At 39.4% G+C, this 288,358-nt stretch overlaps 3 protein-coding genes and 1 pseudogene across 49 annotated transcripts in view; 2 read left to right on the plus strand and 2 right to left on the minus strand.

Annotated features, from left to right (window-relative positions):
- Positions 1-8,382: 8,382 nt before the first annotated feature.
- LOC123830742 lies at positions 8,383-13,114 on the minus strand (annotated as a pseudogene).
- A 17,113-nt stretch (positions 13,115-30,227) lies between these two features.
- CLASP2 (cytoplasmic linker associated protein 2) lies at positions 30,228-183,617 on the plus strand. Of its 44 annotated transcripts, none has more exons than XM_045857501.1 (44): positions 30,229-31,070; positions 43,050-43,128; positions 47,559-47,662; positions 49,669-49,760; positions 50,925-51,000; positions 52,808-52,905; positions 58,927-58,997; positions 80,499-80,645; positions 93,642-93,724; positions 95,069-95,161; positions 96,424-96,569; positions 99,067-99,202; positions 104,185-104,255; positions 106,861-106,920; positions 107,971-108,048; positions 108,687-108,854; positions 110,956-111,011; positions 112,291-112,464; positions 120,908-120,931; positions 122,657-122,674; positions 124,755-124,856; positions 125,010-125,036; positions 128,567-128,593; positions 130,970-131,140; positions 131,591-131,698; positions 135,397-135,459; positions 136,399-136,505; positions 138,376-138,399; positions 139,719-139,963; positions 141,175-141,238; positions 144,495-144,497; positions 150,620-150,783; positions 151,993-152,071; positions 152,200-152,250; positions 155,493-155,636; positions 156,683-156,826; positions 157,979-158,085; positions 160,045-160,198; positions 166,079-166,307; positions 174,383-174,576; positions 174,821-174,949; positions 177,808-178,014; positions 179,554-179,670; positions 181,902-183,617. In XM_045857501.1, the coding sequence occupies exons 1-44, from the start codon at positions 30,876-30,878 to the stop codon at positions 181,986-181,988; spliced, it is 4,716 nt and encodes a 1,571-aa protein (XP_045713457.1). In that variant the 5' UTR covers positions 30,229-30,875; the 3' UTR covers positions 181,989-183,617. The 44 variants fall into 44 exon arrangements, with proteins under 44 accessions (XP_045713459.1, XP_045713457.1, XP_045713458.1 ...); XM_045857502.1 differs by having other exon boundaries at positions 30,230-31,070; positions 93,645-93,724; XM_045857503.1 differs by lacking the exon at positions 144,495-144,497 and having other exon boundaries at positions 30,228-31,070.
- Positions 183,618-199,488: 15,871 nt separating this feature from the next.
- UBP1 (upstream binding protein 1) lies at positions 199,489-256,447 on the plus strand. Of its 2 annotated transcripts, XM_045857471.1 has the most exons (17): positions 199,489-199,558; positions 199,958-200,149; positions 212,126-212,277; positions 229,779-229,855; positions 234,466-234,571; positions 235,320-235,426; positions 237,059-237,211; positions 237,316-237,426; positions 237,873-237,980; positions 243,069-243,172; positions 244,882-244,936; positions 245,187-245,280; positions 247,920-248,010; positions 248,775-248,893; positions 250,090-250,232; positions 250,925-250,976; positions 254,487-256,447. In XM_045857471.1, exons 2-17 carry the CDS (start codon positions 200,037-200,039, stop codon positions 254,522-254,524), a joined length of 1,623 nt encoding a protein of 540 aa, XP_045713427.1. In that variant the 5' UTR covers positions 199,489-199,558; positions 199,958-200,036; the 3' UTR covers positions 254,525-256,447. The 2 variants fall into 2 exon arrangements, with proteins under 2 accessions (XP_045713427.1, XP_045713428.1); XM_045857472.1 differs by lacking the exons at positions 199,489-199,558; positions 237,873-237,980 and having other exon boundaries at positions 200,017-200,149.
- Positions 256,448-256,594: 147 nt separating this feature from the next.
- Positions 256,595-288,358, minus strand: part of FBXL2 (F-box and leucine rich repeat protein 2) — a 41,166-nt gene continuing 9,402 nt past the window's right edge. Inside the window, exons 3-15 of one of the 3 annotated variants that reach the window (XM_045857474.1) lie at positions 279,228-279,282; positions 278,882-278,956; positions 276,129-276,223; positions 268,202-268,270; positions 268,004-268,099; positions 267,649-267,775; positions 267,421-267,495; positions 265,842-265,972; positions 264,276-264,336; positions 263,465-263,509; positions 262,873-262,929; positions 259,319-259,531; positions 256,595-258,388 (exon numbers count right to left, since the gene is read on the minus strand). In XM_045857474.1, the coding sequence (XP_045713430.1) occupies positions 258,281-258,388; positions 259,319-259,531; positions 262,873-262,929; positions 263,465-263,509; positions 264,276-264,336; positions 265,842-265,972; positions 267,421-267,495; positions 267,649-267,775; positions 268,004-268,099; positions 268,202-268,270; positions 276,129-276,223; positions 278,882-278,956; positions 279,228-279,282 (1,207 nt within the window). In that variant the 3' untranslated portion in view covers positions 256,595-258,280. Of the gene's footprint in view, positions 258,389-259,318; positions 259,532-262,872; positions 262,930-263,464; positions 263,510-264,275; positions 264,337-265,841; positions 265,973-267,420; positions 267,496-267,648; positions 267,776-268,003; positions 268,119-268,201; positions 268,271-276,128; positions 276,224-278,881; positions 278,957-279,227; positions 279,283-288,358 lie in introns of those variants that run through there. The other 2 variants (XM_045857473.1, XM_045857475.1) reach the window with 2 other exon arrangements.

Genomic DNA, 288,358 nt, shown 5'->3' on the forward strand with positions numbered 1-288,358 from the left:
GTGCCTTATAATTTTTTCCATTTGCTGTATTGCACTAGCTAGAATCTCCAGGACAATGTTGAGCAAAACTGGTGAGAGTGAACACACTTGTTTTGTTTCTGATCTTAAGGGGAAAGCATTCACTCTTTTGCCATTGCATGTTATATTGGCTGCAGGTTTTCGGTAGATGCCTTTAACAAGCTGAGCAAGTTCTTTTGCAGTCTTACTTAGCTGACACCTGGATTTTCCAAAACATTATATAGATTGGATTTCCAGCCAGACATGATTGAGTACATCCATTTCTCTGCTCCTTCCTGAATCCTCACCCAAATAATCACAGATGATTTTAAAAATGATATAGACCCATAAGAATAAAAAAATAAAAGCCAGTGGGGGTGGGGGGAGTGGTGGGGGGTAATGGAGACAACTGTATTTGAACAATAAAAATAAATAAATAAAATAAAAGCCAAAATATTAACAGAAAAGAAGCAGCAGACAAAGGAGTGAAAACTGACTTAACAGCACTGAAAAAGTTGAAAGCCTACCTACTTTTCAAATGTGGAGGGAGCAGGTTAGAACCAGCTAGTATGAAGGACAAAAACCGCAGAAAAGATTTGAACTCAGGACCAAGAACTTCTCTAGGTAGCATGAGAGGGTGGGAGGATCGGATGATAATATGTACAAGGATCCATTAAAACACCAGTTCAGAACAGGAGGTCACTTCCTCCAGCCTGTTCCTCCAGAAGGCTGTCCTTCCTCCACTGCTGCATAATACTGGAGGTCTAGACAGTGGAAAATTGAACCAAACAGGATCTGCAACAGAGCTGAGAGCAGAGGCGAAGTGCTGTATGAGAAAAGAGGGAATCAGTAAAAGTCTAAATACTAAATGAGGAAAACCTCTTACATCCTTTTCCTGGTGGTTGCTGGAATCTTGAAAACCAGGCAAATGCATCTGTATTCATTCCCTAGGGCTGCTATAACAAAGTACTGCAAACAGCTGGATTTAACAGCAGACATTTATCATCCCACAGTTCAGGAGGCTAGAAGTCTGAAATCAAGGTGTTGGCATGCTCTCTCCAAAGCTGCTAGGATTCAACAGCAGCTTGCCTCTTTCAGCTTCTCGGAACCTGAGGGGTTCCTTGGTGCATAGATGCTTCCCTTCATTCAGTCTCTGCGTCCATCCTCACGTGGTCATCCTTTCCCTGTGTGTGTGACACTCTGTCTCTTCTTCTTGTAAGGACACCATCATATTGGAGTAAGGCCTCACCATACACCACTATGACCTCATCTTAATGGACTATATCTGCAATAACCTTATTTCTGAAAAAGGTCACATTCTGAGGTGCTGGAGGTCAGGACTTCCACCTATCTTTTGGGGGGACACATTCCACCCAAAACCACATCCTAGGCAGGAGATTGGAGGATTATACTTTAAGAAAACTGACAAAGTCAAGAGAAAAAACCCTACAGGTCGTCACATTTGCTGAAGTCCCTATCAAATATCCAGGTTCTTGGCTGATTGCCCACTAGTGATCTCAAAGGTATTTTGGGTAAAGAAAATGTGCAAAGAATGGGAAAATTTTGTAAGAACCTTTAGAGAGATAACAGAAGGCATTACATGTATGACACCAATTTCTTAAATGTACATTTAAGAGAATTAGAAAAAGTCTTGGAAATAAAAATATGACAGCCAACATATTTTTAATTCAATAGACAGATTGGAAAATAAAATAGAAGAATTCTTCTAGAAAGTTAACAAAAATTAAAGATATTAAAAATGGGAGAAAAAGATATAAAAATTAGTGAGTATAACTAGTGCAGGAATTCTAACATCTAATAGGAGCTCCAGAAAGAGAAAACAAAAAAAAGAAATTTTTCAAAGAAATAAGACAAAACTTGTACTAACACCAATTTCCAGATTGTAAGAGTTTACTGACTGCCCAGCAAAGTAAACTAAGAAGAACTGTATCAAGACATATTAACCTGAAATTTCACTACAATTAAACTAAATAAAACAATATGAAGTCTCTCAGTAAAAACATTGAAATCCAGAAGGCTTTTGAGCAATGCTTTCCAAAATGGAAATGAAAATAATTTCAATGTAGAATGCTATAACTGAAGCACCCAAGTACGAAGAGAATAAACACACAATCAGAAATGCCAGGCCTTAAAAATGTATTTTCCAATCGAGGATGTGCTTCACAAGGCCTCCATTGGAAAAATAGGGTATAAACCAAGGAAAATAAAATATAGAATCCATACACCAGAAGGGACTTTCATAAATTATGGTGAAATGAAGTCTCACAACAGCTGTGTAACCAACCTGGAAAGACATCACCCTCGACTAGACCAGGATAGAGGGCTCCAGGAAGGGGGTGATATTAAAGGAAAACCTTTATATTGATAAACTAGTATGCGTTTATAGCCACTGGGAGGAGTTTTATCATTCTGACACAAAGATTTTTAAGGATGAATTAATGATAGGTATATAAAAGATTAGTCAATCCAATAAACAGGCAAGGTAATTTTATATTTATAGGTTGAATAAACAGTAAGTTACACAAGCAAGAGAGGAGATATAATCATGGTTTCTATGTGTCTCAGGAGTAAACAATAGTTATATAGTCCATAATAAAATAAACCATAACTATTGAGCCAACCACAAATTTTGATGTTATTTTATCAGGAAGAAGAGATGGGAGGGAGTGGAGGTGGGCAGAGGAAGATGGGAGTGTAACAAAAACAATTCCTCGTCTTCCATTTTGAACAGACAGTGTTTAATTTTGAAAAAATCAAGAAATAATCCCATAAATTGGCATTTATAAATATGGTAGGAAATATCTAAAAACCAGCTAGAAATATTTAAAGAGGCTACCTCTGGGAGTGGAAAGCAAGAATAGGGAAAGAGAGGGCCTGAGGATGGCCGTTGTTTGCTATCAGTGGTATTGATCTACCTGACCTTTAAAATTATTTATAAATACAATTTAAAAAATCTTTATAGCATTATGATATGTGTACAGAAATATGAACATGAAAATGAAATATTCATGGACATGAAATGAAATTTTCATGAAAATTTTTAAAGTCAAGTTTGAAAAAGTCAAAGGAGCTGTACAAGGCAGTATAGGAGTGGCTTTGGACATCACTTACTGTAGATGGAAACAATGAACCAGTAAAAATGTTTCTGAAGCTGTGAACCCAGGAGCATTGGTCTGTGATTCGCAGGCATGTTGGAGGTTTCTGCAGAAAAGCAATAAACAATTTTAGTCACAATTTCGAATAAAGGATTTACTGTGGCTATCTCAGAAAGCTGATTACAGTCTTAAGATAATCATTGCAGTCTTTTAAAAAACTGTTATTTTCTTTTTATCATCATTTTTATTTCTTAAATTTAAATATTTGATTGTTTATATTACAGTTGTCCTACTTTTTCCACTTTTGTCTGCCTCCACCCAGCCAGCTCCCCACTCCCACAGTCAATGCTCACACCACTGTCCATGTCCATGAGTCCTTCATATATGTTCTTTGACTAATCCCTTCACCTTCTTTTGACCAGTCACCACCTCCCCAGTCTCCTGTTACAGCTGTCAGTCTGTTCCATGTTTCCATGCCTGTGGTTCTATTTTACTCATTAGTTTATTTTGTTCATTAGATTCCACTTATAAGTGAAATCATATGGTATTTGTCTTTCATTGAATGGCTTATTTCATTTAGCATAATAGCCTCTAGTTCCATCCATGCTATCACAAAAGGTAAGAGTTCCCTTTTCACTGCCGTGTAGTATTCCATTTTGTAAATGTACCACAGTTTTTTATCTACCCATCTCATTTCGGTCTTAAATATGGCTGTTAAATTGTTCTTAAAGAACAACTTCCTTTGGCTAAAGTTCAATGAAATTACCTTAAATATATGTAGTACAATTCAATTAAATATAGTTTATCTCAGCCACAGTGTTTTTGAGTTAGCTCTAAGCGATTGTTTACTTTTGTTAAACTTGGCATTTTTGATGGTGTCTGCAGTGTTGTTCCACGTCCCCAAGTCATCTGACTCAGGGTCTGGCAGAAGTAAGGTCTGCTTGAGTGTGGTTGGTAGGGTAATAATATGGGTGTAATAATTTATAGTTTTAATTTGAACATTTCACCTAAAATGTCATAGAGTGTGCTTGAGTGTGATATTGTTATGTTACGGAACTACATGCTTATGATTTTTTAATAAAACATTTTGAAATTAAAAAGGGGTGCTATTTGGGCCAGGCCCTGTTTATCAATCATTGAGACATGGTTCTTGGAAACTCGAAATTAGTCGTAAAAATAGTAACCTAAATACTACCACTCTAAGAATGACTTGGCTGTTCTAGGCACTTACCAACATCACTTGTCTGGGCTAGGCCTAATTTTAAGCTTTTAAAAATGAGCAGCAAGTGGAAATTTCCAAACACCTAGGGACCAATAAACTAGTCAGTTATGCTGCTACTTCCCCCCTCCCCAAGGCAGAGCTTCTCAACTTTGCATATTAGAATCACAAAGAGAGCTTTTAAAATTCCAAACCCCACACTTCAAACCAAGTAAACCGGAATCTCTGGGGGTGGGACCCAGGCACTGGTATGGTTCCAACTTCCTGGGTGATTCCTTGGTGCTGCCAAGGTTGAGAGCTACTGCTCCACGGAAAACCACGACGAAGAGCGTTCCGATGCTGCCACACCGGTTCCAGTCCCTTCCTCAGTAATGTCAGCCTTTTGTCTGCGATATAATCCAAGCGAAATTTGACCTTCCCCCTTATTTGAGGGAGGTGATTTTAGGAGAGGGGAGATATCCCTATCCATCAGGCACCTGCTTTGAAAGAGATGGTTACTCTTACCCCACAGAAAACCTCATTTAAGGCAGTCAAGGCTGGCAGGATTGACACCCAAGCATAAACCCATTACCCACTTGAGGTATGTTTTGTGAGCAGGTCTCTCTCCCTTCCGTAGTTGCAATATTAAACAAAGGGTTGGTACATTTTTTAAAAACACCAGTTTTACTGGGATATAATTCACAGACAGCAAAAGCCACCCATTTAAAGTATACAATTCAATGGTTTGGGGTACATTCATAGAGGTGTGTTATCATCGTATTTCAGAATATTTTCATCACCACAAAAGAAACCCCACGTCCTTGAGTAGCCACTCCCACACCCCCTCACGGGAATTCCCAGCTCCCAGGCAGCCGCTGTTTACTTTCCGTCTCTACGGACTTGCCCCTACTCTGGACATTTTATATAAGCAGTATCATATGATACAATATGTGGTCTTTTGTGACTGGCGTCTTTCACTTAGCGTGTTTTCACAGTTCCTTCATGTTGCAACGTGTAGCACTACTTCATTTGCTTTTATGAATGAATAATATTCCATTATGTGAACATACATATTTTGTTTATCCTTTCATCAGTTGATATGTATTTGGGTTGTTTCCAACTGTAGCTGCTACATAAATAATGCTGCTATGGAAGTTGTGTGTGCAACTTTTTGCATGTCTGAATTTCTCCTGGGCATCTGCCTCGTGTGGAATTGTTGGGTCATATAAAAACTCTCTGTTTAACCATGTGAGTAACTGCCAGGCTGTTTTGGCAAACGTTTTGAAACAAAGATTTCTTCTAGTTATGTTGCAAGTATTAAATGTTTTACTTGTTACAGTAAAATGGAATTTGTTTTTCTAAAGACGTTCAGAGATCTTTAATAAGAACAGTAATCAGCTCTCTTCAAATGTTAAATCTCATCCCTTCCCCACCCCTCTTTGGAAAGGAGAAAAATGTTTTGTGGTTAATAAGGGAACTTAAGACTTCTACAAGTGGATACAAACAAGGATCTCCTGATCACTTGCCACAGGTCTCCAGGACAAGTGTGAAATGGAGATGCTGTACGCAAGTGCATAAAAACCTATGACTAAAAGTATGACTATCTGAACACTTTGGCAGGAGCTCAGCAATCCATTTGTCTCTGGACCACAGTGCATAGACTATTTTGAAACTTGGTCAATTACTGGTATGAGTTCATCAGAATGTTGCTTTGTTTTCAGGGAAGAAGCAGTGACCTCGCTGGTCAAAATCTATTGAATTTTTTATGGCATTAGTGTAAAATGGTGACTTCCAATATTACTAATGGATCGTGATACAGACATAGGAGACAAGACCAAAACTAGAAAAAACATCATTTAAAGGTACATTCCAAGAAACAAAAATAGGAGTAAATTACATCATCATCAAAAAGCTTAGAAATCCACCTAACAAAGTTAATGACAAACATTAGAGTCATACAGTCAGAGAAAGACAAATACCATGTGATCTCACTTATATGAGTCATCTAATGGACAGAATAGAAACCAAGGCATGAGTACAAGGAACAACCTGACTGCTGTCAGAGGGGAAGGGGGAGTGGGTAACTGGATGGAAGAGGTGAAGGGATTGGCTAAAGAACATGTATGCAGAACTCATAGACACAGACAACAGAGTGGAGAGGGCCAGAGGGAAGCGGGTGGGGGCTGGGAGGAGGGCAGCAAAGGTGTGGGGGAACTGGGACACCAGCAATAGTGTCAACAATAAAAATTAAAAAAAAAAACCACTAGATTCGGAGCGCTAACAGAATAAATTATTGGCAAAACTATTTATTAAATGAAACTCTTGGAAATAGTACATAAATTTCCAAATGAAAGTATTCTCAAAGATATTTAGCTCTTTAGTTGGACACAACTATTTATGCCAAGCAAGAGTCAGCTCTTGGAATACATGAGGGAAAAGTGTTCAATGACTTGTTTGTTTATCATTGAAAACCCATGTTCCAGGAGAACATTTTGTTTTTAGGTTTGATCTGTTTCACCTTCGTCTCCTATCTCCTCTGGGGGTGGAGAGACAGCCACAGTAGCTGGCTCCTGTCAGGTTCATGGCAAAACCAATGCTAAAAAACCGAGAGAAGAGAGAGCCCTGTGGTCTCCATGTCCAGGTGTTGTCCATGCAGTGCGCCGACAGCAAGACAGGTGAGGCCATGTGGATCCACAGATCCTCAGCTGACTTCACAGGTTGCAGCTATGCCAGTGGGAGAAGCGATAGGTGTGTACATTAGCCAAGATACTCAGGAACTCAAATGCATCCCTTCTATCTAAGATCTATACTCTTCCCCCTGATGGTTTAATTTTCTTATCTTTTCCTAAAACTCCTTCTAAACGTTATGTCCAATAGAACTCCAAAGTGCCTCATTAATTCTTTTTAAAACAATTACTGTATTTTTCCCATTACCATTAACCCCCTTATACTCTCCTCTGAAATCCCCACACTGTTGTCCATGCCCATGAGTCCTTTTTCCTTTTTGCTCAATCCCTCCACCCTCTGAGCACCGCCCCCGAGTAGCTGTCATCTTGTTCTCCATGAGTCTGTCTCTATGTACTTGCTCATTAGCTCTTTTATACATCCTATTTTATTTTCATGTGGTTTTGCTCACTATAATATAATTAGCATGGACAGAGGTCTTAGTGTACACTCATAAGGTTATGTGATCTGTTCTCAACCTAGACTTCCGTTCCACTGGGTCAGACCTCAGCTCTTGTCTCATTTCACTTTTTTTATTCAAAAACCACTTTATTCATGACACATATTAAAAAAAACAACAACTCTCACCTGCTGGAAATGAGCTAAAAAAAATAAGCAAAATCTACCTCCCACCTCTCTGAGCCCAGTTCTTCCCATTCCCTCCAAATAAAAGGGGAGGGGCAAAGAAAAAATCCTGAAAATCAAAAAATGTCCCCAAATGCCCCAAAACAAGGTAGTGCATTCCCCCAGGGGGTAAGGGAATTTACACTGGAGCCTGCTGGGAACAGAAGGGAGATCTTCCGGCTACAGAAACCTGCAAAGAAAGGCACTCAAAACAGAAAAAGAAACACAAAAGGAAACAAAATAGATCCCCAGGCAACCTGGAGGGACAGGGAGCCAGAAAAGAGGGCTGGGGTGGCTGGTTGACCCGAAAGGACAGGAGCAGACAGGAGGGCACTGCGACAGTGGGTGGAGGGAAGGTAACAAGCAGAACAGTTTGGTGTCCTTCCAGAGCCCTGGGTAAAAAAAACAAAAACCTTCCTACCATCCATGCCCACTTACCCTTGAGTAGTCCCCAAAGGGGTGAAGTGGGACAGGGAAACAGGGGGAGCAACTTGCACAGCTGAGTGAAGTCCATGGAGAACCCCTAGAGTGAACGAGCAGGCCCCTGCGCCACTCCCTGGGCCTTCCCCTACTCCCCAAAGCAGGTCCCTCCTCAGCAGTTAGTTATGGGATTCTCACAGTATATTCCCCCCCACCCCATCAAGGTCATCTTCTGTTTTTCTGTTTTTTTCCTTCTTTCCTCTTTTTTCCCTCTCTCCTCCTAATACACATTTTTTTTTTTTTTTAGTAAGGGGAATACGATGATATCACTCTGGCCTGGCCCCTATAAACCCGACCCTGGGGCTTGCTGTTAAAACCACTGTGGAAACGAGATCGTGAACTGTTGTAGTTAGTGGTCCCAGCACGGTATCGGGTTTGTGGGAAACCTCGGTCTGTTGGGCTGATGCCTGGTCTGTTGACTTGTTTTGGGATCACCTTGATCTCTCTTCCTCTAAACAGGGACTCATCTAAGGCCCGGGAAGTCCTCACTGACTGACTGAGAACTCTGTATATGCAAACCCTTGGGGATGGCCGCTAAATTTGTCACAGAACATGGTAACTCCGTTAACTGAACCACAGCCATGAAAGTGTGCTTCCAGCTCTTCTGCCGTTGCACCGTAGTCCACGTTGCCAACACAGATGGAAGGGGCATCAGCTTCCGTCTGCTCCTCAATGGACGTGATCACTGGGCCAGCATTGCCTGGAGGTGGACTCATAGTCATCTGCTTCTCTACCTCGTTCTGTAGCTCCTTTAGCTTTTCCGCTTCTTCCTCCGTTTACCTGACTTGAGCTAGACACCCATGATGCCTGAATCAACCCGGCTGGGCCTCTGCAGACGGTCGAGGATCTCATTTCCCTTTTTGACTAAAAAAGTATAGAATCTGCCTGGCTGGTGTAGCTCAGTGGATTGAGTGCGGGCTTCGAACCAAAGTGTCGCAGGTTCGATTCCCAGTCAGGGCACATGCCTGGGTTGCAGGCCACAGCCCCCAGCAACCGCACATTGATGTCTCTCTCTCTCTCTCTCTCTCTCTCTCTCTCTCCTTCTCCCTCCCTTCCCTCTCTAAAAATAAGTAAATCTTTTTTAAAAAGTATAGAAACTAAACTACCTCTTCCTCATTATCTTGCCTTTTTCCTCAAGCATCGTACTGATCAAAACACATTCATCTAATTCTACTGATTCAATGATCTAATGACCGATTTCACTAAATTATTCACCAAATATTTTTCACCAAACTCCCAAACATATACGATTGTATAGCTTCCTTTCCAAATTCTATACTAAGAACAAGTCATATACATATTAACTCTCCCACTTTGGATATATTATAGAAACCAAATACAATGAAATAAAGTTTCCGTCTAGTTAATGTTATGTATTATCTACAATAATTTCGAGAGCCTGGAAAAGTGCTTTCATATCAGTAATGATGGCGCAAGAGCTATGTACGCCACAAGGAAGGATATCAACATGAAAATAAAACAGTTTGGGCTGAATGTGCATCCACATACTGCTTTAATCACTGTGTTGGTGAGGAACAATATGCTACTTGACCTTGATTTTACACTTAAGGAGATCATGACAATGAAATTTGCGGGAGTCTGAAAGAGCCAACGTGCCCCACGCCAGGAAGGCCATAGTCATTGCAAGGCACGGAGTGCTCAGCCACTCAGGACTTACAGACAGACAGAAAACCTCAGACTTGTCTTCTGTTTTTGTTTTTTTAAGATTTTATTTATTTCAGCCCTGGCTGGCGTAGCTCAGTGGATTGAGCGCGGGCTGCAAACCAAAGTGTTGCAGGTTCGATTCCCAGTCAGGGTACATGCCTGGGTTGCAGGCCATGACCCCCAGCAACCGCAATCTTTTTTTAAAAGATTTTATTTATTTCTTTTTAGAGAGGGAAGGGAGGGAGAAAGACAGAGAGAGAAACATCAATGTGTGGCTGCCTCTCAAGTGCCCCCTACTTGGAATTGAACCAGCAACCCTTTGGTTCACAGGCTGGCACTCAATCCACTGAGCCACACCAGCCAGAGCTAGTCTTCTGGTTCTGAAGCAAAATAATGTTGTTTTTTTTTATTTTATGAGCTTCAACTAAACAGTGTATGTTTTTTTCAAATGGGCAATTGGTGCAACTCACGGGCTTAACAGTTTAAACAGCCCAAGGATCTTAACCAATTTGACTTGTCCTGACTGATTTTCTACCCTGAGTCATGCTTACTGATAGATGGGTCCAGGGGTTGAGATGCAGGCTGCAAAAACGGCAACAGCAAACTGGGATGGATCTAGGCATTTGCCAGAAGTGCTAACTTAGAAAGAAGACTGTGCCATCTTAAATTTGTTCTAGAACTAGAGAGTGAGGGCTGAAGCACCGTATGATAACTCATAACATATTTTTTGGTATTTTTCTGTATGTTTTTATTTTGAAATAATTTCACACAGAAAATGAGAGAGAGAGAGAGAGAGAGAATTTCAACTTGACAGACAGAGAAAAATGGATTCCTAATCTGATCTATGGTTGTTTTTTGCCTTGGATTTCTTTACATTCAACTACAATTTTTACATGTGGTTTATAAATGTGCCCCACACTATGCCATGTATTTACATCTCTGATGTATACAGAAAATCATCTATTTCTGAGAAAGGACTGATGCTCAGTTATTGATCTCAGGCCGATCTTCAGATAAAAGTTCATTGACTTTTCAGAGTGCTGGAAATGGTGTCAGTGAGAAATTGCTCAGTAGTTTCAGGGCTCCCATTTGATCATAATATCTAGCAGTTCTAGCACATCGTGCTGCCAGTCCCAGTGATCTGGAGCAGAGTTTAGGTCATTTACTTTAGCAGAGATAACACTAGAAATGAACCGAGACATTAAGAAACACCCACTGGATATAAAACCTGATCTACAGCTCAAGCTATTTGGAGATTCCTTTGTATGTCACCTGCTTCACAGATAGCAGCTTTTATAACTATTCATTATAAAAGTTAAAATAGATCTTTTAAGACTGTTTTCTAAATATGGTGATCCACCAAAATCTTAATCTGCAAGAGCTATTATGTATCCCACGTATGTAGAGGGTTTGAGGTAGTATGTTATGTCGAACTATGAGGTTTAGAAATATTGTAAGCCTGCTTCCAATCTATTTGGGGCCATTAAGGTTTTACATTTTTTAGTGCATTTGAAACATTTTTAATAAGGGCTGTGATTTTTTTCAGGATTTAATTTTTTTTTAATTTGAAGTAATCTCAAACTTACAAAAAAATTTGCAAGAATAATACACAGCATTTCCATATATGCTTTACCTAGCTTCACTGACTGATATTTTACCACAGTAGTTTCTATTTTATATAGCTTTATTTATTTATTTAGATTTTATTTATTTATTTTTAGAGAGGTGAAGGGAGGGAGAAAGAGAGAGACAGAAACATCAATGTGTGGTTGCCTTTCATGTGGCCCCACTGGGGACCTGGCCCACAACCCAGGCATGTGCCCTGCCTGGGAATCGAACCTGCGATGCTTTGGTTCGCAGCCCGCACTCAATCCACTGGGCTATGCCAGCCAGAGCTATATAGTTTTATTTTTAAGTATAAAATTATTACATGCTTATTGGAATAAATTAGAAAAAATACATAATAAAAAACCAATATAGGTACCACCCATAATCCGTATGAAAAGATAACCATTATTAACATTTCTTTCATTCTTTTATTCATAGACTAAATTTTTAATTATTAACTGCTTAATTAATTTATTTACTTATTTGGTAACAATGGGTGTTTCATTCCAAGTCTAGGACTAGCAGGAGTCAAGTGCGATGTCTCGGGCACAAAGTATAGGGGGCAGTCATTCTCAGGGTTCTGTCTCCCATTCAAGCACCAACCAAGCCCGACCCTGATCAGCTCCCAAAACCAGATGAGCTCTGGCGCATTCAGGGTGGCATGACCCTAGACTCAGGGTCCTGTAGAGTCAACATTTATGTGACTATGAGAGTGACTACTTCCTCAAATTCCGTGCTGCAGGCACCTCACTTGCCTGACTCTATTTCTTGTTCTGTTTCTTGGTGTTGTTGTTTTTTTCCCCATTTCTTCCTGCTTCCACTCCTCTCTCCCTATTTCAAGCTATGACAGCAGAAAGAAAACAGAATGCCTTTTCCTTACTTGGTAGTTTCAAAATCCTTAAGGAATGGAAATGGCCCAAAATATAGACAACGTTTGGGAGGGAAAGAATGGAGTAATAGCCCACTCCTGTCTTGTTTCTAAATATGATTCTATAAGTGCAGGGGAGAGGGGAGAGGAAAGGGAAACAGGGAAATGATGGAAGTTTAAATAGAGATGAGAACCTGGCACCTTGCTGACCCCTGGGTAGATCCTGGGGACCGACCTCCCAGAGTGCACCACATTCCAGTGCAGTCAGGGAGGAGCACAAGGAACAGTGAGGCCTAAAGGTGTCTTGAGGAGAGAAATGAGGGAAGACTCAGCAGGGCACTGGCCAGGTCTGATAGCCCAGGTACCAGACATCTAGATGATGGTGAGGACCGGGAGTCCTACAAAATTCTCCAAAGGAAAGAGGGCTAGTAAGGGGGAACACTACCTTGGTGGAATGGAGGCCAAAAAAGGATGTAATTTTTTTGCATATCTGAACATGCTCCCATTGGTACCCATTACACAAGCACAGAATGACACAGACCCACATCATATCATATGCCCGTGGGATGAGAGTGGCAGAGTAAAGGGATAAAGTTATACAGCAGGGATTCACTCTTTCAGAGGATGGAAGATGCTCTCAAGAGATCTCTTAACACTATGACTTGCTCTGTCATTTCAACCTCACATGCTCAACTACACAAACTATTTCCTCCAGTTCATAGGTCCTTCACTTCCAATGTTTTGTTTAAAAATCTTACGTTGTCCTCCGAAACCCAGCCTGTAAGACCATGGAGTTGTGCGAACTCCTTGCCTAGCTCTTTGAGATTCCATCATGGGTACAAGGAGGATATTGAATGTTTTCTGCATGAAGAAAGGACACTTGGCTTCATATTATACTTAATGGCTCTCACTAACTAGTTTTTACTTTTTCTGAGGCAGACTGTATTATACACATGATCAAGATCATTTCTTGATAGTATCCAATACATATAAGAGGTGTTCAGCTCTGACTGGTGTGGCTCAGTGGATTTAGTGTGGGCTTGTGAACCAAGGGTTGCTAGCTCGATCCCCAATCAGGGCACATGCTTGGGTTGTGGGCCAGGTCCCCAGTTGGGGGCACATGAGGAGCAACCACACATTGATGTTTCTCTCCCTCCCCCTCTCTCTGAAAATAAATAAATAAAATCTTTTCTAAAAAAGAGGTGTTCAGTGTATATGCATGAAAGAATGAATTCCCAGGTTACCTACCCAATGAAATAGAATACCTAACGTCTTAGTCAGGATCTTCCTGAAGTAGGCTGAGGCACAGATTCAAGTGAAAGTGGTTGATTAAGGAAGCGCTCCCAGGGCAGACTAGGAAGGGAATGTGGGAAGCAGGCAAGACAAGCAAGGTTATAACTGTAGATGAAGCCTGGACTCAGTCTGATCCTGTGGGAGATCTGGAACATGAATGACATCTCTGAGTTCCTTCAGTCTTAAGGCAAGGGAGCTGGGCCTTGTATGCCTTCACTAGTGGCTGGTTGACTAGCAGCCACCCTAGGAGGTGTGGACTCTCAGCACCATCAATCTTCCAACTGGAGGTGGCTCCAGCCCTTTGAAGAAGGTTCTGGTACAGCCTCAAGAGATTCTGACGGGACCTGAGCAGGGTGCCCATGTGTTCACCGCCCCTGACAGCAAGCAGTCTTCGGGGGCTTCTCTGATTCGTTCTGTGCAAGATTCTCCCAGGAATCCTTGTTTTTTGGTTTGTTTGCTAATTTATATGCTACCTCCTTCTGTTGGTGTATACAAAACAAAACAAGTTTTAAAAAATTATTCTTAATCAAATACCAGATAGTCCAAAGTTTTATATCTAAAAAAGGAAACCATACAAGTGCTGGATGAAGACTCAGAGCTGCTTTGGAAAGCAGGAGTTCGGAAAGGTTAAACTGCTCTACAGAAGGCAATGGAAAGAATTTGTTTTTGTGTGTGTGTGTGTGTGTTTTTCCTGAGAGGGCAAGCACAGAGGAAAGAGGGGTGAGTACAACAAGAGATGTAGCCAAAACACTGCTGAGAATGAGTGATTCTAAGTGATTTCATGTGAAGATACTTGTATGGCTCCACCTCCCTAAACATTCATTGTGGACAGCTACATGCTCACACCCTTGGGTAAATAAGAGTTGTGTTGGTATGAAGACTAAGGAGTGGATTGAAGGCAGGGTAGAGATCAAGAAATAGCCTCAAGCTACACAGTGAAAGAACAAGAATTCAGTGGGCAGCCACAGCCAGCAGGGCCATGAGACCGTAACCCCACAGGGAGTACACAGAGGTCTTGGCAAGGGTACTGGTTTCGTTTTCCCCAAAGCACAGAATATGACATTCGGGCTGATCTCTGGACCACACTAAGGAAGCCAAAAGCACTTCAAAATGTTTTCAGGAGGTGCTTTTATAAAATAATATATAATCATAATATGGGACAAGTTATGCGAGTTGTGCGAAAACACAAAATACAGAAAAGACAAAAGCAGAATCAGAACCCCGATATTAAGGTTCCTAGTCCAGCATTCTCCTATTGTATATTTTTGTTCCCAGCAGCAGTTTGCAATGGCAGAAACAGAGTTACTGACTGCATCTGAGGCCTCTCTGAAAACCTTAATAATGAGAGGAGTCTCAATACGGATTAAGTGAAATTCCCTCTCTGTCGTACATGTCTGAAGAGATGTTCGCCCACTAATGTGGGCTCAGCTCCAAAAGAGGAAGCTTGCTAAAGCTTCCTCTTCTATGATGGGTTAAGTTGCCTCTATTTCATTCTTCTTTGTAAAAATGTAACAAGCTTTGATATTAGGAAAAGTGGGCTCTTCATGACTTGGAAAATTTAGAATGGTGAAGAGCAATTCCTGAGACTAAGAAGTCATTACACGGATTTCAGTGAAGTAAGAAAGGGTTTGGAGTTTTCAAAAAATAGCAATTAGTGATTCTCTGTGATTTGGGATATAAGGTACATGAAGGCTGGGAGATCATAGGAGTTAGGCCAGCAGTATATAACCTGTCTTTTGAAATTAAAAGGTTACTAAAGATTTTTGAGTAAAGGAGTGGAATCAGATCTTGAAAGGGAAAGATCACTGGCCACAAAATGCAACAGAACAGGTCAAAGGGAAGCCAGGCCAGGCGTCTTAGTCAGTTAGGACTTCTATAGCCAAATACCACAGACTGTGTGGCTTGAACAACACACGATTCTTTCTCACAGTTGTGAAGGCTGGGAAGTCTGAGATCAAGGTGCCAACACAGTCAGGTTCTGATGTGGGTCCTCTTCTGGGCTTGCAGATGGATACTCTCTTATGGTGTTCCCCCATGGGTGGAAAGAGGGGTAGGTAAGTGGGTGATGGGAGGCAGGGTTGGGGAGAGAGATAGAAATAGAGATAGAGATAGATAAATAGATAGATAGATAGATAGATAGATAGATAGGTGAGAGAGAGAGAAAGAGAGAGAGAGAGAAAAGAGGGAGAATGAGAACCAATCCCATAATGAAGCCCACCTTTATAACCTTGTTTAAATCTAAATACCTCCCAAATGTCCCACCTCCTGATCCCATCACAATAGGCTTCAACATATGAATTTTGCAGGGACACAAACATTCATTCCACAATACCAGGGAATCATTTCTTAAAGAAGTTGTTGCCATAGTTCAAAAGGGAAAGAGGTAGTTCTACTCTTGGAGTAAAATTCTCACAGACTATCAAAAATCTGGTATTAGGACATTAGGAAAATATAGAACATATAGATTTGATTACCAACTACTTCAGATTCACTGAAAAACTCCCTAAAAGAAAAAAGCTACTCTTTGTGCACTCAGCCTAACTGTTGAGTGCCAAATACCATGGTAAGGTAACACAGGATGCTGAAGCTGCCCAGACTATGACCGCCCTGGTATCTTCCCCTAAATGGGTAGGAAACAGAGGTGGTGGCTCATGTTTTGGGTTTAAGTTGCAAACCTTCATGGGAAGGCGGGCTGGTGAGAACTGCAGGGCACCAAAGAGCCTAGGACCTTTCTAGAGGGTGCACCTTCTGCTAACTTCAAGCTAAGCATTGCCTTTCAGGAGACTGGACCTTCCTGTTGTCCAGGAGAATCTAGTCACCTGAATTTGTGTGTGGGTTCCACTGACTTTTAAATATTGGAAACAAACACGAATTGAAAAAAATATAATGATACTATAGAGACCCAACTCTGCACGTTTGTCTACATTTGGTCTGCACGCATTAGTTAGAGACATCTGGTCTCTTTTCCAAGCTTTATTGAAAACTTTCCCAGTCTCCTGGAAACTCACAGGTAGATGGAGTTAAAAGGAATTGGAAATCAGGGACAGGGGACCTGGACAAAGGAGGAAGCAAGATACTGGGTGGGTTATTAGTTTTTGAGGGCTGCTGTAACAAATCAGCGCAAACTTGGCTTAAAACAGAAATCCATTCTTTCACAGTTCTGCATGCCAGAAGTCTGAATTCAGGGTGTCAGTAGGGTTGCTTCCTTCTGGAGGCTCTGAAAGAGAACCCACGCCTCTCTCCCAGCTCCTGGTGGTTGCCAGCAATCCTTGGCATTCTTTGGCTTGTAGACACATGACACTAGTATTTGCTTTCGTCTTCACATGGTCTTCTCTTCTCTGTCTTCTTCCCTTTCACGCTCTTATAAAGTCACGTGTCTTGGGAGTTAGGGTTCACCCTAATCCAGGGTGATCTCGTCTTGAGATTCTTAACTAATTACTTCTATAAAGACCCTCTTTCGAAGTAATATGACATTCACAGGTTCCAGGGATGAGGACAGGGACATAATTTTGGGAGGCCACAACTAAACCCATTATAGATTATTCTAGTGTGCGGTAATTCTCAAAGTGAGTCAAAATTTTTTTCATACTAATGCTAATACATTAGTTGTCTTTTTCATGTGTTGTCATTTGCACCGACACTACAAAAGCAAATAGTGGGCAAAACTGCGGTTTTCTTAGCATGAATCAATGCAGCGACACCACCTATGCCTGAGAAGATGAGGCGTGGACAATGCGGGGAGAGAGTAGAAGGGGGAGAAGCAGGATTGTTCTGGAGCTGAGTCGGGGGAAGCTGAGGGCCACCAAACTGGCCTTCACAGAGCCACTGTGGACCCTGGCAGGGCCAAGCAAGAAAAAACAGCTGAAGCTGAGGCCAGGGGGCAACTCTGGCTGAGGGGATGGTGATGTGTTTTAGAAAAGCCTAGAAGCAGTCATCAAAGACTGGGGGTTCAGAAGAAATAATCCGGCCCTTGTGGTGGTCATGGTCACCAGGCTGGGCCTCTCTTTCCTGGGTACACGCTTTTGGGGACTTGGGGTATAAGATAAAGATGTAGTCACTATAGCAAATTTCAAGTTTTATCCAAAGCAGCAAAGCGAGTATGCAGCCTCCCAGAGGGACTATGGTGACAACCAGCTCTTGTAGCTCATTGATACGCAGAGGCTGGGAGCTGGGGGCAGACTCGCTTGGGTTTTGTCTTAGTCTGGGTTTCTCTAAAGGCAAGGATTTGGGTGCAGGCAGGTGATTCAGGAAGTGATTGCTGGAAGGGTGGGGCGAGAGTGGGGAAGTAAGACCTGGAAGGAAAGAAAACCAAGAAAAGGGACTTAATGAGTACGTTACCCCCGGGGCAGCTGGGCCTCAATCCCTCTGGGGACTGTGTAGACTACTTATTTATCCATTCTTAGGAAGAGGAAATTTACAGCTGTTTTCAAGGGTCAAATGGTCAAGGTTTTCCTTTCCTAGGGTAGGATCTTTCCACATGGCAGTCAGGATGGCGGGCATGGTAACTGTGCAAATTGAAAAGAGCTCATTTTCTCTATTATCTCTAGAAGAAAAGTGCCACCAGCGGGCTAGCTTTGTTATAATCCATTCCTTTTTCGATCACTGTGACTGTGTGGGTAGGACGCAGTGAGTGATCAGACCCTGACCAAGTGCCACACCTATGGTCTGGGGGGCAAGGAGCAGTGTGGTTGTCAGCCTCTTACCTTTCCACCTCCCCCACTGTTAGAGTGCCCAACTCTTCCTGCTTTACCAGGACGATGGGGTTTCCCATACACAGAACTTTAAGTGCCAAAACTGGGTCAGGGCAAACTAGGACAGTTGGTACCCCCACCCCACCACCCGAAGGAAAAGAGGTTGAGACCTAAAGGTGGGTAGGAAAGGGTGTGAGGCAAAGCAAACCTGCAACTACCACAGTATGCTCCCAAACCTAGTTGCCTGTGGTCTGTTGGCAGTCTCAACTGATTTCAGATCATTCCAGCTCTCCTACTACTTTAAGATACTTGTTGATGGATTTTTTTTCAGTAAGTGATGATTGCTAGTCTACTGTCAATCTTTTTTTAAATGTTTTTTTAATTGATTGAGTTGAGAAAGAGAGAAAGAAACATTGATTCATTGTTCCACTTATTTACACATTCATTGGTTGATTCTTATATGTGCCCTGACTGGACCAGCAACCTTTGCGTATTGGGATGACCCTCTAACCAGCTGAGTAACCTGGGCAGCGTCTACTGTCAGTCTTTTAAAACTGATGTAAATGAGCCCAAAGTCTCAAACAACGAAAGTTCCACCATGATCTCTCCTCTAATTCAGATTTTATTTGCACTCTGGCAGTCTCGTTATGTGCAGTGAAAATATTAGCATTACTTTGTAACTTGAGAGTTTAGCTTTAAAAAGCAAATTAAGTAAACTTTGTGAGCCACTTTATTAATCAGGAGGACATAAAAAGAATGTGTTCGTTTAACCCAAGTTTTACCCTATACCATGGCATTTCTTTTTTTATATAAAGAAAAATAACCATTCAATCATAAATTAGAAAACTCCGATCAGCAGCTACTCCTGACTAAGCCAGAATAAATATATATATTTGTGTAGTAAAGCAAGCTTTCAAAGTCAAGCAGTTCATTATAAATTGAACTAAAAAGAACAAGTCATCAAACCACTGTTTGACTACAAAAAACTGTCATTTTTACAAGAATACATTTTTTCAGATTGGCAGACTCTTTTTGACCTGAACAGATTTAGAAATATCTATCATTTAGTGTGTCACCAATGTTTTACAATTAAAAAAAAAGTTTCCAAGGTAATTTCCAAGTCAGATTCCAAGGTAATTAAAAAACCAATCTCAGAACTTTATGTAATTTTTAATCAATCTGTGCATTTTATTGTAATAGTCTAGCCAGGGTGTCTTTCTTTATATTGAAAAAAGTGGCCCTGGCTGGCGGAGCGCAGTGGATTGAGCGCGGGTTGCGAACCAAAGTGTCACATGTTCGATTCCCAGTCAGGGCACATGCCTGGGTTGTAGGCCATGACCCCCAGCAACTGCACATTGATGTTTCTCTCTCTTTCTCCCTCCCTTCCCTCTCTAAAAATAAATAAATAAAGTCTTTAAAAAAAGTGATCAGTTTTTCTTAAAGGTTTGCAGATTTGATCTTTAAATGTCACTTCAAATATAATAGTTTGGGGCAATTGTTGCTCAGTTTTCTCAAAAACCAGGAACCAACCTTTAGGCTCATTCACACAACCACAATAATGCAAATTTGTATCAGAGTGACCCTGTACATTTCAGATGGACTTCAGGTCATTAATATGGTGATTAGAATATATAACTGTTAAAATAATTGTAGGAAGACGTAGGTAATTCTGGCTGTCAGTAACCTGAGGGATTTCAGGTTTTTCCAAATTTCTTTTATTCTTGCTGTTTCAAACTTACAATTAAAATTTACTTCTTTTAACTATGGATTCCTATCCCCATTTGAAAATACAATTTTCAAAATTTAAAAAGTATTACAATTAAAGATAGTCTGCTAGTCAGCCTCCAGAATGGTTCTCATTCTTTGCCTCTAGTTTTTCAAGCCCTAACATAGTCGCCTCCCACACTGACTAGGGCTAACCTGTGTAAATAATAAGACTATTGTGGAAACAATGGTGTGCAACTTCTGAGATTAGATCTAAAACATGGGTCCCCCACCTCCCATCCTAACTGGTCCTCGGCCTGTTAGGAACTGTGGCCCCACAGCAGGAGGTGAACTTGAATGCAATGCACTTGAATCATCTCCGAAATCAGCCCTCCCACCCTTCCCCCCCCCACCCTCCCCCCGCCCCCACCGTGGAAAAGTTGTCTTCCGGGAAACCAGTCCCTGGTGCCAAAAAGGTTGGGGACCGCTGGTCTACAGAAGACATTGTGACTTTCTCCTTGGTCTTGAATCACTCACTTTGCCTGAAGTCTGCTGTCGTGTCAGGAAGTTTAGGAAGTAACCCTGTAGAGGAATTCAGGAGGCAAGGAACTAAGGCTTCTTGGCAACAACCACAGGAGTGAGCCACCTAAAAAGTGAATTCTCCAACCCCAGTCAAGCTTTCAGATGACCACAGTTCTGCCTGATGTCTTGATTACAGCTTCATGAGAGAACGTAAGTGGAAGACACCCCACTAAGCTGCTCTCATATTCCTGGTCCACCTACATCTGTGAGATCATGGATACATATTGTTTTAAACCATTAAGATTGAGGTACTTTGTTTCTCAGCAATAGATAGAAAGAAAATCAGACAGAAACCAACATTTCAAAACACAAACTTTCCCATACTTTTTTCTTAGAAAACTCAATGAAATGGAAAGTTACAGGCAAGTGGGCAGGAAGTGATTTTACAGCAGGTCATGGATAATTTTTTTATCTTAAAAAAATTTTTAAACAGTCTATCATAAGGTAGAAACTTTATTTTTCAAAAATGTCAGTTTGGTGGATCCTTGCAGACTGGGGAGAAAAATCTCACATTAATACAATGGCTCCTCATGAAAATTCATGGCCTTTCTTAATCACAATGTAACTCAACTTTGACATGTTTGATGGGAAAATATCACTGGGCTCCCTGATAACATCAAAGCACCAATTTTCCCCATTGTTTATCGCACATAAAATTTTCTATTTTTCCAGGCTTTTATGGAAACTAAGGTACTGGCTGCCTTAAACAAGTGGTATATTGTTTATAGAATGCATGTGACAAAACCTTTTTAGGACTTAAAAATTTTGGCAAGAATTCCCGCATTTAGGTCCCAGGAACCCGCTGAACTGGCCCGGCTATAGTTGCTGAGCTCAGCTTGTTATTTCCTGCCTCTGCATCCAGATTCCTTCTTGTTCTTGGGATTCCTTCCTTGCTGAGTCGTGCCCATGCTCCCCGTCACCTCATTTGTTCCTGTGTCAAGGAGCTTCCCTTAAATCTGCCACGTGAGAGTAATCTTTCTGACACTGAACCACACCCTTTATGACTATTCCCACAGTTATCATTGTAACCTACATTTCTGGAGATGGAAGTTCAGAGTGAAATTATTCTCCCCAAGAAGAATTCCATTTCTTTCTGGATTTGAATTATCCTTTATAGAGCTTAACTCAAATTCTTAAAAGTGGTGGAAGACCCAAAAGTGTTTCTCTACTGAAGGGTTCCGTGAGTAAATCCTTCTGCACTCCAGGGGCATCCTGGGGAATGAGGAGAATTTAAGCCCTTGGTGGTACACAGTTGGGCAGAGCCCTCCCAATGGGCAGAGAGCTAGATACTCTACATCCTTATCTTTGTTTTCTGTAACTTCCAGCCCTTTTCTTCAACAAAGTATTCCATTCATTGGGAACATGACTTCGACATACTTACCACTGGAAATCAATGAGAAAATATTTACTCATAGAAATAATGTTACATCAACCATTGCAGGAACAGGTAGGGTCTATTTTACCATTTATGGAATTCCAGAGCAATCAGTGAAGTTTTGTCTGACCTTTTTAGCTGAACTTCCTTAATACTTGTGTTTCATTTGCCTAGGAGTTAATTGTATGCCACTTAACATTGTTTTTAAAGAATATTTACTACATTTATGGAGTCTTTTTACCTCCTGGTGAATTTAATTTGATCTTTACAAAAAAAAAAAAAGCCCTTTCAGTGATAGGTGGTAAAATTTCATTTACCCTACTTACAAGCTCTAATGACTTAGCCAGGTCCAAAGACCCAAGACTCCTGGGTCAGAGATGAAGGACATTTTACTCATGGCACACAAAACAGCGTGAGCTTCGTGTTTGCACTGCTTTCCTTTTGCTACCAGATCTCATGGAGGTTGCTTTACAGGAGAGAAACGGAGTGGGAGAGCCCTTCGTTTTAGAGCAAGCAGTAAGTAAACCTGTTCTCTGTCCTGTAGGGAGACATTTTTTCATCCCTCAAGGTTTCTTGTTGTAAACATAACCCTGAGAAGTAGCCCAGGTAGACAGACAGTGGTCAGGGTATTTCTTGGCATAACCAGCAAGACACAAGCCAGACCCATGGAGGACTATCTCTCTCCGTGATTAATGCTAATCCCCTTTATTTAGACAGAAACACTAAAGCTTAGAGAAGTTGACAGATAACTTCATTACGTTATCTTAAACACAGCTAGTAATATCAGAGCAGAGTTTTTCTCATTCTAAACTGGTGCTATTTTCAACAGACTTGCACTGCCTAATATGTAAAATATTTTATTAATCCTTTCTAATGCTGATCACATGTTTAAGTGATAATATTTGGATATTAATGAAACATAATAAATAATTATTAAATATAACTTTTAATAAAATATCACCTATAAATTTAGTAGATGTTATTTTTAAATATCACTAAATAAACTATTATAAAATATAATGTATATGTTACTAAATGTAACATTTCTTTTTCCTTTTAAAAATACATGATGGAGCAAAAGTAGGTTCACAGTTGTTCATATGGAAAATAATACAATAATTAATAAATAATACCATAAGAATAAACTTTTGCATACTCACAACTATTACCGTTTGTCCCACCCTGTATGGTTGGCTACTAGAAAAACCAAAATCACATATATTTTATTCTCACATATATATTTCAATTGGAAAGCACTGCCATAGGCTGTAACTCTCTTATTCCTTATTTTCCTTTTAATCTTTTCTATTTCTCCCTGTTTTTTATTAGTTATAACATAAATAGAGTAAATGTATCACATCCTAATCCTAAGTACGCATCTTGCTGAACTTCTACCTACATGCGTACTGCCCTCTGCAGCACAGACTGAGACGCAAAACAAGTCCCCGCGGGTCCTTTCCCAGTCGGTACCCTCCGACTCCCAGTCACTGTGACAGCCGCTCTTCCAACTTGCAAGACCATGATGAGGTTTCCCTGTACCAGAACTTCACATCAACAGAATCACAGGGGTATATACTCTTTTATGTCGGGGATCCTGTGCTCAACATGATAGTTTTCGCATTCGTCCTCACTGCTGAGTGTATTAGTAGTTTGTTTTTTATCGCTTTGCAGAATTCCATTGTGTGACTATACCATAATTATCTATTTTCCAGTTGCTGGACAGTTAGAGTGTTTCCTGTTTGAGCTAATATGAATGAAGGGGGTCTGAACATTCATGTACCTACCCCTCTCCAGCTTTGAGAAGGGTATGTGATACCATTGGTGGGCTATCCAATGCCCCGCTCCCACTCTCGTACCTAACCCAGGGCCCTTCTTCATGGATATTTGTTGAAGTATGGTATCCAACTAGCAGAATGGTGATTTGTCTCTTAATCTTCATACGGAAAATAAAGTCCCTTGTCAGAACAAATTCCACTCAAAGTTTCCACTATTATCACAAATAATGAACAAATAGGTCAGGAAGCCGGTCTCCTGTATTTAAATGATCTATTTCAGTCTTGTTGCCAGTTAAAAATAGACTTGTGCTCCCAGATATATTTTAGTGACTGCTTATGAAAGAATGTAGATGTTTCCTACACTATTTTGTTCCCTAATACTCCCACCCATTTCCTTCATCTCCTTAGTCTTTTCTTTTTAAGAGGAATGCAGAGAAAGGAAGGTTCTAAGTGAAAATGTTATACAGATAGTTAAAGAAAGACTGCATATGCATGAAAGGTGTTATGACTTTGCTAGCTCATCTTTAACTTTTGTTTTTATTTTCTTTCCTTTAAGATTACATGGGAGACCACAGAAGCCAGATATCCTGGGTCTAAATCATGGTTCTGAAATCACGAGCAAGACTGGAGACTTAAGTCCTGAGCCTCATCTTTCTCTGAAATGGAGATATAATACCTTCCATACAGATTTGCCTTGAGGAATAAAAGACCTAACCATGCCCTGGCTGGTGTGGCTCAGTGGATTGAGCACTGGCCTGTGAACCAAGAGGCCACAAGTTCGATTCCCAGTCAGGGCACGTGCCTGGGTTGCAGGCCAGGTCCCCATTGTGGGGCACATGAGAGGTAACCACACACTGACGTTTCTCTCCCTCTCTTTCTCCCTCCCTTCCCCTTTCTAAAAGTAAATAAATAAAATCTTAAAAAAAAAAAAGACCTAACCGTATGTTAAGCTGAGCTCTTTAGGCAACAGCCTTTATGAAGCCCAGCTCTCACCAGACCCATGCCTCCTTCCTGGAAGAGCTACTACTTGCATTTCTGATTGTTTGTCTCTCCGCTAATCTGAGCATCATCAGGCATCTCTCTGTCAAGCTCCCTAAACTGTGTAGTCAGGCACTTCAGAGTGCTGCAGCAAACTCACCAAGAGCAGGATATTTTTAAGCCTTAAAGGGAAAAACTGGTATTTGTTAGATGTGGAGTGAACTACTGGCTCCAAGGAGTTCACAGTTTCAACATTAAACTGTGATATCATATCTTAGCAGCGAGGCTGTGTTTTCTGAGGTTGCTGTGATAAAAAGCACGTGCTGCATGGACACCGGCGTACAACAGGATGAGGACGGCGGTATCCAGTCTGATTCCAAGGTTTGAGAAGTGGCGTGGTGACCAGCATGCACAGACCTCTCATGAACATGTAAGTGTGGTTATTTAAGAATGAAATAAAAATGTATTTTTTCCAAGTTGTGTGGATTATTTCCATATACCTAATAATATGTTAAAACATGAATATTTATTAAGTGTTGTATGATGAGTGGTTTTGTTGTCATTGTTGTTGTTTGCTTTGATCTAGGAGTGTGTGAAAAAGAATGAGGTAACCTGTAAGAGTGCTGTGAACCAGAAACTCTGAGAACTTTCTGTTCTAATGATATTCAACCTAGGACAGACAACGGCAATATAGAGAAATACATAGATTTTGTAGTAGGTGTGTAATGATAATAACAAATGTTAAGTTAAAATAGTCGACACTACATCTTATAAATAAACATGTTATTCTCCAGGGAACCACTTCTTTAATTAGCCAATTCCTACATATCCTTAAAACTAATTTAGAAGATGGCAGCATAGGCAGACATGGCTCGCCTCTTCACACAACCACATCAAAATTACAACTAAAATAGAGAACAACCACCACTCAGAACTGTCAGAAATCGAGTTGAATAGAAGTCTAACAACTATGGAATTAAAGAAACCAAATCCATCAACACTGGTAGGAGAGGCGCAGACACAGAACAGGCTGGTCCCTCACCCATATGCGGTAGATAAAAATTCGGTAGAGATATCTTGGGAGCGAGGGGTCCCAGCCCCACACCAAGCCCCCTAGCCCTGGGTTCCAGTGCCAGAAAGATAAGTCTTCACAACTTGTGGCTGCAAAACCAGCGAGGATTGAATCAGTGGAAGAAACTTCAGAAGCCCCAACCAGCTCCTGTTAAAGAACATACACATGGATTCACCTACTCAGACTCACTCCCTCTGAGCTCCAGCACCAGGGTAGCAGCTTGAAAGGCACCAGTGGCATACAGGGAGGAAATGAAGTGTCTGGCATTAAGGCAAGCAGAGGCCATTGTCTCTTTTCTAAACCCTCACCCCATAGAGCTGGCAAGCTGGTGCCATATCTGAGACTCTATTAGCCTGGCTAACACAGTCTGACCCATCTTGGAGACCCCCAGAGACTCCACCCTACCCAGTACATGGAGTCCCCAAGCTGCTTTTCCATGTGAATGGCTATTCTTGGCTCATACTGCACAACTTCCTAAATCCTCTCAAACAAGCAATAGCTGGCCTCAGTGAGCCCCAGGCCTGGCACTAGCAGTAGCCAGCCTAGGTTCAATCTTGCCTTCACCTGGGAATCTCCAAGCCCAGCACAAGTAGCAGCCATCTCAGATTGCTTTATAGCTCAGGCAGGGTAGTCCCTGGCAAAACACAGGTGGGGGCTGACCTTGTCCTGCACCATCTGGGAAACTCCAGGGCCAGCACACCCAGTGGACAGTTACAGATCACATCAGAGCACCACCACCCTGCCCCTGCACAGCTGATCCTCCACAGAGGGCAGAGGTTGGTGGTCAGTGGTCACAGCCAGTCCTTGAAGCTGACTGGCCTGGGTAAATCCCTCCCATTGATTTGTCAACAGCAAACAAAGCTCAACTATGAGTGGAGGGTGTACTCACCCCACACAAAGGCTATACTCTGAGTACCCACCCAGCTTGGGTGATAGGGGAGTCTGTTCTTGGACTCTACAGGACACCTACTACGTTAGGCCACACTACCAAGACACAGAGTCAAAGCAGCTCTGCCTAATACATTGAAACAGACACAGGGAGGCTGCCAAAATGAGGAGATAAAGAAACTGGGCCAAAATGAAAGAACAGATAAAACTCCAGAAAAAGAGCTTAATGAAATGGAGATAAGCATCTATCAGATACATAGTTCAAACACTGCTTGTAAGGATGCTTGGGTAACTTAGTGAGGACCTCATCAGCATAAAAAAAATTCAGTCTGAAATGAAGGATACACTAATTGTAATGAAGAACAATTTACAGGGAAACAACAGTAGAGTAGAAGAAGCCAAGAATCGTATCAATGATTTGTAACATAAGAAAACAAAAAACAACCAGTCACAATAACAAGTAAAAAGAATCCCAAAACACGAGGATAGTATAAGCAGCCTCTGGGAAAACTTCAACAAGTCCAACATTCACATAAAAGGGGTGCCAGAAGGAGAAGAGAAAGAGCAAGAATCTATCTGAAAAAATAATGAAAGAAAACTTCCCTAATTTGGTGAAGGAAATAGACGTGCAAGTCCAGGAAGTACAGAGAGTCTCAATTATGATGGATGCAAAGAGGCCCACTCCAAGACTTCATAATTAAATGGCCAAGGGTTAAAGATAAAGAGAATCTTAAAAGCTGCAAGAAAAAGGAAGTTAGTTTCCTACAGGGGAGTTCTCATAAAACTGTCGGCTGATTTCTGAAAAGAAACTTTGCAGGCTAAAAGGAATTGGCAAGAAACATTCAGCTGTGAAAGGCAGGAACCTACAGCCAAGACTGCTCTATCCAGCAAAGCTATCATTTACAATTGAGGGGCAGATAAAGAACTTCCTAGACAAGGCAAAAACTAAAGGAGTTCATCACTAAACCATCACTTTATGAAATGTTAAAGGGACTTGTTTAAGAAAAAAAAGATCAAAACTATATATAATAAAATGGCTAAAAATACATATCTACCAACAATTGAATCTGAAAAACAAATAAGAAAAACAGAGACAGAATCATAGATATGTTTTGATGGTTGCCAAATGGGAGGGGATGTGGGGGAGTGGAAGAAGAGGTGACAGGATTAAGAAGTACAAATAGGTAGTTCCAGAATAGCGTTGGGGATATAAAGTATAGGAAATGGAGTATCCAAAATACCTACCCATGCCCCATGGATATGAACAATAGTTAGGGAGATTGACTGACGGAGGGGAGGTCACTGGGTGGTAGGGGGCAAAAGGGGAAAAATTAGGATAACTGTAATAGCATAATCAATAAAATATAATTTAAAAACCTCAAGTTAAACATAAACTCTTTCAGGAAGGCTTCTCTGATTTAGAGCTCTCCTATCCCCGTTCTCAGTGCCATCTAGACAAAGAGTCTTTCATCTAGGCTTCCAAAAACCCTCTGCTTACCCTATCATAGCATCCTGGAAATGTAGATTTTTTTTTTGTCTCTGTATAAGTTTGTTGTGGGTGGATACCAGACCTAAACAAACTTTGTATCTATAGAACCTGGCACAGTGTCTACCATCTAAGTGCTCCGAAGATATTTGTTGATGAATTAATGAGATACACATAGGGTATGTATAGATAATAGTAACCAGTGTTTACTAAGCATTTCAGTTATTTGCAGGGTTATTCAAATGCCATCATATTATCTTGTAACTTAAAAACTATTTAGGTATAACTTACACACCAGCTAGTGTGAGTCTGGAGTTACTTGAGTTCAGACAAGTGAACGTAGACAACACAAGACTAATAGCAGCCATCACTTTTGCTAATAGCCACAGGTAGGGCTGAACTTAGTAGCCAGGTCTCCTATATTTTATTTTTTCTATGCTCCATATTGCACCTGATCACTGGCAATTAAGGTGGAAATATCTCATGGGCAGCACCCTCTCTTTATATTCTTCTGCAACCCTTTACGTACTGAACTTAGACACACAAGGCATAGTAAGAACAATTTACTTGTTTGAGGTCCAGCTTCAGGGAAATTACAGTGAATTAGAGATGGAAGAAACTTTACAACAAAATACAATGTGAAACACAGAAAATATTAAGAAAAAACTCTCGGAATAAAAAGAAAAAAGGTTTATTTGAATTTGGAGTGTCTTCTTATTGTTATTATTATATTGCTACTGTGAACATTTCCAGTGTCAATTTCATTCACTTGTTTAACTTAAATTGATTGGGTGCTCATTATTTGCCAAGCACCATCGGAGGGGAAACAAATGATCCTGGAGCTTTGTACATAGTGGAAGAGACAGCTATTATACAGATAATTACTAAATTGTGGTTGGAAATAATTGGCAGAAAAATAAAGACAGTGTGCATTTAGAATGTATTATAGACCACTTTACACCCACTAAAATAACTAAAACAAATAACCCCTACCATACTAAATATTGTGGAGTGCATGGAACAATTGGACCTCCCAAGCACCGCTGGTAGGAGTGTAATATGGCAGTTTCTTCTAAAGTTAAACATACAGTTTTAACACCCAGTAATTCCAGTTGAAGGGAACCAAAGTTTTGGCTTTTGGGATATTGATTTTTAAGCTGGTTATTCAGAAAAGACTCAGAATATTTGACTTTCCCTCACTTTCCTGCCTAAGAGATTCAGATGTAAAAACTTGCTCCAGGAAAGAAATCTTAAACCTCAGCTGAATCTGAACTGAGTAGATGGGAGGGCGTGGATCGGGAACCTATGTACTTGATCCTGCCCCAGTCTCATTTTTCTCCTGGGCTCCCTAGCAAATTTTTACCTGCCTTGTGTTTCGCTCTTCTTCACCTGCAAAAATGGCTCCTTCTCACTTTTGAAATCTAAGATCTCTCTTCTCCTTTTCCAAAATAACATATATACCAAATTTTACCTATCTTTGGAATTTTTGTGCTTATGTTAATTCCATGTGCCCATGTATTAAAATTGTTTTTCTCCTGTTAATCTGTTAATTTATCAGCCCAGCTAGAAGAATTTAGAAGGTGGGAGGTAAAGTGTTATTATTTTTTAGCTCCCCCAGAATCCTTGGTATTTACCCGAGAGAAATAAACACAACTGTTCACACAATGACTTGAACATTAACACAGCTTTATTTATAAACATAAAGAACTGGAGACAATGCAAATGTCTGTAAACAGGGAAGTCAACAATCGTGGTGCTTCCATAGAATGGATTAATAGCAACAAAAAGGGGCAACATACTGACAGCACCGGAATGAATCTCGAAACACTAAACTAAGAAGCCTGACTCAAGAAGAGTACAGACTGTATTAGGTTATGTGATGTGAAAAAACGGGGAAATTTATGCTAAGGTGATAGAAATCAGGTTAGAATTCCCTGGGGAGGCTGCGGTTATTGCCTGGAAAGTTCCCGGAGTGTGGAAACGTGCTACATCCTCGTTGGAGTGGTGGTTACACTGGTGACTACATTTGCCAAAACTCATGGACTGCATATTCAAAATCTGTGCACTTTACTCTCTGGAAACTAAAGTTCAGTTAAAAAAAAAACACACAAAAGCATTATATGGTCACCCAACCAGGGGTGGTGGTGGCTGGAAACAGGGGTCATGATTTTTTTTTGTTTTTGATGAAGGAGTGCATTCTACCAGGTTGAAAACACGGGACTGGGGTTGGGGAAGAGAGATTCCAAATACCAAGACACCTTCCCAGGTATTGATTTTAGGCGGAAGAAAACTGGGAAAGGTTCTGTATTTCACCAAGCGAAATAGGAGGCTGTGACACGCGTGGCGGAGAAGGGTCTGCCGACCGAAACAACCTCACTGCCCTCCCCCGGGGTCCCCGTCCACCCAGCGTTTTCCGCACTTGCCACGGCCGCCACCGCTGCCACCGCCGCAGCGCTCCATTCCCGACAGGCCGGCGCTCGCCGACGTCGCGCTGACGTCACGCGCGTGCTGACGTCGCCGACGACCGCGGCCTCTGAAGCGGGCTGGGTGCCGGGGGGCGCCGAGTTTGACTAGTTTGGGGGCCGCCAGGCGCCTGGCGCTGCTCCCGCCTCCCGCCGCGCCCCGCTAGCTGCGCCTCGGCCGGACCCAGCGAGTCGCGCCCGTTCCCGCGAGGACCCGCACTGGAGGCTGGGCGGCTCTCGGCGAAAGTTGGCCCCTCACGGGCAGGCGGGCGAGCGGGCGGCCGCGACCATGGAGCCCCGCAGCATGGAGTATTTCAGCGCCCAAGTGCAGCAAAAGGACGTCGGCACCCGCTTGCAGGTCGGCCAGGAGTTGCTGCTCTACCTCGGTACCCCCGGCGCCGTCCCGGACTTGGAGGAGGACTTGGGCCGCCTGGGCAAGACGATCGACGCACTCACCGGCTGGGTGGGCTCGAGCAACTACCGGGTAAGCGGAGGCGGCGCGGCGGCTGGGCCGGGCACGCCCTCCCCGGCCAGCCCTTTAATCCGGACGTGCGGGTCGGCCTGGCGGGTCTCTGCTATGCGCCTGGTTCCTCGGGACCACGCAGTAAAGGGGAGACCCCTGGACACGCGGGTCCTCTGGCGAGCCTGCCTCTCCGGGCCGGTGAAGGGGAGGTACTTCCCACGACGACCAAGTTTTTTCCGCAGTTGTGAACAATGACAAATGTAGCGATTCCCTGACACGGTTCTGCTTTATTGGCATTAGAACACAGTGTTTAATCATTACTTAAAAAAAAACAAAAAAAAAAAACCCAGTGATTATTTACATACGTAAAGGACACGGAGACTTTTTGCATTTGTGCATCCCTATGTAAACACTACCTAGACCAAGACATAGGACATTAAAATAGAACTTTTAAAAAGAGATGTTAAGTTAATCCCTCTTTAATAAGTGATCTTCATCCTTCATCTCCTGTTTCTTTCTTTTTTAAATATAATTTTTGTGTCTGGGAGGTTGTGCTCTTCATCTCTAAGGTCCTTGTAGAGCTTAATCAGGTACTGTCAAATCTAATAAAAAGATGCTGACCCTAGGGCAGTACTTAATTGCTTTTTATTTAATATCGACAGAGAGGAATGGAATGCTCTGTCATCTCGTTTTGACGCAGTTGAGGAGGACTGATTCCGATTTGAGACCATGTCCTGGCAGGTTAGCTGATGCAGAAAAATAAATAAATAAGTAAAAAGAATGAAGTACGGGAAGGAATAAGTGTTTCTGATGAGCTGCTGGTAGGCAGGTTGTAATGTAGCCCCGTTGGGAGGCCAGGTACATGTTCTGTAATTAGCCTGTACTATAGTGTTTAGCAGTTACTTTTCTTTCTAGTCTTCTGGTGGCAGTGTTGCTTTAAAATGCTGGCCAAACCTGCAGTGAATGGAATGAAGTGATTCTTCTTAGTAATGTGTTGTATAACCTAGTGAATAGGCTGTACTTTGAAAACTGTCCTCATAGAGAAGAAATGCATGCTCTAGAGTTGTTAATTAGATTTTATAGTGAGATTTATGTAAGTTTTGAAAAGGATTGACTTTTACAGGATAATTGTTTGAAAATTACTACCTTGATGCTGCATTGCATACTATCTCACTTTTTAAAAAAAATTGAAAAAAGTTACTAATAATATCATTACTGTTTGGGGATTATTATTTCTTTGGAAGAAACAGGCTAAATTTTCTAACTATAAGAAGGGCATATAAACACTAAGATAGTTGATTTTATGTTGCCACATAGGCTTTTTTAGAAAGTCAGTTCTTTGGTAATGTTTGGGAACTTGAACTTAGTTCAAACACAAGACATGGTTGTCACAAGGTAGTTTTCTTTACTGGCAGCAAGTAAAGGATACAGGGGATTCATATCCAAAGCTCTGCCTATCCAAAGGGAGGCCTAGCCATTGCTTATAGACTCTTCTTTGGTCATCTACATGTTGATTTCTTCTTTGCAGCTGCATTCATCCCTGTCAGACTCATCCTGTTTACAGCCGTGTCTATAAAATACTATGCTACATTTTAACACTTAGCAAGAATCACATCTAGTAATAATATTTAGAACTTTCCTATCCAACAATAGTGCTTATTCCCTTTCTCAAGTGCTGGCTATGGGCCATTTCACTCTTCAGATGTGCCCTCAGTGAAGGGCAGTTGAGCGGTCCCATCTCTTGAAACACTCTTGGCTTCTGTAATACCACAGAATCCCAATTTTTCTTTAAGCCTCTATGCACTGCTTCAGTCAAGTGCTGTGTTTTTCCTTTAACTGGTCCTTAAGAGTTAGAATCCATCAGGACAGTGCATCAGATTTGACCTGAATTCTCATCTTTTTATTATACATTCTCCCCATGCTCCTCAGTAGATACTATAGCTTGAGACAATGTCAGCAATCAGAAGAGAGCTGCCATAGGCTCCTACAACCTTATCTACACACTTCCTTGTAGATGCCCATATATTCTACTGCTCAGTTACAGTGAATGAATTGTCTTTCTTATACCGATCCCTCCACATGCATATTAGATCCTATGCCCCCCTGCCTACTCAGAGACCTTAATTCATCAGTTCTGCGCTCTCCCTCCTGAATCATTCTCTCCTTTCTACGGAATGCTGTATGGAAGTTTTTCTGACATTGTTAGAGAGAAAACATTGTAATTGGTTTTTTGTTTTGCTTTGTTTTGTTTTATAAACTTAGTTACCAAACTAGATCATCATTTTTTACCCAGGATACAAGAAAATATTTAACTCGTGGAAAAAGTGTATCAGAATTTTCTTGAATTACACACAGATAGTTGTACTTACATTTTAAATTATGCTGAGCAAAATGTAATTTTTCTTTGCATTTGCTAGCACCTCAGATTTGTGTCTTAATAACTGTCATTGCTTCAATGAATTTGAGTGACTATACTATATCCTGGGTATTGTTCTCTATGCTGATGATCCAGTAGTGAACAAGATTAGCAAAACTCATTCATTCAGCCTCAGTATTTATTGAGGACCTACTGTGTGCAGGAATGTACTCTTCTCTAGACACTTCCAATGCAATAGAAATGGAATGACCGAAACCCTTGCTTTTATGGATTTAGATTTTAGTGGGGAGAGTATAAACAAGGTAGAGAACTCAAATCTGCACGTTAGATGGTGATACTTACTTTGGAGGGAAGCAGAGAAGGGAATAGGGAGTGTTGGGCAGGATGCAGGTGTTCGAATTGTAAATAGCTGGTCTCTGAAGACCTCAAGAGATGGTGATTTAAATGAGATTGGAGAGAGAGATCCCTGCGGGTCATGGAGGTCCTATGAGAAAGAGGAAGGTGGTTGGGTATACAAATTAGATGATTTCAGGTAACAAGTGTTTCTAAAAGTATGAGCGTGCAGTGAGACTATTTTGTATAGTCAGGAAAGTGAGGTGAAATTTGACTATAGATGTGAAAGAAATAAAGGAGTGAAGAAAGATTCAGGTAGAGGAAACTGCAAATACAGAGGCCCTAGTTTCGTTGAACATAAAGAAGGCCAGCATGGCTAGAGCTTAACAAGTGAATGAGATGTTAAGAAAGATGATTTTGGGGAGGCAGGTGGGAAGAGACTTATGGGATTTTCTTCTAAATCATTGGAGAGTTTTACGTGGGTGTGAGGGATTTTTTTGAGGAGTGTGGTCTCTGTAAAGGAGCAACAGAAGCAGCAGGGAAATGATGGTGGCTGAGGCTGGTTTGGTCACATTGGCAATGCTGAGAAGTGGGAGTTTGGGATACGAATTGCAGGCAGAGCCCCAGGACCTCCCCTTGGAATGAGTGTGAGGGTTGAGAGAGGAATTAAGGATAATTGCTTAGCTTGGGCACCAATAGAGGGTGCTGTTTACTGAAATGAAGATTGAGAGAATAAGTTGGATGAAGTAAGTATAATGTTTGGTTTGACTATGTTGTTAGATCTGAGAGGATTGTTTAACATCCAGGTTGATATTTAAGCAGGCAGTTGGGGTCAAGTTCAGTGGAGAGGTCAGACTTGAAGATGAAAAGTATGGAAACAGGTATATATAATACACTCTGGCACTTAACTTTTGCTGAAGACAGTCCTGTGATTTCAGGAGTCCCCAATTTTTAAAAGGCATTTTACTATGACAATAAAATGTCTTTATAAAATTCAATTAAATATCATAAATATCACCATTTAAAGAGTCCTTAGTATCAAGCATTGTCTCAATGTGGTTCATTTGCATTACCTCATTTTACTCTTTAAGATGGCCTTAGAAAATTGATGCTATTATTTTCCTCATTTTGTAGGAAAGTGTATTTTCCTTTAGGTCGTACACCTGGTAAATTGTTGGAGGGGTACTTGAACCTAGGGAGATTGGGGTCTTCCTACTCTTTTTCCTTTTCTGTCCTTTTGTAAACCTCTTCAGCATCCTATCATTTGTGAGCTCTGCTTTCAGTTTTTTATATTGTATATCTGCAGCTGTAACAGTAAGTTGATTATAAAAAAATGGAGAAAATAATAAACAGCATTTCTACTATGACTATTTAGTGCTGGGCTGGGTAATGTGCTAGGATTTCAAGTCTTTTTTTCAGAATCCTTTTGCCTTTTGAAGGATGATACTTTTCAGTGTTGGCATCACTGTGATTGTGTTTTTTATAAACCATTAATTTCTTAATGTATCTTTTTTTCATGTGAGACCAGAATCAATTTTATATTTCCTTCTCAAAATATTTCAAATATCAATATAAATTATATATTCTGAGTAATTATGCATATCCAGACATCTCAGCCTTGACACTTTGAAGCATGCTAAAAAGTAATAATCTATGTTTTTAAACTTTGAATGATTCTCTATAGTAAGTATTCTGATTTAGAGCAATACCTGAAAGCTTTCATTAACTTTCTACTGCGAATTATGATATTTTAGAACTTCTTCAATTACATACTTTCCTAAATTTTTACACCTTAAAGCCATATTCTGGCATAAATTCTTTGGGATTATGGGAACTGTGTATTTTGACATAAGTTGTTCATCCTTTATTATACACTTAGAATTCCACACCACTGTGCATTCCTTGATATGTAATGTAGCTGTAGGTCCAGCTATATGATTTCTTGCAATCTCCCTTTTTTCGTAAAAAGATTTTATTTTTAAAGAGAAGGGAACAGAAGGAGAAAGAGAGGGAGAGAAACATCAGTGTGTGGTTGCCTCTACACATCCCCTACTGGGAACCTGGCCTGCAACCCAGGCATGGGCCCTGACTAGGAATCAAACCAGTGACCCTTTGGTTCACAGGCCTGTGCTCAATCCACTGGGCTATACCAGCCAGGGCCAAATCTATCATTGTTTAGTTTGCTAAAAAAAAAAAAAAAAAAGTGATCTTGCCTATTCCTGTTACCTGTCATCGACGAACATCCAAGTTTTAATTTTTTACTATTAACACTGTCTTTTTGCCTTGTCAATTTGCATATGTGCATGAGTTTGTCTTGGGCAGTTATTCTGAACCCTGTCAGATTCACTGCCCTCTTTTAATGCCTCTTTTTATAGCCAGGAAGTAAATTTTAGAGATAATACCCAATAAATATGATCTTTAAAAATCCCAGTAATGTCCTAACTGTACAAACAAGGTAAATTACACATAATTTAATGAGATAAAATATATTTCAGTATGAAAATGTGCCACCCTGACCCCCCAAGAAGACATAGACGATGGCGCCAGTACACATTATTGCTATGAAAGCTACCTACCGCTGCCAGCGCAGACGGCTGTAGATGTGTGGTTGCTGGTGGTTCAGACGTCACCGGTAGTCTTACTGTTGGTGATTGTGATAATTCTAGAGCACTAAATTCTGAACCTTATTTCTTTGAGTACACCAACTTAAAGAATTTGGCTATTCCACCTGACCTCCAATCTGTTTCGCTTTTAACTGTCCTCTTATTTGAGCTCAATATCCTTGTCAATCAGTCACACCCTTACATTGGCTCTTAATTCCCTTCTACTCACTCTTGCTTTTTTATGGTCCTCATTTGATAAAATGCGTTCCTGGTTAGGCCAACTCTGCCTACCCCGTACCTGCAGCAGTGCAGCTGCAGCTGCAGGGAGGTTGAGAAAAACACAAAACCTCTAACTGGTTCGCTTTAAAATCCTGATGTCCCAATGGGCCTTTAATGTTGCTTGGCAGTTAAAGTATACTGTATTTTCTTAGTTCATTCATTCACTGACTCAGGCAACTATTTTACATCTATTCCTCTCCCCACAGATCTATCAGTATCTCTTCTTCTGTTGTTAGTGTCAGCTGATGACCTTGCTTCCTACTTCATTGAGAAAATTGAAGGCATTGGAATTTCTTTAGATTCCCATTCCAGATTTATACCCATAGCAGGTTCTCAATATTTGTTGAATCAACAAAGGAAAGCACACTTGTCCTTTGACTTACTTTCTGGCTGCATTCTTAGAAAACTTGTATACTAAAACCATGCAAAAGAAAAAAAGATTTCTAGGCTCTGATAACTTCTTCAGAAAGGGTTTTTCATTTACTTGAATAGCTGGCAGCAAGGCTGCCAAGTATGGCCACGTACCTTTGGGCTGTACAACTCTAGGGAACAATATTTTGTGTCGTTCTACACGGTTGCTCCACGTCATACCCTAGTTGGGAATAATTGTTCCTGGGTATCAGTCTGGAAGTGGTAATTGTGAGTTATAGTTCCCTGCCTTGACCCCCTAGCTCCACCTAGAAATTAATCAGTATCTTTAATTTTAAGTCCTTTGTTTCCCTCCTTGTTAGAGGGAAATAGTTTTAATATTTATGTATTTATGTGCAAATAACCTGGTATTTCCTTTCAGATTTTCAAAATGTGTAAACCTTCAGGTTTTGCTCATTTGATCTGGGCATCCATGTCCACTTAGCAATTATTCTATCCCATTCTTTTCACTCATTTTCTTAGATGCTGAGTTAATTTGTGGGGAAGAAATGTACTGTGAGGGAAGCATTAACAGGAGTATGTTTGTTATGACCAGTACACACCTTTTTTCTTTGGTTGTTGTTGTTCTATGATAGAAAACATCCATGATTATGAACTAACCTTCTATCCTTCCTCGATTTTAAGAACTCTTGTTGTTGGGCTCTCTCACTTTTACATGGATAGTTTTTTAGCTGTGATTCTGTTTTTAAATATTTTATTTAACTTCAGACGGGGGAAAGGGAGGTAGAAAGAGAAGGAGAGAAACATCAATGTGTGGTTGCTTCTTCCACGCTCCCCACTGGGGACCTGGCCTGCAACCCAGGCGTGTGCCCTGAGTGAGAATCGAACCAGTGATCCTTCGGTTTCATAATCTGGTACTCAGTCCCCTGAGCTACATTGGCCAGGGCTTAGCTGTGATTCTTAAATTGGGAGTAGTCATTACTATTGTAGGCAGTTACTTAGCGCCATTGTTGCTTGACAACATTTGTGATTTAAAGTATTTGGAAGACTACATGTTATATTGAATTGAAATTCTCTAGTCAGTTGACATCAGATTATTCACATATATTCACCTGTGAATCAGAGGTGAAAACAGAGAGAAAAAGAATGGGAAATATTCTGGGACTTATCAAAAATACATTCTTTTATATTTTTAATATTTTATAGTATACAATATATATTTATGTTTTTACTTTTATATTTGACATATATCTCTTAGAAAATGCATGATTTTTACTTTCATATTTTAAAGGATCTGAATGGAGGCATTTGAGTTCCTAAAGAAGTGGTGAAGAGCAAAGTAGATTATTGCTCTAGTTGTTTTCCTTTCTTCTTTCTGGGGGATTTTAATATTGTACTTACGGAACCTTTAGCCAAGATGCAGTCTACGTTGAAAGATGTCCAAATGGAAATTCAGGAAAATTATTAGTAGCTCCATGGTAAATTTTGATTTGCTCTATCAAATTCGCCCACTATATTCCTCAGGAATGTGTTGACTATTAGTGGGTCTTTATTAACCCATGTGAATTTTAGAAATAGTCAAGTTGTACCAAAAAATCGGGACTCTTTTGGAATTACATTGAATATCATCTTTTTGGAGGAAAACTTGATATCTTTATAATATGGATTTATTTTTATCCATGAAAATTGTTTAGGCTCTAGTGTCTTTCATTAGTGTTTCATTATTTTTTCCAAATAGGTGTCATGCACATTTTTAAAAGATTTTTTCCCTAGGTAATTTATACTGCTTGAGAGTATTGGTAAGGCCATGTGTCCTTTTTAGAGTTGTTTTCTGGCATTAGAAATCAAATGATATTTTATATATTGATTTTTTTAATGGTCAGCCTACTTATTATATAATTTAAAATCTTTTTCTTGCTATTTGAAGAATCATTTAGGTTTTCTATACATATAATAATCTCAGACAATAACGGCAGTTTTGCTTCTTTTCAGTCCTTTAGTTTTGCTTGATTTGTCACACTGGCTAGCACTCTTAGGATGAGGTTGCTAAAAGAGTGTGGGCATCCTTGAACTGTTCCTGGGTTTTAAGGGTATGTTCTAGGAGTCATGCTTACTATCTTTTTTTTAAAAACCTCATGGAGAATTTTGAACATATATAAAGGTAGACAGAATAAAATAAATTCACCTTCTGTGGTTAATCCTACCCCATCACTTTGTCATCAATCACAGATATATTGTTCATCCATGAGTCTTTCTAGTTAGTGTCTCAAAGATAAGTGCTCTTTAAAAACAAAATTATTGCCTTGGCTCGTGTGGCCCAGTGGATTGAGTGCCAGCCTGCAAAGGTCGCCAGCTGGATACATGGTCAGAGAGGATATGCCTGGGTTGCAGGCCAGGTCCCCAATAGGGGATGCATGAGAGGCAACCACACATTGATGTTTTTCTCCCTCTCCTTCTCCCCCACTTCCCCTCTCTGTAAAAATAAATAAATAAAATAAAGTAACAAAATTATTAACGTAACCTCAGTATCTTTATTATATGTAGACAAATTCTTGATATCAAATATCCAGGGTTCACATTTCCAATGTTTTAAAATATCATGCAAATTTTAAAATCAGTTATTTTAAGGAAAATCAGGATCCAAATAAGATTCAGACAGTGTGATTTTATATGTTAATATGTATATTAGTTCCCTATTGCTGCTGTAACAGATCACCACATACTTGGTAGCTTAAAACAAAAACAGAAGTTCAAAATGGGTTTTACTAGGATAATACTCCAGATTGCATTAGCATTGTATTCTTTCTGGAGACTTTAGGAGCGGATTTTCCAACTTCTGTAAACTGTCTGCATTTCTTAGTTTACAGACATCTCTTTCATTGTTAAAGCCAGCAGTGTAGTATTTTCATACCTTTCTCTTTGACCATTGTTTCCATCATCACGCCTGCTCTGACTCCCAAGTCTTCTTCTTGGAAGGGCTCTTGTGATAACATTGGGTCCAGGATGATCCATGGTAATTTCTCCACTTGAAGATCTTTAAAGTCGCTATATTTTTAAAGTTGTTTTGCCAGGTAAGGCAACATAGTCATGGGTCCTGGAAGGTAGGATAGGATGTGAACACCTTTGGGAGGTGATTATTCTGCCTTCCTCACTTATCATGTTTGTTAAGTCTCTTTGAATCGGTCTCTCCTTCAGTATCTCTTTTTAAAATTTTTGGATTTTGTATGTGGCCCACTTCTGGATTTTGGTGATTTTATTTCTGTGATATATGTTCCCTCTGTATTTCCTATAAATTGGTAATCAGATTTAAAGCTTGATCATTCAGGTTCTCCCAGTCTCTGTCTCTGTCTCTGTCTCTGTCTCTCTCTCTCTCTTTGCAAGACTGCTTAGGCTCTGGCCTGGCAGGTCATTTGGTTAGAGCACATGCCCTGTGTGCCAAGATTGCTGGTTTGTTCCCTGGTCAGGGCACATACAAGAATCAACCAGTGAATGCATAATTAAGTGGAACAACAAAGTGATTTTTCTCTCTCTCTCTCCCCCACCACTGCTTTTCCTCCCTCCCTCCCTTCCTTTCTCTCTACAATAAATTAAAAAAGAAGAAGGATTTTTAATAAGTAGTGCTTTTATATTAAGATACACATAACATTGGGAAGGCACAGCCATTCTAACATCATGATCTAAGCATTCAGTGTTTAGATCACTTAATTCATTAGGGTTTGCAAAATGATATTCTTACTGTCATGCCTTCATTTATAGTATTCCAGCTGGAATACTTTCATAAAGAGAAACTTCTCCCATTTACTACTATTTGTTTACTCAGTGGTATAGTTTATATGGAAAGGCAGGTAGAGTTCATATTGTTTTCCTTTTGTTTACTAATTATGAAAAGAAGGAGGTTATCTTTTAGTATCCTCCAATGCTGAACAAATTATTTTTGTTATCATTATGAACTCTTGTATTCGAACATATATAATGCATTTCAAGACAATGCAGTTATTATCCTTATTGGTAATAAAACTGTCCAGTCTTGACATAGCCCTGGTAATCTTTGATACTGTTTCTGCTACCTGATATCACAGAATGTTGTGTCTCCTCTCCTGCCCTAGAATTAGCCACTTCTCCAAGAAGCTCTGGTTCCTTTTAGTTGGAAATGGTATGTAGGTAATACAGTGTGGGTGTTAGTGGAACTCATTGTGACAGTTTATTCATTGTTTATAGATTTTTTCCCCAATGCATAGGGTTAGGTTTTATTTTAATTTTAAAGAAAAATACATGTAACTTCATATCCATACTCTAAATCAGATTCAGAACTAAGGTTTTACTATATATATATATATATATATTTTTTTTTTTAAGATTTTATTTATTTATTTTTAGAGAGAGGGGAAGGAAGGGGAAAAATGGGAGAGAAACATCAAAGTGGGTTGCCTCTCACATGCCCCCTGCTGGCCTGCAACCCAGGCATGTGCCCTGACCAGGAATCAAACTGGTGACCTTTCAGTTTTGGGGAAAATGCCCAACCCACTGAGCTACACCAGTTAGGGCTCTTTGTTTTTTTAAATAAACATTTATAACCATCTATACTTATTTGCAGTCCCTTTTTAAAATACATACATGCATTTGCCCAGCTTGCTTCTTTTACTTAATATATCTTGAAGATCACTTTAATACCAGAATTAGGAGAGTCTTAATTTTCAAGTGTTATAGTACCTGTAGTGTGGATATACCTTATTTATTGAATCTGTCCCATATTGGTGAACTTCGGAATAGTTTCTAAAGACTTACAATGTATATAATCTTTGCATGTTTTTTCATAATTTGCTGATACACCTCAGAGATAGATTCCTAAGTGAGAGCTTAATAAATGTGCATGTTTTGCCTGCTGGTTTGAGATACTGCTTTTATCTTCTGTTAAATTTTATGTGTGAGTCTATTTGTGTATTTTCAGTTATGTTTTTAAATAGCTCATTGATAGGACTCACCCATTTAAAGTGTGCAGGTCATTGATTTGATCTTGGGGGTGAGGCTTCATCAGAGATCCTACCCCTCCTCAACTGGAGACCTTGAATCATCTGAGCCCAGGATGGTTTTCTGCTCCTTCCTCTGAGGAAGAGGGGTTCCCCCACACACACACTTTTTACTCAGTAGTTTTGAGTTTTTAATCTGTGACAGTGTTTGCCTTTCCCTCAGGAGTTTCAGCTTTTGTTTCTTTTAGGGCATGGGTATGGGGAAGGTTTGCGTCCTGCTTGCAGAGTAAGCTGCTCCCTTCCTTTGAGACCACAGAGATATACTTTTTCCCATCTCCTGCCCTGTCTCCACTCTTAATTTTGAATGTCCACTAGAAGTTTGTGGAGAAAGAGCCTGCAAGTGGGTGTGTAGGGTTTCTGTGTTTTAATGCTGGCCCACACTCAACTATTACCAATGAGTTAAATGTAGCTGAACTTGTCTTATCCACTTGTACAGCCGCTTCATTTTTTTTCTGTCCTCTGCCACATGTGACCTACTGCTTCTGTCCCATCTCTCCTTGGGGGCTTCTGTCTCTCCTCAGATTTCAGGTTATTCTACAACCTAAGCTTTCTAATGGGTTCAAAAATAGCTACGGTTTTATTAATTGTTTGGCTTTCTCTTGTTACAGTGGAAGTGATGTTTTTTTCCAGTTTCTTCTTCCAGACAGAAGCTGGAATTTCTCTGTAATTAAAGATCTCTTAATTTTTAACTTTTATGTTGGAAGCATTTCAACATTACGGAAAAGCTACAGGTGAACTGTGTACCCTTCACCTAATTTACCAATTATTAACATTTTGCCAAATATGCTTTATCACTATCTTCCTGTATATTTACACATAATTATTATAATTATTGAACCATTTGAGAGTAGGGTACCTTAACCTCATGACTATTCACCCCTGAAAACTCCAGTCTTTTTATAATTTTAAAAACTTGGTAGTATACTATATGAATATCTTTGTATGTCAGCAATTATAAACTGATATTAAAGTATGTATAGGTAATTTGTATTAAAATTTTTTCATTCTCTAGGTATCATTAATGGGATTGGAAATTTTAAGTGCCTTTGTGGACAGATTATCAACACGATTTAAGTCCTATGTAGCAATGGGTAAGTTAACTTTGTTTATTTAAAAATTATGGCAGCCCTGACCAGTGTGTCTCGGTTGGTTGGACGCCGTCCTGCAAAGCGAAAGATCTTCAGTTTATTTCTGGTCAGGGCACACGCCAGGATTGTGGATTCAGTCCCTGGTTGGGGCCCATACCAGAAGTGACTGATCAATGCTTCTCACAGCGATATTTCCCTCCTCCTTTTTCTCATTTCCCTCTCACATCGATATTTTTCTTCCTTTCCCTTCTCTGAAAATAAATAAATAAAATCTTTAAAAATTAAAAAAAAATTATTGTAGTCCTGGCTGGTGTGGCTCAGTTGGTTGGAGCATTGTCCTGTAAACCAAAAGGTCACAGGTTTGATTCCTGATCAGGGCACATGCCTACGTTGTGCGTTCATTCCCTGGTTGGGGCCGGTGCAAGAGGCAGCCAGTATTTCTCTCTCACATCAGTGTTTCTCCCTCTGTCTCGCCCTGCTTTCCCTTCTCTTTAAAGATTGTAGACACGTCCTCAGGTGAGGATAAAAATAAATAAGTAAAATTATTGTATATTTTGACATACCGATATTTTCTCATAGTTTTTATTTAACAGTATTAGTTCTCTGTAAACTCAAAAATGTAACTTTGTGCAACTTGGAGATCTTCTACTTAGCATTATAATTTACCCAGTTATAAAATATTTTAAGTATATTCAAATAGATAATTATATTCCTTCAAGACAAAGAAAGAAAAGGAACTTACTAAATATAATGCTAATAAATTTATACTTTTTATTTTCAAAGATTTTACTATATTTTTGCTTTTTGTAACATATTAAAATGTATAATATAATTTATAGCACCACTTTTCAAATGATCTGTTGTGAAGGGCTACTTTTTTCATTGCTAGTCTGTTGCAGACCAGTATTTTGTAAAATGCAATAAAAATAAGTTACAGCAAAATGAAATGAAAAAAAATAGAAGACCCAATTTTTTATTATTAGATTTAACAAACATAAAATTACTTTGGTCAGATGGTTTCAAAAACTGCATTATATAAACACTCTCAATTTTTCTTACCACAAATAGTCTGTAGACTGCTCCTGGGCTACTGGCCATACTTCGAGCAGCACTTACAGTGTGTTTGTAAAGAAGAGCATTATACCAGTACAGTGCTCTTCTTTGTGTAGTAGTTAGGGTTACAGAGCTGGCTCTGACCTACTTTCTAAATCTGAGTGACCTTCATGTGCCTTTGGAGTGTTTTGGTGAGTGGATTTGGTGTGGATTTAGTTCCTTGTTATATAGAAACACTTAAGGGTAACCCCAGATGTTTGTTAATTCTTTCATGGATTAAGTTAATGTTTCATAATGTATCATCACACGTTCGAATTATTTTTGGTCAGCTTTTTTCTTCGTATTTTTGTATGCCACCAAATTCTGTCAATTTCCATTTTTTTTAAAAAGATTTTATGTATTTATTTTAGAGAGAGGGGAAGGGAGAAAGAAAGAGAGGGAGAGAAACATCAATGTGTGGTTGCCTCCTGCGTGCCCCCACAAGATCTGGGATCTGGCCTGCAACCCATGCATGTGCCCTGACTGGGAATCAAAGTGGCAACCCTTTGGTTCGCAGCCCATGCTCAATCCACTGAGCCACACGAGCCAGGGCCCAATTTCCACTTTTATTTTTATTGTCTGGCTATCCTTTCAGCAGAAGCATCTTAGTTTCCCTGACATCGTTGTTGTTGTTGTTGTTGTTGTTGTTGTTGTTATTGAGAGAGACATCAGTTTGTTGTTGCTCCACCCATTTATGTGTTCTTTGGTTGTGCCCTGACTGGGGAATGAACCCATAGTCTTTGAGTATTGGGGTGGTGCTCCATCCAACTGAGCTACTTGGCCAGGGTTTTTTTTTTTAAATCCTCACCCGAGGACATGCTTATTGATTTTAAGAGAGGAAAAAGAGGGAGAGAACCATCATGTGAGATAGAAACATCCATCAGTTGCCTCTTGGATGTGCCCAGACTGGGGACTAAATCTGCAACCTAGGTGTATGCCCTGACCAGGTATTGAACCTGCGACCTTTCAGGTTACAGGACAACACTCCAGCCAAGTGAGCCATACCAGCCAGGGCTACTGTTCCTTTTTAAATTAATGCCTCGTTTCAATTCATTCTTTGTTGAGTATCTTCTGAAAAGAGGACTTTTGTACTGTGTCAGTCTCCTGCTTAAAATCCTATTATAGGTATTTAAAACTTTGTGAATGTGTTTTATGTGTGTATTTTCTTAAAACATTTTGAAACAGTGTTTAACTTTAGCAAGTTTTACTTAAAAATTCATATTTATGGCTTGTTTTGAAAAATTGGCCAATATGGCAACCCTGACCTTCCACCCCCACATGGAATTATTGACTGAAGCTGTGTTGTAACTTCCCTTTTGTTCAGATCGTGAGCTTTTCATTCATAAGTCTCTCCTGTGTCCCCTTGTTTCCTCATAACTGAGAATATCAGTTACAACACAGCGGGGTTGGAATATTGCAGTTCTTAGACCTGGTTCATTTTCTGCACTCCCCATACCGCCCTGACTGTAGGTGTTTATGTTTGTGACCCCTGCCCTGTAGTAGCTCCCTACTGTTAGTTGTTATAGGCAGTATTTAGACTTGAGAGTAATTCTGGACATTACATATGTCACTTATTTTTCAGATGTAAGGAGGGCCAGATGGGGTTGAATGTGCTGACTGCTCACAGTGAGGCAGTGGGAATATGGGGACCAGAATCCTAGTTTATTGCCTCCCAGGACTGTTCTGCTTTCAGAATTCACTTCCTTTTGCTCTCTTTGGTGTTCCAGTTCTCTCAGCATGTGTGTCCCTTCTCCATTTCAATAGCATTATTTATTTGTGATCTTCAGCAAATACTCTTCTCCATTCTAGCTAATCAGAAACTTGCTCACTCTTGTTAGTTCTGGCTTAACTTGTTTATGCCTCTGCTGTGCTATTATTTGTTTTTGAAATCCTATCCTCTTCTCCATGGTCCTTTCTTTTTCTTTTAAAGATTTACTGTAGATAATATCTGGGAGCTTTACAGAATAACCTTACCCTACACTGAATTTTTCTTTACGCCATGATTCTTTAAAAAACATTTTTTTTAAAGCCTCACCCCAGGGTGCATTTGTTGGTTTCAGAGGGAGAGTAAGGGGTGGGGAGAAATACAGGGATTGGTTGCCTCCGATACACAACCTGACCAAGAATCGGACCCGCAACCTAGGTTTGTGCCCTGAGTGGTTGGCAACCTTTTGGTGTAGGGAAGGGTGCTCCGACCACCTGCGCAAACCAGTGGGCAGAGCTCCATTCCTTGTTTAACCTAGGACTCAGCCTCCAGTTCCTCGGGGAAAGTAAGGCTACAGTTGTGATGTCAAAGAAAAACAAAAGACATTAATTTCTTTGCTTCGGATCATGCTCGGTGATTGGGACGAGGGGGACAGTAGGTGAGATGTTAGAGAGAGTGCTTGCTCAGTACCCTTCACTCTCTGAGTTGCTTGACTGTGTTTTAATTTTCAGGAATCTTCTGAAGTGAGTACTGCTACAGATGTTTATGGGTTAAGGAAATAAAGACAAAAAGAGATGAAATAATGTGTCACAGACCTCACTAAGTGGTAGTGGTAATATAAAGAATTACAGAAAGATAATTTCGACTGTAACATATCTTTGCCCTATAAGCTGACTTAAGAACCTGTGGCCTCTGAATTCTACCCCCCCCCCCCCCCAGTTCTCTCTACCCTTACCCATAATAGATGGTATTTCTTTGTCTTGTTCTGTTGATTTATAGCTACAAAAATCTTTTTTCATGAAAATTTCTTTAAAAATGGACTCTAGCCTTCCTTTCCTCCCTCCTTTTATGGAATAGTGCTGAAGTGTTGGGCCTAGTAGAGAAAGACCTCAATTCCAATGAACTAGGCTTTTTGTTTTTGTCAGTAAAGTGTAGTATGTCCTACATACAGTACCAAAATACACAATTTGAGGAGTAATTGTAAAACCAGTCTAGAAACTAGACTTGGCTCAGGTCAAAAAACTAGAACTCTGCCAGTTCCTTAGATGTGCCCTCTCTGCATTTCCTGATGACACCTCCCTCCCTCCACCGGAGGCAGCCACAGTCATGACCTCTGGGATAATCATGTCCTTTGCTGAGCTGTGGACCTTGATGTCTGTACACATTCCTAAATGGAATGATGGTTAGTTTTCCCTGTTTTTTGAACATTATTATTATAAGTGGATGTCATACTGTATGTATTCTTTTGGAAGTTGCTTCTCAGTTATTTTTTATTAGACTCATGAATAAAGAAGTGAATAATTGGTTTACCTCGTAACTTTTCATTTATGGAAACAATGGCTGTTTGTACTATTGTAAAATATAGTTTATAATTTCGATGAATTTTAAATATTTATTCTTTTCTCTCATTCTCTAGTTATTGTAGCTTTAATAGACAGAATGGGAGATGCCAAAGACAAGGTTCGTGATGAAGCTCAGAATCTGATACTGAAGTTAATGGATCAAGTAGCACCGCCCATGGTAGGCCTGCATTTTAAAATTTTGATTTTGCTAGTTAATGATGAAATATCAGTAGGACAGATGGTAATCATAGCAAGTGAGTCCTTAGGGGAAATGAAAGCTGAAATTTTAAGCAAGGAATTGTTGCTAACGGTTTAAAGAGGTTGAAATTTAAGATAAGATGTCTAGGGTCATCACAGAGCATGTATAAAGGACCCATGGACAAAACCAACGGGGAGAAGGATTAAGGGGGTGGGTGTGGGGGGAGTGGTGGCAGGAAAATAGAGACAACTGTACTTGAAAAGCAACAAAAAAATCTGTATTTAACTTGCTGGTTTTTTGCTTTTCTTTTTCTTATTTTCTACTCTTTAGTGTGTTTTTAAAAAGCTAACTCAGATTTTAGTGATTTGACAATATACTAATAATATTTTTTAGGATTTTATGGTTTTCTTTACCTGTATTATTATAAAATGTTCAGTGCAAAAGCTTGTTTTGAAAAATACTGAACATTATATTAATTTCTGCAACTCTTACAGAGACAGGAAGGTATTTTTTAAAAATTTTAACAGGTAGTTACTAATTGTAAAAGGCATATATCTATGACAGCAACCTGTATTTTATAAGTACAGTAGAAAAAGTTTGCTCTTATATGGAGGTGTTTGAAAGCAGCAGAGATAAGTTGACATGTATATACAGAGTACCATGGGTATCCACATGTTAAGTGGAATAATATTACAGTTTGAAATATATACAATGATATTGTTATTTAAAATATAGATAAAAAATTATGATATTACATGATTTATAATAACCCAGAGTATTGCATTACAAAAGTGAACTATTTTCTCAGATTTAACCAAAGTCCTTGTTAGTAGTATGGTGGATATCCTTCCACAGTTGTTTAGTGGTTCAAATTTCAACTTGTTTTTGACATGCTGTTATTACAAACAGGACTGTAAGGGACATCCTTGTACATGTATCTTTGGACATAAATATAAGTATAGAGTTCCAGAGATGGTGTTGCTGAGTCATTTTTTAAAAATCTTTACCTAAGGATATGTTTATTAATTTGAGAGAGAGAGAGATAATGATGTGAGAAATATCAATCAGTTGCCTCCTGTACTAGCCCCAACTGGGGATTGAACCCACAACTTAGGTGTATGCCCTGACTGGGAATCGAACCCATGGCCTTTTGTTGTATGGAATGACGCTCCAACCAACTGAGCCACCTGGCCAGGGCTGAGTCCGGTTGGTTTGTTTTTAAACTTCCAAGTTACCTTCCAGAAAGTTTCAAAAGAATAGAGGCCAGGAAGAAGGGTATGTGTATGTGTGTGCATACATGAATTTAGTAAATGGTAAGGGTGGTGTTTCTAAATGTGGAGAAAGATTTGATTGGGACAATCGGCCAAATAGTTAGAAAAGTAAAGCTGGATTCCTTCTTATGCCAAAACCATGTAATTGTTTTAGATTATTTGTATAGGTTTATTTATGCTTTTTCCAAAAGAAAATTACAGTGGGTAGCAATAAAATGACTTGCCTAAATATGTTTCTGTATTTGGGTCCAATCTTAAAAGGAGAAAAGCCTGAATCATAAAATGTTGAAACAGCCTGTTCCATGTGACAGTCTGTAGTAGTTGCTAAGCAACGTTGGACCTTTTAAAATGCTTACTGGACTGCTGGGCTTATAATGGTAGCATTGTTTTTGAAGATTTCTAAAGCTTAGAACACATTCTATGACCTTGGTAATTCTGAGGTTTTTAGGTGTTGAACATAGTTTTTCTGAAACTAATACTAAAGTGAAAGATATAAAATAAAAACTAAAAATGTAATTAAGATATTAAAAATTGCGTGAGAGCACAATTTGCACATCAGTGCAAATTTGGCTTAGAAAAACTTGTAGATAAGTCAACAGTCCAATGGAAAAATTCATTTACCAATAAGGTTGGTAGTAAGGTTGAGAATAGATAAAAGATTATATCATGAGTAATTTAATTTTTGTTATACATGTTCACTTTTCTTTTGAATAGCACATTTGGGAACAGTTGGCTTCTGGTTTTAAGCACAAGAATTCTCGATCTCGAGAAGGCGTGTGTCTGTGTCTTATTGAAACCTTAAACATGTAAGTTTTATGATTACTGAAAACAGCTGCCTATGTTTTTCATTTTTTCTCAAAAAAGCAGTATGCATTTCACAAAGCTCAAGGGAAAGCTATGGAAATAAATTTTAAATCGTTATTAGCTGCTCTCTGGTACAAGAGTTTTTATTTTATTCAATGCCTTTATTGACTTTTTGTGTACGCACTATTATCTCTCATGTCAATTTAAAATTACTAGTAATGAGAAGTGTTTTTTCTTTAGTATGTTAATAGTTGCTACCCAAAGTAGATGTTCATATAGCAAAAATGTTGATGTAACTTAGGCTCTACTTCTGTGTTCTGGACCCAGTTTGGAACTGTTTTTAACTCAGTGGTATATCAGATTTTGTAGCTATTTCCCCACCTAGGCTTTGTAGAACAGTGGGGGTGGTTGTGAAAGTCATGGACTGAACAGGACTCTCCCAGGGAACTAGACAGTGAACCTGGTGGCTGTATGCGGAGCTCTGATAGCAAAGATGCCAGGGGCTCAGAACTCCAATCTGAAAAGGTTGTAAATTGGAACTTTTGTTCTCTTTCTGGATTATTTTTTCGAGTTCTGTGTAGCAAGATAGGTAATATATAGTAGCTTTCAGCTTTTCCTGTAATGTTACTTCCTTTTCTCTAACTATACCTTCATTTATTTTCTTTTATTCCTCTATGGTCCTTTCTGCCATCTAGAGCTTGTAAGTGCATTCAGTCTGCACAACTTTTGTGGTTTTTGGCTCTTCTATCATTTGCTTTCAACCCATGACATCATCAGAAATTAATAAGCGTAAATAAAGATTTTATTGGAATGAAAATTTGAGACCCAGAGTCTAAAAAAATCAATATTTTAAAGCAAAAGTTCAAATTTTCTTGAGTGATTGAGAGGTTGCCAGGTTTAAGAGTGCCATTGGTTGAACATGTTGCTCTGTTGGATCTTGTATTGACAGTTTTCATTGTCAGTCGTGATTACTCCAAGTTTGCATATTTAACATTGTTTAGAATTAGTTTTTTGCTTGTGTCTCATATCCTTCATGTTTTAATGATGTGTGCCCGTGCTCTCTACCATGTTTGTCTTATTAATACAGACAAGAAGAAAGTATAATGATATTTTGTTTACTATTTGAATAAAACCAAATTCTTTTTTTTTTTCCAAATTATATTTAGTTTTGGAGCTCAACCATTAGTCCTCAGCAAGTTGGTACCGCATTTGTGTGTGCTATTTGGAGATTCCAGCAGCCAGGTAAAATTTTACTTACATTCAAGTGGTGACTAATTTTTTGGCTGCACCATCTTTGCCAATGCTCTTATTCCATTTTAAAAAGAAAAAGAACGAGGATTGAAAGGGGTAGAGAAGTTAAGATTTCACCTCATTTTTTTCCTTTAAAATCCACCAAAGTTAGTTTTTAGGAACACACTATATATTCACTTAAGTTGCTTAGGTTTGTTCATTGTTTAGCTGGAATTAAGGATAGATGAGACTTAAAGGATCTTGAGTTTGGAACTTGAGTAACAAATAAATCTGCTTCCCTTCTATAGTGCTAAGTGTTCATTGTGAGAACAAGTTATTGGCTTTCTGTCTTTATTTCTGAATGGTTGCATATCAGCTTTTTTGCAGCAGTCATAACCCTATTTAACAAAGGGAATTTGTGCCAATGGTGTATCACTTGCTAGAAATTTCTTTACCTAAGCTGCATATACTGTAGGCATAATACAGAGGTGTGTTCTGGGTCTTGTCCCTTCTGGTAGAATTGAATCTTGGTTATGACTGTTTTGGCACAGCTTACACATTTGGAATAACCTAGATAAGGTGTCCCCTGCTTTTAGGCCCTAACTAGCTCTGCCTCTGGAGGTCTGTGAAGAGTTCTGTGTCTTCATTTGCTCTTTAACAGTGAACTCTGCAGGGGAACTAGAGCTGTCTTCCAAATTCCTGTCTTTAGACCACATTTTTCCCCTTTTTAATTGTAGTAAAATATACACAGCATAAAATTTACCATTTTGGCCATTTTTAAGTGTACCATTAGTTCAGTGGCATTGAACACACTCACATTGTTGTGCAGCCGTCACCACCATCCATCTCCAGAGCCTTTTCGTTTTACTAAATAGAAACTGTCTTCCCATTAAACAGTAACTTCCCATTCCCTCCAACCCCTCGGTTCCTGACAACCACATTTTACTTTCTGTATGAATTTTACTACTCTTAAGTGCTTCATAAAAGTGGAACCATACAATATTTGTTCTTTGTATCTAGCATATTTTGGTTAGTATAATGTCTTCAAGGTTCATCCATGTCTTAGCATGTGTCAGACTTTCCTTTTTTTTTTTTTTTAAGATTGTATTTATTTATTTTAGAGGGGGGTGGAAAAAGAGAGGGAGAGAAACATCAGTGCTTGAGAGAAATATCTATTGATTGCCTCTCATACTCCCCCAACCTAGAACCAGGCCTGCAGCCCAGGCAGGTGCCCTGATGAGTAATTGAACTGATGACCTTTTGGTTTGCAGAATGATGCCCAACCCACTGAGCCACGTCAGTCAGGACTTTACTTTTTAAGACTGAATAATATTCCATTGTATGTATATACCAAACTTTTTTTATCTGTTCATTTATGCTTGGATATTTGGGTTATTTCCACTTTTTGCCTGTTTTGAATGATGATACTGTGGGCATTTGTGTATAAATACCTGTTTGAAGTCAGGTCACATTCTTGAAAGTCAATTTTGTACCAGGAAAATAAATTAACTGTGATCATAATTTGTATTCACACAATTATTGGCAGTCCTTTGTACAATCTTATTACAAAAAGAAGACTTTTTAAAAGCCACGTTAGTAACTTTTATTTAATGCTTCTTAGATTTTTGTAAAACCTTTTATACAGTTTCTTGGGAGGTTCTCCTGGTTTTTGTTAATGACCTGTTGTAATCTCTTAAGGGTTGAGAGTCATTTAACCAACTTTGAGCTTCAAGTTTGTCTACTAGTGTAATGTTACCTTGAGGTGAAGTATTTTATTGTATCTCATGTATTTTTTTTAAAGTTCTGCATTCTTTGGCAGGTGAGAGATGCTGCAATATTGGCCATAGTGGAGATTTATAGACATGTGGGAGAGAAAGTAAGGGTGGACCTTTCTAAGAGAGGAATTCCCCCTGCTAGGTAAGTCTTCTTAAGTCTTGCTAAATCTGTTTATTTTTTTGCCACTGGTTTTAAGTTTTAATTTCATATGTTTATTTGAAATAGGTTCAACTTTCTGAAATGTTTTAAAATTCCAAAGATATGAAAGGATATATAGGTTATCACTGCTTAAAAAGTTCTTACAATCCTGTAATTTTTTTGGACACTATTTCATTATATACTTACATATTATATATGTATTTTTAATATGTAATTAAATACTGTCATTAGGTAACTATCTTTTAATATCAGGTAGTATGGTCATAATTTAGAAGATGTTTAAGCAAGGATTTAGTAAAAATATTAATCCATTTATTTAGTAGTTATTTTTTAAGTACCTGCTGTTGAAAGATGCTAACAGAAAGCTGTATAAAAATCAATCACTACCCTTAAAACCTAGTCAAAAAGAATGTTATGCTGCTGTAAAAAAGAAGGAGCTCACCTTTTGTGACAGCATGGATATTTAAAAAAAAAAAAAAGGAATACTACATGGTTGTAAAAAAGAAGGCACTCTTACCCTTTGTGACAGCATGGATGGACCTGGAGAACATTATGCTAAGTGAAATACACCAGTCAGAGAAAGATTAATACTATATGATCTCACTTACCTGTGGAATCTAATGAACAAAATAAAACGACAAACAAAATAGAACTAGAGGCATGGATACATGAAACAGGCTGACAGATCTCAGAGGGGAGGGCATGGAGGGGACTGGAAGAGATGAGCCAAAGAACACATAGGCATAGTCTGTGGGCACAGACAACAATGTGGCAAAGGCTGGGGAAGGGGGATGGGGGCTAGGTGGAGGGGGCAAATGGGAAATGGGAGGCATTTTTAAGAATGTCAGCAATAAAATAAAAATAGAGAACCAAGTTGAATAAAATGTAATCCTGGATGAGTAAAATAGCATCAATCAGATCAGTAAAATTCCTGTCGGTGAGCTTCTAGTGTATCAACTTTTTTTTTTTTCAAAGATAATTTTTTCCGTAGTATTTCTCGGATTGTATATTTCTATTTAAGATATTATTCCAAATAGAGTTTCTTTTTGTAATGAAGTTTTAGTCTCCATTTTAAGGGGAAACTAAAAGGATTTTTTAAAACTTTTTATTATGGAAAATTTCAAACATGCTGAAGTAGACAGGATAGTATAATGAACCTTCATGTACCCACTGCCTACCTCTAGCAGTTAACAGCTTGTGCCCAGTTCTGTATGTAATGCCGTTACCCACTTACTTTTGTCCCATATCATTTTGTAGCAAATCTAAGTCATCAGACCATTTCATCCATTATTGTCCAATGTAGTTCTGAGGGGGGAAAATATTCTTTTCAATTACAGCCATATTGCCACCTTCACACCTTAAAATTGTTTGCAAATAATACTGTAATATCAAATATCTAGTCAAGGTTCAGATTTCCAATTGTTTCACAAATGTCATAAGTATCTATGTATTTTAAGCAGTTTGTTTAAATCAGTGTCCAAATAAATTCCAACAATTAGTTGATGTTTTATGTCTTTTTAAATCTTCACGTACCCCCAATACTTCCTTTGCTTTGTATTTCATTTGTTGAATATGCCAGGTAGTTTATCCTAAAAAGTTTCCCAATTCTGGATATTGCTAATTCTTTTCCTGTGGTGTGGTTTAACATGTTCTGCTGTCTTTATATCCTATAGATTGGTAGCTGGATCTGGACACTTGATCATATTTTTGGTGGGGGCTATTAGGAGCAAAACCACCTCATAGGGGGTGGTGTATTCTGTTAAGTATCATTCTATCTGGCTGTCCCTTACCATTTATGATTTTTTCCATTACTGATTATTTTTTGTTCATAAGGTCCAATAAATAAGCATTTTATTTACTTATTCACTCATTTGCTTTCTACTTCTAGGACTAACAAGAATTTCATTTGAACATATTCTATATTATGTGGATGACAGCAGGATGTTATCATATACCTTTGAGTGTGTCTGAGTGTATATATAGGGTAGGGCAGAAGTAGGTTTATAGTCATTCGCATAGAAAAGAATACAGTAGTTGATAAATAATAATACAAGAATGACCTCTGTTTCACGTACTCACAACTGTAAACCTACTTTTACCCCACCCTATATATGTGTGTGTATTTATTACAGTATATCTTTTTTAATTTATATTGAAATTATTTTTCTTTTATTTGAAATTTGTATTCAAGTATGACATTCATACAGAAAAGTACATAAATCATAAATATGAAGCTCTGTGAATTATCACAAAGTGAGTACATCGTGTATCCACGGCGCAGGTGAAGAAGTAGAACATTACAACATTCCAGAAGTCTCCCCAAATCTTTTTAATCCTTCCCTTTTCCCTGCTTCTGAAAAGTAACTACAATCCAGACTTCTATCACCATAGTTTAGTTTTTCCTGTTTTTGAATTTTATATAAATGGAATCATATAGAATGTACTCTTTTGTGTCTAATTTCTTTCAGTTAATACTATCTTTTAAAGAAAATTTTTATTTGCTGATCTTGTGGGGGAGGGAGAGGGGAGAGTGAGAGAGAAACATCAATTTGTTGTTCTGCTTATTTATGCATTCACTGGTTGGTTTTTGTATGTGCCCCAACCAGGGAATTGAATCTGCAACCTCGGCGTATCAGGATGATGCCCCAACCAACTAAGCTACCCATCCAAGGCAATATTTTTAAGACACATTTGTGTTGTTGTGTTCAGCTCCAATTAATTTTCATTGCCTTATAGTTTTCCATTGTGTGCATAGGCCATACCTTATGATTCCATACTGTTGGAGGACTTTTGAGTTGTTTATAATTTGTAGCTTTATGAATAATGCTGTCAAAAACATTCTGTGTCTTTTGGTGTACATATGTATCATTCTCTCGGAATGTACCTGAGGAGAATTGCAAGGCCATAGAGTATGTTTACCTTTAGTTTATGTCAACAGTTTTCCAGAGTGGTGGTACTTACTTGTAGTCTCAAAAGCACTGTTTGCAAGTTGCCATTGTTCCACAGTTTCACTGATACTTGGCATTATTAATCTTACCAATTTAGAGTTCTGGTCCATATGTCATCATTATGGTCGGTCGTAGTCTACATTTTTCTAATTACTAATAAAGAAGAGCACCATTTCACATTTATGAGCTACTTGGATATGTTCTCTTGAAATGTCTTTTCAGGTCTCTTGCCTATTTTAAAGAATTGGGTGGTCTGTCATTTTTAAAAATTGGTAGGACTTTAAAAAAATACATTTTAGATACAAGCCCATTGTCAAATATATATTTCAAATATAGTCTCCTACCTTGTCATTTGCCCTTAGTTTCTTGATGTCTTTTGCTGTACACAAGTTCTTAATTTTAATGTAGCCCTTAGTCAGTTCCTTTATGATTAGACAGGTTTCTGTGTCCGGTTTAAAAAAATCTTTGTGTACTCTGTTGTGAAGACCTTCTCTGTGTAATTGTCTTGGACTTTTATTTATATTCAGGTTTATAGTACACATGGGATTTTTTTTTAGTGTGTGAGATAGTGGTTCAGATACATTTTTTCCCCATATGGATATCCACTTGACACAGCAACAGTTATTAAAAACATTTTTCATCAGTGTTGCTTTTGTTATAAATTATGTATCCACATAAGTGCTTAGGAGTTTTGCATTATGCTGAAGGTAAAATTGGCCTATTATATTTCTTTTTAAGTTATGTTTTATAAGTAATTTTAGCCTCCGTGGATAGCTTATACTTTAATGTCCTTAATGAAGTAAGTCAGCAACTTGTCAACCTTACTCTTATTGGTGGTTTCCCTCTCCTCTAAGTGACAGATGAGGACTGGGAAACCCAGAGCAGTGATAGCTAGTTGGTGAGAAGCTGAAGACTTCCTGACTGTCAGTTAATAGTTCTTTCCCTCCATGTTATGCTTATGTCATTCTTCCCTATGGTGTTTCTCTAGCGGGTGGTAGGGGATGGCAAGGGCTACATAGGTACAAGATATGGTAAGATTGGCTTTTTCTTTCTCTCTCTTTTTTTTTTTATCCTCACCTGAGGATATTTTTTCATTGCCTTGAGAGAGGGGTTGGGGAAGGGGGGAGAGAGAAAAACATAGATGTCAGAGAGAAATGCTAATCAGTTACATTCTCATATGCACCCCAACCACGGATTGAACCTGTGACCTGGGTATATTTCCTGACAAGGAATCAAACCTGGGGCCTTTTCATCTATAGGACAACACCTCAGCCAATCCACACTGGCTAGGGCTCAGATTGGCTTCTTCAAGCATGTGGAGTGTTTTCTACTCTTTAGCATATGGACACATTATTTTGTAGGTATAGTGTTTTGCATATTCAAAATACTGGACACATTTCTGATATGAAAGAATTTTGCTCTACCCTTTTCTTTAGATAAATATTCCACTAAGTGTTTCTTCTTTCCACTAGAATTTATTTGTAAAAGTTGAATACAATAAATTCAGAAAATTATATTCTGTTTTCATTGTGGCTATATTCTGATCAGTGGGGCAGTCAGAACACATACAACATTTGTCTATTAAGTTTCTTGTTTTATATAGGTGCAGTTCATGGCACCCCAAAACAATCACATAGTAACATCAGAGATCATTGATCACAGATCACCATAACAAATACAATAATAATGAAAAAGTCTGAAATATTCCGAGGAGTACCAGATTGTGAGAAGAGATGGGAAGAGAGCATGCTGCTGGAAAAATGGTGCCAGTAGACTTGCTTGACACAGGCTAGCCACAGACTTTCAATTTGTAAAAAATTCAGTAACTGCAAAGAACAAGAAAGCAAAGTGCAATAAAACAAGGTATGCCTATATAATCAATTCCTAGAAGATTTTTAACTAAAAGATTTTCTTAAGCCAACAAGTACCAGTGTCTGCATCCTCATTTTACAAGTAAAACGACAGGTTGTGGACCTAGGGTGTTAGACTTAAATGTTAGAACTAAAATTTTAGAAATGAAATTGTGACAGAAATATAAGGGTAAATCAAAGAACGCCTGACATTTAAAGACACCATGACAGTGGCCTCTTGCCTTCCCCAAATCTCTGTCATAAATTTAAGACTAAATCATAGCATGGTATATTGGAAAGTAAAGGCAACGCAAACTAAAAAAAAATAGTGCTGTCAGCATGATACTATTTTCATCTGAAAAAACTTTATATATAAATATAAAGCTCAGAAAGGATACAGTTAAATTCTCGATGGTAGGAGTGTGCGGTTTCTTTTCTTTGTTCCTATGTATGTTTTCTAGTTTTCTTTTATAATGAGTGTACTTTGCTTTTGTAATAAGAAACTTCTAACTAAAAACAGAGCAATAGCAGACGTGTAGAAAGTCATTACTCTAAATACAAAATCAGAAGCACTAACAGTTGAATGAAGATAGGTTAGGAGGGAAAACATCAGATTATCAGTCATATCAGCATTACTTTAGTTTCTGACATTTTATATTCCACTGTTTTTATATCTGCCTTAAGTTTCCTTAACATGATTCTTCGTACTTTTTAAAGATGTATTAGTGTCATCCTGTTCTCTGTCTACAAGTCTGTCTCTATTTTGCTTGTTAGTTCAGTTTGACAGTATTGTGATTGTCACGAGGGGGGGTGTTGGAGGGGAAGGAGTAGAGTATAAGGGGATTAAATTGTAATGAAAAAAAAACAATAAAATACACATTGGGGCTGAATGGATTCATTATAAAGTTGGAACTAAAGTATTTGTGGTGGGTTTGGAGAAATAATTTTATGGTGAAACCTGGGGAACTGCTTTGTGTGAAAGTTATCCTTTCACAATTATACCTGCAAGTCTGTAGAGTGCTACCTATATTTGGCTGGTTCTCTCAACGGGAGAGGGGTGGCTTTTGTCTTTTCTTTTTAGTGAGTTCATTGTAAAAGAGAGTTGTATAGAACTAACTAGAATTGCTTTTTTCCTCACGGAGATGGTGAAAGGAATTGTTTCTCTTTAAATTGTATGTTAAACAAAATTTATTTTTTATTCCCAGGTTAGAAATGATATTTGCCAAATTTGATGAAGTGCAGAATTCAGGTGGTATGATTTTCAGCGCCTGCAAAGGTAAGAATAATTAAGTTATTCCCGTTTTTAAAGATTTCTAAGATTATTTAGGAAACCTAAGATGCTAAGACATGTCAGTGTTATATTACATTTGATTTTGTGGCTTAACTTTGTTAGGATATAATAACAAAGACTTTACATCCTGTTGATTATTACCTTTCTGACTCTTGGAGTAAGTGAAAATTTAATAATGGATGTACTCAATTGTGTGAAATGATCCTATTCATTTGCCTATTTTTGTATCTTCTGGGTTGAAGATATGATGATTCTCTTGCCCTCCATGTTCCATGCATGAAATGTGCTTTCTATTCCCAGAGTAAATGTTTACTTAATTGTTAAATTTTTAAAAAATTGTTATTCAATTGTAATTGAATTGAATTGAAAATTCTCCCAATTTTTCCCCCTTAGTTCTCACCTACACTGCTCCCCGCTCCATCCTGCACTCCCACCCCATTGTCCATGTCCATGGGTCATTTATGCTTTTTCCTTGACTTGGCTGTTCCCCTTCTTTCCCCTGTTTCCCCTCCCCCTCCTCCCCTTTGGTTACTGTCATTTTGTTCTTTATTTCCATGTCTCTGGTTCTATTTTGCTCTTGTTTTGTTGATTAGGTTCCACTTATAGGTAAGATCATACGGTATTTGTCTTTCACCACTTGGCTTATTTCACTTAGCATAATATTCTCCAGTTCCACCCATGCTGTTGCAAAGGGTAGGAGCTCCTTCTTTCTTTCTGCTGCATAGTATTCCATTGTGTAAATATACCACAGTTCTTTGACCTACTTATGTACTGATGGGGCACTTAGGCTGTCCCTAGCACTTGGCTATTTTACATTGTGCTGCTATGAACGTTGGGGTGCATAGGTTCTTTTGGATTGGTGTTTCAGGGTCCTTAGGGTATAATCAAAGCAGTGGAATCACTGAGTCAAAAGGCAATTCCATTTTTAGTTTTTCTAGGAAATTCCATACTGCTTTCCACAGTGGCTATACCAGCCTGCATTCCCACCAACAGTGCAGTAGGGTTCCCTTTTCTCCACAACCTCTCCAACACTTGTTGCTGGTTGATCTATTAATGATGGCCATTATTCTGACTGGTGTGAAGTGGTATCTCATTGTGGTTTTAATTTGCATCTCTCTGATGATTAATGATCCTAAACATCCTTTCACATGTCTCTGGGCCCTCTCTGTGCCCTCCTTGGAGAGGTGTCTCTTCAGGTCTTTTTTCCATTTTTTAATTGGATTGTTTGTCTTCTTGGTGTGAAGTCATGTGAGTTCTTTATATATTTTGGAGATCAAACCCTTGTCCGAGGTATCATTGGCAAATATGTTTTCCCATACGATTAGTTCCCTTTTCATTTTGCTGACTTTTTTTAAGCTGTGCAGAAGCTTTTTAATTTGATGTAGTCCCATTTGTTTATTCTTTCCTTTATATCCCTTGCCCTCGGGGACATACTGATGAAAGTATTGCTGCGTGGGATATCTGAAATTTTCCTGCCTGTGTTCTCCTGTAGGCCTTTTATGGTGTCGTGACTTACATTTATAAGCCTTTTATCCATCTTGAGTTTGTTTTTGTGTATGGTGTAAGATGGTGGTCTAGTTTCTTTTTTTGCATGCACCTGTCCAGATCTGCCAACACCATTTGTTGAAGAGGCTATTTTTACTCCATTTTATGCAACTGCCCTCTTTGTCAAATGTTGATTGATCATAGAGGCACAGTTTATTTCTGGGCTTTCTTTTCTGTGCCATTGATGTATGTGTCTGTTCTTATGCCAATACCAGACTGTTTTGGTTACAGTGGCCTTGTAATATAGTTTGATGTCAGGTATTGTGATCCCTCCTACTTTGTTCATCTTTCTTAAAATTGCTGAGGCTATTCAGGGTCATTTATGGTCCCATATAAATTTTGAAATATTTGTTCTATATCTTTGAAATATGTCATTGGTATTTTACTAGGGACTGACTTGAATCTATAAATTGCTTTGGGTAGTATGGACATTTTAATGATGTTAATTCTTCCCATTCATGAACACAGTACATACTTCCATTTATTTGTGTCTTCCTTAATTTCTTTCTTTAGTGTTCTGTAGTTTTCTGAGTACAGGTCTTCTACCTCCTTCGTTAAGTTTATTCCTACGTACTTTATTTTTTTGGTTGCTGTTGTTTTACTTAGTTGTTTTTAGTAGAAATTGTGGGGATGATGGGTTCCATTACACCTATATGTAGACTGTTAGTGATGACACTGGTGAACAGACACAGAAGTGGGAACTTTACCACCATTATCATTTTTGGCTTCTTAATTAGAAGTTGGAATTCATGGAAGTTGGCCTTAGTATTTCATATATTTGATTTTGTGGTTGCTCTACTTTTTGTAAAGATACTAAATTGTATTTGGTTTTGTTGGGTAGCATTTACCTAGACTTCAGTCTTTAATTATTAATTAACTTTATATGGAAAGAATGTGTTCTATTCCCAAAGATAGTGTAGATGTTTTTTCACCTGGGAAATTAGGTTCATATTAGAGAGAGTGTGATTAGTTTAGTAATGTAAATAATGCTGGAGAAAAAACTTGGTGTATGACTTGGATAGTTACATAATAAGAAAACTAGTTAATAATCTAAATTAGTTTTTTTTCCTTCTGGATAAAACCAAGACTGAGCCTTGTTTTGCTGCAGGAAGGCAGAAGGAGTAAGGATTTAGTGTTAAAAAGATTACATCTACCCCGATCTAAACTTCATTCCAGAAGCATAAATTGACTTTAGTGCTACTGGTCCTCACCCTGACTGCCAGCTGTTTTTCACTCCTCTGAGTAGAAGGTGTTTTAAGTGCCTTGTCCTTCTTTCTCCAGCAGTTACCTCTGTCCATTTCCATAGAAACCAGAAACAGCAGGAAGATGGCGAGTTGTTAAAATTTCTTGAATTATGATTTTTGTGTTTTCATGCTATTTATAGTACACTCTCATTTTTGTATTCCAGTCTGTGTAATTACAACTCTAAGAAAAGAAGTATAATGCTTATTATAAATTTAAGATATTCAATATTTATTATTTAGTATGGTTTATTTTGAAGGAACTGTCATTCTTGTATTTTGTGAGGTTATTTCTGTTACATTCAAAACAGATTTTTTCCCATATTTTTTTAGCTCTCTTTCTTTTTCTCTTATTTATCTCTTCATGGAAGGAGGTTTGGGGTTAGTATCTTCCATTTAATTCTCTTAGGGGTGTCTTTAAGTTTTTTGGAGATTATGATCTGAATATTGTAAGTAAGCATGGTCAAATGTGAACGTTAAAGTCTATAATATGTATATTGGGGTGTAGAAATTGGTCACGATGTTTCTGAAGACAGTATTATGCTGTCATTGAAAAATACTTTAATGGATTCATTCATAAGGGAGAGGACTAGAAGAGGGAAGCAAGCCCATTTATCATGTTGGCAGCTGCCAAACCCCCTCCTCTCCCTTGTCTTTATTTTCCCTCAGTGCTCTAATCCAGCTCAGAGGCTTTCAACAGGAACTATTTGCTGATGACTCTTAATTGTGTAGTTCTAGCCCTCATTCATCTCTCCCTTATGCTCTAGAATTGGTAGCCTGTGGCCCCTCTGACATTTCCATTTGGATGCCTAATGGGCATCCTGGACTTAACATGTACAAAACTGAAACACTGTTGTCTCTTCCTTTCCTTCAAATCTGTTCTTCCCTCAGTTTACTCATTTCAATCAGTGGTACCATCTCATCAGCTCAGGCTAGAAATCTGAATTAATCTCTAATTAGTCATTTACTAATTAATCTTAATTAGTCATTTCTTCCTCTGAAATGTTGATATATCCCAAATTTGTTTCTTCATCTCCACTGCTAAAACTGCTTTCTAAATCCCCTTTTATTTTTGCCGAGATTACCACAGTGGATTTCTGTACCATGTTTTCCCCCAGATTTCCCATGCAGTCTATTCTCTATCCAGAAGAAGGAATGATCTTAAAACGTAAATTAGATCCTGTCACGACAGTGAAGAAGACGGTCAGGGATTCTGCCTCACTGAGCCCACATTCTAGGAAGGGAGACTAGATCACAGACAAGTGCACAAGTGGATTTCCAGAGTGATCACAGTTGGTCATGGAAGAAATACAGCTGCCCTTTGTTTAATGAATTTAATGGATTTAATTTACATTATTTTTAAAATCCTTGCTGCCAAATTAAAAGCCATTAAATAAAAACACTATTTCTACTAATATTATAGTGTGTTTCATTTCAATCCAGGATACTTGAATAATTTTTACAGGTAGAAAAGTGTATCAATTAAACACTGAAAACGAATTTTGATAGGTAATAATTAAATGCAAAAAATAGTTTGTACCTGAAGTAATAAAGGTCTTTTCAACTCCTTTTTTATTTCTGCACATTTCCCCCCACAAAATTTTTAGCCCTTTGTTGACTCATTGTTATTGTACACGCAAAGTAAAATTGTAAAATAAAAATAGAATAGGCCCTGGCTGGTGTGGCTCAGTTGTTTGGAGCATTATCCATAGACATAAAAGTTGTGTGGTCAATTCTCGGGCAGAGCACATACCCAGGTTACAGGTTCAGTCCTCTGTTGGGGCACATATGAGAAGACAACGAGTGGATGTCTCCGTCACCCCATCTCTCTCCCCTCTCCTTCTCCCTCTCCCCCTCCCCTCCCCTCCTCTCTTTCTAAAAGCAATAAAAAAAAATGTCCTTGGGTAAGGATAAAAAGAAAGTAATAGAATAGGAAGACATTCTACATCAAAATAAAGTCTCAGCATGAAAACTCATAAGAATGGTTTATGCACAGCCAAGGTTTGATCCTTGGTTGGGGTGTGTGTGGGCGGCAGCGGACCAGTGTTTCTCTCTCATGTCTATGCTCTTTCCCTTCTCTCTCTCCCTTCCCTTCTCTTCATAAAATCAATAAACATCCTAGGGTGAGGATTTTAAAAAAAAGTTTACACACATGACAGACTGAAGAGCCATTAAAGATAACTGCCTTTTCTTTCTCTTGCTTTGTGTACATAATGCAAAGCAAATTGTCGTGAGTTCACCCAAATGTGACATTTAATTCAGATTTGTTCCATATGATATTCTGTGACTAGAAACTATTATGGTTAAGTAAAATTTTTTTGGTGTGCCTTTGCCTGAAATAAATCATAATAAGGAAATATCACACTTCTTATATTGATTGGGAGTGTTTTGGTATGAAAAGTCATTTTGCTAAATACAGACAAAAACAAAAACCAGAAGATTTGTTATAAAAGTAGTATGACTTTTTAAGAGCCATTATAGCTAAAAGCTGTCATCTTATATCATTAAATGAAGGAAATAGGATATGGAGTTGGTAAGTAGCGCAGTGATGCCATTTTAGAATAGTGGTGCAAATCTCTCTGATAGTTGACGTATTTGAATTGAGACCTGGTAAAGGAGAATGAGCCAGTCATGGGATAAATGGTAAGAAATGTGTTTTGGGCAGAGAAAGCAAGACCATAAAGACCGAAAGCTACAAAAGGACTTAGTGTATTTGAAGGACAGAAGGGAGGCCAGGGCTGGGTTGAAAGGGAGACCATGTACGAGATGTAGTTGAAAAAATAAGCAGGAACCATCATATGAGGGCCTTGTAGGCCATGGGAGAAGTATTAAGGAACTTCTGGGAGTAGCGAGGATTCTAGGCAGGAGAGGGATAAGGTGAGTGGGGTGACATGGTCTAACACTATCTTTACTGTTTTGAGAACCAGTCTTTATTTTTTCTCTTTAGTCTACCTCTTTCCCCTTATTTATGTCCTGGTATATAACTACATCTCATGCTTTTGTCTCTGATTTCTTTCTTAATTGTTGTTTCTATATTCATTCGATTTCAGTTTTGATTGAATTTTTTTACTTGATTTCCTAGTGCATTAGTTTAGCACAACTCAAGAACACAAAGTAAATGGTATCATCTGAGATTTGAGCTTGTCATTTAGTTTAGCAATGGTGAGAAATGAACAGCATTTTTTGTCTTCAAGATTTTTCAAGCCTGACTGTAATTTTTGTATTACAAAGTAAATTAGGCAGACTTCCTAAGTACAGTGGAATTAGCTCTGCCAGTAGAAGGAAACTGGATTTAAAATTAATCAGATTGTGGCTGAAAGGAGGCAACACCAGCCCGGTAGGAAGGAAAGGGCTGAAAGTTGCAGGCCCCCTATGATTACAGCAGAGCCTGGTGTCATCGTGGAGCTTTCTAGACAGTCTCCTACGCTAATCGAGATGTAAATACTAACAGTGTTGGTGGCGCTCTGACTGCAAGTCTTTTCCTCTGTCACTGTGAAAAAAGCTGTGCGTGATTCCAATGTGTCCACTGTATGTGGAGGACCTAATGCAGTCTTAGCGTGTAATCACTGTAAAATATTTCCCAGCTTCTCTGTTTGAAACAGTTACTAGGAAAAGAGTTGTTCTAAGAGGCTGGCTATAAGACAAAACATAGAAACTAGGCTTTGGAATTACCTTGATATTTGGCTTATTGGAGGTGGTAAGGTAACCTGTAGTTAAGCTTTTTATGTGTTTATAACACACCCTTTGGTGAAAGGCAAAACACCTCTTCATAGGTTGATGTTTAAAGGTATCTATTTGTGACTGTGCACCCCAGGGCCTTTCCTGAGGTTAGCTATGTGCTGATGGTTGTGCGGCTTGGATGGAGGGTGCTCGTGTCCCTGCAGCTGCGCACTGGCGAGGTTCTGTTTCCACCAGAAGCAAGCTTTGTTCCGTGTGGCCCTGCTGTCCGCACACAGAGCAGCCTTTGATGAGCTGCCTTTGACGTGATTTGTTTACGGCAGCCAGAAATGCTTCCTGCATAATGAGAGCAGTTAATCATGGAAACTGGGCTGTTCTTGTTTGTGCACTTCTAGCAGTCTTCTGTTGTAAATGTTACAAGGGTGAAAACCTTTAAAAAGGTGCAAATCAGTTAATCCATGAGATCATGTGATTGCTACTGATTGCATGGATATCTTTAGGGAAGCAGAAAATGATTGCTGAACACATGCCTTGTGTTTTGATGATTGCATTAAAAGTCCCCCAGTGGAATGACATTTATTGGCTCCCAGAGCTTTTCTTACATTAAATTTCAGTCATCCAGTATAAGGAGAAACATCATAACCTGTGTCTAACAGCCTGTGTACAGTTAAAGAATAAGCTTGATCAAGCACTGCTAGGCTCTGCTAAATAGACGAGGGTTTTCAACAAGACCCCAGACTTTTATTTTGAAGTGGTATAGCAGCTGTTGGCTATTGCGGTGCAGAGCTGCAGCGCGGCCTGGGTCACACAGTGCTCCCGGTGTCTGCAGGCTGCAGGCCGAGCCCAGTGGCGCAGGCACTGAGCCGCCTTTATTTGCTGTGCTGTTTGACCTCTTGGTTTGAGAGAGCTCCCTGGACCATCTGAATGGCTATGGGAGATGGTGAGTAAGATTTATTTTCCTTCTTTTGCTCGTGTTATACACTTGCTTTGAAAGTGACGATCGTTTGCTATGTAAGGAATATATTTCTCCTTTAAGAATGAAGGACGTGTGTGTGTGTGTGTGTGTGTACACAGTCATGTATGCATGTATGCACGTGTGTGCTTACTTGTCATTTGGTATCTTTTTCTACTTGATATGTCTGTATGGGATCTGGCAAATATAAGGTGACCATTTACCTTTCAGTCCAAGCAAGCCCTCAGTCTTTGGTGCTAGATATGAGGAAACGATATTGGAAGAAACATGGAATATATACAAAAGCTGTAAACAGAGAATATGGCCTTTGGAAGAATGACAGATTTTGGCAGGAAGGTTTGGTTAACTAGCTTCACATCTTTCCTGTTGTATTTGACAACAAGTAGAATTCTGTGCTGTAAAGTAGTTAAAGAGGCAAAATGGCTTGCCACAGACACTATTTTAATGAATATGCTTGTGATTTTTCTGGGTCCCTAGTAAATAGTTTTCCAGAAAATATTAGTCTTTTACAATTTCTATATAGGATATAATCTGTTTAAAAATTGATTTTACAAGTGCTCTACTATAATAAAAATAATTTAAAAATATTTTCATAGTGCATTTTAGTTTTCTAAAGCACTTTCAAATACTTAGCATACATTAACTCCTCAGGTACAGATAACTCTGTGAAATATACAGAGTATTTTGGTATTTCCATTTCACAGACTGAAAAACTAAGGCTTGCTGAGATTATAAGTCTCAGGCACAGAACAAACTAGAACCAAATCTAGTGCTTTTGTTATTGTCCTTCATAACACTTAATACTTGAACTTTTTTTTTTCCTTATTAAACCTTTTGTTAAGATGCTTAGCGGTATGCTTTATAATTGCATCAAAACCAGAGATGTGTACAAAGGGGAATTTGAGGTTACTCAAAAAGTGTTTTGTATATATTTTCACTAGTTTCTTAATGAAGACTAACAGTATTTGGGAATTTTAACTCTTAATAGTTTCAGCCTTTCTTATGACGATATAATGACTTCCCTCTAAAGAGTTTGTACGCTTGGTATAGGAATAGGATGCAAATTTACCAAAATGATGATATTAGTAAATGGCCATTTAAACTATTATGAACATGTTAATGGAAATATGATAGTAAGTTTGGTTTTGCATATTGTTATGTTTTATTCCAAGAATTATGTAAAAGAGTTTAGCTAACTTATATGTCCTTATATAAATAAATAGCAAAATAATTCTAACTACTAATTTTTAAAGTAAAAGCCATCAAAATTAGCGAATTAAGTTTTTCATATACTTAAGGATCTTGCCAAGTTTGTTGTTTAAATCTTAATTTACAGGCAACTCTCAATGTTGCATTTGGTTTGGGCCATATCAAGATTTTTCTTTCTTAAACATACAGGTTCAGTCCATTGCTATCAACGTATATTTACTTAGTTTTTCTTTTTTTCAAGTAGTACATAAATACATTTAGACTGTTTAAGAATGTATTGATTTAGAAAAAATTAAAGTAACAACTTCTTACAAAGCTCAGAGAGTAACATTACGTTCCTGTTCATTTTCCTCCAAATGGAAATGCTTTTCTCATGTATTATTGGTAATTAAAGGAATATACCTTCACTAAAAATTAAAAATATACACAATAAACAATAAAGTTATATATTTTGGGATTTATAGTTATTAACATTTTTATATATACTCCTGTATATTTAGTTTCTCACATATAATGTACATATGCCATAATAGCATCATGTGAACATATATAACAAATTATGCTATTCCTAACCCATATTGTTTTTATTCCTTCATTTTATTTATTTGTTTGTTTGTTTGTTTTATTCCTTCATTTTAAATTGGAGACTTAGCACAAATATAGTCTCCTTTTCAAAATTCAAATAATGAAGATACAGCAAAAGTCCCCTCCAAATTACTTCTAAGTCTCAATCCCAAATGCAAGCAGACATGAATACTTTCATTAGTATGGAGTTTATCTTTTTCTACCTTTTACTGTGCCTTACATATATATTAAGTACCAAGATAAATGGTTTTGTTTTTACTGAGTTTACATAAATTATATCATTCTGAATGTATATTTGCCATTTGCTCTGTGCTCAATATGTCATAGAGATTTTAATGTAGTCATGTGTAACTGCCTCATTCATTTGAGCTGTTGCATAGAATTCCGTAGTATGGATGTATCATAAACATTTCTTCTTTTATGGAATTTTAGATTGTTTAATCACATGATTTTTCTAAATGATTCTGAAAAAGCATCTTTGTGCAAAACATAATGTGTGTATATCTACAAATGCCCACATATATATATTCCTTAAAATAGTCTAAAAGTAGAAATTTCTGGATCAAAGTTTTTATTTATTTCAAATTGCATTAGCTATAGTTAATTTTCCTCCAAAAGATACTTTACCACTTAACGTCAACAGTCCTCTGTTCTTTTCAGTTGTTGTTGTTGTTACTAATCTTTTTAAAGTTTGCCTATCAGAGGAGTGAAAAATATCTCACCCTTTTGAAAACATCTCTGCTTTCTAATAAAGCTAATCATTTTCATACATTTGTTTATTTGTATTTTCTTTTCTGTAGCTTGTCCACTAAATTGCCTTAGGCAATTTTTGGGTTATTTGACTTTTTTGTTGCTTATTTATAGTTGCTCTTTATATATTTTGGTTATTAATCTATTAACTATTAATCTTGGTTTTGTGAAACACTATGAAGACTATCAGTTGAAGAGTTTCCGTACTTTCCTGTCTACTTGTATTTGTACTTACCCAAGAGTATAAAAATGAGCAGTCAGATGATTGAGAAGTAATGGTGGGCAGTCAAACCTGATAGAGTTAAAAACCTGTAGGATTATTATGTGACGCTGAGCCCTGCAATCTGCGTCAACAGCTCAGGAGAGGAATTTGGCCTTTTGTTGTTATGCTGTAGGGTAGCTGGAAAGAAACAAGTTTTTGTTGCAGATAGACTGTTTATAAACTCTTTTTTCTTTTTGTATCCTTACCAAAGACATGCTTATTGATTTTAGAGGGGAAGAGCTGGAGAAAGAGGGAGAGAAACATCCATGTGAGAGAGAAACATCAATTGATTGCTTCTCACACATGCCCCGATGGGGGACTGAACCTGTGTCCTTTCTGTTTATGGGAGGACACTCCATCCAACTGAGGCACACCAGCCAGTGCCCTATTTGTAAACTTTCAACATTTCAACACAGTTTGTTATTTCAACTATGAATCTTTTAAAAAAAATTATACAAGTGATGATATAATTTCAGCTGTCTAGAGGTAAGCCTTCTGGGACCACTCCAGATTGACATAACTATTGGTGTTGGGGGTAGGGAACAATAGTAAGAAATTATGCTGAGTATTTCTCTTCCATACTCTAGAATATTCTGTGATTGGGTAATTTAAATCACTGAAAGAAAGCAACTCTTTAACTTACTGGCAAACTTTTATTCTAGGAGCAGTGATAAGTGAAAAAAGTCTTAAGGAGAAAAAGTGAATTACAGGGGACAAAAGACTGAGCATTTAGCAACAGTATAGGCTAAGTAGTGGGCACTAAGATTGGAAATCTTAGTGATCTTGAAGCAGACCCATTTACCTACCTAGGTGCAAGGTGTTGGATACCAGTAGCAACATATCCTCAAACATGATTTTGCTAATGAACCTGAATCTTCAAGAAAAGGTTTACATTGTTTCTTGTAGAATGGTATAGTTGATGTTCTTGACAGCTGTTATGACCAGCCTTTAGCTGTCAGGAAAATTTACCTGAAATGACTAGATTTTGCAAAACTTCTAAATAAACCTTATAATAAGAGCTGCATTTATTATTTAGTTTGATATTATGCTTTCATCACATATGCTAATTTTATTAATACCACATAATGGTCTAAATTGCATTTGTCCCTTCATTAAACTATTGAAGTTCTTGAATTTTTAAAGGATCCCTTTAAAGAAAAAGGTAAATATCTTCTAATATGTTTTAACTAGTTAATACCTACTTAGAATTTTTAAGACACTTAATCAAATTTTTGGCCTCTTTTAAACTTTGTATGAAATGGACTTCCTTTTTTTATACATAAAATAGTTTCACTTTTAAGACTCTGCTGCTGAGAACACAGCATCTTCAAGTAAATATTAAAATTTGGCCATTGTTGCCCTGCCTAGTGTGTCTCAGTGGATCGAGCGCAGGCCTGCCGTCTAAAAGATCACTGGTTCGATTCTCAGTCGGGGCACATGCCTGGGTTGTGGGCCAGGTCTCCAGGTTAGAGGCATGTGAGAGGCAACCAATGGATGCTTCTCTCCCTCTCTCTCTCTCTCCCCTTCTCTCACTAAAATAAATAAACAAACATAACTAAAATCTTTTTTAAAAATTTGGTCGTTTTGATTCTATTTTCAGTTTCAAGTCATTTTACTGAAATATTTTCATTTTAGCTCCAAGAAATATTATTATTATTATTTTGTTGATAGGTTTCTACCCTTTATTATTAGCTTTAGTCTGTCCTTATAGGATTGTTATTAGTCAGATATTAAAGCTCCTGGGTTGATTCACTGTGTCTTTTTTTGTTTGTCTTATAAGTTTTACATTCTCTTTTACTCTGCATTCTGGGAGGTTTCATTGACTCTCATCCAGTCCTTCTTTTAATTTTAATTTTATCAAATAAAAGCTCAAATGGTTCCAGGAACTTCATATTTCCTTTTCTGGTGGCCCCAGTTTTACAGAATTGTGTGTATGTGTGTGCATACACATGTAAGCATGCACATATACTCACACACCTGTATGTAAAATGTTGAGTTCCCTGAGTTGGAGGTGGGAAGAGCTTAATGATGAAATCTTTCCACAAATTTTCAGTTGTTTCTTGCTAATCATTCCTGTACTTTCTGGCTTAGAAATGATCACTTCTCTGTCATTCTCCAAGGTAGGTCAGTTCTCTCTGCTGTTTTAGTCGCTTTTGAGAATTCTAAGTTGCACCTTTGCTGTGGTGTTACTCTTCAAAATCCTTCCGTCCTTTTTATTTGCACTCTTTGTCCTACCTCATTTTCTTTGCTCTTCGGATGTTACTTATTATTTTATGGTGATTCCATTGCAGGGTTTTAAGGAAGAGAATAAAGTGATTCAAATTACATTTATTAAGGAAAAATTTCAAACATACCCAGAACTAGAGAATATTATGATAAACTTCCATTACCACCAACTTCAAGAAATTATCAACTTCAAGAAATATCCAACTTCATCCAACTTCAAGAAATTATCAGTACATAGCCTGTTTTCATTCGTCAGTCCTCCTACCTCTCTTCCCCGGCCCTACTGTCTTGCCGGACTGGGATGTGTGTGTGTGCATGTGAATATATGCTTTGCTATTTCATAACTATCTTTTTACATTTTGAATTGGGATTCAAACAAGATCGACCACTGCAGTTGGTTGATTCACCTCTAAAGGTTTTACTCATTTAAAACAATTGTCTTTTTCTCCTTCCACCATTTATTTGTTGAGGGAAAACACATCCATCAGATAAAGTTTTCCCACGTACTAGATTTTGTTGATTGCATTGCTATGGTGGTTTTATGTTTTTGTTTTTTAATGTTGTCATGTCCCCTGTATTTCCTGAAAATGAAAAATTTTGCTAATGTCTTGATCAGAATCAGGTCTGATTTTTTGTTTCTGTTTCTTGTTTTTTTTTGGGGGGGGTACAGATTTTTGTAGGGGTTATTGTATATTTTTTGTCTGAATGTGTTTCTTTGTGGTATTAATATTGAATAATGGGTGTTATAAGCCTCACATAAAGTTCCCTATCAACCTTTCACTTAACAGTTTCAGCAGCCTTTGTTCCAAATGATTTCTTTTAGAGGATTGCATTGTTTACTTTGCAATTTGGAAGGTCAAGAATGGAAGCAAGGAAACTAGTTAAGGAGATGTAGTAATATAGACAGAGGTGATACTGGCCTGGTGTTAAGAATGGCAGCAGAGGTAAAGAGAAATAGGTGTATAAAACTTGGAGTTACGTACAACAAGAACTATTGGTAGATGATCCAATCATTAAGGCCAGAGGAGAAAATTTGGAATGAGGCCCCCAGGTTGTGACCTTGAGCTGACTAGACGGTGATATCATTTACCAGCACAGGGGAATAAAGGGAGAATAGGTTTGGAGATGGTGTTGGTGTTAGGTTACCTTTGTCAGATTAGAGATGCATTTCAGATATTCATGGGGGAGATTTCTAGTAGGCAGTTGAATATGTGGGTCTGAAATAGAAAGATGGTTTAGACTGGCAACAAATATTTGATAGTTGTCAGCATATAGAAACTACTGAAAACTATTAACAGTGGGTGAAGCCATTTAGAAAGTGTGTAGTCTGGGGAGGAGGATATTTAACAGTTAATGGCTGGGTGAAGGAGGGAGGAACTGAGCCACAGAGACCTTCCAGGTCAGAGGAAGGCCAAGGAGAGTATCCTACTGTAAAAGCAGAGTGGGAGATGAAAACAACTAGAATTTGAATTTTCTGAGATACATATGATATATACCTTATAGGGATTCTTGTTTCCTAGTGTAAGATGCTAATTTTGCTGTTGGACGTAACCATTGATCATTGCTGGATATGCAGGACTGTGAAACACTTCAGAAATCCAGAGTCCTATTGCTCATTGTTTTAATTAGAATAAGGAAGGATATAGCTTTGAGTAAAAAGAGGAACTTTGGGGTAAGAAACAACTTAATATGAAGCAGAGTCTATTTTGTACATGAATGTCCATTGTGGTGTGGGTTCTTCGTACCAAACTGCTTAGTTGGTTCACTGAGGAAAATGAACACAAAATGATTTTTTTTAAATGAGACATGGTATAAAGTTTTGGTTTGCTCTTTTGTTTGCCCTTTAAGATGGAGCAGTTTTTCATCTTTCATATTTATTCAGAAGTATAGAAATTTCATGTTTTGGAATTACATGTATGCGTAAAAGTGAAGTGGAAAGTTTGAATAGCTATTTGAATATGTATATGGCTTTTCTTTGAAGGGAAAAAGAAAAAAGGGGAATTGATGATGGTAATACAAATTATAATTTTTTATCTGACTCTTGGGAACACTGTATTTTGGAATTCAGAACATGTCAGACTTTAGAGAAGTAATATGATTTACCATATTATATAGCAACCCTGACTACATTTGATGCTGTACCTTGTAATCAAGCACTCTGATATTTTTTGCAGTAAGTGAAATAAAGCTAATGAATAACCTTATGTCAGTTCACATTAAGTTTTGCCATACACAGAGTTCAAGTCATGAGATTTTGCTGCCAGATGAATTCGGGAATTGAGGACTATCGTAGGTCAGTGCTTACTGAGGACAGGTTCCTAGTGCAATATGAAGGCAACGTAAGATTAAGTCTTCCTTAGCTTGTATGGGCTTTTTTATTCCTCCCTGTCCTTCTCCTCTCTCTTCTCTTACTCCCTTCTTCCTCCATTCTCCTCTTCCATTTCTTCTTCTATTTCTCTGTCTTCCTCCTCCTCCCCTTCTCCTCCATTTCTTCTTGTCCATTTCTTCCTCCATCTCCTCCTCCTTTATTTCCATCTCCTCCCTATCATTATTTCTTCTTCCTCCCGATCTTCTCTTCCTCCTCCTCCATCACCTCATTCTCCTATATCTGTTCTCCTCCTCCACCGCCATATTTTTCCTCTTCTCAGGTCTTCTCCTCCTTTTTCACTCCATCGTATGCATAACCACTACAGCCTGCTGATGCTATTAGTTTGTATTCTCTAGTACTTTCTAATACATGCATCCTGTTTTGTTTCTGCACCAAACCAAGTGTTATCTTTTTGAAATATGCAAGTGCGAACAGAAGTAATTATAAATTATTTAATTTATAATTTTAATTATAATTAAATTATAATTTAATTAAATTATAATTAAAACATAATTATAATTTATAGGTTACTTTCTGTATTTGATCCTTCTTTGTTTATTCAGTAAATATTAAAGCACCTATTATGTGGATCCTAGGTAATTTTTTTTCTGATTTATTTTGCAGTTCACTAGTGATCCCTTTAGCTGTGTCTAATGTACTGTTGTGCTTGCCCACTGAATTTAAATTTCAATTATTTTTATTTCTAGAAGCTCTGCTTGATTGTTTTAAAGAAATCGATGTCACTTTTTAATAATTTTCTCATCCCTGAAGTTATTTTCAAGCTTCCCTCATAAAAGCTTCTAAGTATATAGGTATTTTATGGTCTCTGCTTGATGACTTTAGTATTTAAAGTGGATCTGTTCCTATTGTCTTTGTTTTTTCTAAGTATTCTTGCTCATGGCATCTTGTTTCCTCTCATGCTGAGTGACCTTTGAAAATTATTTTGCAAATAATGTGAGGCCAGAGAATTTCTTCTAGGAAAGTTTTGGGTTTGCTTTGGCTGTTGCTTGGGAGTACCACAAGTGTAGACCTACCAAGTTTAAGGGCTTGACTGTCTTGACTGCCCAAAGCATTTGACCTAAATGAAGTGCGCCACTTGATTGACTTTTCTGTTGTCCACACCTTTTCAGAAGAGTTTGAAAAGACTATAAGAAATTAAGGACTTACTCATGGTTCACTTTAACTTTGAGAGTACCCTTAACCCTTCAACAACTGTACTCTCCCCCCCATGCAGTTGAAAATGTGCATCTAACCTTTGACTCCCCCAAACATCACTATCCTCAAGTGTCCAAGGAGGAGTGGACCTAGGACCCCTATGGATACCAACGTTTTCTATATAAAATGGTGTAGATCAATGCATATAGCCTTCCACACCTGGACTCCCAAGTGCGGATCTAAACAGTACAGGTGTTTATTGAAAAAATCCTCACGTAAATGGACCAGTACAGTTCAAACCCATGTTGTTCAAAGGCAACTGTATGCACGTTTGGTACACCAGCTTTTGGTGGGAGGACTCTCCTGTTAGAGTCTGCATCTCATGTAGGTTTTGAATTTTGTTCCCTTTGCCCCATAGATGTTCAGAATAGCAGTTCAAATATAGCAGTTTTATTATTATATTTCTTACTGTTTTGTCAGGTATTTATTGTTTTTTCATGAGGTATTTTTAAATGTACATTTTATCCACTGGTATAGTTTGTTTACCTTAGAAGTTGCATTTCAAATAACCTACTAATGCTTTTACTGGAAAGCAAAAGTCTCTGTACTATGCAATATGCCATTCTGAGCATGTCCACGTTTTGGAGATATGGAAGTTGGCAAAATAGACAAAAATTCTCACCCTAATAGACAGTACATTTCAGTGGGCAGAGAGAAATAAGTAAGATATATAAATGGTAAGTGCTGGGGGAGAAAAAGGATGGTGGTATACAGATAGAACAGTAGTGTCAGAATTTTGGAAGGTTTACCATCTTGGTAACCAAAGATGATCAGTTTGAGAAAGTAATAGATGAGTCAAGATTTGAAGGAAGTGAGTAAACAGTGTGGCTAAGAGGGAGAAGGGTATTTTAGGGAAAGGGAACAAGCATAGAGACCTTGATACTACGAGTCACAGCAGAGGCTGGGTTGGAGAGAACGATGAACAGTGAATAGAAGATGAAGTTCTAGAAACCTACGTGGTGTCTAAGATCTCATAGGCCTTGGAGTACTGGTAGGCCTTTTTATGGAGTCAGAGGAGGATTTTGAGCAGTGATGTGACGTAACTTTGTTCAACTCAGGACACATTATGTTGTGAAAAAAATTAGAGGGTGGGGGCAAGTGTAGGAAGCAGGAAGAAGAGTTAGCTATGATAGTTATCTTGGGGTTCTTGTAGGTAATGGGGTTCTAGCATAAATAAGAAAAAGTTCTGCCCATTTTAGTCCAGCTTTTAGTTCACTCGTAAAAGTATGTATTTCAGGAAATGAGAGGTGCTAGGAAGAAATATAACTGATTTGTTCTGGTATTTTATAGTTACTAGGAACATGTATGAAGGACACAGAGACAAAGCCAAAGGGGGGTAGGATTGAGGGTGGGAGGTGGGGGTGACTGGGGTGGGGAGGGGTGGTGTGAGGAAAATGGAGACAACTGTACTTGAACAACAAGAAGAAAATGTGGAAAAAAATGTTTTTAATAAAAGGAGTAATTCTTTTAGTGTATACCTCAACCCTACCTCAAAATAACACAGATTTATTTTAGTATGTAGATTATAAAAATAAATAGGTACCTGAGATTTAATATAGACTTGATATTTTAATACATTAAAAGATAAGACATAAAAAAGAAAATATTTTTGAGCCTAGCATATTTTAATCTCTAAATAAATTGCAGACTAATTTTAATTGGGGGCTTGTGATGATGTAGTTTATGAATTTTAGCTTCTAGTCCAAAAAGATATAACTTTATTGGAAGTGGCTAAAAATTTATTTCCGTTTATGGTTGTAGATTTGCCTATTTTTCTTTTCAGTTTTTCATTTTTTTGCTTCATATGTTTGAAGCTGTGTTACTGGTTTCTAAAAATTTAAGGTTCTGATTTGGGGTTTGGGGTTTACCCGTTTATCATTGTTAAGTCTCTTTGCTTCTAGTAATGCTTCTTCAGGTTGATTTGCATGAAGTTTGTGTAGCTGTACCAGCTTCCTTTTGGTTTGTGTGTGCATTGGTCTGTCTCTGTAATTTTTTTTAAAGATTTTATTTATTTTTAGAGAGAGGAGGAGGGAGAAAGAAAGAGAGAGAAACATCAATGTGCGGTTGCTGGGGGCCGTGGCCTTCAACCCAGGCATGTACCCTGACTGGGAATCGAACCTGCGATGCTTTGGCTCACAGCCCGTGCTCAATCCACTGAGCTACACCAGCCAGGGCTGTCTCTGTCATTTTAATTTTTATTTTAATGTGACCTTAGATGGAAAGTATATTTCATTTAGGCAACCTGTTTTAAAAATTCTGTCTTGGGCCCTGGCTGGCATAGCTCAGTGGATTGAGCATGGGCTGTGAACCAAAGCGTTGCAGGTTCAATTCCCAGTCAGGGTACATGCTGGGTTGCAGGCCACGGCCCCCAGCAACCGCACATTGATGTTTCTCTGTCTCTCTCCCTCCCTTCCCTCTCTAAAAATAAATAAATAAAATCTTTTTAAAAATTCTGTCTTGGAATATTTAGTTCATTTATATTTAAGGTAGTTATTGACATATTTGGTTTTATTTTTGCTACTTTATTATCCACTTGTTTTAGCTTTCCTTTTGTCTCCTTTCATGTTTCTTTTTAGTTAATTATTTTTTATTTCAGTTTTCTTTTACTAGTTTATTTATGTATACATTTACTCTTATTTTAGTGGTCTCTCTAGAGCTGGGATTGGCAAATGATTGCTTTCAGGCCAAATCCAGATGCCCTTCTGTTTTGTACATAAAATTTTATTGAAATATAGCCACACCCATTTGTTTATATATCATGTATCATTGCTTTGGCACTACATGGGTATAACTGAGTAGTTGCACAGAGACCTATACACATATGGTGTGCAAAGCCTAAAATACTTATTGTATGGCCCTTTATAGATGAAGTTTGCCAACCCCTGCTGTAGGGCAGTGGTTGTTACATATGATCATGAGTCAGAATCACTATTGAGACTTGTTAATGCACAGATTGCTGGGCCCCTATCTCCAGAGTTTCTGATTTGGGGTAGCATCTGAGAATATGCATTTCCGACATACTGCTAGGTGATGCTCAGCTGCTGGTTGTGGACCACATTGAGTACCACTGCTCTAAAGGTTATACTGCAGTACATCTTTGACTTACTACAATCTAAAATAAGTTACCGTACCCAGGGAAGGTGACTACTTCCACAGTAATGGTAAAAAGCCTTAGAATCCTTTGACTTTGTTTACTTACCTCTTAGGAGTACTATTTTATAATAATCTCAAACTGGCAACAGCTCAAATGTCCATCAACAGTAGAATGGATATTAATAAATTGTGGTACATTCATCTACTAAAAAACTGTAAGTAATGAAAATGAATCTTCCACGCATCATATTGAGTGAAAAAAAGCCAGGTACCAGAGTACTTATTGTATAATTACTTTTATTTGAAGTTCACAAATGGACAAAACCAACTTATGTGTTAAAAGTCAAGACCAGTTAGCTTTGGTAGGAACTTGTGACTTTGGGGGGTTTGGTTGGGGGGCTCACAGGATGCATACAGTGATCTGTTGCTCTGGAGACTGGTTATACCAGAATGTCCATCTTGTGAGAATTCATTGAGGCTGTATAGTCACATTTTGTGTACTTTTCTCTGCCTTGTTTTAATAAGAAGTTAAAAACTAATTTCTCAGGAGTTTGAGAATGTTAAGAGTTAATTTTTTAAAAAATAGTAGAGACATTTACTCTTTTCAATTCTTGTGTGTTTGTAGGAACAGAACACTGTTTCCATGGGAACTTCTGGCTACTCAGTTATTCAGTACTCATCTTTCTGTAGATTTGTATGTCTACTCTCTTAGCTACATTTTTACATGGTGATGACAAAAAAAAAAACTTTATTTGGAATTGTATTAGTGTTTTTAACATAGCAGTCTACATAGAGCAAAGGTTTTCAGTGATCCAAAGTATGACTCCCTTACAGCGTTATGCTAAGAAAGAAAAATATATTTTCTTAACTAGAAGACGCTTTTTTTCCTACAAGTTGTGCCATTAAAGAAAAACACTTGCTGAGATGGAATGTGGCTTTATATTAGGGTATCTATTTGATTCTCTTGTTTCTACTTAAACAATCTTTTAACACTCGTTTGGTGTATTTCCTTTAAATATATATATATATGAAGTATATATGTATATATATATATATATTTAATATTGTAGGGATGATTATTCCCCTGTGATTTGGGTATTTGCATAGGTAAGGGGAGCATATTGAAAGGAAAAGATTTTGGTGTATTGATCTGAAGCCTGTGGTAAAGCTGCCTCTTCTGCCTCGCCCATCTTGTTTGTCGTGGTTGGATTGTGCAGGGTCCTAGTGAAAACCAACTTCTCAGACGAGTTAAATGCATACGTCTTGTGGGGGTGGGGGTGGGGGTGGAGATAGGGGTGTTTCACTTTATACAAGGAGATGATACTGGTATGGTCATTCATAAATATTGTAAAAGGAGCTTTATAGAATATTTTAGAGTCATTTATGAGAACAAATTGTTTATTTTGTTTTCTGTGACCTAAATAAACAGCAAATTGTTAGACTTCAGAGTTAATTATGCACACTAATGAGCACTGTGATAGTCCATGTTTTACTGATGCAATAATAAGCACACCAGCAGAATGAATATTGCATAAAACCTTATTTCTTATTTGTATACATTTTTATGTGAGCTAAATAAGAGAATACAGATTTAGGTTTATAAATCTTTAGTATTGAATGCCTTTGAAATTTTGATACAGAATAAAGATTGCAGCTGCATAGAGAATTTTTTAAATACATGGAGAATTTTTACCTTTCATCTGGCAGTAGCTGCCATAAGATGATGTCACCTTGTAGCTGATTGGCTGTTACAGTACCTAGGGCAGGGAAGAGAAAGAAAAATGCCGGCACAAACCTCAGTGGTGGTTCTGTGGTTGTTTCTATCTATTTTTGATAGAATCTTTGATTAGTATCACATCTACTGTATTTGGCCATGTGAACCATTGGGAGCATCCTAGGGGGAGGAAAATTAAGAGCTTTCAGAGGAATGAGGCGACTGATTTGCAAACGGATCTGTGATTGTAAGTTGCAGAATCTGGGTATAAGGCATAAGGCAGGGTGTGCTGGAAGATGCACTATGGGAGGAGCTGGCAGAAAATGCTTATATTAGCAGCAAAAAAAAAAGAAAAATCCTTTTTTTATCTTTAGAGTTAATATGTTTGGTTTTATGTTTTGACTTTATAGATATAGGGAGCAAATATAATATTGCAATCTGATTTTAAATTACACTGGGTTATTTTATATAGTATTAGAAAAGATATAAATGCTTATTCAAAGGAGCTTTATTTTATATCTCAAAAAGTTATTATTTTTATAGATAGCTTATTTGATTTTTGAGTATTAGGGAGAATGGAGCAAAGCTTAGTTCTCTTAAAATACATTTTCCTAATGCTTTGTACAGATAAAAGCTTTGATGATGAAGAATCAGTGGATGGAAATAGGCCATCATCAGCTTCTTCAGCCTTCAAGGTTCCTGCACCTAAAGCATCCGGAAATCCTGTCAACAGTGCAAGGAAGCCTGGTTCAGCAGGTGGCCCTAAAGTTGGAGGTAATGTAAATCCATTTCAAATCTGATGTGTCCTTGATATGGTCACACGTACTTAGAACTTCGGAGGAACATGTTTATTCATGACTGCAGCATGATTGCAGATCTGGAGTCTTGCAACACGCAGAAGAATGCTGCCTTTTTGAAATGTTTAAAATATTGTATATTGCTGTTTCCTATCAGAACATATGTGAATTAGTGTTTTCTTGAGCATATTTATTTTTCAGATGCCATTTTTAAAGGGAGATATTTAAGGGAGTTTTTTGGGGGGTTTTGTTTGTTTTTAAGAAGGAAGCAGGTTTTTAAAAATTTGGCTCTTAATTTTCAGATGCTATAGTGTTAAAGAAATACTGGTGTACTTGATGTTTTCATGCATTTATCTAGGTAGGGGTACCTTAAGTTCTACAATATTAAATAAATGGTTGAAGATACTTCGATACTGAATCATTTGTCACAATAGGAAATGGGTGGTGGTCAAGTAAAATTGCCTTAAAAATGGTTTGTGGATTAGGTAATAATAAATAGGAAAAACAGGTTTTATACAGTTATGCTGCACATACTATATTCTTTGATCATATTAGAACTGTTTCTAGCATATTATGTATTTTAATTTTTTTAAATGGATATTTTTTCATGTACTAGTACTTTCCAGGTGTTAGTTCCTGCCATGTTTTTCTGCTAGAATGAATCCTATACAAAATAAAGGTAGATATTTAATACTAAAAGGACAGTTTTTCCTTTTTCTTTTCTTTTCTTTTCTTTCTTTCTTTTTTGTTAATACATTTGTGCTTAAATTTGGGAAAAGAGATTATTTTTATTTATAACTGCTGGCATTTATGATAACTGCTGGGGAAATCAAAATCTTTAGGACTTCTGTTTTTTCTCTATCGTTCATTTATTAAAAACAAAAAGGAAATAAACTATGTATTTTGATCAGGTTCTGTAAGATGTGTTCTCTTGATCTTTCTATACAATTAAACATTGTTTTCCAAATCTCATGATATTCTGAATATAGGAAAACTATCATAAGTATTTAATTTTAACTATTTTTTGCTAATGTGTCATATAAAACTAGCAAGAAAGGTGGTATGGGTATATGTACACTTATATGTTTATGAATAAATATATACACATACTTATACATTAATATGCATATAAATGAATAACTAGATAAATAAAATACTGTGGAATAGGAATGTCTTACCGATTTCTCTGGATATTTTGAGTAATTTATATTTTAGTATTTTAATTATTTTCTGTTAGTTTGCAATTATAGGAGTATATTCCCATCCAAATGTCAGTATCATATTCTATTACATATTTTTATTACATATTCTTGTCTCTGATTAAAAGTATATGACTATGGTTTGTTCTTTTGTAACAATGCTACCTTTAGTTATCACAAGGGGAATGTTTTTCCTCAATTTTGAGTTCTAGATTTCTAATCTATGATTTTATCATAATTATTTCATGAAACTGTCTCATTTGACTTAAAATGGATAATACTTGAACAGCATAGTGATAATATATAATATTGTTGTGAGTCTGAGCTGGTGGTTTGTAATTGGCTCTGTTTTTCATGTTTTACTTTATTTTCTTAGATGAAAATTAAAATTGTAGTTTACCGAAAAGATCACTTAATTCTGGTGTTAATCAAATTGATAAAATCAGATATTCTTTTTAAAGAAACAGACTTTCTTAATGCCACACTGCCACCATCACTACCCCACCCTTCTCCAGTTTGTGGTCCACCAAAATGTTAGGTAATTTTCATGATTGTAGTCATTAATTACTACATTGCATTAATCACAGAGTAATGTCATCGTCTAGACAATGGCCCTTTTGGTAAAAATAAGGGAAAGACCTTCATTCCTTCTTCTACCTCCTGCTTCTTTTGGCAATTACAGATTCATTCTATATTTGTTTTGTTTGCCACTGCTCATTCAGATTTACTGCCCATTTTCTATCTAAGAAAAGAGCTATTAGGTGGAGGATATTGTTGTTCCTTCAGAAATTAATATCATTCTTGGCTCTCAGTCCTTCTTTGAAAACTTAATTCACATTTTCTGTTCTCAGCAGAGGCTCATTGATTTTTAAATTAGTTGTAGAAAGTTTTATTAGAGTTGTAGAATCTTCGAATTAGAAGGGACATTGGGAGTCATGTTGCTCATCTCACTATTCATAGCAATTTCTTTCAAATATTCTTCATAGATGATTATTCAGCATCTGACTAAAGTAATACGTGATCATGGATTAAAATTTGGAACAACAAGCTCCTGCATTACCACTACATGTTGAAATAATCAACTGATAAATTATGATGTACTTTCTTCCAATTACTTTTATAGTTACTTTTCCAATTATTTTTAAACATGCAAATATTTTCTTAGGACAGAATTGGCATTACTCATCGTGTACTTTTGTATATGTTTTTTCTTACTTGTATTTTACCCTGAGCATTTTTCATTGTCTTAAGGTATTAATTGAATACTATTCATGGCTAAATAATATCTAGGTTGCTTTCAGTATTTTCTGTTGTAAACTGTGCCATTATTGTTTTATGTATACCTTTCAGCACATCTCCAGTCATTTCGTTGGAATAAGTTTCTAAAGTTTACTGAATTAAAGGTGCAGGGATCTTTCATGTTCTTTCATTTTGTCATAGTGTCCTCCAGAAAGGATATAAGCCCATTTCAATTCCAGATAAGTTAATTTTTTAATATTACATTAAAATCTGCCTCCTCAAAACTTAGCAAGGAAGATGAATTATTTGTTAACATGATACTTTAAAATACTTGGAGGCAAAGTTGCCCCGTCTCTCTTTTTGACTAATATGTTTCTAGAGTTTACATTTTCTTTCTCATGAATTTATATGGAATATAATGGTGATCCAGTCCAGGCAGTTTATTTGCTACTTCTGGGTATGTAATGAACACATGGTATCATGGTGGGCACAGCAGGTATGTAAGAGTGGTATAAGCCAATCACAGCTCACCGAGTTTAACAAATTTCTTTCAAACAAGATTACCAAAATAAAAATAAAGCAAACCTCTTTGGAATCCTGACTGAATCTACTTTTGAAGTTTTAGAGTTTAATTTTTTTCTTCCAGAGACATATGTTAGGACTAAAGAGATGTATGCTATTTTTAGCAAAGTATCCTATCCAATTAATTAAAGCCAATAGGGCCTGTGTTTAATCTTTAGTGTGTAGTTCTTTGGCTCAGTGTTCCAGTCTGTTCTCATATTAGAAATGTGTGGCCTTTAAGCCAGGGAAAATTAAATAAAGGGGGTGGGGATGTATACGAATATTTTACTGTAAAAACTGATGTGTTACCTTTGTGCTTTACTAATTAGAGTAAAGATAAAATGAATTCTTTCTCTCTTTTTTTAAGGTTTTATTTATTTATTTTTAGACAGAGGAGAAGGGAGGGAGAAAGAGAGGGAGAGAAACAACACTGTGTGGTTGCCTCTTGAACGCCCCCCTACTGGGGACCTGGCCTACAACCCAGATGTGTGTCCTAGACTGGAAATGGAACCCACAACCCTCTGATTTGCCAGCGGGCACTCAACCACTGAGCCATACCAACCAGGGCAGATAAAATTCTCTTATGTTGGTCCATTTTCTGAACAAGAATTGTAACTTCATTATAGGAATCTAGGTAAACACTTCCTTTATGGTTTGGAATAGAATTGCTGAAGGTGCCTGATTATTTAGTATTTTAGATAATAATTTTTTAAATATTATTGAGTGTTTTTATACTTTTTTTATATTTAAACCTCAAATTCTCTGAGTTAGATACTTTATTATTCTTACTTTACTGATGAGCAAACTAAAGTTTGGGAAAGTTAAGTAACTTACACAAGGTCACGCATCTAATAAGTGGGCAAAGCATGAAAATAACTTTGCTGTTCTGCCGCCACCATAATCTCCCTGGGGAAATAAGGATTCTTCTAGATTTTGTTGCTTTGAGGTTATAATCTGCAGTAATGACCACTACCTCTTAACATCCATAAATTTTATCATCTGAAAGCTCAACTAGTATGATTCCCAGAAAAATAGAATATTTGGAAATAAGCAAACCTGTAACTTTTCATTGCAAATAGAAATACTTTCTAGTATCTTGTTGTAATTGCCTATTTAAAGTTTATTTTCTGAGTCATAATATCTCTGTTCCTGTATCAATTATTTTGGCCACTATTCTTTTTAAAAAATTCTTTAAAAAAAGTCTCTTTAAAAAGATTGAATTACATGTTTATATAATTATTGTTTATAATGAGTACCACATTTTGAGGTCACTGATTTGTCATTGAGACTTGTATATAATTATTGAGATACATCATTTTAAAAAAAACTATCTATCTATCTATTTATTTATTTATAGAGGGAGAGGGGAAAGGAGGGAGAAAGAGAGGGGGAGAAACATCAATGTGTAAGAGATATGTGGATTAGTTGTCTGTCACTTGCCCCCAACTGGGAACCTGGGCAGTGACCTAGGCGTGTGCCCTGACTGGGATTGGCCAAACTGGCACTCAGTCCACTGAGTCACACCAGCCAGGGCTGAGATACATCATTGACCAAATTATCAATTCTCAAAGTTCTTTTGTCCTCTTTCATTCATTCAAGTGGACACATTATTCTCTCTTATTTCCATTTTGTATCAAAGACTATTTTGAAATAGTTTTAACTTTTAATTCTTATAATTATGTAATTACCACCTTTTCAAATTCAATAGTACTTACCCATCTATAAGATATTTAAATTTACTTTACTTCATTTATGTATGACCTGGGTTTTAAGAATGTCCAAATATCTGTTTTCCTCAAATTGTGCTGATGATGCCCATTTTTTCCCTTTCATGCAAACAGCAGAGTTGTTTCTTCAAAGTTATGAGAATTCGTACATATTTAATAAAACAGATCTCACAGAATTTGTTGTTTAATCTCAAAATCCAATTTTTTAACTGGTAAACCTCAATTTTTTGTTTTTGAACTTTGTTAAACCTGTTTGTGTTTTGTTTTAATCCTCTTTTCCTAACCTAGTAACATTAAAAGATAGTAAACCCAGAAGATTTTAGCTCTGAAGGAGAAAGGTCAATAAAGATGATCTGATCCTGATTCAGATGGAGAGACTGAACATGGAGTTAAATGTTGTATCAAAGATCAGACAGTTGTTAATAGAGATGAATTGAGAACTCAGTGTTTTTATCCCATATGGCAAAACAGTAGGATTTAAATTTTGAATTTAGGGATTGGCCAGTCACCATTTTGTCTTAGATTACTGTGAATCCCATATCATTGGCTGTCCGTCATAAAATACCCTGGTGCTATCTTTCTTAACTTTGGTCTTAAGATAAATATGATTCGAGTTAACAACAGATGTTATTGTTAATGTAAGTCAGTAAGTTACCTACTTGCCTGCTATGTATAAGGATGTATGTTTTACTGTAGTTATTTTCATTGACCTCTATTCTGTTTTTACCTCTTGTACAAAACTTAAAGTGATTAAGAAACTTCATTGTGCATGGTTTATTTTTTGAAGCATTCAGAATGTTTAAGAGAAGTGAGAAAATATGTAAACAGCCAGGCTACATGCATTGAAATTAATAGGCAAACTGAAGACCCGATCTCTCCATAGATTGTTTTTATCTATAGCTGTATAGAGCCCACTATGTGCAAGGCTTCATGTTAGGCATTGAGACCATATGGAGACTTCAAGTTTTAAAATTACAAAGATAATTATGATAGCTGTCCATGCTTATTGTTCCACCAACCATTGTTAATATTATTAGCATTTTGGTCCTTCCATCCTTCATTTGCCTACACATTTTGACTGAGATTTAGGTGCTAGAAAATTATAGTCTCATAAGGGTAGGCAGATTGATTTAAGGTTTGTCTTTGAAAAGAGTGAAATATCATTAATATAGATCATTCGTGTGAGGAATTTTTCCTTAGACTCATTATACTTGATCTGTATAAAATAGAAGTTTATAATAACTATAATTCCAGGTTCATATTTATCATATACATTATAATATAGTTGAATTGGTAAAAAGCATTATTTCTGTGATGGGCATGTTGTAAATTTAAACTAACTTTTTTGATTTACTCGTCATTTTTTTAGAATCAATTTGTGTGTTTCTTACCAATGAAGTGAAATGCATAATTTGTTTTTTAAATGTAAAAGGCATGCTCACTGTTAAGTGAAACACTAGAGAGATGTTTGAAAAAATGTTTAATGATATCTTGCCTCTAATCCCATTGCCTTGAGGTAAGCAGTGGTAAATTTGATACGTATCCTTCCACATCTTACTTTGTGGTCATTTATGTTAGTATTCAGATTAGATTTTATTTTTTGCCCACATACTAGTAAACATTTAGCAACTTCCTTTTTTAAAAAAACAAGATATCTGTTCATCCTTCAACATTAAGAATGATTTATTGCATCCTTTTAGTAGGTATACAGTATTCCACATTATTGTTGTACCATAATTTAATGAACTGTTTCCCTGTTAGTATCGTTCAGGTTGTTTGCAACTTTAGGCCATTACAAGGAATGCAGATCTTCATGCACTTACGTACTTGGGAATTCTGGTGCTTATCTCTAGAATAGATTCCTATTAATGAGATTGCTCAGTCATAGGTTGTGTGTGTTGTTAATTTTAATAAAGGCATTTTACCTTCTCCAACACCAAATATAACAGCGTTATATCCTAGTCATTAATTATTGCCATTTTGATGGGTAAAAATAGTGATTCTTTCTGTCAATTTGTATTTTTGTCATCCACCTATTCACCTAGCCAGCAGCCACCAGATATTTACTGAAAGCTTTTAGTGGGCTGCTACTTCTGTATTCTTTGGGAAATGTCAGTGAACGAAAACAAAGACCTTGTCCTCCTGGAGTTTATATTCTAGTGAGCTTCAGAATATTTAAATCCATTAATAAGAATTAGCATATCCTCTTATATGAGTTATATATTATTCTTGCCCATTTTTCCAAATTGGGCTGTTTTGTCTTCTCATCAGTTTGTAACAGTTTTGAAGATATTAGGTGTTTTTTTTGTTTTTTTTTTTTAAAGATTTTATTTATTTGTTTTCAGAGAGGGAAGGAGAGAGAGAGAGAGAGAGAGAGAGAGAGAGAGAGAGAGAGACAGACAGACACATCAATGTGCGGTTGCTGGGGGTTATGGCCTGCAACCCAGGAATGTACCCTGGCTGGGAATCAAACCTGGGACACTTTGGTTCCCAGTCCGCGCTCAATCCACTGAGCTACACCAGCCAGGGCAAGATATTAGGTCTTTGTTATGTTGTTAAAAGTTGCAAATATTTCCTTAGTCTCTCCTTTATCTGTGGCATTTCTACATCAAAATTAAAATTTTTTGTTGTGTTAGGGAAATATGTATCCTTTTCTTATCGACTAGCAAATTTCTTGTCTTGAAAGAAAGACTGTCGTCCAGTCCCAAGCTTACACAGTAGTCTGATTTATTGTAAAGCATTAATTATTTTACAGATAGTTTATTCACAACATGTGGAATTTATTTTTGTATAAGGTAACAGTACATCTATTTTAATTTATTTTTCTTATGCATGAGCAATTAATGTCCATGCAACTAAATATTCTTTACTTCATTGAATTGAGATATGACTGTATGTGTTTTGGCTAGTTTATGTAGTTTCTTTTATTTTTTCCTGATATATTTATTATCTGTACCTAGTCCAGCTTAGAATGTGTGATTTTCCAATCTTTTTATTATGAAAAATTTAGAGTGTATAGCAAAGCTGACATGCAGTGAACACATCTCACCTAGATTTAATAAGTAGAATTTGCCCCATTTGTTTTAATTCTGTCTCTATAGATATATTTCCACACATACTTTTTTAATCTCAACAACTGCAAAATTAAGTGTGAGTATCATGACATTTCAGCCATAAATATTTAATATACAACTTCTAAGACTTAAAGACACACTCCATTGTAGTCATAGTACCATTCATATACAAGAAAATACCATAATATTATGTATGAAACCATTCCCTTACCAATTTTTACAGCCAAAATATTGACTTTTTAAAGAGTCTAAGCCATTGTCTTTCATGTTTTGGATTTCTCTGATTTCTTTGTGGTGTTATTTAACTTATTCCTTCAACCCTTTTATTCTCTGTAAATTTATTCTCAAACTGTATACTTCCGTTTAAGTACTTCTCTTCTATATTCAAATTTCCTTACATGTCCTAAGAATATATTTTTTTATTAACAAGTGATCCTTTGGGGCCAAGAGGAAAAAATTTACTGTTTCTTAGTTCAAAATGCCCTCTTCTGTTGCTGTAGTGAAATGCAGCTTTTTAACTGAGGGATGCTTGGAGGGGCTTTCCACTTCTGAGTCTGTGGTGCCCCTTTGTCTCCGTTGAGTCTTTATCTTCTCTTTCTTCATTGTCGTTTTCTGCCTGGTTTGGAAAGGATACCTCCCCCTTCTAAGTACTCCTGACCGATGGCCCCAGGGGAACCTCTTGTGATGCCTGTGTTCCCCCACTGCCGAAGTCCTCCTCTTCCTTGCTGTTTTCTCAGTCTTCTCTCCAGTGAGGGCTCCGCAGTTGACATTGCTGATCTTGGATGTTTATATTTCCTCAATATAATTTGCAATTCAACTTGTAAAATGAAATTTGGAGTACTGTTTGTCCTACTTGTATTACAAGTGTGTTCTCTGGGTGATTTTATTCGCCCTTCTTTTTGGTCTCTGTCGTTTTTGGAGTATTTATTTGAACATTTGATTTGAATACTGGTTTCCCATGGCGATCATAATGTCGACTATAAGTTTTAATATTTAGTAAGAAAATACCTTTTTAAAAACTTGATAATTCATTATATCAGCATTTTGTTGAATTCTAGGATATTATTATTGAATAGTTTCTATTTTCCCCTTTGATCTGCATTACTTTTTTTGCCACGTATCAGAGTTTCATATATTAGTGTGTCTATTTTTGAGCTTTGTATTTTGTTCAGAGTTGGTCTATCCTTGCACTATATCTAATTGTCATGATTATCCTAGCTTTGTTAAGTCTTGGTATCTGGTAGGGCCGGGACCCCACCCTTTACTTCAGGTATATCCAAACAGTGCGTGGCTCACTGCTCTTTCAGATTTTAGAGTCAGCTTGACAAGTGCCATAAGAAATTCACTGGAGGCTTGATTATTACTGTAGTGCTTTAGGAAGACTAGGCACTTTATAACACTGAGTTTTCACATCCATGAACATAGAATAGTTCTCCATTTATTTTAGTATTTTTTAATAACTCATTAATATCTTTTCTCCAAAAGTTTTTCATTTGTTCTTGTTTGGTTTGCTTTATACTTCGAAATAGTAGTTATTATTGAACATAGAATTTCCTTAATTATAAAACTTTATTAAAAGAAATTTTAAAAGGCATAGGTAAATGGGCATACTACTTTCCTGGGTAGGAAGACAGTATTGCAAAGCTTTCAGTTCGTTCCAAATTCATCTGTAGAGTCAGTGCATTGTCTTTCTTTTTTTGAGGTATACTGTGACATACAACATTCTATTAAGTTTAGTTCAACAAAATGAAATTCAAATTTTAGTGTTCATAAATAGAACTTTATTTGAATACAGCCTTGCTCATTCATTTATATATTGTCTGTGGCTGCACTGGCGCTACAACGGCGGAGTTAAGTAATTGCAACAGAAACCATATGGCCCACAGGGTCTAAAATATTCACTATGAGACCCTTTACAGAAAAATTTAATAGTCTCTGTTTTAGAGTAGCTAGGCAACTCTGGGCAAAGCTCTTCCATTCTGTTTTAGCCTATTGATATCTTTTAGTGTGATGGTTGACCCAGTTCTGTTTGGAAGACTTTACTCAAGTTGGAAACCAACATTATTGCCCCTTCAGCCCAGCCTGCTCTCAAACTTACTTTATCTAAATACATCTCCTCTTATATGTACATTCGCTCTCCGTTTCTTGCTTTAATATTTGACATTAGGGCCCATTACTCTCTTTGTCTCTCCTATGGTTTCCATTCTCCTTGCTGGTGCTGTAAGTATTTTATAGTATTTTTTAGGTGAACTTTAAAGCTGTATCAAAATGGAATGATGGCTGTGAGATGAAGCAGCTCATTTGATAGATTATTCTCGTATGCAGGAATCATTTTTCTGCTTTGTTAGACAGACAAACCAAGGTGAGGGGAAACATGAGGCAAACTTGGGTTGTGAAAAGGTTTAGTCGTAATGCATACAAAAGATGAGGCGAGAGTGGGGAGCCCAGCCTGGCTCTGCTCTGACAGAGCTCGCATTCTCAGTACACTCCCATTGGGGGCAGCTCTGTTTATATAAAGTGGTTCTCAGAAGAGTCAGGTAGATTGGGATCAACCACTCCAGCCATGAAAGTTCTTGATAAATTGGCGGTGTTCATGTCCAGGTGTAGAGCCCTAATTGTCACATCTGGGATAGTCGTAGGGCGGGCTGCATTTAGTGCTATTTGTAGCCTTTCACCTCTGCAGCTTCTGTGGGACTTTTAAAGACCATTTCATTTCTATTTCCTTTCCTCCTACCCGGTAGTTTACTTGGCCCTACTCATAAGACAGAATTTACTGGATAGTAAAGGTATTATGATCAGAATGAATTTTCAAAGTTAGACTTTCTTACGTATGTCCCTAGTCAGAGGCACATTTTTTTCTGGCCTTATTTTGGATTTATTCAGAATCTCTGCATTCCCTTGAAGGTTTTAGACAGTGTGCTATGGCTGGTGGGTTAGAATTGGTGAAGGTAGCATTCTGTCCTGTGTATGATAACTTTTCTAAACTGTGTATACACTGTAGTAACTCTTCACACTGAACTCTTCGCCTCTCCATTCCTCTCTAAAATTGTCTTTCACTCTACATTTCAGCGCTCGGAGGTTGTTAACTGGTTTTGCTCCCGCATACTTGTGCAGGTCTCTGCCAGCTGAAGTATGTATTTTTCAGAAATCAGTTGTTTCTTCTCAGATGTGCCTAATGATCACTGTGGTTACTCTAACAAAGTACTTTGCAAGAAGTGGTATATAAATGAACAAAATATACCAATGAATGTAGAAAGGGTTTTGTTTGTTTGTTTGTTTGTTTTAATGAAAACTGTATTAAATGTTGAGGAACTACTTGATAAGGACAAGTCCCTAAAGAAATTTTTGTTTAGTGGCCCATGTAAGACAACTATGGAAGATCAGGAAGAAATTGTAAAAGTCTAGGCTTTGCACTCCCATTAGGGGACCCACTGTCAAAAACCATAAACTCCTATGAAGAGGTCTGTAAATGAATGTAATATTTTATGTTAATAGTGATAGGTATCTTATTTTTTTTCTTTAATTATTTTTAGTCAGTCATTTACTTCAAATGATCATAGGGATGGGACTGAGTTTTATTGTTTCATTGGACTTTTTTTCAATATCTAGGGAATAGCTAATTTATTTACTCTTATAATTGAATTTCCTATAGCAACCACACATTCATTTCTCTTTTCATTTATTACATTGTCATTGTTTTTAATTTGCAGTGTTTATTGCCTTACAACTTTGTTACCCTGTTCTGTGGTCAATTTACATACAAAGATCTTCAAAGGTTTTTGGTAGTTTTTTTTTTTTAAGATGAGCTGCTTACATACTGTGGGAAATCCTGAGTGTTTTTTTATTAAGATGATATTAACTTTTTAAATACAGTTTTTGAAGTATTAATATTTCCTTTGATAGATGATAAACTTAATTGGGGAGATATTTTTAATTTAATTTTTTAATTGTAGAGATTTTTTTTTTTTTTTAGTTAACTGTCACTTGGGCGTACATCTTGTGTAGTTGAAATTCGTTCCATGTGTTGAATTCTTACCATGAACGAATGCATTTATAGAGTTAGCAACTAAGTACCACCTTTGTCAGCCAGGGTGCAGTCAGAAGACAGAAACCACAACAGATGTTTCTACAGAGATAATTTAACATAAAGAATTGTAAAATGGGTATTGATGGATTAAGAATGCAAAATAGAACACGAAAGTGTCATGGAGGTAGCAGTTATAGTACACAGCCCCTATTCCTAGAGCTGGAGGAACAAAATGAGGAAGTTAAAATTATTAAAACTTAGAGGCTTTTAGAGGAGGGGCCCTGCAGAGCCTTGACTTATACTTCTGACCACAATGTATAGCTGACTGGTGTCTCTAATGGGTGAAGTTAACTGGTTTAGTAAGTGTTAGAAAAAGTGCAAGGTGAAACCAGGTGCTACTAGAAACAAAGGTCCTCCCAGAGTTTCTAGGGTTTTGCCGACAAGAACAGGGAGCAGTCAGAAAGGAGCAAGTAGGTCTCTTCCTTCAGCTTCCAGTCCCTTCCAGCACCCACTGTTGACCGAGTTTTAACTGGAAAGCACTAGATTCAGCAGGAAAAAAATGGTTTGCTTAATCCTAGGCCCAGGACCACAGAATATGACAGAGTGACTTTGAAGCTGAAAGATAATAGCTTAATTACTGGCTCTTTTAAAAAAAATTACTGACTCTTAAACAACAACTACCTCTTAAATTACTTTTTGATTGTCTGCGACAATGGAAGGTTTGTTTGCATACTTAAATTTAATTTCAGGACTCTCATTTGTTCTCACATTTGCTCTTCTGACCACTGCAGCACATATGGATCTCGTGCATCACATTTGCCATCACTTACTGACATTTTGTATCATTTAAAATTTTTGTTCAGCTTTAAACATTATCCGTTCACCTGTATTTCTTGTGTCCTTGCTACTGTATTGGATAAGGGATGTGAGGGCTCTGTTCTTACATAGTTTGAATTTTACTTCCAACCCACTACTAAGTACCTTGACTTCTCTGAAAGTTGGAGACTTTTTCAGTGCTTTTTTAATGAAATGGAATGTCTCTTAAAGTTATGCTCAAAAGAATTATATATTTCATGTTCTTGATGCTAACTAAAATGCTTAAAAATAAACTTTAAGTAAGTTTTTTTGTTTTGATGTTTTACTTAGCAGGTGCTTCTAAGGAAGGAGGTGCAGGAGCAGTTGACGAAGATGATTTTATAAAAGCTTTTACAGATGTCCCTTCTATTCAGGTAAAGATAATGATATATGGGCACTTCCCATGACTGTTGCTTGTGTGCTTGTTCATATAATAATTATTTTTGTCCTCTAAAAAATATTTTTCCACCCTGGCTGGTGTGGCTCAGTGGATTGAGCGCAGGCTATGGACCAAAGGGTCACCAGTTCAATTCCCAGTCAGGGCACATGCCTAGGTAGCGGGTCAGGTGGCCATTGGGGGCCACTTAAGAGACAACTACACATTGATATTTCTCTCTCTTTCTCCCTCCCTTCCCTTCTCTCTAAAAAAATAAATAAGTAAATAAAATCTTTAAAAATTTTTTCCTTAAATGACTATGTAAAAATAAAATATTTATTATTACCAAACTATTACTCATTGATCTAGTAAACTTTGTGAGATTCACTCTGATTGAACTGATTTAGCGCCCACTTCTGATTGCGATGTAGAGAAGTACTGTGTTCTGATTGACTTAGGCCAGAGTCACTGACTCTTTTCCTGGGTCCCTTTGTACTCATTTCTCCTATATTCTGGCCTTCTTTCATTTTCTTTCGGTCACAGAGCTTTTGCTCATGCTGTTTACTACAGGGAAGGCTAATCTCTCTCCATTTTGCCTAATGATGTTTGATTCATCCTTTAGTTCTCATTTCAAGCTTGACTTTCCTAACATTAGTTCAAACCCCCTATTGTATATAGAATTTCACAGCACTGGATAATTCTCCTCGGTGGTACTTTCTGTTTGCAATTTTAGATCATTTGATTAATGTTTTTCTCCTTGACTAGGTTATAAGCTGCATAAGGCAAAGAACATGCCTATTTTTGCTCACCATAGTATCCTCAGTGCCTAACATAGTGCATTTCTGTTGTATGAATATGTGCTGAGTGAATGAAAGGGTGATGGTGTTGGACAGTGGTTGGCTCCAGAGGACACAGCGCATGTAGCTATCCTGGTTATAGTCTGGCATGGAGGCAGTGGAGAACCAACTTAAACTGTGTCCCTTTGCAATATTGTATCATAAGTGTATGAATGCCTACATATGTTATATACCTGAAGTCATTTTGAGAACTTAGGCCTATTTATATTAATTAGAATATTTGCATCATGTTTTTAAATGACAATGTATTTTGAATGTGTATTTGAAGTTACTCATGAGGGGAGAAATAGCATAAGGGTAACAGGTAAGGAAGACAAATTAAAGCACTTTATTATTGTTCATAATATATTTCCATTCTCCATTTAAAAAATGATGCTAGAATGGGAAATAAACTTAGTACTTGAAAGATTATTTTAACCATCAGGACATAAGTTTGATGATGCTCATGGTAAGAAATATTAATGTTACACTTTTGCATTTTTAAGATCTATTCTAGTCGAGAACTTGAAGAAACGTTAAATAAAATCAGGGAAATTTTGTCAGATGACAAACACGATTGGGATCAGCGTGCCAATGCGGTAAGATTTTTATTTTTTATTTTCTTTTCCTACTCTTTTTTTTAACGTCTTTTTAAATAATATAGTTAGTAGTTGTCCTATTTTGTATTTCAGATATTTATGAAATTGAGTGTCTGATAGGTAACATCTCTTTCCAGAAAATATATTGAGATAGTCAGCATTTCTGATTTAGGGTCAATTTTTGTTTTTGCTGATCAGGTGGAACCTGTCTCACCATTTGTTAGTCTCTCTACATGTGCTACTTGTTGACTGACCAGGAAAGTGTGAGTTTCACTGATGCCCCAGGGCCTGGCCTCTCTGTGGCTCTCCGTAGTTGTTCACCAGCACTGTCCTTGACTCCTAAAAGGCTGACCAAAAAAACAGTTCACTTTGCCTGCATGCTCAATATTTTCATAGTGTTGACAGAGATTTACAATAGAATGTCCATTTGTCTGGCATTTTCTTTCCTTTTTCACATATTTGTCTCTGAATGTGATAAATATTTTCACTCATTTTTTTAAACGGTCTGGTATTTTTGAGTTAAGAATATCTTATTTAGCTTAAATTCCTTGAGAAACTAGTTGATAAATTTAAAAATAGTATTTGCCACGATAAAGGGCTGTATTTCAAAGCTTGTGAATTTGTTGAATGTACATCTGAGGCAGCCAATGAGTGCCGCGGAGCCCTCAGGAAGCCAGGGGAGGGGTTCCACTTGAAGCCACTCTTCTGCGCTGGGAGCTCCAGTCTCCATTTGGATGGCTCAGTCGTTGGCCCTTCTGCTTCTGAACTTTTTGCTTATTGATGAACTTGGTTTCCAAAATTCGACCCTTTAAAAAATAGTCTCCTCAGTACATAGTGGTAATGGTTGCACAATATTTTGATTGGACTCAACGCCACTGAATTGTATACTTTAAAATGGTTAAAATGGTAAATTTTATATAAATGTGTATTTTACCACAATTTATAAAAGAGGGACTTCCTTAAAACTTTAAAATTTACTTACCTGTTTGTAACTTTAAAATTTACTTATTGTTCGTACATTACGTATGTCACTTATACATATAACCAACTTTATAACGTTCTTTGATAGGTTTTTTGGGGGAGTTTCATATTTATTTTAAGAGACACTTAATACAGTTAAAATGTCTAAATATTGTTACGTAAATACACTGAAATGCTATTCTTAAAATTTTGCTCAAATAATGAGGGTTAGGTAGCTCTAAGAATTTTGGTATTTGCATTGCCACTTTTTTGTCAATAATGGAAATTGTCTTTTATTTCAGCTTAAGAAAATTCGATCATTGCTTGTTGCTGGAGCTGCACAATATGATTGCTTTTTCCAACATTTACGCTTGTTGGATGGAGCACTTAAACTTTCAGCTAAGGATCTTAGATCCCAGGTGGTTAGAGAAGCTTGCATTACTGTGGCGTGAGTATATTCTTTGTGTGATAAGCATTTTTTAATGAATGAATTTAGTGCTCATTGATTCAGGGTTCATTAAATAAAACAGCAAGGTAACTGTCAGAAAGCTTGTATGTGATTAAAAAATCAGATTACAAGGATCCAGTTTGTGTGATTTTAAACATTTTTTTCTTAATGGCACTTGATACCAATCTTAAAATGTGTTTATATTTCTGAAGCCTACTGGTGGCGTTTTGGTCACTAATTCTGAGTGGAAGAAGAAAGGGAATGGCACTGGCTGGTGTGGCTCCGTGGACAGGGTGCCAGCCTGCAGGCCAGAAAGTCGCTGGCCTTATTCCCAGTCAGGGCACATGCCTGGGTTGCAGGCCTCTCTTTCTCCTTCCCTTCCACTCTCTTTAAAAAATAAATCAAAACAAAACAAAAACACTCTGAAAAAAAAAGAACAAAGTGAATGGGTCTGAGGACTGGCTGCATTCATTTTTTCTCTTTACTAATGTGGATATTAAGCTCTCTCTTCCTGATATTTTACCAATTATTCTGGAATCATAACATGCATCATTAACTTACCAAAATATAAACTTATTCTATGTTTATATTCTTCCAAAATTCAAGGATGGTAGAATTCTAAAATTTCATTTGTTACTGCTCCCCACCTGAATCCTTTTGTTGTATGTGTTGTTGAATAAGCATTCTTTTGAAGATAGGCAACACGAAGATGCCTACTCTTAGTATTTCTAAGCAAGGTTGAATTAGTGTCCCAGTCAGAACAGAAAATAGAAAAAAAACAACCTCATGAAATAAAAACTATGAAGATGGAAGGACCAAAACTCCTATTTTTATTGGATGATATTATTGTCTGCAGAAAACCACAAGAGTCTATAATTATTATGATTAAGGAACTTTACCAAGATTGCTAGATACAAGTCAGTGTACCGTGCACCAAAATAATTGAATATCTCTCGGTTGCAAAACAAAACAAAACAAAAATCCACAAAACATAACCTTGAAAAATATTCCATGATGAGAATTCTGCTGCTGGCTGTGATGCAGTACTGGTCGTACTGGTTAGTACTGCAGGACTACCTCTCTTGCAGCAAGTGAGAGGATACGTAAAACACCTTTTTACAGATAATGGACAGTGGTCAGAGCAGGACTGTGATTTTTGAAACAGTCAGATCATTCCAACAATATGATCAGTTTTGACCTTGAGGCACTGAACCATGGGGAAGGGAGGGAGAACAAGGCAGAGCAAGGCAGTTTCAAACAGAGCAAGGCAGGCTCACTGCGTTGAGAAGAAACAGAGATTGGAGTTTCTGAAGGGTGAAGTAGCTAAAATTTGCAGTGCAGAATACTGAAGAGAAGAGAGATACAAAGAAAAGGAGCAGTAGAAATCTGTATAGGGGATCCCATGAGTCTTAGCTGAATACTGGTCTGTGCATGTAAGAGGTGCAATGCCCTGAATAGCAATAAGAACTGCTGGAAGCTATAACGTAAGTAACAATTCCCATTGCTCTTTGAATCAACAACCTGAAATTTTGGAGCTGTGTCCCAACCATGTGTTTTGAGTAAAATAATGATATATAGAAATTAACCAATACTGCAAGCAATGTCAGCACTGTGAGTGATTGTAGCATTCTTCCTGAGTGCTTTAACTGAACTCATATAATTAAAAATCGAATTTGTTTAACTATTGTACAAATTTGGAAAGAACAGACAGATGTCCCTAGGATCACGCAACTAACTAGTATATGATAGAATTGTATTTTCAATGAAGAATTCTGAAACCCTCCTCCAAAAATGTCAGGGAGTATTTGTGACTAATACAGTGGGGGCATCATTAATAGGAATAGAGAATGTCTTGGAGAGTATTGATTTGGGTAAGCCTTTGAACTAGTTTATGAAATATGTTGAATTTAAGAATCATATTGGGACATTACAGTGGAAATATCTGATGGATAAAGATGGCTAAAGGTCAGAGTAAACAGGTGAATTTTTTACCTGTGCCTTTAATGGTTAAATTTTGACACCAGATAGCTTCTTCAAGTGCCATTGCAAATAGTAGATGCTAAGTGGAAAATTCCAACTTTTTTTTTTTTTTTGGTCTTGTGGTTAAAAGATGGGAAAAGAAAGGAAATATGTAACGTTTGCACTTTCCTATGTCTCTTTTACTTCGCTCTAAAAAATTGCTTACAATAGTCCCAGCCAGTAGCAGTGTCATTCCATATTCCAAAAGGGTGCAGATTCTATCCCTGGTCGGGACACATACCTAGATCGCCAGTTCAGTCCCCAGTCGGGGCACATACTGGAGGCAACCCATCAGTGTTTCTGTGTCTCCCCATTCCTTCCTTTCTCTAAAAATCAATAAAAATATATCCTCAGATGAGGATTAAAAAACAATACAATAAAAATTTTAAGTTGAGTAAACGAATACTTTAAAGATATATGATCCTACCTATATTTAACATTAAACTATTTTTTAAAACTATTTTGCCTTCCTTTGTAGCCATCTTTCAACAGTTTTGGGAAACAAGTTTGATCATGGCGCTGAAGCCATTGTACCTACGCTGTTCAACCTCGTCCCCAATAGTGCAAAAGTCATGGCAACTTCTGGATGTGCAGCGATCAGATTCATCATTCGGGTAAGTTCTTTTCTTTTGTTCTGCTCTTCTGTCTTCTTCCCTCCCTCCCCCCACACTTTTTTTTTCCAATTTACTTAAGTCGTTTTTTTTAACTCCAAGGGGAAATTACTTTTGAATTTTTCTGATAATAAAAGCAGTGTTTGATAATTATAGATAATTTAGCACATTTAAATAGTGCTGAGGACTAGAAAGTAAACATGCTTTCACGAATACGATATATACATATGTGTGTACATTCATGTGTGTGTGCACATGTACTCATGTTACAGGTCATATCAGCTGCCCGTGTAAAAACAGTAAAAATGTTCTAAGCAGCGGTAAAAGATGACAGGGAATTTCCTACTATTTCTCATATCTTGAAGATACCCAGAAAAACAGAGTTAAAAAGATAAATCTCCCCTCCTCCTGAATTCTGCTTTTCTGTAAATAATCACTCTAGCCATTTAGTATATACTTTTGGAAACTCCTGACCCTACACAAACCAGATGTACTACAAAGTGTAAACATAGTATTTATATTTTACATCTATATAAATAACAGGTTTTTAATTTGTTTTTTAAATTTCACATACTTGGGCTCTTCTCTTGTTTATACATACTATATATAATTCTTTTAATGTCTAAAGCAGTTCTCCAGTAAAGGGTGAAGCATCAGCTCATACATCAAAAGGTTGGAGGTCAATTCCTGTTCAGGACACAAACCTAGGTTGTGGGTTCAATCCCTGGTCAGAGCTTGTACAGGAGGCAGCTGGTTGAAAATTCTCTCTCACATCGATGTTTCTCTCTCTGCCCTTTCCTCTCTCTCTAAAGTCAATAAACATATCCTCAGGTGAGGATTAAAAAACAAAAAGGACATAACATTAAATTTCCTCACCATTCTCTCTGAAATTCATGGAGTCCTTTTTCTCCATCCGTTGCCAACATTGTGTATTAGTCTCTTAAAGGTCTTATAATTTTAAAAAATGCATTATTTCATATTCTACTTTGCATTTTAGATTATTAGAGATGTTAAGTATTTTTTCCTTTTTAATTCTATGGATTACCAGTTTATACATTGAACATTATTTAATTTTTATTTATTTTTTAAAGTATATTTTGATTATGCTGTTACAGTTGTCCTATTATTTTCTCTCCTTTTCTGCCCTCTGCCCTGCATACCCCTCCCACCAGCATTCCCCCCACTTAGTTCATGTCCATGGGTCATGCATATAAGATCTTTGGCTTCTCCATTTCCCATACTATTCTTTACCTCCCCCTGTCTATTTTGTACCTACCGATTATGCTTCTTATTCCCTGTACCTTTCCCCCCATTCTCCTTCCTCCCCCTCTCTGCTGATAACCCTTCATGCCATCTCCATTTCTGTGATTCTGTTCCTATTCTAGTTGTTTGCTTAATTTGTTTTTGTTTTTGTGGAGTTTTTTAGTTTCAGTTGTTGATAGTTGTGAGTTTGTTGTTTTACTGATACATTGAACAGTTTTTTGTCACTAATTTCCAAGTGTTGTCATATAAGTATTCTGTGTTATATGTATTGCAAATATTTCTTACTAGTCTGTTAGTTTTTTAAATATTGTTTAAGCTGTTGTTTGTTACATATGGAACTTTCTATTTTTATGCATTGAGATAGTGCTCCTTTTGTGGTTTTTGTTATAGTTAAAATGACCTTCTCCATTTCACAATTATAAAATACTCAATTTTTAAAAACATGTAAATTTTGTTTCTTACATGTAGATCTAGCTGGATTTTATTTCTATGTGAAATATAGCTATCTAACTTGATTTTTCTGATTCTAGTTTTGTCAATCTTATTTTCCTAACAATTGTTGCTTTGTACTTTATGGATGGTCAAAATTTTTGGCTATTACTATCTTGAAATAGATTTTTAAAACTTTTCTGTTTCTGTTTATTGTGCTTTCTTCTGATCTGTTTCTTATTTTCTGAGAAGTTTCTTATTTTTTTGTCAGTGCCAAGAATAAAACCTGTTTACTTCTTCCACTTTTTAAAAAGTATACTTTTCATTTCTTTCATATCATTTTCCCCCTTAACTGTTAAGTTCAATCGAACAAAGACATTTTCATTTTCAGCAGTTGATATTAATTGTAGTTTTTTTACTGCTTTTATTCCTCACTAGAATTTGTGAATAAATTCTTATTTTTAAGTTGGTTCTAAATAATTTTTGTTTTTAGCATGATCTCACTTTTCATGTGTATTTATCTTTGCCTATTTTGAAATGTCTTTGCCCTTACACTGTAACTGAAAAATTGGACTTAGGTTTACATTTCTTTTTTTTTTTTAAATAATACACAGTGTATTCAGATTTCAGCAGTTTTACAAGCACTCATTTGAACCTATCTGTACCCTTGTGTGACCACCACATTCAAAGTGAAGAACTGTTCCATTTCCATAGCTCTTTTGTGTTAGTCCTTGATCTGTATTTTTTAAACAAACCATTTATACATGCATTTGTATTTTATATAAAATATCCTATTTTTCCAATGTTCAAAAATAATTCAAAATGTATAAGCTACTATCACCCAGCACTATGCAGGCCTAGAAAAACATGTCTATTGCCGGAAATCAGCCTAGAAGCTGTCTGTTTGTAATTTAGTATACACCACATCTCAGGTAAATAAAACCGTGTATCTGATGGATGACATAGTGTATGTCTTCATCTAGGATTTGGTAGGTTTACATTTCTTGTCCTTTAGAATTGTTTCTTTTTCTCTCAGAATTGCTTTCTAAGTTTTTATTGTTGTCTCTAAGAAGTGAGATACCATTTGATTCTTTTATAGAAAAAAACCCAGGAAACTTTAGAAAGTTTTATGAGATAGCCTCTTTGTGTTAGGAGCTTCATAGCAGGTCCAGGAGTAGATCCTCTTTCATTAGTGCTATCCTTATGCAATGGATAAAGATTTCTGACTAATGGATAAGGAAAATGAATTTTCCTTAAATTTATGTTAATTTTCATGAATTGTTTATTGCTTCTGGGGTTTTTTTGCTAGTTTTTTTCTTTATTACTCTTATCACTCGAGAGTTTGGAATCCTCATGGTCATTTATCATTTCTTTGATAATTTTTTGTCTGTAGTGCAGCTGATATATGTTTTTAGGAAAAATTTCTTTAAATTCTACTCATTTGACCGTACCCATTTTGCTATTCTTAGCACTTTTTACAGTTTTTGTATCACTCATTTTTCACAAGGTTGTCGTGTTCCTGATACACAGTTCTAGCATCTCACTGAAAGTACAATTCAGGTGGGGTTTTATTTGTTTATGTTATGTACTGGTTTGTATATTTTGCTTGTTTTGTAGGGGACTACTTCCTGAGATTGCTGTATTTGATTCCTAATTCTCTTTTTAATTCTAGAGAATCTTTTTTTAAAATTGTCAACTTGTATTAATAAATTAAGCTCTAAATTGTTCTTAGTATCTGGTAGAATGCATTGTCTGTCATTGTAAGGGTTATTTTTCATTTTCCTTTGGTGCAGCTGCCCCTGAATATGATATTGCAGTAGTTAGGTCTCTCTCCCATTCCAGCCGTTGTGTTGGATGTGGGCTAAGTAGCAGCAGGGTCTTGGGGAGATTATGAGAGAGAGGAGGAAGATGGTAGTATGTCGTGGCTAGGGGCTCACCTTGGGCTTTAACGCCATAGTAATAATGTTTGGGGAATGCATTCTGGATGTTCTTAGGGAGCAGGTCCGCAGAGCCCTTCCGTACTGAATGTGGCAATTGAATAACATGCAAGTCAGCACTCTCTTGCATTTTTCTCTTGAATACTTCAGGTCTGTGGGTGGTTTCTTTCTGTAGTAGCTGAAAAAAGTTTTCTCTTTCCTTTTGGTTGAGTTAGTTGTGACAGGCACTGGTGTGCCAGACAAATTCTCCTTCAGTGATGACTTTTACCTGAGGCACTTTTGGCAGAGAGCCTCCACGTGCCAGCCTCTCCAAGGACTGCCTCAGCTGTCGAGGGCCGCCTTTCCCAAGGTCTTGCCCCTTCCCAGTATGGTCCTTATTCAACACCTGGTTGATGTGGAATTGTACAGGTTAGGCCATCTTGGACCAATTCAAGACTACTCCGAAGGGCCATTTTAACTCCATGGCACCCTAATGGCCTTGGGCAAGATGCCCTTGGACCATGTCACAGATCAGTTTCTTCCTCTCCCTACTTGTGCCTCCTTGTCATACCTTCCCACGAGTATTGATCCCAAGGGCACTTCTTAATGTCCTGCATACTAACTTCATCTCAGGGTCCACTTCATAGGTAGCCCAACCTACACCATTAGCTCAGAAGAAAAATAAAGATTGAAAGCATCAAAAATATATGCTTTGGTTACTATTTTATTATCTATGTTGACCTTTTTAGTGTTCACTTCTCTAAAGAAGAGCATAAGAATTACTAATAGAAGTCAAAAGGTTGTACCTATTGAACTTTACCTGAATTCTAGAGAGCTGTGATTCAACCAGAATGAAAGTTCAATTAAGTTACCATTTCTTTTTTGTTTGTTTTGTTGTTGTTGTTGTTGTTGTTCAAGTACAGTTGTCTCCATTTTCCCGCCACTGCTTTCCCCCTTAAATTACCATTTCAGAGTGCATTCTCAATAGTTATGTATGTAGTTCACACTGATTGCCTATGATTACATAGCAGTTACTACCTTCTACCAGCAGGAGCCATGGTACTTCAGAAAACATGACACATACATGCCTAGTTTCTCTTAGTGCTTCTTCCTTCCACAAGTACACCCTCCTAGCAGTTCTCTGCAGTTTTGCAAGTAGCTTGTCTTTGTTTTATATTATGGCCACACATTTCCTTTTGAAACTGTCATCGTCACTATTACTTTATTTTGGGAAAACTTTTTGACTGGTCTTAGTTTCTTTCAAAATCAGATTTTATGATCTTTTTGTCCTGTATTAATATAACTAAATACATAAATGTACAAAAGATAGAAGGGATGATGTGTATTTTTCAGCTTTATCTAAACCATCTTTTTCAGCATACTCATGTACCCAGACTTATACCTTTAATAACAAGCAATTGCACGTCAAAATCAGTCCCTGTGAGAAGGTAAGTTTTGAACAAAAAATTTTTTAGTATGGCTTTAATATTGCATTACATTTAATTCTTAGTCTGGTGTAAAAATTAGTTATTAATTTCTTGCCTTCTAGAAACCTTAATAAAATTCTTTGTCTTACATCATATAAAGAAAAGTGAATAAAGCAATTATGATGAGTGCCCACATTCCTCAGTTTCTCATGTTAAGCTTTGGTTTATTTGGACCACTGGTTGCTTGGTGTTTAGAAAACACGGAGTCTAGAGTCAAGCCTCCGCTAGTCCTGCAGCTGCCACTGATTGGCTGTCCTGCCGTGGGCAGTTATTTGATCACTCTGAACCTCAGTGTTCACATTGTAGTAGGGCTGATGGTATCAGGTCTGTAGGGTTCCGAGGATTAAGTGAGGTACACATTGGTGGAATTGAACACAGTGTTTGGGACAGAGTAGGCCATGTCAGGTCAGCCAGTCAGTCTCTGTCCTTAGGATTTCTATAGTTTTTTCTATCACCATCAGTAAAAGGACAACAAAAACAAGATTTGTGCATTTGATGTTTAAAGAACTCTTTCTCTTGTAAATTTGATTAATACATACTTATTTAAATACTTTGGCTGCTAGGAAGAAGTTGCATAAGATATCATTATTACCTTTAAGTGTTTCGGAGCTTTGGCCACAGTTCACTGAAATCTCTCTCTCTTATGTTGGGGGTTGGCAGATGACAGCTTACTGGCCAAATCCGGCCAACAGTACAATTTTATACAACCCACAAGCTAAGACTGTTTCTAACATGTTTGAAGGGCAATTGAAAGGGGGAATGAAGATGAATATGAGATAAAAATGGTATGTGGTTCCTAAAGCCTGAAATATTTACTGTTCTGGCCCTTTGCAGACAATGTTCCCAGTCTCTGTCTTACACTGAGGAAGATGGTGATTAGAGGAATAGGAATGTAACAGAGAAGAGGGAGTCAGGAAATGCATCATAGAATTGACTTGGCAATGGGCGAAGTGAGGGGGTATAACCTAAACAGACGTAAAATTGTGCTTCATGCTGCCAAGCCATCCGATAGGCCACTGAGTCCAGAGCACATGGTAGATGGAAGTTTTCAGTAGGAAAAGTACCTGCCTGGGTAGAGGAGGAAGTAGGTTGAAGTCAGTGTAGAGGGTTTGAATGTCATGAAGGGAAATTTTGACATTGTTCCATTCTTTGACAGTTCTTAGTGTGGGGGTAATGTCATCCGTCATACTTTTTATTCCAGCTGTGAACAGTGATGGAGAAGGCACAATGGTTTAAATAAGTGGGAATTTTTCTAACTCACTGAAGAGAGGCAGGATCTGAACTAGAGCTGTATTGATGATAATTGATTAAAGGAGATTTTTTTCAATAAATAAATTCAAGAGATTTCAAGTGTAGAAAAGAACCTGGTAATTGGGTATGGATGAGGAGGTGATGGCAAGTGTTTTATTTTAGACCGTGAACTCTGGAGTCAGAATGCCAGGGTTTAAGTCCCAGGTCTGTCACTTTGGGCAACTTAATTTAACCTCCCGATTTCTCATTTCCTAGTTGTGTAATCCGGGCTAAAATAGTGGGTTTCTGTATACTGTTTGAGTTGACTTTTCACTGCCTATGTAGAGATGTTGAGCTGAACCAATGTTGGCAATAGAGGACTAGATGTGAGCAGAATAGCTGATAGTCAAGTGCAAGGGCACAGATTATGTTGCCCAAGTAGACTATAAAAGGGCAGTGGGCTGAGATCAGCATAGACCAGGCGAGCACCTGTTTAAGGGCAGGTGGAGAAAAAGAGTTAATATAGTAAGGAAGAAAAACAGGGCAGAACTGTCATTAGATGCCAAGAAAGAAGAGAAGCTCAAGTAGGAGACAGGTGAAGAAGTTGAGAACCAAAGGGCTTAGAAAAATATACACATATTGGATGAAAAAAATCAAATACATATATTTTTAAAGAAACACTGTAGAAATAGAAGATCCATCACATCTTTCTTGGTCACCATTGTGTATCCTGAATTTCTAGTGCAGAGGAGGTGTTTAATAAGCATTGATTTTAATTTGACAAGCACTTTAAGTTAAATTTATGGGGAACTCTTACAGTCTTTTTGAACTATTTAAGCATAGAACTATTTGAACTAGTTGAGCATAGAAATAGTTGGAACCTTAAAGTAAGTTAAGTATTTGACAATTAAGATATCCAAAAACATGTCTTATACAGTCATCCGAGAGAATCTGTGGGAGGCTGGTCCCAGGACCCACCCGGGACACCAGAACCTGCAGATGTTCAAGTCCCTTGTAGAGAATGGCGCAGTGTTTGCATGTAGGCGACAGCAGGGTATACCTGCCCATCACTTCATTCATGTAGATTTAGCATAGTTGTTGGTGTGTGACAAATTCAAATTTTGCTTTTTAGGACTTTCTGGGATGATTTTTTTCCTCAGTATTTTCTATCCCCTATTGGTTGAATCCATGTGTAAGACACCCACAGATACGGAGGGCTGATTGTACTTTTATTAAGGGGGCAAAGTGTGGTATTATAAAATAAAGTATTGCTTTTAGTATTAAGTTACAAATTAATATAATAAACATTTAGTTATAATTAACTTTTATTTTTTAGGCGTTCATTTGAGTTTTTAGATTTATTGTTACAAGAGTGGCAGACTCATTCATTGGAAAGGTATGCATCAGCTTTCCTTCTCCCTCCTCTCTTCCCTCCCCATTGTTACCAAGTTCTTTAGAAGTTGATAGTATTGGTTTTGCATTGTTTCTCATTTTACTTTAAAAGGTATTTGTACCGGTTTTCCTTTAAAGCTGTGGCGTGGTGCTCCTTTTATTTCTTGTAGCTATGAGTAGTATGATTTTCTTCTTTGGGAGGTGAGTGAAAGTCTCTTAAGTAGAATGAGTCATATAAGATACTCCAGGTTAAATTGGGCAAAAATTTAAAAAATGTATCTATAGTCATATGAGATAGGCTTACCGAAGTACAATTAATCAAGTAATGCATTATTTAAGATATAAGGAAGGCACTGCCTTTTAGAGGAAGGAGATTTTAAAAAGTTTCTCCACGCCAACTGTCTAGTGTCATTGGTCAGCCTGTGTGGTGTTAACCTAGTTCTGAGGTGAAAAAGGAAAATATGACTGGCTATTTGCATGGCTGTATTTCTTATTTCAAGTTTGAAGCTTGGGATATACCTATATTTATGTTGAAAATGATAACTGATTTTTCATTTTGATGGAAATCATTCAATTTGTTCACAGCCCCTTTTTTTAAAAAAATAGAATTTGTTGTTAATGTAGATATGATATAATTCCAAGTTTTCTTTAAGTTCATTAGTGGCAGCTCCGATTCAGTTTAGTCATATTACAACTGATCACACTATTAGCAAGTCATTTTCTACACTGGTGGGTCGGTGAGCATCCACACAGATGATTTTTTATTCATTAAAAGTTTCAAATTGAGTATTTATACATTTATACATTATTTGGATTTTGTGTAAAAATTTCAGGTTGATAATGTTTCACTTGTCAGAAGGAAAGTATATATGAATGAAATGTATGAGTTGGATTATTAGAAAATCTTGCAGTTGTAGAATTATTATTGTACATTAATTAATCTTTTAATCTCTCTTTCCTCTTTGTGATTGATATACAACACATAGGCATTAGATTTTTTTTGTAGTGAAATACATAGTTTTACACATGACTCTAAAGATGTTTTATTTTATAGACATGCAGCTGTCCTGGTTGAAACTATTAAAAAGGGAATCCATGATGCCGATGCCGAGGCCAGAGTGGAAGCAAGAAAGTAAGTCTAGAATGTGTTTTCGTGGCAGTTTAAACATACTTTGGTCTTTTCACCGAAAGGAGTTATATTGGGAGAATGAAAATATTACAAGCTTCTCAACAATTCTGCTTTTGATTTGCTCTGTAGTAAAATTGAGATTAATTTTCTTCCATTAAATTTGTACTAGATGTCTAACAATTTACTTCACATTGTCATTTGTATAATCATCAGTATTCCTAGTCCATCATAATATATTCACTTTCATTGTGAATAAAAATAACTGTCATTTATTGAGCATGTATTATGTACCTGATACTATGTGGGGCAGTTGGCATTCATTCTTTTCTAATATTGAAAATGCAAAAGTAGCATCTCCATAGATCGACAACTTAAGTTTGGAGATTAGGGATTTATCCAAGCTACACAGACTGTGAGGATTACAGTCAGGTTTTGAACTGAGATCTCCTTTTCTCCAAAGCCTGCCTTTTTCCCACCAAAACTTCTTAATTTTAGAAAGCATTCACTTGGCACACAGTGGGTGTATTAAAAACCTACAAGCCCATCTTCATTCTTGAATGTACACATTTTACTGTAGTGTCTAGTAATATAGTTTATTACTTTGTGCTTTTCTTTTTATTATTTATTCATTTGTTTTACAGGACATATATGGGTCTTAGAAACCACTTTCCTGGTGAAGCTGAAACATTGTATAATTCCCTTGAGCCATCTTATCAGAAGAGTCTTCAAACTTACTTAAAGAGTTCTGGCAGTGTAGCATCTCTCCCTCAGTCTGACAGATCTTCATCTAGCTCGCAAGAAAGTCTCAAGTAAGATCATGTAAATGATAATTACTGATTTCTTCCTCTCCTCAATGCCCCAGAGTTCCATAAGTTGGGTACTTGAATACCTGCTTACTTTCCCATAAAGCCTTGAAAGAAATGATTTGAAGTACTCATTTTCTTTGGTCCGCTGTCTCAAGTGTTGGGTTACATGCTAGCATACGGTAACTCCTTTTTGGGTAGAGTTAGTTATTCATATTTTATTTCTATATGTTCATGTCTGTGGAAAAGATAGAAAAGCACCAATTTATACACATTTTTTAAATACCCACAAAGTAATTTATATGGTAGCTGCCTCTAGGGCATTGACGTGGAGGAATTGTCATGGAAATTCCAAAGTCGCTTTCATAGCTATTCTACAGCACTGTGACTGGCAAAAACTCCACTACTTTCCTTCCTCACCTCTTGCACAGCTTCAGATTTCAGCAAATCCCTCAAGGGGCAAAATTAGTATCTGACTCACTTCTCTTTAACTCCATTCTCATCATTGCGTTGGCTGACACAAACCCCACTGCCTTGACATCCTTAACCCTGCGTGCTGGCTCTCTGACTCTGGAAGATTGCTAAAGTCTCAGATGCCACCTGCATGCCCTAGCAGTGACCACGGATACCTGCAGGTTTCCCCAGGGAAGAACAGCTCCCAGACTGTGAGCTGACGTCTCTGGCAGTTCTGTCTTTTTGGACCTTGATCCCATGAAGGTCACTGGTTGCCTTGGCAGCTCTCTAATGCAGAAGACTGACTGGGGCGAGGCAGATGAGGCACCCGGGGCACAGAATTCAAGGAAGCACTGACAGGGTCTCATGAGTTCTATTCTAAAGTTGAGCGACTTAGAACTTTTCAGAGTAAATGCAGGACCTGATTTCAAAAAATAAGTAGCGTAAGAATAATGATCTATGTAATCTCTATGTAAATTTGTGATAAATCCTTCACCTCCTGAGCATTGTTGCTTTTCCCTTTTTACTTTTATGTACAGTGCTCCAACTTGAAAGTGCACGTGCATCACCTGAAGATGTTGTTAAAATGCAGAATGTGACTGATAGATCTGGAGTGGGGCCTGAGGCTTTGTTCTCTTTACATAGTTCTAGGTGATGTCAGTCAGTACTTTTTGTCCATGGATCACACTTTGAGTAGCAAGGATCTAAACAAGATATTTGATCTTACTTTAGTATAACATCTTTAAACATAAACAACTTTAAGTCCTGTGAACCTTAAACTTATCTGCCTCCATCTATTTAGGTAACAGTTTTAGGGGACAGCTATAAAAATAATATAATACTATGTTTAATGACCAACTACCAAGTTTATTACTTAATAATAATAACTCAAAGAATATTTTTCAGTAGCCTGACTTCAGCCTGAGATTTTTGCTCCTCTCTTCCCCTGACCTTTAAAATTTACAGATATACTTTTCAGATCTCCCTTACGTACTTAAACTTTTTATCTGTGGGCTGCACAATACCATTGCATAAAGATAGTTAATCAAAAGAGTTATGAAGAGAGATGGTGGGTTCTTTGAGATGATTGGAGATGTTTTGCCTTTTAATTGCACGTTATCTTCAGCAGTTCTTAGCTTCTTTTCTTGGCCCCGCACAGTAACACTTAGTAGTGCTGCTGTAGGTAGTGTGTGTGATACCTGAGTGGTAACTGCACGGATTGCCAGTGGCCACGACCATTATGACTTAGAGAAGCAAGATTTTAGTTACTCTGAATCCCCTGTGTGCTAGTAATAACACCTCCTCTCTCCCTGTAAGTAAAATATCTCAGAATACATGTGTTGGAGAGTTACTGAGTCCTCTGCGGTGAGTGTGGTGACATGTGCTGAGCATCAGAGTGAAGAGTAGCAAACCAGTCTGTGTCTCTGTAGAGTTTACAGTCCTCACTCATTTTTACTCTTTCATTTTTTGCTTCACAGCTAATTAAGATACCACTGATACGTAACAACTGTTGGAATGTGATTTGTAAAAGGGAAATTAAAATGAGAAATACTGCTCAACTTTTTAGAAAGCTCAGTGGTATTTCACTAATTGTTATCAGAGGAGTGATAATTACATCTTCTTACTAAAAGTATTATTCCCTTTTACCTTGCAGTCGCCCCTTTTCTTCCAAGTGGTCTACAGCAAACCCGTCAACTGTGGCTGGAAGAGGTAAATTACCTTTTTAAGTAAGAGTCATACCATTTTACTTAATAAAGTTAGAGCTACTTTATAAATAAGGTAAAAGTTACTGTGTAAAATGATTTTCTCACTATGGGTCACATTAAAACCATTTAAAAACTACTCCTTTAAACTGTTCAGCTTTTAAAAACGTTTGATGTGCTGTTAAAGCTTTTAAACTATGCTGAAAATTTAAACCCTTGATCTGACCTGCAGTGAGAAAATCATTTTATATAGTAACTTAATATCACACATATACACTGTACCTATACTAATATACTATATGCATATATTAACATAATATATACAACTATATAAATATATATTCTTAGTGTATGTTATATACATGCATGCATATATCGTATAATATAAAGTTTCACAGAACACTACTTACCTTAGTAGTGATGGATGCACTCTGTCTTATATTGCTTCATTTCTTTAAAATGCTTGTCATGACCCACTCGAGTTGATTTCACAGCCTATTAATGGGTCACAGCTCAGAGTTTGTAAAACTTCTTTTTTAAAATTGAAAAGCTGAAGATCAGAAATTTAATGACCTAATTTACATTGCCTAAGGGTGGCAGAACCTGCATTATTTTCTGAATAATCCCACTCTCAGACTAGTCCTCCTTATGTTTTTCTGCTAGTAAGCTGCTGCCGTCTATTTATTGTCTAGTGGTTAATTTTCATGGATCATTCATTAAGTATCATCTCTCTCTCTCTCTCTCTCTTCTTTTTTAAGGTTTATTTATTTATTTTTAGATAGAGGAGAAAAGAGGGAGAAAGAGTAGAAGGGAAACATCTGACATGTGAGCAATACCTTGATCACTTGCCTCTCACACGCCCCCTACTGGGGACCTGGCCCGCAACCCAGGCATGTGCCCTGAGTACGAATCAAACCAGCGACCTTTTGTTTTGCAGGTTGGCACTCATTGAGCCACACCAGCCAGGGCCATAAGTATGATCTCTTTATGAAACAGTCCTATGAATTTTACAAAGTCTAGTTATTTTTCCCATTTTATGGAAGAAGACAATGAAGCAGAAATATTGAGAAAATTGTTCAAGAAGAATTAGTTGTGACAGGATTGAAGCCAGAGGTATTCTGACTTTAAAATACTATGAAGTACTTTCTGGTGTCCGTTTCACTACTGCTTACATTTTGGCCATTCATCATCATGGATCAGCTCTTTGTGATTTCAAGTTCATGTAAGTTTTATAGTGTTTGCAGTGATTTAAATAATATAGGCTACCTTTGCTTTGTTTTCCATAGTACCGGCAGGCGGCAGCAAACCCAGTTCCCTTCCAGGAAGCCTGCAGCGTTCACGAAGTGACATTGATGTGAATGCTGCTGCCGGTGCCAAGGCACATCATGCTGCTGGCCAGACCATGCGAAGTGGGCGCTTAGGTGCAGGTGCCCTGAATCCAGGATCCTATGCATCACTAGGTAAGAGAGCTAATTCTGGGAAATTGCAGTGTTTTCTCCCTGGTCTCATTGAGTCCAAATGGTGGTGCTGTCATAATTATTTCTGTTTTATTCCTGCCAGTTAAGGATAGTTCATGTGTTTTAATATGATTCTATACTTGGGACATCGTTCTGAGGTATATAAGCTCCATGTTTCCACTTTTCCCTCTTGTCGCCTTCCTGATCGTCTTGATCAAAGGAACCATTCTTGATTCTGTGATTTGCCTATAAAGTTGTAATAACTCCATGCTGCTGCCATATCCAGCCACTGGTCACTAAGGAAGTTTAGGGAGAGGATTGGCTTTGTATCCAGCTTCTCTGTTCTTTCTTTTACTTTTTTTCCCTCACCAAGAAATTAATTCCTTTTAAGGGTCTGGAAAAACTGTAAAACTTAATCAGATCTTAAATTTATGTTTTCTAAAGCTACTCAGAGTTTGTTTTTTATGTCCATCAGCTTTAAAGTTTGACATTTTCTATTTCTGTTTTGTGCCTCATTTTTCTTTCTCTTAGGTGGTGCTGGTGGAACATTAGGCAGACAGGTCATTGGAACACAGTAGGAAGGGGAGAGATTCCAGCATGGGTGTAGGTAGTACATGATGAAGTTGGCACAACTCCAATAAGGAAAGGATAAATTATTCAGTAAATGGTGCTTAGATACATGACTTGCTATTTGCTACAAAATTAAGTTAGAATCATGTTTTACACCATAAAAACTTATTCCAGATGACTATAATGTTGAACAGAAACATAAAATGACTTGATGAAAACATAGTAGTTGAGTATTCATCTAATATCAGGTGGAAGAAGGAATTGATAAAGGCCGAAAACACATAAGGAAAGAGTTCCTCAGATTTAAAACTTAAGTGTGAAAACATAGTCAAGTGGCTAAAAACTAAAAGGGAAAAAGTTTTTGCTACATGGAGGGATTACTATTTATCCCCCCCATGCCTTCTCCACCTCCCCCCCCAGTCACCACACTTTTGTCAATATCTGTGAGTTCTTTCTCTTTTTAAAATTTTCCTGTATTACAGACACCATGTTGTTAGAATTGCAATGCTATTTCAATATATGAAAACCAATCAACATAATATACCATATTAATAGAATAAAGGACAAAACCACATGATTATATCAGTAGATGCCAAAAAGGCAATTGGATAAGATCCAGCATCTTTTCGTGATAAAAATAGTCAACAAACTAGTAATAAAAGAGAATTTTTCTGAACCTAACAGAGTATCCGTGAAAACTCCACAGCTAGCATAATGTGTAATGGTGAAAGGCTGATTGCTTCCTCCCAAGATCAGCAACATGATAGGGATGTCTGCTCTTGTCCTTCCTAACAACATTATCATGGAGCTTCTAGACAGGACAATTAGGCAAGAAAAAGAAATAAAAGGTACCCAGGTTGGAAAAGAAGTAAAACTATTTTTATTTACATGGCCTTAAATATGGATCTTAAATGTAGAAAACGCTAAGGTATCCACAAAAAAGCTGTTAGAACTTGTTAATGAGATCAGCAAGTTGCAGAACACAGGATCAATATACAAAAATCAGTTGATTTCTAAATGGTAGCAATAAACACCCCACAAATGAAAATAAGAAAACAATTGCACATATAATAGCATCAAAAAGAATAAAATACTTAGGAATCAATATAACAAAAGCGGAATAAGACTTCTTAAGACTACTGTTTCTTCTTTACTTTCACACTCATATGCTACTGACTCTAGATGCAAGAGTTTTCCACACCACTCAAGTCTCCTACACCAGATGGGTTTCCTAAATTCAATTCAATTCTGACACTGACTGTAGATAGCACAGACCTCACAGGCTAAGGGCTCAGTCCCATAAGACTGCCCCGGCTTTCCCTTCAGACATGAATTGCAAGTCCACATTGTTATCTGTGCTTTTGCTAACTGGCTGTAAATTGGAGGTTCCCATAATCCCCTCAGTTAATTCCTAGAACAGTTCACACACTCAGGGAAAACAGTCTACTTATTAGTATACTGGTTTATTACAAAGTATATTAAAGTATGTGAATGAACAGCCAGATAAAGAGATACTTGAGTTGAGGTCCAGAAGTGTCCCGAATGCAAGAGCTTCTGTCCCTGTGGAGTTGGAATGTGCCACCCTCCTGGCATGTGGATATGTTCACCAAACCAGAAAAGTACTCTGAACCTATACATGAAGGGTTTTATGGAGGCTTCATCACATAGGCATGATAGATCATTAACTTTGTCTCCAGCCCCTCCCTGGTCCTTTCCAGAGAATGGAGCATAGGACTGATCATTCCAAGCTTCTGATCATGGCTTCATCTTTCCCTTGACCAGCCCCTATGGCGAAGCTGTACAGGAGCCAACCAGGAATCACCTCATTAGACCCAGAGACACTCCTACGACCCAGAAAACTGCAAGGGATTTAGGAACGGGTCAGGCACTAGAGCCAAAGACCAAATATTAGGACAGAAGATACTCATAGCGCTCTTATCACTTAGGAAATTACAAGAGTCTTAGGATCTCTGTGCCAGCAACCAGGGGCCAGAGACTATTTTTTATGTGTATATGTACATATATGCACACATGCATACATATATATTTTATAGCACACTTAATACATCTTGTTAAAAGAAATTAAAGAAGATCTAAATAAGTGGAAAGACTCCCAATATGATGTTTAAAGACATCATATTGCTAAGATGGCAAGTTGACTTATGTATTCAATGCAGTTCCTACCAAAAGTTCAGCTACTTTTTTATAGAAACTGACAAGCTGAACCCAAAATCCATATGAAAATGCAAGGGATTCAGAACAGATGAAACAATCTTGAAAAAGAACGAAGTAGTAGATTCATACTTCCTAATTTCAAAACTTACTTCTGAGCTACAGTAGCCAGGTCTGTGTGGTACTGACATAGACCAGTGTAATAAAATTGAGAGTCCAGATAGAAACCCATGTGTTTATAGTTCACTGATTTTCCACCAGGGTGCCAAAATGGTTCAGTGGGGAAAGAATTGTTTTTTCAACAAGTGGTGCCAAAAAACTGGATAGCCAGCACATGCCAAGAAATTAATTTGGAACCCTACCTCACACCACATTTAAAAAATTAACTGAAAATGGAACAAAGCCCCAATCATAAGAGCTAAAACAAACAAAAAAAAATAAGTGTAACTTTGTGTCTTTGGATTAGGCAGTGTTTTCTTAGATACTGTGCTAAACATACAAGCATCCAAAGAAAAGATAAATTGTATTTCATCAAAATTCTAAACCTTTATGCTTGAAAGGGCACCATCAAGAAACTGAAAAGACAGAATGAGAGAAAACATTTGCAAATCACATCTGGTCTGGGACTTGTATCCCAAATATGTAAAGAACTCCTACAACTCCATAACAAAAAGACAGTTCAGTATAAAAACAGGCAACGGATTTGAGTAAACATTTCTCTAAAGACAATGTACAAATTGCCAGTAAGCACATGCAAAGATGCTCAACATCATTAGTCATTAGGGAAGTGCAAACCAAAAACACAGAGAGATACCACTTTATATCCACTAAGATGGCTCTTACCCAAAAGATGGGTAATGACTAATGCTGGCAAGGATATGGAGAAGTTAGAACCCTCATACACTGCTGGTGGGAACGTAAATGATGGAGCCACTGCCGAAACAGTATGGCAGTTTCTCAAAAAGTGAAACACATAGCATTATAATGTGACCCAGCAGTTCCACTCCCAGCTGTATACCCAAGACATATGAAACATAGGTTCTCATAAAAACGTGTACATGAATGTTCATAGGAACATTATTCCAAATAGCCCAGAAGTGAGCACAACTCAGATGTCCATCAACTGATGAATGTTGAAGTAGGTATGTCCATACAACGGAGTGGAATATTTTTAGCCATAAAAAAGAATATATTATAATATTCCTTCCTTATCCACAGAGGATATGCTCCAAGACCCCCAGTGGATGCCTGAAACCATGGGTAATACCAGACCCTAAGGAATCACTTTCTGGCTTCTCTTTGACATACCCCAATTGCCAGCAGTGGTACTCTTGTGCTTTGGGCCATTATTGAGTAAAATCAGGGTTACTTGAACACAAGTACTGTGATACTGAGACAATTGATCTGATAACCAAGATGCTACTAACAAGTAGCACATACAGTATGGATACCCTGTCCAAGAGGATGAGTTATGGCCTGGCCAGGATGGAGCAGAACAGTGCACAATTAAAAACTTATAAATTGTATACTTCTGGGCTTTTCCATTAAATATTTTCAGATTGTTGTTGCCCACAGGTAACCAAAACCATGGGAAGTGAAACTGCAGTTAACGGAGGACTGCTGCACATAAAAATGATACTGTTCGTGCATGCTTACAGGATGGGCAGGCCTTGGAAACAGGGTGCAGTCAAACACGCACAGCCATAGAGTGTGTGATTCCACTTCTATAAAATGCCTAAACTAGGTGAATCCGCAGGGAACAAGGAGCAACTCCTAATGGGTACATGATTTCTTTTTGGAGTGATGAAAATGTTCAGGAATTAGATAGTAATGAGGGTTGTACAACCCTGTGAATATATTAAAAACATTGAATTATATATGCTATAAAAGTGTGAATTTTATGGTACATGCATTATATCTTAATTTTTTATGTAAGGAAAAACTGGAAAATAAATTTTTAAAAATTTATCCTGAGCCTTAAAGCTAAAATACATTTAATATCTTTTGTTTTTAATACCACAAAATAATTGTATTTGAAAGTTTTAATGTGAACTAGAAAGTCAATTTGCAACCATTTTTTTCCCATATGAAAGCCTATAATAATTCCATGAGGTTGACTTAATTTGTTTGTTTTGGTTCTTTAAGGTTTGAATTGCATGTTTGCTTCATTACAGAAGGGAAGGCTGCCCTTCTATCTTTTCTTCATCTGGCCCAGGTTCACAGTCAGGGGCAATAAAGCCGCTTTCCTGTGGCTCCTTCCAGGACTTAGATAATGGATTTTCTCATCCTTTCCCCTTTTCCGTTTCTTTCTCTCTCTGACATTCTCTTTCTTCTTTCTTTTCCTCCTTCCTTCACCCTTCACCCTTCTCCCTTCCTTTCTTTTCCCTCCCCCCTTCATTTCTTTCCATCTCAGCTTTCTTATATACAGGTGACTGGTGTGCACTCTCTGTTTTCTTCTACTTTGAGCCATGCCTATTATGCTGAACATTCACGGGTCAGAAGGAGTTATCCATTGTTTTTCAGGAAACACTTTAACAAGCACTTAGTTTTTGCCAGGCATCCTGGTAGGTACCCAAGATCCAGAGATATGTGCTTCTGTACTCAAAGAGTCTCTTAGTCCTATTGAGTTTTATGCATTTGAGTTTCAAGTGCTTGTGAGACATAAACTGGAGGTGTTCAGGAGGCATGGTGGTATAGTGAGACATACGCATACACACACATACATGCAAACACATGTACACATTAGTCGCATTGAGATATAATGGTATAGAATTTACGAGAGATCTCTGCTTGAGGTTAGATTTGGAAGTCATTAGGGAATTATTCTTACTGTAATCTTTCAATATGTGACTCAGTAGATTCCTTAAAGCAGTTGCCACTGGGTTTTTTCTTCCATTAAAGTACCATATCCTTTGGGAAAAGGAATATCATGAGTGTTTTGAAGTTTACCCTTTAAAACTTTATCCTGAAGAGGAAGTTTGGTGTCATGGGATACAGGAATTTTTGTTAAGGAAACCTAGGTATATATGAAGCCTATCTGGAAAAAGTCCAGCCATTGTTAATATAACGAGAGTGGTTTACGTGACATCAATGTAACCTGACAGCCAAGGAGAGTGGACTGGAATGTGCATGGGTGAACATTGACAATGTCACTGTACTTACTAGTCATTGGGGGTGGTAGACACTGTTGAATGAGCATGTGTACTGTGTGGACATTGCATTTAAAATGACTGAGTGGAGCAACAGATCCACATCAAATTTTGTGTTAAGCTTGAACATTCTTCCATGGAAACTATATGAATGATTCAGAAGGCCGTAGCTGTGGGTAACTGGTGATTGGCAGCTTCATCACGACAACACCTGTTTATGCACCACATCTCGTGCACAGTTTTTTGGTAAAACATCAAATCACGCAGCACCCCCTACAGTCCACATTTGGCACCCTGTGATGTTTGGCTCTTCCCAAAGTGAAGAGATTTCAATCCATTGATGAGATTCAGGAAAATGAAATAGGGCTGCTGATGGAGAATGGTACAACAGTGTGAGGTTCCAAGGTGCCTGCATTGAAGAAGACTGAGGCATCATTGTCCTATGTACAGTTTTTCTTTTATCTTGTGTCTCCTTCAGTAAATGTCTCTATTTTTCATATTATATGGCTGGATACCTTCTGGACAGACTTCGTATATGCACATTTTTGAATATTTGATCTCAACAACTGGATTTGTGGAATTGCTTAAATGGAAAAGAAAATAAATGGTTTTATTGGTGTCGTAGGGACAGAAGTCAGATTTCAGTTAATTGTGGAAAAAGTTGGAGAAGAATCTATAAATTTTTGCTGTGCTTGTTGGCCAAGAAAAGAGCTGAAAGAACATTGTAGGAATTTTCTGTAGTTAAAGGTTAATGAACTTTTTGTTTTCTAAGATTGGAGGAGTTAAATATCTTTGTATACTAAGGTGATAGAGTCAGTAGAGGGACAAAGTTAAAAATGCAAAGATGAGAGGAGATAATTTACGACCAAAGTTCCATGAAAGCACAAGGAATCGGAGTATAGGGGAGCTGGAGAGTTTGCCATGGATGTGGAAGGGTCACCAGTTTCACTGAGGTAGAAGGGAAGGAAATGAAGGAAGTAGATTCAGATATATTTGAGTGGGTGGGCATTAAGAAAAGTGTCATCAGGGAGGTTGTTGTGGCTTCTTGGTTGAAAGAGTCAGGGTCATGTGCTAACAAAAAAGCATGGTGCCATGGAAGTAGCTTGAATTTTGGAATAGCCGTTGATTGGGCAAAAGAGGTGGGGCATTCTTCTGGGCGTCCTACAACCACCCACATATTTGAGCACTTGATAGAAGGATTCACAGGACTCGTAGAGACAATTGTATTAATGGCTGAGGTTTATTAGCAAAAGGATATGTAGCAGGATCAGCAAGGGGAAGAACTCATCAGGTAGTCAGGAGGAGTCTAGGCTCAGCCTTTCAAAGCTCTCCCTCCAGAAAAGAGAATGTGGGGCTGGCTGCACAGAATTCATTCCTTCATACAGCAATGAAAGGCAGGAACAGAAGCAGTGTTTCTGCCCAGGAAAGCTCGGTTAAGACTCAGTCCTGGACAAGGGTAAAGGAGGGTTAGTTATATAAGCACTTTGCCACACAGCCAGCCTCAATTACTATGCACCTCAATTACTAGAGTGTTTGCCATAAATCACATTGTTCGCAAAAGCAGTGTAGGCAAGCTGGTATGGCAGAGGTCACTACCTTTTCCTCCACCCCTTACCTCCCACACAAAATAACCTTATCATGGCCATAGGGAGCATCCAAAACTAAGTTCCCAAGGCCAGCCAAGGGGCAGCCTTGTAAGTAGGTCCTTACGATCAACTCAGACCTGGTGTGTTAATTCTTTCCTACATAGACACTAAAGGCGAAACCTGATTATTATCCCAGTTTTTGGTAATGCCAGTCTGCACAATTTCATGGTTTTGTAATTTTCTCGATTGGGGACTTCCGGTGATGGAGTAGTAAAATTGAATAGATTTGTCCAGACTTAAGATTTTATAGCAGGGGTGTCAAACTCATTTTCACTGGGGGCCACATCAGCCTCGTGGTTGCCTTCAAAGGGCCGAAATAATTTTGGGACTGTGTGAATGTAACTACTACTTAACTGTTGAGTTGAAATTGCATTCGGCCCTTTGAAGGTAACCGTGAGGTTGATGTGATCCCCGGTGAAAAGGAGTTTGACACCCCTGTTTTATAGGGACTGGGAGTTCCAAGAAAGAATGGGGTAGGGAAGCAACAAGGCACTAGACGGAATAATGACGAGAGAGCTAAAGAGTAGAATTTTGGGGTATCCTGTAGGCTACAGAGAAAAAGAAGAAAGGCAGTTTGTGACTCTGAATAGAAGAAACTCAGCAGACTGAAGCAGGGGGTTTGCCTGATGCTGGCAGGGGTCCAAGATTGGGACAGGGACTTTGCTAACTTCTCTCTCTAGGCTGGTGAAAATCAGCCTCACTCTTGGTTGTGGTGTTGTTACTGTTTTTATCCTACATAGGAACCTTATCTTGTCTAATATGTTGTATTTGGAAACAAGCTTTGTATATGTGTATATGTCTATGCTATGAATTCTGTCTACTTAAAAATAACGTTTTCTGCATTTTATAAAATCGTTTTTTCTAATATACTAAGACTGCCTCTGTTCTTTACTTGCTTTTTCATCAAAGAGGATACTTCTGACAAGATGGATGGTAAGAACTTCCTAATTCTATTACTAAAGATGTTTATGCCTCTTGGATTCTATTTAATATCTTTGTTTAGTTTCTTAATTTCCTAAAATAGACTACTTATTTAGCAGCAGTCTTAATGTGAAAATGACTACATAATGCTCTGATTTCACTTTAGTTTAGGCATATCCATTTTTGGGTTTCTCAGTCTACTCAAACACTGAATTACTATTTGTTGTAAGTTAAATAAATTATCTTAATTTTTTTATCTGAGTTCTTAGAAATAATCTTGATTTCTTGACCCTTTCCCTGAAATATTAGACTCAGAAGAATAGAAAGGAATCTCATAAGTCATTTGACTCAACTTTCATTTACTAACTCTGATAAAGAGACAAATGACATGTTTTTCAGATTCATATAGTTATTTACGAATATGAAATGCAAGTTATAGATGCTGTCTTTTAAAGAGTGATTTTTAAACTTAACATTTAATCAAAACTTACTTTTAAGCTTTGCCTTTTTAATTTCATTGTTCAAATGATTATAGTTTATCTTTAGTTGCTTGGTTTAATATAGTATTTTTTATCTGTATGGCATATTTTTGCCTGATATGGGACAGCATATTGTCCACACTTTCCCTTCACTTCATTAGGTGCCTTAATGTTAACTAGGAATTTGAGCTTTGTAAAAGAACTTGTAAGAAGACACTGAACCTGTAAGTCACAGTGTGAGGTCTAGGAGAAATGGAGAAGAGTATGTTTTTCTGTCAATTTTGACATAAACTCTGAAATTGATTATATTGTCCATTCTCATGAAATGGAACATGTTATCATGGGCTGGGTATGTAAGTGTTACTCATGTTAGCCCTTGTGCTTCTCTGGTATTTAATATGTTTCATAAATTTCAAAAATCTTTGAGTGAAACGAAAGCTCCCCAGACCCTTTGATATTACTTCTAACACGGAGATTCTGGATCCTTTAAAAACAAATTATTCTCACTTTCAGATCAAAGTATTTTCTTGTCTGGGTCAGAAACACCAGCTTGTTTGAAAAGAACCACCTTTGTTATGTAATGTGTTACTCTCACTGATGCTAAATCCTGTATTTTAAAACATATATATACACACAGAGAGACAGATCTGTTACTGCCTTTTGGTAGTAGGGAGTTGTGATACCTGTACTTGGTCATTTTTGCCCATTTTCATTGACACCTTAGGGAGTACACATAGATGTTGAGTAAACAGCTGATGGATTGATAGGTCTTTATAATGCTTCAATGACAATACTGGGTTAATGACGCCTAGGTCGTGGATTTGATTCCCATGTTTGTCTATTAGCTTTTCTAGTTCTTTTATGGACTAACTTTGAAAATGCACAGAAAGTATTCTTACTTTGGAAAGATCTATAAAAATCTTCATTTCAAAGAGAAGTAATGACAGTTTCATCTTTCTTGAGTAATTTTTCTAATTTCCTTCCCTTCAAATTTGAGTATGACATACAGCAGAACAAAGTTTACGTTATGGAATTTTGCCATTTTCAGTAGTCCAGTTTTAACTGTTTTTGTGCTGTGAGTTATTAGGTTACCTCAATTTTTTCCTCCTTCAAAATGAACCTTAGTTTCAGGCTCTTAGACTAGGAGGTCTTAATTTTGCTCGCTCTTTTTAGTTTTGGGTGGGAGTCACAAAGTAGGTCTTAACATTAGCATTGGCAGAATTTGTTGAAATGTTATTGTTTTATTTCTCTTATTTAGGAACAGCATCTGAAGATGGTAAGAACTATACATTTTGCTAGTAACACAAATGCCTCTACATTAATTTTTTATTAGTAGGAATTAAATACTGAAAACTAAAAGGCTAATTTCTTTGTAAATCTATGTAATTTGCCAGCCATGGTAACTTCATTTTATGTTTGGTTTTGTTAGTTATGTATGTGGAATTTTTTTTTTTAATTCTTCATTCTGGAGTTTGCCTTGTATCTTGGATCATCTCATGCTAGAAAAACATAATTGCTTAACATGTTTAATAACGTCTAGTGTAAAGTTAGCACACAGTTTCATTTGGCTTCCATAGTGACATTAATGCTTTTCTTTTGTGTTTATGTTTTTTAATGTATGCCAATTCATTTATACTTTGGGGAAGCATGTGCCATTGCCTTATTGGAGTTAAACGTCATCAGCTTTTAAATGCATTAGTCAGCTTTCAAATGTTTTTTAATTATTTACTTCAGAGTTGCATATGTGATTTGAATTTGAAGGTACAAAACAACTTGCTAGGTACAATATTTTACTGAGGGAGTTTACTTTAAAAATTATTTATTGCTTGAATTTATAGAGAGGGAAAAATTCAGTTTTTATATTTTTCCTAATTGAAGGCTGTCTTATTAAACCTCTGACTGGATGAATACACACTTTCTTTTTCCTAAGTCTGAAGTGGATCTAACACCTTCTTGTAATACAAAACCAAATAGATTTACTGGCCTTGTTTTTGTCTCATATTTTCTCTGCTATATTCTAAATCTTCTCATATTTTACATTTTTAGTTGTAATTCTCTATAAAAATTGTTTCTGGCACTGTGTCATTGTAATTTGGAATTGTAATATCAAAATACTTAATTTCTTTCTTATATTGGGTAAATTCTCCATGTCAAAAATAGTAAGTTGACCTTTCTGTTGTATTTCTTAGTCAAGAGAACGGTGTATCCTACTCTAAACAGACTCTAAAAGGGAGAAAGGCCTGAACTTTGGGCTTCTTATGGAGCCTGGAAGAAGTTGATAAGAGTGCAGGACTCTACCAGCTATACTTCTGGTTTTGCTTTTGTGTTATTCTCAGTTCTTATGCTCTTACATTAGTTTTGTAGTTTCTCCTTACTATTCAGGACACTGTTTTCCTGACTAATACAGCCATATCAGGCTATGCAGTATGTTGTGATTGTCCTACAAATTGTACCTTTTAATAAAAAAGATTCTGAGCCCTTTATGATGATTTGGTGTTGGTTCTGAGTTGATAGTGGTTGAGACCGTTGCTTAAGAACACCAAAGTACCTGTTAGTGATATATTTTGGTTTTGGCTACTGACAGTTTATCTGAGGACTTCGATAAGCATTATCTCCTTTGGTTCAAGAGCTCTAGAAATAGAGGCGTGGGGCTTGGCTTTGTGGAGGGGAATGAGTCAGTCGCAGAGGAGAAGGGAGTGCAACTGGGAGGCAGAGAAGGAAACGTAGTGAGAAATGTGCCGGCTTCTGTGTGATAGTTACTTCTCAAATCATCTTATAAATTAAGTTGGTGGTCCGATGAAGAAAATGGTAGATGTCCAGATACATCTGTAGTGATTGGCTGTTTAACACAGGATAAAAAGCTTAAATATTTTACCTTGTTAAAAACATTCTTACAAATCCCGTTAGAAGACATACAGTTTTAGTCAAAAGGGTTGTTTGGGTGGTCATTCCTAAGATTAAGCTTATATTTAAAACTAATCACTGGATTTGAAATAAATTTCCTGGGTACTGAAATTTAGAATGGGGACTACCAATTAAGAAACAAGTGAGATGCCTCTGGTCAGCATCTTAGTTGTAACTCTTCTGGACTAGTCAAACTAAGACTGGAAATCTTTTCGTTTGACCTTTACTCTTATCCTTGGTGGAAAGTTAGCTTATGGTGTGACATATAAAAGCAGTATGTATTTTTTAAATTTTAAGAGAAGTATAATCTGTTAAGTGATGGCTACATTATTACAGACTTTAACGATACTTGAAAAGCACACCTAGTTAGAAAATTACAGTGAGATTTTTTCCCCTCATTACTAAATATTATTATAGAAAAATGTATTTATGTATAAAATTTCATTCTTTAGGTCGGGTGAGAGCAAAGCTTTCAACACCACTTGCTGGCATGGCAAATGCCAAGACAGATTCTCGAGGAAGGAGTCGAACCAAAATGGTGTCTCAATCACAGCGTACGTATTGCCTGTCAGCTCTCCTGTGTATGCAATATGCTAGGATAAGTGTGTTACTTGTATATTACTGTATTAGGAGATTGACCAGTGGATAAAGACAAAGCTGATTTCAAAAAGACAAGCCACATACTGAGTTCTTGTTCTATACTTTAGGTTCATCATCACCTGACAAAAATGAAGGTATTTTTTTTTTCAATGTTTTGGGTCAGTTGTTGTGCATGTTTTGGAATTTTTTTGAGTGGGTGTTGTCTTGTCTTTGGTGTGTTGTTAGGGCTGCATCATTGATATCTGCCACTTAGAAAGAAAAACTTCATCCGCTGTATAAACTTTTGCATGGAGGTATTTTAAATAGCACAGATCTCTTAGCATTAAGGTTTTGACAGAATACTCGGAAACTTGCAGATGTGGAAAATTGTACTTTTTAGAGGCAAAATAATTGCCATATATTGACATCTAATCTGGTTGCATCTAGCTAATACTATTCAAGGACAGATACATCTTCTGTACACCTTGGTATCTTCATATTGTTCCCCAAGTCTATTAGATTACAGTTAGCATTTTTGGCAGCTATATATGATTTACAGTGAGGAAACTAATTAAAATGATCAGTTTTGTTATATGCCTTTTTTCATTGGAAGCCAAGTTTCTCCATAAGCCCAATTATTACAAAGCACAACTTTGAGGCCTAGGTCAAATGAATGATTCATTTCTATATGTTCCCAAATACACTTATGGTGCTATTAATTTAAAAGAGTTTGTTCCCATTCCTTCTTTATCAAAAGATTTTCATTAGCTTATCTCTAAAAATAGGAATTTTTTCTAGGAAAATTATTCTGGGGTTATTACATGAGTGGGAAACCCCCCCAAAACAGAATTATCTTGTGGAGGGCAGACCCCTTGTACAGGCTTCCTCTCTAGGTGAGTGTTCTAGGAACCCATCTGTTTCAGTGTACCAGCTGGCGTTGATGTGAGAGACTGTATTCGGCTTCACCAAAATCTTTTTTAAGGCTTCAACGCATTTGCATATTTCATAATGGGTGATTTATAGGCACACCTGCCCACACCATGCTGACTGTTCAGCAATTTTGGACCAAAACCAGCAGGGCCCTGTGCCCCTTCCACCCTATTCACTCAGACTCTCCACAAGTGACCTTTTTTTGTTGTTTCCCCTGATGAAAAATCCTCAAAGGGAAATGTTTTGCTGATGGAAGAGGTGAAACAAGCAAAAATGGCAGAAGCACTTAAAGACATCAAAATCAACAGTTCAAAAACTGTTTTATAGAGCAGTGGAAAAAGCGTCTCAATAGGTATATTGCATCAAATGGAGAGTACTTTGAACATGAGTGAAGTTTAAATGTGAGAATAAATACAGTTTTTATAAATAAATTCTGTTTTTTTTTCTGGGTACCCCCTTGTACATACTGGCTATTTTTTAAAGAAATAGACTTAACTATCTTCCACTGTTGTTTAGATGATTAATTAGGATCAAGAAGCCCTATTTGTTTCTTTTTAAACCTGATTTTGGAGTCTTGGAATCAAAAGATACCTGGGCTTGGAGAAGGCCAGTGTGGTGATTATACAAATACAAGTCCTCCCTAGCATGTTCTCTCTCCAAAGCCAAAAAACCCAGGCAGAGTACTTAATAAGAGCCCTAAAAATAAGCAGAAATGCTCAGTAAAATTACAAATTTTACAAATAGAAAAAATGGCAAATGCCCTCTGGGTAAGGGCTCTATTCCCAACAAAATTTGAAATAGATCATATCACATTCTTCCCTGATTTTGTGTATTTTTTGGAAGAATTATTTTTAGCTGTGGCTGGTGTGGTTCAGTGGATTGTGTGTCGGCCTGCGAGCCAAAGGGTCACCAGTTCGATTCCCAGTCAGGGCACATGCCTGGGTTGTGGGCCAGGTCCCCAGTAGGGGATGCACAAGAGGCATCCACACATTGATGTTTGTCTCCCTCTCGTCCTCCCTTCCCCATCTCTAAAAATAAATAAATAAATAAAATCTTTTTTAAAAAAAGAACAGTTGTTTTTAAGTAACTTAATCTTTAGCAGTATAGCATAGTAGTTTAGAGCCTTGCTACTCTAATTGTCTGCCCAGACCAGCATCAGCATTACCCTGGGCCTAGTTAGGAATTCGCAGCCTCATGCCACCACAGATCTACTGAAGCCAGTCTAAAACAAGGTCACCAAGTGATTTGTCTTACCAAAAAAAGTTCCAGAATCATTGACTTGAACCACAGACTCTAGAGCCATACTGTCCAGGCTTGAATCATGGCTCTTCCAGATTTTTTAAAGTTGTTTTTATGTATACTCATCTATAAAATAATCTATGAGGTTAATCCCGTAGGATTGTTATAAGGATCAAATGATGTAGTATATTTCATACACTTAAGGCAGTGCGTGGGCCCAGAATAAGCACTATATATTTAAGGTGATAAAATTGTTCTTTTTGATATTCATAACCTATTGTCAACTGAATTTTATACTTATGTTATATGTTTCTATACTGTGTTATTCTGTGGCCTTCAAAAAACAAAGAAATAAATTTTCTTTGTGAAGTTAGAAAACTTAAAGCATAAAGACATGTCAAAGATTCTTGTGTTTTGTTTTTTAATTTATTACTTAAAGGACCTCTCTTTTAGTATATTATAACTCCTGGTCACTTCAGTAGAATACAGCATAATTTTTTTACATGTGATTTTTTACCTCAAAACCCAATCCACAGTACTTCAAAACATTTCGTCAAGAGTGAGAATGTAACGATAGGCTTTTAGACCTAACTAGGGTTTTAATAATAGAAGACATCTTCACTGTAGTTAGGTTTTAAATCATATTGGAGAGGTTTTTGTTTGCTTGCTTATTTATTTGAATGATTTATATGTTCCATTCTAAAATTTTTTGGAAAAAAGATATTGTGGCCCCATAGAATTTGATGCAAGTTTCTTTATAATATATTTACAGAATTGTTGTGATATCCATCTTCACTTTGTTGTCGAGTAATTCATTAGGGTTTGCATGGTCGTTCCATATTTTTATGTCACCATTCAGGGGAAGAAAACTCTTGGATCAAAGCAGGTGTGTGTTAACCAAAATAAATAAAAATAGACCAAGTGGAGAGACTTCCAGATTTATATTTATGTAAGGATTGTGTCTTTTTGCTGTCGGTGTTGGTAGTGACTGGTTGTGTACAAATGATTGTACAGCCTGTCAGAAACTTTGTCTTCCTGCCCTGACCCACCCTCTGCCATTTTTTTTTCCTGTGTGTCTTAAGAAAGATAAAATGTGTAGCTTTTTCATGTAATTTTTCTTCAGCTATAAGATGTTGTAGTTCTTCCTTACCCGTAGTTTAAAATTAAATGTTTAAATAATGAAAACTTAAACATTTAATTATTTAGATTTTAGGCCATCAGAAGAAAAGCTGAAGAATTTACATTTATTTTTGTAACTTCATTTCATCTGCTTTGTACATGAGTGTCTGATTTTCGTTTCCCAGTTGTAAAAACTACTAAATGTATTGCTTTTGTTACAGACATCTATGCTTTTGAGATTTTTTTAAGTTCTTTTTTTCTTTTTGCTTTAGGGTTTTTTATTTTCTAAGAACTGACTAAAGCTTTCTTATTTCCATCTGCCATCCATTTTAAATCTGCTCCTCCCCTCTACACGGATTATAACCCTTACCCTAATTCTGCCTTTACACTTGTTCAGGATCACAATCTGCTAATACCATTGGTGGTAAGAATCTATAGACTCTATGTGTGCATCTATTGTTTGATCACCTCCTTTCATTATCAAGAATGGGTTCTATTCAGCAGAAATTCGTAACATACAATAGTCCATCATATTGTAACCATATTGCCAATTACGAGTTTTCCTTGGCCTGTCTTTTATTACCAAAGCCCTGGATTTTTAAAACTATCCAAGTTGATCTCATAGGTGTAAACATTCAAAAGCAAAGGAGCTCTAGTAATGCCTTGAAAATATCTCATAAAAATATAAAATGGTAGTTTGAAAATTTTAAGCAGCACAAGAGAAATTAGACATCTATTTTTAAGTTTTACAAATTAGAGTGTTTTAATTAGCCTTGGTAGTTCTTGCTGGGGAAAGAGCCATGATATTTTCTTCTAAGTATAAATAATTTGAGTCATAGGCAGTTATTACACTGTTGGTAGTGAGCTTATATTACTTTGATAAATTTAGTAAATCTAGAATAGGTAGAGTAGTTACTTTCCTATACTGCATGTTTCCTGTCTGCTGAATAGACCCAAATTTCAAGGAATTCTCTAGTCTCCTACCAATACCTCCGCTCCCTAAACTTATATTAGTTTTAACTGAATATCATATTGTACATTCACTTCATTAGTCACATTTTTTATATTGTTGCAAGTGTTCCCATTAAATATTCCATCAGCTTATCTTGCATTGTGAGTTTGTGGCATGTTGGGTGTTTGGATGTTTTGGTGTGTATGTTTAGTTTAGACACTGCATGGAGAAAGGTGCCTTGTGAGTATCCTTAAGGTTGTAACATAAACCTGATTTAAAGACTCTTCACCTGAAATGTCATGAAACAGATCATATGAGCCATCACTGTAAAATAGACTTGAATGATTTCCCTACAATAGTTCAGAATTTCTTCTACTCGAACAGTAAGTTGTTAATTTCATTAGAAATACTGCTTTGTTTTACAGTATTGCTATAACCAATGGAAGTAAAGTTTTCATTTTGTGTGCTGGTAAAGTTTAGGAATTAATAAGCATGAATTTAAATTGTACTTAGTTAAGACAGTGCTAAGAACACTGTAGCAAGAATCACAGATCAGCAGCCCATGGAACACATCCCAGCCTGTGTCCTTTCATGCAGTCTTTGGTTTATACAGCAGGACAAAAATCAGAAAACTGGAAAGCTTTCATGTTTTAGAAAATTCCCAAACCTAGCCAGTGTTACCACAAGACAGAGCTGTTTAGAACTTAAAAGTCACCACTCCCTGCTGAACACTCACTACTGTCCCCTCATTGACGCGCCCCCCCTTGTCTCAGTTGGCATTTGATCTTTGGTCTTTGCTCTGGAAATGAAGTGTGCTTCGGTAAGCTTACATAAGGTGAGCAGTTACTGCCCTATTGGTTAGAAGAAGTGATGCCAGCAAAGGGGAAAACTTGCTTTTGTGAAGATTCAACTGCAGGTTTAACTTTTCCGTAGCACAGCCTACCCACTCAGGATCTAGACTTAGATTACGTCTTGTAGTTATCGAGTCCACTTTCCTGTTCAGTGCAGACGCAAACTGTTTTGACAAGAAGCTCATCCCCTTAAAAGTTAACCCACGCAATTCTAGTTTTAAACCATGTTTCTTGATTTTTTTAACCCTTGCCCTGATCTCTGAGATTTTGTCCAGCTCCTTCTCTAGCTCCCCTGCTATATATGCTCTTCTTTCCAATACTGAGTATCACCAGTTTCGAAAGGGTCTGACTTCTTTGACATTTGCCTGTCAGTCTTCTTCTGGCCTCATTACTTCTACATCCACATTTCAGACTCTGGCCATGCAAGATCCCTTTGCTATTTGAAGGCAAATACCAAAAAGCAAGTATCTTTTTTAGCTGGCCAATTTTTTAAACATTTAAAATTTAATTTTGGAAAAATTTAAAAGAATAACTTGGTTAGACCTACCCAGAGGCATTCTCAGTAGGCAAACTTAAAGCAAATTTTCATGATATTTTTAACAGAAATAATAGCAGTAATAGACTTATTAATTTTTTCCTTTTAAACATGTGGTTTTGGCTCTACTAAATGTATTGTCAGAAGGTTATTTTTTTAAAATCTTTTATCCTGTTTGTATTCTGGAAATCATAATAGTGTTGTCCTTATTAAACATAGTATCTTGTACCCCCCGAACTGAAAATATATTTCACATGATTTACCATTCAGTTGTAATATTTGTAGTATTTCCTTTATCCCCCAGGTTGTGATTATATATAAATTATTTCATTCCATTTCCTTTGAACTTAGAACTTGCTGTACTTGCACAGTTTTCTCAGATGTATTCCTTGAATTTTTATCCTTTCAACAATTTCTCTAGGAATTCCCATTTTAACGTTTGTGTGTGTGTTTGGTGTTCAGCTGGCAGCCGGTCTGGATCTCCAGGAAGAGTTCTGACCACAACAGCCCTCTCCACTGTGAGCTCTGGTGTTCAAAGAGTCCTGGTCAACTCAGCCTCGGCACAGAAGAGAAGCAAGATACCCCGGAGCCAGGGCTGTAGCAGAGAGGCTAGTCCATCTAGGCTCTCAGTGGGTAAGACTTTCTGCGCGAGACTTGGGACCTTTTATTTCTTTTGTGTTTCAGGCTTTGGTAGCATTGACTTTGGTTAAGCACTTCCAAGTTAGAGAAAAACAGCCTAAGATTCACAGAAATTGAAATAAAGGTTATAAATTGAAGTAGGTAGTTTATCTTAAAAGTATAATTCATTATGTATTTTAAATCTTTTATTTGCAGCCTTTTTATTTTAGTAAACTATTCTTTTACCCTTCTAATCTCTGACACAAACTAGTAAACTGTATTCAAGAAATTTAACCATAATCCTGGTAATTCTTTATTTCTGGGGAGAGTAATTTCTTTCCAACCTTAGAAAAACTTAAGTTATCGATCAATTTTTAAGACAGAAAAATAAAACCAAAATCTCAAAAATGCAAATTCTGTCTTCGGTTTTCTCCCTTTTTTAATGCTGCTGGTGCTCTGTGCCAGCCCGGAGCAGCCGCATTCCTCGACCAAGTGTGAGTCAAGGGTGCAGCCGAGAAGCCAGTCGGGAGAGCAGCCGGGATACGAGTCCTGTTCGCTCCTTCCAGCCCCTCGGTAAGCATTTGGGCAGGCGTGAGGCCCAGTGCCTTCCCCTTGTGTTCTCCCCACCTGACAGCCCCCGAGTACCCTGGGTTTAGCCTTCTTCATTGACTGTCTCTGCCTCTATTTCCTTTCTGCCGTTTTGAGGAAAGAATCAGAAGGAAATTTTGTGTTTGGGACATTCCTTTGACATTCACTTACCTTAAGTGAGCAAGTTAGACGTTGTATAAACCAACTATCTTTATAGTCAAGTGAGTATCACACAGATTTAAACTCAGAATATTGAAGTATTTTTCTTAACAAATAAACCTATAAAAATTAAATATATTTAGATATTTACTCTAAAGTGACAGATGAACTGTTTGATAAATACTTTTTCCTTTTCAGCAGAAATAATAACATTTTATCTTAGACATTTAGCTTAGAAAACTATAAAGAATACTACAGAATAATATATGAACTACTTATTAAAATGGGAAGAATTAACTTTTTATAGTATTTTATAGTTTGTCATAGTTTGTCATTTCCCATGTATTTTATATATAGCTCATATCATGTCACTGCTATAAAACCTATCTGTCCTTGATTATATAGATTGTATTATAACCTTGATTATAATACTATATTTTTCTCAATTATAAAAATATTAAATTATTTTTAAAGTCTTTAGTTCAGGGGTATCAAACTCATTTTCACTGGGGGCTACATCAGCCTCACGGTTGCCTTCAGAGGGCCGAATGGAACTTTCGGTAATTTTGGGACTGTGTAAATGTAACTACTTCTTAACCAGGGGCAAGAAGCTCAGTGCTGCTGCCGGATAGAAACAAGGTGCTGGGCAGATAAAACAAGGTGGAGGCCGGATTTGGCTCGTGGGCCTTGTGTTTGCCACCTGTGCTTTAGTATTTCAGAATAACTGAAGAAGCAGAATTTTTTACATTGAAAATCTTTAGAATTTCTGCACAGTCCTTTAATTAATACTTTGTTTATGTGCATGTACATGTAGAAGTTTTAGGTTTTTAATTTTATAAAATTTAGGTAACTGTATTACTTCAGTTGCCCTTCAGACTTTGTGACACTTAAGTAGAATATAGTTCTACTCACTGTCTTTTGAGATTATTATTTTCTTCAATAGACATGTTAGTATAGAATTTCTAGAGATTGATTTCTTGTTCCCTGGATCATTTGGCTCAAATATGTCACTGGACTGTCCTGCACTGACCTAGAAAATCTCATTAAGCTGGGGACACACAGAGGGATAGCCTCAGCCCTTGTCGTTCAGCCATGTGTCCCAGGTGCCAAAGAATTCGCCTTTCTGTACTTTGCCGGAGGTGTTTGTAATTCATATATAACTGCTCTGTGGAGTGTCTTTGGTTATGCACATGTGTGTACACAAACATTAAGAAATTAACTAAATTACACATTTTTATAAAATAAGTGTTTCACCTTCAAGAATTGAAGTACAGAGGGTGTGTGGCTGTTTAAGAGCATATGTTCTAGGGCAGAGGGCCTGGGTGTGGACCCAGCTCTGTAACTTTCCTGTGCCTGGAAAAGTAGGATAATAAGAGCATGTAGAATCTGTAAAAGTAGGATAATAAAAGCATGCACTTCTTAGGATTGTCTTGAAGATGGTAGAAATGAGAGAATATATGAAAAAATCTCTCAGAGCAGTGCTCAGCCCACATCACTGCCACCACCGCTGCTGTTGCTGCCCCTCCACTCCTTCTCCCCGAAGCCCTAGTTGCTCACCTAGAAGTAGTTTTCTAACACTTAATGGATAGAATCTCTGATTTTTTAGTGGTCTTAACACCCATATTTGTGTAATGATAACATTGCAGAATTACTAGAAAATGTGAGACATTAAGAGGAAACCAAAATGTGTGTCGGTACCTTTTAAATCTATACAGTAGTCAGAGATTAGAAGAAATTTATAACGAAGTTAATTTAAAAAATGAACATTTTTAATGGATCTTTTTAAGAGCCATTAATGTTCTAGATTCATCTTAAAGCTTCCGTTTGACAATTTAAATCTCTTAAATTTTGTTATTAAAGGAAGCAATTTTCCTGATTCTAATGAAATGTCCTGTTTGGGTTAAGGATGATTAAGTCTTTAATTATATACTGTAGCATTAGAAGAATTGATTTTATAGCCCTTTTATTTACACATGGATACTGCCTAGTAAAGGTAGCAGATTGGCCCTGCGTGTTACATAGGGATTAAGAGCAACTTCCCGGAGGTCAGTGGATCCTCCCTACTGCCATTTATTTGCCTGTATTCTGCTGTCTTGACTTGCTTCCCTTGGTGGGTTCTTTGGTTGCCTCTGACTTGAATATTGCCATTTAGCGGGGGAATTCCATAGCTTGTCCTTTATTCAAGTGGTAGCACGAAGCCAACAGGAGGGCCCTAAAACATCAAAAATAAATCAGACCTGAGCAAAGCTGAACTTCTCTGGAACTTGCACCCTTGGTTTCCACTTATTTCCAGAACGGAGAATGGAAGGAAAAGGCTTACATTTTGACAGGCACATGAGTGGTGCCTCTTAACCTGCTACCTTCAGCCACAGATGCTGATTCCTTAAAGTTTTACAGAGATTTTCAGCCATTAGGTATTGCTATATTGGTTCAACTTTTTCTCACGATTTTAGAAATTATTTTTATTGGGTAAAATTAAAACTATTATAATAGCATGTTTTTCTAACAATATCAGTCATCTTCCAGGGTTTAATAAAACATTTTGTGTAGTATTGTTTCTGTTTAATCCTTTTTCTCAATCTTTTGGTCATTTTTCTTGTTCATTAAGGTTCTGGTGCAAAAGAGTAATTCATGTAATAAAAGCATTTTAACAGCTCTAATTAATGTATCTGAAGAAGAATAACTTTTAGAGTAAGAATAATATATTTTGTTAGCTATTAAAATGAATTTTTCCTGGCTTATTTATTTCTGTAAGTAAGAAAAAGATTGACTTTATGGTGATCTTACGGATTTTAAATTCTAAAATTTTAAATATGGTAAGTTTAAATTTAGAGAAACATGTCATAAATGTACATCTCACATTTCCACATTTCTTAATTAGTAATATTTCTTTGATGTTCAAATGTGCTTTGATAATTTAATCTTGTATTGAATATAGAATTTATATTCTATGTACTGTGTGGAAAATGTTAACATAAATGAGGTATGTTACTTTTTGAACAGTGGGAAGATTGTAAGTGTAAGATAATTTAAGAGCAAAGGCCTTGAAAGAGTAAGATGCTGAGGTATATCACTTACCAGTAGTGTGGCTTTAATCAGTTAACTAACCTCTCTCTATACTTTAGTTTACATGTTTATAAAAGGGATTAGTAATAACTGTTTCATTGGGTTTACGATTGAAGGAGGTGAGATTATTATTGATTACTAGTTACCATAGTGGTTTTTTTTTAACTACAGTGTTCATTTTTTTGTTTCACACTTGTATTTTTGACATTTCCTTCCATTTGAATACTTAATTTTTTTGTCTCCCGTGGGCTTGTCTGTCCCCTTAGGTGTAAGATCTGTTGTGTGTCAAGGATGATGTTGCAGTGCTAGTGTTCAGTTGCCCTCGTTGGCAGTTCTCTGACCCTTAGCCATTAGAAGTAATGCCGGTGCTGACTACCCCTCCTTGCCTGACTGTAGTGCTGCCACTATTCCTTGTTTCTGTGGTAATAGATGAGGTTTGTATGGTCCTGTTATTCCAGCCTCCAGACACCATTCCAGATCCACTGGTGCCCTCTACGCCCCCGATGTGTATGGGGCCTCAGGTGAAGGATGAGTACATTTTCACTGTCATCTGTGCATTCGTCTCAGATTTTTGTCCTTTTCAGTTTCCATTGAATAATACTCATATTTTAAAATTGATTTGTTTTTTTTTTTAATTTAAATTTAATTTGTTAGAGAGTAAATCATTTGTGGTAATTTTATTTTCCCCCAAGCAACTTTTTCCCTTTCACCAGCCTTATTTGAACATTTTTTCCACTAGCAGATGGACATTTTTCTTTGTATAACCTAAGTTATGTCATTTTAAAATATAGAATTGTTTTATGTTCTCAGTTATGTACCTCATCTTTGTACATTAAAAAAAAAAAACCAAAATGGTGGATGAAGTGTTTTAACTGTACATGATGGTATAGGAAGTAGTTGGGGGGAGAACCCACCTGCTTGTCTTCACATACCTTAGCATGTTGGGCACTTAGTAGGTGCTTAACAAATATCAAATGATATGTCTTCGTTACAGAATGAAATCGACCTATCTTCAAGGAGAAGAGATAATAAATAAAGGGTTTTGCTCTTGTAAATTCCTGGCTTCAGTGAACTTTCTAGTCATTATGGGTTGGAGGATGACGCTTGTTCTCGTCTCACCAGCATGGGTGAGACTTGTCTGACTGGCAGCTGGGTTAATTACAGCACTACGGACTTGCATGCTCTCAGTCAGACAGTCATGCTTTCTGCCGTCTTCTGGTTGTGAATGTATCGTAGCTACTATTCTTTAAATTAAGTTTCCACATTTTGTCAGTCATTTTAATTGCCTTTACCCTTTCATATGACCAAAAACTATATGTACCCAGAAAATACGTATTGCTTTTAAAATGCTTTCCCCATTGGTTTTTTTTTTTTCCTCCCCTTAAGGTTCTTATAGTTTCTAACCTGAGACTGTTAACATTTATGATGTTCTCAAAGCTATTCCTCTTCTGATGAATTAGGTCCAGGGTACGGGATCAGCCAATCAAGTCGACTGTCTTCTTCTGTCAGTGCCATGCGAGTCCTGAACACAGGTTCTGATGTGGAGGAGGCGGTAGCAGATGCCTTGGTACTCTTCTTCGTTTCTGTATTCCTGTAGATGTTCTAATTATGAGACTAACGTATGAATAAGCCAGTCTGCCAGTGTCGGGAGGGAGGTAGAAAATTCTTGTGGATTGAATCTAGGGAAATCAAATGTGGGCAATGTCAAAAGCAGTGTAATTGATTCTTGATCATTATTAATTGGTCAGAAATTTAAGTGATGGCCAGTAGTTAATTGACGGGATATCAAAAATATACATATTGATATGTTTAATCTTATGTGTTTTATGTACTATATAGTACAGTGAGAGTCAGGGCAGATATATTAGCTTGTAAATATATAAGCCTACAATTTCAAGACTAGCTTCACCTTGACAATTTAGGGATTATTTTAGTTTGGAGTAGGATTTTGTTTAGTCTTTTACTTATTTGTATTTCAGAGCTGAAAGAAAGTACATGTTCAAGACACATGATAATTAAGATACTTTCCTTGTTCTTTTTGTTTTTTAAGATTTTATTTATTTATTTTTAGAGAGAGGGGAACGAAGGGAGAAAAAGAGGGAGAGAAACATCAGTGTGTGGTTGCCTCTCTCATGCCCCCTACTGGGGACCTGGCCTGCAGCCCAGGCATGTGTCCTGAGTGGGAATGGAACTGGTAACCCTTTGGTTCACAGGCCGGTACTCAGTTCACTGAGCCACACCAGCTGGGGCTTTTCCTGGTTCTTTATGCCCAACACATTTAACAGTTACCTTTAAAAACATAATCTACAGACTATGAAACTTTTTCAGAAGAATATGGTACATATATCACTGCTGTTTTTCCCATTTACAATTACGAAGGAAGTGTCATTTGAAACAATGAATGTAGTGGGCTTTTTGCCAGTTTCCCAAGTCAATTCAGTATGACATTTCCTCTTTCAGATTATATTAATCCTATGTTCAAGAAGCATTTTCTCAATTTCTTACCCAGAATTTACAAAGGCCTCATCTTTGTTTTGAAATAAAAAATACACTGTGCCTTTTAAAACTATGGCTCAATTTTAACCAGTGTTGATATAATATAGTTTTGCCACAGAAATTTGAAAAATAAGTTTTAAAAATTATTCATTGGTTTAACTGTAATATAGTATATTTAAAGATTTACGTAATTCTGCTCTGACAGTCTGTATGTGCTTAATTTTCCCTTTTACCTCAGCCAGTTGATGATTTTTTAATAAATTAATATAACTAGGAATGTAGTTCTCTTGGGCATGGGATATATTGATCACGTCTTGTTCTGATGATACTAAATCAATCAGATGTTTTAAATTTACTATCCCTCATCATTGTATTTTTCAATTCATATTTTCTAGTTTCTTTTTAAATGGATGATTTACCAGTTAAGTTCTGCTCACATAAATTTTATGAATTGAATGGGTTATTCTTTAAATATCACTTAAAATACTAAGATGTTGAGATGCTGTGTCCGAATTATATGGGAAATACTTAACCACCAGGGCTAAAAGCTGAATCCTAATAAATTGATTCTACTTCCATTATTTGCATAGCTTAGGTATTCTAGTTATAACTGTCATTTTTTAGGAAAAGACTTTTCAAGACTAATTTGGACCTTGAGAAAAATCATAGAATCAAAGTTAACTTTGGAAACAGCAAAAGGATCTAAATAGGAATTGGAAAACTGTAAAAGGGAATATTTTTGTAGCTTAGATACATTTCTTTGGACTAAGGGATATTGGCAAGATTAAAGATATTGCTTGCTAGTAAGCTGTTCTTATGTATCTGTATATTAAAAACCTTAATGTTTCTGATTATGGGCATTGTTATGCCTACTTCATTGTGCTGTTTAGCAAAATGTTCTTCATTTTCAATTTTTCTCTTTAAAAATTTACTGCTCTCAGCTCTTAGGAGACATACGGACTAAGGTATAGACTTTGCTATTTTGTGAAATCTTATAATACTGTAACTGTTTTTCTTTGCTTTATTAGTCTTCAGTAAAGGCTTCAAGTGGAAATAATAAAGTCTTTAGACATACATTCTGTTTCTTAAATACATATACTTATTAATAGGTAGAGATTGGGATTCTCATCCTTTAAGCTTGAGTACTTCATACAAATGAGATGATGTCATTTGCACTGATGTCTTTGACATACTGACCCTGGAGGCCGACACAGAAACACAGAAAATGTCACAGTACTGCTATTCTAAATTAAGTTGGCATCTCTAAATCAATATGAGACATATAATGATGGAAATGTCATTATACAACTTTGATTTTGTTCAAATTATATTTCTTTTAGATTTTAGAATTTGGAAAACTTATAGCCACCTGGAACTGTGTTAAATTATTGTGCTTAACTTGTTTTATAGAAATGTTTTTACCTCTCACCAGCCTATATTCAAATAATAGATTACATAAAGATTTCTTTTTAATTATCCCAAAGAAATCTCAAATAAGCTATTTACTCTCTCTCATCTCACTTTTAATATGGAAGGTATAGTTAAAAATTATATATATTAAGTAATGACCTTCAGATGTAAAGAAATTAAAAGAATCTAAATATGCTGTCTCATATTTATTCAAATAGATGGTATAGTCAGATTGGGAAAAACTTGGAGGACCCTCAAGTAGCTTGCCTCCTAAAAATAATAGTAAGCAAAACAGGTTCTCGTCATTTTTTGTATTTCACTTCTCGAGGAGATATGAGAGTTGAGTATAAGGGAATGAGGAGTGACAAGAGAAATGATAGTGGAGGTAGAAAGAGAACAGAAGAAAGAATGTAGGCAGGAAAAATAGCGCGGTACATAGAGGAAAACATGAGTTTTTCCTTCATCCATTGTCCATTTCCTGATCCATTCTCATCATTTAGAAAGGTGATTTTTTCTCTTACTAACTCAGAATTCCAGTACAGTTTCTGCTCATTTATAATCTGGTAGTTCTTGGTTTTCCATAAAAAGGAGAAAGAAATGGAAAACCTGTGTTTTTTATCAGTTCCCAATTACATATCTAAACTTCCATAGAGTCTTATTGTTCTACCACTTCCCATAGTTAAACAGCATTTCATCTTCTACTAATGTCTAACACGTGTTTTTTGAAGAAAAACTAAAATTGACATTTTATTATTACAATGATTAGCATGCTTTGCACTGATTTTAAACACCAGTCCTTTTTGTGTCAGTGGAAATTGTGAAATACCAGTATTATTTTAGCTATTGCTAATAAGCGTCTTTATGTATATAACAGAAAAAACCTGCTCGAAGAAGATATGAATCGTATGGAATGCATTCAGATGATGATGCAAACAGCGATGCGTCCAGTGCTTGTTCGGAGCGCTCCTATAGTTCTCGGAATGGTAGTATTCCTACGTATATGAGGCAGACCGAAGACGTGGCAGAAGTCCTCAATAGATGTGCCAGTTCCAACTGGTCAGAAAGGAAAGAAGGCCTTTTGGGTCTGCAGAACTTATTAAAAAACCAGAGAACGCTGAGGTGAGTTGTATTGTCTTAAAATAATTTTCCTGGTTAGCACTTTTTGACTTGACTTTGTCTCTGTAGTACTTTAGAGGTACTGGTATAGGAACAGAGTTGTCCTGAGTTTAGAAGGTGGTGTCAGTGTTTTCCTAATCTTCGGTCATGTAGGACCATCTGTCCTATTGTTACTGAAAGTTTTTCAAGTTTACTTGCTCTATTTAAAGAAACATTTTAAAAGGCAACATTTTATTCACAAACAGATGTTAAATGAGAAGTGTTAGTAATTTTTAAAATTAAATAAGATGCACATAATATTAAAGCTGACTGGTTTATTAAAATTTATTCCTGTTTTTCAGTGAGAGGGAAGGAGGTTTATGTTCACTTGAAAATGAAGGTATATTCTGAGTGTTCATGTAATACTATATGAGTCCTAGAGTAGTATGAAATGTAATTGGAATGAATTTCTCTAAGGAGAGAAGTTTATATGGGTTTTTAGTTTGTTTTTTTAGGTTTATTTTGTGTGGTTGCCTCTTGAGCGCCCCCTAATGGGGACCTGGCCCGCAACCCAGGCATGTCCCCTGACTGGGAATCTAAGCGGTGACCCTTTCGTTCACAGGCCATCACTTACTACACTGAGTCACACCAGCCAGAGCTAAAATCAGGGTTCGATTTACTAGCTGTGTATTTATTTTAGGAAGTATTAGCACTATGTAAATTAAAATAAAAGTTTATGTACTACCAAATATATTTAAATGTTTGCATTATCATACTTCATCAATCACTGCAGTAAATCATTATAATGTTGTCTCCATTCCCATCAAGATTTGGTTAATATTGGGTTCAGTATATCATTTGAAGTGGCAAGGAAATAGACAGAGTTTAGAAAGATTTCAGCACTCAGGTGACAAAATTTAAGAAAACATGCTGGCATTTTAAAAGATATGATTCTTGTGCTGGGAATGACATTTGTACAGTTTTCCCCATCATGCTACATTAATGAAATACAATTCTATTTCTTTTCTTGTAACTTTCAACCTTTAAAATAGTGTGGGCTGCAAGAGAATTATTGTTGTATTTGATAAATTTGTACTTAGCCTTAACTAGTAAGCCCCACAAACTTCTTGATTTTGAGGGCTTAATTTTTAAGAAGCCCAATTATATGTAAGGTTACTTTTAAGTGACTTCTTCCTACAGCTAGATATTAATTAGCCACTTTATTATTTTGACAGTCGAGTTGAACTGAAAAGATTATGTGAGATTTTCACAAGAATGTTTGCCGATCCTCATGGCAAGGTACGTTTTAGTATTTACAATTATTTGCTTCTGCAGGTGTCGTTTGTATATTGCCCCCCAAAAGAAATAATGTAATAGCAAAAATACTGTAAGCTATTTTTGTTTTACTATTGCCCTAGAAAAGTAATAATCTTTTCAAACATAACTGAAGTTAAATGTTGTATTTCATACTTAATTTAGAAGTTGCTCTCTGGTACTCATTTAAGCTTCTGGGAAGGGTGAGGAGACTGTAAACTGAAGGGTATGGCAGCAAGCAGGACTCTTACGTAGTTAGTAAGGGTGAGTGTATGAGTTTGTATTATGAAGACTTTGTTACTGTTTTTAAAGGAAATACTTGGGCAACCTTTGTACCTTCTTGTTCAGTTTTCTTCAATGATTATTACAACATTAAGGAAATTACATACTATCTGAAAAGGTCAGTTTTGTAGAAAAGAATTGTGATTACATACACAAAAGCACAAAATACGGCTTTAGGCATAGTTTGGTACTAATATGAAAGAAGCATTTTGTATATTGAAATAGTCCATAAAAACTTCAGAACTTTGTTCAGTTTTTTATGTCAGTTAAAATATATTTGAGTACTTCTGAATAACCTGCATGTGTATTATGAAAGTTTGGTTTACTTTGATGGGTAGTACTGTTGTAAAATGTGTTCATTTATTTTGTTTTTAGCAATGTATTTGAAAATGGAGAAACTTTATTATGTATCTTTCTTCAGGACAGACACCGAGTATCTACATGAGAATTTCTAACCTAAGAGAGGGAGATGTGGAAGGGAAATTACAAGAAAAATATTAACGGATTTCACTTTAGTTTTTTTTTTAATTGTCCTCATTTTTTTATTGTCACACATATCATATTCTTTTCAGTATCTTCATTATTTATGACATTAGTTAAAAATCCCACTTTATACATACTCTAAAATCCAGCTAAGGATTATGAATTCCTATACTTTATAACAATAATTTTTAAAGATTATTCTCTATCAAAAGGTATACTTATTTTATCCAAGAATATAAAAATCTGGTTAAAGACAAAGATTAAAATACAGATTGGTAAGCAGTTTGTTTACTAAAACTTTTAAAAACTTCTAACTTTCAAACTGAACATATAGATAGGTCCACCATTTTACACTGACATTGAGTTTTAACACATCTTCAATAATTTATTCCTACTGGAAGGTAGAAGACTGAGGCCAATTTATTTCTTAAAGTCACAACTTTTAATTCTTGTAAAGACAAGAATGCAATTTAGTTGAATGCTGGAATTTACATAGTAATAAAGAGAAACACTTTTTAAAAGAGTCCCTTGGAAATCAGGCGGGAAAGCTGAGCTTGAAGCTGGTGCAGAAACTGAACTGAGCACAAATGTTTGGCCTCCCTTAATAGATACGGAGAATGAGCTACAATCCTCCCCCAGAATTGCCAGGAAGGTGACTTTTTAGTTTTTCCTTAACAGAATTTTAGAACAGTTCTTAGTGACCCATCTGGTTTTGATTGATTGATGCAATTTTTTTTAATAGTTCAGTGAAGACAAATGTAATAGGAATATTTTTGTTAAACTTATTTGGCTTTTGTTTGGTGATTATCCATCAGAGGTTCTGCTAGTAATGTAACTTACTAAGAATAAGCAGGATATATTACCATATCCTGAGTTTAAAATATCAGGGTTTGATCTGAGCTTTTGAATTATATCCTGATATTACAGTAGTAGGTATTTCCCTACCCCTTTTAAAATGTAACTTTATAAAGTACCAACAGTTGCATCTTCATTATCAAGCAACTGTTTTTGAAACTTTTCCTTCAAATACAATTTGGTTCATTATCAAGGGTCTCTGTAAAGGGCCTGATAGTAACTGAGGCTTTATGGGTCAAAATGATCTTTGTCACAACTAGTCACCTCTGCCATTATAGCATGGAGGCATCCATAGACACCAGATAAACAAATGAATGTGGCTGGCCTGCAATCAAACCTTATTTATGACATTGAAATTTAAATTCTCATATAATTTTCATGTGCCACTAAATAGCCTTTTGATTAAAAGAATTAAAATGTAAGAACCATTCTTAGCTTGCAGACCATAGTTTGCTGACTCCTGTTCTAAGGCAATTCTTGGTTACTGACACTAAAATAGAAACGTAATGGTTCAGACCCTCAATTAGAGGAGCTCATGCTACTGGTTGTGGGTTAAGACTGTTGACGGAAAACAATGCACTCTGGCCCCTGCTGAGTGAAACCATTCCTGTGCATTCCTGTATGTTCTGGCCATCTTCCATTACTGATCTGTAATTTTTATGTAAGTGCTCAGTGCTGCCTGGTGATTCTCTTCCTCTCATCTTTCCTGTCCTCTGTGGAGACTGTCGAATAGTCTGTCCTCAAAACTCCAGCCCTGTTCACCTCCCAGCCCCATCTCATGTCCCAAGTATATGTCCTCACCTCCTAGCTTACCAAGAAAATAGAAGCCGTCAAGCAGAAATTCCATTTCCAGCCTCCAAACCAGCAAACTTAACCACATATAAACCCATTCTCCCAAAATTTTCTCCCAGTGAAATGGAAGGAGGGCTCACCTTGAAGGTGTTGTGAGGCTCCGTAAATGTATACCCAATTTCTTGCTAATACAATCTCATTGGCTGGGTCAGGGGTTTCTCACAAATGCCCACTTGCTGATTGACATCCGTTTTTGCTTTTCAACTTTGTTACAAGTTTATTCAGCGTGCTGTCCCATCATTTTAAGGATATGCAGTGGGAGAGGAGGAAGAGATCTGGTTTCCGTTGTGTCTGACTCTGTCTCTTTCACACCATTTCTTTTGCTCGCTCTTTCAGACACTTGTCTCTCTGTTTGTTTTACTAATGTTGGTGTTGCTTAAAGTCTTATAGTAGACCCTCTTTTTACTCACTACCTTCTCTGAAAAATAAACTACCCGTTTCACTCTAATGACTCAAATACATCCTTAAAACCCTCATTTTTCCTCCTGCACTTCAGTCACTTGCCATCTTCAATTTCAGAACTGCTCTTTCTCATGCATCGCTTTATCTCATAAGCTGAAACCACTTCTCGTTGCTTAAGTGAAGAATTTTGGCTTCATTCTAGAAACTTCATTCAATCTTAGTTGATTCAGCCTTTTAAACATTTCTCCATTCTCATTGCTAATTCAGGGCACAGTTGTCTTTTGCCTATTGTACCTCCTTCCCACTTCCTATCTCTAAATTCTTCACACTGAATTTTTTTTAAAAAATTTATTGATTTTTTAGAGAGAGAGTAAGGCAGAGAAGGACAGAGACAGAGAGATACTGATTTGTTGTTCCACCCATTCATGCATTCATTGCTTGATTCTTGTATGTGCCCTGACTGGGAATTGAACCCGCAACCTTGGCACTTTGGAACAACAACTTAACCAACTGAGTTACCCCATTAAGGCTCCATACTGCATTCTTTAGCGATCTTTCTAAAAGGTAAATCTTTCCTACAAGCTTAAAGCACTTCCATGACTACTCATTCCCCTCAAGAAAATGTTCAGACAAAACCTGTCATTTTGGCTTGTTATTGCCTCCTCCTTCTCAGCCCAGCCTGAATTATGTTCATTTCTCCAAATGCGCCATTCACTTTTCCCTATAGCCTTAAAAGTATGCCATCAGGGACACTTCACTTTCGTTTTCAGGCCTGGGTTAGTTCTTAACTCTGGATTGGAAGCACTTCTCTGAAAGCTCACAGGACAGAAACAACCTGAAGCCTTATCCCTAGAATGGGCCATAGTGTTTGGGAGATACCTCATACTATGAGCTTGGTTGGCTGGCTTTTCCCATGTTCTAGGTTGAAGTCAACATATCAGTTTCCACGTTAATAGCTTCTGCATAGTAGCAATGTTCCATGATAACTGAAAGTTGTTTTCCCCAACATGACATAGGACATATGACATGTGTCCTATACATATGAGACCATAAAGTATTAGGTGATTTCCAGTGTATAGTCCAGACATCGCACAAAGGAAGGATTAGAAAAGAGCTCTTTCTGAGTACCATTGACATAGATGCTGGATTTCTTTCCTGGTAGAGGAGTAATGTGTTTGGTAAATATAGTCTGCAAGCTGAAATAATCTAATATCTATAACTTGATGAAGAAACTTTTTTTTTTACTTCAGATACCAGTTTAGGGGTGAGTGATCCAATCACAATATATGTATGACAGTAATTTAGACCTTAAAGCTGCAAATGTATAATTTTAAGCCCCTTGATAGTTTTGCAGGAGAAGCAGTACAAAATAGTGATAACAAGTAAGGATGGTGGAGCTAGCTTGCATGGGTTCACATCTGCCCTCCAACACTTATTAGCATTGTGTGCCTTGGTTTCCTGATCTGTAAAAGAGAGCTGATAGTAAAGCCCACCGCATAAGACTGTGATGATGATGAATGAGTTGGCATATATAAAGCCTTTAGAAAGCACTATGTAAGTTTTAAGTCTGAAAAATTAAGGAGCCCAGGGATGATTTTTATTTTGACTCCTCTAGACCCATGTTTCCCCTCAAACGTAAGGAGCGTCATGCCAGAGACGATCCTATGTTCCAGCACTTGACTGTGAAGGAAGTAGTTGAAAGGAGCCACCTTCATGAGGTGTATGCCTTGAATTGGCATTTTATGATCTCTGTAGTCCTGTCTACCTTTTGAAGTCCTGCTCTTGCGTCTCGAACAGCTGGACCGAGAATTTAGTCTGTGGCTACTAAAATGGGACGTAGTCAAGTGTCCTGGGAGGCCACGTCTGGTCTCCTGGAGAGTGTTCTAGGCATCCGAGCTGCCTACAATCCCAAGATCAGGAGACCACGATGCACATCTTATCTGGGGAAAAGTAAAAGTCATGGTGTAAACACTTAATTTGTACCTCCAAACAGCAGTAATTGTTTTCAGGCCTTCACAGGAATAATTTGAAAATCTATTGCTTCTGAAGAGGAAAAAATAAATAAAAATTCTAGATACCATGCTTTGGAAGCAGATGTTGGCACTGTCCAGAAGTGGGGGCAGGTGTCTTTTAGTCTTAGATTCTTTGCAAAAGTTGTGCCTCAAGGATGTAGGGGCCTGGAAAAAGAGGATTTTTTATTTTTAATTTCCTTGATAAGGAGGTGAGGGAGAGACAGGAAAATCATTCTCTTTTCCCCATACTATTCATTTAACTCTTGTTTTAAAAACTATTTTGAGTTTATCATAAAACTGAAAAGCATTCGTCACTTTTATTTTCTAAGTGTTTTCTTCCATATAGGAACTTTGCATTGATGGCGACTAATTTGTGTGTTTTTCTTTTTTTTCTTTTTTTCTTTTTGCATGCTGTCCCCTGTGTTGGAACTCTCAATAGAGAGTAAGTTGGTTCAATATTTGTTGGAAACCTAACTTTACTGCATGACTGTGCAATTAACCCTTTTTCTCTATTTTCTCTCCCGAAGAGTTCATGCAGTGTTGGACCCTTTGCAATCCACGAAATGCTATTCGCAGTTATGCAGGCTGTCATTCTGTTTGGAGATGTGCTTTTTAATCTACTAATTAACCTAATTTGATTATGTTCTTCTGTTCTGTATTTAATGACTGGCACACCTAAGATATAAGCACGATTAAGTAAAAGGCTGCCTCAATTATAATAGCTCAAATATTACAATTCTTTTGCAATAAATTACAGTTGGAGATATGTTGGAGCATAAATTGATTCCATTGGACCATTAGAAACATAATTCCCAAGTTTCACAATTATTTTTAAAAATTTAGTTCCAGCCTCCCCATGTGAACTTTCTAATATTCTGTTAATGTCATTCCTTAAAAGCAAACAGAGCAGTGATTGTCAACATTTTTCCCAAAATGTTGTTGTAGTGTTATTTTAGCACATTCACTTTTCATTTTCTCCTTTAATCACAAGGAAACAGGAGAATACCAACATCTGACAGTGAACTCTTTATGATAGGGCGTTCCAGTAAGAAATATTATGTGAAATTCCCAATATATATTTTAGATAGATACATGTAGGCAGCATCGTTATTGAGTAAGTACCATTGGCAAGATATAAGTATTTTGAAAAAATATATAGTTCCATCATATTTATATTTTTATTTAGCTATGCTCACATTATATCTAATTAAAAGAAATTTCTACTTAGGAGACTCAAAGAAGGCTTTTCAAAGGGAATAGCAATTCAGAGCTTGACAGGAACATCAGCTTTGGATATGTTAGCATGAGAAGAAAACAGCCTGCTGGGAATGACCAGCATGAGTCCAGAGAAGTGGGAGATTCGGAAAGTTTTAGGAAAAGAAAAACAGTTAAATTTGGCTGGGATAAAGAGAGTCTTACACATCTTCCTTCGTTTTGGGGAAGAAGGGTTGGCTACCAATTAATTACAGGGTAAATTTCACTTAAGAGAAAATTCTTACTCTTTAAGAAACTTCCTGCACATTCATTGAACAACTTTATATTCAGTCCTCAGCCTCTAATAACTTTGAATTTGCTTCTAATATATGATACAAGACTGTATAAAAATACAGTCTTTATTCTCAAATCTTATATGTTCCAGATGGGAAGATATGTAAATACAGAATAAGTTAAATAGTACCATAAAGCTAGTCCCACCACAGGTTTCAAGTATGGAAGATCAGTGAGTTATCCAAGAAGCTTCTAGGCTGAGACTTAAGTGGTGGTAGCAAATCACATACTGTATGTAGATAGAGTGAGTGGGGAGCGGGGAAGGAAATCAGGAGTGTGGGTGATATGTGCTCAGGGACAAAGAGTTTATGTTGCCAGATAGTCCGAATTCAGTTTGAAGAGTTAGAAACTTCTCTAAGCATTTGAGACACTATTCTATAGACAGTGAAGGAACATTGATGGATTTTGTTTGTATCAAAAGAGTTATATCACAGTTTGGTGGTGAGAAAGAAGCATGAGTTGGCCGACTCTCCATTTTGTAAATCGAGTTATATTGGAACACAGCTATGCTCACTTGTTTGCACACTGGGGCTGTGCTACAACGGCAGAGTTAAGTAGTCATGAGAGACACCACCATATGGCCTGCAGAGCTTAGAATGTGTACTATCTGGCCTGTCACAGAAATGCTCTTCTCACCCCTGGTGTACAGGAAGCAGAAAAACTAAAGTCAGGCTTCCACAGAAATCCAGACCTGAGAACAGAAAAGCTGGTGCCCACGATAATGGTGTGATTAACAGAGAGAGAGCGCCAGCTATTCCAGAGGTCATGGGACCTAGTAGGCCAGGTCAGAGAGGCCCTCTCAGGGAGGTCCCACTGCCTGTGAAAAGGGATTCGGTGTAAAGACTGGCCCTTAGATCACCCCACATTTTGGATGCAGAAGGGAAATGCATGGCAACAAGAATAGAAGAAAGGAGGGAAATAATAAGAGTAAAGCAGTGTCAAGCTACATTACTCTTGAAAAGGAAATGGCTCTTAATTTGGTGAAATACATTATTGGAAAGATAACTATAGATGAAGTCAGAGTAGGAGAAAAGTCATTGGAGAGTTTTCTGTTGAATAACAGTAAAGTAGGTAAGCTAAGTTATCTAGCAGTTGAGTGCATGGGACACAACTGAAACCAGCTGTGGAAACCTGGGGCAAGTCATTTCTCTGGTTCTGTTTCCTCAGAGCCAGGTAAAATGGGAGAATTGGCATAGGCAGTCTATTGTGCATGGTTTTCAGAATGGATTTGGGCATAGTGAAAGCTTAAGCTTGTAACCTTGAGGAAAATAGGCAAGAGTTAGACAGTGGTGTGCAGTAAACCAGGTTTGGGAGAAGGGCAGGAAGCCCTGATTTGTAGTGTTTGCTATAATTTCAGACGAGTCAGTATTTCCACAATGGTATTTCAGGCCACCAGCTAGCTCACAGAATTTCTGAATATTTCACAGTCGACTTTTCTGGGTAGGTGCTGACTCCAGCACACCTGGCTAAATAGATTTGCCAGGTACCAGTAAAAGTGAGTACTAGATTAGATTCACTCATTTGTCATAGAGTAGGTCTAGTGAAGTTCACTGGTATTCTGGGTCGAGTTGAGGGCCAGACAGTTTTAGTGAGGCCATTGGCCCAGTATTGAATCTGATAGAAGCCAGGTTTTGTGGTGGTGGCAGTGGCAGTGGGACAGAAGTTGCTGACTGCATCGTGAGTAAGAACAGTGTTGAAGGAGATGCTGCCTGGTATCAGAGTGCTAGAAAATGTAAAGTAGTCAGGCTTTCTGCTCTTACAAATACAGAGCATCTTCAGCAAATGATGAAAGTGTATTTTTCTAATTCATACTCAAATGTTAAAGCTTAGTTATAATCCTGGTCAGAAAAAAACCCTTCATTTCTAACAGAAAAATGGGAATTCATATGTAATTGTATAAAGGAAATTCAAGAAATAAAATAGGTACTGAGAACAAAACTTTTAATTTTCAAATTAAAAGTTACTTTCAGGTAACTGTTTTAAAACATAGATTTCATAACTGTGATTATAAATTGTCTCAATACAACACGCCTGACATTGTCTTAAGAGTTACTTCCTATTTACCTAGAAACAAATGTTCCAGTATGCTGTGGACTTTCTTGTAGAGATATAATACACATTAAGTAAGTCACTTTCCATAAGTATTTTAATGACATGCGTCATTTAGGAATATTAGCATCCCTTCCCTTAAATGTTTTTTATCTTACAACATTTTTTAAATTAATGGATTAATATTGGAACCAATTATAAAACCCATCAGTAGAAATGGAGGCTAATAGCATGACATCCAGGACATTTTAGAAGTCACTAAAATTTAGATGTAAACTTATACTCTGAGTTTATTTTATTTTAGTTAACAGTTATCATTATCCCAAATCATTTAAGTTACTTTTGGGGTAGTTACTTTTGGGGTAACAATGTATCTTTTTTTTGTAAACAATATATCTTATAACAAAAAAAATATGTGACAACTGACATTTTGAGAAATCTGAGGAGCCTCTAAATAGAGCCCATTAGGTCGGAGTGGTCTCACACTTCACGGTCACTGTCAGCAGAGTCATCTTCTGATGGCCTCAGGGCCACACAGCCGAGCACCTGGGAAGCCTGTAGGTTGTTCCTTGTCCTAAATTTCAGATGAAGTGGATTCAGTTTAACCAGTTGAAGCTGTAGGTGTGCCAGTCATTACGGCCAGTTTCTTTACCAAGTGATGCTGCATGGAATAGCTAATTGTCGAACTTCGGCAGAAGTTGGATAACATTTCAAATGCTCTTGTATCACAGAGTCCAATGAAAGGCAAGAGAGATTATTTTTCTGCTTGGCTGCCAATCGCTGTGCCTCTGATTCCTATATTCCTTTCTACTCCAGTTTGAATTGATCATAAATGTGACTATTTCCTCCTTTTTCTCCCCCCTCCCCTGTTTATCAACTGTAGGTGTTCAGCATGTTTTTGGAGACTTTAGTGGACTTCATACAAGTCCACAAAGACGATCTTCAAGATTGGTTGTTTGTACTGCTGACACAACTACTAAAAAAAATGGGTGCTGATTTGCTTGGGTCTGTTCAGGCAAAAGTTCAGAAAGCCCTTGATGTTACAAGGTAATTTGCTTATATATTTCAAGTTTAACTGATAATAATCAGGAATATTTAGTTTCTGTATTAGAAGTTCAGATAGCTGAGTCTTTTCAAACTACTGGGATTGTACAAACTCCATTTTAAAATTGTTGATGATGTCCATTCACATGGTACATTTCATGCAACACTGGTCCTTAGGTCAAATACTGCTTTCTTTTATAAAACTTTCATTAATATTTGTGAATTAATCTAAGGTGGCATTATTTTTTATCATAATTAAGATGTATCTGCTGAGTCGAGGTGAAGATTTTATTCAATTTAATGTAACAGTAAAATATTTTCTAAGTTTAAAAAGAATATTTTATTATACATTGAAATATTTATTATCTTTTTAAAGAAAATTTTGGCCCTGACTGCTGTGGCTTAGTACATTAGGCATCGTTCTGCAAAATGAAAAGTCACAGGTTCAATTCCCAGTCAGGGCACATACCTCGGGTGTGGGCCAGGTCCCTGGTTGAGGGCATATTGATGTTTCTTTCTCTCCCCTTCTCCCTCCCTTCCTCTCTCTCTAAAAAATATTAAACAACTAAAATCTTTTTTTTTTAAGATTTTGAACCAATGATATATTTTTACTTTCTTGAGTAGAAGGTTAAAGTGAATTATTTCAAATATCCTACCCATTTATGAAGTTGAAGTGAGTGTAAAATTTAGATATTAGGTATGGGGAAACATCTCTGACAATGTTGAACATTTTCTGAATATGATTTGAGAAAGAGAGGAAGGCAGGGGGTGTTGGGAGAGAGAAGCATTGTTTGATTGCCTCTCGTACGTGCCCTGACCTGGAATCGGACTCACAACCTAGGTACTCACCCTGACGGGAAATCAGACCTGCAGCCTTTTGGTGTATGGGATGACACTCCAACCACTGAGTAACCCAGCCAGGGCTTGAATATAATTTTTTTATTAAATCCACAGTTGAGGCAAAATAGACCATTATTTACTATAGTGTTGCTTTTTAATCCCCTACAGGATATAAATACAAATGTCCAGATTTTTCTGGGAATAGCTTTTATTGTGTATTGTATCACAAAGTCTGTACCACATGCAGATACTTATACTTAATGTATACTTTTTAAGTGACATTATGTTTTGGTATTAAGCATAATTTTCTGTTAAGTTTGCTAAATGCTTACTTGCTGTTTTTATTTTTTTTGCTTCCCCCCCTTATTTTAGAGAATCTTTTCCAAATGATCTTCAGTTCAATATTTTAATGAGATTTACAGTTGATCAGACTCAAACACCAAGTTTGAAGGTAAAAATTTGAAGTCTTTTGAAGACATTATAAGGAATTTAAATGTCTTAGTAATAAAGTTATGTTAATTTATATCTGTCACATAAGAAGCTATTCAATCCGTGGATTTTGTTTTTATAAACTTTCAGACAGCCAAGCCAGCACTTCGGGACCAGCTTCACTCTTTTTGGAGCTCCAAGGTTTTTTTGTTTTTGTTTTAATCTGCATTATTTCTTTTCTTAACTCTCTTTACAATTTCTGCAGTGTTTCAGATAATGTTTGTATGCATCTGCGTTCAACTACTAACCTTTGTAAGCCTTGTAAGCATGCACACAATTTAATTTCAAGTGTTACTCAAATGCCAGGCTGTTCTTTGGAGAAGCTTACGGGGGCAGGGGGGTACACATTTAGAAGGCAACACAGTATGGCCATCTAACCCTAAGCTCGTAATGCAGACTTGCTCTATAAAGTCTTATCTGATTTTATGTTTGTGATTTCCCAATACTTTTCTTAAAAATTTGATTCTGAATAGGTATTTTGGGCGAAATGTCAGTTTTGCCTATATTTATTTTAGTAAACAAAAAAATTTAAGTTTAATGTCAGTGCTATTCTCTTTAACTGAAATAGTAACATTTTTTTTCTTTTCTTTTCAATGTGGTATTTCTGATGTGTGCATAAAATTTAGAATTAGGATTAACTTCCTCAATTGTTATTAGCACACATTTTCTAATTAATTTATGTAAAAACTAGGTGGATTCCAATTTGTTATAAAAGTAATTGTTAAATTTAAATTAAAAGCAATTTAATATAAATGAAGAACTCCTACAGTTTTTCCTAAAAATGTTTCTTAGTGAGTATTATTAAATGAGATTTAAAGTCAGGGAAATAACAAGCATATGTACATGTACAATTCTTATATTTTTCTGCTCTGTTCTGCACGAAATACATTTCCACAAGCATTACTGCCCAGGACTGATTTTGTTTAAGTTTCTGAATATGATTTTGCCTTAAAATCATGATTATGTTTCTTACCAGGGTTGCCTTACACTCAATGTAATGTTGTTTTTTCAGCGCTGCTTTCTGAGGGAAAGTCCATCTCTTAATTTTGAAAAGCGACCTGCAGAAGAGAATAATTTACTTGATGTTGTTGAGAAATATTTTTAGAACTCATTCCTTTTATTTATTTTTTTTAAGGTTTTATTTATTTTTTAGCGAGAGGAGGATGGAGGGGAGAAAGAGAGGGAGGGAAACATCGATGTGTGATCCCTTGCCTCTCCCATACCCCAGCTGGGGACCTGGCCTGCAACCTGGGCATGTGTCCCGACAGGGAATCTGACCTGCGACCTGTTAGTTCATAGGCCCGCACTCAGTCCACTGAGCCACACCAGCCAGGGCAGAACTCATTCTTTGTCCAAGGCATTGTGCTAAGCATTTTAAATTTGTAGTGGCATATAAAACTTTATAGTTTATTATTATTATTATATAATTAATAAACTATAAATTATAAATAGGGTTATGATTTAGGTATGATTTTATATTTTTCACAGTGTGTCATGGTTAAATATAAGAAAGGAATAAGATAGGAAGAAATGGTAATGCAGAGTGATTTTATTTGAGTAAGTAATATTTTTCAAAAATCAGTGTGATTTGTTGACCTCTTTTTTCTGGGTTTCACAAACATTTAGAATTATACACACCTGAGCAATTAGATCATTTTTTGCTCTCTTAAGAAGAATTCATGTTTGTCTTATGAAAATTATAGACTATATTTATAACCTTCTGAAATATCCTACTAAAATGTAAACTTTCAAATGATTACATGTGTATTATGGTTATTTTGCCCATTTGTATAATAAACACCTATTTTTTGAAACCCTTTTAAAACTTTACATACCTCTATAAATTACCAAGACACTGCACAAATTGAATCTCATCTTGCAAATAATGGTGGCAAATTGAAAACAAAATACATTGATGTTCATTTTTTGAATTTACTGTAGCAGCTCTCAGGTGTTAAGACTGACAGAAAATGACATGGCTTGAAGAAGTCAGAACCTTATGTGCTGCCGTAATTTAGTGGGGCCTGCGCCTGCACAGTTCACCATCAAGTCTGTTTTCCTTTCCACTGTGCGTTTTACTCAAGGGTGGCTGATAGGTTAACTCTGGGTTCTTTTCAATCCATTTCATAAAATTACAAATTACTTCTTAAAATTTATTCATTAGGAAATGAAGAATGTAATTTGATCCCTTCTGTCTTGTTTGTTTGTTTTTCTGGAAACAGAAAAGGGGAAATACACAAGCATCAGAAACTTACTGTAATATTTTATTTCTTGTATATTAGCTTAGAACTCTACAAAGACCTTGTTTTAGATTGAGTGAGAGAAATGACACATTAATATCAATAATAAGGGAAGAAAGAGCACAGAAAAACTGATTACCTTAATCTCTGGCACCATATTTTCAAAGTTACTGTCTTAATCATACCTTTAAACCTTTCTTTGAAGTCAGGACACCAGCAGTTAGCAGGTGTTTGGCACCCTCTATATCTGAGGGCTGTGTACTCTGCCTGGTGCCATTGCTGGATGTGTCAGTAAAGCCTTAGAGAGCCGTTACGTAGAAATCCTGGAATGTCTGAAGACGGAATTTAAAAGTAGTGGTTTAAACCTAATTTTCTGCCCCAACACACTGGAAAGAAGGGAGATAATTTAACCATGGCTTTTTATCAGAATAAAAAGGGCTATTTCTAAGGAAGAAGGGTGCTGTGCCCCACCTCCTGCTGAGGTTGAAGCCTGCATCCCACCTGCAGCCACACATCAGGAATTCATGGAAGAATAATAAGACTTTTTAAAGTACATATAGCTCGTATACAAATAAGTATTGTCTTTTCTCCAGTGGTGGTTGTGTAAAACTTTTTTGTGACAGTTCTTTTGGAAGGTAACTCTAGCACTTGGTGAACCTATTAAAGAACCTGATCTCATTGTATGAGTCTTACTGTATACTTGACAAAAACCCTGTATTGCCCACCTTAATTGCTCACTCGATATGTAATGCCTTTTCAGAATACTTTGGTTCATTTTCCCAAAAGCCCAGTTACACTCAGTTGATAAAGACAAGCTCTCAGGGAGTCTAGACAAGAGTCAGCTATAGGCTCCGAGTGCAGACTCAAGGAGAGGTGTATAATTTTGTCAAGAGAGTCTTCAGCAGTTGTTCAAACACGGGCAATGAAACATCCGGGATGTAAAAGTTCTGCTATTGTGAAAAACAAAAGTCCACATTGTTATATACTTTTACCTCAGGTAGAGGTAGGTGGTGGTTTAATTCTTTATTGTTGTTGTTTTTCTTTTTATTTATCAAAAAATAATCACCTAGTTGTGTTTGAGGTGTTCTCAGCATCCCTCAGTGCCCACCTGACTGTCCTCTCTCACTGTGCTTACCTCTGCAGGTGAAGGTTGCTATCCTTAAGTATATAGAAACTCTGGCCAAGCAGATGGACCCAGGAGATTTTATAAATTCCAGTGAAACTCGCTTGGCAGTCTCTCGGGTTATCACTTGGACAACAGAACCCAAAAGTTCTGATGTTCGGAAGGTATGTTTTCGTATAAGGCTTAGAAAATAAATTAGAAAAGCAAGTCAGTCATTTTGGATTACCACTGAAGGAAGCTAGTATTTTCAAGACATTACCAATTAGCATTGATATGAAGACCTTTTTAAAAAATCTCTTCTAAATTATGTTAAGTTTTATCCACTTAATATGAGTATAATTTCAAACTTAGGCTAAAAAATTATCCTTGCCATAATCCTCTCAACCTCTAATCTTACAACCATTCAAAGTATTCCAAATCTTTCCCCTTGCATTTACTTATGTGTTTCAAATAAGCTCACACTTTTTTGACTTATTAACTGTGGATATTATCGATTGATCTGTTGATGAATTTAGTCATTATGTGTCTGTCTACCTTGGTAAATCAGGATTTTGCGTTCTCGTATTATTCCCACATCCTTTCCACTGGTGTTGGTCACCAATGGAAGAAATTCACATTTTGACCTGGGAAGTATTCATTCCTGTACCATGGGAATAACTCCTTCCTAATGTTTTGTAAGTATCTGTCAGTATTTTCAACATCCCTGCCACATACCTGTGGCTGGTATCTTCCATATCCTCAAGAATATAGATAATTTATTTTCTGGGAAGCTCCCTCCCAGACCTTCTGTTCTTTTCACCATATTCCTGAGACTTCTGTTTACCCCTAATCATTTATTTCTTACATCCTATATCGAGCTCATTTTTTTAATATTTACTGCAAAAGAATGTGTAGGGTATGAATTTTGTGACCTTTATTTTTATCCATCTTCTTGTAATCATTTGTTAGGAAATTGAAGCAGTACTGTATATTGATAGAGTAACCCTGGAACTGTCCAGTTAATTTCTGCTGTTGATTTTTTTAGTTTATATTTGTTGTATTTTCATATTCCCTTCTTTCTTTCAACAAAGAAATTTTAAAGTATATAAGAACATCTTTTTTTATGGGAAAGATAGCCTTGTGCTACTGAACAGAAATGTTAGTAAAGAAAATGGTCTCCTCTGAGTAACCAAAGTATGTCCATCTGCTTCTCGTGTCCTTTGTTTTCTAGGCAGCACAGTCTGTGCTGATTTCCCTGTTCGAACTCAATACCCCGGAGTTTACAATGTTATTAGGAGCTTTACCAAAAACTTTTCAGGATGGTGCTACCAAGCTTCTTTATAATCATCTTCGAAACACTGGCAACGGAACTCAGGTATTTTTTCAGTTATTTTTCTAGGCTGTTGTTTAATATGAGTTTGTTTGTTTGTTTTAACAATAATCTTTTCTTTTACATGAAGTAAACTTTTGACCCTGGTTAGGAATTTTGCATCTACATTGGACAGCATTTCCTGAGCTGAAGTAAATATTGTACTAGAAAGAACAGAGTCCCTAGGCCTGTCATGTTTATATTATAATTTGGTGTATATTAGGGTGGCAGTGAATGGTGGCCACAGGTATGGACAAGGAAAGCAAAATGTGAGCCAGAACTTAGACGAAGGCATCAGCTTTGTAAACCATTAGAATTAGAACATACTTTTCAGATGAACTAGTTGTTGAGGACTAGAGGGATAACTTATACCAGGGTTAACAAGTCAGTGCATACAGGGTAATGCTTAAAAAGGTGTGTTCACATTTAATAATTATAGGCTTGTCGGTCCAGAGGGGCTTGGTTATACTGGATTTTGTTTTAGTGAAATACAGTTTGAGTAAATGAAACATTCCAGTGTTACATAGCAAAATGGTAGAGGATTATTTACATAATATGCCTACAGAATTGAACTTGGCTATAAAAGACAGACAGACCTTTGATAATGGGTAAAGGAGAAAATAGATTTACTTATGGCAGGCTTAAGGTAAAGTCTGAGGGTTAAGAAACAATCTGAGCACAATTTCCTGGGACCAGACTCAGTTATCTTTTTAAAAGCAGAAGGGGTTATTTTATTACCTCTTCAGAGAGAGGCAAATTTATAATATGACCAGATTTTTATGCCTTTGGTGTCTTTGTGAAAATCATTTGTAAAGCAAACTCAGGGAGGAATAAAATTTGAGCATTAGTAATGTTTGGAGAAAGGAAGTTGGCTCAGAAGAGGAAGCTAATTTAAAATGATTAATTTGGGATCTATTAAATCTTTGAGGAAAAGATAATCTTTGAGAGTCAGAAGTGGATGAGGAGAACAAAAGAATAGATTTCTGAATGGAAAGAAAGGTTTTTCCCTAGAAATCAGAGGTAAGTACATGAGTAATTAAAATATAGATCTTCAATATGGCTTCCCTATTATTCAACTTCTTAATGTATGTTTCCCTAAGACACTTTTAGTTTAACTTAACTGTCATATGTTAATATTTATTTGATTCCCTCCATCAGAGTTCCATGGGGAGTCCTTTAACAAGACCCACACCACGTTCACCAGCCAACTGGTCCAGTCCTCTTACCTCTCCCACCAACACATCACAGAATACTTTGTCTCCAAGGTAATAAAGGGGTAACTTTCTGTCATGGTTTGTTATTGCAAATTCCCATTATTAGGAAACAGACATTAATATAATTCCAGCCGATTTCCACTTGACTTGAAAGGTCTTAGACATATAGAAACTTAGTAGATTAAAAAATATATAATATTTATTCCAAAAGTAATCCTTTAAATTATAATAATGCATACAATATAGAATTTTTTTAAAGATTTTATTTACTTATTTTTAGAGAGGGAAGGGAGGGAGAAAGAAAGAAAGAGAGAGTAACATCAATGTGCGGTTGCTGGGGGCCGTGGCCTGCAACCCAGGCATGTTCCCTGACTGGGAATCAAATCTGCAATGCTTTGATTCCCAGCCCAAGCTCAATCCACTGAGCTACGCCAGCCAGGGCAATATAGAGTTTTTTAATAAGTCAAAAGGAAACTTAAACAACTCTTTAAATTACTGGTTGTTACATTGAATAGCATAGTTTCTCGGATATGCTGTACAGATTCAGTAAATTAGAAATTCTTTTAGTTATACTAAGTAAAAATGGTGAGGTTAAGTTGTTACAGTGATGGATATTTAGATCTAAATTGGCCAACCACTTCTAAAAACCGGGGAAAAAATAAGCTTATAGACCCAAAAAAAACCCATAAAAATAGAGAAGAATAGAAAGGGGATAAATGTAAAATGACATTATAAATACTTCTTAGGAAAAAATGTAACTGCGAGATTGGTCCTTAATATAAAATTTAAGAAATGTATAATTTCACATACTTGAGCAATTCAAGCATGGGCTATCTTTCAAATGAAGTTTTTGACTCATTAATGAACTAATATTTTCCCTTTTTCCTGTTCTTTTATAAAATAGTCTGCATAGTAGTTCACACTTACAGTTATTAGCTTGATTTTTTTTGTTATTAGCCATATATACCATGGAATGTTTCATCATATTCATTACAATGATATGATACTACATCAGCATCTAAGAAAAATATATTGCAAGTTTATCATCCAGCCTGTTTCTTCCATGTTATATAAATGTAACAATTTTAATAGCTGTATGCCAGCCTCAGTTGAGCTTTAGAATTTGATTATAGAATTCATGTCAATAATCTATTCAGTGTTAAAATTCTTTGCCTTCTTACAAATTTGTATAAAATACATTTATCTCCTGTTCAAGCACTGCTACTAGTGTGAGTTAATCACAGGAATTAGCAAACTTTCTGTAAGGCTCCACGTGGTCAATATTTTAGGCTTTGTGGGCCATCTTTGTGACCTCTGCTCAACTCTGATGTTGGAGGGTGGAAGTAGCCTCAGACAATAATACCTAAATAAAGAGTGTCTCTGTGTTCGATTATGCTTTCATTTGTGCACACTGAAATTTGAATTTCATAATATTTTCATGTGTCATAACATATTATTCTGATTTTTTTTTCAACTGTTTAAAAATGTAGCCCTGGCTGGTGTGGCTTAATTGATTGGAGCATCATCCCATAGACTGAAAGATCTTGGTTTCGATTCCCAGTCAGGGCACATGCCTAGGTTGCGGGTTCAGTCCCTGGTTGGGGCATGTACGAAGGGGCAACCAATCAATGTTTCTCACATCGATGTTTCTCTTCCTTTTTCTCTCTTTCCCTTTCCCTCCCTCTAAAATCCATAATGTCCTTGGGTGAGGATTAAAAAAAGTGTTAAAAAAAAAAGCATTTCAGGGGTCATAGTTTGCTGATCCCCTGGTTAATGAGAATATTTTTAAAGGTGAAAAGACAAACTAGTTGTTAAGTTGTTAGAGTCATTGTAAGCTGCCCTTAATGGGTAGACATGGGGACATGTCTTTTAACCATTTGTAGCTATTGGGTTTTGTTTTGCTTTGGGGAATATATATTCTCTAATCCCATTTTTATAAGTATCCTACATAATCTCCTCAAATGTGTTTGTAAAAAGTATATAAATAACAAAAGTTGTTCTTTTTTATAGTGCATTTGATTATGACACAGAAAATATGAACTCTGAAGATATTTATAGCTCCCTTAGAGGTGTCACTGAAGCAATCCAGAATTTCAGCTTCCGTAGTCAAGAAGATATGAACGAGCCATTGAAAAGGGATTCTAAGAAAGATGATGGCGATTCAGTGAGTTTTTGGATCTTCTTACATTGCAGACTTTTTCATTAAGAGTTTTTGGTTTGTTTAACTTTGCTTTCCATCGTTTTCAAACATAATTTTTTAGGGGTCAATCATAAATATTTACTGTGTATCTACCATGAGTCTTAGATTTAGAAGGCCTATTTATGCCCCATGGTCCTTGCAGATTTTCAGATAGAGCTGAGAGTACTGTGGAGTACTGTGGAGTTTTAGGTTAAAATGTAAAGTGAATCTATTTTAGATTAAGTGGTCAGGAAAGGCCTCTATCAAAAGGTGACATTTGTATTGAGGTCGAAATACAGGAGGGGGAGAATTCCTTAAAAGAAATAGCAAGTGTAAAGACAACTAGATGATAATAAGCTATGTATAGTTGATGGCCAGGGCAAAAGCCAGGGCAGTTAGAGCATTATGAAAATGGTGGGATCCCTAGCCAGTAGTGGCTCAGTTGGTTGGAGCATCATCCCACAAACCAAAGGTCACAGGTTTGATTCCTAGTCAGGGCACATGCCTGCGATGTGGGTTCAGACCCCAATTGGGGCACATACAAGAGGCAACCGATCAATGTTTCTCTCCCTCTCTCTCCCTCCTTTCCTCTCTCTTTAAAATCTATAGGCATGTCCTTGGGTGAAGATATAAAAAATATTTTTTAAAACATGGGGAATGGCATATGGGTCAGATCACATCGGTGTTGTAAGATAAAATAAGGCGTTTAGATTTTTTTTCTGTTAAGCGTAGTGATAGTGATTTGCATTATCATTTGTTTGTGTGGTTCCAATAACAGTATTATGATCTAGCTGATACTGGAATTACTGTGCATTTTGTTGCTTTTGCTGTTATACAAAGAGCAGTTATTTTTTACTATACTAAGATTTTTCTCTGACAGTTTAACTTTTCTCAAAACAAACCATCCCACTCTTTCCTGGGGAATCTGTGGTTTCTTGGTGTTTGCAGAATTGTGGAACCTTGCAGTGCTTCAGAACATCTCCGTAAAGGGTTCCTTCCTCTGCCTTCCTGACTTCTCGCCTGTTGTTGTTTTTCCCCTCACACCTGTCTGGAGGATGGGTCTGGTAAACTGTATGCTAAAAACCAGCTTACCCCTCACACTTAAGGTTTCCTATCCCAAAAGCTGCATGTGATAGTAATGACAGGTTAGTAACAAATCACTGCTTAATTGAAAGGTTTTCCCCCCAAGATAGGGCACATTGTGGGGAGCTCAAGTAGTGGATTCTGGCATGGGTTTGAATCCTGGTTCCTGGCAATTATTAGTTAGTCATATTGTCACTTCTAAGCCTCAGTGTCTTCATTAGCAAAATTGGGTTATTACTGCATACCTTTGAAGTTATTGTGAGTATAATAAATCACATGACTTCATCCAGCCCAGACCTGAACTTTCCTGAGCTCCAGATTCATAAGTGAAACTGCCTGTTTGAATTCCTCGTCTTTTCCTCTAAAACTGTTCTTTCCTATCTCACTTGATAGCAACACTGCTTTACTTAGCTAATAAACACCTTGGTCAAAGGAGTTGCTCTTGTCTCTTCTCTCATTCCCATCCTCCATACTCAGTCTCCGGAATATCTGTCGACTGTATCCTCAGAATATATCCAAAACCCAGCCACTTCTCACCACTGCCTTTCTGTTTCCAGCCCTCGTCATCATCATTGGTGCTCTCACCTGAATTACTAAAATAGGCACCTCACTAGCCTCCTTGATTTTGCCCTTGGTTTCATGTAATCTATTCTCACTTCTCCACTCACAAGTCAGAGGTCCCCATCTCAGAGTAAAAGCCAGAGTCTCCACGATAGACTATTTTCCCTTGTTACTTCTCTGAGTTTATCTCCTACCACTTTCCTCCCTGTTCATTCCTCAGCCACACTAGCTCCTTACTGTTTCTTGAACATACTGGGCATGCTCTTGCCTCCAGGCCTTTGCCTTGGCTATTCCCTCTGCCTTACACATGTTTTCTACAGATAGTCCCATGGCTAATTTCCTCACTTCCTTCAAGTCTTTATTCGAATGGTCTTCTAGTAAATCCTACTCTTGACTACCCTATTTAATATACAATATCTGCATTCATGATTCCTTTAATACTGCACTGCTTCCCATGCACTAACCACCTTCTAGCATACCATATACTTCACTCATTCATTGTGGTTTTGTAATGTCTGTGTCCCTCAACTAGAATGTAGTCTGCTCCAGAGTAGACATCATCCCTCTTTTGTGAACTAACACATCCACAGTGCCAAGACCGATGCCTTGCGTGTACTAGGTGGACAGTAAATATTTGAAGAATATTTGTAAAGTGCCTAGCTAATGGCTTGGCACATAATTGTTTAATAAATGGTGTTGATACTGATGGTGGTAATTTTTTTTTCAGTTTTCTTGTTTTTAATCATTTTTTAATTATAGTTAACATACAATATTATATGAGTTGTAGGTGTACACCCCGGCGATTAGACATATAACTTACTAAGTGATCATCCCAATAAATCTCATACTCATCTGACACCATATATAGTTAATAACTATTACTGAGTATATTGACTATTATTGACTATATTTTCTATGTATCTCCATGACTATCCTGTAACTACCAGTTTGTAGTTTTAATCCCTTTACCTTTTTCTCCCATCCCCCTGCCCCTGTCCCTCTGGCAACCCTCAAAATGTTCTCTTTATTTATGAATCTGTTTCTGTTCTACTTTTTCATTTTGGTTTTAAGATTCAGTTGATGAATAGATATGTATCTATTGCCATTTTATTATTTATATTTTTTAATCAGTTTTTTTCTTCTTAAAGAAGATCCTTTAACATTTCATGTAATACTGGTATGGCAGTGATGAACCCCATTAAATTTTTCTTATCTAGGAATCTCTTTATATGTCCTTCGATTCTAAATGATAGATTTGCTGGGTAGGGTAATCTTGCTTGTAGGTTCTTTTCATCACTTTGAATATTCTTGCGGTTCCTTCTGGCCTGCAAAGTTTCTGTTGAGAAATCAGCTGACAGTCTTATGGGAACTCCCTTGTAAGTAACTAACTGCTTTTCTCTTGCTGCTTTTAAGATTCTCTTTCTGTCTTTAGCCTTTTGAATTTTAATTATGATGTATCTTGGTGTGGGCCTCTTTGGGTTCATCTTGTTTGGGACTCTGCACTTTCTGGACTTGTATGTCTGTTTCATTCACCATGTTAGAGAAGTTATCAGTCATTTTTTCAAATAGGTTTTCGATTTCTTGTTCTCTTCTCTTTCCAGGACCCCATGATGCAAATGTTGGTACTCTTGAAGTTGTCCAGAGGCTCCTTACACTGTCCTCATTTATTTGGAGTCTTTTTCTTTTTAAGATTTTATTTATTTATTTTTTTAGAGTGGGGGAGAGAGAGAGGGAGAGAAACATCAATGTGCGGTTGCTGGGGGTCATGGCCTGCGACCCAGGCATGTACCCTGACTGGGAATCGAACCTGCGACACTTTGGTTCGCAGCCCGCACTCAATCCACTGAGCTACACCAGCCAGGGCTTGGAGTCTTTTTCTTTTTGCTGTTCTAATTGGGTGTTTTTTGCTCACTTACATTCCAAATCACTGATTTGATTCTTGGCTTCATCCAGCTCTACTATTGATTCCCAATAAATTATTCTTCATTTCAGTTAGTGTATCCTTCATTTCTGTTTTTTTAGTGGCTTTCATGTTCTTTTTTATGCTGTTGAAATTCTTATTAAGTTCCTTTAGCATCGTTATAACCAGTGCTTTAAACTCTGTACCTGGTAGATTGCTTGTCTCCATTTTGTTTAGTTCTTTTTCCGGAGTTTTGTTCTGTCTTTCATTTAGGACATGTTTCTTTGTCTCCTCATTCTGGCAGCCTTTCTGTGTTAGTTTCTATGTATTAAGTAGAACTGCTGTTTCTTCTGGGCTTAATAGTGTGGCCTTAGGTAGTAGGTGTTCTGTAGAGTCCAGTGGCACAGCCTCCCCCTTCACCCTAGTTGGGTACTTCAGGTACACCTCCCCATGTGGGCCATGTACACCACCCTCCTATTGTAGTTGAACCCCAGTTGTTGTTGGCACGTCAATGGAATGGAATGGGATGGGATTTATCCCCAGGCTGATCAGCTGAGAGGACTGGCTTCAACCACTATAGAGAATCACCTGTCTAGGCACCCACCCCACAGAGCAGTACTTACTTAAGTGGGGCACCGCTGCCCATAGAGTCTGTTCCTTGATAGTGTCACCTGTGGAGGTGACTGGGTGGTGATGCTTCAACATGGTCTAAAGCTGTCCACCTGGTGCACTGTCTCTCAGGCCTCCTAGGAAGCACAGTCCAAGGTCAGCCACCACCTGTGTTCTGCCGGGAGCCATCCAGCGCAAGTTACAAAGCTATCTACAGATCACTGCTACTTGTGGTGAGCTCGAAGGTGTCCAGGAGAGGCCAAGCTGTGAATCAAAGCCAGCTGTCTTTAGTGCTGGATATGAGGCCACTTAGGGAGAAATTGGGGTGTGTTAAGACTAGATACTGCTTGTTTGAGAAAATTTAGGAAAGCCTGAATGAAACATGAGCCAAGTTAGTCCATTCATGTGGAAAAGCCACTGGAAACATTTTGTTAGGACTGCTAAGTTGGACGGGGTGGGATCTCAGGTAATCACAGGGGCAGGGCGAACAGTGTTAGCCAGGTTGATGGAGACTCAGATGTGGTGCCCATCCGCCCGGTCTTTGAGGGGAGGGCTCATCAAAGGAACACTGGCCTCTGCCAGCACTTGTGTCTGGGAGATAGCTGCCCCTCCAGCTTTTGCCCTGATGCCAGATAATTCAGCTTCTCCCCATATGTCCCTGGTGTCCCCGCGCTGGAGCTCCGAGAAAGTGAGTCCAAGTCAGTCTCACGTGGGCCCTGTAAGAGGAACTGCCTGGGACTCTGGAAGCCCTCAGTCTCACCCAGCCACAATCCTGGCTGGTTTTTACAGCCAGGATTTATGGGGACTTCTCTTCCGAGCACTGAAACCCTGGGCTGGGAGCATGGTGTAGGGCTGGGACCCCTCCCTCCTCAGGGGGGACCTCCACAGCCGAGACAGCCTTTCCAGTTTTTATCCACTGCCTGTGGGTGTGGGACCAGCCCATCCATGTCTCAACCCTCCTACCAGTCTCCATGTGGCGGCTTCTTCATATCCTTAGTTGTGGGACTTCTGTGCAGCCAGACTTCAGGCTATTCTGAATGATGGTGGTTCCGTAGTTTAGTTGTAATTTTGACGTGGTTGTGGGAGGACATGAGTACCTCATTTAACTATTCCGCCATTTTGACCTGAAGCCAGTGGTAATGATTTTGGTATTGGTGTTAGTGTTGCTATTTTGATAAGTATATTAATGTACACAAACTACCATCAGGCATCTTTACAAAATTCATACAGTTTCTTATGGCCTTTTTTTTTCCCCTTAAAGCAGGCTTTTAAATTTGGTTTTCTTACACTTTGTTGACATACTGTCATTGTATAATTTACTACCTTACTAATGGAATCTGACAGCTTTTAGTTCTTTGCTGCTAATGAAAGTCCTTTTGTATCGTTAGTCGGTATGGAGAAGCTGTTGCTGATCACATGGTATATATTGTTTGGTCAAACCATTGGCTAGGACACTGTAAGAATCTTCGGAGAGAGTATTCTTTTATGGTTTTATTTGCCCTCGCCAGGTTTCTCCACAGCTTTACTATGAGCTTTGATATATTGAATGGAAGTTTTAACTCATACTGGTTTCCATTACATAATTTTTACCCGCTGGTTGTTGTTACCTTTTTAAAATAGCCTTTTGAGCAGTAAGGAAACATTTTTTTAGAATTTCGGATTGTTACTTGAATATGAGCTAATTTGCTATACCTCCCCCTTCTCGTTACTAGATGTGTGGTGGCCCTGGGATGCCCGACCCAAGAGCAGGAGGTGATGCTACTGATTCGAGCCAGACAGCCCTTGATAATAAAGCTTCATTGCTCCATTCCATGCCCGCTCACTCCTCTCCACGCTCTCGAGACTATAACCCGTATAACTATTCAGACAGCATCAGTCCCTTCAATAAGTCTGCCCTCAAGGAAGCCATGTTTGATGATGATGCCGACCAGTTCCCTGATGGTATGTTCTGGGTCCTAATGCTGCTACTGTCTGTGTGTTGGTGGACTGGGAATCCATGAAGCAAAAAAAAATACACATGCTCTTTTTTGGTAACCTAAAAAGTAAAGATCTTTGGGATGATAATGTTATCTCTCATCTTCTAGGAGCTCATTTCTAATGGCTTGGTAGCTATCTTTCCTAGAGCGAGAAACAGTAGTCATCTAAGATCATCCTTGAAATGATAAAAACCTCATTGGCCTCCCAGAAATAACAAATCAATTGTAGCTTATAAATTTATCTTCAGACACCATTCAGTCATTAATTTTTTTGGCAGAATGACAAAACCCTTTGAAGGAATACCCATTCTTTACAACAGCCTTTTAAGTATGAAGCTGTAAACAAAATCTTTAGTAAGATATATCCAAGGAACAAATATGGGAAAAGCTACCATTAGGTTTTGGAGTTGGCTTAGGTCTAAGTTCTTATGCTTACAATGGGCTTACGTCTAAGCTCAACATTACTAGCTCCACAGCCTAATAAGTGGGTTGACCTTCCTGAGTCTTACTTGTTTAGGCTAAAAGGAGATGGAGATGTCGTACTACCTGCCCTGCTGATCACAGTATGCAGTAAGGTTCAGGAAGAAATGTATAATAGCTAATTAGAAATTATAAAACACTGCAAATGTTTTAGTTATTTTTAATAATAATTATATTTCCCTCTATAAATGACATGATTCATTAATTTTTTAAGACTCAAGTAATGTATGGTAATGTATGAACTACCTGTAGCTAAAGTTGGAAGTCTCCCACTCAACACTATAATTAGGTAGTTTCTGATTATCTGATCTTCCTTTATTCCCCCAGTGTTGCTGTCAGTGAACACACTTTGGCAAAAACTTTTATGGACATACACATAATTCACCCTGAGAGATTTCTAGAGGTGAAATTGCTCAGTTAAGGGATGTGTAAGTTCAAGGTTTGAGACCCAGTTACAAGCTTAAAACTGTTGGCCAGTTCAAGTATATACTGCTGATTTTCTCACCAACAGAGAATGTTTAAATATTTTTAATTTTTGTTACTGTGATGGATATGGAATAGGTGATCCTAATAAGCATTTCCTTAATTTATTAGGATGATTGAGAAATTAGGTATCAGAAATCTTTTTTAATTTTTGTAATTTTGATGAGTAGAAAATTTCTTTGCTTGTATTTCTTTGATTACTAATGAGGTTGACAAATTATATTTTTACCAACATGTCATGTTAAGAGACTTTAATATATCACAAAGGCAAAATTATGACAACGTACCAAACTAAGTTTAAATTATATATGAATCTATAAAATTGCCCCAATTATACACTTTGGTGTCTTTCAATCTGTCACAAATAGTTAATACGTTGCTGAGTTTTATTCGCAACATCAGCTTAACAGGAATGAATAAATGGGACCTAGTATAAAAAGTCCTTGAACCCTGTGTAGCAGCAGCCCCCTGGGGAGTTGAGATGCAGTGTTAGCAGCTTTAATTGTATTAAGTTTATTTCTGCATAAAGGTCAAAAACTGGCAGACCAAATTGGGTCTACTGACATTTCTTTTTTCTTTTTAATTTCTATTTATTGATTTGAGAGAGAGACATCGATTTGTTATTCCCCATTCATGCATTCGTTGCTTAATTCTTGTATGTGCCCTGACCAGGTATCAAATCCACAACTTTGGTATATCCGGAAAAACGCTCTAACCAATTGAGCTACCCAGCCAAGAGAGTCCACTGACATTTGTTCTCTTTGCTTATATATATATATATATATAAGCGAAGAACTTTTTCTTAAACCATTTGAAATAAGTTGCCAGACAAATGCCCTGTCATCCCAGACACTCCAGGATGCACTTTCTGTAAACAGTAACATTGTCCCTCGTAACCACAATATATTCATCAAAAGCAGGGGATTATCAACAGTACATTAATGACTACCTATTCTACATCCCATTACAGTTTTGTCAGTTGTCCCAATAATACCCTAGAGCTAGAGGGTTTAGTTCAGAACCTCCCATTGCATTTATCATCGTGTCTCCTCCAGCACTCAGTATCCTCGGCTCTCATGACCAAGGTTATGAAGGCTACTTTTGAAGGTTAGAGACCAGTTATTTTGTGGCATTTCCCTCAGTTTAGGTTTTCTGATGTTTTCTCAAGATGAGATTCAGATTATGTACTCTGATGACAGTATCGTAGAAGTGACAGTGCATTCCTTCAAGTAACACATAATTGCTGACTGGTGGCAGTAACTTTGGCCACTTGGTTATGGTGGTGCTTCCTGGGCTTCTCCACTGTGAAAGTACTCTTTTTCTAATCAATAAGCATTTTGTGGAGATGTACTTTCAAGTTGTGTAAATATTCTGTTCCACATTAAACTTAAAATTTATTCATTAAAAATTCATTTACAGCTCTGACTGGTGTGGCTCAGTGGACTGAGTGCCAGCCTGCGAACTGAAAGGTTGCTGGTTCAATTCCCAGTCAGGGCACATGCCTGGGTTGCAGGCCAGGTCCCCAATGGGGGGAGTAAGAGAGGCTACCAGTCTCTGTTTCTCTTGCACATAATGTTTCTCTTTCTCCTTCCTTTCTCCTCTCTCTAAAACTAAATTTAAAAAAAATTTTTAAAATTCATTGACATATTTATAACTGTATGGACTCGTGGTTTCATGTTGTATCAATGAGTTATGCTTTGTCACTATCATTACTTATTTTATTACTCAAATTGTCCTTGATTTGACCAGCAGGATTCTATTCAAGCTGGCTTTGTGTCCTCATGACATGTCTCGAACTTTGCATTCTGGAAAAACAAAATATTATACTGTCCCTGATGCAATCCTGGAATCAACCGTTTCTCCAAGGATCAGTCCTTGGTTTCTTTTCATAGAAAGCAGCGCACTGGGTGTACACTAGGGTGCACTTGCTGCTGGTGAGACACCTCCCTATGCCCTCTCGGGGGCCAGAGCTGTATGACGCACAAATTTACGTCTGCTTACTCCCATATCTGTCCATAGGTATATGTGTACACCGGACTCCAATTCCAATCAGCCAGTACCATGAGAATAATTCTACTTTCCTCCCTTTCCAAATTGAGAACCCCCTTTCTCAGAGAGTGAGAAACCTGGCTTCCATTCCCTCCAATATATTTACCCACTGGACCAGTCCTCCTTTATGCACCCAGTTTCCACCGCCGCTGCCACCACCTCGCGTGCACAGATGCACTCCTCACTGTGCTGGGCTCTGCCGTTCCTCGTGGACACCCTCGGCCTCCTGGGCTCTCACACCCCGTGCCGTGGATGTCCTTCTCATTCTGCTTGGACTCTGACAGGTCACGCCTGGTCGCCACTCCAGTTGGGCACCTCTCTTACCCTGGCTGAGCTTTGAAACCCCATGCTTTCCCCTCTCAAATGTAGAGATCCTCCTTACTGTGCTTGGGGATCTGTGCCCCTAGGCCTGGCCATTTGTAATTTTGATAAGTGGGAAAATAATATGTTATGAGATTGAGGAATCATATTTTTACCTTCTCATGTTAAGAGACTTAATATGGCACAAATATTACAAAATCAAAATAGCAAGATCACTCCCTTTTTAGCTAATGTTCTTCTCTTTTACCAAGGGTACATACATATTTTTCCATTTGTTTAGGGAAGACATCTTTTAAAATTATATAGCTGAAACCTAAACAGGGTAGAATGTTTTTGAATTGCAAACCTAATTTTTTCACAGCATAATAGCTAATTGACTGCTGAAATGTAGGCAGCCATTTTTGGTTGCATACACACTTTGTGAAGATGGATAAGCCCTCAGTTAAACCACATAGTTGCCCCAAGTTTCATATAGCAGTTGTTTTTATTGTCTATTTTTATTTTGAATTTTGAGATGGAGAAATCTAATTTGCCATTATTTTATTGTAAACATTGCTAACACTATCCTTTTCAAAAAAAATTTATTGACCTTTCTTTCTGTTTTGATTTTCCTTTCAGCCACCATGTCCTCCCCTCCTTAATACGCAAAATTTATTTTTTTTTTGTCCGTTTTTAAAACCCAGAACTTTTGGGAAGAGATAATTATTTTGTTAAAGTCAGATAAAGGACATGTTTTAAAATTCTGAGACAAAGTATATCTCACTTAGATGTCTCTGTTTACATCTAAGACAGATACATTGTTGATACATTTATCAGAATTAACAAAGCAAAAAAAAAAAAGTACCCCAGCCGAAGTGACTCAGTAGGTTTAGCACCATCCACACACACTGAGAGGTCGCTGGTTCAATTCCTGGTCAGGGCACCTGTCTGGGTTACAGGTTCCATCCCCAGTTGGGGCATGTGCGAAGGCAGCCAATTGATGTTTCTCTCTCACATTAATGTTTCTGTCCCTCTTTTTCTCCCTCCTTTCCTCTCTCCCTAAAATCAGAAATAACAAAATTTTTAAAAAAACATCCAGTGTCCATATCTAATTATGATCTTTGTAAAAGTTTACCAGGGACTATAATATTCCAGAATACTACCTTTATTGAGGATGACACTGTATTTAGAGAAGGCTCTTATCAGAGTTTGCCAGGCTGAAAGGCTGTCCTATAGTTTCTGAGCACTGCAACAAAAGTATTATTAGACTTGTAATTGTGCCAGCATTTGTCCTGAGGACAGAGGCATATTAGTATTGGTGAGTTTATTGTATTCCCCTGGCGTGGGGCCTCACCGTGACGCCAGGAGGGAGGTGCTACTTTCCCACTCTGCTGGCAAGAAAACTGAGCCTCCGTAATGATTGAGAACGTGCCCCTATCACACAGAGTGTAGGAGGCAGAGGTTTGGTCAGACTCCAGAGCCTGCGGCTGTTTTTCATATGACCACAGTGCCTCTCTGTTGATTACTACACTGTGATTAATTAATTCAGGGCCTTAGGGTTATCTCATTTATATGATATAAATAGTTCAGTTGTGTAACAAGTAATTTATGTGCTTTCTTTGGCAGAAATTATTCTCCTGTCCATCATTTCTTTAGACCATTATATTGGGTTGGCCAAAATGTCCGTTTAGTTTTTTCCATAAACTAGAAGACACTTTTCATTTTCACCAATAACTTTATTGATTTGGATATCTTGAGTATGAGGGCTGTCCCCTACTATTGGCTTCTAGTGGGTAGAGGCCAGGGGTGCTGCTGAACATCTTCCCATGCATAAGACAGCCCACAGCAAAGAATTATTTGGCCAAAATGTCAATAGTACCAAGAAACTTCGCAAACCACTTTTGACAGGTTTCATCAGTCACAGCACCTTCTCCGTACACTGAACAAATCTTTTCCTTTTTTTTTTGTTTCAATTGTTTTTACCTTTCTTGAAATAATACAGCATAATACACTGAAAGTGTTGCATATTTTCTTCCATATTCAATATTAAAATGGCTGCACAAAAAAAACACCAATTTTGAGTTTTTTTAAATGCACACCGATAAGACAGCTGTCAGAGTACAGTCTAACAAAAATGTTTTAAATGAAGTTAGAGACAGCCAAGCACTACTAGAGCCGTCATACGGAAAAAACTAAGTGAACCTTTGGCCAACCCAATGTGTCAAGTCATTTCTAATTTATCTCCTAGACGAATTACAAAGCTTATATTCATGAAGAACTGGGTTCCTTTGAAAAGCATTTTCTTTTGAATTCCATTTACGTAGCTGAAATAAAACACTTATCAGAATGATTCTCTCTTTTTTTTTTTTTTAAGATTTTATTTATTTATTTTTTAGAGAGGGAAGGGAGGGAGATAGAGAGAGAGAGAGAGAGACATCAATGTGCGGTTGCTGGGGGTTATGGCCTGCAACCCAGGAATGTACCCTGGCTGGGAATCGAACCTGGGACACTTTGGTTCCCAGCCCGTGCTCAATCCACTGAGCCACGCCAGCCAGGGAGAATGATTCTCTTGACATCTGTGGAAGTCTGATAACTTTCCAGGAGTAGTTTTTGTGGGGTTTAGAGAGATGCATTTATCCTGCTGTAGTAGTTCTCGTTAAGCCAGCACTTAATATTGTTGTTTGTTTGTTTGCTTGTTTTTTTTAACATTTTATTTATTTATTTTCAGAGTGGGGGAGGGAGAGGAGAGGGAGAGAATCATCAATGTGTGGTTGCCTCTCACATACCTCCTACAGGGGACCTGGACCGCAACCCAGGCATGTGCCCTAGACTGGGAATTGAACTGGTGACCCTTTGGTTCTCAGGCCAGCACTCAATCCACTGAGCCACACCAGCCAGGGCAAAACCAGCAATATTGTTCTAATGTTGAGCTATACAAGTGAAATTATTATAAGACAATTATTTGACAATCCTCCAAGTTAAGATTTTATCTTTGAACACAAATTTCTTCTTTTTCATGGTTTTGCTTTGCATTTTGCATAGGTTCTCCTTGATCTTGCAAAATCCTAATTTGGTTTTCCTCAGTGATCATTCTTTCCAGATTATATCAAGATTTTAAATTCAGTAATCACATTTGGTACACTGTGTATGAGTATTTGGAGACCAGAGGTTCTTAGTGCTCTAATTATAATTCCATGAAAGTTATCTTAACAAACTTCCATTCAGCAGTCAATTAATGTCATTACTTTTGGTTCAGTTTTCCTTTCGTATCATCTGTTAGTTTTGCTCCAGTGGAAGGCATATATTCTAATAGCTGAACTTGATTTCCTTTCCTCGGATTGCTGAATCCCCTTCAGTGAAATATAATTTTCCTTTTTCTACTTGTAGTTGTGTGTTCCCTGAGACCTGTTTTGTTATCTCAATACATCATTGGTATCTCCGGGTCAGAGGTTAAGCAGTGAGCAGAGTGAGGCACAGTGGCTTGTTTTTAATGATCAGTCATGATCCATCTGGCAAAAGGCAACCTTTGGGCATTTGGGGGAAGAGTGGTCTTTCCCCTTGAGCCTTTTCTTACGTGGGCAACAGCCCTCGCCCAAGTGCCAGGTTCACGAGCCTTCTCCGGTCCACTAGGATCGGCACCAATGGCGGTCCTTTCCCATAGAAGGCCGGCGTGCTGAGACCCAGCGGACTGACAGAACACAGCTCTGTGGTGCCGCACGCCGTCTTTCCTGGAGACTCAGGAGAGGGGACGGCCCAGGGTGCCTTCCAGGCTCTATATTCTGTGGTTATTTTTTATTTTACTTTATTTTTCAGAGACAGAGTTAGGAAAAGGGTCTGTGACACTGGTTCAGGCTGTCTGCCCAAGTCCCTCAAGGCCTGAACTTACCATGTATTTATTTTGTCATCAAAAGAATTTAGGAAGAACTCTGCTATTTTGTAATGTTCTAATGTGAACTATTGGATTTAACTGTCTTTTCTACAAAAATGATTCAGAGCACTGATGACTGTTGTGAAAACAACGGGTCCTTTAACATTCATAAAATTCATGAGCTCATATCTCTACTTTAAAAAAGTGGAAACTTAACATTGGACCTAACTCTTGACTCTGACATTTAAAAAGAAATATATTAAGTATTTATTCTGTCTCTTCTATCAAACTATATGTCAGGGTCATTAGGTGTAGTTGATAAAGTTATTCCCTACAGAAGAAAATCCAGCCCATTTTTAATCCTACATAAAATAACTGATTCCCCAACAAGCAGTGGGTGAAATGTTAGTTAAGAGGCTGGCAGGGACCTCTAAGGTGCTGGGATCAGGTTGTTGCCATTTAAATCCAGTGACCGTTGCCTCCTGGGATGACACCACAGGTGTACACGTAAGCGTACAAGGGTGATATACTTGGTTTTTGTGAGAAATGTTTCCAGAAAGAAAAATGGAAGGAGGCATAAAAGTGAAGTAAGAATGATAAATTATAATTGTTAAATCTGGGTGATAGGTGATTGGGAGTTCATTATAGTAAATTCTTGTATGAATTTTTATTATAAAAAGTTTTAAACTAGCTTTGGTGTTTTGGTGACGATAAATGAAAAAAAAATTACTTAGGGTTTTGGGGGTTTTGTTTTGTTTTTTTACAACCAACATTCTGTTTCATGTTATAAAGTTGTTTTCCTCATGCTTGGGAGCGGTGACCAATGAAGTTACAGAACTAATGTCGTGTCCTTTTGACAGATCTCTCCCTAGACCACTCCGACCTGGTGGCAGAGCTGTTGAAAGAGCTGTCTAACCATAACGAACGTGTAGAAGAGAGAAAAATTGCCCTCTATGAACTTATGAAGCTAACACAGGAAGAATCTTTCAGTGTTTGGGATGAACACTTCAAAACAATATTACTTTTACTGCTTGAAACCCTTGGGGATAAAGAGGCAAGTAAAATTTCCTTTTTAATAGAATTAGTTGGCTCTCAGGTTTTTACACATTTAAGATGTGTAATATGTTTTCAGCTAAAGATGTGAAAACTTAATTGTGCAATATACCACCTAATTTATGCAGTTGTGTGTGATTTCCCGATCCCCACCCCGACATTAAGATCCTATATATCAGGCATGGAAAATGTAAAAGACTTTCTACAACTGAAAATATTAAAAACATTAAAATGTTTCTTTCTAGCCCACAATCAGGGCTTTGGCATTAAAGGTTTTAAAAGAAATCCTGAGGCATCAGCCAGCAAGATTTAAAAACTATGCAGAACTGACTGTCATGAAAACATTGGAAGCACATAAAGATCCTCATAAGGAGGTAAGTTTCCCCACTCCTAAATTGTAATTTTATTGCTAGTACTTCTGATGTTATAGCAGTTCTCACCCAGCCTCCTGCTTATCCTCAGGAGATGTTCTAAGACCCCCCAGTGAATGCCTGAAAGTGATGATGTTACCAAACTCTATATATATTATGTTTTTCCTATACATGCATACCTGTGATAAAGTTTAATTTATAAATTAGGCACAGTGAGAGATTAACAATAATAATAGTAAAATAGAACAATTATAACAATATACTGCAATAAAAGCTATGTGCATGTGGTCTTTCTCTCTCAAAATATTTTATTGTAATATACTTACCTTTTCACTAAAAAGAAGCACTTTACAGCTCCTCTCTGGCATATCTGAATTGCCAGCATCACAGCTCTTGCACATTGGGGTCATTATTAAGTCAAATAAGGGTGACTCGAACATAAGCACTGTGGTATCACCATAGCAGGTGTGATGACCGGACCTGGCTACTAAGTGACCAGCAGACGGTAGCATGTGTACCATGGGCTGTGCTGGACAAAGGGATGATTCACGTCCCGGGTGGGACAGAGTGGGATGGGGCGGTAGTCATCATGTTGCTCAGAGTAGCATGCAATTCAAAACATATAAATTGTTTCTTTCTGGAATTTTCCATTTAATATTTTCAGGCCGTGATTGACTACAGGTAACTGAGCCCGTAGATGATAGGGGGGCTGCTGCATTGCATGAAACATAAATGTTGCTTGAAAAGTACCCTTATCGATAATTTCCTTAATGAACACTTACCTTGGTTTTCAAGGTAATGTCCAATTGAGATGCAAGCATATATTTTCTATGAAATGAATTATGGTGATATCACGATCTTTCCCCTAAAGTAGCCTAGCTCTAGGAAATAAATGATCTGATTTCATTTTCTTCTTTGGTTCACTTTGTTTTTTACTTAGAGTTTGTTAATGTTATCTTTACATTCCACTCATCAATAAGAATTTGTTTTTTTTTTTAAATAAGTAATGAAGGTAAGAATCATTACTATTTTAACATAGTAGATTGCCTATGTGAGCCAGATACCTGTTAAAAGTTTATTAAATAAAATAATGAGGACAGCTTGCCTGAAAGAGTCTGATATTACTGCCACCACAATAGCAGTGAGACAAAATCAATCAAAGCTAAATGTAAAAACAAACTATAAAAATCTCATGAGAAAATGTAAGTGTAAACTTTTGTTACCTTGGATTAGGCAGTAGTTACTTATTTTTAAAGATTTTTATTTATTTATTTATTTTTTGGAGAGAAGGGAAGGGAGGGAGATGAGGGGAGAAACCTGGATGTGTGAGAGAAACATCGATAGGTCGCCTCTCACACGCCCCCAACTGGGGACCCGGCCATGACGCAGGCATGTGCCGTGACCGGGAATGGAACCAGCAACCTCTCGGTTCTCAGTTTGGCGCTTCATGCACTCAACCACACCAGCCAGGGTGGCAGTAGTTCCTTAGAATGCCACAAGTAGAAGTAACTTACAGCAACAACAAAATGATAAATGGACTTCATCAAAATTAAAAACTTTCATGCTTCAAAGGACACTGTCAAGAAAGTGAAAAAACAACCCATGGAATAGGGGAAAAATTTTGTATAGTATGTGTCTGATAAGCAACTAACAACCACAACATAGAAAGAGCTTTTACAAACCAACAACAAAAACACAACCCAATTAAAAAATGGGCAGAAGATCTGGATTGACATTTCTGCAGAGAAGATATACAAATGGCCAATAAGCACATGAAAAGATGCTCAACATCATTAGTCTTAGAAAAATGCAACTAAAACCACAGTGAGATAGCACTTCACACATTCTAGGAAGAAAGGCAGTGTTGATGAGGATATGAAGACATTGAAACCCTCTGTAATTCACTTATCAAAAGATATGACTGTGAACCTTATAGGAAAAGGAGTCTTGACTTTTAAATCTGTCTGTATTTTTATTCAGATTCAGCCAGTATTTAGTAGTGGTACATCTGTAGCATCTTGCTGAAGGTCTGAAAAACTCGTATTTGTAGTTTAGTTATTCACCTTCTGACCCAAACAGTGCCTGTAGCACCCCTATTTTTACAAACGATAAAGTTGACATCTTAGACTGGAATTAGCCCTGGGTCTCCTGACTTGCAGTGTATTTTCCATTGTGCCTTTCTGAACACCTCTCAGAAATTGAGGTCTAAGGGAAATGTGACCAGAGAAGCATCAAAGGCAGTAATGTTCACTTTTTTCCGAGACCATCTTTAGAGATCACAGATCCTAATAAGAAGATAGACAACCATATCTTCTCTTTATTGCAAAACCACTGTCCGCCCCACCCCAAGCCCAATACAGAAAGAAAGGATATCCTTATGAACAGAAGGAGGAAGAGCATGTTAACTTGATAACACTGTGAATGTTTTACTTTGTCATGATGTGATAAAAAAGGGCAGAAGCACTCCTGAGTTGCGGACACTAGCAGTGAGCAGCGTCACAGCGTGTCTGATGCGGGAGACTCCACACTGTGGTCCAGGTGGAGAGAGCCTTCACTTCCCTGCACAACTAGACCACAGTATGATTTAAAAATTGCTTTAGCCAACTTTAAAAGCACACACACAAAAGAAGGAAAAATGATATAAAAAAGGCCCATGAATCCATTGCTTCCATAGTCACTGACATTTTGCCAACCCTGTTTTATCAGTAATCTTACTTTTTATATTTATTTGTTTACCGTAGTGTTTTCAAAGCAAATCCCAGATATCATGCCCTGTTACCAATTCTGTGAAGTTTGTACTTCCGAACACAGTATAAAGCTTTTTAAAATTACATTCTTGCTTAACTTCCTCTTTGTTTCAGGTGGTGAGATCCGCTGAGGAAGCTGCATCAGTGTTGGCCACTTCAATCAGTCCAGAGCAGTGCATCAAAGTGCTTTGTCCTATCATCCAAACTGCAGATTACCCAATTAACCTTGCTGCAATCAAAATGCAAACAAAAGTGATAGAGAGAGTGTCCAGGGAAACTCTTAATCTGCTTTTACCAGAGATTATGCCCGGCCTCATACAGGTAAGCATCTAAATATGGAGGAATAAACTGTGACAGATTTGGGGTTCAGTTACTTTAGTCCCTTCCCAGCAACACTAATGGCACGAGCAAGCAACTGTCTGGGATGTTCAGAGCAAAGAATTTCCAGAAATGCCGCGCACGTGCGTGTGTGTGTTAAGCTATACATAATATAAAATATACCATTTAGTCACATTTGAAGTGTGCAGTTTGGTGGCATTACATATATTGGTAATATTGATAATGTTACACCACCATCACCACTATGCATTTTCAAAACTTTTTAATCATCCCAGATGGAAACTATCCGTTAATCAGTAACTCCCTATTCTTTCTCCCCCCAGTCCCTGGTACCCTCTGTTCTACCTTCTGTCTCTCGGCTACTTTCTAGGTCCCTCATGTCCGTGGAATCATACAGCATTTGTCCGTTGTGGCTGCCTTATTTCCCCTAGCATAGTTTTTTAGGGTTCGTCCATATTGTAGCATGAATTCGAATTTCTTTTTTTGGCTGAATAATATTCCATTTATGTTTATACCTCAATTTGTTTATCCATTCATCTATTGATGGAAATGTGGGTTGTTTCCCTTTTTAAATTAACACAAATATATATTACAATGAAATTTCTTGTTAGTATCTTCTTGTGCTTATGTGTATATATCTAGAAGTAGAATTCTTGGGTATTACCAGATTACTCTCTAAAGTGGTTATACTGATTTATGGTCATAGATGTAATGTTTTTTTTCTACGCATACTAACCTATTCACATATAAACATTATAACAAAAATGGAATTATATTTTGTAACATGCTTTGCATAACTTAATCATCAGTTGTGAAATTTCTCTATCCAATAATATTCTATTATGTAATTTTAATGGCTCACTAATAATATATTGTGTCTATATTAAGACTCATTCTGAAGAGAATTAATCATTCATTTCCTTGTGCATTTATAACATTACCTTTGTGGCTCCATTCTAAGCCCTAAAATTTTAAATTGTGAGGTCCTTGAAGATAAGATCCAAATCTCTCCTTGGTCTGTGCTTTGATACTAAGAATAGCATATACATAACATGAATGTGTCATACACACAATGGGTACTAATTAAATGTTTGTTGAATGAATAGTTCAGAATAATGGTAGGGATGGGACAGATATTAAGCTTAATTCAGCCTGGGTTATAGGAGTGCCAGGCCAAGGAGTTGAGGTTTTATTGGCTAGTGAGGAGCTATTGAATTCTCTAAAACAGAATCCTTTAGGGAGGTTAATCTGGAGACTTTTTGCAAGGTGCATTGGCAAAGGGGCAGCCTCAGAGAATTGCAGCTTTCCAAGCTAAATGAGAAAGAACCTGATAAGGCTAACAGTGGAGGTGCCAAAGGGGAAACGGAAGGGGAGAAGGGCATGTCTCTGCCTGAAAAGGTTGAAAAGTTACTGGTCAGTAAACCTTGAGACCTCCTCTTTGAGTCGCATCTTCTCTGTGTCTGTTAGAATGGCACTTTTCTCAGATCCCTCGGGAGTGCTAATCAGGACTTTTCGTTTTAGGGTTATGATAACTCAGAGAGCAGTGTTCGGAAAGCTTGTGTCTTCTGCCTGGTGGCTGTGCATGCAGTCATTGGTGATGAACTGAAACCGCATCTCAGTCAGCTCACTGGCAGTAAAGTAAGTAGAGCTGCTTTGCTCTAAGGACGGTGGTCATGGCCCATCTTCAGAATTTTTGTGTGTTTTTTATGTTAAAGGGTCCATCTGTATTCAGCTTTTGTTGTCATGTTTGAACATTCAATTTATTCCTCCTACCATTTGCATTTTAGCTATTTCTGCTTTCATATTTGTCAGTTTGCTGGGGTTGTTGGTAGATTGCTGTGAAAGACATGCCTGTAGCCTCTGGTTACTTACAATAGCCAGCTTGCTTCTTTGCCGCTCCCACAACCAAATCCGTACCGCCAAAGACTGTTTAATTTAAAACAGATAGCGTTATATATTCATGGATTACTTTATATCTCCCAAATAATGGAACACTTGAATATATTTAAAATTTCCCCCTACGAACTATGGTAAATATTTGTTCTCTTTCTATTCTTATTTTGATCCAGATAAAGTGTACAACTTTGACTTGGTATGTCAAAATAATTTCTCCAATTAGTTCTTAAGGCTTAAAAAATCAGTAAAATAAGTCTTGCTTTTCTCATTTATTTGATACTATCAAAATTTTGAAATTCAAAATTTTGAATAATAATGAGGATAAATTATAATTGTTGAGTTATGGCTTATAAATAAGGTAATCGCTTGTGTTCAGTTAGAGTTTCCTCAAATCCTAATGATTGCCATTACTGTGATCATATTTATGTTTAAAATAGCAAAAGGGCAGAAAAAACACATAAGGAAAATGAGCTTAGGTATACACCTTATATTAAATACTTATATAAGTTATACTCGACACATAGACTAAAGCAGTGACACTTAACTCTTTCTCGGTTAAGATTTTTACCTAGTCTTTGAGATTTAGGTAAAATCTCATTTCAAGAAAAATAGATACAGAAAATTGTACACATAACTTAAGAGGATTCGGTGAATTCCTGAATCCCATGGACACCAGATTAAAAACTTTTGAATCAAAGAGTTAATGTTAAAAAAGAAAACTTTGAACAGTAAAGTAGTTTTCAAAGAAAAATGTATCCCACCTTTTGTGATGAGCTTAAATTAGGTCCTAATAGTCCAGAGTTGTCTGTAGAAGGATTAAACTTCGGCACTTTCTCAGAATACCGGGCACCCGGAGATACTGCATGTGAAGACAGTAACTAGACGGGAGAAAAATGTTTGGAAATGACATTAGATGAAAAAAAGTGGAACACAGTTGTATGCGCACCAGTTACAAACTTTGTAAAAATATGGTCGCATACATAAAGACTGCAAATGATCAGAGCAATCACAAACATTTTATTAAAAGGACAGTGACATAGTTGTCTAAGATCTTGGGTCCGAGAACCCCAGTGCCTAATTTCCTCTGCTGGCCTGCTTCTCTCCTGCCTCTGAGAACGGAGGCAGGGACTCACACACTTTGTGCCTGGGTGTCCTCACATATAAAATGCTTTGAAGATAGAGATCATGTAAGGCAGTTAGTATATTGTATAGCACATAGTGCTTAAGTGTTTGTCATTATTGTCTTGATGATGACTTTCTAAATGTACTTGAATTGATGTATGTTAACACTACAACATTTTCTAAAAGGACGTGCTAGACTACTCAATCATGAGCAAACAGAAATTTGTGGTTTCTAATTGTCAGCAATAATGGGCATTATAATAACCCCTCAGTTTAAAAAAAATCTGTCTTTTAGGGCTAGGGTGATAGGGAAGGGTGCGGGGAAAGGCAGAAAACTGTACTTGAACAACAATAAAAAATGTTTTAAAAAATCTATCTTTTTTTTTTTAAATATTTTATTTATTTATTTTTTAGAGAGGGAAGGGAGGGAGAGAGAGAGAGAGAGAGAAACATCAATGTGCGGTTGCTGGGGGCCGTGGCCTGCAACCCAGGAATGTGCCCTGGCTGGGAATCGAACCTGGGACACTTTGGTTCCCAGCCCGCGCTCAATCCATTGAGCTACGCCAGCCAGGGCTTAAAAAATCTATCTTTTAAGCACGGGCTGCAAACCAAAGTATCGCAGGTTCGATTCCCAGCCTGGGCACGTGCCTGGGTTGCAGGCCCCTGCCCCCAGCAACCGCACATTGATGTTTCTCTCTCTCTCTTTCTCCCTCCTTTCCCTCTCTAAAAAATAAATAAAAACGCTCAAAAAAATCTATCTCTTAAAGCTCACATATGTGTATATAATTTTTAAAAGATCATTATAATTTAGAGCAGTTTGCTCAAATGACATGTTTGGTTTCAATCTGCAGATGAAGCTACTGAATCTGTACATCAAACGTGCACAGACAGGCTCTGGAGGAGCTGACCCCACTACTGATGTTTCCGGACAAAGTTAGTGACGCTCATTGACGTGAACCAGGGCTCTCAACGGAAGGACAGACAGACCACCCTCATCAGTGAAAGGAAATTTTCAAATACATCTTTTGGAACTTACCATTGTTTCCTAGTTTTAGTTTTTTGTTTTGTTTTGTATTTTCTGTAACAGAGGACTATCCTCAGTCTGCATGTAACTTTTACGATAGTTATTCCAAATTCAAGAAGAAGCAGTATTAACAACAGTTGATCAATACAAAGTAATTTTAAATCAAACTCATCATTTCACATGTTTGTACTTATTTGTCTTCCCATTAACTTTTGCCAGTGTTATGACTGTATAAATTTTTTTAATGCTGGTTAAACAGGAATGCTTAAAGCTTTAAAAGTTTAACAGTCTAAAACTTTTTTTTTTTGCTTTTTTTCAAATGCAGAATATTTTTATTGCTACTTTAGTTTTGTTTCCTATCATGTCCTATGCTAGAAATATTGAAATGACGTGAAACAAAGCAGACTAATTTGAGCCACAGCTGGACTCTGTCGGTGTGACGGTGATACATATCCTTAGTTGCAACTTCTTTGGGGTTATCGGTAGTTTAAAACTAATGCCTCAAAGAGAAATGTTACAGAATCAGCCAGTTTTGTAAAACTGATCCTGTTTGTTGGTTATTGATCTTGCCATCTTTATTTAAAACATGTCCCTCTATGACCCCTCAAGAAAGCTGCACCAAATCATCTGCCTGTCTTTTTCTTGATACTTATTAAAATAGAAGGTTTCATTGCAGGGTTTTTGGTTTGTTTGTCTTTGTTGTGAATGATGCTTTTTTATATTTATTAATATCAAATTCACTTATGAATAAACTTGATAATGGAAACAGACAAAAAAATCAAGTGCATGTGTGTCCTTGACAGTCTTCTGTTTCTCATTTAATAAACAAACTAATTATTGAGACATGGGAGTCGACCAGCACCTTTTGTTTAAATGGTGGAACCTGGTTTCCTTTTACCATGAAATTGTCTTACTTGAAAACGTTGATCCTGATGAGAGAGAAGATGGTGCCAAGGCTATGACCTTGTATAATGGGCTCAAATTCTCTACCTCTTCAGGGCTAATACTTTTAACTGAGCTGCTGCCTATAGTGTCTTTTGGAAAACTATTTAAAGGGTGATTTTCTGTTACTTTTTTAAATCACCTTTTGCTACATCTATTCTTTCCGTGTGCAGCCAACTTGCAAAAATTACCAGTTTTGGTGGAAGACAAAGTAGATAATTTGGAACCAGGATACTAACGATTGCTCATCTTGACTTTTTTTTAATCCTAACATAAAGTGAATTTGACTGGAAAGGCAAATAGCTATTAGGGAGCAATTTGCTGTTGTTAACAGAGTTCTCTGTACTTTCTTTGTTTAATTGAAAAAATGTAGAAATGTATGTAAAGACTTTAAGACAAAAGTACTGAATGGATGATTTGTCATAGGCTTTTACCTTTGTTTCTGTTCTAGCAGCAGGAAAAGTTTCTCTATATCTCCTCCCCTTTACCTGTAACAGTTTTGTTTTCTACTGTTAATTACATTGTGTATTTATAGTTCTATGCTTACTGTTGTGCATATACTGGCAATAAAACTGTACATAACATTACTTGAAAAAATTAACAATGTATATCAGTTGTGTTGCTGTCTCACTGTGTGACAAGTCACTTATCTCATAGCTAGTTTTTAAAAATCTTTAAAAGGTCATGTAGCAAAAAATTTTACAAGTACGTCTGAAAACATTTATCAGGTGCAGCAGCCACAAATATATATATAGTTATATATGCATGTATGTATGATAGCTTTATGATGAAAAGACATTTTAGCACTGAACACTTCTTAATAATGGTTTATGTTCCATGACCTTTGGTATGTTATATAATTATTTTTAAACTAAATATTGACTTAATTTTGACCTGTTCTTCAAGGTCCTGCTTTAATTACTGTTGACAACTGGATAGAGTGACTGACGCGGAATAATAACTCTGCTTGAAAACTTAGACCAAGCACCTGGCATCTAAGGCAGGCACTCAGAAACAAATCAACTGAGTAATGGAAAAGTATGGTTGCATGTGAATAAGTGAAAGCTAATATATAAAAATGGGGAAAAGATTTTAAATTTTATAATTTTAGTTGTTAAGACTCAAAATTATTGACTATTCCAATTTCTATATACAATATACTCTTAATTTGTTCATTTCAAGAACATGTTTAGATGTCAGCTATTAAAGAATGGTGATAAAGAGCTATTGGTTAAATTATTTCCTGCTTCTCTCCTAAACTAATTATCAGTGTCATTCATTTATTGCACTGCTCAGAAGTAATTAAAAGCATATAATTCCGGATGATAAAACATGTTTATTTCTTGTGAGTTTTTAAAATATATAACAGACTTCTGCCATAGCTGGTGTGGCTCACTGGATTGAGTGCTGGCCTGTGAACCGAAAGGTCGCTGGGTGGATTCCCAGTCGGGGCACATGGCTAGGGTGCAAGCCAGGCCCCCATTTGGGGGCATGAAAGAGGCAACCAGTTGATGTTTCTCTCACACATCGATGTTTCTCTCCCTTTCTTCCTCCCTCCTCTCGAAAAATAAAGAAAATCTTTAAAAAAATAAAATACAAAATAGACTTCTGACATTTTCATGTAAGATAATGGTTTGAACCTGAGGTGTCAAATTTGGAATAAATTTGCTGTCTTTTTCATATTTTATAATTGTTAACTGAGGATAACATTTATAGTAAATAAAAATGAGGATTAGGCTCTGGCTGGTGTGACTCAGTGGATTGAGTGCCAGCCTGCAAAGCAAAAGGTTTCCAGTTCGATTCCCAGTCAGGACATGTGCCTGGGTGGCGGGCCAGGTCCCCAGTTGGGAGCTTGTGAGAGGCAACCACACATTGATGCTTCTCTCCCTTTCTTTCTCCCTCCCTTCCCATCTCTCTAAAAATAAATAAAATGATTTTTTAAAAATGAGGATTAATATATTACTCCATAATACCTGAGTGTTTTTTACTTCATCTTTGATGTCTTTGATTCCTGTATTTTTCATTTTATTGCAATTATTATAATTTTACAGCTATGCAAAAGAAAGGTCTATAATTAAGCTTTAAAAAAAACTACCAGTTAAAAAGTATTGTAGCATATTTGCAACATAATGAAAACTGAAGAAGAAAAAATTGCCTCTATTAGCACTACTTGATATAATGGGTTACTATTTTGTGGAGTACAACAATCATGAATTCGACTTAATACTGAAAACTGTAAGGTACGTTAAATTTTGTTAACCAGAAGAATGACAAGATTAGCATTAGCTAACATGTTGAAAGCTATTCTTCTATGTGTGTATTTAACAGTACACCTTGAATATATTCATCTTTTCTTTGTTCTTCCGTAGGATGACTTCCAGTGTCGGCCACATACTGGTTTGTATGTGTGCACCATAATCCTGGCTTGTTGATCTTCACTGAATATTGTGGCAAATAGCTACATCTTTGGCACACCTTCAGTTATTTCATAGTAGGCATGTTTATTTTTTAATTAAATTTATTGGGGTAACAGTGGTTAGTAACATTATATAAATTTTAGATATACAGTTCTATAATACATCATCCGAATATGGTGCTGTGTGCTCCCTGTCCATATATTTGACCCTGTTTATTTTGTTCATTCTCCCTCCAGCTCTCCTTCCCCTCTGGTAACCGCTGTATTGTCTCTGTCTGGGAGTTTGTTTGTTCATGTGTTGCTTTGCTTTATATCCCACAAATAAGTGAAATCATGGTTCTCCTTGTTTTGATTTTATTTAGTTTTAGAGTGGGGAGAGGAGACAGAGAGGGGGGGAAAGAAACATTGATGTGTGAGAAACATTGATCAGTTGCCTCTCACGTGCCCCCAACTAGGGACCTGGCCCGCAACCCAGGCATGTGCTCTGACCAAGAATCATATCGGAACCTTCTGGTCCACAGGCCAGTGCTCAATCCGCTGAGTCACACCAGCCAGGGTGAAATCATATGGTTCTTGTTCTTTTCCATCTGACTTATTTAACTTAAAACTTAGCATGGTACTCTCAAGATTGATCCATGTTTTCAAAAGCCATGAAATAAATTTTGTCTTTTTTTTATGGCTGAGTAGTATTCTATTGTGTTGTGTGTATATATATATGTCTTTTATATATTTTTTATTCATTATGCTATTACAGTTGTCCCCGTTTGTCCCCCTCCACCTGGTACCCCCATTCCCTCCAGCAATCCCCTCCCTTTTAAGTCATGTCCATGGGTCATGCATATCTAAGTTCTTTGGCTTCTCCATTTCCTGTAGTATTCTTACCATCCCCCTGTCTATTCTGTACCTACCAATTTGTACTTCTTAATCCCTGCACCTTTGCCCCCATCCTCCCCCTCCCAGCTGATAACCTTCCAAATGATCTCCATATCTATGATTCTGTTGCTGTTCTGCTTGTTTGCTGTTTGTTTTTTAGACTCAGTTGTTGATAGTTGTGCATTTGTTGCTATTTTAATGTTCATAGTTTTGATCTTCTATATAGTTCCCTGTACCAGTTCCAGTAATGGTGTGATGGTGATGAACTCCTTTAGTTTTACCTTGTCTGGGAAGCACTTTATCTGCCCTTCTATTCTAAATGATAGTTTTGCTAGACAGAGTAATCTAGGTTGTAGGTCCTTGCTTTTCATCACTTTGAATACTTCTTGATAGTCCTTTCTAGCCTGTAAAGTATCTTTCGAGAAATTTGCTGACAGTCTTATTGGAACTCCTTTGTAGGTAACTCTCCTTTTCTCTTGCTGCTTTTAAGATTCTTTAACCTTTGGCATTTTAATTATGATGTGTCTTGGTGTGGCCCTCTTTGGGTTCAACTTTTTTGGGACTTGGTGCTTCCTGGACTTGTATGTCTATTTCCTTCACCAAATTAGGGAAGTTTCTTTCATTATTTTTTCAAGTAAGTTTCCAATTTCTTTCTCTTCCTCTTCTCCTTCTGGCATTCTATGACTCAGATATTGGTACGTTTGGAGATTTCCCAGAGGTTCCTTATTCTATTCCCAATTTTTTTTAATTCTTTTTTCTTCTTACTGTTCTGATTGAATGCTGCTTTCTTCCTTGTGTTCCAAGTCATTGATTTAAAGCTTGGCTTCATCTTCTCCACTGTTGATTCCCTGTGGATTTTTCTTTATTTCACTTACTGCAACCTTCATTTCTGCCTGTGTCTTTTTTATGCTGTTGCAGTACTAATGATTTCTGTGAGCATCCTGATAACCAGTGTTTTGAACTCTGCATCTGACAGGTTGCTAACCTCCATTTCATTTAATTCTTTTCCTTGAGTTGTTCCTTCCTTGGGCCATATTTCTTCCTCTGCTTAATTTAGCAGCCTCCCTGTGTTTGTTCCTGTGTATTATGTGGACCTGCTTTGACTCTCTGTCTTACTAGGGTGGCCTGTTGTAGAAAAGGCACCCGTCTGCATGAATGTGGCTCCTTTAAATTCTTGATTGTCTGACTCCATACAGCTCGATTTTCTGACAAGTCTGGGTGAAATATCATGTCATGTAGTCTAGTTGTAATTTTTCCTGTAGCTGTGCAGAGAAGTGTAGTGTGTTTACCCACGCCCCCATCTTGGCCAGAAGTCTGTAATCTTTGCCCACTCATCAGTCTAAAAGCACTTAGATTGTTTTCTTAGATTGTTTTCACATCTTGATTATTGTGAATGGTGCTGCAGTGAACACGAGGGTACATAGTGGGTGTGGCAAAAGTAGATTTACAGTTCATATGGAAAATAATACAATAATAATAATACAAGAGTAAACTGTTGCCTACTCACAACTGTAAACCGACTTTTGCCCCACCCTATCTGGAGAAAGTCCAGCCATGGTTAATATAATGAGAACAGTTTGCACGACATCAGTGTAACCTGGCAGCCAAGGAGAGTGGACTGGAATGCGCATGTGTGAACAATGACGACTTTACTAGTCAGTGAGGGCGGTAGATGCCATTGAGTGAGATTATGTGCTGTGTGGCCGTTGCATTCAAAACGACTGAGAAAGTAGAGCAATGAACTACATCAAATTTTGCGTTAAACTTGAACATTCCTCCATGGAAAGTATTCATTGATTCAGAAGGCTGCAGCTGTGGGCAACTGGTGATTTGCAGCTTCATCACAACACGCCCTCTCACACATCAAGTCTCGTGCAGAGTTTTTGGCAAAACATCAAATCACTCAGGTGACTCAGTCCCTCTACAGCCCAGATTTGGTGCCCTGCAACTTCTGGTCTTTCCCAAAACTAACATCACCTTTGAAAGGGAAGAGATTTCCAACTTTCCATGAGATGCAGGAAAATAGGATGGGGCAGCTGGTGAGAAATATGACGACGAACTGTGTGAGGTCCCAAGGTGCCTGCTTTGATGGGGACTGGGATGCCATTGTCCTGTGTACAGTATTTCTTGTATCTTCAATAAATGTCTCTATTTTCCATAGTACATGGCTGGATACCTTCTGGACAGACCTCGTATCATTATGAATAAGTTTTCAAATTTGTCAGGTAGATAGGATACTCAGAAGAGGGACTGCTGGGTCATACGATATCTGTATTCTTAACTCTTGGAGGAACCTTCAGGCTGCACCAATTTGTATTCCCACCAACAGTGTGCAAGTGTTTCCTTCACATCCCTTCCAGTACTTGTTATTTCTCTGATGAAAGCTGTTCTAACAGGTGTGAGGTGGTGTCCCTCTCACTGTGGTTTTGATTTGCGTTTTCCTTGTAGCTCAGGATGTTGAGTATCTGTTTCTATACCTGTTGGCCGTGTGTGTATCTTCTTGGGAAAAGTATCTGTTCAGGGCCTCTGCCCCTTATTTAACTGAGTTGTTTGTGGGGTTTTTTGTTGTTGAGTTCTTTATATATTTTGGGTACTATAAAGATATTACTGGAGGTACCTCTGAACTGAACTCTTAAAAATGATTGAGCCTTGGCTGGTGTGGCTCAGTGGACTGATTGCTGGCCTACGAAGTGAAAGTTTGCCAGTTCGATTCCCGGTCAGGGCACATGCCTGGGTTGCGGGCCAGGTCCCCAGCTGGGGACATGCGAGAGGCCACCGATCCATGTGTCTCTCACACATCAGTGTTTCTCTCCCTCTCTTTCTCCCTCCCTTCCCCTCTTTCCAAAAATAAATAAATAAACTTTCAAATATACTAGTAAAATAATTGAGATGGTAAATTTTATGTGAAAAATAACTTAGTAATCATTAAAATAAGGTCAAAATATAAAAGTGATTTAGAACTCTGTTCACCACCTGATTACTGCGAATGACTATATGTAAAGATGTTCAAATAGATAATACATAGACTGATATCTGTGATGACATACAGTTTATGTAGAGGGAGAGGGAGATGCCTAAGAACACAGTAAGCACATGGAAGCAACTCTTTCAAAAGCAGCTGTGTTGCGATGTGTTGATAGCACTTACCCACAGGAATTGTGAAATTTCAGTAATTGCTTCCTCTCTTGTTCTCTTTCTCTCCTTATTTTGCCTAGAATGTTGATTTAACTGTTTCTGACTTTACCACTGATCTCAGTTTTTGTTTTTCTAGGTTTGGCTCATAGAGTCAGACCCACTTTTCTAAGTCTTAACCTCCTTAAAGGTTTATACCATTGCTAGATCTTCCACTTTTGCCTCTTGTCACTCTTGCCTTCTGCTATTGCACCAGCTACCTGATGTCTGACCCACAGATTTCCTTACCTCCCCAAAGAGGTACTGTAGCAGCGTGGTTTGGAGAATGGGCTACACAGTGAGGCCACTCAAGTACAAAATCATTTCCACCACTTGGGCACGTTACTTCATCTCTCAAGCCTTCAATTCCTTATCTACAGAATGGCGGGGGTGGGGGGAGTGTTGATCACATAAGCTTATTGTGGAGACTAAATGAAATAATGGGTGTTGCTTGCACATGCCCCAAGTGGTGTCCTTCACTACACATCTCAGACGGTGGCAGCAGCCACGCAGCTGACCTACCAGACTGCTGGTGTCTTCCTATTGTTATTTTACCTTTGGGCCTGAACTGTTCCACCTAATGATAATAAAGTCAGCATTTCATTTGCAAAATTCTGGGCTTGTAAAATTATTTTTATTGTGTTAAAAAGAATATACCATTCCATTTATTATCCTAGCTATTTGTAAACATACAGCTCAGTAGTGCTAAGTATAATCACACTGTTGTGCAACAGATCTCTAGAACTCTTTCATCTTGCAAAACTGCACCTCTGTCCCTGTTAACCACTGATTTCCACCCTCCCCCCCAGCCCTTGGCAACCACTTTGCTACTTTCTGTTTCTGTGATTCTGACTCTTTTAGACACTTCATAGGCGTGGAGTCATATGGTAGTTTTCCTTTTGCGACTGGCTTATTTCACTTAGCATACTGTCCTGGAGGTTCATTCCTGTCTACAGCAGGAATGTGACCGGGATTTTCTTTTTTAGGGCTGAATGGTATTTCTTTCCGTTTATGTACCACATTTCTTTATTCATTCATATGTTGATGGGACCTTTGAGTTGCTTCCACCTCTTCACTATTGCAATGCTGCACAGGCTTTTTCTCTATTTTTTAACTGTGTTTTCTCCGCAGTCCATAATACATGGAGCATAGCGAGTCTTAATACTCGTTTTATAAGTGAATATATGAATGAATGATTTCTGTGAGTCTTTAGAATACCCAAATCTTTTAAAAACAATAGAATTGTTCTATAGCTTTCACATTTAGATATTTGTTGCTGCTTTATATTTTAGCACAAAAATATGTAATAAATACTGAATACTAATTGTTCTACCCAGTGTGTCAGGTTTTATGGTAAGCACTTAGATGCATTAACTTTTCATTCCACTACCATAAGGCGAGTATTACTACCATCATCATCCCCAATTTATAGAAGACACTGAGACTTAAGGGAAGTCCATTGATTTGCCCAAAGTCAGGTGACTGGGTTTTAAACTCAGACTTTTGGAGGGCAGAGACGGAAAACTTAATCTCTGTATTGTAAATGCTCTAGTTATTGTACATGGACATTGTTAAGGTCCTCCCCACTTCTACAACGTTGTAAATATTGGTAGTCTTCAAGGAAAGTAAACCCTATGGTATTGCAAAACTGCTCTTTAGATATTTTGAATAATTGGTGCATAGAAATACTGAGTTTCTAAAAATGCACACATCTAAACTAGGGAAATACTCAAGATCAGTAAAAATAATGTTTGTAATTAAAGAACAGGATATAATTTCCATGTCCTCTTGTCGTATGGAAGCATTGATCAAATGAAGCCTCATAATTCCACCCAGACCACGTTTGTCTTGGAAACGCCTAATGACCCAAAGTGTGGCCTGGCAGGGCAGCAGGCTCCAGAGCTCCGGCCCTTACATCTCTCTGAGACTGCTGATACTTCCGGTTTTTCCAATTTCCTTTCTCCCTTTGCTGGCCTGTCTTCAAGCCCGGATGGTGGGCAGATATCTCAGGAAACCACCATACAGCAGCCCGCAGGAGAGGTGGCTCGTCCAAGGAAAGGAGAAAAAGAAAGAGAAATAAGAGGATTCACTTGATGTTTGGGGAGTGAATTAATGTAGGTAGCTTTATAAGCAGTATGTATCATAATACACTACTCTCATTTGTGAATAATATTTAAAGATACATAATGCTAATAATGAAGGTTGACTTCAACCAGAGCGCTGACATAAAGGGCATACGAAGAAAGGCCCTAGGGGCAGAGACAGACACTGCCAGGGGCCACCTGCGTGGACCCTCACCAAAACTGATCTAGCTACGGCTACCACTGAATATTCAACATGCCAGCCCCAAAGATGAACCCTGGGTACCTGAGGTAGCATCGCTGTTTCAGGAGACCAGCCAGCTACTCCACGGCAGACTGACGACATCGAGCCCTTCTGTCCTGCAAGGGCCAGAAGTGTGTACTCAGGGGAATAAGCCCGTGCGCTGGGGATGGTTTTGCCCTCCCTGCTGGCAGGGCCTGAAGCAGCACCAGTGTCGGGATTTACAGAGGGGTCGACCCACCAGCACAGGATCCCAGATGACATCACACCAGATGAGAGAGCTCACTTCATAGGAAGTAGGTGTGAGAGAGGGCCTGTGACAAGGAAGCCGGTTGTGGCACACCACATCAGAACGGGAAGGCTTAGGTCCGTGGACAGCATGAAACAGGTACCACAAAACTAAGTCATTTTTGGAATTTATCTGACATTTCTTGATGTTGGAAATAAGTTTCAGGATATGGTATCAATAGGAATACATATTCTATTAATAATTGTGTTAATAAACCTTTGTCCAATATCCACAGCCTATGAAAATGTAAATATTAAAACTAAAAGCAAGACAAACAAAATGGACCTATCAATAATCTCAGTTGTTCTGGCACAAAAATCATCATCATTATCATCATCATCATCATCATCCATGAGGAAATTCTTCTTGTAGCCATAGAGTCTCTTGGCCAAAAGGAAGAACCAAGTAGGGAAAATACCCCACGTTCAAGACAGGCAACACACACTACTCAATATCAGTAAGGGCCTCAAACTTGGCCCTTACTCATTTCAGGGAAATGGCCCTAGGATGTTACGACCCAGGTTTAAATGGCCAAGTTATTAAAAGCCTACACTGTGGCCCTGGCTGGTGTGGCTCAGTGGATTGAGTGTTGGCCTGCAAACCAAAGGGTTGTGAGTTTGATTCCTGGTTGGGGCACATGCCTGGGCTGCAGGCCGGGTCCCTGGTTGGTGGTGTACAGGAGGCAACCAGTCAATGTTTCTCACATTGATGTTTCTCTCCCTCTCTCTCTCCCTCCCTCACCTCTCTAAAAATAAATATAAAATCTAAAAAATATATATTTTAAAAAGGGCTACAGGGTGACTGAAAGTAGTGTAACAGCTTGCCAACTCTGTCTAAACTTCATTCCAAGAGGATCCCACTTGAGGGATGTTTGAGGAGCCAGGGTTTTTTCTAACGGATTCCCTTGCTATCCAATAGGAGATGAGATTTTGACAAGTGCTCATAATCTAACTTGTCTGACATGTTCTTTTCACACTAGAGCCCAGCCACACAGTCTGGGACACTTAAGTAGTGAGATTCTGTTTTGCAATATTCTAACTGTCTTTCCAAAAATGTACTCCCAGTTCAATGAGATGTGTGGAGAAACGTCCCCACAATGTGACTCCTTGGGGAGCCCTGAGTTGAAAATAATCCTGTCCTGGCTTGAAGATCTAATGGTCCACATGAGCTGAGTCTTTGTGGATTAACTGCGAAGCTGCAGTTTACATGCTGCTTTCCAGAATCCTAGTCTCTTCTGTAGACCCAATTTTTCAATGAAATGTGCCAAGAAAAGAGTTGAGCACTACTTAATCCAATACTGTCAATGTACCCTGTTGTTTATCGATATTCATCAACCATATGGTGCCAAACATTTGTCTAAATGGCATCTACTTGCTCTTCACCAGCTTCAACCTGAATGACTTCATTGCTGTATAAAACACTGTAGCCCTGGTGAGTGATGAACTGACCAGGGCCCCTGCAGACTAAACAGGGACACTGGACCAGAGCTGATGTAATTCTAAGGAAAGTGAACATAACCCTGACAATGAAAGCGAACTGGTTCTGGTGTTCTGATGATGGGAGGTAGAAAAGAGCATTTGCCAGATCAGTAACTGTATAGACAACTACAGGCTGTGTTGATGTACTCCAGTAAAGAACCATCGGAAACAGCTGAATTTAACCCAGCGACACTGATTTCTGACTTCTGCCACCCAGAACTTAACACATTTATGTTGTTTTGAGCCACCAGGTTTGTGGCAATTTGTTTCAGCAGCTTTATGAAACTGATGAGAGTTATGTTGATAGAAGTGGAATTAAGCCATCCTGGAGTATAATGAACGATTTTCCAAGGTCATCTTACCTGCTTCAAAATGGAAGACTTGAACTTCTTAAGGACCACTTTCATTAAAATTAGTTACCACCATACTAGTTTGGGAGCCTCAATTTTTATGTTTTGTTTTTTTTTATCTGAAGCAAGAAAGTAAACAGACAAAGGAGGAGGAGGACCTGCACCTTCAGCTCTTTCTTAAGAAGCATTACTTATTCATTTAGAACACTGGGTTGCATCTAGTGATAATGCCCATGCCTGAAAAATACTTCTATTTTTTTAAGATTCCTATTAGTACTGAATACTTCCAAATGAATCTATTTTCACAACAAATTTACAGATATAAATAACACCTCAAATCAAAAATTCAAAAACTCAGGATATATATGGACATAAAATAGGAAGATATGAAATAGAGTTGACAGAACACAGAAGGAAAATTTAAGGAAAATCTCAATGATATTCAGAAAACAAGACAATTAAAATACCCAGGATAAAAGAGTTTTGGTGGAAAATATAATGAGATATTGAGGACAGAAATGAAAACAACCAAGAAAATGACCTGAAACAAGGACAGAGGTAAAAGCCATCCAAAAAAGTAACCGTGGTAGAAAACAGGCAAAAGTGATCCATCATCTACACCAGGGGCATCAAACTCATCTTCACTAGGGGCCACAGCAGCCTCATGGCTGCCTTCAAAGGGCCGGATGTAGTTTCAACTCCTTAACAGTTAAGGAGTGGTTACATTTATACAGTTCTAAAACTGTTTCAGCCCCCAGTGAAGATGAGTTTGACACCCCTGATCTACACAACTGGAGTTCCTAAGAAACACAACAAAAGAGAATAGAATAAATATTTAAAATCCAAAAATACTGTCCAGAAAGAAAATTGATCTGACTCAATGTATTGAAAAGGCACACCATGTTCCTGGAAAATTATTCTGAAATAATTCTTAGACATGTCCTAGTAAAACTATTAGACTTTAAAGGTAATGTGGGAAAATCATCTGGGCCTAGAAGAAAACAGACCGATGACACAAATAAAAGCAGGAGGGCATTAGTCTTCTTGAGAACAATATATAAAGCAAGGCAAATAAATTTAAGAAGTAAATCAATGAAATTGAAAATAGGAAAATAATAGAAATAAATCAAAACCAAAAGCTGGCTCTTTGAAAAGGTTCAACTACTAGCCAAGCTAACCAACAGAGAAGACAAAAAATTACCAGTGTCAGAAATAAAAGTGGAGAAACCCAACAAACACTGCGTCAGGCAGGTGGTCAAGGGCAATAATGACATGAGCACACCATGCTGACATTGTAGACCCTTGACATTACATATGTGACGAAGGGGCGCTTTGCCCCTGTGCTGTTTCTCCCTCAAAACCAGTAACGTGACTCTAATAAGAAAAGCATAAGCAGAAGTCCAGTAGAGGGACATCCTGGAAAATCCTTGACTGGCACTTCTCACAACTGTCAAGGTCATTGAAACAAGGGAAGTCTGAGAACCTGTCACAGCCAAGGGGAGCCTAAGGAGACATGACAACTACAGGTAATGTGGCATCATGGATGAGATCCTGAAACAGAAAAAGGACGTTAGGTGAAAATTAAGGACATCTGATCACACTATGACCTTTAAGTAATAATAATGATAGTTGGCCCTGGTTCTTTGATTGTTCAAAATGTACTATACTAATGTAAAACATTAATAAGGGAAACTGTGTGTGGGTTGTACAACAATTCCCATATTTCAGGTTTTTTCTGTAAATCTAATACTTCTAAAAATGTCTATTAAAAAACATTGGGTAGCAGGAAACCCCATATACAGGAGACTGAAGAGACTCAAGAAAACAAATGCAATCATGGCCTTTGATGGAATACTGGATTTTAAAAACACCATAATAGACAACTTAGGGGCAAATAGAGAGATTTGGAAATTAACTGACTATAAGGCAATATCACTAGATTTTTTAAAATGAAATTATTAAATTTCTTAGGTGTAATGATACTCTAAATATAATGGAGAAATTCTCTGATCTTAGAATACATTTTGAAGTATTTAGATTTGAAATATCATGAAATGTGCAACTTAATTTCACATGGTTAAGCAAATACGTAAATAGAAACATAGAACAAAGTATTGAAAGTCAAATATAATAAGCACTGCCAAAAGGCTGTACCTCCTAATAACATCATCTTGGGGGGGTAGGTTTCAACATACCTTCCCAAGGAGACACATTCAGATGATAGCACCCATGAACCTCTTAATAAAGAGAGGATCTGAAAGAATGCATATTTTGAAATGGTACGCAGCCCAAGAATCATCACAAAAAAAGTATCTCTGCTATTTGTCAGAATTTGAAAATCATACCATTTGTCCTCAATTTTTCTTGAGGGAAATAGTTGCTGTGCAGAAATCCAAGCAGGTGGAGCTTTTTAATCCCCGCAGTGAAAGAAATGTGAACATTTCTTAAAGACTAGATTTTCTACATCAGGAGGAGCTCATTCTTCCTGTTTACCCGCTGTATGTTCTGTTCATAGCTGTAACTAAGTACTGGTTGAACAAAGACTCCGTCAAGAGAGCAATTGCTTCTTTAGCTGAACCCAGGGTCACATCTAATTAATTGGGGTGGAGGGATGGTAAGTATGAGGTTATTGACCACGGCTATAGCAGCTTTTCTGTTTGTGGCACTATCGGCTTCATTCAGTTTTGGAAAAAGGCAAGAACAGAGTGTTCTTTGGATGTGGCTAAGCTTCACCACTGCAGGTGACATAAAATTCTAGTGGTGAGAGATCCCCTCAACTTACTCGCTCTCTTCAATGAAAGTTTGTGTGGGTATGTTTCAGAGATATACTCCAACTTGTGTATTTTTTGGAGTTGCACTGTACAAATTGCACTGTACAAATTTTCACTACATGGTGTAATCTATGGTAGGAACTCTTTATATATTAGGGAAATAAAACTTTTGTCCATGCTGTAAGTTCTAAAAAGATTTCTCTTTCTGTTCACTTTTGATTTTGCTTATGGTGGTGTTTGCTATGAAGAGTAAAATGTTTATGTTGTTAAATGTATCTAGGTTTTGTGTCATGGCTAAAAAGGCTTTCCCTCTCTGAGTTCTCAAATTATTCTCCCATATTTTCTACTCGTGTTTTATGATTTTGGTTTTATCCTCTTCAACCTTTTTGAAAAACAAAAACTTTAAGACACATGGAGTCAGTTTTGGTATAAGGTTTTTCAGGTGGTTAAAACTGATTCGCAAACCACTTATTGACAAGTCCATTTTCCTTCACTGATTTAAGATGCTAGTTTTTATTGCATAATAAATTTCTATAAGCATATTGATCTGTTCTTATATTTTTTATTCTCTTCCCTTGCTCATCTAGACATTCAACAATGCACACTCTTCAAAATATTTAGGTCTTATAATGTTTTAATACTTTTTAGCTTTTCCAAACTTTCCTGGATTATATTTGCTCACTTACTATTGCATATTTTTAGAATCCATTTGCCCAACTTAAAGGTTCTGTTAGTATTTTTATTGGAATTACTTGAATTTATTGGTTAGTTCAAAAAGAACTGCCATTGTAACACTGGATGCAGTATTTTTTTAAATGTTCCGTGTACTTCTGTGTTCATTTTTTAAAGAAGTTGGGTTCACATAGTTCTTTACAATTCTTATTAGGTTATTTCCTAGATATGTTATCTTTTAAAATCTTATTAATTGATCCTCTTCTTCCATTATGTTTTTAGACCTGTTTGTTTATATAAATCTACTGGTTTGTGTTGTTACATTTTTATTTGGTTTCCAGATATATGAGCATATAGTCTGTGAACTGATCATTTTAACCTCCTCTTTTCCATGTTTCTATCTTTAATTTGCTTTTCTGATCTAATCCTGCTGCTTAGTGCCTTCAAAAACCTATAATAATGATGAATGTGGCTGTTCTGGCTAAAAATGTCTCTAAGTTCTTTGACATTTACACCTTCAAAAGATGAAGACATTCTCCTCTTCTTGGAGGCTGACTGAGTGACTTGCTTCTATGGAACAACAGTGGAAGGAATGCTGTATGGTTTTGGTGATCAGGTCATAAAAAGCAGTGCAGCTTCCTTTCTCCCGCTTGGTTTACCTACTCTGGAGGGTACCAGCTGCCATGTTTTGAGGACATTCAAGCAGCCCTGTGGTCCCAAATGTTGGTCCCAGGACTCTTGTTGAAGGCATTCAGCAGCCCCAATTGAGGTCCCACTCAACAATCAGCAATAAACATGTGACTGCTGTTGACTTATGGTAAATGAACCAGGAGGCTCCGGTTAAAAATATTTATTCAGGCTCTTAGGGTTTGCAAACTGGAAACACAACTAGGAAATAATCCAGAATGTTCTGAAGAAAGAAAAGTTGGAGGGTTTTCTAGTTAAACATAGTCATGAGAAGAGTCAGTTCTGCCGCCTTCACCTCTGAGTTGGTTGAAAACTGTCATGCTCTAGACATCAGGTGATTTAGATAATGGATGTCAGGCAGTCTGGATAATAGTTGTCAGGTGGTCTGGTTACATAAACATTGTTTTCTTAGTTCTTTCAAGGGGTAATCAGAGGTTTACCTGAGGGTTGATGTATACGCAAGCATTGAAGCAGGGCTGTGAAGTTCAAAAGTTTAAGTTCCCAGACTAGTTAGAATAAGAATAGAATCACTTCCTCATGCCTCAACCTATTTAATTTTAGTAATTTGGCAGATTGACTATACCGACTCCATTTTATACTTCTGTATTCCTCAGTACAGAAGCCCTTGAGGTGACTTTAGCCCCAGCCATCTGACGCCACCCCATAGGACAGACCCTGGGTGAGAATCACCTAGCTAAACCCAGTGAATCCCAGAGCCATGCGAGATAATAACACCATTACCAGCTGTTACAGTGATTGAACCCATAATTTAACTCACGATCGCCATACTGTTGCCAGCAATCAGCAGTGGTGGGAAGACTTCCCAGAACCATTTATCAAGAGCTTTGATTGGCTTCCATTCACATCAATCAAAATTTTCCCTCCAATGGACCTTTCAGGACTCAGCACACGAATCTATTGGCTAAGACGCCCTTCCAACCGCTCTCTCACCTGTAGTTTGAGCAAAATCCAGAGACTACCCACAAAGACCATTTACGAGTAAAGCACCACAGGAAGTGGCGTTTACGCTTCCTCTAGTGCGGTCCAATGAACTCTTTATTTTGGCAGCAAATTCAGTTCTGGAGCCCGCCCAAGAGGAAGCACATTTTGATTGGTTCTTTAGGACAGGGGCACAGAGACTCACGGGAGCCTCGACCAAGCAGTTGCCATCATTGTCCAGTTCGCCGGTCAATCAACTAACCTTTCTGGATGGGCGGAAACTGTCAGCCCTTTTGGCACCGCCTTTTCCTGGGCTGGTGTTCCGGAAGGCAGCAAGGCCGCAGGGGCTGGGAACTTGCGGTGTGGGCGGGGTCGCGCTGCGCCGCTGGGACAGTGCCTCCGCCGTGACGAGCCGGGAGTGCCCCGAGCGCGGGACCCTGCGGGGCGGGCCTGCGCCAGGGGCGACCTCGGGGGCGGGGCCGGGGCGGGGCCGCAGGAGGCGGAAGAGGCGAGAGAGCTCGAGCCGGAGCTGTATCGAAGCCATCGTCCGCGCCCGCGGAGCGGCGTCGGCGGGGTTGGCCGGGGCGGCAGAACCTGGGCGGGCGGGCCGAAGCCCGGGGGTCTTGGCCGGGGATCGGGTGACGGGCGGGCTCACCCCCACGCGGTCGTCGGAGCGGGCTGAACTCCCGCCCCCGCGCAGTCCTGGGGAGGATGCAGCCGGGGGCCCCGGGGTGGGGCGGGCGGCGGCGGCGGCTTCAGCGCTAGCGGCGCAGGGGGTGGGCGGCGGCGGCATGAGGCGCGGGGCCTGCGCCCGCGGGAGGGAGGCGCTGCCGGCGGCCCTGCCGTTCCCGCTGGAGCTCCTCGTCTTGCCCTGCCCACGGGGCCCCGGCCGCTCTCGTCCCGGCCGCCGCCCGGGCCGCCGCTGGTGACCACTCGCCGCGCCGCCGGAGGCTTCACCCGCGCCCTCCCCCAGGACGCTCCCGCGGAGCTCTGGGCTCTTCGCCCCGCTCGCGGAGGCAGCGCTGCGTGCCGGGCGACGGCGAGTCCGGAAGATGGCTTGGGTGCTCAAGATGGACGAGGTGATCGAGTCCGGGCTGGTGCACGACTTCGACGCCAGCCTTTCGGGCATCGGGCAGGAGCTGGGTGCCGGCGCATACAGCATGAGGTACCTGGAGCTTTGGGGCGGGCTGGTGGTAACCTCTGTCCCCTTGGGAAAGGCCTGCAGGACCCTGTGCCTCTGCCAGGCGTAGCTGCGATGATCGGTTCCCCGGCCTACCTGGCTTGGGGTCGGTCCCCTGCCGCGTGGCCGTCGGGGCCATGGAGCCTCCCAGGCTTCTGCCCACCCCAGTGGCGGGGGTGGGAGGGCGGCCCTGCAACCTTCGGCAAGGGTACCGCGCCTGAAGGCTTCATTTTTTGCTGTAAAACATGCCCAGCTGTTAGGTTGGCTTGGATTAGTGGGGGAAGGGGTTTCATCTCCTTGCATGTGATTTACAAGCCACTTAGAGCTGGAAAACTGTGCGAGATGATAGGACTTATATTGAGAAAGTACTCTCCAAAGTTTTGGTATCAGTTTCTACTCTTCTGCATAGTAGTCTTTCCTAGTTGCAAAATTTTAATCACTTGATATTACAGTACTAATTGTATTTGAAAATAGCCACAGAGGAGAAAAGTACATCAACTTAGTTAAGGTTTTGTGATGGTCTCAAAGCCAAATTTTTCATCTTGGGCACTACCCTCTTGGACTCTTTCCTTTTGAAGAAGGCTAAGATGCAGTGATTGCACCACAAACAATAATTTGTTTAGTCTTCACTGCCTGTAACAGCAACCACTCATTTTGTTTAATTTTGAGGGGTTGAAACAGATTTTGGAGTTTAGTCTCTGGCCTTTACCCTGAAGCATACTGTTTTTTTAACTTACGTGAGTTTGGCAGGTCTTTATTTTTCTTTCCTAGTTTTTTTGAAATACAGTTTACATTCTCTATCTTCACCTGATTAAAGTGTAAAATTCGATGGGTTGCTAGCTTTCGTTAATGCGAATTGAGATTTTCCAAACATGTTCCTTAAAGTAATAATGCCTGATGCCTTTGAAGCGCTGTCCATCTCCCAGTGACTGCCATGCATCTTGCTGCAGCTCCAGGGGAGCACGGGCGCCCAAACGTGCTGAAGTAGAAGGACTTCTGGGTCAGGTTGGGCCTGGGGGTGGGGGAGCAGCCCGCTGAAGTAATTGGGCTTTTAAATCTTGTAAATAAAGAACTCTCAAAAAGGTGCAGGTGTTACTCAGGGTGAGGAAGTGCCTGAAGGAAAACCTTCTTGCACCAGTCTCTAACCCTGATTCGGCTTGTGCTGGTCTCTCTGAACTTGGCACTTCCTCTCCCTGCTGTTGTGCAACTCCACGGTGCTGTAAGGTGGCTTGTTTTCTGGAACAACTGTTTCAGTTGTGGAGGAAATTGAGCTACTGAAAGTCATAGGGTCAACCCAGTCGGGATTACTGGAGGCAGTGATTTCCTTGTGAAAAGCTGGGCCTGCAGGGTCATGCTTTTCAGAGAGACTTGCCCTTCAGGAGTGAGAGGGCACCTGAATCACATTCGGTGTATCTCTTCAGTTGCTTCTCAGTTCTCAATCATGGCAAAATGGGAGTTTGCTGCTGAGAACTTTGCTTATTGAGAGTTATTTTGAGCTTTTACTCCTCCCCCCACCCCGGAATTGTGTTTATTTTAGTGATTTGACCAACTAATGAACTTTCGTTTATGGTTTATTCTGTGAAAAGGAAATAAAATCTTGATGTTAAACCTTTCCTTGACCTTTTTCTTAATGTGCAACATCTTTGTTTTTTACAACATTTTCCTTGGGGAGACTTTTTCCATATAATGCTTTTGGTTATTGGTTATATGGTATATGTCATTTAAATCCAAATTTTCAAATATCTTTGAAAGCAAATAGCATTTTGGTTATTTTTCCAGATATTCTTGGTATCAGTTTGCTCTTAAGCATTTGCTTCTCAAAAATTAAGAGGAGCCCATGAGAGTCTTTGCCTCTTGCAAATTCAAGAGCCTTTATTTGAAATTAATATTTAGGAAATTGCAGAATTGACTTGATCTGGACAAAGCCTGAAGAAGGCTTAAGTTAGCAGGGTGTCCAGCCCTTTGGCATCTCTGGGCCAAAGGAAGAAGAACAGTTGTCTTGGGCCACACATTAAATACACAGACACTGAAAACCAATGATCAAAAAAAAAAAAAGTTTTAAGTGAATTTACGTTTTGTGTTGGGCCGCATTCACAGCCATCCTAGGCCACAGGTTGGGCACCCCTGCGTGCTGGCCTTTGATTGCACTTAATTCCCCTGCCTGGGCCTAGAGCTCTGCGGTGGCACTCTCAGGAGTGCCCAGGATCTCTTCCTCTGGTACCGAAGGGGAAGTGAGGCTACTGATGCTTGTCTTTTTCATTTGTTCTCTCAAGGTCAAGAAGTAAACTGGAGGTGCTAATTTTGAAATTATTTGAAAAGTGACTTTTTTTATAAAGTTTACTTTGTGGTCAGCTTTGCATTTTTCTTTCAAAGTGAAGTATGCATACTGTATTTGCTTTTTGGATGACTTCAAACAAGAGGGAGTTTTTAAAGACCACTTTTAGAAAATGTTTTGTGGGGGTTTTGGGGTAGGTAACTAACTTGAAAGAGACAGCTTCTCTTCATAGTCTAACTTAAAAAATATCTGCATTAAATTGTAGGTTCGTAGCATTGGGATATGTTAAGGCTAATTTCTGATACTGCCTTTGCTGTTCTTTTCCCCTCGTTTCGTGCCTTTGCGTTCTGGTGTACTGTAGTACCACGTTTGTATGTGAGGTATGAGTGGCTTAAGATTCTGTATGAAATGAGGCAGGTCATAAAGGGTTTTCAAATCTTAGCTATATATATATATATTGCAGAATGGATGAAGAGATTTTAGAAAGCCAGTAGACCATTCCTTGTGAGCCAGTAAGTCTAAGCTCACAGACGTTACAGTGATTGGTCCAAGAGGCCTGTCAGTGGCATTACCGTTCCAAATGGAAGCTGAGTTCCCACACACTAAATGAAGGCTTAAACCTATTGTGAGTTGAAATCTGGGTCATCCATGTTTTGTGAAGTAAGGACCAGATAAAACTCCTACCCAGGTCTTTGGACTGACTGCTGGTAATTTTCTTTCCATCTCACTGTTCCCATGAAATTTATAATCTGTAGCAAGTTAATTTTAAGGATTTAAAAATAAAGCAACTTCTTTCCCTGGCTGGTGTGGCTGAGTGGATTGAGTGCTGGCCTGCGAACCAAGGGGTTGCCAGTTTGATTCCCAATAGGGGCACATGTCTGGGTTGCGGGCCAGGTCCCCAGTGCGGGGCAGGTGAGAAGCAACCACACATTGATGTTTCTCTCCTTCTCTTTCTCCCTCCTTCCCTTCCCCTCTCTCTAAAAATAAATAAATAAAATATATTTAAAAAATAAAAAATAATGCAACTTATTTAGATTACACATAAAAACTTTGATATTAAATCATTACCTTACAAAGAGCATTGGTCTGGGCCCTGTTAAACTACCCTATGGTATAAATCAGTTTCAAAAGTTATACTTTACATATTCTGTGAGAGTCCACCCATAGTTTACAAATAATCTGCTAAATTTAAATTGCTTTGAGCTGAAAACAACTTCGCTATGTTGATAGTTTAAAGTGTCAGTTTGTAAAAACTACTTGTTTCAGAGTTTAAATGCTTTTTCTAGATTTACTCTTGGCTCAAGTATAGGAAAGAATTTAATAAGTTGCTGATTAAAAAACGTTGATTTCAGATATCATGTTCATAGTGTGTGTGTGTGTGTGTGTGTGTGTGTGTGTGTGTGTGTGTGTTTTAATTTATTGCCTTAAAACAGGTTGGCAAACCTTTTCTGTAAAAAGCCAGATAGCAAATATTTAAGGCTTCGTAGGCCAGAGGGTTCTCTGGGACACTTTTTTGTTTATGACCCCTTTTAATAGTTTAAATATAGCAACTATTGTTATCATGGTCGGTCGTACAAAAACAAGCTGACTGGATTGGCCCTATGTGTCTGTCTACCCCTGCTCCAAAGCATAGACTTGAACAGTGGGATGTAACTGCCTGGGAATGGGTTTGCTGAGTATTGAAATCGGTTCAAGAAGTAACTTCTATTAAAAGTCTGTATGGTTTTTTCCATAAGATAATAGCCATATTTTTTCATTTTCACCAGTAACTTTATTGATTTGGATATTCTGAGTATGTCGGCTACCTCCAGCTATTGGCTTCTACTGGGTAGAGGCCAGGGTGCCATTAAACACCTTCCAGTGCGTAAGACAGCCCACAGCAAAGAATTATTTGGCCAAAATGTCAGTGGTACCAAGAAACTTCGCAAACCATGTTTGACACATCTGATCAGTCGCAGCACCTTGTCCATACATTGCACAAATCTTTCCTTGCATTTCAGTTGCACTTTTACCTTTCTTGAGATGATAAAGCATAATGTGCCAAAAATGTTGCTTATTTTCTTCCATCTTCAGTATTAGAGTGGCTGCACAAAAATTCACCAATTTGGATAAGTTTTTTAAAAATGCACACTGATATGACAGCCATCACAATACAGTCTAACAAAATTGTTTTGAACAGAGTTAAAGACAAGTAAGTACTCCTGGAGCTATCTTACCGAAAAAATTAAATGAACTTTTTGGCCAACCCCATATGTAGACAAAAACCTCTCTCAACTAATCGATATACATTCCATTGTTTACCCATAGATTCTGTGTGCAATTTTAAAAGTGAGAGTGTCCCCAACCCCCACTAAAAATAACATTGAACACTTTATATCCTTCAGTCAGGGCTGTTCGAAGCTTGGTGGTTTATTGATATGGGCTCATAAACTTGTTACGTTTCATTACAGTGGCACCGGTCAGTTTGCCTGGACAGACTTCAACATTTGCTATTGGTGGAAATACTGTCTGATTGCTCCTCTTTGTTTGCTGTAGGTTCTGTGACTGAATTTAAAAAGAGCTCTGAAATAATTTATTTTGCGTGCTTTGGGACATAACTAATAGATGGAAATGAAATTGTTCTGTGTTGAACCTCGGTCTTTTTTTTTTTTTTTTAAGATTTTAATTTATTTTTGGAGAGAGGGAAAGGGCGAAAGAGAAAGGGAGAGAAACATCAATGTGTGAGAGAAATGACGATTGTCTGCCCAGCTGGGGACCAGGCCCACCACCCAGGCAAGTGCCCTGACCAGGAGGGACCCAGCGACCTTCCAGTTTGTGGGATGATGCCCAACCCACTGAGCCACACCAGTGAGGGCGGAGTCTTTTCTTTTGAAACTTCTGAGGTTTTTGGCGTTTGTGAAATTGTTATCTTGTGATACGGACTATGACAAAGCTTGACATGTGTATGTGTTGGTGGTGAAATTTTAAACTTAATTTTTTTTATTTTAAAGTAACTTTAGGGTTGCAGGTTAATAAGTCGTCTACAGTCTAGCAAGTTGGCATGAGCCCTTTACCCATAACCAGAGTAGAGTTTTATGTTATGTAAACTACAAAGTTTGTTTCACAGGTTCCCGTCTATTGTCCTTTTCCTAATCTAGGTTTCAACCTCGGACGCCATATTGATTGCATTTAGTTTTTGTGTCCTTCAGTGATAATTCCTCAGTCTTTCCTTCTCTTAGGACTTTACCAATCTTATATATGGTGGTCCAGGCTGCTGTCTTTTAAGCATGTAAAAATTTTTGGAAGCAAAGGTAGAATATTCCTGCGAATACTATTTAGCTTTTAAAAGACCTGTTACTTTAGAAGAATGACTCTGAGTGGAGGAGGACCACTGCTGGTGTGGTTGTCACTCGTTTGTGGGTCCCTTTGTCTCAGTGTCAGATTACTGTGTCTCTGGATAGGGCAGTAGGCTGTGTTTTTTCTGTTGTCCTTTCATATGAAAGAAATCTGGAAATTTATTTAAAATAACAATTATAAGCCATTACATATTACCATTTTCTTTCTTTTTTTTTAAATATTTTTTAAGATTTTATTTATTTTTAGAGAGGGAAGGGAGGGAGAAAGAGAAACATCAGTGTGTGGTTGCTGGGGGCCACGGCCTGCAACCCAGGCATGTGCCCTGACTGGGAATCGAACCTGCGATGCTTTGGTTCAAAGCCCGCACTCAATCCACTGAGCTACACCAGCCAGGGCCATATTACCATTTTCTATTTAAAATATTATTTTGCTAAAAAAAAAAAAAAAGAATGAGAGGCATTATCTTAGGCTTTTTGCAAATCTTTTTAATACCTAGCTTAGAAAAATAAATGGATTCTCTTCTCTGCTATTGGAATACATACATGAAGAAAATCCAGCTTCATGTAGAGATCTGACTGGGAAACGAAAGATTATTTTAATAGCCCTTTTAAATAATTTTGGAAGTTCTTTGACAAAAAACCAGCACTTGGTGGTTTCTTAAAGTTGCAACTTGGTGCCTGTGGCTATCTCAGTGTGCTTTTTTGCACTGTTAGATTAGAATCGGTTGGTGTCTCTTGGACTTTGGATCCCTTGTGTAATTTTGAAATACGCATGCATTGTTCATTAGAAAAGCAGTGATCTCCTGAGTTACGCAGATCTTCTAAATGTCAACACTTTTCACTATGCAGTATCAAAAAAGTGATGTTCCTTAATGTTGCACCATCTCGTCAGAGAAAGCACATGGTGGAGGGTTAAGATTTTGTCATTGCCAACAAATGGTATCACAATTATAATTGATAGGTTTGCTTATTCATTTTCAAGGAATTTTTTGTCAAATACCCACGTCACAGTAATCAGTTTGTCATTTTTTCTCTCAAGTAAAAATGATAATTCTGTGACAGAAACTGCCAGGTCAGCTCACAGATCACAGTTGCATAATGTCTTTTCCTTGAGACAACCATTGCACTTAGGTGTGCAGCAGAAATACATTATTCCCACCGAAGGACAAGTTCATCGTAACATTTTTATACAGCACCTGTTAGTACAGTTGGTGCCACTGCCTTAATTCATGCCAAGGCACCGGCAATTTTCACCACCATTGCTTTTGTGCCCCGAGTGTCAACAGAGGGGAATGGGCAGATAATGTAGTATTCTGAAAATAGGTTTGACCTCCTGGACCTCCTTAAAGGGTCTCAGGTTCCCCAGGATTACACGGACCACACTTTGAGAACCTCTGATCTAATGTGTGTCTAGAGTGTTGATACTTAAAATATTTTATTCTAAGTTAAACCCATTTAAGTAGCCGGCCATAGTGTCACTCAACAAATGGCAGAGCTGGGATTTGAAGCTCCAGAGCCTGGGTTTTATCTCCACTTCTTTCCATGACCCCCTTTGGCTGCCTACCAATTAATAACAAGTTTCCTCAAGGTACTAGAATATGGTCATTCTGGATAGGAAGAATCGGTTGGGAATGCCATGGGTATTTCTTATTCTTGTTGTATCTTGCCTTTTTTTCCCTCCAGGACCTTGTTGACTTTATTCTAGGTAGCATCATAGGTTTGTTTCTTCCTGTTAATCATTACATTTCACTTTCTTGCCATGGCATGCTGGCTGGGGCCACATGGAGCTGTTGTTGTGAAATCGCCCTTTGTCCTTCAAGTCTTCTGCATGTTCCATCACTTGACTCTCTGTGCTGGCTTCTGGAGAACTTCTTTTTGCCTATATTCCAGTTTTCTTATTTACTCTTCATTTCTCTCTGAGCTGCTGTTAAATCTGAGTTTTTAATTTTAGCAATTTTGTTTTCCAGTTCTAGAAGTTTCTGTAACTTTCATTCTTGCTGCCCCTTAAAATTTACTGTTCCTTGAAGATTTTTTCAAGCTTTTATATATCTTTGAACAAAGCAAGCATAATTTAAAGTGTGGGTCCAATAATTCTAGCATCTTAAGTCTTTGGGGATATCAGTCCAATCAGAAAACTGCAAGCCACTTAGATGTTTCCAACAGAGGTAGATTGAGGGAAGTGTCTGACTGCAAAGGTGCCAGAGGGTTTGGGAGGAGGGCCTGTCACCTGATTGCTCCTCACTGCCAGCTGGAGGCGTGGTTGTTGCTGCCCTGAAATTCCTGCACCTGCAGTCTGTGTGGTGGCCTGCCTCGGCCCTTTCCTGCTCCCCTTTAATTTTCCACCAGTGTTTCCCTTTGGAGCAACCTAACAAGACTCCAGCTGCCATGTGTAATTTTCAGGTCTGCCACTTTGTGTAACAGGCAGAAAAGAGCTGAATCTGGAAAAAAGAGCAGACAGAACCTGGAAAAGGGTATATGGATGGTATCTGTTGTTAACTGTTGTTGGTTCTTGTTCCTAGAGTCTCGCTTGCGTTTGTGTGCCTGAATATTTTGGGGTACTGGCATTTAAAATTACTTGGGACAGTTTGACGCCTTGAGGCTTTTCGTTTGCTTGTCAGGTTACTGGGAGCTCCATGGTTCAGCCTAGTAGAAATTGGGATCTTAAATTATCTGGAGAACTCGTTTTCTGTTTTAGTAATAACCAGTCATTAATTCTACGATGGGTTCATTGATTTCAGCAGATGTTGAACTCCTCCTTTGTGCTGGATGCTGGGATCAGTCGGTGAAGAAGAACAAATTTGGAGGGGGGTATGGCTACTGCATTTTGCATGTATAATGCACACGTTTTTGCCCAGAGTTTTGAGGGGAAAAGAAGGATGTGCATTATACATGGGTAGTACCTGAACAACCTTGTACCTGTTCTTGTGTTTTGTAATTATTTGTTACCTGAAATTTCTTATACCATAATATATTCAAAAATAAATGCTACAATTCCTTCATAATAAAAAAAAATCTAAATATAAATAATTTAAAAATTGAATTAAAAACTTAAAATGAAAGATTTTTTCCTGAAAGTTTGGGCCCAAAACATGGGTGCACGTTATTCACAGGAGTGCATTCATTATACATGGCAAAATACAGTATATACCTGTGGAGGAAAGAAATGTAAGTCATGTACACTGTTTGAAAGTGACCATCGTTTCAGATAAATGGAGCAGGAAAAGGAAATTGGGAGTGTGGATGGGAGGATTGCAGTTGTCAAGTTGTCACCGCGGTGACGTTTGAGTTAAATGAGCCAGCAGGACGCCAGCAGGAGAGTGGAGCCTGTGCAGAAGGGCCCGGGGAAGGCCCGTAGGAGGCTGACGTGGCTCGGGCCGAGGGAGAACAGGGGCAGACTGAGCAGGGCCTCCCGAGGACCCTGGTTGAAAGTGAGCCGATGGAGAGGTAAAGGTATGAACGGATGTGACTTCTGTCAGAAGAGAATCACTCTGGCTGCCGTGTTGATTGGAATGTATTATCTTTCTAATTAAAAAAAAATTGGGATTTCAGTAGTAAATGATCTTTACATGTTTATTTGTTGAGCTTGTTTAAGAATCATTTAGGCTCTGACTGGCTGGCTTGCTTGGTTGGAGTGACCTCCCATACACTGAAAGGTTACAGGCTGGATCCCTGGTTGGGGCGCATGCGGAGGGCAACCCGTCGATGTTTCTCCCTCCCAGGCTCCCCTCTCCTTCTCTACCCCTCTTGCCCTGTCCTCTGCTTCCCTCTACATCTTTCTACAATCAATAAACATATTCTCTGGTGAGGGTTAAAAGAAAGTCATTAGCATCCACCATGAGCATAGTATATCCTGTGTGGATCTCCAGGCTGTATCGAAGTGAATAAAATGGTGGTTGCCTTCTAGGATCTGAGAACAAACATAAGTTTATTTATCATGTGTGAGTTTATTTATAAATAGCTACTTTTACGCAGTCCTAAGGGTTATTTTGATGACATGTATTTAATGATCAACCCCAAGCAGTTAGCATTGGTATCTTAAAATTATTCTCCATGTCACTCTTCAGTGTAATTAGCCAATACTTTTGAGTCATAGCTCTCATTCTCTTTCTCACAAAGAGGACTTTAAATGCTTACACATATGTGACATAGGAATATGTATATTTTAATCTTGTGGAGAGCCATTTTTACTGTTATGGTTGTTTCTCATAAACACAGCTGCTGTGAGTCTTTGTAAGTCTCCTGAAAAATGTTTGTATCTGCCACGAGGTTTTTTATCTGTTCCACTTAAGTGGGATCAAGGCCCCTAGGTCACAGTGTTGAGAAGAACTCCAGAGGAGGGCTGGAGGCCATCGCTGACTGTGTTCCTTAGTTATACTTATGTGCTGAGGAGTGTTTTCATAGTTCCTAGGTATAGATAAGACAGGAGGAGAATTAGTAGTAATTTAGTTTCTGAATAATCAGTCTAGTGTTTTAATAGAAGTGAATGTGAGGAGGAGGAGATGCAGAGTTTTCCTCCCATTTCATTTATTTCCACAATTTTATTTGTAAATTAAATTAACCTAAAATGAGCCAGCCAAATATCTGAGTCATCAGCTTGCAGAAAACAGAAGGGGTAATAAGCAATTCAAACAAACCTTTGATACTGGTGTTGCAGTAGTTACTCATTTGGATATCTTATTTTACTTTTTATTGAGGAACAAGCAGAAAAGTTAGCAAACTGTAAATGTACAGCTTAGTGAATTATGTTACTTACTTCATACATTAATGGTGGGAATGTGATGGCGTAGCTGCTGTGGAAAACAGCTTGGCACTTGTCAAAAAGTTAAACAGTTACCATGTGACCCAGTAATTCTACTCCTAGGTGTGCGTGCACATCTTCATATGCCCAAGAGAATTAGACATATGTCTGCACAAAAACATATGCAAGTGTTCATCGCAGCATTATGCACGATAGCCAAAAATTTGAAGCAATCCTGACGTCCATCATTGGATGAATGGATAAACTGACTGTGGTATACCCATACATTGGAATATCATTCAGCCATAAAAAGGAATTAAGTACTGATACATGCTGTAACATGGGTAGACCTTTAAAACAGACTGAGAAAAAGAAGCCAGTTCCAAAAGGCTACATGATTCAGTCTGCATTGAATGTCCAAAATAGGCAAATCCACAGAGACAAAGTAGGTTAGTGGTTGTCAGGGGTGGGGACGTGGCAGGGGGAAAGGGATGGGGAGTGACTGCCAACAGGTACAAGATAAGGATGAAAATGTTCTTGAAGTAGCGATGATGACAACTGCACAACTCTGAATATACTAAAACCCACTGAATTTACACTTTGAAAAGCATGAAGGTTATGATATGTAAATTACATCTCAGCCCTGGCTGGTTGGAATGCCCTCCCGTAGTCAAAAGGCTGTGGTTCAGTTGAAAGGTTGGGCACATACTTAGGTTGCAGGTTGGAACCCTGGTCAGGGGACGTATAGAAAGCACCCAATTGATTGTTTCTTCTTGCATCAAGGTTTCTCAACCTTTCTTAAAAAAAACAAAAGTAATGAAAAAAATGTCTGTGGGTGAGGATTAAAAAAATAATTATTGTTATATCTGAGCTGGGGTTTTTTTGTTTGTTTTTAGCAAACTGATATCTTCCTAGGTTAACAGAATACAGATAGTGTCCCAGAAGACCCCCGCCCCATTCCTCTCCCAATCAATGCCTCATGTTATTCTTGGGAGAAAAAAATAATAGCTGTTTTTACTGCTGTTTGCTTCCCAGAAGAAACCATTGTTTTAGATAAAGTATGAAGCCTTATGCTCTCAGCAGTTGCCAGGCCTAGCAGGAAACTTTTCGTAAAGTACCATTTCAATCAAATGCTTCTTTGTGATTTCATGGTGCTAATGTGTCCTACCTTTGGCAGCAATCATAGTTCCTGCCTTTCAAAACAGGGAGCCATGTACTCCTCACTGGCTTTTTCTTTTATATATATATACATACATACATACATACATACATATACAAACAATAGAGTTTAAATTGTTTAAAAAATTTTTTTGGAGTAACTTTTTAAAAAGTACCACCTTTATTGTTAGCCCAGTTTCTTTATCAGTAGTATGGACTTTATTAGCTATTACATACTTTTATTTTATGTACCTAACCATAGCTGCCCTCCTTCTCCCCACTGCCACATGTCATTTGGGGAAGCCAGATTAGCATTAGTGGTACTTTTATTTTACATATCATTTTGTAGCTTAAATTTAAAAAGAAACTATCCTTCAACGTTTTTATATGTTTTTGAATATTTTAAACCCAAAGCAAGGTCAGTGTCGATTTGTTTATTTGTTTTTGCTTTTCAGTGATGTCTTGGCATTGCCCATTTTCAAGCAGGAAGATTCCAGCCTTCCATTGGATGATGAAACTAAAAACCCGCCCTTTCAGTATGTGATGTGTGCCGCAACATCGCCAGCAGTGAAACTGCATGATGAAACGCTCACTTACCTGAACCAAGGTTAGTGTGGTTATCTCATAGTCTGATGCTAGAATTTACAAGAATACTAAATGAAAGTTTTGGCATTACAGCCTTGGTTACTGGCATTAATTTTGAGTTAGATTTTTTTCCCTTAAGTTTTATAGATTCGGTTCCTAAAAGTTGTAGGAATTTTACTGTGAGCCAACAAAGTTGTAGTTTGTGGAAACTGATTTGCATAAAGAAGGGTACGTGGAACAAGATTTACTATAGGGTTGTTCAAACAAAATCCAAAGGAGAAGCAAGTAGGAAAGGCTGTCAGTTATTTTTAAGAATATGGTTTCAACATGGAACTTGAGAATGAATCCGAGTCCAGCTAGCAAGGACGTGGGTCTCAGGAGTGAGGCAAGTTTGTGCTGAAAATAGATATAAGCTGTACCAAGACAGAGTCTGTGGCTAAAATAATACGTCGAATTTTATCTGCCCATATCTTGTGTGTACTGTATGAGAATATTATATTTTAGTGATAGGAAACCGAGAGTGGGCAGGATGGAAAATAAAGACGGTGGTGTGCAGAATGTACCACTGGGAAGTATAAGGGAGTTTTCTCAGGTGCTCTTAGCAGTTTGGGCACAGGCCAGTAAAGCTTACCAGTGTAAACAAAAGTACTTTGTTATGCAGGAATTAATGTTGGGTACATATACTGCAGCTGTGTTGAATTCTTTTTTCAAAAATGAATATTTTGTTATAAAAATAGTATATACTCATTGTAGAAAAATTGGGAGATGTCAAGGGATAAAGCTGAAAATGGACTGCAGTTGCATTCCACCGAGATAATTAACATTTAGGTGTATTTCCTTGTGTGTATATCTGTTTTGTTTAAAAAAAATTGAAATTAACATCCATTCACTTAATATATTGTGATTATTTTAAAAAATTTTAAAGTATATTTTATTGATTATGCTATTACAGTTGTCTGATATTTCTCCCTTTGTCCCCGTCCATACAGCACCCCCCCCCCCACGCAGTCCCCCACCATTGCTAACGTCCATGGGTCACGTGTGTAGGTTCTTCAGCTACTCCATTTCCTTCCTATACTGTGCTTTACATCTTCTTGGCTATTCTGAAACTACGTAGTTGTACTTATTATCCCCTCACCTCTTCACCCATTCTCCCCCACACCCGTCCTCCCACCTGGCAATCATCAAAATGCTCTCTGTATCTGTGATTCTGTCTCTGTTCTTGTTTGCTTAGTTTGTTTTTTAGATTCAATTGTTGATAGATATGTGTTTTTGCCATTTTATTGTTTATAGTTTTGATCCTCTTAAATAAGTCCCTTTAATGTTTCATGTAATAGTGGTTTGGTGAGGATGAACTCCTTTAGTCTTTTTCTTGTCTGGGAAGTTCTTTATCTGCCCTTTGATTCTAAATGATAGCTTTGCAGGGTAAAGCAATCTTGGCTGTAGGTCTCTGCTTGTCATAACTTTGAATATGTCTTGCCAATCCCTTCTTGCCTGCAGAGTTTCTTTTGAGAAATCAAAAGAGTCTTACGAGAACTCCCCCATAGGAAACCTAACTTCTTCTTTCTTGCTGCTTTTAAGATTCTCTCTTTATCTTTACCCTTGGTATTTTAATTATGGTGTGTCTTGGAGTGGGCCTCTTTGCATCCATATCATTTGGGACTCTGTGCTTCCTGGATTTGCATGTCTGTTTGCTTCACCAAATTAGAGGAGTTTTCTTTCACTTTTTTTTTTTTTTTTTTTTAGCAGATTTTCAATTTCTTGCTCTTTCTCCTCTTCTGGCACCCCTATGATGCGAATGTTGGACCTTGTGAAGTTTTCTTGGAGGCTGCTTATATTACCCTCATTTTTTTGGATTCTTTTTTTTCTTCATAATATTCTGATTGGGTGTGTGTGTGTTTGCTTACTTATGCTCCAAATCATTGATTTGATTCTCAGCTTCATCCACTCTACTGTTGTTGCCCTGTAAATTGTTCTTTATTTCAGTTAGTGTATCCTTCATTTCTGACTGGATCTATTTTATGCTGCTGTGGTCCTCACTGAGTTCCTGGAGCATCCTTATAACCGGTGTTGTGAACTCTGCATCTAATAGCTCACTTACCTCCATTTTGTTTAGCTCTTCTTCTGGAGTTTTGATCTGTTCCTTCATTTGGGCCATGTTTCTTTGTCTCCTCGTTTTGGCAGCCTCCCTGTGTTTGTTTCTATGTACTAGGTAGAGCTGCTTTGACTCCATGTATTGGTAGTGTGGCCTAATGTACTGGGTGTCCTGTAGGGTCCAGCGGCACATCATCCCCTATCACCCAAGCTTGATACTCAAGGTGTGCCCCTTGCATGGGCTGAGTACACCTTCCTCTTGTAGTTGAGTCTTGATTGCTGTTGGCAGATCAATGGGAGGGATTTACCCAGGCCAGTCAGCTGCAAGGACTGGCTGTGACCACTGGCCACCAACTTCAGCCCTCTTTGGAGGATCAGCTATGCAGGGGCATGGTGGTGGTGCTCTGATGTGATCTGTAGCTGTCCACTGGGTGTGCTGGCCCTAGGGTTTCCCAGATGGTGAAGGACAAGGTCAGCCCCCACTTGTGTTTTGCTGGGGACTACCCTGCCTGAGCCATAAAACCACCTGAGATGGCTGCTACTTGTGCTGGGCTTGGGGATTCCCAGGTGAAGCCAAGTTTTGAATCTAGGCGGGCTGCTGCTAGTGCCAGGCCTGGGGCTCACTGAGGCCAGCTGGAGCTTGTTTCAGAGGATTTAGGAAGTTGTGAAGCATGAGACAAGACCAGCCATTCATATGGAAAAGCAGCGTGGGTGGAAAAGTAACTTGGGTGGGGTGGAGTCTCTGAAGATCTCCAAGGCAGATTTAAACAGTGTTAGCCAGGTTGATGGAGTCTCAGATATGTCACCAGCTTGCCAGCTCTGTGGGGCGAGGGTTTAGAAAAGGGACCAGTGGCATCTGCTCACTTCAATGCCAGACACTTCAGTTTCTCCCATATGCCACTGGTGTCTTTCTAGCTGCTATCCAGGTGCTGGAGCTCAGAGACAATGAATCTGAGTAGTTGAGTCCATGTGTGGGGTCTTTAAAAGGAACCGGTAAAAATGCATTCGAGTAATCATAAGGGAATTCCACTTTTATATACCTTTTAATTTTTTATTTTTTACTTTGAGAGTATGTTTACTAAAGCTGGGGACAGTGAAACAAGGAAGAGCTTAGGATAGAAGAAGCAACAGGAGAGAGCCTAGGCTGGCCCACTTTGGTTCTTTAAAAATGTTACAGGAAAAAAAGGAGCGTGGGTGGAGCTGCTTTGTTTTTCTAGGAATGTTATAGTGAAAAAGTGAGCCTCGGCAGGGCTCCTTCTGCTCTCTGAGAAGTTAGAGAAAAGGCCTTGGACACAGGTTCAGGGCATTAGTCTGGAATGAGCTGCTGCTACCCATTGCTCCTCTGTTTACCAGTCTTGTGGGGTCCCGTAGAGTTGAGGAGTTGCATGCCTGTGGGAGGAGGAGGAGGGAAGGGAAAGGTGTGGGCATTCTCCCAGGAGGGAGAGTACATCTACATACCCTTTAAAAAGAAATATCTTTAATATCAATATAATGCTTACATGAGTATCAAATACGAGGTCTGACCAGAAATATCCAGCCATGTACATGAAAAATAGAGACATTTATTGAAGAACACACAAGGTACAAGAAACACTATACATAGGACAATGACGCTTCAGTCCCCTTCAAAGTAGGGGCCTTGAGACCTCACATAGTTCTCCCAGTTGCCATCACCTTCCCTGTCATATTTCCTGAATCTCATGGACAGTCTGAAATCTCTTTCCTTTCAATGATGATTTTAGTTTTAGGAAAAGCCAGAAGTTGCAGGGCACCAAATCTGGACTGTATGGGGACTGAGTCATCTGGATGATTTGATGTTTCGCAAAAATCTGCACAACAGGTGATGCATGTGCAGGTGCATTGTTGTGATGAAGCTGCCAATCGCTAGTTGCCCATAGCTGTGGCCTTCTGAATCATCTGAATAGTTTCCAAGGAGGAATGTTCAAGGTTAATGCAAAATTTGATGCACTCAAATGTGAGACAAAATGACTCGCTCAGTCATTCTGAATGCGATGACCACACAATACACATGCTCACTCAACAGCGTCTACTGCCCCCACTCACTAGTACAGTGAAGTTGTCATTGTTCACACATGTGCATTCCAGTCCACTGTTCTTGGCTGCCAGGTTACATCTGTGTTGTACAAACTGTTCTCATTGCACTAACAATGGCTGGACTTTTTCCGAACAGACCTCATATACATACTACAATGTGTATAGTTCTTTCATGTACTTGAGTCTCCTAGCATTTATCACTTAGACAAGGTCCTGTGATTTCTCATGGATTTCCTAAAATGGTTTTCACATTTTTAATGTATATTTTTCTAAAAAGAGGCTCAGCTCCATAGGTCTTTCTAGATTCGGGCAAGGTTTGGACGTGATTGGGATGCTGCTGAGTATCTTTCGTCCTACTTCTTTTAACTGGTCAAGCACATAGTTCCAGACTTAGTGGAATATTTTCAGTTGACTGGGCTAACTTTTCAAAAGGGAACATTCTCAGTAGTGCATATGCAGTTTTCATTTTTTTTTTTTTTTTTACAGAATTCTTTCCTGAAATATAGGGTAAAGGGAATCAGGCATATATATATATGTAAAATAATATTTAGGCTTGACTGATTTTATCCAGGAATTCCAGTAAAGTCCCTTTAATATATTTTTAGTTGGAGTGACATTGCCATGGAAAGTTCTTGCAAAGTGCACCTCAGTGACACCACTTTAGTAACATCCCTGCATCATCTTTGATGGCGTGACTGTTAAGTGTTGATGTAATTTAGTGTTCACTCTTTCTGTTAGGAATCAGATTGTGATTCAGTTTGACTGCTCATGAATCAGTTTTCTTGTCATCAGATGATCTCTTCAGCTCCACCAAGGAAAATGACTTAAAATGGCAGTTTTGCCTTAGCAAGAAAAGGTACACTGACTTAAAGGGATCAGATAGGGCACTTGAAGCTGTCACTCATCAGCACAGGTTCCATTCCTTTTAAGCTCCTGTGTGAGTTTATCTGCATTTGTTCTCATAAATGAGAGGGAAATTAAGCAGTCACTTTTTCTACTGTAGTCAGGCTCTATGTAATGATGTTTTAGTGACATCATAGCTACCGTAATGTTGTAGTGCCTTGGAGCACTCACGTGAGTGTGGCGATGCTGGTGGAAGCACACCTGCTGCGCTGGGAGCCTGTTAAAGTGCAGCACGTACAATTACGTATACTGCATGATACCTGCAAATGACAGTAAATGACCTAATGACAGATACCGGTTTGTGTGTTTATCATCATTATTTTAGAGTGTCCTTTTTCTACTTATTAAAAAAAATGTTTGCTTTAAACCTATGTTGTGTTACCCCAGCAACAGCCTCATCTGTCTTGTGTTTACTGTGTCTCTTAATCGCATTTTCTCTTGTGCTCGATTTAATCTCATGTTCTTTTGTTCATCAAGGCCTGTAAGTGCAAGATTCACTGCTAATGTTGCCAATGAGAGGCCATGTCAAGTGATTGGCCTGGAAACGAAAATAGAGTTGATTAAGGACTACGAAGGGAAAAGCAGTGATGGTTATTGCTCACCAGTCAGGCGTGTCTCATTCCACCATAGCTACCATCTTGAAAAACAAAAACAAAGTGACATGCTATCAAAGAATCTGCTTCTCTGAAAGCAATGAGAGTAACAAAAAATTCTAGAAAGGTCTATATCAGACATGGAGAAACTTTCTGATGACCTGGATTGAAGACCTGGAACAGAGGTGTATCCCTCTCAGCACCATGACAGTCATGGCCAAAGCAAAACGTTTGTTTGCAAGTTGAAAGAAAAGCCTGGACCTGCCTGTGATGTTTAATTTACTGCCTGCTCTGGGTGGTTTAAATGATATAAAAAGTATTATTTATTACATAATGTAAAAGTGAGTGTTGAGTCTGCAAGTGCTGGTGTGAAGTCAGCTGAAGAATTTTTGGAAACTACATAAAGTTAATTGTGGAGGAAAAGTACTTGGTAAAACAAATATTCACTTTGGGTGAAACCTTTGTATTCCGAAAACAGATGCCTAAAAGGACTTTTGTCCATAAGAAGGCCAAATCATGCCAGGTTTGCAGGCTGCAAACTGAAACCCTTTCTGATCTGGGCAGTGAGGACCCTGGGCCGGCAAGTGTATTGATAAGCACACACCGCCAGTGCGCTACAGGAGCAGGAAGAAGTCTCGGTGACCCGGCTTCTTCTCTAAGATGCCGTACTGGCCAGCAAAATGCAAAAGTACTATTTGGAAAATAACATACCTTTCAGGGTTTTGCGTACTGTTGATAATACTCCCCAGATATCTTTCTTTTGGTGATCTTCACTGAATATCAAAGTCACGTTTTCCTCCCAAACACCACCTCTTTGATCCAACTACTGAATGAAGGTGTTATAGCAGCTTTCAAGACCTAGTTAGTACCTGAGGAGGACCTTTTCCTAGGCTCTCACGACAACTGAGGCAGACACTAATGGAAGGATTGTTCTGGAAGGATTACAACCTCTATGACTGCGTCAGGAACTTTGCTTGGCTGATGTCACCAAGGAGTGTATGAAGGGCACCTGGAAGAAGATATTAAAGAAGTTTGTCCATGACTTCAAAGGGTTTGCCCAGGATGAGGAGGTTGCAAGGATCAGCAAGGCTGTGGTTGAGGTGACAACTTGCACCTGAGTGTGGATGGGGATGACATTGAGGAGACCCTAGGGGTGGTTCCTGAGGAATTGATGAATGAGTTGTTGGAACTAGAACAGGAAGGCACAGCCGAAAAAGAGGCCAGAGAAAAGGAAACTGCAGGAGAAGAACCCCCACAAGAAAATTCACAGTGAAGGGTTTAACAGGAGCTTTTGCAGACTGCAACAAGCTCCTTTAAAAGTTTGAAAACATGGACACCCAACATCCCTCATTAATGTAGAGGAATGTTCATGGTGCGTTATCTGCTTAAAAGCATATCTGGTGAAAAAAGACTAAGCAAACCACCATGGACATACTTACGTAAAGGTGGTGCCTCCTCAAGAACAGCCTCAGGCAGGTCCTTCAGGAGGTGTCCCAGAAGAAGGCATTGCCACAGGAGATGACAGCTCCATGTGTGTTACTGCCCCTGAAGGCCTTCCAGCGGGACAAGATGTGGAGGTAGAAGACAGTGACACTGATGACCCTGTGTCTTTGTTCTTTTTAGTCAGCAGACTTAGACTTGATCTTATTTACTAAAGATTAATTTTAGACCATGTGAACTTGAAAAACATCTGGGTTTCTATGTTTCTACATTTAAATTAATTTTAATAATGCCATCTGGAGATAGAAAATTATCTCACATTTACAAAACATAACACAGACATACACAACAGACCTGTTACAGAGAGGGGCAAACTCACCAGTTTATAAAAGAACAATTATTGCCCTGGAGGCGTTTACAATTTGTATCTGTTTTTGACAAGTCAAGTTCCAAATGACCTTCCCCCTTTAAGAATGAGGACAGCCATTTTTAATACCTCAAAGAAGGGCGTTGACCCTAAATGACATTATAGGTTGATCTGTTTTTTCTAAATTTTTTTGAAGCTTCAAGAGACCAATTAAATGTTTTCCATTCATTCTGCCTAATTTTATTAACAGCTTTTCTAATTGCACAAAAAATAATTTAAAGGCATTAATTTAATACTGGGATGCACTATTTCACATGTTAATTTTGAGATCTGTAGAGTCAGAACAAACTTCTGGGAAAGCCTGCCTTTACTTTCATGTCTCCAGACAAGCTGATGCAGTGACTGTCCCTGTAAGACGGCTTTAAACCCTAGAAGAATTTTACTTCCTCAGGCAACCCCACGGATATTCTTAATCACTTAAGAACACCTGAGCAAGGGCCAGTGAGGGCCGGAACCATGACACTTTCCAGGGCGTGGTTCTGCCCTCCCGGCCCCTCTGCTCCCCCCAGCTGAAGGTACCTCCCGCAGGGTGAACCCATTCCAGGGTGTCCCCCCGCCCTTCTCCCTGGGGGCTCTTGCCGGCTTCTCCAGGATCAGCTGTGCTGTACCACACTGGACAACTCCTGGCACCCCTCTCCACCACTGTGGATTCTGGGGCCTGCAGCAACTGTCGTGACCCTGCTGGCCACTCAGGTTGAGGGAGCAAGTGCCCTTTCCCTTTCTGAGCTAAGGAGGCTTCAGTCTCGTTTACCAGCCAAGATTTTTTCCAGACTCTCAGTAAGAGGTCTAATTAAAAAGTCAGATAAAAGCAGCAACCCATTCTTTTTTCCTTTTTCCTGGGTTTTCTCTATCCTGTCTATCCCAAGGGTTTTCAGAGAACAGTTCAAATAAAGTCACGGCCCGCTACTTAAAGAGGCCCCAGTTTTAAGAGAAACTCACCTAAGTTCACCCGGTGGGGCACAGTGGGACCTTGTGTGTACCTAGCACCAGGTCCAGGTCTGCAGTGTGGTCCCGGGTGGGCTTCGGAATCCTGCCAGTTTCGCCGAGTAAATGGCAACGTGAGAACATCCCAACCTGCAGAGGATTTTTGTGAGAGCTGATCTGAGCCAAACTGATGACATGCTCGGGGGCAGGATCTCAGGTGTTCCCTGTGTGTCTGTTAACAGAGTTTAAAAGGTAAAAAAGTAAAGTAAAATTTAAAATTAGAAAAAAACTTTCAGGGTAAGGGTGTAAAGTATTTTTGTACAGCTTTACCAATGTGTTTGTATTTTAAGCTAATTGTTATTACAAAAGAATTGAAAAGTTAAAAAAAATTAACTTTATAAAGTAACAGTTACAGTAAGCTAATTATTGAAGAAAATTATTTATTTAGAGAGGCGGGCAGGGAGAGAGAAAGAGAGGGAGGGAAACATCAGTGTGTGATTGCCTTTCACGTGGACCCCACTGGGGACCTGGCCCGCAAATCAGGCATGTGCCCTGCCTGGGAGTCGAACCAGCGACCCTTTGGTTCACAGCCCATGCTCAGTCCACTGAGCTATACCAGCCAGGGCTGAAGAAAAAGTTTTTAATAAATTTCTGTAGCCTAAATTTCTGTAGCCTAAGTGTAGAATGTCCTTAAAGCCTGCCGTAGTGCACAGTAATGCCCTCGGCCTTCATATTCACTCCCCACTCATTCGCTCACCCAGAGCAACTTCTGGTCCTGCAAGCTCCATTAATAGAAAGTGCTCTACACAGGTTTTTTATCTTTTATACCATAATTTTACTGTGCCTCTTGTATGATTGGGTATGCAAATACTTTACCATTGTGTTACAGTTGCCTGTAGTATTAAGTACAGTGGAGTGCTGTGCAGGTTTATAGCGTGGGTGCGTAGTAGTTGTCTGTCTAGGTTTGTGTGGTACGCTGATGTTTGCCCAAGGAAGTCACCTAATGGTGCATTTCTCAGAACTCAACCCCTTTGTTAAGTGACACATGACTGCTTGAAAATGACAGTGACCGTTAATAACCAAAAGCATGATCATCCCTATTTTATGATGGCATTACAGCTTTAGAGAAATCATTTTTCCTACAGTTATCTATTTAGATTATTGACTATGCTTTTTATAACCCAGAGTTTTCTGATTCCAAATTTCATTTTCTTAACCAATAAGTCTTGTTACTAGAATATTTCCAGAGTTTTCTAAGTTAATTGTAACATTTTAAATTTAGAATTTTTTAAAGTTTTCTTAAAAGATTTTATTTACTTTTAGAGAGATGGGAAGGGAGGGAGAAAGAGCGAGAGAAACATCAGTGTGTGAGAGATCCATCAGTTGGTTGCCTCTCACACACCCCCAGCCAGGTCCACAACCCAGGCATGTGCCCTGACGGGAAATTGAATCAGTGACCTTTTGGTTCTTAGGCCAGCACTCAGTCTACTGACCCACACTAGGGAGGGCAAATTTAGCATGTTAAATAGATGATTTATATACATGGTTCAAAATTGAAAAGATATGAAAGGGTATACAATAGAAAGTCTTACTCCCCTGAATCCTACTTATCTAGTCGGCTCATCTCAGGGAGCCACTAAATTAGAACCATTGTTTTCTAATCGTGGTTTATGACAGTGTTTGAATAGGAAAAAATATTCTATAGTTGTTATTTTATTGAATTCTGGTAAGTTTATTCATGTAATGAGTGAATTACATGCTTAAGTGGTCTTGTGGTCAGTGTAATGGTCTCGTCACTAAAGGACGAAATTTAAAAGAGAATTTCCCTCTCTAAAATGATGCCTGGTAGAAGCTATCATACAGAGTTGCCAATGCATGCCCCGGATATATGCACCTCTGCTGCATATTAGATATCTTTATGCGTGTTATTTAGATAACTTTTCGTTCCTTTTCATCGTTTCAACTAGTTATAGTTGTAATTATCAGCAGTTTCTAGAGCCAGGCTGCCTGTGCTTAGATCTCATAACACCACTTGCTAGTCTAGGCAAGTTTCTTAATTTAATATCCCCACATAAGGTAGTTGAGAATTAAATTGAGTAATATATGTGATGCATTTATAAGCTGGCCAGCACAGCATGAGCCTTTGCTGCTGCTGCTATTAATTAATAGGTAAGTAGCTTTAATGATTCCTGGTTGTACTGGAAGACCAAGTATTTAGACATTAGTTAATGTATTAGTTTCCTGTTGCAGCTGGACAGAATGCTAGGAGCACAACCCTGGGGCTAGATAACCTGTGTAATGACTCAGAAAGTTTGCCAGGTTTGTTGGAAAATAAGATTTTAATCTTTTAAATACGCCTGTAATAGAGTTTTGAACTGTAGAAATGGCATGTTTACACTGCCTAGCAACTGGTAGGCAGAAGGATGGCTCCTCAGAGGTGCTCACATCCTAATCCTCAGAACCTGGGAATATCTTATGGAGCAGAGGGTACTTTGCAGATGCAATAACTTAAGGATGTTGAGTTGGAGAGACTGTTCTGGATTATCAAAGTGAGTGCAGTGAAGTCACAGGGTGGAAAGTGACAGAGTCAGGCAGGAGAGTCAGGAGTCAGAGAGAGTCGAACATGCTGCGTGCTGCAGCTGGCTTAAAGACGGGAGAAGGGGCCGTGCACCAAGGGTCATAGGCAGCATCAAGAAGTAAAAAAAAGGCAAGGAAATGGATTCTCCGCTAGAGTCTTCAGAAGGGACACAGCTCTGCAAACAGCTTGATTTTTTTAACCCAGTAAAACCCATTTGGACTCCTGAATTCCAAAACTATATAATAATAAATTTTTGTAGTTTCAAGCCACTAAGTTTGTGGGCATTCGTTTTAGCGGCAGTAGGAGACTAACACATCAGCCAGGCAGATGTGGAATGAACCACTGCTATGTGCGTCAGAGTTGTTTCCGTACGGCAGCCAGCACGCACTCTAATGAGATTTTAGACTGTGGTGCTGCATCCTACAGTGCTGCGTCCCAGCTTATCTCTGAAGGCCCTGTCAAAGCTGGGTCTTGAAATGGGCACCTGGCAAGTCCTGAGCCCTTGTTTGTGTGCGTAAAATGTGTGATGTATGTATATCCAGATATTTGGATTGTACACATGTAATGTATGTGATGTAGAGTCCATACAATGAATGTAATAAATACGTGAGCATAAGTGTATTTGTGGAACATACATATGTAATGGAGTGAAAGCTGTCCTGGACTGTTGCAAGACTTACAGTCCTGTGAAACAAATGAACGACTTGTGAATTTTAGTTGCTCGTAAAGGAATCATAATGCAGTTGTGTAATCAGCCATCCCAAATCAAGCCATTTTCCTCTTAGAAAGAATGTTTATCATAACATAACCTACAGTATTTGTCCAGTTTCTGAGAAAAGACAGTTAATTCTTACCATTTTACTAAGTGTTTTGAGCATTAAGTTATTCCCCTGAGAAGGCCCTGAATGCTTTGTGGTGGATAGTATAGACTCACTGGACATTTGTAGCTTCTCCAACTTCAGCATGCATTGGGATCACCTGGAGGGTGTGTCAAAATACGGTTGCTGGGCCCCCTGGAGTTCCCGATTTAGTGGGGCTGTTGTGGGGTTGGCCACTTTGCATCTCTAACAAGTTCCCAAGTGATGCTGATGCTGCTAGTCTGTGGGCCATGCCCAGTTTTTTATTATTTTGAATATTCAGGCAAATAGGTGAGCTTCCCCTCACCAACACGTTTTTAAGATTTTATTTGTTAATTTCAGAGAGAGGGGAAAGGAGGGAAAAAGAAAGGGAGAGAAGCACCAATGTATGAGAGAAACATCGGTCAGTTACCTTTTGCATGCCCCCAGTGGGGGACCTGGCCCACAGCCCAGGCATGTTCTGTGACCCGGAATCAACCAGTGACCTTTCACTTTACAGGATGATGCACAACCCACTGAGCCACACCATTCAGGGTCCTCCACTACCTTTTATAGATGTATTTCCTCGGAGGGGAGGGGTGGCACGTAGCAGGGACTATGCATCATTATTTGGTCATAGCTTGGTCACTCCTAGTAGCCTCCCCTTAAAGCTCATAGCTCACCTCTACCATTTGGGTAGCTATTACTGAAGAATATTCGCCGTTGTATAACATCATAAACATCATAAAGAAAACAAGTAAATTCTGTATGGCCTTAACTTCATCAGTCAGGTGGAAATTGGAACAAGTTTTCCAAGTTGTATTGATGCCTTAGAGTGTCTGATTTGTACTTTCTTGAACAATAGAAGTGCAGAGTTTTAAAACTTTGTGTTTTCCTGGTTGTGCGCCTAAGCACCTGTCCTCTGCTCTTAGGTAGCAAGAAGAGTTGAGATTGACTTTGTGAAGTGAAAACTACAGTCCCAGCATGGAAGTGTGAGAGGGTGGAGGAAACACGGCTGGCTCTCCCGCTTAGCAGAGAGTTAGCTGGAATAGGCTGCCCCTTGTTTCACAGCTCAGGCCAGGTCTCCGATGCTTTCCCACCTCGGGGCGTGAGGGAGGTTTTTGGTTTTAATCCCTGGATTATTGCACATCAGTTCGGTGCTGCTATTGGATCAGAAATACCTGTTCGTTTGGAGGCCAGATTCTACTTGGAGAATCCTGTAATAATTATGTACTTTGCAAACAGGTTTTAGGCCCTAGGCAATAAACACCTATTGATTAAAAATATTGTTAAGTGATAGAAATTTCAAAAAGGAAAATACAGTTGGGTGTCGCTTAATGATGGATACATTCTGAGAACTGCATCATTCGGTGATTTCCCCGTTATGGGAACACCGAAGAGTGCACTTACACAAACCTAAATGATAGAAGCTACTACACACCTAGCCCAGAAAGTATAGTCTGCCGCTCCTGGGCTACCGACCGGTACAGCATGTTACTGTGCTGAATACAGTGGGCCATTGCAGTACAGTGGTAAGAATGTGTGTATCTAAACATAGAAAATAGACAGTAAAAATACAGTATAAAAGATAAATGGTACACCTGTATAGGGCACTTACCATGAATGGGGCTTGCAGGACTCGAAAAGTTGCCCCGAGTGAGTCAGTGAGTGCGTGGAAAATGAAGGCCTGGCCATTACTGTAATGCGTTGTGCTAGGATTTTTATAAACTGCGTCACTAGGTGATCAGCATCTTCAGCTCCAGTACAGTCTTTCGTCCTCATATATGCAGTTTGTTGTTGACTGAAACTTCACGAGAAGGTACATACCTGTCATTTTTTGTTAATTTTATTTTACATTGTAGTAGATTTCCTTGAGTTTAGCTTTGCTTCTTGTTTTAAAGGTGTATATTAGGACATTAAAAATAAATGCTTTGAATTTAACCAAGGCAGGGGCTGTCACATCTTAGGTTCCCGGTTGCCTAGGATTCCATCTGTGGAAGCTGGACTTGGTCTGTAGTCTAAGGTGGCTGGGGACATGAATGTACTACAGTTGTGTTTTCAGCTCTGTTAGTGCTCTTGCATTTCTAAGCCAGAAAAGGGAGTGAAAAAAATCAAAACATGAAAGGTAAATTCAAGAGATAAAGCTAAAAATAGGATTAGCAACTAGTATACTGTATACTGCAAACCAGTACCACACTTTAATAGAATATTGCTGTTTGTGTTAACTTTGTACTTCAGTAATAGTGGAACCTTCTTTATATTTCAGTTGGAACCTAGACTGATATTTCAGGAAGTTGTGTTAATATTATTATGGAGAGGATTAAATAGAAGAGGAAATTAAACCAATAAAAGTAGTGCTCAAACAGTTGTATTAACATTGAAGAAAATTGTTGGTGGAGAGGAATTTCTAAATGAGTTAAGGACAGAAAGTTTCCAGTGGGGAAATCATTTGAAACATAAGTGTTATAGGGACTTTAAGAAAAAAAACCTCAAAACACTTGATTTTAAAATAAAAATCTACAGTGCTTTAATACAGGAGGTACAAATCTTGAGATCTATTTATGGAAGCAGATTGAAGTTTATATTTTGTTAGGTTGACTAGGAAAAATACAAAAGAGGATGGGACCATTGATTTTCTTCCTTAATTTGATTTTTTTCAGTCCTGAGAATTTTGAGTTTTTGAAGATCACAAGACAGTCCGGAAGAGACGAGTCTCTTCTCCCTCCTCGGCAGCCCAGCGAAGGGCTTCCGGGGCACTGTGTGCCGCGCGGTCCACTTCCCGTCCCGCCGGCTGCTCCTTTTTGGCCTGCTGTCTGTCCCAGAGAAGTTTACTGGCCCCTTTTCTTTTTTCTCCGCTCACTCCCTAGGTGATCCTGTTTTTAAATAGCTTTACCTAACAATGGTACCCTGACAAGGCCCCTATTAAGGCTCCAGCCCAGATCTCCTCCTCTTAGCTCCGTGTTTGTGACTCCAACTTGGTTACCAACTTGGATGTCCAAAAAGTATTCAGACTTCATGTGTTCAGTTGCATTCTTTTAAAAAATTATTATTAATTTTAGAAAGGAAGGGGGAGAATTTATTGCTCCACATCTTGATGCATTTATTGGTTGCTTCCCCTATGTTCCGTGATCTGACATCAACCCACACCCACCCACAACCTTGGCATATCGGGATGATACTCTAACCAACTGAGCTACCTGGCCAGGGCTTAATGGCACGCTTGATTTTCTCCTCCAGATTGACTCCTTGTGCTCTTCCCTGGCTTGACAAACTCCTTGGCTAGAAATCTTCAACTTTTCTCTCATGCTTTATATCTGATACTCCAGAAAACGTTCTGTTAGGCTCTCCCTTCAGAATGGCCCCAGAAAGTCCTGCTTCTTCCATTTCCCCTCTCCTGTTGTGCTAATGCAAGTGTGACTGTTTCCCTTTCGCCTCCGCACTGAAGATGCACTGAAGATCGATGGTGACCTGACAGGTGAAAAACGATTTCACTGTGGTTTTAATTTGCACTTCTCTGATGGAGGTTGATTGTCTTTTAATATGTTTAAGAACTGTTGGCATTTTTTCTTTTGTTAACTGTGTTCTCGTGTCATTTGCTCATTTTTTTTCTTCTAGGGATGTTGGACATTTGTTAGCAATTTTGTAGTGTTCTGTGTACTGGGGAGATTAGCCGTTTGTGTGTAATGTGAATTACAGATATTCCCTTTTTTGCATTTTTTTCTTTTTGTCTTGACTAATCAGAATTCCTGAGTTGAAGGATACAATATTTAACTTAACAGGTGCAGCCAGATTGCCTTTCAGACACACTTTATTAATTAATATACTCCCATATTTTATGTGCTTATTTCTATTCATTCTTCCCCACTTGATTTTTAATTAAACATTTTTTGATCTGATAATTAGCCCAAACATTTTAATTTTTATTTCCTGAGTTCTTGTGAGATTGAGGGTAATTTTAAATGTAAAATGGTATATTTTTCAAAGATACCTTCATATACTTTATTTTAAAAATTGTATCTTACTGTTCTGAGTTCAGATCCATTGTTAAATATGCTACAGATTTAACTTATAAAAATTATCTCTTGCCACAGAAGTGTTTGTTTATTGTTAATCTTACAGTCTGTGGAATAAATTTAAGGACTATTCCTTAGGAATGTAGTATGTATAGTTGTTTTCCATCACCAGCCTTGGAGTGATTTTGTAGCAGTTTGATGACTCTTTCTTGTATTTTGACCCTATGATCTGGTGCCTTGTGTGTATATTTTTTCGTAAGCCCCATTGGTGTGTGGACAGTACATTGTAGTTATATCATAAAGAGCCTCAACTTCATATGGTACTAAAAGCACTCTTTTAGCCCTGGCTGGAGTGGCTCAGTGGATTGAGTGCTGGCCTGAGAATTGAAAGGTCGCTGGTTCAATACGCAGTCTGGGCACATGCCAGGGTTGCAGGCCGGGTCTCTAGCTGGGAACATGAGAGAGACAACTGATGGATGTTTCTCTTGCACATGGATGTTTCTCTCCCTCTCTTTCTCCCTCCCTTCCATTCTAAAAATAAATAAATAAAATCTACAAAATAAAAAAAAATAAAAGCACTCTTTTGATTCCTACTGATTTTCTACATAACAATTATACTGTCATTTTTATTATGTTCTTTTTTAATTGTTCAAGTACAGTTTTCTGTCTTTTAGCATTTTTATTATTTAATAACATCTAGAAATAATTTTTGTGGATTTGAAAGTACATTGTTAACTTGTGGTTAGCAGCTTATTTTCCTAATTATATAGATTGGTGTGTGAATATCTGTGTGTTTTCTTAGGGACACTAATTGAGCAGTGAGGAAATATGAGTTGGGTTCATTGGACACAAGGATGGAGGCTGTACAATTAAAATTTGATCTTGACTTGATAAAAACCTGTATGCGCATATGATCATAGTGTCATTATTAATGATAGCCAGAAAGTGAAAACGGCACGCATGTTCATCAACTGATGAATGGATGAACAGAATATGGTGCATTTATGCAGTAAATAATATTTGGCAATAAAAAGGAAGGAAGTATTAATACATGCAATAACAAGCATAAACCTTGGAAACATCATGTATAGTAAAAGAAGGCAGTCACAAAAGGCTGTGCATTGTGTGATTCCATTTATATCAAGTGCCCAAAGTAGGCAAATCCCTAGAGATGGAAGTAGATTGAGTTGTGGTTGCCAGGGGCTCGGGGGATGGGAGTGATGAGTAGTGACTGCTAATGGGTTTGAGGTCTTTTGGGGTGATGAAAATGTTCTCAAATTGGTAGTGGTGGTGGCTGCATAACTCTGGATACAAGAGTGTACTAAAAACCAATTGTACACTTAAAAGGGTGAATTTTATGGTATGTAAATTTAGTATCTCAATAAAACTTATAAAAAGTTGGTCTCAGATACTGGATGTATATATAATATAAATTTAATGTGAGAGGGTAACAGATGAAAATGACAGAAACTCTAGAGTCTTCTGTAATAGTGTCGGAAGCAAAGGATGGTATGATTTTCAGGAAAGGTAAACCTGAATTTGCTTTTCTAGCAAATTAACATTGGATAATTGTATGTTTTGAGAAATAGTTAAAAGTTTATGTTAAACAGAGTGATGTTCTTTATGTGGATTGTTTTTGATGCACAGTTTCTTTAAATAGGTCAGTCCTACGAAATTCGAATGCTGGATAATCGGAAAGTGGGTGATATGCCTGAGATCACTGGGAAGCTGGTGAAGGTAAGGTCAGTCCATTTACCTTCATAACAGGCACTGCAGCGACTTTTAAAGGGCAGTTTTGCTTTTTAAACTGCTTTATTAAGAGTTTTTATTAAAAGTGTATTTAATTTCACTTTAAAAAGTAATGACTATTTTAAAGCTCCTAATTTTTTTGAGGTAATGTGAAAGCCCTTTGGAAAGGTACCATAGAAAACTTACTTGCAGCTATGTGGGCAGAGACCCACCACCACTACAGAAACCTTAAGTTTCTCTTTAAAAGGAAAGGGTAATGTGAAAAAAAAAATCTAAGTGTTAAAATGTCCTTTACTTCACCTCTTAAAATTTCTATAATTTTGAAATCTCTGGTCATCCTACTGATGTATCTGAATGAAGAAGTCAGTTGTTCCAGGTATAGGAGGTATAGGCATTGGCCAGCTAAACCATTGCTTTTAGGATATATCCTCAGAACTGGCCCCGCCCCTCCCATTGTCATGTAAGGTGGTCTTCCTAGCCTCTACCTATTGTGTACCAAGGTTTATTATAAATTCCATAGCATTAGAGGGCCAGTGTTATGGAAGAAGCTTTACCTAGTTAGGAAAAGGCAAAACTTCAGGGTGGTTAAGTGTTAGCAAAAAACAAGTGGGTATGAGTTCTCTTGATCCATCCCTCTCTCCGCAGAGAGGCATGCCAGGCGCTGCTGAGCCCTCGGCACGGAGAGCCCTTCCATTGGAAAGACTCCCCCCTCTGTGGGTCTGCCTCTTTGGGGGGCGAGCGTGTGAAAGGCAGCCTTGGTAGGGCGAGTGAATACTAATACTAATGCTAACAAATTCAGGGTATTTTAGTAAGCCAGCTGTTCAGCACCTGGATGCCTCAGAGTGTTTGGGATGTTTAAGTACTCCCACTCCTGGGGCAAGAAGCCCTCCATCATCCATCATCCTGTGGCAGGTTGGGGGCAAAGATAAAGGGTCTGGTCCCCACTGGAGCACTGTCTTGCCAATTCAGAGTCAGCTCGCAGCTTTCTCTTTCTGACTCAGACTGCCACCGTACTCGGATTAGAAGGAGAGGTTATTTGCCCATTCTCACGTTTGTCATCTACCCTTTGAGTCTGTCGTGTTTGTGTTCCATCAGTGGCTTTGGTCATTTACCTAGAGGGTGGGTCAGATGGTCTTTTTTTAAATTCCCCCTTGTTGGCCTTCTGACCTGTAGTAAGCACTGAGTAGATTCACTCACTGTTCTAGAGAGTCATCAGCATTGTTCCTTCTCAGTGAGCAAGCCCTATTTAGGTCGACTGGACTCTGGCGGCAAAGAACTGCTGCTTGCTCAGTGAGCCTGCAGGTCTCATTTTCCAGTGTCTAGGAAACTTAGAAACGTGGAGATTTTTCTCCGAGTGCCCTGGTCCCAGCTGGCTTGTCAGACAAGCCAGTGGGCACATGGCTCACCTTAAGGGAAGATGTGGGTGAGCTCCCTGTGACTGTGGAAGTTACATTTGATGACTCAGATGCTGTCTTTTTTTTTTAATCAGTGTAATGAAAGGGTTGAGAATTTTTTATTATAAAAACTAATTTTAATATAATGGAATAGGGCTTGATGGACTGACTCTTGAATCCAAACATACCCAGAAGGAGAGAGAGTGGTATAATGAATCCACACGTTCTGTCATGTGGTGGTTATAATAAACCCGCCTATGTCGCCAGTTCTCGTGTTCCGTTCTCCCACCAGTTTCAACAGTTAACACTCTGCCAGTCTCGTTTCGACTATTCTTGTGTTTGTTTGTTTTTTCTTTCTTTTTTTGTTTGACTATGGAATTTACTAATTCATAATTTTAACTTACTTTAAGTTTATCATTCATGACGACTCTGTGTTCTGAGGAAAATATAATAAATTTTGGCACCAAGATCAAATGCAAAAATTAAGTTTCCATCAAAGCCGTGAAGCAAGTCAATTCTGAAGCAGTTTGTTATCTATCAGTGAAGACAGACTGGCTTTCTAGGGCAGTTCGATGAATAGGTGGTAAGATTTAAAAATAACCAGTCTGATATGTAAGACTTAATGTTTATAATACTTTGAGGAAGCTAGCGTGTCAAATAAACTTGGAATGGCAGAGTTAAGTAGTTGTGTGATGGCTTTAAGCTTACTTGCTTGGATTTTGTTCTAAATTAAAACATTTAAAAAACATTTACTGCACAACATTAATGCAAGGTAAGAAATTAAGGCCCTGGCTGGATTGCCCAGTTGGTTACAGTGTCGTCCGTCCCTATACGCCAAAGTTGCAGGTTCAGTCCCTGGTCAGGGCACATACAAGAATTAACCAGTGAACGCATCAATAAGAACAAGAAATGAATGTCTCTCTTTTACCCCTCCCTTTAAAATCAATCAAGAAATTTTTTTTAAGAAATTAAGTATAGAAACCATCCAGCTATAATAAGGGCACTTATTTTGAAAGCATTAGTATCCCTAAAAGTTTGCTTAAAAATTGGAAAGGGTAAATTTTAAAAGATCTTAAATCAGTTTCATCTTCCACTTGATGAGTCATGTCTGGTTTTTGGTGGATATGCCAGAGTGTATCCAGTTACACCTTGACAGCTTGCCAGGGCTTCAGAGCTGTAGCCTGCCACTGCCAGAGACTGACTATAGGATGGACTTCTAAAAGTCAAATCCTTCTTCAACTAGAGAGTGTCCGAAGTATTCTGCAACCATCTAGAATTTAGTTTTCTGGCCCCATGATCTTTGACTCTGTTGTAGGGGGAGCCTTGGGGATCAACTACTGGGTGCTTTGAAACTGCGGGAGTGTGTTTCACATATCAGTGCTGTGATTCTGCTGGTTCTGTTTCAGTCTTATTACCAGGGCCCCTTTATCTCTTGCTGGTTCTCTAGATGTGTTCAGTCTCCTTTTAAGCAGAACCTCCAGGTATCAACTTTTCCCTCCCGTTTTCATTGAAGAGAATTTATATCTTGCAGTTTTAAAACTATGGTCCTCCTTTCATATTGTTTACTGTGTATCTTAGTCTGACCTTCTGTGGCATTTGGGAAAATTGTTAAGTCTAAGATGTATATTCTCACATTATTTCCATCTGAATATTTAGATTTAACCTGGTTCTTACTAAATATGGAATAATCAGAATCATTACATTTTCTGTGGTGTACTTTCTTCTGAGAAGTCAACCTGCAGGTGAATGTGAACCTGGGGCCACCACCAGCCCATGGCAGTGTCACTGAGGGCTCTGCCGCCAACAGGCAGTGGTGTGAAACAGGTGGCTGGGCAGGCCCTGCAGACATGGTCACAGGTGGGGAAGGTGGGCGTGGATCAGAGTGATGCCAGAGCCTACCCAGACTTCCCCCACATCAGTCCTAATTACTGACTTGTCCTTTAATCATCTCAAGTTAAAATACCACTACCTGCCCTGGCTGGCGTAGCTCAGTGGACTGAGCGCGGGCTGTGAACCAAAGTGTTGCAGGTTCGATTCCCAGCCAAGGTACATGCCTGGGTTGCAGGCCACATCCCCCAGCAACCGCACATTGATGTTTCTGTTTCTCTCTCTCTCTCTCTCTCTCTCTCTCTCTCTCTCCCCCCCTCTCTCCCTCCCTCTCTCTTCCTCCCTCTCCCTCCCTCCCTTCCCTCTCTAAAAATAAATAAATAAAATCTTAAAAAAAAATACCACTGCCTTTAACTGGTTCCCTTCAAAATGTTTACTAGCTACATTTTGGATGTTATTTGGGGAGTGTAAAGGCAGGTGTACTAGTATAGTATTTATTTGTATTGCTAACATTATTTCCTAGTCATACCAGCAGAGAGTCTGCTGGAAACATGCTTATCTTATTGCAGCATAGTCTGAGAAAGTTATTCATAAATGTGTCAGAAACACAGATTAGTACAAATATGTTACCTGAATGTATTTTGATGACCTGTTTAATCCTGTCCCTGGAATGAGATAGTAGTTGGCTCCCCAAATCTGTGGGAGGTGAAGGAGGGATGATATGTAGGGAATAGAGACTTGGTCCAGAGTTTGTAGAGTTGAATTAAAACCTTTTCTGAGGAACTTTAGTGTTTGAATAAAGTTACCGTGTGTGTGTGTTTCTTGCTTACCTCAGACAACCTGACTTTGAGGTAAAATGGTAGAGAGTGAATTTTGCATATAGGTTCTCAGGGTGGGGGCAGACCTCCGATCTTCCCAGGTGACTATCTTTTTAAAAATACTCGGTTATTGACTGTCACTTTGAGTGAACAGTTTTTACCATTGTGGCCAGGTTTCTCTGTCTCTGTTTATGCCACCTTTTCATTTTAGTAATTCTCGTGTTCACCCAGTGTTTTCTTCATAGAAATATAATTCTTGCTCCTGAATTTTCTGGGCATGGACCTTAATTCTGAGTTGCAATATCAGATTTTTTAATAAAATTACACTTAATTATATTTTTTAGGCCTTTTACGTTTGAATTATAAGTCTTTGTACCAAATAACTGTACCAGTAATCCAGGTAAAAAAAAAAAGATCAAAGCAGTTAACTTATAAAATGTTTAAAGCAGGATTTGTTTTTGTATGCTCTTCTGTTGTAGGAATGCATAAGACATGAAAATGCTTCTGCGTTTTAGCTGGAACAGTTTAAAAGTACTCATTTTCCCCACTTACTCCACAGAGCATCATAAGAGTAGTATTCCACGATAGACGGCTCCAGTATACAGAGCATCAGCAACTTGAAGGTTGGAAGTGGAATCGCCCAGGAGACAGACTTCTTGATTTAGGTACAGTTGCCGTCAGAAGACCGCGGAGAGAGAGATGGAGGCGTTTTAGCTATGTCCACATCGGCACCACGTGTGGTTGTGGGAAGAGGTCTGGAGTGAGCGGATCCTATGTGCCTTGCGTTGTTTTATAGTTTAAAATGTTGACCCTTGAACAGCGCTGGGATTAGGGGCACTGACCCCCATGCAGTTAAAAATTTGCGCATAACTAGACTCCCCCAAAACTTAACTTACAACCTACTGTTGATTGGAAGCTTTACAGATAATATAAACAGTCAGTTAACACATATTTTGTGTGTTATTTGTATCATAAACTGTATTCTTATAGTACAGAAAGCTAGAGAAAAGAAAATCCTAAGGAGGGAAACTATATTTACAGTATTTATTGAAGGAATTTGCATGTGAGCGGACCCGTGCAGTTCTCACCCATGTTGTTCGAGGGCCAACTTTAGTTTTTGGTGCTAAAAGACCCTGAGCCAAGAATTTTATGGATTTAAAACTATTTGTTTAATTCTCAATGGGCACTATCCATCATGTTCTGAGTAAAAGGATATGGAAACCGTGCTGGAAAAAAGTATGATACTCATTAGGTGGGTTTTGGTGTTGAAATGGTTGACCATGGAGAATGTTGAAGAAAAAAGTTCATCCTGGAGGTATAACATTTTTCACTAGAACATAATTATAGTAAGTGGCAAGCTTTTAAATTACTCCCAGTACATGAGTTTCTGTGTAACTCCTTTATAAAATACAGATATTCCGATGTCAGTGGGAATCATTGACACAAGGACAAACCCAAGCCAGTTAAATGCGGTTGAATTTCTGTGGGACCCTGCAAAACGCACATCCGCCTTCATTCAGGTTTGGATTTTTTACATTCCTAGAGGTAATGATGGTACTAGCATAGCCTTTTATGAGGCCACAGTGAGACTGAATTCTTGGTGCATTATGTCACTGTCTTAAAAGCTTATTTGTAAACTGCTTTGTAGTGTCTTTTTAAAAATATACACTGTTAAATTGAAGGTTAATCTATTACATCCATTATTACAAACTAACATGTAAAAGCAATCTGATATATAAAACATTCAGATGTTACTTACACTACTGGTAGTAAGAATAATCAAACTTCTATTTTTCATAAGATACATTCTCTTGAACCAAAGCTGCCATTTTAAAGTATGTGATTGAAAAAATGGAAGATTCTTGGTTAAAAAACACCCTAATACTGAGATTTTTCAAATGTCCACAAAAGTAAAAGAATGATAATAATGAATCTTCTCTGTAATTACCACATGGCTTCAAGAGTTATTAGTTCCTTCCCCTCTGTGAGTTATTGGTGGAATACCCTAAAGCAACTCTAGGCGCTTCATTTCACCCATTAAATACTCAGTTTGTATCTAAGAGATAAGGTTTTTTTTTAAACATTAATATTATATGTAAAATAAATGGTAATTCTGATACCTAGGATGTTCAGATTTGTAAGTGGTGGAATTAAAACAACTGATGAAGTACTCTTATGTAGAAAAGGCATGTTGCTTAATTGCTGACCAGCCTAAGTAGACTGTGGTTTTTGTGAACAGTAAAGAATCTTTGGTATTCTGAATTTTTGTGGCCTGGCAAATATTATCTCCCATAAATTAATAGTCCCTAGGGACATGGCTCATGTTTGTTGAATGCTTTTTCATGCTGTTTCTCTAACAGGATAACTAGTTATATAGTGAATGAAAGGGGTGTAAGAGCTGGCCTTGCATCTCAGGCTGTGCACAGTACACTCCAGAGATCAGTTTTAACTTTGAGAGTCACTAGAAGATGGGATGTGTAGCAGTCAGAAATTACCAAAATCTGTTTCCTAATCCTGTGAGGTATCCTGAAGCAACTTTGTGGTGGTATTAGGAGAGGGTGCAGAGTGGTGGGAGATGCGTATTGCCCTCAGGACCCTTTGAAGGGTTGACAAAGAGTTTAAACGCGTACAAGTAGGGCAGGCTGTGGGCTTCCTGTACTGTGGAAGTTCCCCAGGCAAAGTATCCCAAGTTGATGTAGGTTGGAATAGCTATAAGATGATTGACAGGGTAGAGTGGGGTAAATGGCAGTAGAGGGCAAACTGTGGAAGCTCTGAATGATGAGGTGAGGGTTGCTGTGGATTGAGCTTAGGCTTAGGACCCGGGGTCTGAGAGCAGCATACCGTCTGAAGGGTAGGTAGGGGACGTAGGCAGGAAGCTTCTGTACTGTTGCACCCTTGATGGGAGCAAGTCCTGCCTTAGAGGGGGAGACACTGGAGAGGGGAACGAGAGCTCCTTCCCAAAAGCTCAGAAAAGGCTCAGTTGGATTTGTGAAAGAACAGCCAGTATTAAAAGCAATCAGAGAAATTCGTAACAGGTACCTGACTAAGATACAGGAGTTTGTTTAAAGGATCTTGAAGTTACAGAGGTGGCAGGACATAACAGAGGGAACAGATCAGTGGATGGTACTTTGAACCCCTTCCAAATTGTTTAGGTACACTGCATCAGCACAGAATTTACTCCACGGAAGCACGGAGGTGAAAAAGGAGTGCCTTTTCGGATCCAGGTTGACACCTTTAAGCAGAATGAAAATGGAGAATACACAGATCATCTACACTCAGCTAGCTGCCAAATCAAAGTTTTTAAGGTAAGAGAGAGAAACCACGCTTTCAGTAAATAAAGCCCAGTTTTGCTTGTAAAGTTGTTTGTAACCTGAGAGATGAAATAACCTTACTGTACTTTGTATTTTAGCCTAAAGGTGCAGACCGGAAACAAAAAACTGATCGAGAGAAGATGGAGAAAAGAACTGCTCATGAAAAAGAAAAGTATCAGCCATCCTATGATACCACAATCCTCACAGAGGTAATGCAGAGCAGCATTTCGGTGTCTGAAGAGAGGCGGAGGTTTGCACGGTAGCACTTCCCTAAGGATGAGTTTCACTACGAAAGGGTTGGGGGAGATTGGGGGGAGGGGGTAGATTGACATATGTTCTTTGTGGAATTTGTGGGGGAAAACTTTATTTAAATTCTGGGATTTAAATGGATTAGTTTCCTGGGTGGGATCTTGAATGAAGATGCTGAAATCCCAAACAGGTCTCAGAAACAGACCTTAAAAACCTTGAAGTTGGTAAGAGATTAAGTCGGGGCCTAGAAAGTTTGATTTTTGTCACTGCTGGGGTTTTGCATTTTCTTTAACTTTGAATCCTGCTAGTCATGTGGTTAATTGGACTGCAGAGACATAAAACAGGGTGTTAGATCTTTCTTTGTATAATGAAAACACATTGATCCCAATCTTTGGTGTTTGTCCAGATGAGGCTTGAGCCTATAATTGAAGATGCAGTTGAACATGAGCAGAAAAAGTCCAGCAAGCGGACTTTGCCAGCAGACTACGGTGATTCTCTGGCAAAGCGAGGCAGTGTAAGGGACTTCTGCTTCTCTTTTCATTGTGCAAGAAACCTTGTGCAGTGTTAGATATAGGACCTACTTCCACTGAAAAGTAAAGCCAAATTTGTTTTTAATGTCCTTGTCTTGATTTAATTTGCTTTTGTTTAGACTTCCTGCTTTCTGTTTGTTCCTCACTAAGGAAAATTTCCTAAATCTAACACTTTAAAACAAAGTTGACCTTATTGGGTGGTTTTGGAGGGAAAAACGACACTCAGAAATGTGTTCCCTCCCTGTCTCCTTCCCTTCCTCCCTCCCTCCCTCTCTCCTTGTCACACACACTTCCTTTAGGAGCACTGAACTAATTAGAAATACATTCTTTAGTAAAGTAGTTAATCATTTTTGTGTCATTTAAAAAAGGTTTTGCTTCTTCATGTGTACAACAGATAAGAAAAGTTCATGGGTATTTAGAGAAATGATGGCGGCAAGATTAACGTTAACATACGCATTACTTTGTGTCACATTTCCCTGTGGGTAGTACAAGAATGTGTGTCTGTCTGAGCTTCTAAAAGCCTCTTTGGCAGCACTGGTAGAAAAAAGTCTCTGCATCAGTGTTTCCTCTTGGCACTGCATCGTGAACTTGCACTGCATCGTGAGCTTACGCTTCAGGCCAGGTTCCCCCCTACATACAGCCAGGGGATTTTGGGTTGAATATGAGCTTTGTCAGCTTAAGTATAGCAAATCCTTACTTTATGACACCACTCTTCATCTAACAGTCCAGCTCAGCTATGTATCCACAGTAAATGTAAACACAGCATTAACCCTTTTCTTAAATAACTCATCATCTGCATTAATGGCTGCTCTGTTCATCATTGCAGTGTTCATATTATCAAGGTGCCAGAAATGGAATCCTTGCTCTTAAATGTGTCGGTGATTATCTGCAGGCTATGAAAGTCACAAGCACTATCCCTAGACTTTCATTTCCAAAGTATTGTGAAGGCATTGAGGGAAGATGTTTTAAATGCTTCCGTATGGACTGCTACTGAAAATGCACTCCTCTGAAAGGATAGGGAGCACGCTCATTGCATTTTAACTGGGCTTTTTGGTGCAAATCAAAGGTTATGTGGAACTACTCAGTACTCCTTCCCCAAATGCTGGGCCCTCCAATTTTGTGTTTATCCTCTTCTGATTTCTCAGCTGAAGACTCACAAGTGTTTCTTAAACCGTTGGGGGGAAACCATGGTAACTCAAATCACTTTTCCCCTCTTATTAAAAACTATTTAATTAAATGGAATGAGTTCTGCTCATTCATAAAATAATCTATTTGAGCCCAAAACTACTCTGAAGATGGTAGAATTACTGGTAAATTATTAATTATTCTTAACTGAAGTCTAAAGTATGCAAAACGTCAGCAGTTCATTGGCCTGGGATTTCACATCTTCCTCATCTATGTTGGCTGCTGCCCCAAGCTGCATTTGGTTTTGTTAGGATATTTCTAGGGGTGGTTAGAGCTCTTCTTGGAAACTTGTTTTTAAAAAGCAAGGTACAAATTAATCCCCTAAAGAAGAAAGTCTGCAGCATTGCATATGTTTCTTCAAGTACCTAAGGAGGGAGGCCAGCACTTTTTTTTTAGCAGTTCTTGGGAAGTCACGGTTGGCTCTTCTCAGTAGTGAAGGGGATACCCAGACTTATCTGTCAGGGTTGAAAGGTGCTGTGTGAAGTGGTCCCCCCACTGAGTAGAGGGCTGTTATTGGGTCCTTCGAGCTGCTGCAGAACAAAAACCCTTACTCAGGTATCTGTTGTCTTTGCCCCTGAGCTGCATTTTATTGGCTCAGATCAGGGCTGCTAATTTCTGTAGTTTATGATGGGTCATCATTTTCTAGTCCACCTAAGAAGGGAGTACCGACACCATGACTGTGAGAGTCCAGGCCAGGTAGCACTGGAGCCTTAATGGATTACAGGTTGTCTTCAGGACAGTGGTGTATTTTGCACCATTGCTTACTTTTAAAGACAGGGAAGGACAAGGTAGAAGAAACATGATGAAAACATTCCTAGGTAGGCCTTTACCATCCTGGGTTGAGGCTGCTAGGGAAACCTGTGAAACACAGGCAGGCGTGTAGGTCTTGGTATTTCATTTGGCCAGGCCATTCAAGAACTTGGAGTGTTATTTTCTTTTTTTTTTTTTTTTAATAATAAGGAGTGTATGTTACCTTATGCCTTTTTTTTTTTTTTAAAGATTTATTTATTTTTGGGGAGGGAAGGGAGGGAGGGGGGGAGAGAGAGAGAGAGAGAGAAACATCAATGTGCGGTTGCTGGGGGTTATGGCCTGCAACCCAGGAATGTACCCTGGCTGGGAATCGAACCTGGGACACTTTGGTTCCCAGCCCGCGCTCAATCCACTGAGCTACGCCAGCCAGGGCTTTTGGAGTGTTATTTTCTAGAAGTAGAGGCTTCCCCATAGAACCAGTTTTCACTGAACACTGGTCTCCTGGTATTCAGTGAATCAGGTCTCATGTTTACGGGCAGGTCTTAACATGTCAGCTGTTAATAGCCCTACCTCTCTACTGCTAAAAGAGTAGAGAGATGTAAAAGTGAAAGTAGGTACGTTGATGAGGTTTCAGTCAATTTGGTGTCTCCCATACTAACATGAAGCTTTTGATGGCTTCATTTCCTCGGTAGACAGCTGGCAATAATTACCAAAGCACACTGTGGGAGGCTGGACATTAAGAGGTTGACATTATTTGGCTGCGTTATGCTGCACTGCAGTATTCTGTACTGGAGAGGAGGGTGTAGCGGGAAGTTCTTCCAGGTAGTAGAGGTGACTGTGAGCGTGGGATGCCCCTGAGTTACTCCGTCTGCCAGTTGGCTCACAAGGTCTTGGGCTCCTCAAACTATGTGTAAGCTAAGGAGGTAACTACTTCATAAGGTGGAAAGTCAAACAAGGGCCCTGATTTAAGAAAGAACATTCTTGTGTAAAATTGATAGTGAAATTAGTATGTTGTGCAATATGCTTAGCAACTCTGTCCAGCCAGTAAATTTCTGTTTTTGAAAGTTGAGAACAATAAGTTCTGTTGTTTTCCCCATTTTTTAAAGGCTACATATGGGTAGTTGTAATAATACTAAGATTCGGGATTTCTGTTTTATTTTTCTTGTATCCTTGCTTTTGATGGGTGTCAGTTCCTTTAAGTTCCTGTAACCATTAGAAAAATTTCTGTCCTCAAAGTGCTTCATAGTCTTTTAGCTCCTTCTGCATTTTTAGGTTGACAGCTGAAAGTTTTCATTATACATTTAAATAGGAGCCCCGACTGGTATGGCTCAGTTTGGTTGGGCATTCCCACGCAGAGCAAAAGATAGCTGGTTTGATTCCCGGTCCGGGCACAGCCTGGGTTGCAGGTTTGGTCCCTGGTCCGAGCATGTACCACAGGCAACCCATCGATGTTTCCCTCCCTCTCCTCCTCCCTCCTTTCCTTTCCCCTTTCTTTAAAAATAAACAAGTAAAATCTCCTAAAAAAAATAGTTCCAGAGGAGACAGTTTTCTGACAGAGTGGATGTTTGCATTTACAATTCTGAAGCATACTCTGTGGGCCCCGACTGCCATAGCGGTTTTGACACCCACTATTGTTGTTTTGAAATTCCATGATCAAGCTCTTTCATTAAGTCTGAAACTTTACTCTGCTTTTTCTTCCTCGTTTCATGCTTTCTTTTCCACTCCCCTTCAATAATTTCACCCTATTATGACATACTTATATGCCTGAAAGTCTTTTAATTATCACCCTAATGCTTTATGACAAATATATAGTGACATTTAACTTTTTAAATTTTCTGTGACCATAGGCTAAATCAGTTGAAAAAAAATTTTAACTTTATTATTATTGGTGCCAGTTTATCAAAGCAACAAATTGTGTAAATTTTGATAATTTTTTAATATAAAGTAGAAATGTTATTGGAAATACATTTTGAATAAGATAGGATAAAACATGACACAATGTAGGTTTTTTTATAGATAAGAGAAATTTTAGTTAGATACTTATTTTTCTTTCAGCAATGTCTTTTTGGTCTTGAAACTCTTTTTGAGTTATCTGCCAAAAATCCCAGTGATTGATTTTGTATGACCCTACATTTATTTGAATACTGTATTTCAGCTGACAGTACTCTTCTGAATTGTTTTGAAAGCAAAGAATTGAAGACCATCTGACACACGGAAGAATTTCTTTTGTAGAGTCATGTACTTTCTTAGTATCTGCTCTGATACCTTTGAATAGATCTTTTGCTTGGATTTGGGGGAGTCTTATATGGCCGTGGTGAGATCCAAAGCCTTTTTGTGTGTGAAACAGTGTTTATGAAAGGGGACCTTTGACACCAACAGCATTCTCAGGCAGATCAGTCTTAGAAAGAACACATGGAGTGAAGTGATTAGATTCCCTTCACAGGTCAGGTTTGAAGACTTCAACTTGGCACCACCCTGGCCTGCTCAGCATGCTTTCGATGTCAGTGTGCCTTCGTGTCTTTGCTCTATCTTTGGTCAGAATTGTGCTTTGGGCTGAAAAATATTTTAGTTTACCACTCCCCTTCCAGAAAATACCAATACTAAACACATGTGGATAGATAGATACAGGCAGTACCTTACTCAGTTGTATTTTGGTCTGAACCGGTCTCATCGTACTTAGGGATTATTCATCTTAGAGAAGTCAAGGAAGCAGGTGGGCGCTGGTGAGGCAAAAGGAGCACTAGGTAGGACAGACACTGTCCCCACCACCATGTGATGTCAGATGTTGCTTGTGAGTCCTTTCTTGCCTCTGCTGTTCTCGAACCTCGATAGGCACTTTTTGGAGAATTGATAGAGGGAGGTGAAAAGCTCTCGAAAGCAAATTGTACATAAATAGACATTTTAAATGCCTGCATGAAGTTCTGCTGCTATCATCACTTCCGGCCCCTGGAATTAATTAGTGCCTAGACACGTACAGCAGAAGGCAGTCTGATGCATTTCCATGAGGTTGCTTGATGAGTGTCAGGTGTCCTGTGTTTTACAATCCCTATTCGGCCAGACTAGAGAGTAGAATGCAAACTGTGTCTTCCATGTCCTTTAAAAGCATACTATTAATTTATTTTTGTTTCTGTCCTTAGTGTTCTCCGTGGCCCGACACCCCCACAGCCTACGTGAATAACAGTCCCTCCGCTGCGCCCACTTTCACGTCCCCACAGCAGAGCACTTGCAGTGTCCCTGACAGGTACCTGCTTTGTGTCATTGTGCACCTAAGGCTGACTGGTGCTCGAGCTCCTTTGTTGCCCTTCCTCTCAGTTTACAGCAGCCTCTCTCTCTGTTGATCTGAGGTTTGTAGTAGTCATGGGACATTGCCTCCGATTTCAGAGAAGAATCATCTTCGCCCGCCTGCCTCCCGCCTCCCGGTGCCTTGTGTCTCACACATTCATGGACCATGGACATTGTAGGGCGGGGTGTTTTCAGGATAGATTCTTCATGAGATAGAAGGAACATTAGTGGGGTTCACGGCTAGAGAAAGGGCAGTGATATTTAAAGGTGAAACTGTGACTTGACTATGTTAAGACTGCAGTTGATTGTTACAGATTCTCATCATATCAAACGAGTTATTCTCTGCTCCCTCTCTTCTCCTTCCTAATAAATACACTATTTGTTTAATCTTTAAACTTAAAGGAAGGACTTCCAGTTTCTAAGGACTTACAGTGGTTTTAAAGGTGGGACTGGTGGACCTTGTTTACTCCACTATCTGGCCTTGACATGCAGCTGAAAGTCCTGTGCCCCCCGGGTGGGAGCTGGAGCAGCGTCCCAGGGGTCCCAGGGGTCCCAGACGTGCCGCAGCGGTGCCCGCCGGGACTGCCCCGCCGGGCTGTGCTGCAGGACTGGTGCCAGTCAGGTCAGTCAGGACCTTCCTGCTGTGAGGAGGTTCCGGCCCCGCCTCCCCACACGGTCACTGTGGCCTGAGGTTTCAGCATAGGACTCCGAGGGAGCACAAGCATGCTTTTTCCCTGAGGAGAAGGAAGAACTGGCGAGGGAGCTCGTCTCTTACGTTGTTGCACTCTAAAAGTAGAAAAAAGCTCTTGGACTCAGACAGGGAAGAGTCCGGAAGACCAGCATGTTGCCATGTAGGGGGCTCTTCCCGCTTCAGTCAAGTCCAGCTTCAGCAGCCTTAGAGAATGATCATGATGTTAGAGACAAGCTGTGAATCCATGCACTCACTGGTTGACTGGATATTTCCTGGGGCCACTGTGTGCCCAGCACCGTTCCAGGTGCTGTGATATTTCAGTGACAGACGGACCCCCATCTGAGAAGCTGAAGTTCTGGTGGGTGAAGGAGGGCGGTAAACAGTCAACATAGTGAGCCTAGGAAACACTCCAGTACCAGTGCTAAGAAAGGAGCCAGAGCCCAGGACCTGGGCGGCGGCCACACTCCCTGGGGAAGTGTTCTTCATTTCACCTTAGTAACAGAAGGAGAGCGGTGCCTGTTGGTTTGTTTCATTCTCCTGAGTTTCACCCTCTTTAGTCATGGGTAAATGTATTAATTAAAGGAGTATCGCTTCCATTTTGATTTAGGATTATCATACCAATTCTTATAGCTTACTGTTTTCTTAAAGTAGACCTTTTTTGTGGTAATTTTCCATTGTTTCTGTCTTGGTTTCTCCCATTTTTTCCCCCCGCTAAAGTGAGTATCCTTCATTTTCCTATTATTCTGGAGATAATTGGAGCCCCTTTGTTTCACAGAACTCGAATCTCTTACTAGAACAGAGAAAGAGGCAGCACAAATTGAGAAAGTCTTCTGTCATGATCTCATCCTGTTCACCCTTGACCAGCTGTATCAGTACTCTCATTGCACGTGTATATTGCTTTGTCACACAGTGTTTTTTAAAGTTTACATGCACGCTCAAACAGTGACCATCTTCTCCTTCCCTCTCCCTCTCCCCAGCAATTCTTCTTCCCCAAATCATCAGGGAGACGGAGTTTCACAGACCTCTAGTGAAGTAAGTATCTGGTTCCTAAAACTGTCGGGTGCTTTCTGGGCCCTGTGTGTTTAAGACCCTGGCAGGGGCTTGCGTCATTGTGTGGGTTGCCGAGTGGTCAGACTTGTGCCCTTCTTGGGTTTTTTTACTTCACCCTTGGAGGGTTCCTGCCTTTTGCTTCAGCGTTCTTTATAACATGCTAACGACCCTGGGGGTTTATTTTTTTGTAAGTTTGAATGGTTGCTTCTGTTTATGTTTTCTTGGTTAATAGCAACTTCAGCCTTCAGCCACGACCCAGGAAACACAGCAGTGGCTGCTCAAAAACAGGTTTTCTTCCTACACAAGACTGTTTTCCAACTTTTCAGGTATGTTTGTGTGTGTGTGTACACACACGCACACGTTATTTTTGTCTCTGCACTTTGCATTAATTGTATTTTTTTTTAAATATGAAGTAATTGGAGGTTTATAAAAAGTTGTCAGAACCCGTCCAGGGAAGTCCCGTGTTCCGGTCCCCCAGTGTCCCCCAGCGGGAACAGCTCCATGGCCCGCGCACTCTCAGGATTGGGCTGACATCAGCGCGGTCGGTGCGCCCTCATCTGTGTATGGGCACATACAATTCTATGCAGCTTTTTCAGTTATTAACTTTTTATTTTGAAGTAATTTTTCCCTTACTGTAAGTCACAAGGATAGTAGAGAGATGTTCCAAGGAACATCACATGATTGTAGTACAATATCAAAACCATGGAATTGACATTGGCGCACCGTATGTATATAGTTCTGTGTCATTTGTCACACGCACAGATTTGTGTAACCACCACCAAAGATTAATGCGCCCCCACAGGGTTTCCCTTATGTAGTCCTACCCACTACCACCAACAGCCCCTAATCCCCGACAGTCTGTTCCCTGTCTCTGTGATTGTGTCATTTCAAGAATGTTATATAAATGGAATCATACAGTATGCGACCTTTTGAGATTGGCTTTCATTTTTAACTCAGCATAATGCCCTTGAGTCTATCCAAGTTGTATCAATAGTTCGTTATTCCTCTTTATTGCTATGTAGCACTGCATGGTATGAATGTACTCAGGTTTGGTGTTAAAATACTTAAGTATAACCTTGCATAGTTAGCTAAAAGAATATTTAGTGGAATTTTAAAAGGGACCAACCAAGTGCTTCTTTGGGTGGTGTGACGGGAAACCTGTTTAGAGGGACAGTAATAGACACACCAGCTGGGAGAGTCTTCCCAAACATATTTGTCCCCGGAACGCTTTCCCACAAAATGCTAACAGACGCATCCTGAGAACTCCAGTGAAGCGGCGCTCAGCTTTCCTTTGCCCACAGTGCTGGGGGCCATAAAAGTGCAGCTTGAGCTCCCTCCTTAGGGGGATGGACCACTGGTGTGCACATACCTGGCCCAGACGAAAGCGTGATTTCACAAAGAATGTGGCTTCCTTTCATGTCAGCCATGTACTGCGATGCTTGTGTGATGATCAGTCATTTCACATGTCATTCTTTGTCTCTCTAAAACTAAAGCACTGGATTGAAGTCATGCTACCAGCTGCACTTCTGTTTGATTAAGTAAAACCTTTTATATGAAAAGCTGGAAATTTAAAAATTTCAGTAAGAGAGGGAAACACATCTTGAACCCTTGTAAAGAGTAAAGCCCACGCAAAAAGCTCTGACCGTTGGAACTGGAGGAAGTCCTAGGTTATGCCTGTTATATTAGACTGATCCATCTTTCCATTAAGAGAGTTCTAAGCTCTTTCCACTGGGACCGTGGTCCCGTGCCTTGGCCTCTTGCCCTTACCCTGTGAGCTTCCCAGTAATAGAAGGGTGAACAGGAGACCGAGCTCCTTCTCTGAGCCTCCTGGGCATCCATATTTCAGGAAGGCTGTGCACATGAATATCTGTCCAGTTCTGTGGAGGGCTACAGATGCACACACACCCACCTCTGGCCACAGTAGAGAGATGAGAGCGAGCCTGTCTCTGTTTAATTGACTCCATCAGTGCTCATGCCTCATGGGAAATGTGCTTCTCTGGTCTTTGTATCTCTTAACCAGCTGTAGTTGTTGGGCTCTCCCCTTCAGGCCCTCAGACATAGAAAGGTAACCCCACTGTCTTGTTACATAGGTAAGTGGGTATTTGTCATATGGAAGCCATGCCTGAACCCCATTGGGCATCTTACTTCTCCCCGTAAACTACATCTTGAGTGTTAATAAAAGGGAAAAACAAAAGATTGTTGACACCTTCAAACATAAAGAGTAGACCGAAGAGTACGATGGACTCTTGTGTAACGATCCCAGCTTCAAACACAAGCAGCCTTTGGTCAGTCCGACTCTACCACTGCTTCTCCGCCTTTCTGTTGTGTCTTACAGCACGTCCAGATACATCATGGACACTTACAAGTATTTGGGGGGCGGGTGGGATCTTAAGGCACAATGCGCAGTTCCCTGCCATGCTTTTGTACCGAAGCTGGCTGCAGTGACAGTTGTTCCAGAAAGCTTGGCTTCTTCACTGCGCATGTTGCACAAAGAGGCCCACACTTGGGTGTCCTCCCAGCTCGTGTGGCTTTAGCTAAGCAAGTCCCCAGAACTCTGGACTTCATTTCTTCTTTTTATAAAATGAAAGATTGACTGGGTGACCGCAAGGACAATTATCGGAGTCAGAATCACATTTGTCCACACAACCACAACACAGCCAAAATGACGCAGATGGTGGAAGCCTGTGTTGGAGCAGACTGTCCTGTTGGCCTTGCTCATTGATCCGATCTACCAGCCTCTGGGCTTCTAAGCTCCTTCTTCATACCGGACACGGGAGAGCCCGTGTTCCCTTGGCTCTGAGGAACTCTCTGTGTGTGTGCTTGTTTGTGTGTGTGTGTATACACGGGAGACCTGTGATGGTTCTGAAAGATATTTAACTGTGTGAAGACAGATGCTATAAAGCAGCCAGTCCTGCTAGCTCCTTTTCCATTTCTTTGAGAAGAATCTCTTTATGCTATTCTCTAGGTGCCGACTTATTAAAACTGACAAAGGAAGATTTAGTACAAATTTGTGGTGCAGCCGATGGAATTCGGCTCTATAATTCCCTGAAGTCAAGGTAAAATACTGTGTTTCAAAGGAACTGTCTTGCTTGAGATAAGAACGTGCCTTTCTGTGTGCGGGGCTGCGGGCAGAAGGGGTGTCCACGCTAGGTGGGCGTGTGCCTGTGCGCTGCCGCGCGTCGGCAGCGCCATGCTCACGAGGAGACTGTTTTGTGTACACCTTCAGGGCAGGCCCACATATGATGCAGGCACTGATGAGGGCAGAGGTAGACGGTAAGACGGGTAGCAATGCACATGGGCAGTACTGAGTTCTTGAAGACGACTGGGTTTGTTGCCAAGAAAACAAACTTCTCATTTAGGTGAGCTATACGGAATCTATGGTTTTCAAGGTCATATGGCTGCTACTAAACAGTTATTAAAAATGTAAACCTCTAATTGTGCATTAAAATGAAAGAACCGTAAACTGTGCTGGCTTTTAGGATTCATTTACTGTCATTGCTGTTTCTAGACCTGTGTGAAAATTCCATTAAAATTGAACCTTACTGATTTTAAATTGCTGACTTAATCTTGAAACTTAAATTTACCAGCATCTGACAGACCATCTCAGTGGTTTAGAGTCTGGATCATCAGATTAGACCACCTGTGATAGTTGGTGTGAGGTGTGTGTTTTTATATTTTTACTAGTACATTATTTTGTATAATGAATTAACATTGTAAAGTTCTCATAAGGAACTAGCGCTTAGATTCCTGTAGTGTCATTTGTACGTGTGGCGAAGCAGCTTTCTCTCCCGGGCTCATGAGTGGCATCTTGTGATTGCAGGTCGGTTAGGCCCCGCTTAACCATCTACGTCTGCCAGGAGCAGCCGGGCAGCCCAGCGCTGCCGGGGCCGCAGCCCGCTGCGGGCCGAGGAGCCGAGAATGGCAGTGGGACCCCCTACGGTGCGTATGGGGGCATCTCAGCCTCCTGTCACTCCCTTTCTGACACTGAGTACCAGCAGAGGGTCCCAACCAGGGCGCTGAAAGGCTCCTGTCCCGTTAGGACTGTCGAGTTGATGATGTGTCAGTCCTGGCAGCATGGGGCTCTAGGGCCGAGTCCTCCGGGAGCAGGGAGGTGGGGGCCTCTCTCAGCTATTTCAGCCACATGATCATCTTTTTTTTTCACATGGCCCTTCACTGCCAGCAATATCTAACACGTAAAAGACTAGCTTGATGCTTTGGGGTTTTGCAGCCTTAAAAAAAAAAAATCGCAGATGCAATGATGATTATGACCTTGGCCTCTCGGTGGGAAAGCAGGAGGGTTTTTCTTGTTACCCATTTTACTGACTGGGGGAGAAGACTTAAAATGTCGCAAGTGTAAAGATGCATCTGTGTGTCACTGGGAAGTGTGTGGACTTCTGTCAGGCAAGCATCTGGCCAGCACTGTGAGCTCTGTGTGGTGAGTCTGGTGGCTGTCCTGTGTCGTTGTAAATATACTCTGCATCTTTACCACCTGAGTACTGGGAGGGCCTCATCTTCCCGCAGGTTTTCCTGAATTAGGGCAGGGATAAAAATCCCAGCCCCTCCCCGCCCTCTAAATGTGGTCCTTGGGAAGAACAGTGCGTGTGTTCTCATTTGTAAAGCGGGTGTGGGACGCGCTCTCCCCTCTTCCCATGTTCTGAAACATGGTAAGGGCGGCACACTCAGAACTTTTCAGGGAAAAATACGGAATTCAAAGAGGCAGTTACTTGCCCTACTGACTCAAAAACTATGAGCTTTTTAGGTTGTTTTTTTTTTAAATGTATTGCTAAAATCACATCTTATTTTTGAAAAGAGCTTCTTCCTTCAGGTATAATTTACATGCCCTAAAGTCCTCCCTCTGTGATTATATGATTCGGTGATGCTTCAGTAAACGTACAGTTTCGCAGCCGTTGCCACAATCCGGTTTAGTTGCATTACTCCAGAAAGATCCCCTGGGCGCATTGCAGTCCACTCCCGTTTGTTTTTCATGAAAATGAAAACCTCAAATCTTTCTGTATGGCTATTACTGTTAATGTTTATATTTTAGTACTTTGAAAGGTGGGATCTTCCTGTAGATCCAGGTGGGAAACAGATAAAAGGTTATTGCTGAAGTGCTGCTCTCGTATTTTTTATTTCAGTTTATCATGCCATCTACTTGGAAGAAATGGTGGCCTCAGAAGTTGCTCGAAAACTTGCGCTGGTGTTTAATATTCCCTTCCACCAAATTAACCAGGTTTACAGACAGGGTCCCACCGGTATTCACATTCTCGTTAGTGATCAGGTAACTCGAACTGACACGCCCATTTGCTTTTCCCTTTCACACTGGTTTCCACTTCTGTATACATCACTGAGGAACTATAGAACAGTTCTGTGGCCGCTTTCACAAGTACTCCTGAAAATCATTTCAAACTGTTGGGAATCCAACTCGGTAAGAATGGATAACCAGGAGTTTCAGGGAGTCTAGTGAGGCAAGGAAATCAGACCGAGGAGAGCTATGGCTCACTGCCCCGCCCCCCCACAGCCTGTCAGTTCAGACGCTCCCTGGGGGGCTGCAGGGTAGTGCAGGGGCTTTGGCCCCTTTTTATGGGGAGGGGCATTTGGATGTGTTTTCCTTTTTCCACTATTTGGTGACTAATTTTAAAAAACAGTGAGGTTAGAGGTAGTTTTTCCCTGTGGTGTTCAGCGGCGAGTGATAATAGAAGAGCACTTACGCAGTGCCTTTCTGTCCCAGTAACTGTTCGGAGGACCAGGTCGGTGGGTCGTCAGCCAGCTCCCTGGGGGCCGTCACGTGTGGGCACCGCCGCCGAGCAGCAGGCGTCATTCCCGCTGCCACGCCCTGCGGCCACCAGTTAGGCCCTGTGCGCTTGTAGCGACACTGTGGGGATGGCGGCATCTTCTTTTACCCGTTTTAATCTTTCAAGTCCGTTATGGAAGGACAGCTGGATCCTAACTACCTCTGCTTTCTCCTTCCAGATGGTTCAGAACTTTCAAGATGAGAGTTGTTTTTTATTCTCCACAGTAAAAGGTACTTTGAGAGTGTGTGCGCGTCTTGGAATGCTGGGGCCGTGAAATACGATGTGTGCCTGTGGTCAGCACTCACCTCATGTCCACTTTTCAAAGGCTAGCTTTGCTAATTTTAAGAAGAGTTGGAAAAATGAATCCAGAGAATATATATATATAGTGTGTGTGTGTGTGTGTGTATTTTTAATCCTCACCCAGGGATACGTTTCTCGGTTTTAGAGAAGCAGGGAGAGAGAAACATGGATCGGCTGCCTCACATACGTGCTCCGACTGGGGCTCGAACCTGCAGTCTGGGTACATGCCCCGACCAGGACTGAACCACAGAAGATGCTTCAACCAAGCACCCAGGCAGGGCTGAACCCAGAGAATATTTCTCATGGTCGTACAGAAATGAACTAGCCAACAAGGAAGATAAGTTGATCCTTGTAGGTGACTGGGGAAGATAATCTCAGTTCACCCAGCCAGCTGAGCATCTTTGTCAGACACCATGCTTGTGGTGCTAGGGAAGTCTTAACAAAACAGGCCATGGAACTCTTACTCTAGTGGAGGAAGCAAAGCAGAATTGGCCAACAGATGCACATAATTAGAAATATTTTCAGTGCCCTGAAGGAATGGGAAGGCGAGGGGTGTTTATGGATGAGGAGGAGCTGGGTACGGAGACATGAAGCTGGTGGGGAAGGCCTCTCTGAGGTGGTATCATTGGTGCTGGGGCTTGAAGAACAAGGAGTAGGCAGCCATACGAGGAGCACCCCAAAGCTGTGTGTGCAGAAAAAAACCGTGGCTTCTTAGAAGGTTTAAAAGCAGTCCACATGGCTACCACATAGTGTGTGATGGGTGAGTAGAGCAAGACCTGGTGATGGCAGTGTAGATTTTATTGGAAATGCCCTGGGAAGCCAATGCAGTTTAAACAAAGGAGTAGTGTGGGTTTTTCTTTGCCTCTGCAACTCTGGAGACAGGTGAGAAGACGGGAAAACTGGAGGGAGGTGATGTCCTCTGACGTGTGGAGACAGGGTTCTGCTGGACTCCGAAGCTGAGGGGAGGAGTGGTTTGACTTGGGGGAGAAACTGAATGGACAGTGGTCCCAGTAGTTATGGTTGGGGGAAATCGCTCAAGAGTCCCATTTTGGGTGTAGGAGCGTGAAGCTGGCATTTAATTCTACCTGCCTCAGGCTGGCGGGAGAGGCCAGGGCGTGAGATGGGACTTGGGCTGTAGAAATCATTGAGGGAGCGACTCTGAAAGAGGACGTGAGTTCCAGCCAGAGGGTCAGGTGAAGGGGTTTTTACCCCTTAGGTGGGGTTTTTGCTTTAGGGTTTCTTTGTTCTTCCAGGTCCTTTAGGTGTAAAGTAGGACTGTTGATTTGGGATTTTTCTTGAGGTAGGCACACGTATAGTTGTGAACTTGTAAAACTGCTTTTGCTGAATTCCATAAATTTTGAAAAGTTGTTTTCATTTTCTTAATTGTTTCAAGATAGTTTTTGATTTCTTGATTTCCTCTTTGATCCACTGGTTATTTAGTAGAATGTTGTTGAGCTTCCCTCTACTTGTCTTTTTCCAGTTTTCTTCCTATAGTTGATTTCTAGTTGCATGCCATTGTGGTTGGAAAAGAACCTTGGTATGATTTCAGTCTTCTCGAATTTATTGAGGCTTGTTTTGTGGCCTAACATGTGATCTGTCCTGGAAAATATTCCATATGCGCTTGAAGAAAAAGTGTATTCTGCAGTTTTTGGACGAAATGTTCTATAAATGTTGATTAAGTTAATCTTACCTAACGTGACATTCAAGGCCATATTTCCTTAATTTTCTGACTGGGTTATCTACCATTGATGTGAATCAGGTATTTAAATACACTGACTGCACTTACTGTATTACTGTGACTTGCCCACTTTATGTCTGTAATAATTGCTTTATGTATTTGGCTGCTCCTGTGTTGGCTGCATAGGATAGATACTTGCAATTGCATCCTCTTTTTGGATTGACCCACTTCAAATTGTGTAGTGTCCTTGTGTCTTTTTACATTTTTTGTTTATAAAGTCTATTTTGACAGATGTAAGTATTGCTACTCCAGTTTTCTTTTCATTTCTGTGTGCGTGGAATACCTTTTTCCATCCCTGCACTTTCAGTCTGTGGCTTTCAGTTTCTATGAGTCTCTTGTGAGTAGCGTACAGGTGGGTCATGTTCTTAACCACCAGCCATCGTGTGTCTGCTTTAGTGCATTTATCTATTTACACTTAAAGTAATTATAAGTATGTACTTACTGTCATTTTGTTCATTTTTTTTTAGTTCTCTGTAAGAAGGAGTTTTTAAATGCAGAATTATATGAAAAAAGGTTTTTAAAAGTCTGCTGACAGGTTAAAATCTAAATCCAGTCTCAGCACAAAAGCTGCATCTCAAAGAGCAAGCTGTCCTGTGTCGCCCTTTCTCGGGAGTCGCTCTCAAGGAGAGTGGCCCCCACGGTGTCGACACCCCCAGTTCCCTCTCTGCCTCACGTGTCGCCCGTGCCATCAGGTTGCCCGTGAGGCGGAGCTTTTCACTGTGAACTGCTTCACTCCATCTTTAATTTTCACAAACTCTCCAGCTTGGTACTCCTCTGCTCAATCTTTCGTTCTCAAAGCAAAACAGGTTTTGCTCTGCAAAACTGACATGATCTAAAAAAGGAAACTCATGCTGTGATTAACTGCATGGTCGTGTTCTGTGAAAGTGGTGGACATTCCATATGTCAGAGGTCCCAGGATGTCCCCTCCAAACTCGGTGCACTGGTTTTCAGACTTTTGTCCTCGTGAAAAAATTCATTTTTTTCCTTGGTGAATGCCTGTACTGCTTATCTCCATTTCTAGAAAAACAACTAGGGCACCGGGCAGAAATAGTGGTATCTTTTTTAACTGTTTCGGATCTACCTCTGTGCAGTTCAAAAATTATTTCCCGCCCCGGTTAAGAGCGCAGTCCCGATAGGCCGAGGCTGTGGGCTCCATCCCTGGTTGGGCCACATACAAGCAGCGACCAGCGGGCGCACCAGTATGTGGAACAACAGATCGATGTTTCTCTCTCTCAAAATCAATAAATACGAAATTTATCTCCAGGAAAGATGGATACAAGCACTCGGTTTATGTGTACGTGCCGTGTGGAGAGCTGACGGCCTGCCCTGGCACAGTGTTCTCCCCCGCCCCGCCTCCCCCTTGCCCCTCGCTGGCAGCACTTGCGCTGCTTGTGTTGATGCCCCTCCCGCTCCCCTTCTCCCCACCCAAAACTTGCAAGTCGGTAGGCACAGGGTGCTGATGCGAGTATGGGCCAGACACCAAAAAAGCAAAATATTTAAAAGGGAATGTGTACATGAAGTTGCCTTAGGGCAGAGGAGCTGGAGGAGGTGAATCAGCTTTTATTGCTGTAGAATTATTTAAAGGTAACCTCTGAGCTAGGGGAGAAGGCTATAGATTTCTGGGAATTTTCAATTTCATAGTCTTGATTTTCCTGTTTGGCTTAAAAAACAAACCAACCTAACCTCTCTCCTTTTTCTGCAGTTGAAAATAGTGGTGGTATCCACATAATTTTGAAATGATGTCTTATGTAGTCTGAACTATATTCAGTACCAAATAAAGTCACGCTTAAAAGTGTGTGAAGACTGAATCCAAGAAGTCTTGGGATTGGATTTTACTGTATGAAATGTTTCATATTGAAAACACAAGATGACCTTTCTAATGAGCTGTATGAGAGGCGAATCTCCTCACTGTCACTGCCATGGCCAAGCATCCTCGTGAGAGTGAGCGCGTCGGGACAGCACGCCTGTTCTAGGGGCCGCGGTGCAGGCAGGCCGCCAGCTTCTCTGGCAGAGGCCAGTAGATAGAGTTCCTAGAAGCAGCCTTTGCTGTCTTTTTACACTGTATGCGGTTTGGAAATGAATGTAAAAACATACTGTGGGCATTTACCTTTCTGTGCCAGTTTGGCCTGTATCGCCTGAACCTTCTGCTGAGCTGGGGCTGGGGGACAGTGCTGTCGTGGAGCCAGCATGGGATCTGTGTGCAGAGAGGTGCCACGTGCTGACACGGTGACTGTGGTCGGGTAAGAGGCTTGCCACCTTCTCGGAAGAAATCATGTCTGACTAAGGGTGTGCGTCGCGCGTCGTCATGCCAGATGGGGAGGAGCCAAGCAGGAGGGCCGGAAGCAAGCTGCATTATCCAGAGTACCTTGGTGAGAGGATCAGTGTAAATCCTAATAGGTACAAAGACTTCTGTGTTTTTGCTTTGTCACAGATTTATTGAAAAACTTTTCGCTTTTGCTTTCATTTTTAGCATTTCGTTTCTGGTTTTCATTTTTGAAGCCCCAATGCCTTTTAAACTTCTGTGGTTTTCTTTCCGTTTCCTCTGTCCCTGTGTCTGATCCCTCTGAACTGCCCTTCCCACCTCAGCCTGCACCCTTCCCTTCTCGAACACCCTTCTCGTCCTGCCCCGGCGTCGGAGCCAGGTGACCTGGGCAGGAGAGGGCGGGTAGTTTCTGACATAGTGGGGAGGGGTCTTCTTTATCAGCAAGTTGAAATTATTCTGGGAACACTAAACATCACAAATCAAACACTATATTGTACCATGAAAATTCCTTAAACTTCTCAAATATTGAGCTTTTTAGTACAATCATGATTAGACGTTCCGGTGATTGATTAGAGGCTTTTTATACACCACATGATAGCTTCCTTTTCTGTAGAAAGACTGCCTCTTTCACAAAACCAAATGCTTGTGTCTCAGTCTATGCTTTTCAAAGGGAACCTCCTATTTTCTCGATTTTTTTCCTACTATCTTTCTCTCTTCCCTTCACCCAAAGCCTTTCCCAAAATTCATCAGCAAGCATTTTTGAGGCCTGTAGTGTAGCACATCCAATTTGTTTTTAAACTTAAATTCCATTTTAATTATAGCACCTCTGTCCACTTACCCGGGTGTCTTGGTTTTGAATGTGTTACTTGATCTTTATCTTCGTTCAGGCAGAAACAGGAGTGAGTCTTTTTGAATTTAAAATCTGTCCCATAAAGGAGGTTGTCTGATACAAAGAAGCACTGTTTCTAAATATCTCCACCTTCAGTTTTAAAATATCTGTAATTCTCATAGACCCTAAAGCAGGAGAGCCTTCCTCTCTGTCATTTTCCCTTTGCTTTTATATGACCACATTTTCTGTACCGATCACTTGGGAAAAAGTCAGCTTCCGTTGTTTTAGTTTTGCTTGTCTACTTAGCATTTCTTTTTGAGTCTCAAGATTTATGGAACAATAAGTGTCATTTAATGCTGTGTGCTATATTGAGTTCTTCATCGGGTTTTAGGAGTGGGATAAAAATAATTAAAAGCTCGTCAAACTTGAAATTACACCAGGTGGTGTTGAGCATTAGTCTGTCCAAGTGAAACAAGTTAAATTATGGCACCAGCAAATTTGCTACTTTGTTTTTTTAATAGTAGGATGTATACATCTCAGTATAATAAATGTTTTCCGACTGTTTTGCAAATGTGTGTCTCATTTGAAAATCCCAGTTCCTGCCAGTGTCGCAGGGCAGTGGACTCAAGTGGCTCCATGGGTATGTTCTGAGTTCCTACCAATCCGGTGTTTTCTAAGAGGCGAGGCCCATGTTCCTTCTTCCCAGTAACTTCCACACCTGAAGCAGACCTGATTGTATCAGAGGCTCTCCTGTTGTGTAAATGAGGTCATGGGTCATTGAGCACGGTCGCTGTGATAGGTTAGGCATTCACATCAAATAGAAAGTATAATTCATAATCACTGAAGCAGATCTGTGCTATGTTGTTTATTTAAATAGCATCCTGCATCGATTCCCCACACAGTGGTGCAAATGTATATTTAAGTAACTGCAAAATTTGTAGGCAAGTGAGTATCAGTATATCAGAGAGCAGTAAAATCATCAGGACTTGAATGCTTGTTCTGGCAGTCCCGTTAAGTTGATTTATGGGGTTGTGGATTTACGTACATGCCCCCTTCTTCTTAGAATGCAACTGAAGCACTGCATCCTAAATACTTCTAAAACTGTCCACCTAATAGAAGTACTGCTAGTCACGGGGAAAATGACACCTTGTCTTTGCTGTCTGACTTCACAAGCTCTGGACTCCTCAGTCCGGGGAGTGATTGCTAGGAAGGATTGGCTCCCATTAGCACAACTTTGCCATGAAGGTGGTAAGATGTTCCTCACCTTAATAAAGACAACAGAAGTGGACAGCACAGGCAGAAACTTGACCGATCGCCTTCCCGGAGTTCAGACAACATTAGCTCTCGAGTTTGGGGAATGGTTTTGCTCAGATTGCTCTACCACAGATCACAGCAATAAAACCCTCTGGTTTAAGCATCGCAATGGTTTATCCATTTTTATATTTTGAGTCGCGAAAGGTGCCAACACTTTACTGATCTGAGTTTTAAGTATGTACGACTTCTGAACAGTTCTGGTGTAACTTGATTTCTAAGATTTTAAAATAAACTTGGAAAAAAAATCACACCCATTCTACATGCATCCATTCATTATTTTTAATCAATTATATTATAGATAACTTAATCCTATTCAATTCTATTGCTTTAAGGTCCCCCAAATTTTGTGAGATGACGTGATTAGCTTTTCTCCTCTAATAAAACTGTGCTGTAGCATACGCCAGAGCTTACAGTTCCCCATCAGGCAGCAAACTCTGAGTTAACTGTTTTTGGTCCCCGGAAGTATATGCGGCAAGTTGACAGAAAGAGGTGAAGACCCTGCTCCACCCAGTTTAAAGTCCTTATTTCTTTGGTGTCTCAAGGAAACTTCTTCACGTGCCTTCACGTAAGTCTCTACATATAAAACTATCAGGTATTATGAATTTGCAGTATAGTCACTGATGAAGTTGCTATTTAATCTTCAAAGTGGAAAAGTCCTGCTAATCAAAATGGAATCACTGAATTAAAGTAGGCCACTGTCTGAAGTATCAGGTAGAAAATCGACAGCCTGTATTTTCTGCTCAATTTGTGCTAACACTGATGGTCTGTCTGCGCCATGCTGACAAAGCCGAGGACAAAACTTGTGTTCCCTAGGAAGGTACGCCCACCTCTTTAAGAAACTGGGTTTCTTGCACGGTCCTGGCTGCGTGGAGACCGCTCCTGCCCTGTGTTTCCTGACACAAGGCTTTGATTTGATTGCTTGGCAGCAGAATCAAGGTGAAAACTATCACCTACAGAAGTTACTGCAATCCCTACAGAAGTCTTTTACCTGCAAATGCCTTTCCCAATGGAGAACCAACAGATGGCGGTGACAGTGGAGAAGGTGGGGAAGACTCGGGTCTCCTCTGGAGTTGGGCCCACGCAGCCACTGTCAGAGAATGACACAGCACCTGCACAGCCGGTGTCCGCTTCCTCCCACTGCCGTCGGGGGCGTGACGGGCGCGAAGTAGGCGTGCACTTTGACGTGAGGGAGCTGAGCCTGGAAATAGAAGGAAAAGGTGGAATAATCTTCACACTCACACTTTGGGGATTATAGGCATAAACCTAGAAAAGCCTGTGGTTCTCCATGTAGAATTGGCTTCACTTTTACTAGGAGGCAGATAGTTCAAAAAGAAATCCTGTTTACATAAAACAGCACCTTGTAAAGACAAAGGAACACTGATTTGTACTATTTCTGCCCATGGGTAGTCACTGGCCCTGTATGCAAAGTGAGTGAGGAGTTCACAGCAGCAGCATCCCGGGGCTGTTCCAGGGTGTAAATGCAAAGTTTAAAATTGAAAGCATATTCAAGAAAACAACAGATGAACTATGTATGGAAAGAAAGTCACATTCTGTTAGGCGCTGTCACCTAGAAGTTAGTGAAGACCACATTCAATCTCCTAGTGGGAATGACCTCCAGCCCTTTTCCTTGTAAAGGTGCTGATCACCAGACACTGTGGACCCTGTTTTGGAGCTGAATCTTCCAGGGTGGGGTCTAGTTAACGGGATTTTGAAGTCTAAGGAGACACTTGTGTAACAACAGATCAGTTTGAGTAACTGGGTTTAGGACAAAATGTAGAATGTGGGTAGTTTTTACTACTTGTGTGGAGAGGGAGGGAGAGAAACATCGATTTGTTCCTCTTATTTATACATCCCAGGGAGAATGTTGGGTTTTTTGTTGTTTATTTTTAGAGGGGAAGGGAAGAATGGAGGGAGGGAAACATCAATGTATGGTTGCCTCTCGTGCATCCCCCACTGGGAACTGGCCCGCAACCCAGGCATGTGCCCTGACTGGGAATCAAACCACGATCCTTTGGTTCGCAGACCCGCTCTCAATCCACTGAGCTACACCAGTGAGGGCGAATGTTGGTTCTTGATGGGTTTGTTGCTTAGAAATTGTGCCAGGCATGCTAACTCCTGCCACACTTACCCGCATCCGCTTAATACCCGCGCGGGTGACCTGCTGACAGTCGTACAGCTCCAGGCGCTCCAGGCCGCGGCAGTTCTCCAGGTGTTCCAGGGCCACGTCGGTGATGAGGAGGCAGTTGTCCAGTTCCAGGACTCGCAGTCTTTCGTGGCCACAGGTGCTATTGCTCAGGTGCAAGATTCCGTCGTCCGTGATGAGCTCACAGTGGGACAGACTCTGCCACAGGGAGAGAGGAACATGTTCTCGGGACCCTCATTCCAAGGCTCACGGCCTAGGCAAGGCAGGGCGGCTGGTTTGTGCAGGATCCCAGAGCGGCCACCTGTCAACGGGAGGATCAGACACGAAGCCTCGTGGCCCGCAGGCCATGCGTGGGTTTGCTGTGGCTGGACAGTGGTTTCTCTCCCCTTCCTGGCCGTTAAATCAGAATTGCAGGGCACGGGCTGGTTCAAGATGTCGGAGGAAGAGGATCCTGAACTCACCTCCCCTGAACACAAATCCACAGCTGTGTGGGGAACAACATCCCCTAAAAAACCTGACATGCTGCGCAGCCCCTACACGTGGGGCAAGTGAGAGAAGGCCCACACCAACGTGGTAGGAGGGCCTGGGACACAGTGCCGCCACCCACAGTTGGAGGGAGCTCAAAAGCGGAGCTTCTTCCTAAGGAGGGGTTAGAACCCCACATCGTGCACTCTGACTTTAAGGCCTATACCTGAGAGGCAGGCCCCCAAAAGAACTACCTCAGAATACTGACAGGCTCAAGGCCACAAGACCACAGCAGTCTGAGAGACAGGTCTCAAAGCTTGCACACTTGGCCTCACCAGCCCCATGCCCAGTGTGGAAACAGTCAGCCAAGGGGCACCTGGACCATCGCGGGGGGAGGCTCGTTTATTTGCTTGGAGCACCACCCTGAGGGGTGGGCGTCTCCTTAGACACCCATTCGGGGGTCTTCTGGGTGCTCTCTGGTGAGGGAGACTAGAGGTGCCATCTTCATGCACTACTGCCTTGCTCTGGCCGCAGGGTGCCATTCAAACTTGGGGGCTTTCTCCTCGCCTGCCGGCACCGTATTTGTGCTCCCCTCTGCCTCTCTCCAGCCGGTGTGCACCCTCTGCACCCCCTGCCGCACTGCAGAGCGCCCTTCTCTCCTGGAGGGGAGCTTTTACACGTCTGGTGTCTGGGCCTCGTGGCTGCCACCAGGGGACACCTACATCTCTTGGCTCTGGTGGCCAGGGGGCTTACACAGGTAGGTCCCACAGGACTGTAACCAATAGAGAAAGTTCTTAGACAGCTGCCACCTCTAGGGCCCAGTAAGTCCCCAGACCCAGGAAGCTCAGTCCTGTGAAAGGTCTGTTAGCGAATCATCGTAGTAGCTGCAGCTTGAGGGGCTGGCTTCTAACTGCTACACGTCTAAGGGCTGACTGATCCTTTCTAGAGACCGCAGACGGCAGGCGCGCACTGCGCTCACCGCTCTGCTATACAGCAGATGCCGGTGTCTCCCGGGGGCGGGGGCCGGGGCGGGGCAGTTAGGCCAGAGAAAGAAAGAAAAGACATCCAAACTGGAATGGAGTAAAACTCACTATTTACAAAGGACATATACAGAAAATCCTAAGGACTCCACCAAAAAAACTGTTAAATGAATTCGTAAAGTTGCAGGATACAAGATCAGTATATAAAAATCGTGTCCATAGATTAATAAATTATCGGAAAGAAATTAAGAAAACCCCATTTACATCTTCATGGAAAAGAATAAAATACCTAGAAATGAGTTTAACCAGGGCACGGAAGGCCTGCCCACTGAAAACTATGAGGCACGGGTGGAAGAGCCTGAAGACACACATTCCGTGCTGGGAGATCACTGTCGTGAAGACGTCCACATCGCCCAGGCAGCCTGCGGCGTCCGCGCACTCCCTGCCACTTTCCAGTGGCATTTCCCACAAACGCTCCTAAATCTGTGTGCAACCACAAAGGACCCTGGTGAGTCCAAGCAGTCTTGAACAAAGCCGGAGGCACATGCTCCTGGACTGCAAACTGGACTACAACATTATAATAATCAAAACAGTGCGGTACTGGCATACAGACAGGCACCTATTAGAATGGCTGTTATCAAACAGACGAGAAGTAACAAGTGTCGAAGATGTGGAGAAAAGGGAACCCTTGTGCACTGTGGGTGGGAATGTAAAGTGCAGTTGCTATGGAAACCAGAAGGTTCCTCAAAAAAAATTAAGAACAACTATCAGGTGACCTAACAATTCCACTGCTGAGTATCTGAAGAAGATGAAGACGTCCGTCTAAAGGAACCATGTGCACCGCCATGTGCGCTGCAGCACTACTCACAACAGGCACGGTGTGGAAACAGCCTCCGTGTCCCCCCTTGGCTAACGGGGCGGAGACCGTGGGAGACGGACACGCACGCGGGGAGAGCTCAGCCACAGGAAGGAACTCCTGCACCTGTGACAACATGGATGGACCCTGAGGGCGTTGTGCTCAGTGAAATAAGTCGGAGGAGGATTAACACCTTGTGATTTCACGTGGAAGCAGGACAGTGTGGGAGTTAAGACGTCATTTCAACTGCAGTTACCGTAATACGCAGGTGGGAAACAGGTCAGTCAGAGAATGTGCATACAGGTAGATTCCCGACAACTCGGAAACCTGACCCGGAGCCCTTGGAAGTCCCACAGCTGCCCAAAGGCCAGAGGGAATGTGGAAACAAGGGAACTCGGTGGGGAGAGTAACTCGAGGCCAAAAGGCGCTTTGGTGACGTTATCAAACTCCAGCCTCCGAGGACAGGGTCTGTTGCAAAGACGGAGAAAGCCGGCTTAGACACATCTGCCGTGTGCTCAGGACTGGGCAGACCGGGCCCTTGCTGTGGAAGTCAGCAGGGCTCCGGCCTCAGCAGCTGTGTAGCTGGGCCTCAGTTTTTTCCACTAATACTGTGGGGGTGTCCACGGTGGGGGCCGCTCGGGGCTGTGGAGGGGTGGAGTGAGACATGTCCAGCGGGCGCGGGCGGCACAGTCCCGGGCTCGCTCGGTGAACCTGGTCCCATCCCTGCTCCGGTCTCCCGGCGTGAAATGCGCGTGACAGCGTCAGTGTTACCTCTCACTGCTCACTTTGGGTCTTTCAATACATTCTGTTTATTAGTATTAATTATGTAGTATCTACCTATGTATGGGAAAGGAATTGTACCCATATACATACGCACAGATATGAAATGCAACTAGAACACAGAGCTGGAAGCATCCTCCTCCCTGATTTCAAACTATGTTAACAAAGTTCCAGTAGTCTTGTCCTAGATGCTGTCACTTAAGCACGCTAATTTTCACTCCACCTGACAGGATGGACAGGAAGTCGAGTGAAGTGGTAAGGACGTGGGCCCCTCTATTAGGTTCATATCCTGACATTAAAGCAGTAACATTTAGCTACCCTGCCTCCTGTGTTAACCCACCCAAGAGACCGCTGAAGCCGAGAATGACGACAGCTTTACGGAAAGGAAACCCGGACCCTTGTGGTGGCGAGGCCCTACCATCCCTAACAGAAGAAAAATGTCACAAAAACAGACTCACCAGGGCTTGCAGTTTAGGACAGTGGATGGAGAGCTGGATGAGTGTGCCGTCGGTTATCTGCAGAGAAACGCGCTGCATCAGTGCGGCTTCTACACCGGGACTTCACACCTAACGGTGGCTTCTGAACACGGGAGGTGAGGTGCGAGAGGGAATTAAAAACATCCCAAGCGCACTCCGCTCAGGCGGGGAGCACCGCTGTTCATCAGCAATCTCAACTCCGCCCCCTCCTGCAGAAGCAGAGCGCCCTCCCGTCTCTTCTCTGGTTCCCTAAGAGGGACTGGGGATCAAAAGAGAGCAGGCGAGGAGGGTCCCCAGGATTCTATGTAGTCACCCCATCACTGGACATGCAAGCTTATTTCTCTATATTCTGTGAAGATATATTCTTTTCTATGTTTGGCAAAACATGGAGCTATTCTGACCACCTCGGCTGTAGCTGTCTGATGACGGAGAACAGACCACAGTTCACACATTCCACAGCCATGGTCCCCCAGCCGGGACCTGGGGCAGGGGGGGCGGGGCAGGCCACAGCCAGCCCGCAGGCTTGTCAGTCAGTGATGGGGCGGCCCCGCAGGGCCACAGGGGGTCCACTCACCAGGATGCATTCTTCAAGATCCATCTTCTCCAGGTCATGGCAATTCTGAAAGAGTCCACAGCCACCCCTCAGCACGGGTCAGGGGTGAGGGTGGCCCCGGTGGCCTGCCCTGTGACACCCTGTGAGCACTGGCCCTGTGTCCTTGTTCTCTTCCATTAGGAAATGAGCCCTGTTCTGAAAGAGACCCAGGCAGCCAGCAGGCGCCCTTTGAATCACACTCATCCTGGCAATGGGGACAGGGCTGCCCTGGACCGCATTTCCTTCTCTCACCCCGGACAAGCAGTCGCCTACACCTTCACACATGCCAGCTGCAGAGGAGGTTCTTGGAGGGCATGGTGCGGGTGGGAGGGTGCTGAGCCACAGCCTGGGCAGGCGAGGGCAGGGATAAAAGGGGGTGTACTGGCATCCCCAGGAGGACAAGGGTTCCCGACAACGGGCCAGAGGGGCCTCCAAGGGGGTCCGCATTTGCAGGGCAGTGTGGAAGATGGAGCTGAGGCAGAGCACCGCCCAGTCAGGGGAAGCTGCTGAGAGGCCGGGACGGGGGTGCGTGAGGCAGGGCATGGGCCGGGGAGGAGGCTCCTCTGTTGCAGCCCCTCCTGGCCACAGAGAGAGGCCTCACCCACTGCAAACCCTCCACGGGACCTCCCTAGTTTCCAACCACCTGGGGAGGGTGCACACCCCGAGGACTATCCTACGTGGCCCCTGTCATTTCTGAAGATAGTTATCTGCATACTCCGAAACCCCTCCAGGTCCCTTTGAACGAGAGAGGTGAGTTCGAGTTTGGCTTTATTTTTTAAAGCCTCAACCTTACCCGAGCTAAAAGCGTAAAGCCCGCGTCGGTCAAATGGGAACACCGGGCAGCCTCCAAAATCCTGGGATGCAGAGTGCAGGGGAGGAAAGAGCAGCGTCTGTTAGCGGTGGAAACACACACTCCGCGGCACACTCTGACTTCACTCTGCTCCGTGCACACCCTCGCCTCTGGTCGCGGCCCTCAGGGTTGTACATGCAAGTACTGGCCCCACGGGACGGACAGGAGAATGAGGCTCGGGGATGAACCCCCTAAGTCCCGTATTCCGGGGTAACTCCAGGGGTCTTCCCACAATACCAGTACACTGTTGCTGCTGCTGTTCTTAAATAGTTTTCCAGTGTTTGTTGACTTTTAAACACAATTAAAATGAACTTTTACTCAACAAAATCATATTAATGAAAGTTACATTTACTCAAATTCTCAGTTACCACATAGGAGAATTTAAAAATTTACAGCCAATGAAAGACAGAGGTAAAAAAAAAAAGTTAATTCTCAGTACCTGTGTTAACAAGGATGGATGCCATATATATGTATATAATTATATATAATACATACATATAATTATATAATATATATAATTTTGACCTTCTTTCTGACTAGTTTTAATCACATAGATTCCTTTTACTATGCAGAAACATCAAAATTATCTAGAATCTTCCTTACCAGTAAGAAAAATGGGCAAAAGACAAACATAGACAATCCTTAAAAGATATGTAACTGATATAAGCATGAGAAATGGATCAGTTTCACTGGCAAATAAAAAATACTGAAACATTGTATCGGGGTTAAGATTGCTGGTTCTGAAGTCAAACTGAGCAGGTTCAAATTCCAGTTTTAATTCTTACTCATCATGTGATCCAGGACAAATCACGTGATTTTTTTAATCGAGCCTGAGTTTCTCCCCCGAGAAACAAGTGAGAGTGACAGTGCTTCGCTCCGAGAGACGCAGTGAGGATTGAGGGAGATGCCGCTTATAAAAGGGCCTAACACAGAGCCTGGAGCTCCACCGAGGTCAGCGATGACTAGTAAGTGCTTCATCGCCATTGCTGAAGATTTAACATCACAGTATTATGTGGAGAATCAGGAAATAAGTCATTATTTATTAAAACAAAACTTTGCCTCCTGCTAGGAGACGATAAACATATCAGTTGGAATGCCCCTGCCCCACCCGTCCCCCAGTTCTGCCCATTTAGCAGCTGGTTTAGAGGCAGAACCGTGACATTTGGATGCAGGGCTATCACCCTGCTGACGATCAGGTCAGTCTGATGTCAGAGTGATGACAGGACGAAGCAAATGGACAGGACGGGGAGCGTGGGGGCTAAATGCGTGCAGCCCACCAAGATGCTACGGTTTAGATTCCCTCGTGGTGGACAGTTCGGCACTACCCCCACATCCCAAAGTGAACTGGATGCCACACTGCCCGCCCCTCCCCTCCACCCACCCGACAACCACTGCCTCCTCCGCCAGCACCGATGCCACCAGCTGGCCAGACTTTCCCCTGCCCCAGGAAGCCCTCCAGGTCAGCCCCGCCACATTCTGAACAGCAAAGCAAAAGGCACAGAGACTCACTGAAGTCTCGGGCAGTTCAAAGCCAGGGCTGTGAGAGAGGCATCCGTGAGGTTGCTGCAGCCGGAGAGGCAGAGGGCCTGCAGCCGGGGGCAGCCCCGGCAAATCTGCACCACGCCTTCATCTGTGATGCGCTGGAAACCAAACCGGGAGGAGGGTCAGAAGGCGCCAGCACACTGAAAGGGAGCGGCAGAAACACGGGGTCCACTGTGGCTCCTTCGGCTCAGTCGCCAGTTCTAGCACTGGCTCCCAGCAGCCTGAACGAGGTGAGGTGATGTACACAGCAGATGTGTGTTTAAGTCACCTCTGCACAGCTTTAAAAATAGAACATTACCAATCCCTGGCTGGCGTAGCTCAGTGGATTGAGCGCGGGCTGCGAACCAAAGCATTGCAGGTTCGATTCCCAGTCAGGGCACATGCCTGGGTTGCAGGCCATGACCCCCAGCAACCGCACACTGATGTTTCTCTCTCTCTCTCTTTCTCCCTTTCTCCCTCCCTTCCCTCTCTAAAAATAAATAAGTAAATAAGTAAATAAATAAAGCATTACCGAGGAAAGTGATACGTATTTCAAAATTCTATTTCCCTTCCCAGGTTCACTGGATATTTTTTCAAGAAAAATTCATAAAATTTTATTAAAAATCTGATTAAAGAAAGCGCATAAAGACTTGACTAAGTGACATATTAATTTTTGGTTGAATTTCTATAGATGAATGCTTTAGTTACCTCCCACATAAATCCTAAATGTCTATAGTATGTCCTCAAATATTTATAAAATAGCAAAGCTAAGTAAACCACTAAATTACTGATAAGTGAACATCCAAAATAATATCGTCATTTAAATATACTAATTTAAATGGCAATAAACATGTGCGTTTATGTCGTACTTCAAGTCATGGCCAGGGTGAGGCGCTATTTTGAGCAGTGCGGGCCCATAAGGTCGGTATGTGTCCAGAAGAGCTTCTCCTTTGCCCTCCATTCTCAGGGACTCTAAAGTTTTGTGATTCAGTCACTGAACGCCGCATGCAAGGGATTTCTCTTATTTTCTCAGAATGGACGTTCGCCTTGAGAGACCCAGTAGGAAGCAGCAAGCATTCTCCCCAATCACTCATATTCACAACCGCAGCGAAGCGGCAACGACAGCTTCTCTCAGACTGCTGCTCTGCTGCAAGTTACACCTCGCTCTGGCCCTTCATCTTTAAATGCAGACATGCATTTGCATATCTGTCACTCCTTTGTATTTACTGAGACAACATGACAAGGGTCACCACCCCCATTTTATAATTAAAAGGACACTGAGACTTTACCACGAATACTAACTCTTGTGCAGGTTGGTGACAGCATTCCTGAGAGCCTAAATAACCCGAGACCCCGGTGCGTATCATCTGTAGGAGAAATGCCAGTGGCTCTGCATTGGCCTGTCTGTTTAGGTGGTTGTGCTGCATCTTGTGGCAGACAGGCAGATCACAGGACACCGGAGAAGACCCGCCCGGGGATGCTGCAGCAGCGGGGGGCCCCTGGCAGCAGGCCCCTGAGGGAGCAAACCGGGAGCAGGAGGGGCGCACAGGAAAGGCGCGTTACTCACCGAGCAGGACTGTAAATTGAGGCTCACGAGCTCGTGGCAGTAATTCTGAATGTGTTTGAGAGCTTCGTCTTCTAACTGGGTGGACAGAGGAAACAAGAGGAGTGGAGCCAGGTGAGGGAGTGGCGGGGCACCAGGGAAAATGCCGCAGCAAGTCCCCGAAGAAGTACCCACACCTAGCTCTAGACAGGGTAGATAGATGCGCACAGCTGGCCGTGCCAACCCCGGTACCTGCGTGCAGCCCCTCAGCAGCAGCGCTTTCAGGCCTCGACAGCCGCGCACCAGGGCCTCCACGCCGTCCTTCGTGATCTGATCGCACCAGGACAGGTTCAGGTACTCCAGGTTTCGGCAGCCCTCACTGCGAGAACGAGAAGCAGAGCCACGCATGCGCAGTCCATCCTGCGGAGGGGTTACTGCCGATTTTGAGTTTAGCACAGCACCAGCGATTCCAGGGGGAGAGAACCTCCGCGGCCTGTGCGAGCCGCCAACTTCCCGCTCCTGGGGGACCCTTAGAAGGGCTTCAGACACATCCACGTGGGCTGGGCTTTGGGTATTTCTCTCGACCACAAACTCCAGGTCCTCTTACCTGATCCCCTTTAAGGAGCTGTTGGTGATGGACACGCAGGAGGTCAGGTCCAGATGCTTCAGCTTGGAACAGAACCTGCTGAGGCTGTAGCACGTGCTGGAGAAGAGCAGAGGCACTAAAGACATTTTCAACCATGTTTCTCTCCTCTCCGTCTCCCCGTAGCCCATTATAGTCACCAAACTAATTTTCATTACTTACCTGTCAGTGATTTTTGTGCAGCCATTGAGGTTTAAATGTTCGATGTTTCGGCAGTTCTGAGCAAAAGTCCTGAAAGGAGAAAACATTTAAAAACTCCCTGCAAGTTGCTGGGTAGCCACTAGAGGGCAGGAGTAGCCACTCACATTTAGAACGGTGCCCCTCTAAATTTATTTTACTGGGCAAACAACCCTTAACATGAGATCTATTCACTTAACAAAATTTTAAGTGGACAATGTATCATTGTTGACTACAGGTACCAGTGCTCCTCAAACTTTAATGTGCCCACGAAGGGGCTGGGGTTCCGGCCCCAGTGTGACGATGCGAGCTCGCAGGTGATGCCCGCACTGCTGCTCTAGGGACCACGCTTCGACAAGCAAAGCTCTCGAGCAGCGACTTGCTACCTTTTCCATCTCGCGGCACACGCAAACGAATCACTACAGTTCTGTGGCACACCAAAAAATATTTTTTTGCTGATCTGACAACAAATAGGTATAATTTGGATTCATTCTCAGAGGACAGCTGTTGTGTTGGCCGTGGTCATTTTTTATTTCACAGTCTACAGGGAAAAGAGGCCGGCGCCCCTGACTACACAGTCAGGTACTGCACGCTGTAAAACTCCCGGCACACTGTGGAAACCGCTGCTCTGCACTGAGTACACATCAGTCTGAACTCTCTTCGCCCACCCTTTGTGGTGGACTGAGAATCCAGGCCCGGCTCCCTGTTAACCTCCCCTTTAAAGAAAAGTCAGTGGGAAGTAAGAAGCCTGCATCCTTCTTGTGCTGTGCCATGCTGTCACTTGGCGCCCTGCAGCCTTTCTGGAAAAACTGCCTCTGGCCATCGATGGGGTCAGTAGTTGATCGGTATCAAGAACTGGCCACTTACTGGGGAAGACACTACGTCACAAAGGGCAACTCCGTCAATGATCTGTGGGTTGGTGGCAAGGCCAGAAGCAGAAAATTAGATATCTCCTACTCGCCACTTAATGCTTAACATATCAGCTAGGTTTTCTGCACTTTCCTAAAGTTCAGTTTCAACACATCTTGTAAGATTGAGCCTTGACTCTTCCATGCATTACCCAAACCTTTTCAAGAGCTGCACTCATGGGGGATATCACTCTGTCTGCCCTTCTGCCCCCTGACAGTACAGGGAAATGAACCAAGCTGGAGCCAGTCGGGCTCCCTGAGATGAGGATGTGGAGCCAAAAGCCTCTGACCGAGGCAGTTAGAGCTATCAGGAAAGAACGAACTTGACAAGGAAAGCACTCCAGAGATCTGCAGAGGGGCCCCCTCAGAACAAGCACTGGAGGGAACAGCAGCCAGAGCTGCCCCCGAGCCAGGAACCAGGCCTATCCCCGCCCCCACGAGTGTGGGATGTCACCCTTCAGGGGGCTCTACTTCAGGAGTGGGGTACAATTGGCCCTTGGCCAAATGCTACTTTGGTCCAAACTAACAAATTTTAAAAACAAAATCTGAAAGGAGCGAGGTCCAAGTAACTCCAGTACTTCGGAACAAAACTCAAGAATATTTTCGGAAATACAAAAATATCTGCACCCAGAGTAAAATTTACAACTCCTGGCATTAAACAAAAAACTACCCTGCACTCAAAGATGGAAAATATGTCACCTCCATAATGAGAAGAAAATTCAGTCTGTCAAGGCTGATCTCCAACTGACACAGACACCAGAAACAGCAGACAAAGGCAGTAAAAGTTACTACAAATGTGCTCTGTGGACTAGAGTTCTACGAAGCCAAAGATTAAGCATGTTATGTTTAAAAACATGTTATGTAGAGACATGAAAGATATTTTTTAAAGCCCCAACTTACAACATTTAGGTATGAATGCCCTGGCTGGTACGGCTCAGTGGATTGAGCGTGGGCCTGGGAACCAAAGGGTCCCTGGTTCAATTCCCAGTCAGGGCACATGCCTGGGTTGCAGGCCAGGTCCCCAGTAGGGGGTGTGCAACAGGCAACCACACATTGATGTTTCTCTCCCTCTCTTTCTCCCTCCCTTCCCCTCTCTCTAAAAATAAATAAATAAAATCTTTTAAAAAATATTAGGTATGAAAAGCACAGTGGCCACAAGAAAAACCGACTGCATGGAGTGAGGAGCAGATTGGGCTCTGGGGGAGAGACAACTGGTGAACTTGAAGGAACAGCAACAGAAACATCCAAAAGGAAACATGGACACAAAAGTAAAAGAATTCACATCAGATAAAGTATACTCTCAGATCATACTAGAATTAAATACTAATCAATAATGTAAAAATCTGGAAAATGTTCAAATATTTGGAAACTAAGTAATACATTTCTAAATAAGCCAGGGGTCAATGAAGAAATCGAAAGGTAAAGAGAATAATGCATTTTGGACTAAAAAATGCAAACAGCATTAGAATTTCTGATATGCTACTACATCAGCACTTCCAGTGAAATTTATAGCACTAATCTTCTACGCTAGTAAAGAAACAAAAATTCTCAAACCAATGACTTCAGCTTCCACCTTAAGAAACCAGAAAAAGATGACCACATGAAACCTGAAGGAAACAAAAGAAAGTAAATAATAAAGATCAGAAGGGAAATCAATGAAGTAAAAAAAAACAAAAAATAATAATAAAATAAAATACCAGTGAAACCCAAAGCTAATTCTTTACAAATATCAATAAAACTAGTAAGTCTCTAGCCAGAGAGACCAGGGGAAAAAAAAGATAAAATTAACAATCTCAGATAAATTTACTCATCTTTGTTCTTTTAAAATGCATTATTAATGCTAGTAAAAAATTCAACTACATAAATTTCAATATGCACTGTAGAATCATTGTAATTTTTATTAAAAATGACAACTACTTTCATATGGTAAAAATAAAACCGTATCAGGAATAAAGAGAGGCGACACCACTGCAGATACCAATTAAAATGGTAACAGGGTATTATAAACAACTTTATGCCAATAAATTCATGAAGTCAGATGAAATGGACAAAATCTTTAAAAGATAAAACTACACCAAAGCTTACTCAAGAAAAAAACAGAAAACCTGAAGAGTTGTATATATATTAAAGAAATAAAGCCCTGGCTGGCATAGCTCAGTGGATTGAGCGCAGGCTGAGAACCAAAGTATCACAGGTTCGATTCCCAGCCAGGGTACATGTCTGGGTTGCAGGCCACATCCCCCAGCAACCGCACATTGATGTTTCTGTTTCTCTCTCTCTCTCTCTCTCTCTCTCTCTCTCTCTCTCTTTCTCCCTCCCTCCCTCCCTCTCTAAAAAAAATAAATAAATAAATCTTAGGAAATAGAATTTGTGCCCTGACTGCTGATGCTCAGTGGATTGGATGCCGGCCTGCAAACCAGAGGGTTCCCGGTTCAGTTCCATCTGGGGAACATACCTGGGTTGTGGGCAAGGTCCCCCATTGGGGGGGTATGTGGGAGGCAACCAATCAATGTTTCTCTCCCTCTCCTTCTCCCTCCCTGTACTCTCTCTCTAAAAATAAATAAATCTTTAAAAAAAAAGAAAGAAATAGAATTTGTAGTTTAAACCATTCCACAAAAGAAACATGCAGGCCCAAATGACCTCAATGATTCTACCAAACATTTAAGGAAAATAATCAATATGAATTATACATAAATGTTCCCCCAAAGCTGAAATACCTCCCAAATCATTCTATGAAGCCAGTATTATCTTGGTTATTAAATCAAACAAAAAAAACACAAGAAAACTATAAAACAACATCTCTTTATGAATATACATACAAAAAATAACAAAATTTTAGTGAGTCCAATAATATATACAAAATATAATACACAGTGACTAAAGTGAGGTTAATCTGAGGGATGGAAGGTTGGTTTAGCATTCAAAAATTAACCAATGTAATGCACCATACTAACAAACTAAGAAAAACCTATGATAATCTAAAATGTGCAGAAAAAGCATTTGACAAAATCTACCATCCACTCTGAAAAACTACAAAGTAGGAATAGAAGAAAATCATCTCAATTTGATGATTATTGAACAAATAATCTATAGTTAACATCATAGTTAATTCTTAATGCATTCCCCCTAAAACTGAGAACCGGCTAGGATGTCTACTTTCACTATTTTTATTCAACACTGTACTAGACATTCTAGCCAGTGCAATCAGACAAGAATAAGAAAAAGCACTGATTAGAAAGCCCCGGCTGGCATAGCTCAGAGGATTGAGCACAGGCTGCGAACCAAAGTGTCGCAGGTTCAATGCCCAGTCAGGGCACATGCCTGGGTTGCAGACCATGACCTCCAGCAACTGCACATTATGTTTCTCTCTCTCTCTCTTTCTCCCTCCCTTCCCTCTCTAAAAATAAATAAATAAAATTTTAAAAAATTGTTTAAATGTTAAAAAAAAGAAAAAGCACTGATTAGAAACAAAGAAGAAAAACTTGCTTCATTTACGGGTAACACAGTTGTCTACAAAGAAAATCCAAAGCCATCAACAAAAAAGCTACTAAATCTAAAGAGTATATTAAAGTTGCAGGATAAAAGATCACTATATAAAAACTAATAGTACTATTTACTAACAATAAGCAATCCAAATTGAAGCTAAAAACAGTAATATTTACAGTAACGATTCATAAAACAGGGATAAATATGGTGACAGATGTGCACCACCTGTCCACTGAAAACTAGAGTGTGCTAAGAGAAATGTGAATGCACTGCTGGGTGCGGAGAGAGAGGCCACGGTCATGGGCGGGGCGGGGGGGCGGGGCGTGCAGGCGGTTTCGGTGTCGAGTCTCCCCCGACTGCTCTCTGGATTCAGCACCATCCTGATCAAGATTCCGACAAGATTTCTTGCAGAAATTGACAAAGCAATTACATAATCTATATAGAAATGGAATGGCTCTAGGGGAGCTAAAACAACTTTGAAAAGGAACCAAGTTGGAAGATTAATATTCCCTGATTTCCAGACTTACTATAAAGCTACAGTTTCAAGACAGTGTGGTTTGGTGTGAAGAGAGACAAACAGATCAATGAAAAATACAAACAGTACACTGAGAGTCCCACTAGTATTTGGACAACTGATTTTTGACAAAGGTACAAAAGGCAATTCAGTGGGGGAAATGGTCATTTCAACATACAGTGTGAGAACTGGACACCAGAGGCAAAAAAAAAGTGAATTTCAATCTGTGTCTCACACCATCTACAAAAACCAATTCAAAATACGTCATAGGCTTAAACTACAAAACTTCGAGAAACACAGGAGAAAATCTTTATGGCCTTGGGTTAGACAAAGATCTCATATATACCACGAAATGCACTGATTCATAAAAGAAAGGAATTGATAAATTGAACTTCATCAAGATTAAAAACTTCTCTTCCGAAGACAGTTAAGAGAATGGAAAGATAAGCCACAGACTAGGGGGAAATATTTGCAAGACACGTATCTGACAAAGGACTTGTACCCAGAACATATTCAGAACTCTTCAAATTCAGTGTAAGTCAACAATCTAATGAAAAAAAAAATAGCAGAACATTTGAACAGATATTTCAGCAAAGAAAATGTACAGACAGCAAAAAATACATAAAAATGTTCAATAGCATTCGTTATTAGAGAAATCAAAATGAACACCACAATGAGACACCACCGCACATCTCTCAGAACAGCCAGCAGTGAGAGGACCACCCCAGCAGTGCTGGCTGGCACGCGTGTGGAGGAGCCGGAAGCACTACCCACTTCTGGCGGGGGTGTAAAATGTACAAAACAATCATGGAAAATAGTTTGGAAGTTTCTTAAAAATTACACACGTAACTTCCAAGTGATCTAGCCATTCCATCCCTGGTTATTTCCCCAAGAGAAATGGAAACATATGACATTCAGAGTCTTGTACACAGATGCTCCTAGCAGCTTTATAAGTAGTGACTGAAAACTGGAAAGAATCTAAGTGTCCATAAACAGATGGATGAATAAATAAACTGTAGTGTATCCATACTCAGCAATAAAAAGGAATGAATTATTGAGACACTCAAAACGATTATGTCGCGTGAAAGAGATCAGGCAAAAAAGAATACATACTGAATAGTTACATATAAAATTTTAGAAAATGCAAACTAACCTACAGTGACAGCGAGCAGAGGAGCAGATGCCTAGAGACGGGGCAAAGGCAGGGCGGGAGGAAGGGAGAACTCACAAAGGCACGTGGGGAAACTAGTGGGACCCACGTTCGTTACCTTGACTACAGTGTTGGTTTCATAGGTGTATATGTGTATGTTGAAATTCATCAAACTGTACACTTCAAATATGCACAGTTTATTGTATCTCAGCTATATCCCGAAAAAGCTGTTAAAAATCCATAGGACTTAACATACAATGACGGAGCAGGAGTCACAGAGAACATACACGCAAGATCCCATTACTATTGGGATTTTAATCTGTTTTGATTACTACTGTGTCTCCTTTGCCTATATCAGTACTTGGTATAGTGTACACTCAGTAAACATTTATAAATGAAGTGCCCCCCTCCCACCAAAACAGTATGCATACAGGGGCAGAGGTCAAGGCTAATTCTAGGTGATTATAATAAAAAACTGGAGGCATAAAAAAATTCTTTCTGAGTCGTAATTCTGCTTATTATTTCTCACAGTATTCTGGTCTCATATCAAAAATTTATATAGATGTTAATTTAGGCTTATGCTCTAAAACTTAGGCTAAGCCAATGAACACTCTTAGTCTTGTAGGATAGTTTTGCCAGTATATACGGCTTTATTCCAATTGACAAGAATATCTTTCCTTGATATTCCTCATTGACAATCCAAATCACATTGATGTTACTTTCCACTACATTTATTTTAGTTCCTACTAGAATAAATGGAACCCCTATTAGACTTAGGATCTCTGTTGTAAATTACCTTAGGCCCTATTTGGTTCATTTAAGCCTTCTGCCAAAATAGACTCAACCTATTCTACAGGTTTACAAAGCTTTAGAAGTAGCAAAAAAATTTGGTCTGATGATCTCAATTTGATTTTTTTAAAAATCACTTTGTTCCATAACATTTAAAGAGAGTGTTTTGATCCTTAAAAGATGTTATGAATCCATTTTCTTAGCAACGGTGTAGCAGCTGTTGCAATGACAAGTTCTACTGTCCGCAACAGCTACACCCTGCACGCTCTGCCTGGCGGTCTGCAACTGGTGTGCACTGCGGTGACGCTTAGTCTGCCAAGGACAAGGGCGAGGGGGCAGCGTGTGTCCGAATCAGCCAGCCTCAAACTACTCCAGAAGCCACAAAAGGATAAGGGCATAAAAGTTTTAATTGTGTCTTGTCTCCAGAAAAGCTCAAAACACATGAACTCTGGATTGATAACATTTCCAGTAAATAATGGCTTATCCACTAAGAGATAGGCATGTATATATATATTTAGTTGGGTAGGATATAATGCTAACTGTAATAAAATGAACATGAAAATAACATCCCGTTATGGGTAAACAAAATTCCAGGTTATGCTAAGGAAGTTTTTGAAAGAATTACTTTGTTAATTGGTAGAATGTCTCTAAACAGGCCGCCACTGTTACAAGAAGGAAGTAGGAAGGTGGGAACGTGAGGAAGGGAACAGAGGACAGGTGCACTAATATTACGATGTTACGTGTGCCAGGCACTTCATACATGCTGTGTCACGTGACACCCTTGACATTCCTGCACAGGTGCTGTAACAGCCTTCACCTTGCAGAAGAGGGACTGACACTCAGGGACGGGAAGTAATTCCTCCCAAGGTCACGTCCCAAACAGCAATGGAGCTCAATTTCTAATCCAGGCCTGCAGACTCCAAAGTCCAGGTTCTCTCAAGGTTCTCTCTATGCCCATTTCCACAGAAAGAATTTCACAGAAGAAAAGCACATAACGTGCTTGGTTCGGTTTTGCTGGTGAACATGGCAGCCACGGCCTGCATGAGTCGCTGTGGTCCGACTTACTTCAAGGAGGAATCCCCGACTCCAATGCAGCCCCGCAGGCTGAGCTTGCGCAGGAACCCACCACATCGCTTCGAGATGTTCTCCACCACTCGACCCTGGAATCGAGAGAGGGGGAAAGAAATGTTTTTCATGCTGCTTATCTAACAGGATGGAATATTTTTCCAGGTGTAAGAGCAGAGATTTTGGAACGTTCCTCCAATACCCCACTTCTGTCTCTGGAGCACGAAGGGGCTGCACACATTGAAAAATGTTTTCAGTTAATGCATTATTTTCTTTAAGTGCATTATGTTTTGAAAGCCGTAACTCTGAAGGCAGGCCCCCCTGGGTGGCCAGGGCTCATAGCCCCTCCACCGATTACAAGGCTGTTTGAGGTCATCAATGACAAAACCCTTGGCTGCTGGGCAGAGATCTAAAACGTTGCTTCAGGAAAGAAATTCTATTGCAACTAAACATTATCACTCTAAAAGTCTGGAAATGTATCATAAGTTTCTCCTCACCCTCCCTGGCAATCACCTGTTTCAGTGCACTTGTCCTGAAGGGGGACATGCGGCTGAGCACGGAGGAGGAAAAGGGCGACTGAACATGGATGAAGCACTTTCACTCTTTCGGACTTGATTTTAACACGGTCTTGTATCTATTACGGCTCATCTAACATCCACTACAGCGTCCTGCGCCACCACTCCCCGTTAAAGGGAAGAAGGAAGAGCATGTCTGGAACGTGTATTTTTGATATCTGAACTTAAAAGTTTTTAAAATGCGTTCCAAAAAGTTGTATAGTTTGGAAAAGGCATCAAAGCAATCTGAGGAGACAGTAAGAACCACAGAAAAAGAGAAAAAAATCTTGCGAGACTTTTTTAAAACCATGTCTGTCCACTGGCCGATACAAAACACTGCCGACTGGGGACTCGGATGTTCTCCTCAATTGCACTAAGTAAACATGGTGACGAAAGATCTGGAGATCAGCACTTCGAGGAGGAATTACTCCTGCAGCGTGTCGGGTGGGACACTGGTATCAATGCTGCCACTAAATCCGTAAAGAGCACCAGAAAACTCCTAATCCAGGGGCCACAGTCCAAGCCAGGGACTGGAACTTATCTTTCCAGGGCGGTGTGACACCCTGAAGTCCCCAACCCCCCTCCAAGCTCAGTGCACCTGAGAGGAACAGACTGTGGGAAACCCGCTCTCAGCCCCATTTGCTGGAGGCGCTCTGCCCACCGGTTGGAGGTGGGACCAGAGGCTCTGCCGCAGCAAGGAACCCAGGGAAGGGGGCGGAGGGCCCTCCCAGCCAGCCGTTAGCTCTTCTAGGGAACACCCAATTAAGTAGCTCACAGGAAACTGTTTGGGCCCGTTTCGGTTTTACACACATTCACTTCCTTATCCACTGAAAAAGACACAAAATTTACAGTTTGGTGAAAACACTGGATGAACAAGCTATGTGTGTAAATGAATTAAAATGCAATCCCACTGCTGTAACTGTAGTTGGCTAAACCAGAGTGAGATTTTCCTAATGCTGGGTGGGTAACAAACTTCAGAATCTCCGGGTCCTTAAAACAGCACTCGATTATTACAGACAATTATTACGGGCAATGTTCTTTGTGAATCCCCTCTTTCGGGACAGATTAGAAAATGGACTTTAATATTAAAGTTTTTTTTAAATAAATTTCTCTCATTTGGTGGTTTACCCCTCTTAAATGGAGATACACATATTTCCAGGTAAATGCATCAGAATCCTGGAACTATAAAAGGCTTTAAAGGTTATTTTACAGAAAATAAAACAGAGGTGCTGAGAAATTAAATGGCTGAGGTGGCCGAGCTGGGGCGACACCCTGGTGACACCTCCGGCCCCACTCCTGGGCCCCGGCTCCTGCCACATTTCCATTCTTGACGGTGCATTAGAATCCTCACCGGCCCTTCCAATCAAAAAACCTCTGTCAGTAGCCTGCTGCTATGAAAGCACCGAAGCAGGTGTTGGTGAGGCAGGTGCAAGGCTTTGAAAAGCTGAGGGGTGGAAACTCAAGATTATAAATATGAACAAGGAGGACAAGTAACCTATTTTTTTTTCAGTTTTATTTCATTTACTTTTAAAATTTTTTTGTTAAATAGCTGTTTATATTCCATGTTATTCTGTATTAATTTCAGGTGTGCAGCACAATGGTTACACAATTGTTTACTTTACGAAGTGATCCCCCTGATATACCCGGTACCCACCGGACCTCATACATAGTTGTTGCAATGCTACTGACTGCATTTCCCGTGCTGCTTCAGCTCCACTTTAAAAAGGCCCTACTCAGGTCGACTCTCACCAACCTGTGGATGGCTTTCCGCAGTATTGCCATTTTGCCAGTTTCTCTGATCCAGGAGCATGGGGTACCCTCCCATTTATTTGTGTATTCTTTGATTTTTTTTCACTAATGTCTTGCAGTCTTCAGAGTAGAGATCTTGTACTTCCTTAGTTAAGTTTAGTCCTAAGCATTTTATTGTTTTTGATGCTGTTGTCAATGGGATCAATTTCTTTTTCTATTTTCAGAGAATTTGTTAGGGACCAGTAACCTATGACTGACACAGAGCAAAGCAGAACACAAGCAGAATTTTGGTCTTGATGTGTGAGAATACCTCCCAGGCTTTCTCCCCCTCCGTTCCACCTGGCCGCCTTCCTATTAAATATCTCAGTGCAACAAAATAAAAAGGCAGGAAGGACTGCGCAGTGTCCTGATCTTTTAAAAAGTCTTTTGTCTAGAACAAGGTTAACTCACCTCTACATCTGTTTGAAAGTTAAAAAGGTCTATTCTCTGCCAGTTGCTTCCATCCAGGGCTAAGATGTTCCAAGCCTGGGAGGTGGGAGTAAGGGGCAGGGATTGGGGTGAAAGAGAGACATTGAGTGAGACCATTACAGAAAGTCTGATTCAATCTTTGTATTGTCAAACTTTTATTCTTGATGCACATTAAGTTGATCATCAAATATGGAATTATAATGACACTGGGTTATATTAAATGTAAAAGATGATATTTTCATTTTTAACTGTTTACTTGAACTAAAATCCATCCTCATTCTAATAAATCTGGGATATTTACTGATTAAAAATCTGGTTAATACCCTACCTTGGAAATCTGTGCACATCGGCACAAAGTTACTATATCCAAGAAGGAAAATATTCTAGGAAGAAAGGGGGAAAAAACAAAAAATGAGATGGGGTTAACATTTCAGGATATTTATAACTTGAAAGATATAGTCTAATGCTCCATCTGGATATATCGTAAGTTTTTTCAATTTGCAATATACAAGCAGGCTGCAGTTTCACACACTACTGTGAAATATTAAATGTTTGCACGTTCCCAAGCTGTTTTAGACACACTACATAAATCTCCTTAAAACAGAACTTATTAAACTTTTATCTTCTTTGTTCTAGGCATGGACATGAGACAAGCCATAACGTGTTCCACTCAGAGACCAACACGGATGTCCCAGGAACTGCGCCCAGTGAGAGCTCGATCCATCCAGCTCTGGTGCCCCAAACACTCAGCGCAAACCCCTCTCTGGGTGACAGATGCTCTAACCAGGCTCAGGTGCCTGAGCCTCAGACAACATGGCCAAGAAAAACTTGATAACAAAACCCATTTGGGCAGAAAGAGGGAGCTCGACGTCTGTAAGTGACCAGTTTTTTGTGAGCAAAAGCCAAGAAGCCACAGAAGATGGGAGAGATGAGGAAAAAGAGCAGCAGAGAGAAGCACACAAAAACCTTAGTTGGCATCAGTAATGCCCCTAGAGGAAGCAGGAGCTGTCACGGCCGGGGTCTGAGCCAGGCCTGAAACTGTGGCAGTGGAGAAGAGCTGCTGATGACAGCGAAGTGACAGATAGCTGCTGCGTGTGCCTCAGTCCTGCGCAGTCACAGCTGAAGACAAACAACGTCTTTGCTGTGAGAAGACAGGTGGACGGGATGAGATCAGGGATAATAATAGGATCTTAATTCTTACAGTCCCGGAAGGTAAATATGAGAGTCTGCTCTGTGTGTGGGAAGGGGAGGAGGGAGAGAAGGCAAACACAGCCACCTGTAAGTTCTTCAAAATTCTTCAAAGATAACAATCAGCGGTGAGCTGAAAATCCACGGGCGCGGGGAAGAAGAGTAATAAAACGGCAGAGAGGTGGACCCTATGGTAGTGCACTCACAAGCAGCAGCACAAGGCTGGCGTTAGCATAAACACCATTCTCAATGAGGCTCCAATCATGTTCTAGTAAAAAGCAAAGGACAGACGCATGATGGCTACACCGACCTTAAAAGACTCAATAGAACTCTGTATACAGGACAATGCTAGTGGCTGAAAATCTGTACTTAAATACATACATAAACATATTTCAGGGTGTCTGCACACCTACATTGCCTGTGTGGGAGCCCACCTTGCCCCACCCGCAAACCCCCCTGCCTCAGATGTCCACGTCCTGTGCCACACGGCCGTTCCACAGTGAGCCACAGCTTGCCGTCAGCTCCCTAAGAGACCGGGACGGGGCAGAGAAGCAAGCAGGCCACAGCAGAACCGTATTTCGTGCTGGGGTTGGGTTCTACAGTACAAGCCGAAGGTGAAAAGGGGGTTGGCTAAGTGTACCTTGAAAATCCCCTGGGAATGTACCATCTTCGAAACCACAGACTCTGTCACCTCATGGTAGCGTAACAATAACAAGAGTTAACATTGATTACGCACTTACTAAGTGCTAGCCACAGTTTATGTTGGTCATTTAACAGTCACAACAACGCGATCTCCATTTTACAGGGAAGGACACCGAGCACCGAGGGGTTAAGTGACCTGCTGAGGCCACACAGATGGGAAGAATGGAGCCACGATTTGAACCCAGGTAGTCTGGCTTGAGAGCCCCAGCGCAGGACCACTCTGCAAACCGCCTTAAAGTTGAACGCAGCTTCCCCTGGGGACTGGACGAGATGCTGTTTCCTCGACTGAGCAGCAGGTGCAGCCGTCTGTGCGCACGGACACCTACCTGTAAACGCTCGGACTGCAGTGACTGAAGCAAGAGGCTCGCACGTTCGGACACACGGGGGAACCGGCAGGCGGACACAAGTCCGCCTTCCTCATCTCAGGCTTGCTGCCCCATGTCACAGTTATTGAATGAAGACTAGATCGGCTTCAGTATTTACATCATTCCCCCTCTCCCCAAGGCCCCCACGATTCCAGGTGGTTGAATTTGGACCCCAAAACGCCAACCTGCAGCCTACGCCACATCCCTGAGTCATGTTTCAATGGATAAAATACAGGCCCTGAGTGGCGCAGCCCGGGGCCCGGGCAGCAGAAACAGAGACAGCTGCCGGAGTTGGAGCAGTGCAACATTGAATTCTAGCCCTTCCAGAGCATCTTCTCCTAGAAAGGACTCCCTGCCTCAAAGGTGACAACTTCGGCTTTAATTAGGAAAGCACTAATGGAACTTGGTTATCCACACACACACTCAGGGGCGTACGGAGCAGATGTGCTTGCGGACCTTGTATTCTGCTCCCTTGGTCCTGTGTGCCGACCTCTGTGCCAGTAAGAGCATTTTACTCATGAAGCTTTGTAATAAGCCCTGATGCCTGGCAACTGAGTCCTTCAGCTCTGTTCTTATTCAGCGTGATCATCTTCGTTATTGCTGGCTATTCTTGGTTCTTTGAATTTCTACTTATGTTTTAGCAACAAGAAAACTTGATGCAATTTTTCATGGGGTTTCACTGATTTATACGAACTTGAAGGAGCACTGAGATCTTTACAACAGCAAGTCTTCCAATCCAGGAACGTACCCATAACTACCAGAAGGGAGGTCTACAGACCAGTCCCCCTTGTGAACATAAGACAGGAACCCTAAACAATGTACTAGGAGATCAGATCCAGTGATGTGTAGAAAGACTTAACGTATCATGGTTAAGTCGAACATTGATTTAACATTTTTAGTCAGTCAATGCAATTCATATTAATAGAACTAAGGACTAAAATCTTGTACTATCTCAAAAGATGGCTTGTGGGGCAGCTATAAAGGGTGTAGCATACAAGGGGGGACTCTCCCCAAAGCATAATTTATTTATAAATTAAAAATTGGGTATTTATTCTTAGATGTTTAAACTTCAGTGACCTTCAAACTACTCTCCATTTGATGTAATACACCTACCGAGACGTTTTTTCCCACTGCTCTAAACAGTTTTTCAGCTCATTGATTTTTATGCCTTTTAGTGCTTCTGCCATTTTTTGTTTCACCTCTTCCATCAGCAAAACGTTTCCCTTTGAGAACTTTTTTCATTCAGGGAAACAAACAAAAGAAAAGTTACTTGGGGGGAGATCAGGTGAATGGGGAGGGTGGGGCACGGGGTCAAGCCGTTTTTGATCAAAAACTGTTGAACACTCGGCGCAGTGTGGGCAGGTGAGCTCATAAGTCACCCATCGTGAAATGGGCAAATGTGCCGAGGCCTCAAAAAAATTAACTAAAGCCGAATGCAACCTCTCACAATAACACCAGCTAGTACACTGACACAGATGGGTTCCTAGAACACGCACCCAGTGGGAGAAGCCTGTATTACAAGGGGAATGCCCTCCAGAAGATAATTCCAGATTTTGGGGCAATACCAAAAGAAATATTTGAGATAATAACGGCTGAGAAGTTTCCACCCAAAATTTCTAATTACACATTTCATTGGCTTTGTGGAGTATTTAATATCCCTGTATTCTTTTTTTATGATTTATTTTTTATTGCTGACACTATCACAGATGTCTCCATTTCCCCTGCCCTTGCCCCCCTCTACCCAGCCCCCGCACACCAAACTATAGATTCAAAGGCTCAGAGAACTCCAATCATGACCAATACTGGACTATAATTTACCTTTTTTGTTAATAACATTCTCATTTAGTTTGGTATTAGAGTAATGCTGGCCTCATTAAACTCCTCTAATCTATTCCAAAAAATGTTCAGCCACTTAGCTTTAAATATTACCCTTCCCACATATTCATATTTGCTGTACTCCTTGTCTATAATTTTCTTCACACATATGCTGAATCATCTAATCTCATCTTCTGGGCCTCTTAACCTTTTCTGTATTCCCATAGTTTTCTCTCTCTATGCCAAGTTATGCATAAATTTCCCATCTCCATGTTCCAGTTCTCTTCCTTTTTAGCTTCATCTAATCGACATTTAATCCATTTACCGGTCCTTATTGTGGATTGTTTCCTTAGGTATCTCCTAATTATCATGGCCCCATTTTCATCTAATTACTGATGTATGGAAAGCTCATGCCTCTTGGTTCTTGAAATGACCCTATAAAATTGTTTTATATTTGATTCTGCCAAGTTCTCTCAAAGATTCCATCTTTCTGGCATACATTTTAAGTTAATTTCTAAGCATGGAATTTCTAAATCTTGTATACATGAGATTAGATTTCTCAAGACGTATTCCCCTTCACCCAAAGCCCTGGCCAGAAACGAATTTGTTTGTTTGTTTGTTTTCTGGGTTTTGGGTTTTTTTTCCACTCCCATCTTACACGACGCAGGGCGACTTCCCAGGGCCCCTGCCTCAAGCAGGGGTCGCATCCAGCCCCTCCCCTCGTCCACACAAGGCCTCACTTCCCCTCTCCGGGCGGCATTAAAACCCCAGCCTCGCTGACTTCCTGACCCCAGCCATGAGTACCCTAAGATGATTTCTTTCTTTAACTATGTATTGACTTTGTCGGTTTATCTTATTACAGCCATTGTTTTTCCCTGTGTTTTCGTGCCAGCCCGGTTACAAGGTTAGAGGATCCGGAAATCAGGTGTTCCTTTTCTTTGGGGACAACGAATAGCATGGAACACCGAATGCTCTACTCCAGTGTGCGGGGGCGTCCGACCTTCTGGCGTCTCTGGGCCACACTGGAAGAAGAATTGTCTAGGGTCACGCATTAAATACGCTGTGACGCGTAATCACAAAAATATCTCATAATGTTTTAAGTAAATTTACGATTTTGTGTTGGGCCGCATTCACAGCCATCCTGAGCCGAAGGTTGGATGCCCCTGGCAGGATACCGACTATCCTTCACTTCCATCACTGTAGCAAAAAACAAAACTTAGGTACGTAAGCTAGTTTATTTCTGATTGGGCATATGACCTACAGTGCTGAATAATCTGTTATATGCCTCATCTTTTATAGGTTGATATGTGAGGTGTTCTTGGTAGATTATAAAACTAATACTGTGCAAACAATTTTTTTTGACTGAAAAGCAACAAGATATAGAAGAACAGGAGATTCAACGTCAATAGGCCTCGGCTGCCCTTGCTGGTGTGGCACAGTGGATTGAGCGCCATCCTGCAAACCAAAGGGTCACTGGTTCGATTCCCAGTCAGGGCACACGCCTGGGTTGTGGGCCAGGTCCCCAGTAGGGGGCATGCAAGAGGCAATTTCACATTCATGTTTCTCTCCCTCTCTCTATCCCTTCCCCTCTGTCTAAAAAGAAATAAATAAAAAATCTTTAAAGACAAAAAAAAAAAAAACACAAATAGGCTTCGGCTGAAGTCTCAGACCCTACAAACCCCACACACCATGTTTTTAACGACTGTGGAACCTTGGCTGACTTATTCAACCTCTGAGCCTCAGATTTTTCGCCTATAAAATGAGGGTGATTAACTGTCCTATCCACTTTAAAAGACTGTTTTGAGTATCCAGTGGTGAGGATGAAGTTGCTACAGGGCACCCAAGGAACATTCCTCTTTTCCCCAAATGATCAGCAGCAGTCCACGCTGGACTCAGGGGGTGGTGCCCACCGAGAACCACCTCTGAAACAAAAGAACAGAATGAACAGGACTATCAACAGCTTCCCTCGAACTGGAGGCAGAGCCGTGACAAAACTCCAGGGAAGAGTGGGGAACTGGGCCACAGGCGCGCCGGGTGTTCTGCTGGCAATCGCCGGAGGTGACGAGGCGGTGAGCCCCAGAACGCGGTGACTCTGGGCGTTGCTGTACGCGTGCACTGCCTCCCTATCCTCGGGTCACCCAAGAGCGATGCCAGGCCCTCCCCACCTTCTTCAAAGAACTACCCACTCAGAGTGATACACCCCAAGATGAAAACACAGGCTCAGCTGTTGGTGCAAATGACTAGTCTTGAAGTATGGACACAGAAAACAAAACGGTTCCCAAAGACCACTAAGCAGATGCTCATACCCCAAAGGATGTTAGTGAAAACAATTACATCCTTCAAGCAAATGTTAAATTTGAGGTTTCAGAGCATTGGTTTAGTTATATTATCTAAAAGGAAAAAAAAAACCCTGAATTCCATGGGTCTTCCTTTAAGGGCGTCTCCGAAGAACTCAACTATGAGCCGAACACGCACATTGACTTCAACCGTCCAGACAAGGAAATTCTGAAACTCAGCCAACACACTTTCTCCCTAGAGTCTAACCCCTCAGAACTGCACAACGCAAAAGCGCATTTTCTGAAAGGAAGTCGCAGGAAACCTTAGCTAACTCTCGGGGAAGAGTAATTATGAGGTAGCACGAAAGAGTTTACCACTCCAGAAATGTTTCCAAAAGTACAGGTAGGATCGACACTCGTGACCCGGGACTGTGAGGGCCGAGGTGTGTTAAAGAAGACTCGTCTTTTCTCTACACATCTTTTTACAGCGTCACTTGCTGGAGCGATCAAGCTTTTTAATTTAAAATGTAATCAAGAAAAAATGAAAGAAAGAAAATGACTCCCGCATAGCAAAACCAGCCTCAGGTGAAAGTACAGCCCCTCTCTGGTTTGGACCCTCCAGATTTTCAAACAAGTTAAAGCTAAGTTAATTAGCTCATTATTAAAAATGTAACCATTGCATTTTCTGATAAAGAACAGGTATTTTATGGCTCGGTTCCAATTATTCTATTACTAATTCATGAGTAAAGGTTTCATCGTCAGTATTGAGCACTAAATAGTAACTAAAACAAGACGCCGTAGGTGGAAGTCAGCCAGCTTCTGGCTGCATTTATTTAGAAGACATTCTGCACGGGAGGAAGGACTGCAGTCAGAGGGAAGAGCGCTGACTCCGTGTAAAAGCAGGAGGCCGAAACAATGACGACGCTACTTCTTCCAGAACGCTACCGATATTAAAGAATCCGTAATCAAGCTCCTAGAAGAAGAAAGACTTGATTTTTAAAATACAAGTCAGCCGATGGGCTACCTTAACTTACTTTGTAAGCGGGCTCTGCCCTGAGACGCTGCCGGCAGTAGGTGCGTCGGGTCCGTTTCGGGGCGGCTGCTTTCACCAGCGTCCGCACCAGAACTGTCTGACAGCGCAGAGGGCATTTGCAGGCCTCCAAAATGACATCCATTAATAACACGAAACGGACACTCAGTGAACATTTATTACACGCCAGGGACTCTGAGAGCTAGCAACAAGGCCACAAGGCACGCAACGGTACTCTTGCCAAGTCCTAGATATGTGAAATTACGGCCCAGAGAGTTGAGTCACTTTGGGATCAGGACTAGTCAGTGGGGAAGCTGACATCTCAACCGAGGCAGGCTCCAGAAGTCATATAAACAGTAGTGACGGAGACTAACGCATGCAATAACAACACAGGTCACTAATAACTGACATTACAGCAAGTTAGATACTCCCATACAACCGCCTCCCGAGGAAGAGTACAATCACCATCTGTCCTGTCAAACTGTGCGAGAGAGAAGGGCGGAGAGGGAGAACCTGAACACCGTTAATTTATGAGTGAAAGCCGGTAGGAAAAGCAAACTTGTAAAAACTTGTTAAGTAACAAACTAAAAATTGGTGGCAGAAGAAATCTGTGAATATTGGGCTGCCTTAAAACTGGCGTTAAGATGTTCAGAGGGAGGAAACACTCACAGATTTTTCCGAGTGAGTCCAAGTGACATGAGCAGATGAAAAGCAGCCCGTCATCCCAGGTTACACTTGTTCGTGTCCACGGGGGGAGCTGAGGCTCCACTTGATCTGATCGGCAAGGGAAGCTGGCAGAGTTTAAGGGGGTGGTGACAGACGCAGTCGAAACCAATGGAAGAGAAAATGACCTTGGCTACCAGCGAGGAAGGTGACCAGAAAGTCAAAGAATCACACCTATAGACGTGGTAAGGCTGAAGGTGAGTGGGAATTCAACGAGAAGAGGCGCCGCAGTGTCAGCCTCGGACACACCGGTAGTGTGAAGACATCATCCACCCGAGCACAAACAATCAGCACCGAAGCTCCTCACTCCACTGACCATACAGATGGTTGCTTTGGTAACCTGGCCCAAACCTCCAAGAGTTTGCTTAGGAAGGTTAGCCAGACAAGGGGAGAGCTACTGTTGCTGAGAATATGAAGTCTGAGAGTAAAACGGCAGAAATGATTTAAAGGCCAACGAAAGTTAAAATACCATGACCAACTAGAGTTGATTTCGAGACTCACAAGCAGAGAAGGCACCCAGTGGCAGCGCTGTAACACCTCAATTCCCCTTACAGACGCCAAAGCAAGAACAGAAGTGGGAATGCGAAGCCATGAATAGATACATTATGTACATTTGCTCTCAAATGGCAACTCTTTCTGAAAAATGACCTATGTATGAGCCTTGTGACATGATTCAAAAACTGTGACTTCAGGCCCTGGCTGGTGTAGCACAGTGGACTGAGCACCAGCCTGTGAACCAAAGGGTCACCAGCTTAATTCCCAGTCAGGGCACATGCCTGGGTTGTGGGCCAGGTCCCCAGTTAGGGACGCATGAGAGGCAACCACACATTGATGTTTCTTTCCCTCCCTTTCTCTAAAAATAAATAAAATCTTTAAAAAAACAAAACCTGTAACTCTGGGATTCTTAACAGCTGGCTCCATCACAGATCTTTAAAAGAAGTAAAATTTCTAAAACAGCAGTTCAGAAATCACATTAGCACAGAAAGTAATATGATTTCCTCTTTTGAGGGGAGGAGAGGAGGGGGTCAACGGATAAGAGACTGTTCCATGGCTGAGTACAGTGTAAAAGCTAAACCTACCAGAAGGGAAAAAATACTAAGTTAGCAGCCTGGAGTCACAGACAGCAGCAGCATTCAGGAGCACGGTGCAGTTTCACCACACCCTGGTGCTGGATGACGAATAAGGGTCTGCCTGGAGTTGGTTACAACTCCCCCGAGGAAAAATGACATGTTCATGTTACAGCTTGGGGTCTGTGCTAAAACCTGCTCGGACCAAGAATGAAACCTTGCACAGTTCCAGGGGACACCTCCATTCTGTAGCCTGTTGTGGAGGGCGCCCCCCACAGTTGTGCTGACCGCCC

This window comes from Phyllostomus hastatus, unplaced genomic scaffold (assembly GCF_019186645.2).
Source record: "Phyllostomus hastatus isolate PE091 unplaced genomic scaffold, TTU_PhHast_1.1 phas_scaffold_129, whole genome shotgun sequence".
Classification (NCBI taxonomy): domain Eukaryota; kingdom Metazoa; phylum Chordata; class Mammalia; order Chiroptera; family Phyllostomidae; genus Phyllostomus; species Phyllostomus hastatus.

What these genes read in the sequence shown, in the direction of transcription:
- CLASP2 (XM_045857501.1), top strand. Translation starts at nt 30,876, where the DNA reads ATGGAGCCCCGCAGCATGGAGTATTTCAGCGCCCAAGTGCAGCAAAAG. An exon ending in GATTTTCAGCGCCTGCAAAG is followed by an intron (nt 58,998 to 80,498) that starts GTAAGAATAATT and finishes TGCTTTGTACAG; the next exon opens with ATAAAAGCTTTGATGATGAA. An exon ending in AGCTCGCAAGAAAGTCTCAA is followed by an intron (nt 108,855 to 110,955) that starts GTAAGATCATGT and finishes TTTACCTTGCAG; the next exon opens with TCGCCCCTTTTCTTCCAAGT.
- UBP1 (XM_045857471.1), top strand. Translation starts at nt 200,037, where the DNA reads ATGGCTTGGGTGCTCAAGATGGACGAGGTGATCGAGTCCGGGCTGGTG. An exon ending in AGACAGACTTCTTGATTTAG is followed by an intron (nt 234,572 to 235,319) that starts GTACAGTTGCCG and finishes TATAAAATACAG; the next exon opens with ATATTCCGATGTCAGTGGGA. An exon ending in ATACCACAATCCTCACAGAG is followed by an intron (nt 237,427 to 237,872) that starts GTAATGCAGAGC and finishes GTGTTTGTCCAG; the next exon opens with ATGAGGCTTGAGCCTATAAT.